Below are 255,051 nucleotides of genomic sequence, written 5' to 3'. Positions count from 1 at the left end.
GGCTACTCCATTTTGGATAGAAGCACGCTGTTCAAAATCCTCAATTAATCATGACCAAAAGCAGCAGATGAGATCTGTAGAATAGTGGTGCCACCCAGAGATTCCACACTGAGTCCAGTTTTCCTATGAAGACTACCAGCCAGATTTCTTAGTATTCATGCAATGCAGGGCAACGACAAAAGTGTGGCACACTTTCAGCTGCCCTATGGTAGTTTTTGTAAGACTGCACCCGTCTTGATAAATCCGTCCCTATTTCTCAGTGAATGAGTTTCTGCAATTCTACACAGGATCAGAGCATAAGCAACCATGCCACCTTTTCAAAGCAAACTGAGTTTCTAAGCATCACCTTGTTTTCAGTGTAAATCTTTCTAACAGTGATATGGAAGTAAAGGTAAAATACACACTCATTGCAACTTTTACAGACTTTCAGCCGAGGCGGCAAAAAAATGTGACTACTACTATTTTATTTTTTCTAAATATTTTTATATCAGAGATTTCAACAATTAAATTAGCAACAAACTTGGCATCATAGAATAAAAACAATTCATCTTAAGAAAAGAAGAAAAGAGAATAGCAGTTTGTATTATAAACAAAAACTACATTCTTAACAACTCCAGAGAATAAATGACATTAAAATATATTCCACATTTACTCATTGCCCACATTTTTCTAAGATTAATACCTTTGTATTTTGCTTTACCTCCTTCCCCCCTCCTTATCCAAGAAACTCCCACAATTGTTTAAACTTAGTATACGAGCTTGACCTTGGGAGGCAGAGCTTGCTGCACCGATGGCGGACGCCTAAGAGAAGAGCTCCGCGCCGTCTCCCACGATCCTTGCAAATAATCCTGCAATCGGCGGAGCCTGGGCGTTTGCAGAGGTGCCTTGAGTCCCCCTGCGACTACTGCTATCGGTGCGGGGAGCTGCGGTGTCGCCAGACTGACAGGGCGAGGCGAGCAGGCGAAAGTGCGCTCCGGCGGACTCGGCGGAAAAGGCCGTGAATCAGCAGACTGGACTGGATCGCCCCCCCGGCATGCGTGCACTGGCGTGTGGCCGGTACTGGGGCCTCGGACCTGGCGGGCCCGGCGGACGGAATTGCCTCAGGCTGACAGACACGCCAGTGTGGGGGATTGAACTGCCGGTGAGCGAACAGGGCATGGAGTGCCGGCTGGTTGCTGCGTATCTGGAGGCTGCGCTTTGGAAGAGGTCGACACTGCGAGGGCCGCCTGTGGGCCTCGGCACTGGTCACCCCGCAGACACCGACACGAGGTGTTGGGCCTGTGCATGCAATGAAGCCCTGAACTGCTGCAGGCAATTGGCAAGCCTCATCACTAGCCAGCCTAGGACACGTGTAGGTGAGCGCGGCGTAGGACTGAACGCTGTGGTAGGACCTGGCACGCACGAAATACACCGCTGTGACCCCTGCATACAGTGCGGGCATTTTCGACGCCTACTTTGAGGACATTGAAGTCTAGTTGCCCGCTTTCTCAGCTTCCTACTTTGAGAGGCGCGGTACGGTTAAGCAGCACGCGGCGGCTAGGGGGTGAGCCGGGCTGAGAGGAAACACGCTGCCATCCACGCCGCACTACAAGTTGGGACACTGAATTCAACCGGGATAGAGGAGTGGTTATCATATTAGACTTGCCGGAGCGGTCTGCGACGGTGCCAGTGGCCGGATTACAGCGCCGCAGTCTACTCCTGACCACGTGCTGTGAGGCCCATTGCTTCAGCGACCTAGCAGGCCACCATGTGAAAAGGAGACAAAACGCAGACAAAACTAGCTTTCAAACAGCGGCGTTCGAGAACTCCGTCGTCTCAAGAGCCCAAGCCAACGCAACAGAATAAAGGCCTGGAGGGCTCAATATATTCAGATATTAAAGATCTACTTGTGACAATGGAGACAGGCTTTCAGGACAGCATGGCGTCAATAGGAACGAAGATCGACGCCCTCACGTACCGCATGGACCGTATGTCAGAGAGGGTGGACAAACATGCGGAACGTCTTGACATGACTAAGAGGCGTCTGACCGAAGTTGAGGAAGCGCAGACGGAACTGGATACCGATCGTAAACAGATCGGGAGACTTCTCCAGGTCATACAAGATAAGTCAGAAGACTTGGAAGCTCGCTCGAGACGCTCGAATATACGCATCACAGGGATTGCAGAGACGACGCAAACAGAGAAAATGGAGCTGTTTGTGGAAACATTGCTGACCACCCTGCTGGGAGACGACATCTTCTCACCCATGTTCATTGTGGAGAGAGCGCATCGCACGTTGGGCCCACACCGTGCCCGGGGGCTTCCCCGAGACCAATCATTGCAAAACTTTTGAATTATCGGGACAGAGATACGGCGTTGAGGGTTGCCAGAGAGAAAGGGAGGCTGCAGTTCGAATGTTCTGATATTTCCATATACCCTGACTTTACTGCAAAAGTACAGGAGGAATGGCGGCGTTTTGCTCCTTACAAGCAGCAACTCCGAGACCTGGGGCTTGATTACGCCATGCTGTAACCCGCCAAGCTGCGGATCAATAGACAAGGACACTCGCACTTCTTCACTGACCCTAGAGAGCTCCAAAAATATCTAAAGGTATGGACTAAGGAACACAGGAACAGTCCCAGGAGCCAAGCTGACGATCAGGACAATAACAGCCAGCTGGACGAACAGGAATAGGCTGACCGTTTCAATTGTGGGTCTTTCCGATGGTGGAACTGTGGTACAGCTGGAGATTTGTGAAGGGAAAGGAGCCCCTTTGACGGCAAACTCTGCTTGCTGTACAACAAAGGACTACGAGGACTAATGGGGCCCATGTACGGACCGCTGACCTAAGGCTGGGTGAGATCTTTCCATTACATATTTTCCAGTTTACCAACAAGAGACTTCCACCTACTGGGTGCTGTGGTGGCTCCTATGTATAGCACAATCAATGTTATTGATCTGCCCGAGCAATATTGGGGGGAGGGAAAAGATTGTTAAGGGGGGGCATTTGAGGGCGCACTGTGATACGCCTTAGGCTTAAGTTGACTGATACGACAGGGGTGATGGCGCTAGGGGCGATATTGTGGTGCACTCTGGTGCAGTGTTGTTATTTGCTTTCCTGGCGACCTCTACCCTAGCGCTGTAAGCACTAATGGTTCCAAATGGGGCCTGTTTGGGGTTTTTGGGATTGTTTGTGGGGGGATGTCTTGTCATGCTAGGCCGAGTTGGGGTTGGTCTGCTATGGGTGGGGGAGGGAAAATTTTTGAGAAAGGGGAAATGTTATCGTACTTGTGCAGATACACCGAGTTCCTCGACACCAGGTTTTGACACAGCTAATTGCACTCAGCTAAAATTTGCGGTGAATGCGCATTGCTGCGTGACCGTATGCCACGTACCCACACTGCGCGCTCCACTGCTGCTCTGCCAGGGTCCTGGCGAACAAACTTCGACGATACGACCCTAGCGACCTTTGGTGGGGGGGAGGGACTTGAACCTCACTCTAGACCCTACCCTCGATAGATCTGCGGGCCCATCTTGCAAACCTGCGGCCGCTGCCGTCGAACTGCAGGGTGCAATGACGCACCTGGGCTTGGAGGACGCCTGGCGATCCCGCAATCCACAACAGGGGGGCTACACCCACTACTCTGTGTATCATGACTTACACACCAAGATTGACTATTGGCTAGTCCCTGCCCTCAAATTAGACATGCTAGGTGGGTGTAGAGTACTCCCTAGGACACTCTCAGGCCACTCGCCTGTACTCTTGGAGATGTTCACTAGGAGCAAGGTCATTCCGCCATACACTTGGCGGTTCCCGCCATTATTCTTTATTAGACCCGGTGTTCAGGGGGGAAATTGCGGAGGCAATAGAGGTATTCTTTGACACTAACATAGGCTCGGTGGACAGTTTTCAAACTGTCTGGGAGACTTTAAAGGTATACATACGAGGTGTAGTGATCTCCAAACACTCAGGTGTACTGAAAGCCATACGAGCACGATTGGCAGAGATTGAGAAACAACTGGAAGCCCTGGAGAAGAGGCACAGAGAGAGTGCTACTAGTGGGGCGGGCGAGGAAATTAAAACACTTCTGGCGGAATTCCACGATGAAGCTGACAGAGAGGTCAAGCATATGGGAAAGTATGCCACTGCTAGGATATATGGAGAACGTGACCGGCCTGGTGCGCTGTTAGCTAGGGTCATTGGGGGAGGGAGAAAACAACAACAAATAACAGAGTTACAGTCTGACACTGGGGAAACACTAACAGATCCAATTGACATAGCTACTGCATTTAAAACCTTAAACTTACTATGAGAAGCTATATGCGACTGAGGGTGGGGATCTTGAGGATGATATTGAGGACTACTTAGGTCATATTGCTATCCCCGTGCTAACGGATTCGGACAGGGAATTCCTCATGCACCCAATTGAGCGAGACAAAATCGCCGACGCTCTAGCGAGCATGAAGTCTGGAAGTGCCCCAGGGGCGGACGGTCTGACGGCGGCCTTCTACAAAACATTTAAAGATCAGCTAATGCCACACTTGTCAGCTCTCTTTGACGATATATGTGTTGAGGGATGCTTGCGGAATCAATGAGGGAGGCTCTCATTGTCACTATCCTCAAGCCGGGTAAGCCCAGGGAAGCATGTAGCTCATATAGACCCCTGTCTTTGCTTAACGTAGACGCCAAACTGTTTGCTAAGGTTTTGGCCACTCGGCTGGCTCTCTTGGCGCCTAGTCTAGTAGCCCCAGAGCAAGCTGGTTTCATTCCGAGCAGGAACCTGACGCATAACATCCGAATGGTATTGGGCACAATGCAACATGTACGCCAAGATAGGAAGGCCCTAGCAGTTTTCCTAGATATGGAAAAGGCCTTCGATTCAGTGGAGTGGACGTTCATGAGGATGGTCTTACGGCACATGTGACTCGGACAGCCCTTTCTACAGATGTAGACCACGGGCTCAGATTAGAATAAATGATCTGGTTACAGACTCCTTTTTCATCACTAGAGGTACCAGACAGGGGTGCCCACTCTCGCCTCTCCTGTATGCACTGGTCGCCTTAAGGGAATACCATGGCAACGAAGGCGTGTACTTTCCAAACTACAAGATAGTGGTGTCAATGTACGCGGACGATACATTGCTATACGTCCGTGACCCTGATAACAACCGGTCTTCGGTCCTACGGGAAGTGGTCCGATTTGGTGCGCTATCGGGACTTCGAGTCAATTGGTCAAAATCGCTTGCATTTCCCTTGACCCTTATAACACAGCCTACTGACATGGAGTATCCACTCACTTGGACCACGGACCCAATTCGATACCTGCGGGTTCACCTACACACGGACCCAGAGACCATATTTAGAGCACACTGCGGCATTGCCTTCAGTAGGCTGGAGGACGACGTAACTGCCTGGTGCAAAGTTCCGCTCTCTCTCTTGGGGCGGATCGCCATAATGAAAATGGTAGTACTCCCTAGATTTTTATTTTTATTTATTAACATCCCGATGGTACTTCCTAAAATATTTTTCCAGCGGCTGCAGAAAGTGGTGAGGAAGCTTGCGTGGGCGGGCGGTCAACCTTGTGCGCAATGGTCCCTTCCCACTCTACCGTACTGGATGGGGGTCCTAGGTGCTCCGGACCTGGAGCTTTACTATCGAGTAGCGCAGGCCGCTCATTTGCACACATGGGTGCATGGGAATCGAGACATACCACACGTTAAAATGGAAACCCTGTTTGCTAGCCCTCTCTCCCTCCCACACACGATTTTTGAACCGACAGATCGTAGGACGGGGAATCTAGACTCACTAGCAGCTACGAATCATGCGTGGCATAGTCTTCTTCAGAAGCAAAGCGGCGTTCTGCTGTACTCCCCCATCATGCCCATTGACTGGACTAGATGGCTGCCTCCGCTACGAGAAAAGGGAGTGCTAGTCGAAATGCAGAAACTTAAATTAGCGACTGCTGGAGACCTGTTCCAGGACGGAGTGGCTAAGACTTGGAAACAGGTGGTAACTAGTATTGAACCGCCATCACTCTTGACACATTTCCAATACTTCAGGGTTCGACATGCTCTTTCGGAACTTCTGGGGGGTGACATGGCGGAACCGCCAGAAGTGCAAGAACTCACATATGTCATAAAGGCGACATCACCGCAGAAGCTGCTATCTCACTTATACAATCTATCTCAAGCTCACAGGGAACATACATACACCAAAGCGCGATTGGCTTGGCAGTCAGACTTACAGACGGTATTAGATGACGACACTTGGACATATTGTTGCACTAACACCAGGAAAATTTCGCTGAATGGCAGACATAGATTGGTACACTTCAAATTCCTAAATAGGATATATTACACACTGGCCAGGCTTTTCAGATATGGTCTCCGCGCTACAGCGGACTGTGAGAGGTGTCATGCTCCGGATGCTAATTTTTTACATCTAGCATGGCTATGCCCGGGAATAAGCGAGTTCTGGATCAAGATTTTTGAGGAAATTAGCACTGTCACAGAAGTTGCCATTCCCCCAGACCCTTTGATTGCATTATTAGGCTACACCAAACAACTGCCGAGAGCAGTCCGCAGGCTAGCTGACATGGGGTTTTTAATAGCGCGTAGAGTAGTAGCATGCTGCTGGATAAGAGGACCAAAGCCGACACCTCAGAGATGGGCGCATGATATGTTGTACTGCTGTACGCAATCCGAGAATTATAGTGAACTCCTTCCCCCAATCAGTCGACCCAAGAGCTTCTGGGGGCTATACCATACTTATCTGGCGGCGCGGGCGGACAGCACTGCTGCAACGGGACCGCAGGAGACCTAAAGCTGACCGCCAGGTCAGACATGCCTGGAATGTTGAGCACTCTTTTGATTTAGGGGCATGGTGCTGTGCTTTTTGACAATGAATTTCCTGTCGCTTCCTGGATAATGTAAATCTGCAAATGTTCGTTCTTTCATCGCCGCCTGCCTTACTGAATGGGTTGTTGTCTAAAAGGCTGTGTAAACATTGGAAACCATGAGGACAGGTGTCTGATGCTAAGGGGATTCACTGCACAATTGGTGGGTGGGGGAGGGGGGAGGGGTATGTTAGCACGATTGTACCATTGTCTCTAAAAGTTCTATAAATAAAATTAAAAAAAAAAATTAAAAAAAAAGAGCTTGACATTAGTGCATATATTTTTTCCAGTTCCCTAATTCTGCACAATTTGGACCTCCATTGTTGGAACGTTTCTTTAGTTACTGGCTGTGAACTCTCCTTTTTTACCCTTGCATCGCCCCCTTAACCCTCAAAACCCGGATTCCCAACCCATGAATTCTCCTGTGTAAGGATTGCCCACTCCTTTTTCCACCTGCCCATCTTTCCCTGGGTACCATTGGAATGCACCCTTTAACACACAAATCTTCTCATCTCTAGAATCTGATTCCAGAGGGTGACCTGCATGTGATACCGTACAATTCCCATTTTTTCACACATAGCGTTCTTTTTTTTTGAAAACTTCAAGAATCACGTAATCATTTCCTAGTGATAATCGCTCTGTAGACAACTACAAGCAATCAATTACATTTGGTTTTATATTTTCAAGAAGCGCCTGAGCATCTTGATATCACTAAACATGAAAAGCTGGCCTTTCGCCAAAACCTTAAGCTTTGCCAGTTGAACAATGGACGCCTGAGCGCCCTTCGCCTTAAACGGATCAATCCTTTTTACAAATTCTCTTTGTCTCGGACCAGTAACTGCACACATGGCTGGAAATGTTTTTAATTGAACCACTTCCAGAGTTGAAAGAGTTCCTTTTGCATTGGCTTTAGTTAAATTATGTTCCTTAATACAATTTTCTACAAAATTCAACAATATCGTACGAGGATATTTCGTATTTGTGTACTTCTGGACTGGTACCCTGTGTGCTCTTGTAATAGTCAAATCTCCATCTAACTCTGGCATTGCTTTCTTCAAGAGTGCCTCCGAACATTCCAATACTTGCACACCCTCACTCCCCCTCTGGAATGCCCACTACCCGGAGGTTGGATCATCTATTGTAAAAAGTCCAGCAATTTATTCTCAATCAGGTTTTTGTTTTTCTTTAGTTGAATAACATCATGCTGCAAGCTTGAAACCTTGTCTTCCAGATCCGAAGCTCAGCTTTCTACCTCTTATAGTCTTTCAAGAACAAGGGTCATACTCTCTTCCAGTTTTGTAAATCTTTCATGGAGCATTGCTATAATTTACATTTTCTTTTTGCTTTTACACTTTTACATAGCACAGACATGGTCTGAGGGCGTTAGCACACTTAACAAGAGAACCAGATTCCTTTATACATTACCCTGAATCACAAGATATTCAGCAGAGGCCAAGATTCAAGCTTGGGGACATATATACTTTCTACTGGTCAACATTTGCATCCAGCAATTAAATTTAGGAGCCAACCTATGTGTTAATAGGTTGGTTCTTAATACTCCGAATCTGACCTACTTCATGAATATTAATGAGGTAAGTTTGAAATTACAACTCACTAAGATGGAGCCAAATCAATGATCAACAAGCTCACATCAACTAAAGCACAGGAGTTTGCAGAAGGGAAACAATATCAAATGAGAACAAGAAACTGCACTACCTCCAAAGAGCCATGATCTATGAACAGTAATAAACAAACAATCTGCACAAAATGTCTTTATTATAGTTTATTATACATGTATTAAAAAGTTAACTCTAATTTGTTAATGTATAACGTCCTCAAATAAGCACATATAATATATCTAATCCATATCAGTGACCTAGAAACCTTCAATCATATCAGTCGCCACCATCCATTGCAATCGCACACATAGAGCATCCAATTAAAAGGTGTACTCATCTCTACAATGGATTCCTAACAAATTCTCCACAATACATAGGAGGTCTGTTTACAACACAGACTTGACACATGTATCAGTGTTATTCTGATTGGAAAAACATCTTCCGCAGGACCAACATCATAATAGCAATTCCATTATGCCTGGGAAGTCAGGGAATATTCTTCAGTTACTTTCCATATGGTAGGGCAGACTCTCTTTGTTAGATTATTGGTTTTCTCTTCCATATAACATGGGCATTTGTACCAAGGAGTATGTGTTGGGCCTTTTTATCCTGGTGAAGCTGTATATATTGCTCTTCCTCTAGAACATGCTGGGCATCTGGCCTCTTATGGCATTTTGTCAAGCTCTAGGTCATCTTGCACCAGTGTACTTCCATGTCACCACCTGCCACAAGTACTAGTAAAGAAAGGGCACCTACATTTCGGCAGTTCTAATAAGGTGAAATGTCGGAACTCCTTTCAGAGAGCCACAAGGCAAGCAGGGCTTACCGGGCCCAATCTTGGGAGTTGCGGACTTTAAATCCTGCTGTCCTCGGGCCGACTTACTATGAGCCCTGAGTAACTGGGCCAAGTACTAGCCCTTATCAACTTCACTCTCATTGGTAGCGAAGGTCGAACAGTCCAAGGCTTTTCCGTCAGGACTGCAGGCCTCAGCCACGAGTGTGGAGACTCCGTCAGGACTGCCGGCCTCAGCCACGAGTGCGGAGACTTCGCCAGGACTGCGGGGCCTCCGCCACGAGTGTAGAGACTCCCTCAGGACTGTAGGGCCTCTGCTACGAGTGCACCGACTCCGCCAGGACTGTGGAGAATCTGCCATGACTGCAGAGACTCGTTCAGCACTGCAGGCCTCTGCCACGAGTCTGGAGACTCCGTCAGGACTGCCGCCCTCAGCCACGAGTGCGGAGACTCCGTCAAACTGAAACGTTGCCATCATATATGAGGGACACACGACATATCCTAAATATTTTGGATAACATTAAATGGGACACAGGGATGACATTGGTAACCCTGGATGTGATCTCGTTTTATACGAGCATTAAAAATGTATTGGGACTGAAAACCTTAGATCACTTCTTTTCAAAAAGACCAGCTAGTCATTGGCAACATACACGAATGACACTGGCCATGACAGAATTAATTCTGACTAACAATTTCTTCCTGTTTAAAGGTGAGTGGTTTAAGCAAAAACAGGGCGTGGCCATGGGCTCCAAATTTTCGCCATCATATGCAAATATATTCATGGGCTGGCTAGAAGAGAAGTTTGTCTGGGGCCCAGGAGCAAGTGAGTGGAATGGATCTATCCTGTTCTGGGGTAGATTCGTAGATGATTGCATAATGATCTGGACAGGATCGGAGCAGGCCCTGGAAGGATTTTATGAATATCTGAACAGCAATGATATGAACATCAGGTTCACCACTAACCACAGCACGACTGGAATAACATTTCTAGATGTTGAACTGTATATAAATAATAGATGTATTGAAAGCCGAATGTACCGAAAACCTACTTCATGTAACACGATTTTGCATGCGAGGAGTGCCCATCCACATCACCAGGCGAGAGCTATCCCTTTTGGTGAAATGCTAAGGGCTAGACGCAGTTGTAGTGAAGAACAACAATTCAATGACTGTATCTGTGACATGGAAAGTAGATTTATCAGGAGAGGATATAATAAGCGGAATGTAAATTTGGCTAAACAGAGGGTAATGAATGTTGATCGCAGTATAACCCTTAAGCCTGACAAAAAAATGAAGGATGAACAACCTATCAGGTTGATTACAAACTATACTCCAGTGAGTAGTGTTTTGTTACAAAGTATGAATAAACATTGGAAAGTATTAAAATTGGACAAAACACTAGATAGACATTTGGGAGCGCGGCCACAAACAACGTACAGAAGGGGTCAGAAGCTGGGGTCTCTACTGAGTCCCAGTTACCCAAGGTCTGAGCAACCTGTGACGTGGCTTGATGAGCACTCAAAGGGTTTCTACAAATGCGGTCACTGTGGCATGTGTAGATGTGCCAAAGACAAAACTAAGAGCTTTCAAATCAATGATGGTAAAGTGTATGACATAAGGATGAACATTACATGTAGCACAAAATATGCTATTTATATCATTGAGTGTAAATGCTTGCGAATTTATGGGGTAGCACGATCCGCATGCTGAAGGAAAGAATGAGCGAGCATCTGAGAGCAGTAAAAAACAACGATGTAAGGTACCCAATAGCGGAACATGTACACAACTGCAACATGCAAGTCCAAAGTAAGAGTTTTAACTTCTATGGACTTGATCATGTATATATGGACCCACGGGGTGGGAACAGAGAACTGAAACTGAGGAGGCAGGAGGCAAGATGGATCATGCGTTTACGGGCCGTAGAAGACGGCCTAAATTTTGATCACCAGCTTCAATATTTTCTTGGTGATTAATATAGTGCCCGAGGCCATTGACTGTATAAACGCTTTTTTAACTGATACTGTAAGCATAGCCATGCATGTCTGTCACAGAATTCGAGAGAAATTATGTTATATCATCAGGAATGGTAAATAGCGCTAAAACATGGCATTGAATACTGGAGTTCAATTATGGAAAGAATTATGAGGGTTGGAATACAGCGCTATAATTTGGCATTTAAGCAAAGCACTATAACTTATTATCAATTACGGTAATCATAGTGCTTGACATTAAATGATTGATATAGGAGGATTAATATATCCGTAAATACTACTAGTGTAGCTTAACAATGAGATTTGAAAGTGTAACTGAAGGAAATTGACCCATTCAAAGATGGCGGGTGTATTTGTTAGCCGTTAGTCCGTTTTCTCAACTAATTTGAGTTTACTTAAGTGAATCAGAAAGTTGATCGAGGTCGCCTGCACAGCGATTTAGGCTAAGGACTGGGGGTGCGCTTTGAAATATAGACTCTTAATAGTAATAGCAGGTTGTGCATTTGATTTTGACAGGGAGAGACGTTAATAAGCAGGCGGTGGCAAGATACAGAGTTCGGATTCGGATTGGCGAGATTGAGGTATGTCACTTGGCTCAGATTGCGAGTTTAGAAACAGACCTGGTTAGTGCTGACAAGTATGAAAGTGCAATGATGTATTTTATAAATTACAGATGGGACGAGTGTAGCCCTAAATTGGGATTGGAATTTTGTGATATCGAGATACAGCTTTTGATGCATGCCCTGCATTGAAAACGCAGGTAAGACCGGCCACTAGATGGCGGCGATTACTTTAAGTAGATTTTAAAGAAGAGAATGATTCATGAAAACGCACTAAGGCTAGTGCCTGCCTTTATTCACTTTTTAGAAAGAATGCGGATGCATTTTATATATTTTATGACCCCTTAATGAAGCAAGGACACTGGATGAGAAGTCGTTTCCAGGTAGGAGGTAGGGGACGTCCGGTTAATATTCAAATTACTGAGCAAATGCGCAATGATCCATGTTTGCCTTTTATACCAGAATTATAATGGTTGTTAAATCGATCTTGTCTCTACAATAGGTATTAAAGTGACACAAAGTCAAGGTAACTACATTTTCAAATGTAGTCTTGTTTACCACATATGGGCTATGGTAAAAGTAATAACACAAATGGTCTCAGCTGAAACAAATCACTTTCACACTAGGCAACTGATGTGATAAATGGAGTTTAAAATTCACTCACCTTGAAACTTTTCGTTTAAGGATATGTTTTGTGAATTTTTACCAGTGGTGATTGTTTTTCCTTATGAAGGTTGTATCACAAGGTGTAAAATAATAATTTTTGCGAATTTGGTGCATGTTTTCACAGGATTGTAAGATATGGAGCGCACAGGGTTGTTTTGGCTATGTGGGGCTCTGCATTATAATTTGTTACGCTTGGAAATGTTATTGTAAAAGCACCTTTTGTATCATTTCCAGCCCTGAGGAAGCTGATGGGTTATGTTTAACCACGGCGAAACGCGTTGGCATGGGATTGGAATTGAAAATAATTAAAAAAGGAAGACATCTTCAAGAGCCCTTTGGATTGTTTAATGCTTCTCTAGATAACATAGTATTATTGTTGTGATAAGCGGTGTGCTGCGATTATTGTGACTCTGTGCACGAGTGTGCACGAGTGCAGAGACTTCGCCAGGACTGCGGGGCCTCCGCCACGAGTGTAGAGACTCCCTCAGGACTGCAGGGCCTCTGCTACGAGTGCACTGACTCCGCCAGGACTGCGGGGCCTCTGCCATGACTGCAGAGACTCCTTCAGGACTGCGGGCCTCAGCCACGAGTTCAGAGACTCCGTCAGGACTGCGGACCTCAGCCACGAGTGCAGAGACTCTGTCAGGTTTGTGGGGCCTCTGCCACAAGTGTGGAGACTCCGTCAGGACTGCGGGGCGTCAGCCACGAGTGCAGAGACTCCATCAGGACTGTGTGGCCTCAGCCACGAGTGCAGAGTCTCCACCAGGAGTGCAGAGACTTCTCCGCGAGTGCGAAGACTCCGTCAGGACTGCTGGCCTGAGCCACGAGTGTGGAGACTCCCCCAGGACTGCGACGTCTCCGCCACAAGTGTGGAGATTCCGTCAGGACTGCGGGCCTCTGCCACAAGTGCAGGGACTTCGTCAGGACTCGGGGGCCTCCACCACGAGTGCAGAGACTCCCTCAGGACTGCGGGCCTCTGCCACGAGTGCAGGGACTCCGCCAGGAATGCGGGGTCTCCGCCACGAGTGCAGAGACTCCATCGGGACTGCGGGCCTCTGTCCCGAGTGCAGAGACTCCATCAGGACTGTGGTGCCTCAGCTACAAGTGCGGAGTTTCCGGGCCCGATTCACAGAACTAACTTAAAACACAATCCTAAACTTACTACCATTTTGGTATTCTGTAGTTTCCTCATGTAATGTGTATGTACTTGCATCCAGCTGCTCAGCCCTGTGTGTGTGCATTCTTATTGGAATCCTAGTCTGTGTGGAATGTTGGATGCATCAGGGTGTCAGTTAAGGATGGGCTGAGCGGCCAGTGGGCTGCTCCTGATGGGGCTGTTATCCTGACCATTACCTATGCTAATAAACATCAACTACAAGTACCTGAATTGGTCTACGGTGTCTACTTACCTACACCTGTACCTGTGGGACTTACCCACTACATTTTGGCGACGATGGATCAACTTACCTACAACTTTAAAGCATGAAGTGCATCTAGAGACTAACAAGTAAGCTAATTAACTGTCAAGCAACGATCTACCTTTGTGAAAGTTAAAGCAGCAACCTATAACCCAACTAAATGAAAAGAAATGAAGATTAAGCTGATTAAAAAGCGCACACCTCAAGACAAAAGACTCATGTAACCAGACCAACTGCTACCTGCCTGCCCCATCAGTGTCCATCGCAACGACAGCCCAAATGCAGGTGAGCTGTGTCTGTGTGTTTCTGCAAGGATATTTAATTTACTTTGCATGTGTAACTAAAAAAAATGTTACAAGCCTCAAACAGAGCCAAGTCTAAAAGAAATGTTTTCAACCTTCAAGCAAACCAAGTTTAAAAAAAAACGTGAACTTTCCATTTTTAAAGAAAAGTATGACTTTATGCTTCTTTGCCCTTCAGAGAGAGGCTAAATGGTGCTTTTGGTAAAGAGGCAGTTTCAAGCACTATAAACCTCCGAGCTAACTGTCAAGATCTCAGGAACCACCTTTGCTTCCTACAGGATGTTTGCTACATGATTAAAATAAACACTGCATCCAGAGGGCTGGAATTCACAACAGCTGTGTAATGATCTAGTGTGCCATTTCTACTTGAAAATGCCGTTTTGGGGAGCCTTTCTCTCGTTGCTGCACTCGTTGAGGAAAGTGCCATTTCAATTAAAAAGTAAATTACATTTTGACTTAGAGGCTAAGTTTACCCAGAGATTTGGTGCCAACGGTGTTTCTCAACCGCCACATTTACATTTAAAATGAACGCGGCAGAAGCTTTTGTCAGCGCGCGCCCTTACCTTCACGAGGACTGCATTCTCGACTCTGCTCACGGAACTGCCCACTCACTTTCAATGCGACTTGAGCCATCCGGCATTAGCGTAGATAACGTGCCTCTTCGATTTCAGGTACTGGACTCCCACGTTGCCAACCACGTCACTTCTTGCTTGTTCCACTATAGAAGTACAGTTGAAAACCTGTCACATCCTGACTAAGATCGTTTTGGCACAGTTTGTTTTGCAACCGCGTCTTCAGATGTTGACAGGAATGCCATTGTTGGAAGAAGTTATTCACATCATCCGGTGCGTGGTAGAGAATTCAAAATTTGCAAACATTCGTGACAAGAATTTTCAATTCTATTAAGGACTAGGAGGCTCCGATTATGCTAGTCTCATTTCTTTATTGAAATGCCCAGCAGCCAAGTAAAAACCACATTACCCAGAAACACTTGGGTGATAACCATAGAGTCTTGTAGTATAAATAAGCATGTAGACAATCCCACTTCCTCTTTCTTTGGTGAGGAGAATCCAGGAAACAGCAAACAGTTCAAGACAGTCAATGCAACAGCAAATCCCAGTCCAGGGAAAGTGACGGAAGGTGCAAAACCACAACAGCCGAAGGCAGAAAAACAGGAACTATCTTCAGAGAAGAAAACAGGCACTTCTACGCCGCACCGGAGACACATCACTTGGGGTCACAGCCTGAAAAAAAGACACAGAGCCGTAATGCACGTCCAGTAGAAACAGGAACATGTCGAAACAAGGGTGGGAAATAAGGCAAGGCAATAGATACTGTTGTAACAGAATAATGCATAAACAATTGTCAGTAAACACAATGTATAGTCCATGGGTGGGATAATCCTCGCCTCCTAGTCCTTAATAGAATTGAAAATTCTTGTCACAAATGTTTGCAAATTTTGAATTCTATTGCAGGACAGGTGGCTCCGATTATGCTTGTTCAAAGCTCATCCAACACCACAGAAGCAACAGTAGCAACAGGCTTAACCACATGGCTGCTGGGCGTTTCCCCCCCCCTGTGCTGGAAAATGCCATTTTAGTGGCACCATGACGAGCTCAGCTCGTCATCAGCACACGACACCCGTGGGTGATGACGAGCTGAGCTCGTCATCAGCATCGAAAGGGTTAAAGTAAAAAGTCTTAAACACAGAATCTGTTGACCAATCAGCAGCTTTCATAATGTCCCCCAAGGTGACTCCCAATGAAAAAGCCTTAAAGGCCATGGCCCCACGAGCAGAATGAGCACCAAATACAGAAACATCAACGCCCGCCTCCCCCATAAGCCACCGTACCCAGCGAGCCAATGTAGCAGGAGTAACGGGGCGGAAAGGCTTTTGCAATGCAATCAACAATTGACCTTGCATATCAGAGCGAAGAAGCGCAGTACTCACCTCATAATCTTTAAGGCATTGGACCACACAAAAGTTGGGACGAGCCGGAAAAGAAGGGTAAGAAATGATATCAGTATTAGTTTTGGTGCGCCTGGAAAGGCGAAATGTAACCCCTTCAGGAGTAAAACTCCGTCCAGCAAGATCCATGCGTGAACATCTTAAATCCGTTTGCAGGAAAGCAAACACAGCAACATAGTAAGTTTGGCCGAGAGTTGTTTGCGTGACAGCAAGGAATTGATCAGCCAGGCCTCCAAAAAACGTAAGACAACCGAAACGTCCCATAAAGCAACATATTTGGGACGTGGAGGAACAGCCATACGAATACATTTAAGGATTTTTGACACCAGAGGATGCTCTCCCACAGGTTTTCTATCAATAGGAAGATGGCCTGCCGAAATAGCGGAACGGAAATTGTTGACTGTACGGTACGCCAAACCAGAAGATGAAGACAGGGAAGCCAAAAAATTGACAATTAAAGAGACATCAGCTGATGTCGGATCAACTTGCCGTTGAACATACCAATCACTCCAACGTTTGCATGAACCTCTGTAACGTTTGTGAGTAGCCGGGGCCCAGGCATTGCTGAGGAGTCTGGTAGCGTCCGCAGAAAGGCCTGACACTGCCCAACGTTCCCCGAAATCTGCCACGCCAGGAGAAGGAGAGAGCCTGCCTGAACCAGGGGATGCGGATTCCGAAGCGGATCTAACAGGAGATTCCGCTTCTGAGGCAGAAGAAATGGCAATGCGCAAGCCATTTCCAGGAGAACAGGGAACCACGGTTGAGCCCACCACAGAGGAGTGATCAGAATTAACTCCGCCTGAAAATGTGTCACATAGGCCAGAACCCTGGGGATCATCATAAATGGGGGAAACGCATAACATAGGGAGGACGGCCACAGTTGAAGGAAATCATCCGTTGCCAGAGCCTCCGGATCCGGTCTCCAACTGAAGAACCGGGGAAGTTGGGCGTTGAGCCGGGACGCAAAGAGGTCGATCTGACAAGGGCCCCAAGTTCGTAAAAGTTGTCGAAACACCCGCGGATGGAGTCTCCAGTCGCTGAAATCCCTTAGATACCTGGAGTTCCAATCCGCCACAACATTGCGACAACCCGGAAGGTATTCTGCAATAACTGTGATCTTGTTGTGAAGACAATAATGCCAAAACTCTTTGGCTATCTCCGCCAACAACCTCGAACGAGTCCCTCCGAGCTTGTTGATGTAACGGACTGCTGATACATTGTCCATCCGGAGAAGTATGCAGCAGCGGGACTGAAGAGGAGACAGACATTTGATCGCGAACGATCCCGCCAGTAACTCCAAACAATTGATGTGGAGAGAAAGTTCCTGTGGGGACCACCGTCCCCCTGTCGTGACCGAGCCGCAGCGGGCTCCCCAGCCCCACTGACTGGCATCCGACTCGATCACAATCTCCGGAGAAGATCCCAAGAGGGCTCTGCCGTACCAGGCCTCCATGTGATTCAACCACCACGTCATTTCCGACTTCGCTTCCTCCGACAGAGGAATGTGGTCGGAGTAACAAAGGCCCTTCTGAAGATGTTGAATCTTCAGGCGCTGCAAAGCTCGGTAATGCAGCGGAGCCGGAAATATTGCCTGCAGGGAAGACGCCAAAAGACCGACAACTCGTGCTAATGATCTCAATGACACTGTCGGACTCGAGATAACGGAACTCAATTCCTGCTTGATGTATCGAATCTTCTGACGAGGTAACAGAAGTTGGCAAGAGAGGGAATTGATTTGGAACCCTAAGAAATCTATCACCTGAGTAGGATGATGCACAGATTTGGGAACATTCACTAAAAACCCCAGAGACTGAAGAAGGTCGACGGTCCACGTCAGATGAGTCATAAGCTTGACTGGACAATCCGCCAGCAGGGGGATGTCATCCAAATAGATGATCAAGCGGACTCCGCGACTGCGGAGGGACTTCACAACTGGACGCAACAGTTTTGTGAAGCACCACGGTGCCGACGAAAGGCCGAAGGGTAGAACCCGATATTGATACCAAATCCCCAGCCACTGGAACTGAAGAAAGCGGCAATGGGGCGGAAAAATCGGAACAGAGAGGTAAGCATCTTTGAGGTCCAGACGGACCATCCAATCTCGTTCCCTCAGGAGATCCCTCAACAGATGGATGCCCTCCATCTTGAAGTGGCGGTAAAACACTCCCGCATTGAACTCCTTCAGATTGAGGACCAACCTCGATCCCCCTCCCTCCTTCTCCACCAGGAAGATTGAGCTGGCAAAGCCCCGAGGGTTGCGCACTGTCGGCACAATCGGCCCTTTCTGCTCCAGAGATTTGAGTTCCTCTGTGATGAACTCTTGACTTTGCTTTGAGAAATGGAGAGGAAAGGGAGGATGGGACTGACAAACAGGCTGATAAAACTCTAGTTTGAAACCCTGAACCGTCTCCAGCACCCATGCATCGCTGGAGATTGATCGCCAGTTCTCTAGAAAAAGGCGAATCCTGCCCCCCAGAACAACACTGCATGCAGGAAGAATTCTCACCTGAAGTGGCGGAATCGTGATATCCGCCGGAGGAGCCACCAGCACGTCCTTTTTTATATTGGCCACGGCCTTTTCTTGAGGGATAGAAGTTGGAGCGCTGGGTATAGCCCGAATCCTGCTGGCCTCCACGCTGGGACTGATACCCCCTCTGGGAGGGCTGTTGTTGACCTCGGCCGGAGGAACGTCCCCTACTTCTTCCGGCCCTGTTGAAAACCGGACGAAAGGTCCGGCGCAGAGATGCCTGTGCCTTATCCAGGCCACTGAAGGTATTGACGAAGTTGGTCAACTCTTTTAAAAATGGAGAACACTGTACTGTTTGTTAATTGCTATGCTCCTAATGTCGATACACCAATATTTTTTGTCACTTTGTGGGGTCATGTTCTTGCTGTGGATGCCACTTACATTGTGTGGGGGGGGGATTTCAATTTTGCATTCCATGCCCAGTCGGACAGATCGGAGGGGAGTCCTCAGTATAATGTACAGGCTAGAGAAGTGTTGCGTGGAATTGTGGAGGAGGCTGGGTTGGTCGACGGCTGGAGGTACACCCACCCTGCCACCAAGGAGGGCACTCATTATACCACACATGCTCGTTCATGGGCGAGACTGGACTATGTGTTTCTCTCTAGAGGGTTGGTAGCTGGCCTACGGGAGGCTACACATCTGGCTCGGACGTACTCTGATCACTGTCCGGTGAAGGTTGTTTTATCCGTCCCTGGGCTGCATAGGCCGCGCCCACCTTGGCGTCTATTTCCAACTGCTTTGCTTGATCCGGTGTTCAAGGAGGAGCTTGGTGTGGAGGTAGAGGCGTTCTTCCCTAGAAACAAGGGCTCTGTGGACAGCGTCGAGGTTATATGGGAGGCATTCAAGGTTACGATCCGGGGTGTCACTATTTCTAAAAGCTGTGGAGTACTTCGTCTGATTGTTCGGACCCTCGAGACCTTGGAAGCTGACTTGCGGGATTTAGAACGCAGGATGCAGGTTGACTCTGATCCCGATCTTCTGGTGCAGTTCCGTACTAAACTCTCCGAGTACGAGGAGGAGGCTGCTAGAGAGGCCAAGCATAGGGGGAAGTACTGGACGGCGAGGCGATACTGTGAAGGGGAGAGGCCCGGTAAGGTCCTCGCTGCCCTTACTAGACATCCAAGGCATGGATCGGACGTGTTGGAATTGGTGTCACCGGATGGCACTCGATGTCGGGACACTTCGGAGATTCAGCATACTTTTATTGACCATTATGCGCACCTTTACACGACACAGCAGACGGGTGAGACTCGGTATGGTGGATTTCTTGACGAGCTGGCACTTCGTTGGTTATCGGACGGCCATCGAGAGTTCTTAGGCAGGCCCCTGGAGGTGGAGGAGGTCAGGAATGCCATCATGTCTTTGTCTAATGGGAAGGCTGCCGGTCTGGATGGCCTTCCTGCTGAATTTTACAAGTGTTACATGGACACCATGGCCCCTGTTCTCCGTGAGGTTTTTGAGGAGTCCCTGGAGGAGGGGCGTCTGCCGGGCTCCATGCGTGAGGTCGCCATTACGTCCCTGCTCAAGCCGGGTAAGGATCCGCTGGATGTGGGTTCCTATAGGCCCCTCTCATTGCTCAATTGTGATGTTAAAATTCTCGCGAAGGTCTTGGCAGTCAGACTAGCCGAGCTCATGCCCGTTATTGTCTTGCCCGATCAGTCGGGATTTGTGCCCAGCCGTGCTACCTCCCACAATCTTCGCACCTTGTTTTCGCTTGTGTCGACCATTGCTCCTACTGTCCCGGTTGCCGCTATCTTTCTTGATGCCACTAAGGCGTTTGACTCTGTTGAGTGGGGCTATCTTATTGATGTTCTCTGTCGGATGGTCTTCCCCAGGATCTTCATCTCGTGGGTTAAGCTCTTATATACTGATCCGATGGCGAGGGTGGTTAGTGAATGGGGTGTTGTCCCCCTCGTTCCCTCTCACGAGAGGGACCCGACAGGGATGCCCCCTCTCGCCCCTCTTGTTTGCGATAGCCATTGAGCCGCTGGCCTGCAGGATTCGTCAATTTCACCAGCAGAGCGCCTTTAATTGTCTTCAGCGACAGGTCGGTATTTCTTTATACGCCGACGATGTAACACTCTATGTTAAAGACCCTGAGAACAACCTTAATTCGCTCTTACGGGAGCTGGTCGCTTTTGGAGGTGTCTCCGGTGTCCATATCAACTGGCGGAAGTCTCAGCTTTTCCCCCTCACTGCTGCTGTAGCTAGGTTTCCCCTTGACTATCCTCTGGAATGGTGTGATTCGGAGTTGCGATATCTCGGCATTGTCGTGTCCTTGGATAGAGAAGAATCGGTTTGGCTTAATTATGGAGTGGCTATTACTAAGCTTGCAGATGATGTCACTAGGTGGATGTCCTTGCCTCTCTCCATGGCCGGTAGGGCGTCCCTTATCAAGATGGTAGTTTTGCCCCGCTTTCTTTACCTCTTTCAAAACCTTCCGTATCGTCCTGGTGCTTATTTTTTTCGCAGACTTCGCTCCGAGCTCATACGATTGTTCTGGGGGGGCAAGCAGCCGCGAGTGGCTTGGGCTACCCTTACGTTGCCCTATGCTGATGGCGGTTTCGACGTCCCTGACTTTGAGCTTTATTATCTTAGCGCTCAGGCGCATTACGCTTATCACTGGATGCGCCCCACGCCGTTTATGCCGCAACTTGCTGCTGAACATTGGGTTGCCCACCCGCTCCCTTTGGAGGGGATGGTTTTGGGCAAGGTGTCAGATGTGGAGACGCCTCGCACGACGGTGACGTGCACAGTGGATGCTTGGAAACGGGTGGCTCAATTGCTGGGCGTTTCCTTTCTCTATTCGCCGGCCTTGCCTCTGTCTTATCATCCTGATTTGTCGCTGTTGTTGGAAACGGGGTTTCAACGAATGTGTCGACGGCTCGGCATCCTCACGTGGGGCGACTTGTTTCATGAAGGTGCCTTCCGCACGCAGGCTCATTTCTTCGGAGTGGCTGCTTGCTCCCCTCTGGAGCTTTTCTACTTTATCCGCTTACGGCAGGGCATGCGTGCTATTCTACCGGATTTCCCTTCGGAGCCTGGGGTTACCCTCCCCCTCCACGTGCTTTTGGTTTCAGATGGGCGACACCGGGTGTCGAAATTATACGGGGCTATTCGCAGACAGCGTTCGGTCCCAGCCAATCGGGTGCGCGAGCAATGGGTTGCTGAGTTGGGAGCCCCTATTACCGATGAGCAATGGAAGTACTGCTGTGGGCTCACGGCCAATGTTTCCTCTAGTTGTCGCCTTAAAATTATCCATTACAAGTTTGTTCAGAGGTACTATTATACCCCGGCGAGGAAACTACGGTTTCACTTAGCGGAGGATGACAGGTGTGCTAGGTGTCGTGCGGAAGGCGCTGACTTCCTGCACTTGGCTTGGAGCTGCGCGGGGGTGCTGGAATATTGGACTCAGGTTCATGAAGCCCTGCAGATTATGGCGGAGGGTGGGGTGGCATTTGGCCCCTTGGTGATGTTGCTGGGCTACTCTAAGGACGTGCCTGCCTCTCACCGTAGATTTGTTGATGTGGCCTTGCTGCTGGCTAAGCGTAGGGTTGCCTGTTGCTGGGGTCGTGGCAGAGTGCCGCGCTTTCAGGATTGGGTGACTGACCTCATATACTGTCAGGATCAATACAATGTCTACGCTGACTTGATGCCTGTCCAATGCAGACCGAAGGACTTTTGGAGTCCGCTCCAGGTGTACCTCCTGACCAGAGCGGTGCAGGACTCTGATTCTGAACTTGGGGACCATGAAGGGATTGGTTAATGGCGATATTGTGGGCTGGGATTTTATGTTACACCTGCTGATCTCCTAGTATCGGGGGAGAGGCTGGGTTGTCTCCTCTACATGCGAGCTCTTGGGGGTTGGGGTTCCCTGTACGACAAGTGTGTGGCCAGGAACTGAGATCGTGTCCCTGTAAGGTATCTTTATTTAATGTGTCCCTTTTGTCTGAGTCTCCTTTGTTTTATATGCTATACGCTAACAGAATGTGTCCATACTGGACTGTCTAATTGGCTTGCCTGTACAAGCTGGATCATTGCTCTCTAATTTGCACTGTACATTCCGATTTTTGCTCCGTGTATTGCCTGGTCTGCGATCTTGCCCTTGCTTGTATCTCATTTTTTGGTTCTGATGTACCACTGTAATGGCCATATGTGACTGTATGTATTGTGTATGCACTTCCCTTTTTCCTGCTTGTCTCCAAATAAAGGTTTAAAAAAAAAAACAAAAAAAAACTCTTTTAAAAATGGATGTCCGAAAAGCAGACCTTGAGCCGCAGGGCCCGACTCAGAAGTCGCCAATTCTGCCAGCTTAGGGTCTAGCTTAAGTAAGATGGAGCGTCGCCGCTCGCTAGAGAGCGCACAGTTGGCATTACCCAACTGGCAAATGGCGCGTTGAGCCCATTGAATGAGTTCATCAGGGTCAACCATGCTGTTACTACTCTTCGCCAGAAAGCCAAGGTCTAACATCTTGGTGAGGGGCCCCAAGAGATCCAAAACCTTTTCTTGGCAAGCCCGCCAAGACCTGTCGAGACCCTTTTTCGGATCCTTTGCAAATTTGCGCAAATACGTTGTCATGGTGGGGTCCACCTCAGGGGTCTCCGCAAGGTGGTCAGCCAAATCGGGTCGTGGGCATTCGGAACGGAGGCGGGCACGTACCTCCTTCTCGAATGGCTGACGTATGTGTTGCTGGACGTACTCCGTCACAGCCGGGGACGGAAGCCAAGCCGTGGACTGGGGATGGACAATGTCCGCCGGCTCAAAAGTAAGCACTGGAGGATGTGTTGATGCATCGACAAAATGTTCCTTACATTTTTTCTTCTTGGGAGGGGGTGGAGCGGGGTCCGAGGGTGAAGAGGATTGCAGATCATCACTCTCGTCATCTTCCACAATAGTGGCAGGCTTAGCAGAGGACAAGGACTGTGCCAACTTCCTGAAGTCCGAAGCATGCGGATTACCAGGAGAAGAGGAAGAAGACTTCTTGGCCGCAGGGACCCAACCTTGCTGTCGGGCATACTTAGTCAAGTGCCGCTTTAGAGGTGTGATAGCACGCACAAGAGCCTTATTCATGGAGTGCTGGACTCCTCGGTCTAAAGCCTCCACAAGATTCTGCTCCATGGTGTCTGGAGCCTCCTCATCAAACTCTTCCTCTTCCTCATAACAGTATTCACTCATGATTCACGAGGTTCGTGAAAATTATGCCCACAAATGAGGAAGGAAAATAAATATAAGCCAAAGGCCAATTCAAAGGGGAGTGAAAAAACCCTCACAGTAAGCCAAACTGTAGGAAAAAACCACAGACAAAATACAAATAAAGAGTGGAGGGACGGCTCACTGTCACAAAAAACGTCACTCTAGGCAAAGCCTATGCAAATTGTTACAGCCGGAGACTTTTTGCCAGACTCGGGCGTCCAAAGGGGTTAAGGCTGTGGGCTATAACGTCGTGAAAGACGTCTGTCAGAGAAGCTCCGGTGAAATGTAAACCCGGAGCGCAGGAAATGCCAAAGCGCGCATGCGCGAAAAACCGGCTGCCTTCAGAAAATAGGAGAGCTCGCGTGAGCAGCGTAGGCCACCGGAGACCCCTAGAACCACTCCACAATACCGAGAAAAGAGCACAGGCACAAAGCGCCCGGCCCCTGGAAGGAGAACCCTCGCTCCCAGCCGCGTGACGCCGAAAATAAAAACGGAACGATGAAACACAACGCGGCGAAAAGCGCAAGCAGAGCGCACTATAAGGTACACACAATGCAGCAATACAAGCACAATAAAGCTGTGACCAGCTGCACTACACGTGAAGCGGTTGCTCCTGCACACCTCCTACAAGCGCCTCAGTGGTATCGTTATTGCTGCTTTGCCTCTGACTTGTATTAACTATTTGACCTCCCCATTCCGATTTAGCACCCAGCTCCCTGCGTAGCGCTCCGCATTTGCGTAGCCATTTAATCTCTTTCACTCATTTCCTACGAGCATCGCGCTGCTGGCTGCCGATTACCATTTCTGGGCTCAAGCATCGCGTTTGTTGACTTATGTGATTAGCGCTGCTGCTGGAATCATCGTTGGTGTTTATTTACTTGTTGCCTGACCTCCCATAGCGTCCTGCTGTTGCATTTGTGCCCTCCATTTTGTTGTGCCTGCAGACCGTCCCTCCCACTTCGCTAACGCCTCCCAGCTACCCCTCCCACGCTCCGCCCCCCCCACCATCCATTTATGGCCAATGCCCCCACGCGCAGCGTCCACGCGCTACGGACACGCCGAAGGTGCGCCAAAGGTAAGCCCGTCTACGCCCGTCCGCGCCTGGACCGCGCCCAGCGCCAGACCCCATGCCCCTCGCGCTCCCCAGCCCCCCCGCATTACCTATGATGCCGCCTCCCTCCTAGCCCTCAACCCCGGCCGCGCCCCCAACTGCGTCCAAGCCGCTCCTGGACACACCCATGGACCTTTCTCCTGCTACTCCTGCAGATTCAGCGGCACCGACAACATCTCCGCCACGACCACACCACGGGCTTTAGAACCCAACCACCTACCATGCATCCTTCTCAACACCCGATCTGTCCACAGGCACGCCATTGACCTATGGAATCTACTAGACACCATTTCTCCAGACATCGCCTTCCTCACAGAAACATGGATGAATGCTTCTTCCGCACCAGACATTACCATTGCCATCCCTGAAGACTACAAAATCACCCGCAAAGACCGTACCAGCCACACAGGAGGAGGAATCGCTATCGTCCATAAGAAATCTATCCGCATCTCAACCAGCTCTGACGCCAACCTCGCCAACTCCGAACACCTTCATTTCCAGATCCACATCGACCCCAAGACCACACTCAGAGGCACCCTCCTCTACAGACCACCAGGACCCCGCGCAAAATTCAGTGAAGACATCGCGGACTTCGTCACTCCACACGCACTCCCCTCCAAAGACTACATCCTTCTGGGAGACCTCAACTTTCACCTTGAAAAGATCAACGACCGCAACACCACCACCCTCTTGGACAACCTCGCCAACCTAGGAATTAAACAACTAGTCACTTCCCCTACCCACATCGCAGGTCACACACTCGACCCCATCTTCACATCCAGCAATCATGTCTCCTTCAGCCACACTACGGATCTCCTCTGGACCGACCACAGCTGCGTCCACTTCACCTACAACAAACCGATACCCATCAACCACTCTCAACCTATCCTGCAAAGAAACTGGAACAAAATCACCACAGACCAAATCTCCGCATCGCTCCTTCGAAACTCCCCAGCCATCTCTTCTAACGCCAACGAAGCCGCCGCCAACCTCACCCTATGGTTATCCAACACCGCCGACACCTTAGCTCCACTGAAAAAACGCCAAAGCAAACCTGGCATCAAGAAGGCCTCATGGTTCAACGACGATCTCAAGAAGTCCAAGAAACTCTGCCGCTCCCTCGAAAAGGCCTGGAAAAAAGACCCAACCACCAGCACCAAGGACGCCTTCAAAAGCGCCACCCGCACTCACCACCAACTGATCCGAAAAGCCAAGAAAACAGCATTCAAGGATCGACTTGACAACAACGCCCACAACAGCAAGGAACTTTTCAACATCGTCAGAGAATTTTCCAATCCCTCAGCCAACTCCAACGACATCACCCCCTCTCAAACCCTCTGCGACTCCCTAGCCTCTTTTTTCCACAACAAGATTGCAGACATCCACAGCAGCTTTGACAACCAACCCGGAAACCAACCCACCCTACCATCTGCCGACCCTCTTCCCCCCGCGAACACCATTAACGCTTGGAACCCAATCTCCACTGAGGACACCATCCGCCTGATGAACTCCATCCACTCAGGATCCCCCACAGACCCATGCCCTCACCACATCTTCAACAAAGCAGACTCCGTCATAGCACCGCACCTCCGAAACGTCATCAACTGCTCCTTCAACTCCGCTACCTTCCCTGAAGACTGGAAACACGCTGAACTCACCGCCCTTCTGAAAAAACCAACAGCGGACCCCACCGAACTCAAAAATTACCGCCCCATCTCGCTTCTTCCATTCCCGGCCAAAGTCATCGAGAAAGCCGTCAACAACCAGCTCGCCGCCTTCCTCGAAGCCAACAAATCCCTCGACCCCTCACAATCTGGCTTCCGAGCAAAACACAGCACTGAGACCGCCCTCATCGCAGCAACAGACGACATTCGAACTCTACTGGACAATGGAGACACAGTCGCCCTCATCCTCCTCGACCTCTCGGCAGCTTTCGATACAGTCTGCCACAGCACCCTTCTACAACGCCTCAATAACATCGGAATTCAAGGAAAAGCACTTGAATGGATCACCTCGTTCCTCACCGGAAGAACCCAGAGAGTCCGCCTCCCTCCATTCAAGTCCGAGGCCTCTGAAGTCATTTGCGGCGTACCCCAAGGATCCTCACTCAGTCCCACCCTCTTCAACGTATACATGAGCCCCCTCGCGGCCATCGCACGCCAACACAACCTTAACATCATCTCTTACGCGGACGACACCCAACTGATCCTTTCTCTCACCAATGACCCCAGCACCGCCAAAACTAACCTACACGAAGGAATGAAAGAAGTTGCTGAATGGATGAAAAAAAGCCGTCTGAAACTGAACTCAGACAAAACAGAAGTCCTCATCTTAGGTACATCCCCCTCTGCATGGGACGACACTTGGTGGCCGGAAGCCCTTGGAAAAGCACCCATCCCGACAGACCACGCACGGAACCTTGGCGTCATCCTGGATTCTTCACTCTCAATGAACAGACAAGTCAGCGCCGTATCCTCTTCCTGCTTCAAAATTCTTCGCATGCTCAGAAAAACATTTCGCTGGATCCCCTCCGAAACAAGGAAAACAGTCACCCACGCTCTGGTCACGAGCCGACTGGACTACGGAAACACCCTCTACGCAGGCACCACCGCTAAACTCCAGAAGAAACTCCAACGAATCCAAAACGCCTCAGCCAGGCTCATATTAGACATCCCACGCAACGAACACATCACTGGTCACCTTAAAGACCTCCACTGGCTACCCGTCAATAAGAGGATCACTTTCCGTCTGCTTACCCACGCACACAAATCACTCTACGACATCGGACCAGATTGCCTCAACTCTCGACTGTCCTTCTACACCCCTTCCCGCCAACTACGTTCTTCCGGCCAAGCCCTCGCCACGGTACCTCGCATTAACAAGACCACAATGGGAGGCAGATCCTTTTCATACCTGGCTGCTAAGACATGGAACTCACTCCCCGCTCACCTTCGCCTCACCCAGAACCACCTAGCGTTCAGAAAGCAGCTTAAAACGTGGATATTTGACAAATAATCCTCCTCCCCTCCTAAGCGCCTTGAAACCCTCTGGGTATGTAGTGTGCTATACAAATTTTATGACTTGACTTGACTTGACTTGACAAATACAACAATAATAAGGTAAGAGCACTTAACTGGCTGCGGAGCAGCAAAGAAAGAGCAAGTGGGATTGTCTACATGCTTATTTATACTACAAGACTCTATGGTTATTACTCAAGTGTTTCTGGGTAATGTGGTTTTTACTTGGCTGCTGGGCATTTCAATAAAGAAATGAGACTAGCATAGGAGCCTCCTGTCCTGCAATAGAATCAAAATTATTCCAGATACTTAACGTTGTTGAAATTCTGTGTACACCATTGAAGATGTCATTAAACTTCATTGGAACACCAAGTCATTTATTTATCACAACGGCAAAAACATTCTTGGAAGGCTCATCGGAGTTTTTCTCTTCTCGAGTGGAATGTCGCATTGTTTAATGGTATAATCTAGTTTTCATGTGTTTCTTCAGCATTCACTGCGCTGTACTTTGCTGCCATCTAGTGGCTATTTTTCACATTTTCTTTTTTTATGTTTTAATTCCATATCTGTTTGCAGCGTTTAAGTCAAAATCACTTTTCAGTATATATGTGGCAATCTTAAATGTCTCGAGTAGAGTATTACGATCTTAAAAATTAATGTTTCCTTTACTTTAGGGACATGTAGTTTTCTTTGCAGGAATTAATTGAGACCTGCCTGTCTGCCTCCTTCCGGTGACAGGCGCACCTTGATTAGTGTTTGCTTCTGTTTTAATTTTTAAGAAATGCTTACAGTTTAACGTTTTATTTTACCTATAAATGTTTTTCGTATTCTGCTTTTGTTTTTCTGCAGAAATGTTAACCTAAAGTTGTGGTTAACATTGGGGTGGGTGCATAATCCCATTTCCTTTTGTAACATGTTGGGGAGGGTTCTAAGTCCCACCACCTAATTTTTACGGTATTCATCCCTGCCTTTGGGATTGGGGTGGGTCCAAGTCCCATGACCCATGTTCCTGCGCTGCATTTTGGTGTGGGTTTAAGTCCCCTGACCTATGTTCCTGCGCTGCATTTTGGTGTGGGTTTAAGTCCCATGACCCATGTCCCTGCGCTACATTATGGTGTGGGTTTGAGTCCCATCAACTCTTCATGTAGTTAGATTATCCCTGTCTTGTCTTGGGATGGGTGTGGGTTCAGAGTCCCATGTTCCCTTGTTTACGCGTTACTTTTAGGTATGGGTTTTAGTCCCATTACATCTTATTATTAGGCTATCCCTGTCTTGTCCTGGGATGGGTGTGGGTTCAGAGTCCCATTTTCCCTAATTATCGCTTTTCATTTTGGGGTGGGTGCTTAGTCCCATTACCTCATGAAGTTTGTAATCCCTACCTTGGGATTTTATCTATTTAGTGAGAAGGTTTTGTTTGTCGTGACTTTTGGGTCTTAGTCGCGAACAGTTTTGCACGTTGGTTTTAGTCCAACAGTGTTTTCTTACTAAAGGTGTGGCGTATTTAGTTACTTTTTGCCAATGCTAGTAGTATTTTCCATGATAGTAGTATTTTCCATTAGTTTATTTTTCTCATTATGAATCTGTTTGGGGTCTTGTTGTCCCCTTAATTCTTCTAAATGTTGTGAGCTTTTGTGAGCCATTTAAGTATTCCTTTCTATTTTCTATTTTTAATTATTGACGGAGGAGGATGGTGTTTGTTTATTTATTTCTTTTCGCTTTCTTCCTTCTTTAATAATTTAGATTTCTGTTTTCCCTCTCGTGATGCCTTTTCATATTCATCCCTGGCACTCAGATTTCTTGGAAGTTGTATATTTTTCTTGTGCATAGTTTCTCTTTGTTTTCTCTTCTGTTCTTTTGTTTTAAATTATTAAAGGGAGAGGATAATGTAGTATCCTCGTGTAATGTGTATGTACTTGCATCCAGCTGCTCAGCCCTGTGTGTGTGCATTCTTATTGGAATCCTAGTCTGTGTGGAATGTTGGATGCATCAGAGTGTCAGTTAAGGATGGGCTAAGCGGCCAGTGGGCTGCTCCTGATGGGGCTGTTATCCTGACCATTACTTATGCTAATAAACATCAACTACAAGTACCTGAATTGGTCTACGGTGTCTACTTAACTACACCAGTTCCTGTGGGACTTACCCACTACAGACTCTTACTAAGCGGGCAGAATCACTGTGAAGTCAACTGAATTCTAAATGTATTAATGGGATGGCTTCCTTGGAGCTCAGTCACTGTTCTGAGGTCTACACATGAAAAAGGCCATGTGCTGGACCTAATTTTTGTTCCAATTGAGACAGTGAACTGTGGGGAAATTGTACCCCAAGTGTGATCTGTTCAATATTTGGTCAGGTTTACTATCAAGTTGAAGACGTACTGAAGGACTGGGTTTTTCTAAGACCCACCGGTGCCAGGGATAACACCTAAAACCTTCGTGGGTAACCTGTTCCGGCGTACAAATGACAGAGACACGGGACACTTCCTTCGGCGTCAAAGATTCGAGGTTTATTTACTGCAGGGAACACAGAAGTCACGAGAAGTACATAGCATGTAAGTTCACGGAGACTGCTTCAAATTGTATCTGTGGATCGCTCTTCTTATACAGTTTTTGAGCATAGGATAACATAGTGCACAAAGGATTACAACCTGGTTCCCATCGTAAAGATCATAAGGGGTCGCTTTCATGTATTCAGGGCCCGGAACATAATTACAGTAGCATTTGGCAGTTCTCAACTGTAAAAGTAGATCTTCCCACCATTAGTACATTCCATTCGGCAGTAAACGAATCGAGGAGGAGACAGAAGCAGATGCAGAGGAAGATGAGGACAGTGAACAGATCAAAGAGGGTGTAAAAGGGGTGGTATCAGGAAACACGAGCTGCAGGCATCAAAGGAGACGTGCCTAATGAATGCACAACTGAGACAATAGACCGGCACAGCAAGATGAGCCTCGAGCGGGGCCATCTGCCTTACAGTGTCATCCCCCTCACCATAAAGACACCCTCAAAGGAACACGTGTCTTCCGCAAGAGTTTGGGAATCCCAGGGTCGCGAAGCGGACAGCGTCCGTTCGCTGGCTACTTGAGGGCAGGAAACAAAATGGATGCCGTATCTAAGATGGAACCCGTGGGTTCAGATGAAGAAACCCACGAAACAAACGAACGGTTTAGGCTAGCACAGCGAAAACGAGTACACCCACTAAACTCGTCATTTGCGGTTCATAGATACCAGACTCGACCATATTCGTGCGAGTCGAAAACACCACTTACAATTGTCACGGAACCTCAGACGCTCCTTTTGCCCTCATGTAGGCAAGCACTAGTCGGAATCATAATCGATCTCGATATTCATCAGACCATCCAGATGCTGCTGCAACATAATTCTGTCCATCAGAGCTCCTTTGGTAATAGGCGGCCGCCTTATACACGTCGTAGCACAGAGGCCACATAAGGCAGGACCACACTGCACACAAAGACAACACGTGAACAGGAATGCTACAACAACCCCAATGATCATCAGAATCTTCCAACCCCAAGTCGACATTAGGCCCCAAAACCACCCGAGTAGCGTCCAATCCCCTACGTCCACGTGTATGGACTCGGAGATCTTATGCAACTTCGAGATGGCTTGATAGACAGTCGGAGCGTTGTCTGGAATGGAAATACAACAGCTCGAATGGATCACCTTACATACTCCACCTCGATCTGCTAAGACGACGTCTAAAACCATACGGTTTTGTAACGTCATAAGCCTGTCCGCCTGAAGCTCTGCTGTGATGTTGCCAAGGGCACTGGCAGTGATATTAGCAGTTGATTCCACCACTCGAGTCAACTGTCTCAGGTTCCTACTATTGACCATAGGTCCCCAAAACAGAAAGAAACCCTTGAAAAAGTCTCCTGCCTCTTGACCGGCAGTGTCCTCCTTGCTAATCACGCCCCTCACAACTCTAGTCTTGTGGTAATCTGCGGCAACCGTAAAGGTTGGTGGCAACAAGTTTGCAATATAACAGGTGCCCGCGAAGTCAAGGGGCAACCATGTATATGCACGGTCGTAGCAGACAAAGTACGTACCCTTGGCGGTCAGAAGAACAGGGGAAGAGAGCATTGGTAAAACATATGTTTTATAGCAAGCACTCTCCCCGAGATGGGCTCTCGGGCTTCGACCACGGCCTTTCAGACAGAAATTACCAAGGTGGGGTACGATCCATATAGGAGATGAACTTTTTAGCTGTCTATCACCCACTAGCACGCTATACTCAGCCTCACTCAGATCCCTGTAGGCTCGCACCTCTTCATCTGGGATAAGCGATGGATCATAGATATCCCTATCTAAATCAGCAATCGCTATTGCCAACGACTTATGGTACGGACCGGGACCAAAGTGTGGAGAACGCGGCTCTCGATTGGGGTAAGAATCTAGAGCGCTTCGAAACATTGTTTGGAATGCTCGAGCTGAACCCTGGGAACTGTAAGGAAGGACTAAGTACGGAATTCCCTTATCGGTGGTATGTGGCATTAACCCACACACCTAACAGTTGGTAGTGTTCACCACCAACTGATGCTGATGAAGGAGCTGAACGAAGGAATTGTTCCTGAATTCCGCACGTCTAACCTGCTCGTGTTGAGGTAGAATGTGAAAAGAATGAGGAGAAACAGTGGAGGTAAGTTTAGGTTCAGAAGAAGGGGTAGGTGAAGCAGTAGGCAACAATGACTGTATCGTGTAATACACCCCACCCACCAATAACGAAGAAACAGTTAGGAATAAGAGGAACACCTGAAACATGAAGCATTTTGTATATGCAATTCTACGCAGTTCGAATCTTTGAGCCTGAGCCTTTTCCAATTCCGACAGCTTCGAGAAAGCCATCCTCTAAAACCGTCCGCAACGTTCTTGACGCACTTCGTTCTGTGTAGCAGTAGTCAATCCCCAGGAGTTCCTAGGAACCAACAGTCTTCGACCTAGTGTCAAGACCTACTAACCAGAAGGAAGTACCCGTGCGGCCCTACGGTCCACCCGGATGTAAGGTATTTTTAATCAACAATATATACAAAATCTCCTAGCTGTGGAAGCAAAAACACATACATGGAAGAAAAGACTCAAAATTTTCAAAATCACAATAATGAGAGTGTGTTCAAACTGGATAACGATAATATCATCAAACAGTTGGTCCGATGGTGAAACAGAGTTCCGTTGACCAGTCAATTGTTCAGATCTTGAGTTCTGTGATGACAAATGTTCAACAATATCGTTCTGCTGCACTGAGGTATCTCCGACAGGCTGAGCGTCGCTGAATGGAACAAAGTTTGGCAAGACCTCACCCTCAGACGAGGCGATGCCCTTCCTCACCCACGAGTCCGCTGGTAAAGGTATAGGTACCTTTTTGGTATGGGTGGCGTGCACCCAATTCTAACGCCCCTCCAAACAAACAGCGGTCCTCGTGGCAAGGAGCACCTGGTAGGGTCCGGTGAAACGAGGCTCAAGGTTGCGCTTTCGACCAAAATTCCTCGTCACCACCCAGTCTCCGGGCTGGAGCTGGTGGCCTGGAATTGTTGCGTCAAAACACTCAATGCACAACCTTCCCTCTCGTGAACGTATAGTGTAAACGGCTTACTGTAGTCAGGAGTACCTAACACAGGGGCCGAACACAACGCATCACGCAGTTCAGAAAAACTTTTCTGACATTCTTCCGTCCATGGCAAAGGAGTTGGAACATCCTTGCACGTGAGGGCTACCAATGGTTGCGCTAGCAATGAAAAATTTGGAATCCATTGCCTGCAGTATGACGTGATACCTAAAAAGGCACGCACATCTCTCTGAGTTGTTGGCACAGTCATTCGAGCAATCGCCGCAATTCTCTCTGGGGTCAACCTTCTTCCCTCCTTTGACAATAAGTGACCTAAATAGGTTACTTCTTGGCAACAATATTGCAGTTTAGAAGGTGACACCTTATGATGTAAGTCACAGAGATGCTGTAACAGAGACACTGTAGCAATTTTGCAAATGTCCTGAGTGTCCGCAGCCACCAATAAGTCATCGACATATTGGATCAAAGCCGCACCAGCCGGTAACACAAATGCATCAAGTTGGCTTTTCAAGGCTTGACTGTATATCGATGGACTCTCACAGTAGCCCTGAGGAGCGCGTTTAAACCTAAAGCTGCGGCCACCTAGAGAGAAACCAAAAAGGTCCCTACTCTCTTCAGCAATCGGAATGCTAAAGAAAGCATTCTTCAGATCGATCACTGAGAACCAGGACGCAGATGCTGGAATCAGAGTCAGTAGAGCCGTGATGTCAGGCACCACCAGGAACTGAGGAATCACAATTTTATTCACCTCCCGTAAATCGATAACAAAACGATAAACAGGAGGCTTAGATGGATCAGTGCGTTTCAAGATTGGTAACACAGAGCTATTACACACGTTTCCCCGAGTTTCCTCGATAACATCCTTTTCGATCAAATCGTAGATAATTGCCAGCAACGCTCGCTCACCATCAAGGGAGATACGATACTGGGGAATACGTGGCAAGCGCACATTAGATTTCAAATGAACAACATAAGGGGAGATGTCAAGCAGGCCCACATCATTAGGGCCCTTTGCCCACAAAGATGCAGGAAGAGAACTCAATTCCGGTGGAAGTTTATCGAGAGACAAGTACATAGGAGAGATAACTCTCTCACCCAAAGTAAGCTTCACTCCCGCAGGAGAACAGTACAAAGTCGCATATAGTTGTTTCAGCAAATCCAAGCCCAAAAGATTTTCACCACAACCAGTAGTCAAAATCAAAGGAGCTTCCAGCTCGCGTGGCCCAATTGTAAGGGGCAAAAGGCGCGAAACCAGATAGCTAACAGGGGCGCCGGAGAATCCAACGGAAACATTTGTTAAGCCAGACAAAGGTGCGCCAGGGAGTTTCGAATGCATGATGGAACTTTTCGCTGCATCAGTGTCCAACAGAAAAGGCTCAACTATGCCCGAGGTGGCAACTGCGACATAAGGCCCTCTCTGATCAACCGGAACTGATACTACTCCCTCTCCTTGTCTATGGCTATCCTAGTAATTACCGTCGTCAGTACCCTGATCGACGTAATAATCGTCCACATTGTACTGTGCGGATCGGCCTTGCGACGATGATCCTCGCTGATCGAAACAATTGTTAGAATCAGAGGAATCATTAGAACGATCATTTTGCACACCACAACCTCTACCTCGTGAGGCCTGTTGAGGACCACTACGGCCGCCTCTAGATGAATTACCACTATTTCAATCACGCAAAACTGGACAATCAAATTTCAAATGACCCTCTCCCCTACAATAGGCACACTGATTGTACCCCAACGTAGATCTCTGTGAAGAGGAGTCATTTCGTGATTGCGACCTGTTCGGCTGAGGCTGCGATCGATTTCGCTGTTGTGAATCGTTCTGATTCGAACGTGGAGGATACGCTTGTTGCAACAACACCTTCGTTTTAAGCTCTTTCGTCTTTTTATCTGCTCGATCATTTTCCTCTTTCTCTCTATTCTCATAATATTGGGCCGTAGCCAATATGTGAGCAGAAGTGGAAACAGCCCACGCACTCTCTGAATTCTTTAATTTGTTGCTTAGGTCCGGCAACAAATTCGACACAAATTTGTCCACGAACAACCTCTGACCTCCCTCGGTACCCATATCTTGACCACTATGATCAATGAATGCCTCCTCAAATCTTGTAAAGAAATCAGAGACACTCTCATCCTTCTTTTGCTTGCAAGCAGACAATTTGTCCCAATTAACTTTCATAGCTGGCATAAGCGTCTTCATAAGGGTAATTATTCTCTGAGGCAAAGCCGTAATTAACTGTTCAGGCTTAGCCCCACCAACTTGTCGTGTATCCGCCGCTATAAGAGCAGCCCAATCACCACCTAACTCTGCTGCATGATTTTCTTGACGAATTTTCGCCCCAACCGGTTGCGTAACTACGTTACCGAACATATAGATGTCAGCAAGATTCATAATAGTAGCATCTACTAACTGAGATAATTCTTTATAGTACCCTGCAGGATTCTTTCGAGGGTCAGGCAAAGATTTCTTCACCTGCAAAACTTCTGATCGTTTCCATGGGAGGTGTATCCACACTCTCTGGAAATGTGGCAGGATCGGCGGGGCAGCACCAGGATTACCTGGCATCCACACTGGTGGAACTTCACGCATAGGAAACTGACCAGGCTCTGCTGGCGGTTCCTCAATATCTTCTAAAAACAATGCCCGAGGTATTATAGAAGGACGAAAAGATAGCAACTGCTCGACAGCACGCCGAACATTGCTACCAACCATTATTCCGCTCGCAAACTGAAGCTGGAGATTAGTGAGAGCAGCCAATACATCATCAGTCGCATCGGCTAATATTTGCTCACGTAAAAAATTGCACATTTCCTCAAACACGAACCTCTGTGTCGGTTCGTTGAATTGAGAGAACGTATCAAGCACCACAAGCTGAGGATTCCTAAGGGGGTATCTAATCCAACTCATCACCATATTATATAGCGAGTCACGTTCCCTACCACCAGGAAGCTGACTTCGTCTTTGGGGAGCATCAGAACCAGCGGACTCAAGAATCGGTCCAAGAGAAGTGAAGAAGTTAGCAGCAACAGAAGGGACACGACGCCGAGCAGATGGGGTAGAAGAGTAGCTCAACGGGTTAACAAGAGAAGTGTCAGTGACAGAAGGGGCAGCAGGAGTAACCAAAACAGTAGAAGTAGCGGGAACAGGAGTATGAGGAAGCACAAGTGGGGGAGCAGTAGGGACAGGAGCAGGTAAGGAAGCAGGAACAGATTGGGGAACAGGAACAGGATGGGGAACAGGAACAGGAGCAGGTTGAGGAACAGGGACAGGGGGAACCACAGGAACTGTGGTACCCTGTGCATACGGAGGGGGTGATTTCAAGAGATAGGACAACAAGGGGTCCTCTACTACTTCCTCCTTCTTATCCGTACCCGTCGGTAAAACGGGGTAACACTTATCGACAGTCATGCGCTGCAATCTATCAAAGACTTCCTTTTCCTTCTCCTCCTTATCTCGCTGAAATTGCTCTGCATTTCTCATCGTTGTAACAATACCTTCTCTCTTATTACGTTTAAGCTGCTTGATTTCTCTCTGCTTGGCTTCTTTACGCCACAACCGAAAGGAATCAAACATGGCCGGCCTTGCTTTTCTCTGGAATAATTTAGCTTCAAGATTATCTAAAATCGGGGCCTCGAAACTACCATGAGGTGGCCAACTAAGGACACCGTCTTTTTTAGTGTAACGAACCCAACACTCATTGAATGTAATCGGACCCAAACCGTGTCGACTGTATAACTCGTAAGTTGGAGTTCCAACCGGAGGTATCGGACACGAGTCCTCCAGCCAGGAATCCGTACCACAACCTTTAAAGCAACTGAACAAAGTACTACGGCCAGGCATCGTGCACACTAACCGAGTTTCACAAACGTCAAGGGTTACGGGATTACACTATATCCCAGCGAAAAGAGCAAAAACCCTCGGTTTTTGGCGACTGCAGACGTCAAATAGTACAACTAAGAACAAAATACCAAGAACCACAAATGCAATGGAACCATGCAACAACTAAGCACCCACAACAACAAAGGACACTGGGAGCGACCCACAAATACTTACCTCAAAGATCGATGGCGTCACCAGGAAGGCCCGTCTATCGTCTCGCTGTACCAAGGTCTACGCCAGGCGCCAAAACAGGTCTACAGTCAGGGCAGCAGTCCGTCGCAGCCGTCAGGAGGCGGGAATCTTCGCGGGAAAAGTCGTCGGGCCACTTGTTTCGACAACAGGATCGATGAAGCGGGGTGCACCTTCCCTCGGAGATTTCACACGAAGTTCCTCACGATCGTCGGGCTTTGGACCGGTACCGCTGATGCAGCCCTACGTTGGGCGCCAACTGAAGGACTGGGTTTTTCTAAGACCCAGCGGTGCCCGGAATAACACCTAAAACCTTCGTGGGTAACCTGTTCCAGCGTACAAATGACAGAGACACGGGACACTTCCTTCGGCGTCAAAGATTCGAGGTTTATTTACTGCAGGGAACACAGAAGTCACGAGAAGTACATAGCATGTAAGTTCACGGAGACTGCTTCAAATTGTATCTGTGGATCGCTCTTCTTATACAGTTTTTGAGCATAGGATAACATAGTGCACAAAGGATTACAACCTGGTTCCCATCGTAAAGATCATAAGGGGTCGCTTTCATGTATTCAGGGCCCGGAACATAATTACAGTAGCATTTGGCAGTTCCCAACTGTAAAAGTACATCTTCCCACCATTAGTACATTCCATTCGGCAGTAAGCGAATCGAGGAGGAGACAGAAGCAGATGCAGAGGAAGATGAGGACAGTGAACAGATCGAAGAGGGTGTAAAAGGGGTGGTATCAGGAAACACGAGCTGCAGGCATCATAGAAGACGTGCCTAATGAATGCACAACTGAGACAATAGACCGGCACGGCAAGATGAGCCTCGAGCGGGGCCATCTGCCTTACAGTGTCATCCCCCTCATCATAAAGACACCCTCAAAGGAACACGTGTCTTCCGCAAGAGTTTGGGAATCCCAGGGTCACGAAGCGGACAGCATCCGTTCGCTGGCTACTTGAGGGCAAGAAACAAAATGGATGCCGTATCTAAGATGGAACCCGTGGGTTCAGATGAAGAAACCCACGAAACAAACGAACGGTTTAGGCTAGCACAGCGAAAACGCGTACACCCACTAAACTCGTCATTTGCGGTTCATAGATACCAGACTCGACCATATTCGTGCGAGTCGAAAACACCACTTACAATTGTCACAGAACCTCAGTATGTCGCTCCTACACAGGTGGACCTACGTGACTATGCTGATAAGTCCCTGGGGTAGGTTATCCATTCCTGACTTTGTCCATTGATATGATAAACAAGGTTTGTGTAGGAGGGTAGCTCCTGACTATGGTTGCCCCCAACTTTTTGCCTTGTGTTTTAGCTGGTTTTTGACATAGTTGGCCTGGGACCCTGCCAATCAGGACCCCAGGCCTACTGCTCTCTCTGTAAAATTGATTCCATGTACCTTAGGTGCATTTACCAATTGGTACTGGGCCACCTTATCAGACCCCGTAACTCAGGTCATAGGTGTACCCAGGGCCTACCAGGGGCTGCAGCATGTATTATGCCACCCCTGGCTGGCCATCTAAATCTGACACAACTGGCTGCACGACAGCTGGGGCAAAGTGGTGTAATCACCCTTTGCTGTAGATATAGTATACCTATATCTAACCCTAAAATAGACACATGTATTCCTATCAGTCACTCCTATGGCAGGCCTTAACAATCCTGAAGGCAGAGTGCTTGGAATTATGTGAGATGGTGCTCCGGCATGAGCTGAGCCCGTCTGCAGCTTGCGGAACCAAGTCCTAATAGCTGTTCTATGATAACGCGTACCATATACTCTTAAGTGCATTATAATCCTTGCGGTTATTTGCTATCTTTGGTATCGCTTTATCAAAACATGTCGAGTAAGGTGTCATACGAATTGGAATACTAACCCCTCGCCAATTCTGGCGACGGGGTTAGCATTCCACCCTTCTAGAGGGACACGACATGTATGTAACTGTGAACACCGGTTAAAGTTAACTCGAGCCTCAGCATCACAAAACGGATGCTGCCACCACAGACACAAGTCTGACCCCCTGCAGCTGGGAGTCCTTCCAGCGAGGGGAGCTTGGACAAAGGGTTTCCAGTCAGGGGCGGTGCTGGCACCATCCCAGATAGGTTTTTGTGTATCCTAGGTAGGCAGGGCTGAATAGAAAGGTGACTGCAAGTGGCACCCCGGTGCTCACTATGCATCTGCCAGTTTGAACCAGTTCCAGGGGCACACCAGCCCCTGAGCTGGGGAAAGTCCAGCATGGGAGAGGGGTGTAACCACCCCCTGCCTGGTCCCACCCATGGGCAGGACCTAGTCCCGTACCAGCCCCTTTCTTTAGTATAAAGGTGGGAGTGGGGACCCTTCCAAATTAGATCATCTTTAAATCCTGAAACTACTTTGTACGAAAGGAACTCAAGACTTCTTCTCAAGATTTTTCCCTTGTGGCTAAGGAGTAGTCACCCTGCATCTGCGGGCACCAACTAAGAACACTGCGGTTTGCTGCACGTCCTTCCTCAGGAATCCGACCGACCAGCACGACGAGACCCGGCTTCCCTGGCACCTCTGACCTCTACCTACATTGTCAGCTCAGCTGAGATCCGTGGGTGTGACGAGACCTCGAGGGACCGGCCATCTTCAGAACTGCACGATGCTTATCCAGCACAATCGCCGAGGGATCCTCGAGTGAGTGCTTTGGGTTGTGAGAAGCCCTAACCCTGAGCAGCTCCAGCACCGAAGTCCAGCCCCCCAGCATCCACGAGATCTGCGTGGGGCCCTTCTGCTCTTTGCTGCTCACCGCGTTGTCCGGCTACTTGCCTGCTGGCTTGTAGCCCTCTTGACGACGCACCACGACGACAACACCGCTGGTCTGATTGCTCCAGACTGGTCCTTGCTCCCCTCCAACAGAGGAGCACCCCGGACCCTCCTGGTCCACTCCAGACGTCATTTTGAGTCCACCACGTGGGCTTGCATTTGCCAAGACTTGTTGCCCCAATCCTGGGTCCAGCGACGTCGACAGCAGATACCATTGTGGGACAGCTCGCACCTCCATCCTGGTTGCCGACAACGCCTCCTGGTCCGAGAGACTGCAGAGCCCAGCGTCGCCCACTCACCTGGTCGAGGTGACTTCGTCCGGTGCCATCCTGGTGCCCACCTAATCACTGGCTAGTGATTAGGAACTTAGACCCCTCTGCTTACAGGTGTCTTCCATCTTCGATCCAGGCTTGGATCACTTCGAACTTCATCACTGGTCGCCTGCCAGCAACTTCTTCTTTCAGGCTCCATAGACTGCAACAAGGATTCCCGACGTCTTTTCAGACCTATGCAGCCGCAGCCCCTGGGCTAGGTAACCTGAGCATTTCGGTGCTCCAGCATAGCTTAACTATCTAAGTGTCCAGATCCTTTTTCGTTTCAGCTCTACCTAGTCGGATTCGTCCGATAACACTAACTTTACGAAATCTAGCATCCATAGACTTTGGCCCGCATCCCGCGTGAGAGTGCACACTCTGCACCCGATCTCCCTAGGCCTCCTGCTAGTAATCTGAAGGTTCAGTTGTCCAGTCCTAGCGATCCTAAAGCCTATTAGAGTAATACTTACCTGCTAGTAATTTCGCATTCCACTTTTAGAGTATATGGTTTTACATGCCTCTCGGGCATTTGTGTAAATTGTGCGACTTTCAGTATTTCTTTAAGAGTTTTGTATTGTGCTTAGCGCCCTGTCCTCATAAAGAGTCCAGGGCTGTTGTGCTCTAAATAAATATACTTTTATTTTCATAACAGCTTGTGTGGTGTCCTTTCACTTGGTGTTCAAGGGGTATATGTGATGGTATAACAGCTGGCTTAACACGCCCTCTAGAGTTTAGCCGAAAGACTGCTCTTGTCCATGCTACTAGGATAGCTGGTCTAAAGGTTGACTTACAACGAATCATCAATAAGGGTCGTTTGGAATGATACACAGTAATCACTAGAATAGTGAGCACTACATATCAGGCCAACTTCTCACAGTTTGTACATAGGATTTCACTGCTGAGGATTATAAAAGCTATGTCCACTTGGATGTCCAAATAAAATCTCCTTCAACTGTGTTTTCTGCAAATAAAATCTGCACCATTCTTTAGTAGAGCTCAGAAAATATTCTGTGAAATCAGCATAGTTTTTTTATGAACTTCACACAGAGTTCGTATAACCCCATAAAAGACCTTAGTTTTTCCTTATTGGCGGGATGGGGAGCATTGATAATACCTTCAACAATGCTGGGCTTCGGTTTACACCCTCATCTGAAAGAATGGGACCTAAATATTCGATTTCGTTCACAGCAAATACGCATTTGTCCTCTCTGAGTGTTTCACAATTCGTTTGTAAAGTAAGAAGAACTTGTTCAATGATCTCATTGTGTTTCTCTTGTGTGTCAGTACGCACCAATATCTCATCCTGTAGAATCAGAACATTGGGTACATCTTTGAACATGTTAGTCATCACCTTCTGAAATACAGAGGGCGTCAAGCCCAATCCAAACAGACTCTTTGTATCGGTCAATTGAGATCATAGTAATCCTGGCTCCGGAATCAATGAGCAGTGGAATACCACACCCTTCAATTTCTACAAGTACCAGGTGATCACCAACCTTCTGGTCAGTCTGGAGGTTATTCATTTCAACACACTCTACAGATAGAAGCAGCTCTTCAACCTTTTTTAACAATATCCTGTTCATAGCATGCTGCACAGTCTTAAACACTCCTGATAGGTGCGCGTCTGCCACCCCTGAACACCTTGCCAAAATGCCCTAACTTCTTACACTTCCAGCGTTCTTGTGATGCCGGCAAAGAATTTTTAAAAGTAGAAACATGAGTAGAAGAGCTGCATCTAAACAGTGCAATTTAGAGAAATTGTGTCCAGAAATATACCTTTGGCTCCTCTAGCACTAGTTTCACCCCTTTAACACTAGAGCCACGGGTGTTGCACATGTTAGAGGTTTTGGTGGCAGACTTGACACTAGCTACTCCAGCAATAGGCGCTGCAACCTCTAACTGCTTGGCATCAAGCTGTGAACTTTTGATACTTTTTGCTTTATCAATAGCTTTGTCCAAAGAGGGTTTTTCGCATGACAACAATTTCTACATACAATCTGGTCTCTAATAAGTTGAGAAGTGAAATGATCAAAATCACAATAACCGAGCTAACATTTTTAGAGGAGTAGCATAGGAATCAATTAAATCATTGGGTCCTTGAACACGCGTAAATAACTTGTGTCTGTGTACTACTAAATAGACTTTTCCTTCAAAGTACGTACTCAATTGTTTCACGGCTAATTAAAATTCATCAAGGTCTTCACTGTTGTGGCCTGTTTACTCAGGCAAGTGGTCAAATACATTCTAACATTCTACACCTAAGTAATAATACAAAAGACTGTATTTTCAGTCTCCTGTAAATTTAAGACCATCAATTGCTCCTAGATAAGCACTAAAGTATCTATACCATAAACACCATTTCAAGAGTGGCTCACTTGGTTCCTGTAGAAAAGGACTGGGGGATGTGACTGTTTGCATTGTAGAAAACTGGCAATTACGTTTTTCCTTTAAGAGAAACCGGGAAGGCAAAGGAGGTAAAATAAATGAGGAAACAAACAAATGAACATAAAGAAACCTGTCATGAGAAACGTGTTAGCTCACAATGGAAATCATAATGCATTCAACAAAGTTCAAGCCAGAGAAATGAGAAAGAAAACAAGCACTGGCGTTGCCAATAGGTCTCGCAGGAGGAAAGTTGGAGCTATTGGTTTTGTAAATGACCTTTTATATTTATATATCGTTATTGGCATTGTCAATAACAATATATAAATATAAAATGTCATTTACAAAACCAATAGCTCCAACTTTCCAAATGCGAAACCTATTGGCAACGCCAGTGCTTGTTGTGGTTATGGCCCAGTTTTTCATTCTGTGCGCAACATATGGCTGAGCAACAAAGTATTCAAAATAATAAAAATGCAGCAAAGTAAGTGGGGCTGACACAGAAGAAGACTGCAATTATGCTCCTATTTAGGCTTACACTCCCTTGCCCTTCTTTATGTATTGATGGACATGCTTCTAAAACTGGAACAAAAGAAACAAGTATATGCAATAACCCCCAAGCATCCAACCCAGAATATTTATTCAACATACAGCGCAACACTAACTTTGTCTCTTGTGGTCGGAACGTAAAGGCGTCATACATATTGTTCTTCTGGCAACCAGTCAGTCTTTCCTTTCTCTCTGCAGATTTGTGCTCACGCCTCTGAATGGGTATTTGTAAATCATTTGTAAGGCTACAAAAACGATCAAATTTAAAAATACGAATACACAAAGGACCTCTTTTTAACAGAAAGTAATTAGTACACGAAAATGCAGTCGTTGGCACAAGTGAAGAACCGAGCAGCATTCCCAACGCCCGGAGGAGGACAAAACGATGATTAGTGGATGCTGAATGGGGGGATTTATCATGGGATAGCATCCGATATTGTTGTGAATTTTTACCGCGTGCCTCTGTGAGCTAAAGAGTGTGAAGAGGAATGCAAATAAATTTGGCAAACAAGTCAGCTGCGCGCGCACAGTTGATTCCGCGCTGAATGTGGGTGGAATCAATTTGATTTGTGAAGTTGTAAGACCAAAACTGTGGTAAGGTCTGGAAAGCCGCCCGCTGTAATTATGGAGCAGAAAATGACGCACTTCATAAATTCAGCTCATCTCGTTGAGGCCTAGCCACGCCGGCTTAGCTTTGAAGTAGGTGCTGCCTGCACGCCCGCAACTTTGTCAATCAACACTGTTTGTAGAACTGTCACTCTCCGGCGCACAGTGGTGCTAAATGACGATGACGGATGAGGCTGTAGCAAACAGACACTGAATAAAAGCAACGTTTTTAATGTTGAAAGGGAAATTCCAAATAATGCCAGTATTTTTAATCGGCTCTTTGCTAGTGCATGTCGGTTGGTAGCGAATTTACCACGGTGCGATGCTATTTTCGGTAGTAAGAACTTTTGGCTTGCAGCTTTTTCATAACCAAGAGTCTCTAAAATGTTATTAAATGATTCCGGCGTGAACGGTAACATGACGTTCCTTGGTTTGTTTTTTTATTACGCGAAATCCCTCATCCGCTGCTTGTATCAAGGAAACATTTACAAAGGTAACAGCTGGGCATTCATCAGGCATTAGAGAGAGGCAGAGACAAGTTAGACTGAACTGTCTGTTCAGAGAGTGGGTTGGTGGGTAGGTAAACAAGACGGAGGGAAGGCAGAGAAGGGGAGGGGGGAGGAGAAATGCGACACGGTGTGAAGCAGCAGGGGCCTTTGAAGTGAAGCTAAGCTTGAATGAATGAATGAAGGTAATTTGTATTGCGCTATTAATACCCGAAGGTGTCAAGGCGCCTACCAAAACAGAACAGGAAGGCAGGGCCCGACTATAGATAAGCCTGCACAAAGAGATGAGTTTTGAGTGCATTCCTAAAAAGCTGAAGGGTAGGAAGAAACCTTGGTTCCAGGGCAGGGCATTCCACCACTTGGGAGCCAGGTTAGAGAAAGCTCTACCACCCCATCTGGCTCTCCGAATACGAGGGACTGAAAGAAGGAGTCTGTTCGAGGAGCGCAGGTCCCTGCCGGGGCTGGATTGGTGTCGTTACAATGCAGGCTATTACAACGCCTGCTGTTACAACACAGTTTTTACATCGCATACCACTACAACGCATAGTGCTTTTAAGCGCTGGATAGTGATTAATTTAATTTACTATTCCAACTCCAGTCCCCGTGGATAGTAGGGAAGGTGTTGAATAGTAAATTAAATATATTCCCTATCCTAGAGCGGCCCCCAGCGCAATGCGTTGTAATGGTTTGCGTTCTAATGGTTGCGTTGTAATGGTAGTGCGTTGTAATAAATGCGTTGTAAGTGATGTTTCCCGCCGGGGCTATAGCGGGACAAGATGGAACCTACTCCTGTGGGGCTGCCTTTTGCTAGGGCCCTGTAAGTCATACACATGGTCTTAAATACTATTCGGTCCTCTATAGGAAGCCAGTGCAGTGATTTTCTGGCAGAGGTAGCCGAGGTTCGCCGGGGTAGATCAAGGACAAACCTTGCCGCTGCGTTCTGGACCACCTGCAGGCGCTGCAGCAGGCTTTTATTCAAACCTGCATACAGCACATTGCAGTAGTCCAGATGCGAACCAACAAGGGCGACAGCAAGTTGTTTCCTTGCCTGCTGGGAGAGGTAATGCCTGATCCTCCTCAGTATGTGAATGATACCCCAACAGGTAGAAACCGTGCGATTGACCTGTTGGCACATAGTGAGGGTGGGATCAATGATGACTCCAAGATTTTTAGCGGAGGAGGCAGGGACCGGGCAGGCACCCAGTGAGTTTGGCCACCAATCGGCTGACCATATCTCCTCCTTACCTCCGAACACCATCACCTCAGTCTTCTCCCCGTTTAGTTTCAACGAATTATATATCATCCATTGCCCGACTGCCTCCATGCAAGATCTAAAGTTGGAGGCAGTCGAGGTTACTGACTGGGAGAGAGAGACGAGGATCTGCGTGTCATCCGAGTATGAGACTACCTCCATCCCGAAAGATCTAATTAGTCTGGCAAGGGGGGTCACATAGATGTTAAAGAGGGTCGGACTTAATTCTGACCCCTGAGGGACCCCACATTGCACAGACAGGGATGGAGATAGAAATTTGCCCAGCATCACTCTTTGCTCTCGGTGGTTGAGGAAAGAGGTGAGTAGCCTAAGGGCCGCCCCCTGAAACCCGATCTCCGCCAGACAAGATGTTAAAACTGAGGGAGAAAGGGTGTTGAAGGCCGCCGTAAGGTCTAGAAGGATCAGGAGGGAGGTCTGACCTTTATCTACACGTGCGCGGATATTGTCCAGCACTATGGTCAGGGCAGACTCAGTGCTGTGCTCCCTCCTGAAACCGTGCTGGGAAAGATCCAGACACCCCGAGCTTTCCACGAAGGCAGCGAGATGTTTATTTAGATGAGTTTCTAACATCTTCGCAGGGGCCGGGAGCAGTGAGATGGGGCGAAAGTTTTTTAATACCCCAGGATCAAGAGAAGGCTTCTTGAGTAGGGGTTTTACAACCGCATTTTTCCACTGTTGAGGGAAAATGCCATCCCTCATGGCCATATTCATGATGTCAACAAGGGGGGGCAGGAGGGATTCTCAACACTGCTTCAGGATCTTGAGTGGGCAGGCATCTAAGGGGGATCCAGATTTGGTTTTAATAAGAAGAGTCTCTAGGTCCTGTAAAGAGAGAGGAGGGAAGGATTCCAAGCTTCCCAACAGGAGTTTCTCCGAAGGAGCGAGGACCAAGTCAACAGGGGCAGGAGGTTCAGAGGTACAAGATCTCTGCAGTTCCAAAGCGGTGTATATATCCGAGATTTTAATCTGAAAGAAGGAGGCTATACTGTCACAGAGCTCCTGTGATGCGATTACCGGGTCCGGAGTCTGAAGGGTAGTGAGAGAGTCTACTATCCTGAATAGATCTTTTGGAGAAGAGAGAGAGGTAGCGAGAGCCGTAAAATACTCTTGTTTTGTTCTAATAACTTCCAGCTTGTATTTCCTAATCAGGATCTTATGGGCTTCCTTGTCCCTTAGATCCCAGCTGGAGTGCCAGAGACGCTCCTGTCTTCTAGCTTCCTGTCTCAGGAGTCTTAAATGCTCCGAGAACCATGGGGCTGATGGTTTTTTTCTGGCTGTGTAGCACTGGCGGATGGGGGGCAGTTCTTCCAGGGCCTGGGTTATGGTCTTTTCGTAATGTGAGACCACTGACTGGACATTTTCCTCCTGGGATATAGACAGACTCGAAATCCAGGGGGCAAAGGAGTTTTCCGTAATGTTCTTGAAGTTCCTACGAGATTCTATTTTGCTCGGGGTTTTGCTAGTTCTCCCAGGAGTAGGACAGAACACATTGAAAGGAACCGCTAGATGGTCCGACCAAGAAAGGAGGAAGGGATCTTTCATCATCAACCTCTGATCGTTAGAGAAGATCCCGTCAAGCGTATGTCCTGCTTGGTGCATGGCCCCTTTCACCAGTTGGGTAAGTCCACAGGCAGACATAACATCTAACAGGGAGAGAGTATCATGAGTCTCCAACAACTCCAGATGAAAATTAAAATCTCCCAATATTGTGAGATTGTCACGGCCGAAATAAGGTTCTAAGACATGGAGCAATTGCTGTCCGAAGCTTCACTTCAAAGGTGTGGGAGGAGTGCTGCTACGGCCTGGGGGAAGCTGGCTTGGGAGGGGGAGGAGAAAAGCAAGTTTATGGCCCAAAAGCGCGTGCCTGTGGCCACTTGAACTCGAAGAAAACCGCAGCAAAAAGCCCGTGGTTTCATGAGGATTTTGAGCACTTGAATTCTCGCTCCCTCAATGCGCTTGCGCACTTCTGTGGCCGCAGGAGGAAAAGATGTGTTTAGGTTGCGACTCTTGCACCTGCACTTGACCAGAAGAAGAGACGGGCGGCTGCTGTCAGAGCAGACCCCGTGTGTTTGGGTACTGCCTCTGCTGTGTGACGAGCTTGAGGAGTGTAGAGTCCAGCCCCTGCGGTGTCACGGGGAGGAGAGAGCCGCATGCTGGCTCCGGTACTGCCCCTGTAGTGTGGTAAGAGAGGGAGGAGAAGTGTTCAGGGCTGATGTATGACAGGCACGGGGAGAGGGATGCGTTTGCCCCTTGTGCTGTGACAGGGGAGTGAGCGAGCGAGGTGGGCCTTAGTATCTCCCTAGAAATGTAACAAGAGCCAGACAGCTGTCCTGGATGACTTCCGGCAGGGCGATCAGAGAGCAGGTGGCTGTTCTTAAGTCGTAGGCTTGCCCCGTGATTCTCATGATCAGCGGGATGTTGACTGGGACGGTGCCGCGAAGGCCTCCCTGGACCGGCAGCAGCCCTTCGAGCAGCGGATCCCGTCGCCAGGTCCAGCGTCATGCTGCGCAGGGCGTTCAGCCGTTTGGTGAGTGGCATCTTTCTACCCTAGCGCTGCGCGCCTATGGATGCAGGGTCCCGAGGCACCCAGATTCCTTATGTTGCAGCACCACTGACCCATCCTAGACAATGCCTAGTGTGGGGTTGTCTTGCAGCTTGGTGAGCAGAGACCTCCTGTCTCTCTGTGTGTACCATTAAGCACCGATGTTGGGCTTTACCTCTGCCATGTGCAGTGCACTGCACAGCTCCGCTGTTGCGCCCGGTGCACACTGGATAACTTTATCTCTGCTAATAATTGCCTTTTTATTGCGGCGCTTTCTATGACTTCCTGTTTCCTCCTCTCCCTGGGGCCCTGTCTGCAGGGCTTCTTTCAGTGACCCTGTCAGGCTTGCAGATAGTGCGCGGCATAGGAAGATGCACTGGCTGCGCACGCAAGGAATGTGAGGCGTGGAGCCTGCTCCCCGGCCCGCAGGGCGACGGTGGGCTCGGTGCACGCGGCGCGAGGAGCGGGTTCTGCGCATTCTGGCATGGGTTCCTTTGTCTCTGCAGTGCTATGAACAGGCAATGGTGCTACAGCGGCACTGAGTTGTCAGAGGTTGACCTGGGACACAGGCTTGCGCACAGTTTGTTTTGTTTCGTTAGCAGCTGAGAAGAGGCTTTGCGAGAAGGATGACTGACTAATCATCACACATTTAATGCTCCCAGGGAGTACACCACTGCTGAACAGAGTTTACCTGTGCTACAAATAAGATAGTATTCTCAAAAGAAGCCAACAAACGTCGTTGTATTGTAAGTGGTGAACATAAAATGCAGTCAAAGAAACATAGTAGGCACTTTTAGCCAAGGGCCAGTAATGTAACATTTATAGGGAAAGCATATGTGTGCGCACATCATTGCTCTATGGAAAACAAGGTAAACAAGACGGAGGGAAGGCAGAGAAGGGGAGGGGGGAGGAGAAATGCGACACAGTGTGAAGCAGAAGGGGCCTTTGAAGTGAAGCTAAGCTTCACTTCAAAGGAGTGGGAGGAGTGCTGCTACGGCCTGGGGGAAGCTGGCTGGGGAGGGGGAGGAGAAATGCAAGTTTATGGCCCAAAAGCGCGTGCCTGTGGCCACTTGAACTCGAAGAAAACCGCAGCAAAAAGCCAGTGGTTTCACGAGGATTTTGAGCACTTGAATTCTCGCTCCCTCAATGCGCTTGCCCGCATTGTAGGTCACGAGACCTAAAAAACCCTGTTCTGGATGTAGTACTGTGGCTGCCCACACGGGGCGCTGAACAGAGCAAGAAGACAATCCAGTGGGCACTCACTAATTGCTCTTGCGATTTGACATATCCAGAAAACTTGGCAGCCCCGTAGAAGAAAGGCGAGGATGCAGATGAAATGATAGTGACAGCAGAGACGGTAATATTGTATTGACTTTAAATGGAGCGGTGGTTTCATAGGCAGCAGAGAAAACAATGCAAGCTGGAGGAGATCCTTGCTCCACCACAAGTGGCAGAAAGAAGATGCGATCAAGTCAGCCGCACAATCTTGAATGCGCAAAGTAGGAGAATCACCTAGGCTTGAAAAACGAAAAGGCAATTATCTATAAGACATGTCGGGCATAAGGTATCCCCCGCACAAGTCGGGCCCAAGGCAGACATATGCAAAGCTAGCGTGCGCTGCCCGTTGATATGAAGGCACGAGAAGCTCGAGCCAAAACAAGCTCCACCATGTTCCACGGACAGTCTTGAGCCAGTCAAGCGCTCCTAATACACAATGCCAAAATGGGCATGGAGAGGGAGGCTGGAGGAAGAGCGCAAGCGTGAGAGTACATTAGGTACAGCTTTGAAGACAGACACGCCTCGTAGGATATTGAACTAAGAGGCAATGTCACAAACAAGAAATCAAACTCGCATGACGTCGCCGACTTGGTAAAAAAACCACTGGGATGGGAAAAAGCAGCGTCCCACACGTAGTAATCCCTGGGCCCTCGCAATTCAGGTGGACAGTGATGGAGATCAGATTTCACCTATAAAATGTATGCATTATTATATGACAAAAAGCGGCAGACAGCATTTCTAAAATGGCACGCAGATTTGGCGCAAGCAAAATCAAAACATGACATAAGGCCTGGTCAAATGTATTATTTTTTAAATGGCAGATTTTGGTGCATGAAAAGTGAGAACATGAATCAGATGCTTTTAAAGGGGTGACACTTTTGGTGCCTGTTGTGAAGTCAGCACACCAGTAGTTGGGAGTGGGCGGAGCTAGGGGGCCAGAGGAAGAGGAGGGGCAGACACAGGAAAGGGTCAGTTAGAGTAGGGACAGGGCAGGAGTAAGAGGCAATGAATAAAGCTCCAGTTTAGAGAAACACACGTGTCTGTGTTTATTGTAGCAGGATGCTACAGTGCCTACAAGTGAAAATATGAAACAAGGCCTGGTCAGAATGCTTTCAGTTTAAAAGTGCTTTCATGTAAAAGCATGCTCAATTAATTAAACATCCATGTTTAAATGTGATTATTCAATATGAAATCTCACTATTAAATGCACATCCATTTAGAAAATATATTTGTACTTTCAAAATAGCATATAATTGTACTGCATTAACATGTATTTTTTTGCAGGAGTAGAAATGTGCTGAAATGTGTTTTTGTAGTGTAGAAAACCACATGATTTCAGTTTCCTTTAGTGGACTCGGCTTACTGCAGTTTTTGCCCTCGAAGATTGGAATGGAAGGGGCTCCTCTTTCCAACCAACATCCAATGAATGGGCTTTGTTAATAAATCGCGCCCTCCGGGTTCCGTCTCCTCGACCTTCACTATGTTGCATATTTTTTTGTAGCCCGTTTAAACAGTGGAGTGAAGAGAAAACTCACAATTAATACTTTTGTTACAGAAAAATGTAATTGTTTTTAAAGTTTAAGGATGTGAAGTCATCTAGCACAAGACTAAAATTTGAAAAGGAACACGCCTGATTAATGACGTATCCAGTCACCCCATGGGGAGAAGATGTTCTTGAAGTTCTGATTGGACCAGATATGAGGACCAAGCACGTGGACGTTTGCTTGAAATATGGCTTAAAAGTGGGAAGGGTGGCTTTTTTGCTAATTTTTTCCTGAGGGCCAGGCCCAGCTTCTGCGGTGGACACAGAGACGGGGAAGGGAGAGAAGGAGGGGCTGCGTCTGTGGGGGCTCTTTTGCAGTTCCTGAGACAGAGAGGCCGTCCAGCACAGCGAGGCAGAGAGAGCTGAGAGGATCAGAACAGCTTTAGATTTTAGGTGCTAAACTTTAAATTTCATGCTTTGACTAATTGCTTTTGAAAATATGTATTTGTCTTATGCATTTATTTCTCTTTATGGGAGATTTTTGCAATTTATTGATTATTGATTAGCCTTGCAAGACTCATTCTTTTTTTCTTAGAAACTCTTTAAGAGTTTTGAATGACATTTTGCGCCACATTTTTCATTTCTACATGTGATGCTTATATGCAGACTGTAATATGTTCTGTATTAATGATATTTTTCCTGTTTTCTAAATTCTGTAGCCTGATTGATATTTAACTAATGAATAAAGGGTCAGAGAAACTTTTGACTAGAAAATAAAACCCTTTAAAATACTCACCAACTCTCTTTATTGGCTTAAATATTAAATGCATTTTTGATTTTTTTAGGGCAGAGAAATCCTTTTGCGGAGGTTCCTATTCGAAACAGAAGTTAATCCAAGCTTGTCGCCTCATTGTTAAGTACACTCTGAGACGTTGAAGTTCTCCAAGAGGCAAGAGTTTATTGAGCGTGTTGTGTACAGGTCCAGAGGGCCCAAGGGATCAGCATCAACTGCCCAACAGTTCTAACAAACATTCCACGAACCACATGACTAATGAAAGCTCCCAGCAGAGAATGACCATTAAACATGCCAACCACTAACATATAATATAAGGTACAATGAGAAATGAACATAGACACCACAGTTCAATTAGTAGTGAATGAAATGTATAGAAAAAGTGCCTGGCTGGGCATATAGGAAAATGACCCAACAGGTAGAGCAATTTAGGCATGGTGATAATCTTTAATAATAAAAAGGCTTGTAGACCTGCCTGTGATTCTGTTGTGATTTCAGACCCTGAGACATTCATTTAATAATGTCAGAAGCTGCCTATTGTCCACACAACTCAGGGATACCAGTGACCTACCGGTGAGCTCACCCTCGCCATATCAGAGGGCTGTAAAATATTTGCACAGAAAGTGTATTTCTCGGTCTGTGTGGGTTATGGCACCTCCAGAGATCAGTGAGCTAGAGAGTATTCTCGTTTGCTGTAGTAGCCTGGCAACCAGCGTCATGGAGTGTTTTGAATCAGAGGATCTATTGATCTGGCGGTCAAGTCCCAGTTTGAAATCTCCACCCCATTGGAACAGCCCTCTTGGGCACTGGCATATGCTGTCCTCCAGGTCCTAGAAAAATGTAGGCGAATCGATATTTGTTTCGTAGGCATTGATAATATTAACAGGCCTAATCTCTAATAAACCGTGAACTACCAGGTAGCGACCCTCAGATCCTTAAGGACCACTTCCTGACATAGCTAGAATAAGAGGCAAAAGAGCGGTGCGTACTCCATTGGGACTCAAATCTTGTTTCCATGTTTGGGGTTAAGAATGTTTCCTGTAAATGTACTATGTGTACATTGTTCCTAACAAGATACACCAGCACCTACCTGGCTTTACAGGCATTGCTGGGCAAGTTACTTACCTTCAGAACCCCCTTATATGGTGGACACTCTAGCCACTGATTCATTTCCTTTTAATATTCCCCAGACATCAGACTGGATCTGGAAACTTTACGAGCAGTACCTCTATGTGGTGGTAGGTGACATTGAGTGACTCTGTGTCCATGACATCTGCGGTGAATGCAGCCTGTGGTGCCTATATAGGACCCACCCCAGCACGCTGACATCTGTTACTTTTGGCAACCGTTCCACGCCAGGAGCGCAAAGTGACAAAGGTTTCTGATGTACACTAAGGACCTCATAAGGGTTACCCTATATGGAGATATCTGTTCATTGAGGGGAGGATCAGTAAGCAATCTACGGCTAGATAAATAGTCTCCCAGATAAGGCGCTACTGATTGAGTCATTTTTATACAGACTTCTAGCTGCAGATTCCTTACGTGAGAATAGGTACCCATTCAATCCCTCCCCGGAGGTGGGTCTGCAAACAGATTTAGACCAGGAAGTCCAAGAGGACAGAGCAGGAAAAGTGCCCACATTGCAGCCTGGCAGATGTCCAGGACAGGGCATAGCAGATTTTAATGCAGATCACAATCAATTGTGAGATGGTCCATTTCTGCACTGCCTTTCCTCATCCCCTACAAACCCAGCGAAGAGTTGATCATACACATGGAACTCTTTGGTACAATCAATATAGAATGACAATGCTTTCTTTGGGTCCAGTCGTTGGGATCGCTCCTCCACATTGGAAGATGACACGGAACATAGAAAGTAGGTAATGTGATGGTCCGGCCTACATTAAAAAGTGTTACTACTCTCTGTAGGAAAGAGACACATGTTCTCAAAACCAAGTTTGTCTTGGGGATAAAAAAAATGTAAGGAGGGTGCACAGAAAGTGTCTGCAGTTCAGTAACCCACCTGACCAATATGATGGTGACTAGAAAGTCAGTTTTGTTATGTTCAACAGGCATAAAGGGCAATTGTGCAAGGGCTCAAAGGGCGATCACATCAGGAAGGTCAAAACTGGGTGCAGGTACCAATGGGGCATGATTAAGTGGTTTGGAAGGAAAGCAGTTATTTTGAAACTACAAGACATGCAAAATGCTGCTGCACACTTGATTTTAGGGATACCTAGGTATAAGTAAGCTAGGTAGGGTTAATTTACGCAAAATGGTTATGCTGGACTCCCCTGAGTTTTCTTAAATCAACCAATACATACCTAGTTACTGTCCCCACCACCAAAAGAGTTAGAAGTGGAGTAAGATGTTTTCCCCTTAATGTCGCCAAATGCTGGAATGACCTCCCTTGGCCATTCGGCCCAGGGAAAATAAGCTGAGTTTTCGAAAATCTCTTAAGACCTGGCTTTTCAATAATTGATCTTCTGTACCTATGGCCTTAGTGGGACAGTTCTCTTTCTCCGTCAGGGATGGGATGCCATCAACTCGCCCTATGCTCTATAAATCACCTGGCATAGCTTAGCATGTGTTATAGTTCTGTTAAGAAATGAGTGACAATGTGTGACTTGAACATAAAGGGCTGATACGGTAACCGAAGGAATGCTGATATGGCCAAAATGCACCTTTTAAAAGTCTTGTAGGGTTAGTGAAAGAACAACAAAAAAATAAATTTCAGACAAGGGTGCAAAAAGGGGATCAACATTTTTGGAAACACACCAAGCACCAAATGTGCTGCACAGGTCAGGCTTATACTGTATTAGTTGAGGCTGCCTGGCTGCTGGAATGACATCACTGACTTCAGGTGGAAGGTCTAAAACTGTGAACTGCTGTGGCTCAATCTCTACCCATGAAGGATGAGCGTGCATACATTCAGGTGCAAGTCTCTGCCCTGTTGCGGTAACAGTAGATCCTCCAGAAGAGGCAGCAAGATTGGAGGAACAATGGTCATGCTCAGAAGTTTGGGATACCATATTGTAGGTCCCAATCCAGGGCCCAGTAATTCTAGATCTTCTTGAGAACTCTGGGCAAGAGTGGTATCAGTGGAAAGGCGTATAGGATGTCTGAGCTCCATTCAATACGAAACGCCTCTCCGACAGTGAGAGTCGCCTTGGAAACTCCAGTGCGCAGTAGTGTAGACATTGCATGTTCCCTGTGGTTATGAATATATCTAATTAAGGTTCTCTATAATCTCTCAAGAGACCTTGTACCACCTCCTAGTGGAGCTGCCATGCGTGATCTACTAGGCATCAATAGCTTAGTTTGTCCGAACTGGCGTTCAGAGAGCCTGCTATATATTGATATTTACAACAAGGGGTGGTGAGGGACAGAGTCTCTGAATTAAGCAGAAAGCTCTCACCCAGTCAAGAGATCAGGGCTAGATCCAACACCGTTTTTTAGCTCACTGCACCATCCCAGTTTCAGAACCTGGCTGTATGCAAATTAGTCTGTTCCTGTCCCAGTGCATGATGGGAACAGGGCAAACCAAACTACAAAAGCCAATTCTTACACTGGGAAGGAAACAAGCGCCCGGGGACCGGTTTCTGGCATTACAGCCGTCTTCTGGTGAAGAATTGGCTTGGTAGTTTAGTCTGCCCTGTTCCCATGATGCACTGGGCCAGGGACAGACTGATTTGCATATAGCCAGGTTCTGAGCTGGGATGGGGCAGTGAGATAAATAACGGTGATGGATCAAGCCCTGATCTCTTAGACTGGGTAAGAGTGGTCTGTTTAACTCAGACACTCTGTTCATCACCACCCCCTTTTCTAAATTGCTATACATTGAGCCACCAGGAAAATGCCTTAGTGTTCCAGCCCTGTCCAGAGTTATAGAATCTTGAGACCCTGCTTGTTGAAATACCAACTGGTGGTGGTGGTGTCAGTGAACATGTGAACAAGCTTTCCCTTGAAGGAAGGAATACAGGGTTTCAATGCCAGCCGGATAATTCTCAGCTCCAGCAGGCAGATATGGAGCTGAGACTCCACCGGAGACCAGAGTCTTCTGACCTTGACCTCCCCAGATGGTCGTACCAGCCGAGGAGTGAAGCATGTGTCACTAGGGTTAGCTCCGGGTGGGGGAGGGAGCGAGGTCAACTGCCGACCCAGTTGCGCTTCGTCAGCCACCACTGCAGATATTTTCACTTGCCTCCGATATCTGGACCAGGTCAGAGAGATTCCCCCGACACTGGGACTTCAGGTCACACTGCTGAGCTGCATTTTCCAATATGCTTGTGCTAGCAGCGGGAAGCCCTAAGGCCTAGCACCCTCAGGCTAACTGAAATCCTGGATAGAGGCCGAAACATCAGAATCATAGCCCGAATATCCTGGACTCAGACACAAAGTCCTGTGCACACATCAAGTTAACTACTTCAAAACCACATATATCAACAGTTATTTCGTTTTAGAAGCAAAAATCTGAAGACAGGGTCGACAAACAGTAGTTGATTTTTTTCTTGTTTTATGTATTATTGGTCCTCCTTCAAGCGGAGATACCAAGAAGAAACTTGGCAAAAACGAAATAACTGTTGATATATGTGGTTTTGAAGTAATTAACTTGACATGTGCACAGGACTTTGTGTTTGCATTCTACAGGGTGGGTCTTGCCCACTCTTTTACAGGGGTTTGGGGTTCCCTCTCACCTAGTAGCACCGTCCTCATTTAGTACCTATTCCTACTTTTACCGCTACCTGTTATGTGCGCCAATTTTCCTGTATACTGAAACCCTACGCAGAAGATTCATCCTGGACTCAGTGTTCTGGAGAAAAATTGGCCAGAAACTGCATTGTATCCAGAACAGCTCAGATGAGAGGGCGTCATGTGCGACTTTGGCATGTTTATAGTGAACCCAAGAGAATGATGATTTTCAAATTATTATGCAGAGCGAATCGTGATTTCATTAGAGACATATGTGCATCTGGTGCAGTGAGGAAGATTAATTCCGCTGGCATCGCTCGTAGGGCATCTAGTACTCCTGAGAGCTGTAATTACGGTGTGGGGCCTGTAAGGAGTGTGACATCTGTTCGTGTGATGTATCTGAACACACGCTCTTTGGTAAAGCACCATCTAGACATTTTTATCCTCCTTACTACGGAAAAACCTGATATATTGCTAATTACAGAGACTTGGCTTACCACCAACTCCCATCCCGACATCCTTGCGGCCCTTCCCTCAGATTAATGCATGCTCCGTGCTGACCGCCCTTCAGGCCGTACTGGGGGCGGGGTGGCAGCCATCATATTGAAACAAGTTAGATTTATCTCCTCTGCTTCTCTTGTTCTTCCAGAGGTGGACAATCTTGTCATCAGTCTAGAAACAGAGGCTGGTGCCCTTACAATCATACTTCTATATCGGCCCCCCCATTCCATGCCCTCATTTCCTATTTCCCTGGCTGAACAGCTAGCTAATTTAATGACATATCACACCAGAATTGCTCTTCTCGGCGACTTCAATTACTGGTTCAATGATGAGAAAGCTGGCTCTCACGCCACGGAATTGTTTGAAGCTCTAACCAGCCTCGATCTTGTCCAACAAATCTCCGCGCCTACTCATATTAAGGGTCACACCCTTGACCACATCTGGACTCATGAGCTAGCATTATCCTGCCCAGGTATCTCCCCCTGCATGTGGTCAGATCACCATCTAATCGATACCACCAGTACTGTCAGTGGCAGGGTCAAGGCCCCCATTTTGGCAGGCGGGTCATCACGCAAATGGAGTTCCTACGACTCCCAAGGCTTTCTTGCTGCCTTGGCCAAGACTCGACCTACCACCGACATCGATGCCAACGTCAAGGTAATGGAAGGGGACATATGCAACTGGCTTAAGGTGGCCAGTGACCAGTTTGCCCCTCTCACCAAATTTCCACGCACCAGACACAGTAATTCACATAGATGGTTCTCTAGCGCTCTCAAAGAACAGAAATTGAAGGTGCGTCAGCTAGAACGGATCTGGAGACGCAATTACTCTGACTCTGACAGATTGCTCTTCGTGGCGGCCCGTAAAGATTATAAAGGTGCTATCTCCCTGGCTAAATCCACACACATTTCTGACAGAATTCTCTCAGCCGACAACAAACCTAAAGAAAAATTTTAAATCATGAACGAGCTTACCACGGACGACAGAATCCTTCCCACTCAGGCCCCATCCCAAGAGACCTGTGATGCTCTGAACTCCTTTTTCATCGAGAAAATAGTTAACATCAAGAACTCCATCCCTCCTCTCACCCCCGTGGAGCTATCAGACACCTCCCCCATCAATCAGCTGTCCTTCAATCAGTTTCCTACTCTTAATCCCAACTCCCTGGCTGAGTTGGCGGCCCGTGTCAAATCAGGGTCCCCTAACGATTGTTGCCCTCCCTCTGTCCTTCGGGAAGTCTGTCTCACATTACCGAACTGCATACTGCCCTTGTTGAATGCCTCTCTCAGCACCGGCACGGTCCCCAGCGGCTTCAAAGAGGCCACTGTAGTGCCCCTGTTGAAGAAACCAGGTGCGGATCCTGTCGATCCCTCTAATTATCATCCCATCTCCCTCTTGCCCTACCTGCCCAAGCTCCTCGAGGCCCATGTTACCCGATGCCTCTCAAATTTCATCGAGAGTTCCTGCTATCTCGAACCTAATCAAGCCGGCTTTAGGCCGGCTCATTCCACTGAGGCAGTCATCTTGGCAGTATTGGATGCCTTGAGGGGGAATGCTGACAAAGGGTCACATCAGGCCCTCGTGCTACTGGATTTGTCGGCTGCTTTCGACACGGTGGACCATAACATCCTTCTCCACCATGTCGGACAGGCCGGCATCCAGGGACCTGCCTTCAATTGGATTGAGTCTTTCCTCGTTGGTAAAGCACAAGCCCTTCGTCTGGGCCCTTTTACGGCATCCAGGGTACCCATGACTTGCGAAGTCCCTCAGGGCTCCTCTCTTCTCTCCCCTTCTATTTAATTTATACCTCCGGCCATTGATCCACTCGCTTAAGAGGTGGGATATCACAGTGTTCAATTACGCTGATGATTTGCAGATCATCTTCCCTCTCGACAGTGATGACCTATATACAGCTGTGGATGAACCGCAACCAATTGAAATTAAATGCAGGGAAAACGGAGCTTATCCTTCCTGGAAATAGCCCAGCATACTGGGGCCCTCAATTCTGGCCCAGGGAGTTGGGCTCCCCCCTGCAAGTGCGGTAAAGAGTTTGGGGGTCATCACCGATGCGGAGCTCTCTCTCAAGGCTCAAGTAGGGGCTGTGATCTCCTCAAGTATGTTCCAACTGCATAAAATCCACAAAATAGCCCATCTACTACCACATGCGGCATTGGTCCAGGTTGTGATTTCCTTGGTACTATCCTGCCTTGACTTCTCGAACTCCCTATACTATGGACTCCCTCAGTCATTGCTTCGCCGTCTCCAAATTGTACAAAACCAGGCTGCCAGACTTATCCATAAAACTCCAAAGTGGCAATCAGCGAAACCACTATTGCACAAACTACACTGGTCGCCAGTTGAGCAAAGGGCGGCCTTTAAGATTGGCAGCCTGACTTTTAAGGCTCTCCACTGCACTAGTCCTGATTTCCTTAAAACATTGATTTCGCAGCACCGCCCGGTGCGCAACCTCCATTCGGCCCATCTTCACCTGCTGGTCGTCCCCTACAGTAAAACTTAAAAAGTTTGGCGGTCGCAGATTTGCTCTCCTGGCCCCTAAACTATGGAACCCTTTTCCCTTGTTAATTAAGTCAAGTTGCTCCTTATTGAATTTTAGGAAACTTCTGAAAACCCTGCTTTTCACTCTAACTGGTTAGTCGGCCCCCTCAATCTCTGCACTCTTTCATTCAGCGCCAGGAAACTTATGGTGTCAGTGCGGTCTATAAATTTCACCTAAGAAAAGATAAATATGTAGGCTAACATTATGCATATACTTTTATTTGCTGCCCAAACATGCAACCCTGTAAGGAACATTAAAGTTCATGAACAAGTATAACTATCCAATGCACAGGGCTGTCTTCCTCTTTTGTTAGCTGTTCACAACAAGATAAGTATACCTCTCTGTTACTCTCCGAGTGTCTTTGATTAGAAAGGCTATTTATATTATTGAACAATAATATAGCTCTTAAGTATAACTATGTAATATTGATTTACATGTTAATCGCATTTTAGAGATTTTGAGTTGTTTTCACATTGACTTGTCTTAACACGTGATGGTGTTTTAACTGGACCACCTGGATTAACCGGTTTGTTGCTTATTTCATATTTTTCTCAGCCTTCCAATATATGGTAGGCTTATTTACCCTCCTTTTATACTTGTGAAACTATCATGAAGGTTTTATTGCCTTCAGACGGTTATTTAATTATGTCTGGTTAGCCTACTGGTTGGTTGTATTAATTTAGTAATAATTATTATCTATAATTATTGCCCCCGTTTCTGAGCAATTTAAAGATGTTTCTGGCTCTTTGCCACCGAGTGCCCGCTCACGGTGCAGTTTTTCACCATTTAATAATAAAAATTCAACTGCTTTTGGGAAAGCTCCTTTTGAAGGTTTCTCCACCCCTGAAGGCATATTTTAAGGGACTAACAACCCCATTAACCCCCTATTTAATTGTATTAAACCATTCACTAGCCTGATGGAGGGGAATTACTCCCAGAACCAGGGAGAATCATGCTTTTTGGGGGACAATATCAGAAAATATTTACAGGCTGCAGAAAGACTTTCTGCAGCCGATAGATGGGACTCTGTACTATCCTCCGCCACATTCCCCGGTCATCAGATGAACTCAGACCCATGGATTAATTGGCCCTTGTGCCCCACACTCTCAGGCTGAGTTGTCCGGCCCTGAATACAGGACTGTCGTGCTCCCCACCCCACACTTCTGTCTTGAGAAAGACCCGCCAAGACCGTACACTGGGGCACCGAAGGGTCGAAACGTCAACGCTTATCAAGGGTCCAGTACATTTAGGATTTCGAAAGAAAGAATAGGATTCTCTAGATACAAATTATTAGCTGGCCATCTGAAACACTTGTATATATATATATGTATATATGAAAATATTTTCCTCTGTATGTACATTTTTTTCTTCTTCACTTTGTCACCATGCACCAATGTCACTCAATTGCACTTTAAAGAGTCTTTGACGCAATCTATGTAAACATTTGAATGAACTAATTCAGATAAGTACGTAGTACAACCATTTGTTCTTTGGCCTATTTTGACTTAACGCTAGGCCCTACAATTGTTTGTGTCAGAGGGCGTTCTTTTCGAATTGCATTATTATCATTGTTACATCACCCCTGTTCTACCCGACAGAACAAAAATACTACGTCATGAGCTGAAATTGATGTAGACGAGTTTATCTTTGACCCACAAGATAAATTTGATCTCCTAGATGACCTAGATGAAGATATTGATCAACCCTGTACTTCCCAGGGAAAGTAAGGACCCCTTTGGGAAGAGATGTTTAATCCCACAACTATTAAGCACCCACAAAGTGCAGATTGGTGGCCACTAGAACATGCCTCCCACTTTTTAAGTCTATGGGTCAAAAAAGCCCTTTGCAAGGTTACACGTAACCTCCTAAGGAGTGAGTGCCTTAGACACTCTACAGAGGACAAGGTGTGCTTTACACCTAATTTGGATTCGGAGATTATAAATTTCCTTTTTAAAAATGGTAAAGACCCGAGGAAAGGCATAGAGAAGTGCCTGAAACAGTCTAAGGATAAGCTCCCAGATATATTAGGGCTCCTAGCACGCATCCTGGACATGACTTAAGATGCGAGGGTGAAAAATATCCCTGTGAACACTGATTTAATAAGAAGTGTGGCGCAAAGGGCCTTCTGCATGTTAGGCAACGCCAATGCAAACCCTCATAACAGAGAGACAGAAGGCCGTCTTGATTAGAAATAATCCAAAGTTAGCAGATCTTGCTTCCTAGGAAGTCATCAATCATACCAATTGTCTCCTTTTTGGTGAGAACTTTATTAAAAAGTTGGGCAGATGTGTTTCTACCTGTACTGCCTTCAGCAAAGCGCAAAATAACATGCGTAGAGTCTTTGCCTCATGTCCACTTTTTTAGAAGGGCTGACAGAAGGACCTGCCAGCCGTGGATCCTTCCGGCCCCAATTCTACCAGCAATAATATAGAAACCCCCAGTCGTATGGGAAAGGCTTGTGCTGCAATGATTGGGAGACAGAAGCAAATAAAGGAGATTACAAGCACCAAAAGAGTGACCAGCAGATACATTTCTACCATGGTGCTGAGGCAATGAATATAGACAGGCATATATGGAAAATACTGTAATCTAATGTACTCTTACAATGCAAACTGTACTCCGAGTGTACCTAGAGAGTGTATGGGTGTAAAGCCAGGAACCCCTCCAAGGAACGATCCAACCCCATTACCTGATAGGAGAGAGGGAAGGACCCCGTCTTGGTCTCAAGTTGGACACCCCTAACATAGTATCAGACCAGTGCACAATGATTTCTCAGCATTCAGGGACCTTCGGTGTCAGAAGTGCCTCCTCTACCAATTTATCGGTAGGCCTATATTAATGATAAAAAGCAGCCTAAGCGATGTGTGCGCTACATTAGTGATGTTATAGATATATGGATAGCGCTGTCGCCTCATGGATGAAGATAGGATGACTTTTGTACCTAGTGGATAGAGAGGCCTGGTACATGATGTTCAAGGCATCATGATAATGTTGTGCGAAGCTGGATCTGTAAGCAAAGTAGATTCTTAGAAACCAATCCAGCATTGTTGTGTATGTTTGTGTGCAAAAGTTCACTGCTGAAATGTTATTTTCTAGGACAATGTAAGGAATAAGCTGCCTCGCTACAAGGAATATAACACAGCTAGAAGACACTATCAGAACAATCTCTTTACATTCCATGTGAGGAGCTTTATATGAGTTGTAAGGAACTGTTTTGTACACTGCACATTCTGTGGCAGGCGAGTTGTAATACCATGTCGATCATGTGACATACTTTTTCAATTTGCTAATGCTTGTTCAGTTTAGTGAATAAAACTATGCCCAAATCATCCCTCCCCCACCCACACTACCTCCAATTCGTCGGCAAACTCTTAATCACCCAAGAAAGCCATTTGAAAGAACAACAAGCATTAGTAAATGCAGTAGGTTTTGCCTAGGTGATTAATAATAAGTTGTTTTTTGTTGCAAGTTATAGCTTGCTGAGTAGTTGTAAGATATAAGTTACAAAAAAGACTGTTAAAGTGTTAAGACTTATTTTAGTATAAAAAGGCAATGCATTGTTCTGTTACTAGGGGTATCATAAATTGGAGAGATTAGGTAAATGGTGGACGACAAAGATAAAAATAAACATGTATCTGATAAGTCGGCTTGAAAGCGATGCAGCTATGGGGAGAATAGGTAAAGGGTGGATGAAAAACAAAAGTGCAGTCTTAGCGCTGTTTTGCACATCCAAAAAAACAAGATTAGGAAAACTAGATGAAAGATGTTGTTTGGTAATTGTACTTTATTAAGATAAACAAAATAAATGTAACTTTACATTTTTCAAAGGAGCATTTGAGCAGTTCTGCAAGGTGTGAAAGAAACACACTGAAACTGATATAGTTTTATTGAGGTGAGCAACTTTTATTTATTTATTACAGATTTCTCTTATAAAGTTTTTTTATTTTGCACTGCACAATTTGTTATTATTGCAAAAAAAAATAAAACATGAACATAAACTTGCATTGTCATTGTGGTACTTATGGTTTACAACTTTTCTTTATTTAAACAGTACACTGTGACATTTTCAATTGTTCTATATTTTTGAAGTTTGTATGTTTCAAGGAATTTGTAACAATCAGCCCCGGTGGCACTGCACCTGCCGCACCATTGAAATCATAACCCTAATGCTGCTGGATAACTGCACTTTGCCTGTTTTAAGAATGTGCAGTGGTGTTCTTTATAATCTAGAACACCGAAAATACAGGAGATTGTTTAAATTACTTTGGACAAATCTAACCCTTTTTAGCATGTATTAAGCTAAAATACCATGCATAAAACGAGCTAAATTAGACAAAGACTGATTTCCGATTGTTCTATTGATGTTCCTTATATTACATAACAATGACAATACAGGAGGCTCTTTAAATTACTTTTAAGATCTCAAACCCTTTTTAGTAATAAGAAAAAACAGAACAGGGGTTGAGGCAAACACAAAATGCACCTATTACAAATGACCGATTTAGTATGGTGATGGTGCTCAACCAGGAAGTACACTCCTATTTACCTCCTACTTGGAAAAAACGAATCAAAACATGAAGCACATTGGAATTAGCACCCATCAAAATTATAACGTTTGATGATTATCACAGCAACAAATGTCCAAAAAAGAAAAGATTTGAAAGAGCAGGTCCCTAATCGGCTTAGAGTAGAAACATTTTTCTTTATTTATAAGCTTTCACGTCTGTTAGAATCCAAATCATCAGAAATTTTTAGCCAACGCGTTTTGTCTCTGTCGAGACTTCTTCAGGGCTCAAGCCGAAATGTAGAGGATTTAAGTGGATTCTGCTATTGTACATGGACCTAATTATACGATGAAAGTCACTCAAGTCACTCAAGTAGTAAGCAAAAAGACAATCTTAAAGTGATATTCAACTTATTCACAAGTACAGAAAGAATGGTAGTAGAAATCGATTGTGTCATCACAGTCAGTAAATGGTCCAAAGTGGATCTGACTTCTTAAGTAATGCGCCCGGATTAACAAGAAATGGCAAGGTAGTCAGAAGCAGTTCGAAACGCCAGAGTTCGTAACGATCAAGAATTTTTTTTTGTAATTATTAAGATAAAATACTAAGCGTTAAAAGTATGCCAATATTATGTATGCATTTTTCCTCCACGGAAAAATGAATGGCAAAATTCTCGCTATTAGACAATAACTCCTACTTACGTTTAAAGAGTATTGCTCAATTACCACGTTGCTTACTCAAACGGCCAACGGAAAATACAGCAAATGATATAACATGTTTTTGGTGCTAGGACAATATAATTTGCACTGTAAAGGTCTGTCCCAAAAAAAGCCAGTCTTACCACCTTCTTGCTTACTAAGGTAAATGATCGGTGTTAAAAAAAGTAGAGAACCGACACCAAAGGAGAAAAAACTGTTTTTTATTATCCCAAAATAATAGATATCTTCTGAAAATAGAAGAGCAGCATAAATCCTATACCGTCACCAAACAAATGCCCAGCAACTGGAATTTTCAAATTCACTGCTCTAGAAACTACACAGCCTCCCTTCGCGGCCAGTCGAAAGAGCAGGCTGGAATCACAAAACTCAAGGAATACTTTTAGAACAGACACATGATTGTGCTTACAATCCAAGAACTCAGCGGTAGTTGTCTGGCGCTGTAATTTGATACAGAAACTGTCCCAAAGGATAAAGGAGGTTAAAACATCCCTACAGAGCACTACGGTGCGTGCTCATGTTAAGCACTGCAATTGCTTAATTCGGTTTTATGCTACATAATGCACCAACACATGACAGAATTTTTATTTCATTAGTTGGACAATATTGGTTAAAAGTTCCACCCAATAACGCAGAGTTAAACAAGCATGTTTTAAATGCGTGCAGCCAGGGTAAGATAAATATCAGTAAACATTAAAACAGCCTTAGTGTAAGAAAAAGAGTTTCACAATGTTTGAGCCTGTTGCCACTGCACCTGCTGCACCATTTAAATCATGAACCTAGTGCCTGGGGGATAACGGAACTTGTGACTGCCTGTTTAGTTGTAAATATATCAATAAAATGTGTTTAGTGGGGTGCCTAGAGCTTTTGGTCCCTGTGCGAATGCGCCTGCTGCACTATTGAAATCATAGCCGTAGTGCTGGTCTCCACGGGTCCTCCAAGGGCCGAGTCAGGCAGCGACTGCTGGCAGGGTGCCGATAGGCGATCTCAAGTGGCATTAGATCATATAATCAAGATCCCTTGCACTCAGAGCATTGCAATCAAGTGTTATGCGGAACCAGAGAGCACTCAGCAGTGCCGGCAGGCATTCGTTTAGCTGGACAAATTCTCCAGAGTTTCACAGCCGAGTGGCCATCTTGGTCGTCGGCTTGACCATGCCCCTGGATTCAGCTTATATTACAGTGATGTTTTACGCTATGTGTTTCTTTGGTCTTGGGGATGCTCCTTGCCAGAGGTTATTTATTCTTGAGCGGACTTCCAAATCTTTGTCTTTAGTTTTGACTTAAGTCCGTTACTACGTTTGGTTAGTTGGGTATCATGTGCCGCCACTTTGTCCTCACAGTCAGTTTTCTCTTGTTCCACCATATCAATTCTCTCTCCCGGTTTGTGCATGTGGACCATGTAAAGCAAAGAATGGACAGTCAATGAGTCGTTTTTCCCTATCCATGATGGACGGCCAGTTTTCAGGTCCAGTGGAAGAGCTTTGCTACCGGCTGTGTACAGGGATATATCTGTGTTTTCTTGTTTCATCACACCCATTTGCTTTGGATTTGCACTGATCTAGTTTACCCATGTTTGGTTTCAGAAGATCCACTGGCGTCAGCATCTGATTAAATGAGAATCTGCTATCTCCCATCAGCATGGGGTGTGGTACTCGTTTTCCTGTGAGTAGTGGGTTTGTGAGTGCTAGGACTCCCAGTTCCTCAGATTCTGGTTCCAATTTTCAAGTAAGATGGTGCTCATTTGTGATCATAGAGACCCACCCCATTATGATGGTGAATGTGCAGGTCTGTGTTCTGAGGCCCTGATTATGAGTGTGGGTGCTATTTATCACACCTGGTAAATAATGATACCAGGGGATACGCTATTTATTGGGCGCAATAAATAGCACCTATTAAGAGTTTGTTGAGAATAGCCTGTGCCTTTTGGTGTTTAATTAACCTGCACCTTTGGTGTTTAATACACCAGAATTCTATGAGAAGGTAGTTCCAACAATGGCCTTAATTTTTAGAGAATGGTATACATCCTTTTACTTAAAGTCAGGTGACAGAAATATAATCAACATAATTTATTTTATTTCTTATTTTGTTCTCATTTTATATATTTCCTTGTTATTCAATATAAAACATGTTATCACAAATGCACTTTTTATGAATATTTTTTCTCAAGAGACATGATTTTTAACAATTACATATAAATGTCACAAAATAGTTATAAATACACATGGCTCAAAATATGAAAAGAAACACCACCACGTTTTAGCGAGCCAAATATATAGAAGATCGCATGCAGACCACTAGAGAAAACTGTTCCATTTTTCAGATTTAACTACGTGGTACCAATAATTGGTAAGATTGTCTCCCATTACTCTCGAGGAATAAGTCATCATATGCAAAGCTTTTTACAAACAAGCAGTATAAGGACACTTATGTCTGTTATACAGGTGCCCTATATATACCCTGTCTCTCCAAATAGTCTATCCTTGATGAGAATAGGACTCAAGAAATAGGAATCAAGAAATAATTGTTTTTAACGTAAGTAGATTGACATCACTCCTGGTATATCTAGATTTAATTTGATTAGTGTAGTATGTATAGAAGAAACTTCTTTGCAAGAGTACAAGTTTTTGTGTATTTCTCTTTGTTTGTTTAATAAATGTCTGTGTGTTAAGTGAACCCCTGGGTATTTCATGGAATATATTCATCTCTATGTCATTTAATATGAAATCTTGTATTTCTCTCATATAACTTGTGGTCATGTGAAGAGCCGTTGAATTAATCTAAACAATGTATATCTATTAAAAAGAAAAAATTCCTTTTTCTCCCTAGATTTTTTTAGTGACAGAAATATTTTTCTTTATACACATGTTTTAGGTCCCCTGATATCTTGAAGGAATCTGTAAGAAGAAGGTCCTGAGGAAGGTGGCCTAGAGCCGCCGAAACGCGCGTCGACCTGGTGGAGGGGTCTCAGTTACTTGAGACCCTAATATTGGCGCTTCGATCTTGCCAACTTAGACTCAGTTCTTCCTTATTCCTTTACTGGTGTGGTATGAATGAAGTTTGGATGTGAGGGTGTGAGGATTTTGAGTTTGTGTGTAGGATATCAGGTGGTGTTTCTTTTCATATTTTGAGCCATGTGTAATTATAACTATTTTGTGACACTTATATGTAATTGTTAAAAAGCATGTCTCTTGAGAAAAAATATTTATAAAAAGTGCATTTGTGGTAACATGTTTTATATTGAATAACAAGGAAATATATAAAATGAGAACAAAATAAGAAATAAAATAAATTATGTTGATTATATTTCTGTCACCTGACTTTAAGTAAAAGGATGTATACCATTCTCTAAAAATTAAGGCCATTGTTGGAATTACCTTCTCATAGTATTGTGTTTGTCTTCCCCTCTGTTCCGTGGCCAAGACTTAACCTGTTTGAGGGGGTCCCATCTTACATGCTGTAATACACCAGAATTCACATGGTACAGTAAATAACATATATATTTTCACTGTTAAATTTTGGCAGGTTTGACATGCCAAAATTTAACAAAGCTTGAGGTATTTAATACAACTGATAATTGAAGGATACAGTAAATAGCTTTTAGCTCGTACTTCCAACCAGTGTATAATCAGGGGTTTACAAATGGGTCAGAATTAACTGATCCACTAATAGCCAGGATTTGAGGCTCTTAATTGCTATTGATGGGAAACACAAAACCCAAGAGTGCAGCAACAGTAGTTCAATAGTTTGATCTTGCTTTTGCCTAGGCATATAATGACCCCTGTGGCCCCCTGCCGGACCTCCTACCCTAGCCTCAGCGGTGAGGACACAGGCCCAACAATGAGCTGTTACTCTGCCAGGCAAAGTAGGTACATATACTCAGCACTTGCAAGGTGCAAACAGATACGAATCGGCTGACTTCAGAATCTTGTTTTGTGATATGCAGCATGAATTGGGGCTCTCAATGACTTGGACAGAATAGGTCCCAGTGATAACATAGTTCTCCCTCGTTGGCTTTTTGTAGCTGTGTTCCCATGCCTTTAATCTCCCACCTTCAAATGGCCAGCAAGATGGTCACGCTAAGTACCCTCTCTGGCCTCAGCACACATCAGTCACACTGGGGCAGCAGTGGTCCAGGCCCACATGCCTATCCAGGCAGCAGATTTACTGCTCTCCAGAATAAGCAGACGACACACTGTTTCGGTATGCTTTTGTTTGATTTTCTTTTTAGCATGTTAGCTGTGTGATAGAGGTGAATTTTAAACTCGGTCCGCAGGTGGTTAGTGCAGAGTGGCCACCGGTGGCAGCAGTTCTCTGGCACCACCCTCTGCACAAATGTAACCTCTTGTGCTGTCGTTAAAGGTAAATAAATTGGCCAATAACTAATCCACAACATGACAAATCATTCAATGCAAAGTTGCTGAATACAGTTTGCTACTTATTATCTTTGCTGATGGATGACTGACTTAGATTTCCCTACACAAAATACATTTCCCCATCCAACATACACACCATATTACATTCTGTGCATCAACATACATACTGTTTTAATTATTTACATAAAAAGGACTTTTTAACATTTAGCATTAATTTCAAAGGCCATTTTTCAGAAACAGAATCACCATGAAATATTTGCTGTAAAGCATAGCCTACTTAATCAAATAAATACAATGAAACAAAAAGGTATTTGTACATTATATTGGGCTTCCACAGAGTCACCTTCCACACAAAGTCCAGCTCTACAGTGTGGCAGAGTTAGCAAGAGCTCAATACTCGACCCTTATTTGACACGTACAAATCAATATCAACTGACAGTAGACTGTATGAAGTCAGCATGGAAGTACATGGGGTGCATGATGCACACTTCCATATTTAGTTGTGCATTTTTCAAAGAAAAGAGAGTGCTTAGCAAGTGGTATAAATTATCTACATCTTTCCATAACATATTCTGCTTTTCTTAGAAGAAGTTTCATTTACTTCCTCATTCCCATGTGGGTTTGTTACAGTCCAATCTGTTGAACCTAGGAAGTACACACTGCTTCTCCTGGAGTTTATTAGAAACAAAAGAAATGCATTTATAGTCAGAGTGCCATGAAAGTTAAAAATTTCTGTTTAATAAGACAAAATGTATTAACATAAAATCATTTTAACAGTATTGCAGAATAAAGCACATAGACGACAATATCTATACCAAAGTGTCATCTGTGCACAAGAGAAACATTTTCTAATCTATATTGTTGTTTACAGATGTGACAAGATTACTAACAGCTAAAAAAAAGAAAATGTTTATAAATGCATTCAGAACCCTTATTTTTTTATTAAATATACTTAGTGGGACACCAAGAGGATGGTCAGATGAGTCAATGGCATGTGGATGCTGCTTGAAAGGTCATTCATATATTTGTGCAATGTAAGTATTATAATAATGTTTCATTTTCCATAGAAACTAACAGACTGTAGAAAATGGTTGTTAAATGAAAGTCTAAGACTTGACAAGTTCTTGTCAAATGGTGACATCTGATCAATATACATAAAAAAGATAGGTGTATCCTATCCTCAACGCATTGTACTCTTCTATTTACAATCAAACACCATTCCCAGATCTAAGTAATGAAATTACATCATACAATAATAGAAGACAAACACGTAGCAGGTTATCCTGTAATATGCTCTTATACTAACCCCATGGGGTTCTGGAGGCGTTTCATGTTTTCCTATGAAATATGGGTTTCATTAGCAAGTGGACAGCATCAAACCAACCTGCAGAGCTTTACTATTGCATTTTGTTGATGTAATATTCCAATCATGAAAACTCATACCTGGCCGTTCTCATTTTTAATGAATGAATCAGGAGAACAGCATTAGCAATCTCATTCCCATTTGAAAAACAATACATTTGTTAACCCACCCAACTGCCACAAAATAATAATGTAAAATAAAAAATACAAACTGGCTAACTTTTATGACATGACCCTACATTGCCATCCAAAGGATCTGGTGATATTTACAAGCCACATTACCTTTAGCCTTGTGGTTTATGAAAGGATCAGAACACCATGATGGAAATGTAGGACCATACAACATGGTTACCTATTATTATCCTACAAAAATAACAAAGGTTATACACTGAAATATATTTGGAACGTAATGTTTACACAATTCATTAAGGCCTCCACCATCCCCATGTACATGAATGGAATAGAAAAAATGTGCCCCATGGTCAACAATGTCTAAGGTTACCAATACAATGAGTAACAAGATCAAAGAGCTATCTCTCCTTACAGCATGTAAAAGACACCTTCTACAGCGGAGGGTAGTTTCAGCATATTGAGTTTTTCCAAAGCTAGAAAGCGCAATATTGAACCTCACCTGACATCGGAAAGGTCTAGACATAGTTTCTTCAAAAACCTTATAACTTTGAATGCTGAAAAGTAAATGAAACCCTCCCACATTTACTGTAGCCAAAATTATGTTCTTACATGCGTTGCTGACAGCAACTTATAATTTAATGAAAGACTGAAACACACCCTATCCGATGCTTCTGTATGGGATTTCTGTGTGTAAACTTGCAGATGCATATATAGATGGAAAAACCATGGAAGCTTTTCCCACACCCATTACAACAGAATGTTATTTACACTTTGTGTGTTTACTAATTGACCACTAGGCATAATAAATCATGCAAGTTCGTCCCTCACTAACTACATCTGTGGGTTTGCAGGAGGTGTCTTATATTTTATGAATAACTGAAATATCCTACATATTTTATGTTGTTTTTCATGTGTGTGATTGCTGGTGGCGTTTTAGGTATGTTGAGCTAGCAAAGCCCATTCCACCTCCAAAGCATTTGTATGGGTATTCTTCTGGATGTCTTCACAGATAGATGGTTAGGACTTATGCTTGAGTAAAGCTCTTTCCACATCCACTGCGTGTGCGTTTTTTCAATTTCTATGTTAGCTGCTGACTATTAAGATGTATGGATCTACTTTCAACATTCACTGTATTTCTATGCTTTTTCTTCTGTATGCCATCACAGCTGGATGGTTAGGTCTGAGGCGTGTGTAAATATCTTTCCACACCCTTTGCATTTGTATATTTATTTCCTCTACATGTTAGATGGTGGCTCTTTGGATACATCGATTTACAAAATTCTTTCCACATTCACAATCACTGCAAGTGCATGGTTTCTCTGCTACATACCTTTGCAGATGTATGGTCAGGATTGATGCTCAAGTGAAGAAATTTCCAGATTTACTCCATGTGTGTGGTTTTTCCCTTGTGCATGCGCTGATGGACCTTCATAGTTGGTAAACGTGTAAAGCTCATTCCACATTCCCTGCATGTGTATGGTTTTTCCTTTGTGTGTGTTAACTGGTGGCTCTTTAGATGTGAGGATCTACTAAAGCTCTTTCCACATTCACTGCAAGTGTAAGGCTTTTCTCCTGTGTGTATTCGCTGGTGGAACTTTAAAACGTTTGCTCCAGTAAAGCACTTTCCACATTCGCTGCAAGTGTAAAGTTTTTCTCCTGTATGCCGTCGCAGATGGATATTTAGTTCTGATGTTGTATTAAAGCTCTTTCCACATTCACTGCAAGTGTAAGGCTTTTCTCCTGTGTGTATTCGCTGGTGGATCTTTAAAGTTTTTGCTGCAGAAAAGCACTTTCCACATTCGCTGCAAGTGAAAGGTTTTTCTCCTGTATGCCGTCGCAGATGAATATTTAGGTCTGATGTTGTATTAAAGCTCTTTCTACATTCACTGCATGTGTATGGTTTTTCCCCTGTATGCCATCGTAGATGGACTGCTAGGTTTGTTGCCCCAGTGAAGCCCTTTCCACATTCACTGCATGTGTATGGTTTTTCTCCAGTGTGTGTTAGTTGGTGGGTCTTTAGAAGTGTAGATGTACTAAAGCTCTTTCCACAGTCACTGCAAATGTGAGGTTTTTCCCCTGTGTGCATTCGCCGGTGCCGCCTTACATTTGATGCTTTAGTAAAACTCTTTCCACATTCACTGCATCTGTATGGTTTTTCCCCGGTGTGTGTTAGCTGGTGGCTCTTTAGATTTGGCGATGTACGAAAGCTCTTTCCACATTCACTGCAAGTGTATGGTTTTTCTCCTGTATGCAATCGCACATGGTCTGCTAAGAGTGATGGTATAGTAAACCTCTTTCCACATTCACTGCATGGGTATGGTTTTTCTCCTGTATGTGTTAGGTAGTGTCTCTTTAGTTTTGAGGATGTAATAAAGCTCTTTCCACATTCTTGGCAAGTGTATGGCTTTTCGCCTGTGTGCCGTCGCAGATGGACGGTTAGCTCTGATGCACAAGTAAACCCCTTACCACATTCACTGCATGTGTATGGTTTTTCCCTTGTGTGTGTTGGTTGATGGATCTTTAGGTCTGCTGTGTGACTAAAGCTCTTTCCATTTTCACTACTTGTGTCTGTGCTTTCAGCTTTATGTGTGCGATATTTGCTCCACAGAGTTGATGACTCATTAAACGTCATCTTACATTCATTACACTAAAATAAGTTTTCTGTTGAGTTGTTACTGGTGTCCGTGTAGGAATGATGAATGACAAAAAATTATCATAAACATAGAGCGTTTATGTTGTTTCTTCTCTTTCTTAATGAACTCTTAGTTGTGAATTGCTGATGAACACTAGTGCCACATTAACTGTGCCCTCATGGGTTTTACCCTGTGCGTGGTGTAGCACTGAGGTGAATCTGGAGCTTGACTTCCTTTGTATGCGTTTTACTTTGGGGTTAGAGTTCAAGTATTGGCTATATTTTGGCATAAATCATATTAATGTGTTTGCTGACTGACCATTGTGGTTCCTTAACCACTTACTAAATTTGAATAGTCACTAGATATGGGTAGTATTTGCAGTCTGTCTGTTCTTAATAATAATGTTGAATAGTTACTGGATTTCTTGCACGACTGATAACATATGCATGGTCTTCCTATAAGGAGTTGTGTCTTCAACCTGCGTTAAGAACTTTCGAGTAGAACTGCAATCTGCCAGCTAATCTAAATAGCCTATTTCCTGCACAGTATTCATAAAATACACACACGCAGAAGAAAAACTCATTACCAAGTCTTTATGTTCTAGAATAATGTACGGATTGTAGGGGCAAGCCAAACATTGTTTATGATGTAATAACATCACAGTCTTTATATTATCATGTTAGAGAGGCTAGCATTGTTGTAACTACCTGATAATTATCTAAGATAAAGGGTGGTATCTATCAGATTTTAATAATGATTGTGTTCTGCCAGTTTAATTTTTGTGATTTTAATTTAATTCAATCTTTAGAGTTCGGCAGCACGGATGTCCTCAGCCTCTGGAAGCAGCCGAATTGCACTTGATATTCTTGCAGGATTTGTCTGTTCGTGTACGAGAGTCTCTGTCTCCTACTAAGTTGTTCTATTTCGAATTACTGTTTGGCATCATTTCTGGTTCTTCTTGAGTTTCAGATAGCTTTCCAGAATTGTCATATTTTCTTCATTACTCTTCGTCTTATTATGTGTTCAGGAATCTCCTATTGGAGGGATACAAGAATTCTTGTAATATCGAAATCTATAAGCAGCAAACTGTACACTATGTCTCAGATGAAATGTCAAAACATTAACATGAATACATTCCTGCCACTGGTTATTACTCTAGATATAAATCTAGTCTATCTTTTTAGCTCACTGTGCCACTATAGACAATAATCATTCTTATGGAAATCAGCGTTGATCCTGCTCCAAAATGAACAGCCCAGTATGTACCTGAGTTTACCTGGATCTGAATAGTAACATAAGCAACCATGCAAAATGGAAATGACCGTGTCGGCCTGGGTCAGTGAGTTGTTGCTGAAGTACAGCAAGACTATCAATTAATACATTTCACCTCATCATGTTCATAACTTAGGAAAGAATAGCCTTACAATGAAAATCATTGATGAGCCTCACCAAGTGGCTTAAAGCTGCTGCTCACTGGAGAGTTGCTGGAGAAGCTCACATGAAGCGCAGAGGAAACGCCCCTAAACGTAATCAGCACCTGGGAAGATTAAACAAAATGCTGTCTAAGGTGATGTATGCATACGAAATGTTGCCTTCCTGAAACACAACAGAGCTCGATTATGTACTTGTCAGTCGTTCTATAGAGTACACTTGTATACAATTAGTGTAACTGATTGTAGACCTATTACACTTTGTAAGTATGTATTAGGCTATAACTGGTTCGTAGATCACCCACTTCCTACTATGTTTGCTGCTTGTAATTAAAGATCATTAAAACATCATTTAAAAAAGAAATCTGTCAGTGCACCAGAAATTGAGAGGTTAGAGATCATCAAAGAAAACTCAGAATACCTACAGAATGTCTCGTACCAAGCACCTTCTAACTGGTGCATTCAGTGCAACTAAACTGATCACCTAGAAAATCTATTGCTATCTACGGACTTCTCCCAACTGAACCTACAAGTCTAAGTAATGCTAAAACAGCAATACCAGAGGGGATGATGCACGTGTTGAACATTGCAAGGACTCACCCCCCGTCAACTGATCTGGGTTTAATCCATCATCATTCTTTAGCTCACTCCGCCACCCCTGTTCAGACATGGCCATATGCAAATCAGTCTGACCCTGTGCCTCATGGGAACAGTCCAGCCCGAACTGCCAAGCCATGTCTTTCCTGGACTGGAAACAAGCATCCTGGGACCGGTTTCTGGCTAATCAGTCGTCATCAGCCAGGCTAGCTTGAATCCAGTGGCCAAGTGAGCATGCCCTGGCCTGGCAGTTCGGGCTGGACTGTTCCCATTAGGCGCAGGGTCAAGACTGATTTGCATATGGCTGGGTCCAAACTGTAATGGCATGGTGAGCACAAAAACGATGGATTTAGGCAGAGATCTCTGTACTGGGGTGAATGTATGACATTGCTCTGCATTCTGTTCATCAATTGTTCTTTTTGCACTCATAAAACAGCAGCAGCTAGTAAGAGAAGGTATGAATCCAAGAAACAACTAACCACAATGACACCACAGACACTGATCACCATACAAGACCAAAGGGCAGCATACTACATTTGAATAGTAACCTGCAGACTCAGCAGCACTGACATAACTATTGCCAATCACAAACCAAACATATCCTAAAATGCAGGGGCTGATGTGAGGTTCAAGATGCAACCCTCCAAGACATGCTCTGAGATAAATCGCAACAGGTCAGGCAGCAACAGGCATGGATTTACAGAAAATTACTTTGGGCCAGAAACATAAAAAGCAAAGGTAAAACTAGCAGTACCGCAATGAGCATCGAGTAGCAGACACTGTTTTAAGGTTAGGATACAAGATCCCTCAACTGGGAAACAATGCAATGGTACATTCATTATACTGTGCATTAAAAGGCAGTTTAATTGCTTGATGTCACACTGTACAAAACCCTCATACCCATCATATGCCAGTCTTTGTTATGATATGCCCAGTATTCCCCACAGCAGTCATTATCAAGATGTGTCCACATACTGCACCAAACAGCTGGGGATGGAGTTATTTACACAATAAACTTACTCAAAGGGCAAAATGATAGTGAAACATATTGGGCCTTATAATGAAATTCATTACTCAAATCTACTCACTAAATTAATTATGTTTGAGCAAAAAAGCATTATTAGATTTCACTTTTGTTTTACTAAAACCAGCTCAAATTAAATGCTACAATAAAACATTTTGTAATAGAAAGAGGTATTATTCTTGTCTGTATAAAACATGCTAACACAACATAAATGTTTTGTAATGGGTAATTTCAGGTAGCTTGGTAATCACTGAACACAAGGCAAGATGCAGCCCATTTATTTGGACAGGGTGCTTTGAAAAGTATTGCATTAACAATGGCTGTATCGACAGGGGGCGCTCCTCGACCATATGTGCACAGCAACAAGTGTTCTTATACCCATGGTTGGGAACCCTGCAGAAAGGTGGGCCTCCTACAGGCTGATACCTCCGCTTAATCCAGACACGAAAATGCTGGCTAAACTGACTGAGAAGGGTAATCTTGAATATGACTTATGCCATTTAGATCGACCAAAGTTAACGTTTGATGTCTTTATAACAACATTGCTACAATAGAATGAGTTGCGGCTCTGTTGGCGGTAGCCTCAGACACCAATAAGTTGTTTGATTCAGTGGAATGGCCCTTCCTATTCGGCATTATGAACAAGATGGTATTTGGTCCCAACTTCTTGAAATGCGTCAGGTTGCTCTTTACTAACCCTAAGGCATAGCAACGTCAATGGTGTCCTCTCTCAGGATTTCCCCATAACAGAGCGGGACGAGGCAGGGCTGCCCCCTCTCACCAGTGCTATTTGCCCTAGTGATAGAGGCGATGGAGGCATTGATGCGTGTCGATGCCCGAACTGGGGCTGGAGATGACATCACCCATGGGAGGAACGTCTATCCATTTATGCGGATGATATTCAATATTGCACCTAGCAAACCCAGATATTTTATTTTTTGAGGATTGGTGACATAGTCACTATTTATGGAAACTTCTCCGGCTTTGGGATAATCTGGGAGAATTCCCTAATAGTTCTGATGGGCGACTGGGAAGCCGAGGGCCCCCCCTCATGCCATTAAATGTTGCCACCCAGAGCTTTAAATAACTGGATCAGTGGATCTCAAACAAAGATGATACCCACTATGAGGATAATCTGATCCCACTGATTAGTAAGCTAGACAAAGATGTAAAACACTGGAGGGCACTACCACTGCTGGATTCACCTTTATACTGCAGAATAGCACGTGTGCCTTGCCCAACACTTTCTTCCTCGCAATAAATAGGCTCCTGAGATCCCTGTTCTGGCTAGACAGCATGCCACGAATAGCACTCCAAACTATTCAACGGTCTACCTATGATGGGGTATAGCACTATCTAACATATGCAAATACTAGGCTTGGCCGAAGTGGCACAGATCAGTGTTGTCAACAAATGGGATACGTACCACTAGAATATCCCGCCTTCCTACTGGATTGTCTGACTGGGCATGAGGGGCTACCTGCATGCACTGCACAGTGGAGAACGCTTAGCTGATGCCCCCATGCAACATTGGAAACTACGTGACATAGATAACCAAGTGAAATGAAACAGGAGAAGAGATCGTCTTCAAAGACCCCACTGTGGTTGGGCACAAGACTGGGCTGGGTGACAGCATTACCAGGGTTAACAAAATGGGGCGACATTAGCCTCTCCACCTTGGAAGATGTGTGGGATGCAAATGGTAATGTACCTTTTGCACATCTAAGGATCCAGTATGACAGGGCACCCACACAGGTATTTAAAAAGGGACAACTGAGCCACACGCTGAAAGCACAGATATCATCTGGGGAGGAAACTAGAGAGGAATTACTGCTGGAGAGGAGGTTGCTGAACTTCCACAAGACCACAAAGGCAATGTGCCATAGATATACTTTACTGACTGACATGCAAAAGGAGTGTGATTGATTGAGGTTCTGTTGGCAAACTGATGTGCGGGAACTAGTGTGCAGTAGCGATTCAGGCGCATTTTTTGCTGATTCAGCTGAAAATACAACAAAAAAGCTATTACAGTAAGTCATTTCTACACAAAATAGGCAGGGCCAGTGACAACACATGCCTGCGCACCTACATCCAGGAGGGTACATTCATACATACCATATGGGCTTGCCCCAAGCTACGCCCTTTCTAGGAGGGAGTTACTGAGAGGCTGGAAAGCACCACAGGTGCACCCACTGTCAGACAGGCAGCCCTAGGCTTGCTGGGGATATGGCAGATCTCGAATGTCTCCTCTTATAAAAATAATGTATGCAATTTGTCCAGAGCACACAATATATATGAATAGACTGGTTTGTCTGAGAATAACGATAGTAGGGATAGACTGGACACAGCGTGTAGTCTTTAAAGGGTTTTTATTCAACCACAGTATTCCCCACTTGGGAATCACTGTATATACAAATCAAGCCGACACGTGTTTCATCACAACATATGGCTGTGACTCTTCAGGGCTGACGAAATTAGTCAAAAATCGTGTTCGGGGGACCGGTGATAATTCCAACCCGGTCCTGATCGGGTGGTTTAGGAAAAAGGGGCGGCAACAGAAGATTTGCCCGTGCCCTTGTTTTAAGTTGCTTCAGAACTTGTCAAGTTGTACAAGTTCAGAGAGGTAAAGGCAGTATGGCGCCTTCCTCGTGGAGTCGAACGAGTCTCGGTTTCCGAATAATTGCTGATTAACTTGGACTTCTGGCTGGCAAAAAGGGAGATTGCATGGCTATGGTGGAAGCCAACTAAACCCCAGGTGCGGAACTGGGAAAGGGAAGTGAACATATACTGTGCCAAGGAAAAGCTGTTATACAAGTGAAAGGGTGTGGAGATGAAATCTGAGTACATTTGGGGTGATTGGGATACCGAATTGCATGGGTGACCAGTAGGGCCCGGAGTAGAGACAGGGACAGAGCAGTGCTAATGGAGATTATGGACCGCTAAAATGGTGCTCGACCCCTTCACCCCCAGTCTCATCGCGATACAGATGATCCATTCTGAACAGAGTGGAAATATTCATTCCCCACTTGGGTTAGGGAGTTGGGACCGTGCAAATATCTGTGCAAATATTTAATTGTTTGACTGTTATGTTTGTTTTGAAATGGAAATAAAATACATAAAAAAAACAATGGCAGTATCAGTCAGCGCTTATGCTGGATGACGCTTCTAAATCTAGTGGTAAAGGATGGCCTTTGTACTGGGGTGGGGACTGAGAGCACCTTGCTTGTCAGGCCGTCCAGTTTACCTTCGTTGTCCATGCAAAAACTGGCCTGAAATACTAAATGATGTAGGCCTTGCATGTATATTTGTTGTGCTTGTACTTTGTGCAAATAATGGTTGTGTCTTTTGTCAAATCAATTGACAAGCAGAGAAGTAGCATCTACAGCCCTGATTCGTAAATGTCTTGCAGTGTCCTTGGCACAGTCCTTTGAGGGGATTAACAGCAGAGACGAGTATTCTTCGTTCTAGAATCAGCTGATCGCTATAGTATCGGCTGTGTCCTTTTGCAAAACAACGCTCACATTGTATGCTCTTGCACAAGTCTGGGGCTAGGAGGAATTTGAGGAGGTCTTTGGATGCCAGTGCATTTTATAAACACATATTTTAAGTATCGTAGGACTCTGGTGACTTGGAGCTCGTTCTACGAGTAAACTATGGGGGAGGAGGTATGCCACTTGAATTACAACTTGTGAAACAAAAGGTAAACATTGGCCACATTACCCTAGGTGCATTAGTCCACTTATCTATACATACGATTGTAAACCGTGAACAATGCTTTATACACAGATCTCTGCATGACAAGTATGGTCGCCATAGATGCAAGTGTGAAATTCTAACTTTATAAATAAGAAAGTAAACACTTTAGACCTGGCTTGTAATAGTGTAAACACCAGACCTCTAGGAGAGTTTATGACCATAATGATGAAGGTAGAAAGAAATGTTGACATACTCCTCAATACGAAGGAAAACCAGGAGCCAGCACTGAAGGTAACAAAGCCAGCATAAGATGCGTGCTCAATATAGCACCCAGACTGTCAGAGCTGCAGCAGAAGGACACCAGAGACAGACGCAGATAAGGAGTCTCCAGGCAGTGCCTCAAAAATGGAGAAAATAATCTGCTGATGCTACAGGCGGCCATGAGGGAAGAAGGTGGAACGATGACTACGAATGCATTGACCAGCAAGAGCCTGAGGCAGGACTCTAGTAATAGTAAGCAAGTAACTTACTACTAGCAGTATGTATCTGAATTCTTGCTGAGAATTTGTACATGACATATAGAAATCACTGGATAGTGAAGGACCATGTGAACCTGTAATACGAAAAGTAAGTATGTTTCACCCTTATCCAGTGCGCATTAAGAGAGACATTTAAATCAATGGTAATGAGGAAGGTAGTTATGAGGCAGGTTGATGTTTGTTTTTATCAGCAAAGACAGGCGCCATGGGGGGACGAATCCGCTCGCATGAATATGGAAGTTCTACACCCTTTGCAAAGTTTTTCATACTTCTCCTACTCATGACAGAAAAACATTCCATATCTCATAAAAACTGCAGCTGTAACTGAACAAATACAATTGTAAAAACGTGCATTCTTCACACTGTGCTAGCAACATCCACAAATTGAGCCTACTGGCAGGGTGTGACCATTGTGATGGTTGTGGAATTATAAACTTCAGACAACTGAATCATGACTGCATTATGGATGGGTGTGGATTATCAGGCAAAAGGGCATGGGACAGACATTTAACTGCAGCTGGATCGCCTGACCCAGCCTGAGGTTCTGGTCAGGACTCCCCCTGTCCTTTTTGGGGTTCCCCTCAATCTTTAAGATGGAAATATTCCTCCACTTATTATACCAACTACATAATTATTCATATATTATTCCCTGCTACCTCTTCACTTGAATGGACGCTCCCTTGTAAGATGTTCTGGGGCACTATTTCCTGTTCCCTCCACCCCAGAATTGCACTGTCAAAATGCTTCAAATCCATGTACGAGGCACGCATAGCGGCTATAATAACTGCGTATCATAGGGAAACCCATTAAATTATTAGAAATGAATCGTGGTTTGATATCCGGGGGGACCCAGCCTTTACCTCTGACAGGGCTGATGAGGAGGACAGAGGAGGATCCTTTTTTGAGGGATAGACCCCCTTCTCTCTCTCTGGGCACAAGAGTGGCGTTTCCCGTATGGAATGAAGCTATTAGGTCTTTGGATATATTGTATGACAAGCGAGACACTCCTGTAGTTGGGGAGTTGGCTAGGGCAGATGTCTGGGTTACAGGGACTTCAGTGGAGAGATGCAATCTCTAAGATGGGGGATGTCATGTCCAGTTACACTGAAATTATTTACAGAGCTAATTTGTGAATATAACCTCCATTGTAGTCAATTCCTTAAATGTCTGTAGCTTCTGTGTGCTCTTATTCCTCGCATAAAAGACCTGGACGAGCTCCCCATCTATAGCCTGAGGAAGGCCTAAGTTTTAATGGAGGAATTGAGGTCTTTAGATCTCAGCAGTCTATAGCTCTTTAGCAAATTTCTCACCTGACTCTTTTGACAAATTGCAGGAGGAGTGGGAATGGAAAAGAGGCCACCTAATGGAAGACGAATCAAGGGAGGCATGGGCGTTCCCTCAGGAAGTAGTGACTGATTCACAGTTTAGGGTCTTACACTTGAAATACATACATAGGGCTTAATTCACATGAGATAGGCTGTGGAAGATGAGATTAATGTTATTATATTATTTATTAATTACATATAGTTTATATTCATATTATTGTATTTATATTATATTATAAATATTTGTAGAGTGCACTGTGACCAGACAGGTATCCTGGTGCTGAGAGCAGTAATTGCCTACATGAGGGAAGAAAACCGAGCATAGCATGTGATTACGGGAATCCACTATTTAGGGAACAGCCAGGTCTTCAAAGCGTTCCTAAATTTCAGCTGGTCTGCAGTGTTCTCATATCAGGTGGCCGTTTGTTCTATAACTGAGCAACTTTAACTGAATAAGAGCGTCCACCTTGTCGGACCTTCTGGAACTTATGCTCCTGAATGAGATTAGCTATAGCTGACCGAAGAGCCCCCCTCGGAGCAGTGCAGGGGCATTATTCTGAAGGGTTTTAAACAAACTCACATGGACTTAAAGAAGATCCTATGTGCCACAGGGAGGCCAATGAAGTTCCCTAAGAGTGATCTCTGTGAATTGTTTAATGTCAATTTAGCTGCAGCCATCTGTACTCTATGCAGCCTCTTAATCAATTAGTCAGGAGCTTCTATAAGGGAGAGCATTACAATAATCCAGTCTGCTGACTATAACACTCCGTTAATTAAAGCTTAAGCATGAGTCGGTAAAACAGGAAACAACTTTCGAAGACCACGAAGCAGTACAAAGCAAACACCAGCCACTTTGTTAACATGCTTCTCTAAGGATAAATTAACATTGAAGGCCACTCCAAGATTGCGTACAGCCTCAGAGGAACACAGTTCAATCTCGGCAGGTAGTTCCCGGCTAACAAGCTCTTGCACCCTTGCCTAGCATTCAATCACAATTGATTGGTCGAGTCTGGCCGAACAAAGTGAATTTGGCAGCACAAAGCTGCAAGAAGCTAGCGGGCTGAGGGGATCGATAGAGCATCTTGTCTGCTGCTTTTGGGCACCACAGCAGCGTGTCAGCACCCGGGGGTGTCAGTGTTGGTGCAGAGTGCTGGCGGTGTCTGACGGCGCTTTGTGCAAGTGGATAAACCTTTCATGACATGGCTGACCTTTCAATGGTAGAAACGTTTAACACAAAATGGGACCTACATGCAAAAAGGTTAAATTGTGAGTGTGAGCATCCCACAAAAAGTGAAGGACTGGTCTCACACACCACTTAGTGTCATGCTTCATCATTGACCAGTCCTCACCCTCTAGAAACTCGGTTTGGTAGAGGGCGGGCATACCCCTGACGACAGGGATGCTCTTCTAAACTAAGTGGGGGCCCGTGAAGAGTGAGTTAAATATTTTATGTTGGAGGCTGGCCTACTCCGAACGCCCAGCACCTCTAGTTCCCTCTGCCACGCCCCCCCTGGGATACTGTGGTTACATCAATGGGAGAAACCCTTTTCTCAAATTTACCTTAACTGTGGACAGAAATTCAGAATCTCTTAGACGTCCCCATTACAGCCAAAGAAGGAAGGACTTACCACCTCCCTGTATGAGAAACCTAAGGATCGTAACAGCCTCTTGCACTTTAATAGTGGACATCCTAGGGCAGTGAATTAAAACTTGCCCGTGAGACAGCTTTTGTGCCTCAGGAGGAATTATACAGACGTACTGGATTTCAAAAGAGAATCTGAGGCCCTCACCAAGAAACAGAGAGAAAGCCTACACCGAGAGAGTCATAAAAAAGGCCCAAAAACGAGCATGAAATATCCAGAGAGAAACCCTCCTTGAAACCAACATAAGACAAGATACTGCACCCTAATTTTTGTCAGCACCTATCGTACTTTGTCAAACAGCATCAAAAGAATTTTCAACAAAACAGGGGCATACTTACTTCCAGCCAGTTATATATATTTTTTTAAACAAAGTTCTTGTTCAGAAGGAATAGAAGCATTAGAGACAGACTAGTGCAGAGCAACATCTGTCAAACACCCGAATGACAAACCACACACTGGGATCTTCTCCAAGCAATTGCTCTGGGTGCTCCCTCATGGAACAATCTAGAATACTCGATCTGGTCCTGGTGTCCGCATGGGAACAAAGAGTCAAAACTAACTGAAACAGCAGTAATGTAATTTACATCATTACATGCTTATGCAGGCTCTGATACATCGGAATGACAACTAGGAAAGTAAAAGTCCAGATAATCGAGCAAAGAAGTACTGTTCGCTCCAGAAGACAATTCACAAAACTTACTGCACACTTCCTGGAGAAAAATCTCACAGATAAAGACGTCCAATGGTCAATCACTGAATAAAATCAAAGGTTACAGAGACTTCATGGTTAGGCTCGGGTGTCACTCGTACTAAACCAGAGAAATTCAGCTATTATAGTTAATGAGCTAACTATAACTCGCGCCCCCGCAATGCATCACTTTTGACCTCACATATTACATCACTCAGACATGACATGGTCAGTGACATCACTGATGACATCTCAAATGACATCACTAATGACATCTTTCATTACATCATCCAGTGACTGGGAGTGTTTTTAAAAAGTTTGAGTGGTAAATTATTAACCATGAGCGGAAAATCCGTTCCGCTTGCGGATTTCACGGATTTTCGGTAAATCCGCGATCCGCGAACTGCCGCGAATTTACTGAAAATCCGCGAGATCCGCGAGTGGCGGATTTCGGGGGCAAAAGTTCAACTGTGTTGAACTTTTAACTATTTTAGGATGGCGCCGGCAAGCTGCCAGCGCCATCCTAAAATAGTTACAAAGTTAGCTTCAACAGGAAGCACTAATAGATAAAATAAAGCAGGTGCTCGAGCACCTGCTTTATTTTATCTATTAGTGCTTGTTATGTTATGTTATGTTATACTTGGTTTTGTATAGCGCACGGCTACTCGAAGAGTGTCCCGGCGCTTTGATTTGCACACCTATCTCATAACATAACAAGAAGAGAACAGATAAAAGACAAAAAATCCAGAGAAAGCCCAAGAAAAAACTAAGAAGTGAAAAGCCAGGTTTTAAGCCCCTTCCTAAAGGCCAACAAGTTAGAAGTACTGCGCAAGGCCACTGGCAACGTATTCCACAACTGGGGCGCCAGCAGTCTAAAAGAACGGCCCCCAATGCGTGCCCTCTTAACACGAGGCACTACAGCAAGGAACAAGGATTCTGACCTCAAGGGCCTGGCTGGATGGTAGAAGGCCAGCCTTTTTTGGAGGTATGTCGCTCTGGAGGCATGCAGAGCTTTATGCGCCAGAGTCAAGGTCTTAAAGATTATCCGCTTCTGGACGGGAAGCCAGTGCAGTGCCTGCAGGAGACCCGAGGCTCTAGCACGGCGAGATAGTCCAAAGATGGCCCGTGCCGCCGAGTTCTGGACCACCTGTAGCCGTTGAAGCAGATATTCTGGCAGGCCGAGATAAAGAATGTTCGAATAATCAATTCTCGAACCAATTATCGCCTGCACTGTGATCTTCCTGTGTTCCTCCGATAGCAAAGGGAGAAACTTACGCAGCATCCGGAGCAGGCCAAAGCAGGTGCCAGTGAGGCCAATTATCTGTGAACGCAGTGTTAGGCCGTTGTCAATCTTAATCCCAAGGTTTTTAGCCACCTGGGACGAACTTGCTGGTGGAAACATGTTCTCTGGCCACCACACTTTCCAGTCCGGATCAGAACTGCACCCAAAGAAGAGGACCTCGGATTTATCCGAGTTGCACTTGAGGCTGTTATGTTGGAACCACTGAAATACAGCCTCAAGGCAACCCCGGATCCTATCTCCATCGAAGTCCGCACCCTTCTCACAGGTGAAGAGGAGCTGGGTTTCATCAGCGTAGGAAACGATCTGAGCCCCGAAAGACTCCGCCAGGGCCGCCAGAGGGGTCATGAAGATGTTAAATAGAGTCGGGCTCAATACTGAGCCCTGAGGGACTCCGACACCCAGTGGCGACATCTCGGCGGAGCAAGCAGAGGCCCAGACCGTTTGTCGACGGCCTGCAAGGAACGACCGGAACCAATTGAGCACCGTCCCCCTGAGACCAATCTCAGAGAGCCTTGCGAGGAGACACTCATGGGGGACGGTGTCAAAGGCCGCCGACAGATCTAACATCACCAGCATCGCCCTGCCACCTGAATCCAGCACCTCCTTAATCGCCTCCGAGACTTCCAAGAGGGCTGTTTCAGTGCTAAGATTGGTGCGGAAACCCGATTGAGTGGGGTGCAGTAGATCATGGGACTCCAGGTAATCGGCGAGCAACTTGTGCCCATGCTTTTCAATGATCTTAGCGAAAGCAGGCAAGAGCGAAATAGGCCTGTAATTCGCCAGCACCTCCGAATCCAGACCAGGCTTTTTGAGCAGGGGAATGATCATCGCCTGCTTCCATGACTGGGGAACCACACCCTGTACAAGAGAGCAATTCAGCAGGGGGTTCACATATGGATTGATGGCTACTGCCATTTTTGCCACAAACTTGGCGGGGCAGGCATCCCGGGGAGAACCTGATTTGAGACAGGCCATCAGATCAAACGAAGAGGCCATAGAGAGAGGAGGAAAAACTGCCAAGGCCGGACCTGCACTCAGTAGGGTAGCCGCGGCATTCTCCGCCCGGCAGGGCACCTCAGGCTCCTGCACAGGGAAGGAGTCCTGGATCAATCGGATCTTAGAGGTAAAAAAGTCAGCGATCGCGCTGACCCAAGGCGCAAAGGGGGGAATCTGAGTTGACGCAGCGCGTGAGGTCGTAAACTCCCGCACAATGGCAAAAAGCTCCTTACAGGAATTAGAGGCAGCTTCAATTTTTCTCGCGAAATAAGCCTTCTTCTCAGAAAGGATATCTCGATGATAAGCTTTCACCAAAGACCTGTAAGCAAGTCTAGCCGTCGGGTCGTATTTCACGCGCCATGCTCTTTCCGCTACCTTGCATTGTCGACGTGAAACCGCCAACGCTTCCTTGAACCAAGGGGCAGATGCACCTTTGTCAAGCTTGCGAGGGGGTCTTACAGGAGCAAGATCATCAAGCCTCTCTAGGAGCCAGGCCTGCAACCGCTCTACATCCCCGTCTAGATCTCCAGTCAGAACGCAGGGATGGTCCGCACATGACTGTGCCAGTGATTCCGGGGTGACCCGGTGAAGTGCCCTGAATCCCTGGGAAGCCTGCCGAGGGGCACCGGAGGGCTTCCTGACTTCCATAATAAAAAATTTGACCAGCCTGTGATCAGACCAAAGCACCTGGATAGGAGCAAGCATCTCTATGGGGGTCGTAGAGAAAGTCAGATCCAAGGTGTGTCCCTTCTCATGGGTAGGTCCATCATGATAGGGCACCAGGCCCAGCGGGCTGTAACATCCAACATTTTAATCGCGTCGGCATCCATTTCATCGTCCATGTGGACATTAAAGTCCCCAGCGACTATACAATGCTCCGACGTAAGTAACAGAGACGAGGTTACCGACTGGAACTCTTCAAAGAAAGAGCCTGTGGGCCCTGGAGGGCGATATACGAGAAGACCTTTCACCGATTGGTGCGGTGATAAAACAATAGAAAAGGCGAGGGATTTGCAATCCTTAATCATGTCAGAGGGAATGATGGTACAAGTGGCAATTTTGTTTACTATCAATGCCACCCCACCTCCGGGCCCCTTCAGTCTATCCTGCCTGAAGACGTTATAATCAGGCGGGATAGCTGTGGCAATATCTGGGTTGGAAGACTCACCGAGCCAAGTCTCGGTGAGCATCAAAAACAACGGTTTTTCTGAGTCCAACAGGTCATAGATGTCCAGTACATGCCGGCCGAGAGATCTAGTATTAAGCAGTAAGCCCAGATATTTGGCGCTGACTGCCTCCTTCTGCGGAACGCAGGCCAGATGTTTCTGCGGGCGCCAACCACACTCAGGGCAGCGACTCTTACCCTTATGGCGCGCAGGGAATACCGTACGGCAGGAGCCACTAATCTGTTGCCAAGAGCGAAGCTCCGGACCCGAGTAGTGGAGCATGTTACGCACTCATACGACAGGATGTGCAGACAAGTCCCAGTCCGGCCCGTCGCCTCGGAAGCCTCCGGGACGCTGACGGGCGCAGACGGGCAGGACTCTGGCACGACTCAGGCACAGAGAAGGCACGACCGCTGCGCGAAACTGCTGCGCTCCCGAGGGAGCTTTAAGTAGGCGTCCCTCTGGCTGTACAGAGCGCTAGAGCGCTCGCAGCTGGCGTCCCCTATGCCTCAGCACCACTCCAATATGGCGCCCAAAGTTCCCTCCACCACCCGTGAACCAAATCCGCCAAACCAGCGGTGCGGGATCCAATTAGTATGCAAGTAAGGGGCCAGAAGTCTGTCCGTTAAAAGCAAGGGCTAACGAACTCAAAACTAAACAAAATACCAAAAGGTAGAGTTAAAATAAGGCAGCGCGATGATCCGGCGCCCAGCGCGATATGGTGTGCAAAGTAGAATCAACAGACCCACCGGAATGGTCGCCTTAAGTAGGCGTCCCTCTGGCTGTACAGAGCGCTGGAGCGCTCGCAGCTGGCGTCCCCTACGCCTCAGCACCACTCCAATATGGCGCCCAAAGTTCCCTCTACCACCCGTGAACCAAATCCGCCAAACCAGCGGTGCGGGATCCAATTAGTATGCAAGTAAGGGGCCAGAAGTCTGTCCGTTAAAATCAAGGGCTAACGAACTCAAAACTAAACAAAATACCAAAAGGTAGAGTTAAAATAAGGCAGCGCGATGATCCGGCGCCCAGCGCGATATGGTGTGCAAAGTTATCCATCTCGCTGCTTTTATCCGAAAAGTAAGAGTTTGAAAGAAATTCCAACCCCGTAACTTCCTGATGAAGCTTATTTAGTAACTATTTTAGGATGGCGCTGGCAGCTTGCCGGCGCCATCCTAAAATAGTTAGTTAGGATGATGTGTGTTTTGTCGAGGCTGGGTAGGTGTGGGTTCTCCCCATATCTATTGTCGAAAATTAGCTATGATGCTTGATGGAGGCCTTTGCATAATTGACTTTCACTAGCTCAATCCCTGTGCAGTTCCTGTGACCACGAGCTTCTCTGATCCGTGCCTGTCCTTTTATACACACAAGAGGCATGTGAACTAGCATATAAGCCCCGTCCGTTTGGCCCCTCCCCACACACTAGTGGTGTGTGCACCGTCTTCGCGCCCTTTACCCACTTGATGGACAGCTCACTCGAGGGACCCCGGCGCTCTTTGGTGTGATGGCAAAGTTAATCAGCCCCCCAAAAATGTGTGTTTTGTCGAGGCTGGGTAGGTGTGCGCTCTCCCCATATCTATTGTCGAAAATTAGCTATGATGCTTGATGGAGGCCTTTGCATAATTGACTTCCACAAGCTCCATCCCTGTGCAGTTCCTGTGACCACGAGCTTCTCTGATCCGTGCCTGTCCTTTTATACACACAAGAGGCATGTGAACTCGCATATAAGCCTCGCCCGTTTGGCCCTGCCCCTCACACTAGCGATGTGCACCATTTTCCCGCCCGGCCATGCCCCACACAATCCGCAAAATCAGCGAATACGCAAATTCGTGGATTTTGCGGATCGCAAATTCGCAAAATTCGCCCATGCTTATAAATTATGTACCAAGGTGTATTGGTGAATCAGTGGGTGTACGACTTCCTGATTTGATGATTCAGTGGGTGCATGACTAACTGTAGAAGTGAGTAATTAGGTGTCTCAGTGAATGTATGGGTGTGTGATTGGTTGCATGAATGTCTGTATCTGTCTGTCTGTCAGTTGGTGTCTAAATGGTTGTATTGGTGTGTGAGGCAGTACGGAAGTTTCTGTATGGGTGAGTGATTGGTTGTCTGAGCACTGCTGCTTGGGGGATGAAGTCTACTTTCGTCCTGAGGCCCTCAGAAGGCATCAGGACCTCATCCCACCTACCAGTGCAGCGAGAGGTGCGCCAGCAGAGTGGTAGAAAGGGGGCACTGTGTGGGGCTTACTGGAGGTAGCAGGATGTCTTGTTGACCCCTAAGGATCCTCAGCAGCCAAGGGGACCTCATCCCCCAACCAGCAGCATGCCAGGAGGTGTGTTTGCAGAGTGGTGGAGAAAGGGGGCGGGCCTCTGGTAGGTTGCCGGCTTTTTAAAATTATTTTTTTCTATTTTTCCCTGGTCCATTTTGGGTCCCGGGGACCCCATCCTCTGGGGCCAGCACCATTGTTAAAAGCAATTCTATAAAAATAAAAGAATTTAAAGCATTGGCATAGCCAATAGGTCTTGCCTTCGGGACCTTCTAAGTGTTTAGCCATGCAGCACAATATCCTGTTAATAATCCGGCCACACAATTTTACTCCCTATGATGTTTAAGGACGCGATCGGTGTGTGTCATGGACAGAAACATGCTTTGTAATTACCGTGGTAACACTGGGCTGCAGAAGTCAATGCAGACTATCAGTTTATGCAGTTCGACCAGTGGAGATGTCTGTTAAAAAAACATATCCTCCACTCATGTTTTAAAATGCAGTAGTGTGCAAATGGTGGCAACACATTATACTGTAGGTCCACCAGCCGATCATCTGAGGGTTTGGGCGAGTGGAGGACATGTCTTCAGGAAGAGGGGCGCAGAGGGTTTTAGAAGCAGTACAGGGGACGGAAGGGAACCAGGGGGTAGGGGGGGCAGGCGTATGGGGAAAGGGAGGAGAGGAGATCAGAGGAGGGAAGAAGATGGAACCAGGACGAGAGGACGGGAGCGGATCCGGAAGAGGAGAGCGAGGATGTTCAGTAGAGAGGAGAGAAGTGGGGAGTATTGGAAAGTGTGGGACAGGAGGAGGGGAAGAGAGGATATTTGGAGAGGTGGAGGGCGGGAGAGAGGATCAGAGGATGGGTGGGACCTGGGAGAAGGAATCAGAAGGAGAGCTCCAGAGAGGGTCTGTGAGAGAGGAGAGAGGGTCAGGTGGAGGGGATGGTAGGGGAGAGAATTATCAGGGTTCAGGGGAATAAGGGCAGGTGTTCAGGAGGGGATAAAAGGCTATAAAGAGGAGGAGGAAAGTGGAGGGGGACAGCACGGGAAGGAAAGAGAATCACGAGGAGGGACAGAGAGCGCCTCAGAGGCTAGGCGGAAGAGGAGAGGGAAGGGGTGGGAGGACAGGTGTGCAGGAAGGAGAGAGGCCAGGGAATCACAGACAGGCAGAGAGCGGGTCAGTCGAGAGGAGGCGAGTGAGAATTAGTGATGGGGAGCCAGGGAATGGTAACGGAGCAGGAAGTGGGGAAAGGGAATGAGGGGGGGCAGAGATGACTCATATGGAGAGTGGAGGGGAGGGCAAGATAGAGAGCCGGTGAGGATTATTTCCGAGGATGGAGCGAGATGATAAGAGGATAGGGGTGAAGGATGAGGGGGGGCAGCAGAGACATGAGAGGAGACACGTAAGGGTGGCGCGCGAGCCCAGGCAGTGAAAGGAAACTGAAACAAAGGCCCGGGAACATGAGTGCCTCAGCGTATTAAGAGGCTGATATCAGATCTATGCTTTACCAGTAATATCCCCGTGTTCCTCCACATGGCGCCAGGACTTTATCAACATTGTTTTAAAAAAGCAAGCCATTTCTGTCACTCAGAGCGATGCAGCGCAATCTGAGGATGAAATGTATTTTTCTATCTGGGGCTCTTGGTCAGAGCTGACGTTATTGCTGGGCCACAGATGTGGGATGAAAGACGGAGCGAGCCCTTGGCTTGCGCATCCAGCGCACGAGCAAAGGCACAAGTGCAGTGCATTGTGGGATGAGTGTTACTCTAGCGAAGTAAACAACCCTGGGATTGGTGCGCGTGATTGTGCCCGCACCTGCACGCAAATAACAGATGGCACACTGCGCGATGGTGCTCGTAGCCGTAGGCGGATACATTTTGTGGGAAAGGTGGGACATGCACCCGCCTTTGCCCAATTGCGTGCTGTCTTCGCACGCAAAGCCCAATAGAAAAAAAGCAACAAATAAAACACACACACAGTTGTGTGAAAAGTCCAGACTGATTCCAAGAGGATGTTTTCCTACAGCAGCGCATGCACACTGTGCTAGGCTCGACCTATAAAGGAGGGGAGCCGCGGCCCCCCTCTTGGGCCGATTTCAGCCCCTGCGACCCCATGCTCCGGGGCCTGACCTTTATATATTTTTTTTAACGAAGAGTAGGGAGGCTGGGCGGCCTCCTTCCAAGCCCGATTTCGACCATAGAAACATCATTCCCCCGGGGCCTGGCCACTTCATGGGGGACCAAGAGCGGAGTCAGAAGGTCCTCGCGGTCCCTGCCGGTTCCTCGCCTCCTGCGGAAGACGCCATTGTTTTGAGACCCAGGGAGCTGCTAACATGCAGCTCCATGGGTCTCAAAGCAATGTCTGTTTCCCTGCTCGCTTGAAAGCGGACAGGGAAATAGACGTGCTCCGCTTTCAGCAAGCGAAGCAATTTCTGCTCCCACCAAGACAAAGCAAACTGCAATGACCCGGAGATGGGCAATCCAGGACTTTGCTGGAGCCGGCCCTGGTGGGTGGCTGTCCCCAGGGCCATGTAGGGCTCCATTAGGGGGTTACGGGCCCCCTCCTTTCCTAACTAAGGCCCATGGAGGTGGTGGTGGCTGTGGCTGTGGCAGCTACCGTATTCAATTTTAAAGACTTGATCCTGGGAGGTGGCAGTCCCTGAGGCTGCGTTGGGGGGTTGGAGCCCACCACGCATTAATATTGCATTGTAGCCCCGGGGAGGTGGCGGTCCCTGGGGCTGTGTGGGGGAGATGGCCCCCCTCATTCCTGTTACATTTAGCCCCGGGCAGGTGGCGGTCCCCGGGGCAGCGGGAAGGCCACAGGGCCTCCCCCGCATTATTTGGTATTGACACCTGTGCCCCAAGGAAGAGGCAGACCCTGGGGCAGTAGGGGAGACTGCAGGACCTCCCCCACATTATTTAGTATAGATGTCTGTGCCCCGGGGCAGCTGGGGAGCTGAGAGGTTCCCCCGCTTATAATGATATCACTGTACCGGGGAGGTGGTGGTCCTGAGGAGGGGGGTCCCCGTGTGGCCCCTCCTATATTTATACAAGCCTCTGGACCTGGCTCACCCAGGGCCTGATTTCAAACGAAGCGCAGGAGCCCGTGCTTCATTTTTAGGTCTCGCGTCAGCGAAAGACCTATTGTTTTCACTTTCCTGGGGATCTGAGACAACGTTCGGCCACACGCCTCTGCTGTCTCAGATATGTCCTCGAGGGCGCGCACGGCGCCGTGCACATCCCCTGCCTCCGATTCACAGCCTCTCTCAATCACACACAGCCACACTCACGCATGCCCGAACACACACATACACCCACGCAGGCACAATGCATCGGGACACACAGACACACATATACACATGCACAGCTAACAGACACACAGCCACACATATACATACACACGCACAGCTACACACGCGCACACACACACAGTTACACCCACACACGCGCCCCACCCCCCACTCACCGGGCTCTTCTTACTTCCTCGCACCGTTATGCATTTCCTTCTCTCTACCGAGAACTGCATCACTCCTGGAATCCCCGCTTTCTTCTCCCGGAATCCCTGCTTGCTTGTGGGCTCCCTCTGCCTCCAAGGTGCCGCGCTCCGGACGACCTACGTCACCGCTACCCTGCTACAGAGGCGGGGAATCTGCCGGAACTTCGCAGGCTCCTGCCTATCGAAGTAGAGCCCGCCTCTCTCACCTGCGTTCCACGCTTTGTTTGGAAGCACCCAGAGTTCGGACCTCCATCTTCGGCAACGATGGCTGCCGTAGTATCAAAGTCCTTACGGGTCCTGCTCCGTAAACAGCCCACTCTGCTTTTATGTAATACTTGTTTTGTGAGCAGTGGCTGTGGTTCCAGCTCCACTGATTGTGTGCGGCTTGCGGACATCAGTCAGTGTCAGTCACTGGCTTCTGCTTTCATCTGCAAATGCCGCTACCTGCGGGCCCTGCTCGTGCCCTCTGTGTGGTAGTCGCTCGACTGCCCTCCTACGCTTCGCTTTGGACATATTCCTTCGTCGCTATTAGCATTTGGACAAGAAAGAACTGAGCATCACGCAGACAAACAGGCCCCTTTCATGTGCAAATCTGGCTCTGAATGGAGGATGGATGGGTAATTAAATAAACAGATAATTGCATACAGAAATACTGCATTTAAAGCCTGCCGTCTCTCCTTTAAACGAGGGCGCCGGCTGGTTGCCCACTTTGTTCCCAAGCTTTAATTGAGCCAGGCGATGAAACGAAGAATGAATGCCCTAGGGTGGTGCCACCATTGCTGATACTCTCCCGAGCAATGCCCCCACCCTGCCCCTCCCGAGAGCCTTAGCAGAGTCCCCGTAGAGTTGAGAGGGGTCGTTCTGCTGCACACTCGTCTCTGTGAAGCCTGCAAGCCACAGCTCTTAATATCATTGGGGCCGACTCAGCCTCTCGACTTTCTGGATTCGGCAAAATACGAACCACGGAACTGTCCGGTGATAGTCACACCTGTATTAGAAGCGTGCAAATCAGCATCGCAGAGTGAGGGCTGACACTTGACCTGGTTCACTAGTGAGAGAGACACGGCTCGTGCTGTTGATACAGAGGTGATCAAGGCCGGGTGACTGCTGCGCGCACATCGAAACAGCATTTTATTTTCTTCGAAGTATTTCTGAAGAGTACTGTACATTTTAAGAATCTCGATCCACACCAGCAACCTAAATTCCGATGAGTGGAATAGAAGAACTCGCAAGGTAGACATTGTTCACAATCACTTCAAGGGGAAAATGTGGGGATAGGCACATTCTGTTCAGGGGAGCAGTCTGCCCTAAGCAGGCGGGTGTTCTATCCATGCTGCATTTTTGGTGCCTGCGGCACTCGCGAGGCACAGGACCACACAGACATCCGCCCACAGAAGGGAGGATCCAGACAGGGCTTTAAATGCTGCGACTAGATGTGGAGGCTGGGGCTAAGGGCGGGTCTAGGTTTTATAACTTCAAGCTAGAGTGCAAAAAGCTGTGTGGTTTGTAAGAATGTAGGATAGATGTGGAAAAGAAAGAATAATCTCAACAACTCTACTAGACGGTAAATATGGCTGACTCCCTGTATTCAGACGCACACAAATACAATATTTGTGCTCCGTGCAGTTCGGAACAGAATGAAAGCATTCAAAGTGATCTGACAGCCGCATAATGATGCTACAAGTTTAGAGAGTCACAACATTCCTGAATTAAATAAATGCCAACATCCTAATCAATGCTTACTCTCACATTTGTCCATGTTGCCAATTTATTGCTGAGTTATAAAACAAGCATTTTTTATTAAGGCGGTTTGTTTAAATGTTCACAGTTGTCTCCGATTCCTAAGCCGATCTTTCTGTAGACAACAGGCTAAAGAGACCGAATCAGTGATGGCTGCCAAATTGCATGACATTTCGTGCAAGATGAAACCACTGTATGTTTTATTTCAATTGTGGCCTGTCGTACCTGCGCTGCAGGTGGAATGAATACGAGGAGCCAGTCGTTGTGCCACACCTATTCTTTACTGGTTATTCGTTCTCTAATACGGGTTTATCTACTGAGAAGGCTAGTCTTCACCCATGCTTCTCCTATTCTATCCCTTGCTGGACTGCCCTTTCTTACACTCACTTCCTGTCTTTCCCCATACATACACAGGAAGTGGTGTCCAGTGTCCAGCTGGCATCCCAAAGGTTCTAGTGTCCTCTATACTTGGCATCCCCTCCATCTTAGTGAAGAGTGATACATCTTTGACATGACACCACATAATTACACTGCACTCAATGCAACATACACTTCAAAAACCACGCAGTGCCACATAATTACACACCACATAATTACACTACTGAATGCAACACACACTCCACACAATACCACTCAGTGCCACATAATGATATGGAACATAATTACAATTCACTCAATGCAACATACACTCCAAACAATACCACTCAGTGCCACATAATTACACCCCACACAATTACACTCTACAGAATACAACATACACTCTACACAATACCACTCATTCATTCATTCATTAAATTCTTTTTTCGGCACTTAACAAGGCACCATAAAAGTACATCAGCAATTACATTTAAAAATAGTTAAAAAAGCTAAAAAGGCGTTGCATTCATTTCAAAGGGTTTCTTCAATAAGTCTCTGTTATGGGACATTACAATCACTTGCTTCTCTTGTGTTCCTTAGCCTCACTGCCCCCTTGATAAAACTTATTATGCAGAACAGTGTATGAGCATCTGGAGCTTCCTGCAAAAACATTAGGGCTGCTTTCGCGTGTCTAAATTTGGCTTCTTTCTTTCAGAATCCCTACTAAAAACTTACGTCTGGGGACTGAGTAAAAAGGGCATAGCAGTACAAAGTGAAGGGTATCCTGCGGAGACCTACCGTCGCAGCCGCAGGTACCCTTCAACTCCAATGGTAGGGTAAATCCAGAGGGGACAGAAAGTAGATGATGTAACGAGTCATGTAAAATCTATCCTGTGCGTTGTACATCACAGCGAGGCATGGTTCCATTCCATATGTCTTTTTCAATGAGCTGTAGGACAAGACTGTAGGTTTACGCTTTTCGACAACAGCCCTATTCGTAAGTGTCCATTCAGTGAAAAGTTTTTTGACCATTGTCTTGTTCTGGGTATTTAGGGTTTCCGGTGCAGTGAAGAAGTTTTTACAGCCAATTGCCTCCAAGGACTCTTTTACACATTTCATCCAGGGGATGTGACCCCCTCCGTCACGGTTCAGGCAGTCTTTGATAATTTGCCTGCTGAGGCCCGCCTCTGGGTTAGTCCAGATTTTAATCCAAGCCAAAAGCGGCCTAATCTTTATTCGATCTTCGATGTAGGGCTCTCCCAGTTCTTCATGTGTAATATAAGATGGAGTACTCTGTGGCACTTTCAAAATCCTTTAAAAAAATTATTTTCCTCCACCTGAATCTGGTGCAAATGTTTGTTTGTAAAACCCCACACTTCTGATCCATAGGCTGCTTTGGCGCAACAAATTGACCTATACAGGTTGAGCACTTGCTCCGGCGACCATCTGCCCAGTCTTCTCCCATAGCTCATTATGGCCCCTGATGACGCCACCAGTTTAGCTGCATGTTTTTCCATCAGGGATTTAAAGTCTAATTGTTCATCAAATAACACGCCTAAATAAGAAAAAGACTTGACCTGGCCTATTTTATGAGAGCCTATCTTATATACGAATTTCCTTTTTGCTCTTCCTCCAGCTGTCATGACGTAGGATTTTTCCAGGTTAGCTGACAGGTCAAGTGTGGCCATAAAATTAACAAATCCATCAATCAGCTTCCGGAGCCCCAGCGGTGTTCTAGCTAACAACACCGCGTCGTCCGCGTAGAGCAGTACTGGCACCGAACGGTGTCCTATTTGGGGTTAATCCACACTCAATTTGGATAGTTCTTTGTCCAGGTTATTAATATATAACGAAAATAAAAATGGCGCTAAAATGCAGCCCTGCCGCACTCCACTCGTGCATAGAAATGATTCCGTCTTGCTTCCTTCTTGGTTATATCGGACCGTTGCTGATGTATTCCAGTGTAGGGCCTTCAGGGTGTCGACTAGCTCTTGTTCCGCTCCCAGGCTTATCATCAGTGCCCATAGTTTTTCTCTGTTTACGCGGTCGAAGGCCGCAGAGAGGTCCATAAACCCCATGTAAATAGCCCCCTTACTGGCAATAGTGTACTTAGCTATCAAAAGGTATAAATTCAAACACTGGTCAGTAGTAGATCTACCCTCCCTGAACCCATATTGTATATCTATGAGGATTTGGTTATCCTCTGCCCATTCTTGTAGAAGATTTAAAATGGCACGGCCCAGCACCTTAGCCGTCACGTCGATTAAAGATATAGGGCGATAGCATTGTGGGTCATCCCGATTCCCTTTTTTATAGATTGGAACAATGGTCGCCGACGACCAAGAGCGGGGCAGTCCTGCCACAACTGCCTCGTTCAAGACCATCGTGAGAATAGGAGCCCACAACTTTATATTACTCAAATAAAGGTCAGGGGGTATGCCGTCGGGACCTGGTGCTTTATTTTTAGTTAACCCTGAGATAGCCAATTCCACTTCTGCCATAGAAAAGTCTAGTCGTGCAGTAAATTTTGGCCTCTGGTCTTCAACATGGGTTATTTGCCCTATGTAGTTGTAAAGACTCTGGAAGTGGGTATACCATTGTTCTGGTAGGATTGTATTCAGTAATTGGGGTCCGCCAGGTTCCTAGAAGCACGGTGTATTTATAACTTTCCAGAACCCCGACATATCTCCTCTTTCTGCCGCCTCCCTTAAGTCCTCCCAGGCTTGTGTTTGTAGACTTTCTTTACGAGATTTCAGGGCCTTTATATATTTCGATCTACAGTGAGCTATTTTGGAGCTGTCCCTAGGCCGCTGTTTAAGGCTATGTTTGGGATCTTTGTGTGCCTTGATACAATCTTGGTCAAACCAGCGAGATGTGGGTACTATTTTGCTTCCTTTAGAGGTCTTTAATAGACCATCCACAAGACGTGCTATTTCCTCGAATGCGCCAACCACCATCCCTCCCTCCACGCTTTGATCGAGGCATATGTTTATGGCATTTTGCCCTGCTGTTATTAGGTTTCTATAAAATTTGTCTCCGTCTGTCTTAGCCCACCTAAGCCTCCTCCCCTGATCTACCGCCTTTTCTGTTACATCTATTCTAATCGGTGGTTTCTTGCAGTTTGGACATTTTTGTTCCATAACCAGAGGGTTGTGATCACTAAAAATGCTGATTTCAATTGCCATACTACAAGTCCATTTTTTGAGTGTGGGCGAGACCATAATAAAGTCTATGTATGAATGGCAGCCTCTGCCCTTAAACGTTGGGTTAGGATCTCCACTACTGCCTAACTCTATCAAGTCCATTGTATGGACCAAATTGTGCCTTTTTGTTACTTTATCTATTTCCCACCCCTCTGTGGTGTGTGCAAAGTGTGGTCCGTTTGTCACTGTGCACCGCGACCAGTCCTTATTTAGTGGTCTCAAATTCTCACAGAGGTGACAGTTAAAATCCCTTGTAAGTATGATGCGAGGGGTACTTGTAGCCTTATTTAATGATAACTGCGCATCTTGTCGGGAATCCAGTTCTTTTATTACACTTCCTCTGCTATTTGAGCCCACTGCATTTTACCAGTTTAGCACTAAGATGTTAGTCCCTTTGGAGCGGTAGCCTATCGCCTGCATGTTTTTTGAGTCCCAGTTGTAATTGGTCCATACCCCTTGTATAAGGAGGTCTACATAAATTAGTAGTCCTCCAATCGCTCTCCCCGATGACGATCTTACAGCAGGGACTGAAAAACATTTATACCCCTCTATACTGTACTGGTTGGGGTCGACCACCCAAGTCTCTTGCAGACATATAATTTGGAAGTTAATTATATACTGTCTCCATTCCTGGCAATCATATTTGGCCGCCAAACCTGCTATGTTCCATGATATAATTCTAAGGCCATCCTGACTGACCAACATATTCCCTCCTTCCCCTTACCTTAATGGGCAAGTTTTCCTATCCTCCCCCACTATTGTAGTATTAAAGTTTAGTGCAAATGTGTTTTCTGCATTCGTCCTTGCCTTTGGTTCTATGTGCTTTATCCCCCCTTGTTGTTCTGGGACATTCGTCTTGCTGGCTCTCCTACTGCCACTTTCTTCTAGAATGGTGGGTGTGATGTTTCCCATCCCTAAGAGACCTTCCCCAAATAGTCTCGTATCCGGCTGGGATGTACTAATTTCATCATGTACGAGTCAGTCCACCTCGTCCAATACACAGAACCTGTTCCAATGGGCATACTGTGATATAACAGGGTCATAGAGGGGTATACCCTGCCAAGGTGCTTGCCATTGTTGAATTCTATTCTGGGGGTCAAAATGATAAACCGTACTCGCATTGGCCCTGTTTATATGCACGGGTCTCTGGGGTATGATCGGGTAGAAATATGATGGGTGCAGCGGGTAAATTCGTGTATTTGTACCACTCGGCGGGACATTACATATATAATTTACTGCAGAGGTGTCCCTGAAGTTGATTGTTATGATATCCCCTGCTATCGTTTTTACTCCTTTCCCGATCCACTCCCCTCTTCTGACAGCAAGTATTTCGCCGGAGATATTTGGGGGTAATGGTCTATTCGCCCTTAACCATTGCACACATTTGTTTTTTAGCTCAAAATGTGTTTCTCTTTTCCCTTCCTTTAAGGGGGGAACTCCTGTCAGTACTACAACGAAAGGCAAAGCTTCCGGGGGGAGATTACTTGTATGGAAGCGAGCTGATCCTATTTTTTCAGATGCGTCTTTAGGCAGAGTATTTTTGGTTATATTGTTACTCTCCTACTAGTTAGTGCCTGTGGCGCCATTTACAACTAGAGGATTTCCCTTTCCCTGGTTGATATGTACTTGGGGGGTGGTGGTAGTAGTGGGGTTGGGGAGTATGGGCGCTTTGGTGTTTGGTGGTTTGAGTTCCTTTCTTGGGTTTATTTGTAGAAGGATTAACAACTGGTACTACCTTATCCTTATGTGTGTTGTTAGATGTTCCCCTTTCCTGCCCAGCCTGGACTAGTGTGCCATCTGGGGCCACCGGCCTGGATGTTCCTGCCCCCCTATTGTTTATTATAGATGTTAATCTATCAATCTTTGACATCAGGGGTTTGATGTGAGTAATGATAGTTTCTTCAAGTCCTGCTACCATGTTTGCCACCCAACAAGGTATGCCTGGTGTGGTGTTAGTTATTGGTGCCACTAGATTATGATTTGCCGTATGATTTCTCCCTTTTTTTATTGTTTACTAGAGTTTCTTTGGCCCTTTTCTGGTCTGTTTTGCTTATCTTGCCTTTTCTGTAGCGGGCGCGAGATTTAGGTTTGTCAGAATGTTCTCAGTACCTCTGGGAGTCTCTGTGGGTGCCTGTGCACAGGGAAGCTCCGCATAGGAAGAAGTGAAGCAAAACCTTGTATCCGGGGCATCTGTTGTGACTACTGAGAGGTCTTCCCCTAGGTCTTGGATGGTTATGGTCGGTAGGAAATGAGAGCCTCCTTTCAGTGTTAACAATTGCCGTGGCTACTGCCCCTATAGTTTGTTGCAGCATCTTATCTATCGCTGTTAGTGTAGGTAAGGGCTGTGGTATGTCAGCCTTCTGTCTTGTGTTGGAGCGTAGCGTAGGCATCCTAGCAATTTTGGTCACCTTCCTCATGTTTTTAAGATCAGTACTTGTCAGGTTTAATAGATAATCTCACCCACTGAGAAGTTTCTCTTCCTGACTTAAAAGAGTAATAATAATGAAGGGCCAGGCAATATCAACGAGCACTTAACGGGCTACAATGTTCATAATGTTCTTAATGGTACCTTTCAATTAGTTAGTTATCCTCACACATGACACTTGGCAAAGGGTTAGGGGGGTGGCCCAGCCCAGCCTCCTCTTGCCTCTGAGGGCCGTAGAGGGCCCGCCCTTTGCCCGGGCTTCGCCCGTGTAGTTCCGTAGTTCGAGGGTCTGTGGTTCAGTGTTCCGAACCCGTTCAATAAAGGTTATCGTATCATGATGATTTTGGTATCAGCGAACCGCAAATGACGAATGCGGTATGCATGAGTGTTTTTGTCATGTTACACCGATGGATTCACTATGCATTTGACGATTTCGCCATGAACCCTTGGGTTCCATTTTGTGTACGGCAGCCATTTTGTGGTTGCCCTCACATTAGACTGGTGACTGCAGGATGACTGTGTTCGTGCAAGTCCTTGGGACACGTACACCTTTAGCTGACTTTTGTGTGACCTGGGCAAGCTGACTCCACTTCCTGAAGCCAAAGGAGGAGGTGCCCGTTTTTATTGGGGGGTCTGTCAATATCTGGTGGAAATACTGGACCTTGCCGGGTAATTGATTATGGGTTGGACAAACTGAAATATGGGCTTGTCATAATGACTCTGCTTTTTCTTTGTAGTGAAAATATGTGAATGGTCAACTGTAAAATAAGGAATGTTTGCCTGAAGCATAATATTTCATATAAAAAGGGAAGGCTGTCTTTGTAAGATTGAGCAGTCTCCTGAGAACCTACATGCTGTTGTACTTCTAGGACCTCTGTTACTGGCTGCAGCCAATAAATTTGATCTTTGATGTCATCAAGAAGTATCCCGTGTCTCTGTACTCTAAGACAGGTGAATCCAAGAAGACTAAGGGCGTTTCCCCTGGCGCCGCTGGGTTTACAATACCCGGTTCATCAGTTGGCGCCCAACGTGGGGCTCGACTTCAGCGGTACCGGTCCAAGCCTGAAGCTCGTGGAGAGCTTCGTGTGAAAATTCTGGAGGAAGGCCTGCCACTTCATCGACCCCTGTATGTCGTCGTGGTCCGAAAGTTTTTGCTGTGAAGTTCCCCACTTTCTAACGGCTACGAAGGACTGCTGCCCTGACTGTCGCCCTGTCTTGGAGCCTTTTGATGATTTGTAAAGCGAGACGATAGACGGGTCTTCTGGCGACGTCATCGATACCTCAATTAAGTATGAGTGGAGCGTCTCCCAGTCCTTAGTTTGGTTCTTAGTTTGGTATCCTTCTGGATCGTTTTGTGTGGTACCTGCAGGCCCCAAAACCGAGGGACTTGTGTTTTCACGAGGCTATCGTATTCGATAATCCTTTGAAGTTTGAAGCTAGACTAGTGAGCGAAGATGCCTGGTCTTAGCAGACTTGGAAATTTGTTTTGCCTTGGTTGTCATAGGGATTCCCGATTGGAGGACTCGTGTCCGGTTCCTCCGATTAGAACTCCATCATACGAACTTTATGTAAAACACGGCGTAGCCCCATCACATTTAATGAAATATGGATCCAATACACCAGAAAGGATGGTGTTTTAAAATGGCCCCAATATGGTAGTTTTGACACAGAGATTTTAGATAATCTCGAAGTTAGACTGTTCAAGAAGAAAGCCCGGCCGGCGATGCTTGACTCTTTCTGCCTATGGCGAAAGGAAGCCAAACAGAAAGAAATTAAATTAGCGAAGAAGAATAAACGAGAATGAGGTTTGTCAATGGTGCAAGCTGCTATAGCGTTTAGGGATAATGAGGAAGAGCAAGAGAGCGAACAGATGCTTAGGGTCAGGAAGTTAGCGGTAGATAAATGCTACCCAGTTTTGCCGCTTAAAGAGCAAGAAGTGAAGAAAGATCTTGACAAAGATCCTTTAATGTCGCATCTATTGAGTTCGCCACCCCCTTATACACAGAATGCTACGGCACCGCCACCGCCAGTTGTAGTTGTGCAACCTCCGGTTGTTGTGCCACCTGTGATTCCTCCTCAGCCAGCTCCTCTTCCGTTGGCTACTGTTCCTTTGGCGCAGCCTCCTCAGGGGCCGCCAACTTTGCCTTCTCCTTCATCTGCTACTTCTATGCCTATCTCCACTACTCCTTCTGTTTCGACCTTGGATTCTTCTACTATTACTCCGTCTTCTCTTATTCTTTCACCTTCTCCTTCTGTCAGACAGAAAATGACTGCTGCTTTTTCAGGTTTTCTTTCTCCTTTGTTGGGACAATTAGGTATGTCTCCAGTTAGTGAGCGTAGACAATCACGTAGTCAGTTGCCTGATACAGCTGAACGCACAGTTTTGGATCATTTGGCGCGTAGATGGATTTTGCACGCTTCTCAGTATGATCTTGAGGGTGTTAAGGATGTCTTCCTTCAATGGGAAGAACCAAAACAACGGTACGTTTTTGAGATGATGTGTGTATTCCTCCATGAACAGTGGATGGACGAAGTGGGTAGTGCGTTCCGAGTCTGCGAGAGGGACAATTGTGAGTCTCATCGACATTGAGAGAGCGGTGTCGATGTTGTTGTCGTTTCGTAATAATGCTCCTTCTGAGCGATTGTTTGAGTCTGATTCGTCAGTTAGGAGAAAAGCGCGTCAATATCCGATGCGTGAAGTTCCTCCAGTTTGGAGACCTGCTGATTCGAATGTTAATCCACCTGTTGCTGCACACTTTCAACGAGTTTGGGTGCATGTTCCTTGGAAGCGTGTTGAAGTTTTGGCAATTAAGCAGTCTTTGCCTGATCCGCGCAAAAATCCGGCAGGATGTTATAAAGAGCTCACTCAGACTGTGGGTTCGTGCATCATGAATTTGGCAGACATAGATATGTTGTTTGGAAATGTTGTCCCACAACCTATTTGGAGTAAGATTCGTCATGCGGATCATGACCAAGAATTGGGTGCTAAGTGGGTTAATCTTCGTGCTGCAAACGATAGACAAGTAGGAGGTGCTAAGCCTGAAGATATCATTACTCAACTCCCTGGTAGAATTATTGATTATATGAAGACTTTCATGCCTGAAGTGCGTGTTAATTGGGATAAGTTGTCTGCGTGTAAGCAGAAGAAAGATGAGACGGTATCTGACTTTTTCACGCGGTTTGAAGAGACCTTTGTGGATCATAGTGGTCAGGACATGGCTACTGAAGGTGGCCAGAGATTGTTCGTCGACAAATTCGTACATAATTGCTTCCTGAGTTGTGTAATAATTTGAAAGATTCTGAGAGTGCTTTGGCTGTTTCTACGTCAGCGCAGATTTTGGCTACCGCCCAGTACTATGAGAATAGACATAAGGATGAGAGAGAGAAAGAGGACAAAAAGACTAAAGAATTGAAGACTAAAATTCTGTTGCAGCAAGCTTATCCGCCTCGTAGTAATCAGCGCGATTATCAGCAACCTCAGCAATATCAGAGAAACTCGCAACGGTTCGAGTCTTCTCAGCAGCGTTTTCCGTATGGGCCTAATCAGTGTGCGTATTGCAAAGAAGAGGGTCATTTTAAGAATAGTTGTCCGGTTCTGCTACAGCGCACTAACAGTGCCTCTGGTGTAAGAGGTCGAGGTGTTCAGCAAGCTCCTAGAGGTAGAGGGCGTGGTGTGTTTCCTCAGAATGCGCGTTCCTTGCCTCCACAGAATTCTATGAATAGCTTTGATCAGCAGAATGGTGCGTCTGGTAGGACACCACAGTACTATGCAGACGATTACTATGTCGAAGGTGAGAATATGGATGGTAATGATTGCTAGGACAGCCATAGACAAAGAGAGGGAGTTGTTTCAGTTCCAGTAGATCAGAGTGGACCCTATGTTGAAGTGATTGCATCAGGTGTGTCAGAGCCTTTTCTGTTGGATACTGGTGCTGCGAAGAGTTCTATCATGCACTCTAAACTCCCTGGCGCACCTTTGTCTGGCTTACAGAATGTTTCAGTAGGTTTTTCTGGCGCCCCGGTTACGAATCCGATTTCTAGTCCCTTGTCCATTTCTGTTGGACCTTGTGAATTCGAAGCACCCCTCATTCTTACGACAGGTTGCGGCGAGAATTTGTTGGGATTGGACTTGTTGAAAAGATTGTATGCGACACTTTATTGTTCTCCTTCAGGAGTACAGCTTACATTAGGTAAGAGAGTGATCTCTCCAATGTACTTATCTAAAGATCGACTTCTACCTGAATTGTCTTCTCTCTCTGATTCTCTTTGGGCTACTGGTCCTAATGATGTGGGTCTTTTGGAGATTCCGCCGTATGTTGTGACACTGAAAGCAAATGTTAGGTTGCCACGTATTCCGCAATATCGAATCTCTAGCGATGGTGAAAGAGCACTTTTGGCGATCATTTATGATCTAATTGACAAAGGTGTGATTGAAGAAACGAGAGGTAACGTGTGCAATAGTTCCGTTTTACCTGTTCTGAAAAGAACTGATTCTTCACAGTCTCCTGTATATAGGTTTGTGATCGATCTTCGTGAGGTGAATAAGATCGTTGTTCCGCAATTTCCTGTTGTACCTGATATCACTGCTTTACTGACTTTGATTCCGGCTTCTGCTACTTGGTTTTCGGTGATTGATTTGAAGAATGCTTTCTTCAGCATCCCGATTGCCGAGGAAAGTAGGGTTATTTTTGGCTTCTCTTTAGGAGGCCGAAGTTTCCGCTTAAAACGCGCTCCTCAATGCTATTGAGAAAGTCCATCAATATATAGTCAGGCTTTGAAAACACAGCTTGATTTGTTTGTTTTACCTGATGGTGCTGCTCTTATACAGTATGTTGACGATCTGTTAGTTGCGGCTGACAATGAAGAGATTTGTAAAGAGGTTACATTGTCGTTGTTACGTCATTTGTCTGATTTCCATCATAAGGTTTCTCTTTCGAAGTTACAATATTGCCGACAAGAAGTAACCTACTTAGGTCACCTCTTATCGAAGGAGGGAAGGAAACTGACCCCAGAAAGAATTCAAGCGATTGCGAAAATGAGTGTGCCTACGACGCAGAGAGAAGTGCGTGCTTTCTTAGGTATTACATCGTATTGCAGACAGTGGATTCCTAACTTTTCACTGCTAGCGAAGCCTTTGATAGCTCTTACTGTTAAGGATACTCCAAATCCTATTCCTTGGACTGACGAATGTCAGAAGAGTTTTTCAGAATTGCGCAATGCGTTGTGTTTGGCTCCTTTGTTGGGTACTCCCGACTACAGTAAGCCCTTCACATTGTATGTCCACGAGAGAGAGGGATGTGCATTGTCAGTTTTGACTCAACAATTTGGCGATAAGCAGCGTCCATGTGCTTATTTTTCGTCGACTTTGGATCCGGTAGCTAGAGCGTTGCCGAGTTGTTTGAGAGCTACAGCGGCAGCGGCTGTTTCAATTCGACAGTCTGCTGGTTTGGTGATGGACAACATGTTAATTGTTATGGTTCCACATGCAGTGGATACCTTGTTGGATCGTACCAAGACACAGCACTTAACTAGTGCTCGGTTGTCGGGTTATGAATTGACCTTGTTAGCAAGTCATGTGCATATAAAGAGATGCAACACGTTGAATCCAGCCACGTTGTTGCCGATTTCAGCTGAGATAGACAATGGGTTTGAACAGCACAATTGTTTCCTTAGAACTGAGGAAGAAACGAAAGGGAGAATAGGCTTGAGGGACACTCCTCTTTCAGAATGTGATGGTACCTTATGGGTTGATGGTTGGTGCTTCAAGCTTCCGAATGGTGATACGACTGCGGCATATGCTGTTACGACTTTGCATACGATTGTTGAAGCTGCACGTATCCCACACAATTCAGCGCAAGCAGCAGAGTTGATTGCATTAACGAGAGCATGTGTGTTGGCGAAAGGAAAACTGTGACTGTGTACACTGATAGCCAGTATGCATTCGGTGTGGCTCATAGTTTTGGACGTTTGTGGCGTGAACGTGGTTTTTTGACTTCCCATGGCACAAAGATTCAGCATGGTCAGTTGGTGAATGAACTCCTTGAATCACTTACTTTGCCATTGCAAGTTGCAATTGTGAAATGCAGTGCGCATAAGAAAGTTACTGATGATGTTGGTCGCGGAAACGCGTTTGCAGACGAAGTCGCGAAAGAAACTGCGAGAAATGTGATGAGTCGAATGTATGTTGCGGGTCCTGCGAGATGGGTTCCGGATAGAGTCAAGTCAAGTCAAGTGATTTATATAGCGCGCTACATACCCAGAGGGTCTCAAGGCGCTTGAAGAAGGGTGGGGAATTACTTGTCGAATATCCAAGTTTTAAGTTGCTTTCTGAATTCTAGGTGGTTCTGAGTGAGGCGAAGGTGAGTGGGAAGTGAGTTCCAGGTTTTAGCTGCAAGGTAGGAGAAGGATCTGCCTCCCATGGTGGTTTTGTTGATGCGAGGTACAGTAGCAAGGGCTTGGTTGGAGGATCGTAGCTGGTGGGAGGGGGTGTAGAAGGAAAGTCGTGTGTTGAGGCATTCGCGTCCAAGTTCGTAAAGTGCTTTGTGTGCGTGGGTTAGGAGGCGGAAAGTAATCCTCTTATTAACGGGGAGCCAGTGGAGGTTTTTCAGGTGGCCAGAGATGTGGTCTTTACGCGGGATGTCTAGTATGAGTCTGGCTGAAGCGTTCTGGATGCGTTGGAGTTTTTTCTGGAGTTTTGCGGTGGTACCGGCGTATAGGGTGTTTCCATAGTCCAGGCGGCTCGTGACCAGTGCGTGGGTGACCGTTTTTCTAGTTTCGGTGGGGATCCAGCGAAATGTTTTTTTGAGCATGCGAAGAATATTGAAGCAAGATGATGAGACGGCGTTGACTTGTCTGTTCATAGAGAGTGAGGAGTCCAGGATGACGCCTAAGTTCCGTGCGTGGTCCGTCGGGATGGGTGCTTTTCCAAGGGCCTCTGGCCACCAAGAGTCATCCCAGGCGGAGGGGGAGGTACCTAGGATAAGGACTTCTGTTTTGTCTGAGTTCAGTTTTAGACGGCTGTGCTTCATCCACTCGGCTACTTCTTTCATTCCTTCATGTAGGTTGGTTTTGGCGGTGTTAGGGTCTTTGGTGGGTGATAGTATCAGTTGAGTGTCATCAGCGTAGGAGATGATGTTGAGGTTGTGTTGGCGTGCGATGGCCGCGAGGGGGCTCATGTATACGTTGAAGAGGGTGGGGCTGAGTGAAGATCCTTGTGGCACGCCGCAGATGACTTCAGTGGCTTCTGATTTGAATGGTGGAAGGCGGACTCTCTGAGTTCTTCCGGCAAGGAACGAGGTGATCCATTCCAGTGCTTTTCCTTGGATTCCGATGTTTCTGAGGCGTTGTATTAAGGTGCTATGACAAACTGTGTCAAAGGCTGCGGAGAGGTCGAGGAGGATGAGGGCGACAGTGTCTCCATTGTCCAGTAGAGTTCGAATGTCGTCTGTTGCTGAGATGAGGGCGGTCTCAGTGCTGTGTTTGGCTCGGAAGCCGGACTGTGAGGAGTCAAGGGATTTGTTGGTTTCGAGGAAGGCGGCGAGCTGGTTGTTGACAGCTTTCTCGATGACTTTGGCCGGGAATGGAAGGAGCGAGATGGGGCGGTAGTTTTTGAGTTCGGTGGGGTCAGCTGTGGGTTTTTTCAGAAGGGCGCTGAGTTCGGCGTGTTTCCAGCTTTCCGGGAAGGTGGCGGAGTTGAGGGAGCAGTTGATGACGTCTCGGAGGTGTGGTGCTATGATGGAGTCTGCTTTGTTGAAGATGTGGTGAGGGCAAGGGTCTGTGGGGGATCCTGAGTGGATAGAGTTCATCAGGCGGATGGTGTCCTCAGTGGAGATTGGGTTCCAGTCATTAAGGATGTTCAAGGGGGGTGAAGGTCCTGCAGAGGGTTGGGTGGGTTGGTCTTCGGGTCGGTTGTCGAAGCTGTTGTGGATGTCTGCGATTTTGTTGTGGAAGAATGAAGCTAGGGAGTTGCAGAGGGCTTGAGAGGGGGTGATGTTGCTGGAGTTGGCTGAGGGGTTGGTAAATTCTTTGATGATGTTGAATAATTCCTTGCTGTTGTGGGCGTTGTTATCTAGTCGGTCTTTGAAAGCGGATTTCTTGGCAGTCCGGATCAGTTGGTGGTGTATACGGGTGGCGTTTTTGAAGGCGTCCTTGGTGCTGGTGTTTGGGTCTTTTTTCCAGGCCTTCTCAGGGGAGCGACAGAGTTTCTTAGATTTCTTAAGATCATCGTTGAACCAGGAGGCGTTTATGCTGCCTAGTTTGATTTGACGTTTTTTCAACGGTGCTAGGATGTCGGCGCTGTTGGATAGCCATTGGGTGAGGTTAATGGCTGCTTGGTCGGGGTTCGAGGAGTGGGCAGGGGGGTTTTGAAGAAGCGATGAGGCGATCTGGTCGATGGTGATTTTGTTCCAGTTTCTTCGCAGAGTGGGTTGAGGATGGTTGTGGGTTGTGGTCTTATTGTAGATAAAGTGAACGCAGCTGTGGTCCGTCCAAAGGAGAGCTGTGGTGTGACTGAAGGAGACATGTTTGCTGGAGGTGAAGATAGGGTCGAGTGTGTGACCTGCAGTGTGGGTGGGGGTAGTGACAAGTTGTTTGAGTCCGAGGTTGGTGAGATTGTCCAGAAGGGTGGTGGCGTTGCGGTCATTGTTCTTTTCCAGGTGAAAGTTGAGGTCTCCCAAAAGAATGTAATCCTCGGAGGGGAGGGCGTGTGGGGTGATAAAGTCAGTGATGTCTTCACTGAATTGTGCACGGGGTCCTGGTGGCCTGTAGAGGAGGGTGCCTCTGAGTGTGGTCTTGGGGTCGGTGTGGATCTGGAAGTGAAGGTGTTCGGCGCTAGTGAGATTGACGTCTGAGCTGGTTGAGATGCGGATGGAATTCTTATGGACGATCGCGATGCCTCCTCCTGTTTGGTCGGTGCGGTCCTTACGGATGATCTTGTAGCCTTCCGGGATGGCAATGGTCATGTCTGGGGCTGAGGAGGCGTTCAACCATGTTTCTGTTAGGAAGGCGACGTCCGGAGAGATGGTGTCTAGTAGATTCCAGAGGTCGATGGCGTGCCTGTGGACCGAGCGGGTGTTGAGCAGGATGCATTTTAGGTGGTTTGTGTCAGATAACTGTTTCGTGTTCGTGGATGAGGAGTTGTTCTTGGTGCCGTCGAACTTGCAGGAGTTGCAAGAGAAGGGTCCATGGGTGTGTCCAGGAGCGGCTTGGATGCAGTTGGGGAGACGGCCGGGGTTTAGGGCTAAGAGGGTGGTGGCGTCGTATGTAATGCGGGTGGGGTGGGTGGTACGAGGGCCAGGGGGTCTGGCGCTGGGCGCGGTCCAGGCGCGGACGGGCGTAGACGGGCTTACCTTTGGCGCACCTTCGGCGCGGCCGTAGCGCGTGGACGCTGCGCGTTGGGACATCAGTCTTAAATGGAAGGTGGAGGGGGAGGGGCGGGGGAGGGACAGCTGGGAGGCCGAGAGCGGGGTGTAGGTCCGAGCAAGGAGGCGCCACAACAAACGTGACGATGCAAATGGCTGCTAGCAGAGTAACCAGGTTGGAATGGGCAGTACTACTGAAAGCAATGCGAGGCAGAAACTTAAGATGCAGGCGCTACAGTGTCAGATCACTAGAGGTAGCACAGTTACAATATATCAGCAATGCGAGGCACAAACAATTAATTAATGCAGGCACTGCCATGCCAGAGCGCTACAAGCAGCACAGTTACAGCTAATGAGCAAAGCGAGGCACAAATCAGTCTGCAGCCCAAGCGCTACAATACCACTGCAGGCGGGTGAGGAGCTGCGTGGGGGAGCGGCCGTCTCAGGAGGAATCCGGACGGTCACCGGTATGTGTGAAGACACGATTGAGAGTGTGAAATCTATCCAAGCTGAAGCTACAGAGAAAGAGTTGAATGAATGGAGAGAAAGCACGGGTAAATTGGACTCGAATGGTTGTTGGGTTGAATTGTCCGAGCATCAGAGATGGTTGTTACCCGATGCATATGTACTTCCAGTTGTTACAATGGCTCATGGAATGGCTCATATCAGCGTAAAAGGGATTTGCAAGTTGTTGGCCCCGGTATGGCAGAATCCTGGTATTCCCAAATGTGCAGAAAATCTGGTCAAGAACTGTATGGTGTGTTTGATGTACAATCCTGGTAAGGGAACTCCAACTCCAGCTGGTCATTCTGCTCCTCCAACGTATCCGTTCGAGGCTTTGCAGCTAGATTTCATCCACATGGAGAGATGCAACAACCTAAAGTATGTGTTAGTGGTTGTTTGCTCTTTTTCCAGATGGGTGGAAGCTTACCCCTTGAAGGACAATACTGCCTTGTCCACAGCGAAAGCCCTTATCAAATAATTTTTCCCTAGATATGGATTGCCGAGAATTATCTGGAGTGACAATGGGAGTGAATTTGTGGGTCAAGTGATGAAGAGAGTGTGTGAGGGATTAGGAATTCGGCAGAAGTTCCACGCTGCAAATCATCCCCAATCAGCTGATTTAGTCGAGTGCTATAATGGCACTTTGAAATTAAAGTTAGCCAAAATTCAAGCGAGCTCGGGTTTACAATGGCCAGATGCTTTGCCCTTAGCCCTTCTGTCCACAAGAATGACTGTGCATTCGCGAATGGGTTTGAGTCCGTATGAAGTTGTCTTTGGCCGCCCAGCCAACATTTGGGGTGTGCCGAGGCCAACTAAATTTAGCGAGATCGAACATCCTGTGTTGCTTGATTACTTGTGCGAATTGACAGCTAAACTGCGTGTCTTACACCAACAGGTTCACAGTTCCTTACCGCCAGCTTCTGACGATCTAGGCCACGCTATTGAACCTGGCACCTGGGTCCTGGTGCGCAACTTCCAGCGAACCAAGAACGGGCAGCCTCGCTGGACGGGACCCTACCAAGTTTTGTTGGCCACCCGCTCTGCAGTACGTGTCCACGGCAAAAAGAACTGGGTACACGGCAACCATTGTAAATGGGTTCCGTTGCCCCTACCGTACGACCGGTGGGTCCAGGAGGGGATCGCTGACTCTGAGACTGAGACTGTGCCTCGTTTTCTGCCTTTTAGCGATGCACTTGTAAAAGGAACAATTTCTGAACGAGAAAGCGACAATATTTTGCAAGAAGCTGTGCCACCGTCAAGTCGATTGAACACTACTGACCCTGAACTCTTATTCCAAAATCGAGAATTGCCTGGAAGAAGCCGCTATAATTTGAGACCGAGAATCATGGACAAATAAAGAATAAAAAAAGTTTTTAATGATTTTTCTGTTTGCAGGTTAACTCTCCACCGAGGATCTACTCATTTTTGTTTTTCGAACCGCCATCCGGGTTCAGCTGTAGGGTCCCGGTTGCCGAAAGTCTTTGGAGTGCAAGCCTGAGACAATAGGTCGAAGGTTCTGGTTGGCCTAAGGGAGTTGCCCTAGGTTGACAGAGGCATTCCTTAGCAGAAACAACCTACCATCGCGAGCAGCATATTTAGTTTAGGATGGATTTCTTCGAGTTGGAGAGACCTGCAAAAGTTGTAAACTTTAAAAGCCAGATACGAAAGTTGATCATTCGGAAAAGATTTTTAATATTGTGCTTATTTATGCTATTGAGTTTAATGATCTTTTTAATTGGTTATGTGACATTCTCTTTTCAAGTAATGTTCATACCTACTGTGCAACCTACACCTCCTCCTACTGTTTCCTCGCATTCTTTTCACCCTCTGCCTGAACATGAGTCCATTAGGAGAATGGAATTCGCTAATAATTCCTTTGTTCAGCTTCTGCACCAACACCAGCTAGTAGTGAATACAACTAATTGCTGGGTGTGTGGTCTTATGCCACATACGACAGATAAGGGTATCCCATACTTGGTCTTACCATTTAGTTACAATGGTTCTTTGTGGGCATTTCAGACGATGTTCATATATGCCATCGAACCATATCCCCCACGTTCCACGAGAAGTAACTCGAGCAACAAAGCATTGGTGTTGGGAATCACAAATATGAGCAGGAACATTGATTCGTATAGAACGATTCCCAGAGAGGAGTTGCAAGCTTACGATAGATGGAATATAACAGGATATGGAGTTACCCTGAGGGTTAACCAGCGAGCAAAGAGATCCTCCCAGATTTGGATAGTACCCCATCAGGGTCACCTATGTCTGCAAGGTAATAGCAAGAACCCCAGAGCTCAGTTAGGGAAAAGTGTCTGCACTGAGACGTATGTCTTTGCATCTCGGACTTCCCCTTCGTTCTTAGCACCTAAGGGTACATATTTACGACAAGGCGAATACATGGTTGCCCCCCTGACTTCTCGGGCACATGTTTTGTTTCCTTCCTGTTGCCTCCCACTTTTACAGCTGCGGCAGATTATCATAAGATGAGAGTTGCTAGAGGTGTCTTCAGTAAGGAAGATACTGCAGGGCAAGAGTTTGGAGATTTCTTTAAGGGTTTTCTGCCGTTCGTGGGACCGATGGCAAACAGAAGGAACATACGCCAGTTGACACGAGTGGTTGAGTCCATCATAGTCGAAACTGCCGGTGCCCTTAGTAACTTGACTGCTGAGCTCCAGTCGGATAGACTTATGACATTGCAGAATAGAGTTGCTCTTGATGTCATACTTGCAGATAGAGGAGGGGTTTGTAAATTGATCCAATCGAGCTGTTGCATATTCATTCCAGACAACGCTCCGACAGTTTTCCAGGACATTTCCAAGCTACATAAGATCTCCGAGTCTGTACATATGGCTGAAGGAGATTGGTCGTTGATGGGATGGTTTTGGGAACTGTTATCCACATGGGGATGGAAAATTCTGATGGTCATTGGGATGGTATTGGCTATCCTTTTCCTGTTCTGTCTCTGTGTACAGTGTGCTCCTGCTATATGTGGCCTTTATGCTACTTCGTGTTCGAGGAGACCTGTCCAGAGAGAGTTACTAAGTACTAGGATGATGCTACAGCAACATCTTGATGATCTGATGAATATAGACCTGGTTTCAGATTGAAGTGAGTTTAGGTTATTGCCTAATGTAAGGGCAAAAGGGAGGTCCTGTAGTTCCGTAGTTCGAGGGTCTGTGGTTCAGTGTTCCGAACCCGTTCAATAAAGGTTATCGTATCATGACGATTTTGGTATCAGCGAACCGCAAATGACGAATGCGGTATGCATGAGTGTTTTTGTCATGTTACACCAATGGATTCACTATGCATTTGACGATTTCGCCATGAACCCTTGGGTTCCATTTTGTGTACAGCAGCCATTTTGTGGTTGCCCTCACATTAGACTGGTGACTGCAGGATGACTGTGTCCGTGCAAGTCCTTGGGACACATACACCTTTAGCTGACTTTTGTGTGACCTGGGCAAGCTGACTCCACTGCCTGAAGCCAAACCTGTTCGGCCAGTTCCTTTCCCAGTGGCCGAATGAGATTAGTATCAAGGCGCAACATGTCAAACCTTTCATCGCACACAAACCATGCCTAATCTTACACACACCTGTCCCTGTTTCTTTTTTTTATGGCTAGCTTTACAAGGAGGAGGTGCCCGTTTTTATTGGGGGTCTGTCGATATCTGATGGAAATACTGGACCTTGCCGGGTAATTGATTATGGGTTGGACAAACTGAAATATGGGCTTGTCATCATGACTCTGCTTTTTCTTTGTAGTGAAAATATGTGAATGGTCAACTGTAAAATAAGGAATGTTTGCCTGAAGCATAATATTTCGTATAAAAAGGGAAGGCTGTCTTTGTAAGATTGAGCAGTCTCCTGAGAACCTACATGCTGTTGTACTTCTAGGACCTCTGTTACTGGCTGCAGCCAATAAATTTGATCTTTGACATCATCAAGAAGTATCCCGTGTCTCTGTACTCTAAGACAGGTGAATCCAAGAAGACTAAGGGCGTTTCCCCTGGCGCCGCTAGGTTTACAATACCCGGTTCATCACCCGGCGTTCCCGCGACATGGGGTGGGTGACGTACAATTTATAGCGCCTCCTGGCGCGTATTCCCCCTCAGCAGGGCCGCAAGGGAGCTTGGGAGATGTAGTTCCCAGCTCCCCTCGGTCCTCCCCCCACAGCGGCCGCGCACTGATTGAAAGGCTGCGGCAGCGAGGAAGGACCGGTAGCGGTGTCAGTGGCCTCGGGCAGCGTTGGCGAGTGTAGACCTCCCGCCTCTGGAGTCGCAGCAAGGTTAGTGACAGCAGCAAATTAGTTATTTCGAATCCCCCGCTCCATCGGGGGTGACGTACAATTTATAGCGCCTCCTGGCGCGTATTCCCCCTCAGCAGGGCCGCAAGGGAGCTTGGGAGATGTAGTTCCCAGCTCCCCTCGGTCCTCCCCCCACAGCGGCTGCACACTGATTGAGAGGCTGCGGCGGCGAGGAAGGACCGGTAGCGGTGTCAGTGGCCTCGGGCAGCGTTGGCGAGTGTAGACCTCCCGCCTCTGGAGTCGCAGCAAGGTTGGTGACAGCAGCAAATGAGTTATTTCGAATCCACAGTCTCTTCTTGAAGGGATGCCTTTCCTACGATAAATCTTTATATAGGAGTACGATGTCCTCGTTGTAGGCGTGGAGGTTCCAGGGAGGGATGCCAGGGCACAGCAGGAGTTATTTCCAGCATGAAAAGAAAAACAAAGGCCCGCGATTACTGGCAATTCTGGGGAACTTAACCTGAGAGAGGGGAGTGGGGAGTGAGGGAATCACCAGGGACCAGCACCAAATGTGACTTTCAGTAACGTACAACTGTTGTAGCTATACGTGACAAAGACTGCATGTGCTCGGGAGATGAAGGACTGTTTACAGCACGAAAGTCAGCCCCGTGACCTCCCTCAGTCCTCCCCTACCCCGTATCCGCCCGTGAAGCAAACAGCCCCTTTAGCCGTCCCCGTACCTTGTCCAGCCACACTTCTCCAGAAGTGTGGTGGGGCGGCTCGTGGGAACGTTGGCCTCCTGGCGTTCCTTCTCGGCTGGGCAGTCCGTCTTCTGCTTCCCCTTCGTGGCGCTGAATCTTCTCCTAACTGCTCGGCGTCTCCTCACTCGATCCCCACCCGGCTTTCGCAACACCACTCAGTGCCACATAATTATATGCTACATAATTACACTGCGCTCAATGCAACATACACTCCAAATACCACTCAGTGCCACATAATTACATGCCACATAATTACAATGCACTCAATGCAACCTACACTCCAAATACCACTCAGTGCCACATAGTTACACGCCACATAATTACACTATCTATCTATTGCATCACCACAGTGTCACTCAGCACCACCACAGCATCACTCAGGGGCACCACAACATCACTACTTCAAAGCCCCACAGTTGCAACTCACAACCCTCAAAACCATTAGTGGTAATGGGGAAGAGTGAAAGTGTCTAAAGAAGACACACCAAGCACGAGGAAAAGGCATCAGGGTCACCCTTCCTTGTTGAAAATTATCAACACGAAAAAACGAAAACAAATAAACACCCAGTGCCAAAACATAAACGAAGACCTACCATAATACGCGTGGGAGCAGGAATGCGATGTTGCCTCCTTCCAAACTCAGGAAAGACTGACTGCAAAGGGCACAGTCATACTTATAGCCTGCGTTAACTACAAAAGGTGGAACACCAGTGAGGGGGTGTGTTCCGTTCTGAGATGAGCTACGTGCCGTCCCACGTAGCAGAACAGGGGCCACCATGTTTAAATGGTGAATGTCCTATACTTCGGGAGCGCATTCCAACACAGAACACATATTTACCGGCAATAGCATTTGTTGCTTACAAATATATTTAAATAACAAATATATATTTAAACTATATTCACCTAATAGTATACTTTTAGACCCAATGTGCAAATCAAGCATGATTTGTAGTGAAATTAATAAAATCAAAAACCTCTATATTACGAGGCTTAAGAATATGTTGTGTGGTACCTGTGGCAAAATCCCAGGAGTAACCAGGTGAAACCACGGCATATAACTTATGACCACCATGACTGAATGGTATCCACCGTCTTGATGACAGACAATCCCCTCAGACAACCGTGTGTAAAAACACACAAATGGTTATGCGATAAACCTCAGGATATCAATCAAATAAACAAGGGCAATATTTATGAATCTTACAGTTGCGTAAATGTGGCACCAATGTAAAATCAAGAAACAGACCTGAGACTGTACAGGACAGGGGCATGATGCCCGTGAGGTAAATGAGTCAGGTCATCGGGGAGCAATACCTCCATTAAGAGAAGAAAGAAGGAATACAACCTTTGCAGGTGCAGTCCACAGTGTCGCGTCCCTGACAGCAGGGGAGCAAACAGGGCAGAGCATGAAATAAAGAAAAAGAAAAACCCAATGGGAAAGAGTTAGAAAGACTATGAAACAATCTAAATCATATATACAATAACAGTGCAATGTGTCAGAAATTGCCCTCAGACAATAAAATGCTTACATCCCTGTCAGGTCAGTGTGTCTTTATTATGAGCATGCACAAGCTAAAGGTCCTCTATCAACCATACTATGCACTGCTAGGGACTGTGGTGTCAAGAAATCAATCATGTTTTATTTTTAAAGGCACATCAAAAACATGTTTCAACATCCAAGCGATTTCATGGATATACATTTTTGTACATGTATGAGTATGTGCAACATTTCTTTACTTCATACAGCGCAGAAGAGATGACCCAGAGGAATGAAGTAATGGTCATGTCTTTACAGATAATAAAGTAGCTCATCATCACTATTGTGACCATATTACACACTACGTAATTTACATATCCAGCCTGCCTCCTTTTGTCTTAGGGACAGTTCCCTGTCCCACCCTCTAGGGTTAGCCAGAGTGTGGTCAAGGCTGTATGATTTTCCTGCATGTGGAAAGTGAGAGGACATTTAAGATCACCATTCCGTATCGCACGTGTGTGTTCTTGGATCCTCATTTTCAGTGGCCTGATAGTGCTGCCCACATAGATCTTGTTACAACAGCAACCTAAAATATAGATTAGATGAGGTGGGCGCAATAATGTTGAAAGAAAATTTAAACCTGCAATAAGGGCGCCTTTCAGTAAACCTTTCAGGCAAAATGGAATGGATATAAGTTGCTCCCAGAGTGCTGTTTAGCAGTTTGAGCTGTAAGCTGGAGTAACAGTACTGGTTTGGGGAGAAAGATGCAGGGGTTCTGGCCCCTGGGTCTATTTAAATCCCTTGTTTAAGAAATATATTGTTATAACCAGCAATGCTGCTATGAGCCTACTGTTTACACTAAGAGAGCCCGAGATTTGTTTTTATTTTGCGACATTTATTTTAAAATTAATTCATGCTTGAAAAAGTATGGTGTTTTAATGTACTTATGAACTGTGATTGTATTGTTTGCTGCTTTTTCATGAAATTGTAATTGGATTTTAGTATCTGTGTATGTATATTTGCTTTTATGGTTGCTACACACAGACCGAATAAAGCTTACAGAACTGACTAATTTCTCACCCATTTTCGCATCAAATCCAAGTTACAATGACAAACTAGATAAAAAGATAACGGTGTCCTCATGTCCATCAATACACTACCCATATGTACTTGAGGAAGTTCAATCCATAGCACAACCACAGGGAAAATGTGCTACGTCCTTTGAAAATGAGCTTTGGCACCTTGTCAAGGTTATCAAGCGCTATATATGTGCTACTACACTACCACCCTGGTACAGATAAGACCCTGCCTAGTCTGCACCCTATGGACCACACAGCAGCAGTGAGGGTAGTTTATGTGCACAGTCCAGGTCAACATAGCTGCTGGTTTTTATTTTCCTAATGATTGAAATTCCCATATTTTCTGGCTGTGTATGTGTGCCTTTTCATTTTTTGTGTTGTGCTATGCAGCAATAAAAAGGGTTGAGCAAGCCATCTATTCCACCCAAATGTTTAGATTTAGAAAGAATCGAAATTTGCATTAAACTCCAGCAGACTCTTTCCTTTCTCAAAGCCAGGCAGCACCGCTCTTTCAACCTTTTCCATTTTCATGAGATCAAGCACAACAAATACACTTTCCTGATAGTAAATAGAGAAAGAATTGTGTCAAATGTGACTTACTGCTTAAGTGGGGGGTTTAACTTTAAGGTCATCAAATATCATTTAAGGCATCTGCTTAACAGGCTGATGCTGGACCAGTGTCCTTCAATCCCTGCACACTGCCTCCTTTTATAGAGGGGCTACAGAGCATCAGGGGTCAGCTGCTGACCAATGAGAAAGTATTTGTACCTGGTTCCATGTGCTATCAAGAAATGAGGCCGGGTGTCACCAATGACCTCCTGACCCCTCACTCTTGTACGGGGCCGTGAACCTCCTGGATGGACTGCACAATTGGGATTGGGATTGGAATGAATGAGGACTGTAGACAGTGAAGTAAGGGTAGCGGGATTGATAAATGAAATGACAAAGCAGTGCTATAAGTCACCAGTGCATTCCACATGTAGAAATGAACAGGACAATGGTGTGGTTGTTCTACCGGTCAATGCTTCCTGATGGCTGCTTGCAGTCCTGCTTCACAGGAGGGCTGTGTTGCAATTGCAGAGACCCGGTCTAGACAGGGCGCACACAGGAAAAGAAGGAGGGAATGACTCGTCATAATGACGCGGAGGTCACATAATGACAGAACACATACAATAGAAAAGACGTTTAATTGTTTTTTTTATATCAAACAAGCAAAATTATGTTCAGGATTGCTGCTTGTGTGGAAGGAGTTCCGGTCACCAAGGATAAGTGGCAGTGGTGCCCACCGGCAACCACCGGAACAAATTCAGCACTGCGGATGGCTTTAGCTACGCTGCAAGAGTGTAATGCACCCCCTGGATCCAGGGTCAAGGGGCACAGGAGTGAGTGGGGGGTATGTATGTCTAATGGCAGCTCGGTGTTTAGGCGCCTACATCACCAGTTTCAGGATCCGGAAACCAGCAAAAGGTGCTGAGATTCACGGGAGGTTGGACCCAGCGCCTGCTGTTTTTGTATTTAAAGTCTCCTCCAAGCGGCCTGCAGCCGAATTGATCCAGTGCCACATGTCACAGTGTGTCTCCTGTAGAGACCGGGCTCGGCCGGACTTGTTTTTGCTGTGCGACGTTGCAGCAGAAACAATGAACCAAAGTAGTGAATCTCAGATTTGGCCACTCAGGGCCACCGTAGCAGAGCTGCCAAGTTTTCAGATTGCTTAGGTGTGACATTACCATGGTTGCAGTGCACCTGTGAGTGACACAACTGCCCAATATATAACACTTGGAGTGACACTTTCTCATGAGTAAAACCAAGTAATGAAGTTCAAGAAAACAGATATATAGCAGAAATGAAACCCTTTGAAGGAATACAAAAGCTCTAAAACTAAATGTAAACTGGTGCAAGAACATGGAAATAGAAGGTTAATTCTTGCATTACAAAACTAAACCTCAGCAGCCTTTTACTGTGTATAATACAATTTTAAACAAAGAGCATCTTCATCGTGTTTTCAGTTGCAGGCTGCCACCTTGTAGCTCTATAATACAGAAGCCACTATACCCCACTGGGCCAACCAAGGCTCCATTCAGTTTCTCTCTGTTACACACAAAATCTCTGCAGTGATTGCATTAACCAAGTGACGTTTGAGAACGGTAACATAATAGAACGCATTTCTCATCAATTTCTTTAACGTGTGGTTTATCATCTTTCATTTAGTTGTGCGCTTATTGTGTATGTAGTTTCTCAATGATGAAAGGTCACCAAAGAAGTTATAGAATATTTTTGCCTTGTTTCTGTTTTGTTGTGACACCCAACCTGCATTGGATGCTCAAGCTGTCAGCGCTAAAGCTAATTTATGCCTAATGACTGCTGCAGTTTGAATTCCACTAGCTAGTCAAGGATAGCTTTAGGGTATCTGAGCAGCATATTTCATGGGAGGCTCACAGCTTGGCTTTTACCTGCATGGAGCTGGAAATTGCAAACATCTTTCAAGGAAATTAAGACTAATACCATTCATTCGTTGTGTGAATTGAGTTGAACCCGGCGACTTTTTTGCTTCTCTTTCTGAAATATAAATTAAGGAAAACATGCCTGCCACAGACTTCATTTATGCTTAGACTGTAACAGGGCAAAATAAACTGGTTCATACTTTTAAAACATTACCCTGCATTTGAAGTGATGAATTGTTAAGTATGCGAAAAACTTAAGGCTAGATTAGTTTTAGTTTGGAAAAAAAAGGGAACTTCCCATCTTAAGTGTTTGATTCTCTCTGGGGAGGGCGTCTCAGCAGCTTTATCTGCAAAAGGGAGAAGGAGGCTTGTCATAGCTAGACATCCACGCCCATACACCAAACTTCTCAGTAGCTTCATATTTGTGACTCTGTGACTTTCTTTCCCTTTCATCAGATCCAGCATTCTATGCTCTTGTCCTGTTCACAGAGCGGCCCGAGTCTCTCTTTGTTCCTTGCATGAACTTTCATCCTGAGACAGGTAAAGCTGGAGATCTTTTAGCAATGTGGCTAAAGTGTTTAATGAGCTTGGCATGTTTAAATGTGCGGCATTTCTCTTTTATGAGGACAGTGAAAGTTTTGATGTGTTTCCTCCCAGCACATTGTGGTCATGCAGGAGCTGCAGAAGACGTGTCCACAGAGACAGTTCACCCTCTCAGAGGCCCCTCCACCACTGCCCACTTTGTTAATGCTTTAGAAGGGCTCTGGCTGCTTGTGAGGGCTGCGGGAGTGACACAGCACTGAGGTCAGGAGTGGGAGCCCCTGACACCTTCTCAGAGCTTCTCTGCTTGTCATCACAAAGAGATGAAGCAATCTGGAATCCCTGTGTGCAGTGGCCTGGACTGGGAGCTAAAAACACCACAAAGCAAAGCAAGTAAAGACAGGGAGAGCAGGCACAAGCTGGAGAGTAGAGCTTCAGAGGGGCTTTAAAGTCAGCTGAGCTTTCCTCGTGGATAACTCACCCTCTGATGGTGGTGGTGGGGGTGTGGGGGGAGGGGCATCAAGGAAGGAAGAAAACTGCCGCCGGCATCCCACTCTTTACACTGGGAGAGGTGGAGTGGGACACAAGAGAGGCTGCAGGTGGGATGGTAAGAGAGGTAAAGTAGGACAGGGGGGAGAGGAGGGAAGGGGAGAGGCTGCACAGGAGAGGTGGGAGGGGCCGCAGTCCGGGGAGGGGGGGGGGCGAGGGGCAGCAAGGAAGGAAGAAAACTGCCGCCGGCATCCCACTCTTTGCACTGGGAGAGGCGAAGTGGGCCAGAGGAGAGGAGGGAGGGGAAAGGTCCTCAGCCCGGGGGCGGGGGGGGGGGGGGGCATGTCTTGAAGGGGGGTGCAGAGTTCAGGTTGTCTGCAGCGGGGGGGGGTGGGGGGGGGGGGCTGTAGACTGTACCTGCGCAGACACCTGCTCAGAGCCCTCTCCCCCTCGGCCTGGGACGGTGAAGATGACAATACGAGGCGGGAGGTGACGTCCGGGGTCAGAGGGTGAAGGTCACCGCACAGACCGAGGATCCTTCCACCCCTACAGCTGCTGGAGCCGAGGAAGAGCCGAAGTGACGTCATTCACTGCTGGTGCTGTCTCTGCCCCCGCTGACCGGAAGAGGAATTCACGGGCCACAGGGCTGAGAGTAACTGAAAGAGAGAACGGACGCAGCAGTAGCTCTGGCTGCAGTGACCCTGACTCGCAGAGGAGGATACCCTGCTGCTCAGGGAACACGAGGAGGAGCGTCAGCATGGATGACAGTCAGGAGGAATCAAAGCTGAGGAGCTCTGTTAGAGGGAAGACCATCAACGAGGAGTCGACTCACAGAGGAGGATACCCTGCTGCTCAGGGAACATGAGGAGGAGCTCCAGCACGGATGACAGTCAGGAAGAATCGAAACCAAGGAGCTGCTGTTGGAGGGAGGAGGACCTTGGAGCCAAGGGGCAGACCTAGAAATACAGGTAAATGACAGAGATGGAAGCCTGCACTCCACCTGGAAACACTGTGGCCCCACCATGGTTCTGATGAGGACCAGGTGCGTGACAGGGGTAGTTCAGGGAAGGAACTGGTAGGCAAGAGTACAAGCATAGAGGCTGGTGCGGAGTCCAAGGAGAACAACCGGGGTCAAAACCATGACAATCGTGCATTTATGACCCTCAAATCTCCTGGGTTTCTTTTCTTTTAGAAGCAAGTCTTGATGGCCAAACTAAGTGCCTAATTCTTGTGATGGATAAGAAAGTGTGAGTGGCTAAGAAACATAGCAGAAGAAAGGATAAAACAGGAGAAACAAAGAGGAAGAAATTCAGGCAGACCATAGAAAGCAGAACAGGATGGAAAAGATATAGGGCTAGATGTAGGTAAATCAGATTTACCGATTCATAAATACCGAATTTTACCGATTCGGTATTCATGAATCGGTAAATCTGATGTAGGTAATTATTCGGTAACAAATACCGAATCAGTAGGATTCGATATTTACCGATTTAGTAAATACCGAATCGGTATTTGCCATTGATTCCTATCGGCCTTGAAGCCCATAGGAATCAATGGCAAATACTGATTCGGTAATTACCGAATCGGTAAAAATACCTAATTGCCAAGCGGGACAGGGTATCACTTTGACACCCTGTTGCACCCCTGTTTCTGGCTTGTGGGCCATGTGACACACATACATGCCCTTAGGGCAGGTATGTGTGCCACATGGCACAGGTGTACATGCACAGATGTGCATGTACACAGGAATTCGTTAATTACCACCAAATAGTATTGGGTGGTAAATAACGAATTTTTAAGGGCCTGTGGCACTGTTTACTGTGACACCTACATATTGATTTACAGAATCGGTAAATTAACCGAATCGGTATTTTACCGATTCTGTAAATTTACCGAATTGGTAAATTTACAGATTCTGTAAATCAAAGGCCCCCTACATTATAAAACCCAAATACCGGACAGTAACGGCCGAAATCGGCCGTTACCGACCGTATTTGGTCTCCTACATCTGGCCCATAGTTGGGAAGAACAGCAATAGATCCATTGGATCTCCAATAATCGAGATTTTTATTTATTTGACCTGTGTTAAAAGGACACTTACCTTTAATCTGGGGACATTGGAGGTGGCGCCTCAGCCGCTCTCTGGAGCGAACAAGGAGTCTGCAGGGCCAAATCCTAGGGAGAGTAGAAGAAAGAATCCTATTAGATCTTTACTGACTTTTCAAAGAATTTGAGCCTGTATGATGAATGGAGAACAATAAAACAGTTACTCAGAAAGCCTTGTAATTGACCTGGGTTACTGTATTTAAACAAACAAAACAGAGACCGAGAAATTAATATGCAGAGTCCCTCAGCCTCACCCTTTTCAACATGTACAAGACACTACTCGCCAACATCACTGTCTTTTCCAACAGCGATCACACACAACTCATCTTTTCCCTGACGGACAAAACAATCACAGCCAGAACTAACTTCTCAAACTGCATGACCATGAAAGCAGACTGGATGCGAACCGACTGCCTGCAGCTCAACTCTGACAAGACAGAAGTACTGGTCTTTGACATCAAGACCTCCCCAATAGACTCCACCTGGTAGCCATCAAAGATAGGACCAAACCCCGCACCCGCAGGCCACGCAAGTAAGCTAGGATCACCCTATTCAGCATGGCGGGTCAATTCAAAGCAATGTGCACCTAATGCTTCCACTTCCTTCTCATGTCGCGAAAAAATCTTCAAATGGATGCCTCAGCACACATGGGGCAGTATTACAATAAGTGCCCTGGGGCGCAACGGGCGTTTGCGCCCCCTTTGCGCGACCCTTTGGCAATTTGGTATCATAGAAGGTGCTACAGACGCTTGTGTGTTCCCTTCTATAATACCGATAGCGCTGGCACACAAAGCGCCAGCGCTACCTTCAGAGGGTGTTTCCTCATTTGCATAGGAGCTTGCCCTATGCAAATGAGGGGATTCCTTTGACTCTGCGCTTGCGGCGTAATACAGAAGCGGGAGCAGAGTCAAAGGAGCCCTCAGGAGGTGCACTGAGAGTGCAACATTTTAAAGGTGGCACACTGTCAGTGCGTCTCTTGACAGCAGCCCTCTGCAGTGGCTAGAGGGGGTCCCATGGACCCCCCCAGACATCCCCCTGCAGGCGGGTGCTGTCACTGACTGCACCCACTTACAAGGTGAGCTCTATTCCTGTGTAAAAGTGCCACCTGCACTGTGAAAACATGAAGCAGCTGCTCCGTGTTCACACATGAATGCGCTGCCACAGGAGAGGTGGGAAGGGTCGAGGCTGCACGGGAGAGGTGGGAAGGGTGGAGGCTACACGGAAGAGGTGGTAAGGGTGGAGGCTGCATGGGAGAGGTGGGAAGGGTTGAGGCTGCACGGGAGAGGTGGGAAGGGTCGAGGCTGCACGGAGAGGTGGGAAGGGTCGAGGCTGCACGGGAGAGGTGGGAGGGGAGAGGTCGCACAGGAGAGGTGGGAGGGGAGAGGCCGCACAGGAGAGGTGGGAGGGGAGAGGCCACACAGGAGAGGTGGGAGGGGAGAGGCCGCACAGGAGAGGTGGGAGGGGAGGGGCTGCACAAGAGAGGTGGGAGGGGAGGGGCCGCACAGCAGAGGTGAGAGGGGGAGAGGCCGCACAGGAGAGGTGAGAGGGAGAGAGGCCGCACAGGAGAGGTGGGAGGGGAGATGCCGCACAGGGGAGGTGGGGGGGGAGAGGTGGGAGATGAGATGTGAAGGGGCTGCATGCGGGGGTTTGGTCATGGCTTGAAGTGGGGAGTTGAGGTTGTCAAGAAGCGGGGAGCGGAGGGTGGAAAGGGAAGACTCCTACCTGCAAAGACACCTGCTCAGAGCCCTCTCTCCTTCAGCCTGGGACGGTGAAGATGACAATCTGAGGCGGGGGTGATGTTCGGGGTCAGAGGGTGAAGGTCACCGCACACACAGAGGATCCTTCCACCCCTAAAGCTGCGTGAGCCGAGGAAGAGGCCAGAATTTACTGCATTCACTGCTGGTTCTGTCTCTGCCCTCGCTGACCTGGAAGAGAAAATCACAGGCCACAGGGCTGAGTGTAACTAAAAGAGAAAATAGACTAAACTTAGTCCACTAATGCCATCAACATCAGCGTGAGCGCAGAAGTGTTGCTCAGTTCCTGTTTAAAACTCTTACTTTTTAATACATACTTCTGAATGCAAAGATATGATCTGACTTATGAAGTTGAAACTCTTCTACGTGTTAAAGAAATACACTTATTTGGATTTTAAAGATACCATATAATCTAAGAAGCTTCAGAATCATTACACAGATGCAGTAGGGTAAGTAGACTTTATTTCCAAAGTTACAACCTGCGGAGGTCACAACAGCTCATCCCTGGCCAGCTGTAAATCCTGCCTGTTCTGGAACTTTGGACTCACAAGTGGAACATGCAACGCACTAAGTACAGTGCTCCATAATCCAGACATGAGACCAAAGCTCATTAAAACACATATCATATTCTAACACGTTATTTGTTGCATGGTTGTGATGGAGCAAGGTTTCACATATATCAAAACTTGCTTGCTTGTACTCAGCTCTCCCTAAATAACCTGTAATATATTAACCAACAATATTTGCACAAACACAACAACATTTCTAGTATTTAGGGGAAACTTGCATATGTGCTTTTACTAACAGTAACTCAATTGTATTAAAATGGCCGCCGGAACAGGTGAAACCTTCTGTGCATGCGTCTGTCACATCTACGTGGCATGACGTACTTCTATGCTTGGTGGGAATTCTTTGCTTCTGCGCACTAGTGACAAAATGGCCGCTTTAAATTTCACATGCTAACGCTATGCTGCTGCTTGTACTAAAACTTGTTCGTTCTGCCTAATCAATAATGCACAAGTTAAAATAAAGTAATGGGGTTAGAGTAGAGATGGGGGTATACAGTGTAATCATTCATTTTTGTATTCTAATGTGTCTCTTTGACTTTGCTACTAGCTCGTATTTGGGCCTGAATATCCAGAGTGTCCCCATCTTTGTCAGCCCTGCGCAAGCGCATTACGTCTCAGAAAGTGCTGAAGCATTGGCACTGTACTACAGCCAAGACTCTTCTTACCCACGATGTGCCTGGGATCCTGCTCTGCTGACCTCTAGAAAGGAAGCAAGAAGACTCAAATAAATACAATGTATATAATTCGTATGACAATATTGTTGGGCGGAATAAAATCATGGGAAAATAATATTGTGGGTGGGGATTCAATCAATATGAATCGAATTGAAATGACCTCATCTTAGTATGGTGTGATGACCTCTCCTCGTCTTTCCAATCAATCACTGAAGGGGAGCACATAGATTTGCAACATTTAGGGGTGGTACATTGCCCTTGAAATGGTATATCTAAGGTAGGTTTATATGGAGAATTTGTCCGACTTGTCCGAATAGCTGACCTGTCACTGACCCAACGACGGCTATAGGAGATCGAGAACTGAGGTGCTGGCGGAGCACTCTGTCTGAAAATTTGAGGTTATCGATTACCCAATCAGGGTACTAAATTGACTTATCCAGAGAGAGAGGGGGGTGTGAAGCTGGCGTTGCACTTTAGTGGACGTCACCTGTCCTGAACTGCACCTGTCTTGCCCCGTGGGAGTCTGATTTGTCGGGTGCATGGTCCTGATATTTGCCCCAGCCCGTGACCAGGATTGGTCATCGCATCATTCTAGGTAAATATAATCTGTGTGGGATGTCTTTGTGCTATTTCCCTTTCTCACCATTCCCAGGTAACAATCCCTTAAGGTGTTACTGTGATTTCTTGCAAACTTTACCTTTTAATAATCATATTTTTGCTCATTAAATTCATGATTTCTGTAATTTGGTCAAAGACTCCCTTAAAACTTGCATAGATAAACGTTTAAACTCCGAGCCACCCCCCCCCCCCCCCCCCACCCCCACCCCCAGAGTCTGTGGTTATTTTAGGAGGGGATAAATGTTTAAGTAAATACCTGTTTTATTCTAACTCCCTTTGATCCACAGGACGTATAGCCAAGGAGACATGGATTGGTAAGTCATGGTTTACAGGTATAGGTCCTGAAAAGACCTCAATTTACTGATAGGTGAAAAAAAGAAATCAGTTAAGCAGGATTACTAGTTCAAAGGTATGAATGTGTTATGGGCCCAGGTGAGTATGTTAAAATTGAGCTAGTGATCCCGCGCGCTTTCTCAGTATACATTTCTGGTAGCAGATAGATGGTTAGGGTTTAGTTAAGAAATAGGTAGTTAGTAGTGTAATTGATTATTGATTATGTATTATGTATTATGTATTATTGATTGTGTATTGATTTTTGGTTCTATTTGATTTATATGTACTAACCAATAGTTGCTCGTGTTGTTAAGTGTTGTCTTGGAAATATTCCGGGATATAGAAAGCAGTTGGCAGAATAGATGTCATACTGCTCCGAGGTTACTTATCTTGAGGAAAGGTGCAGAAAGTTAGGTAAAACTTGAAGCACTAGTTAGGGATTATTTTTCTGGTATAAAAGTGAGAGTGATTGGTAGCAAAGGAGTTCGCTGGTGAAACTTTGGTCTTATATCACCTAGAAAGGGTAATTCCGAAAGAGTAGCAGGTTCTTTTTGCTTAAGTGAGTAGTAGACGGAAGGTAGTTCACTCACAGTGTATGATTGGTAGACGGAATTGGGTTTACTCGCTGTAAATGAAATTATCTGTTCTTCTCTTTTTAGTCAATCAGGTACAGTAGCAAATGTTTTTATGTCGTCAAATAATGAAATTGAAATTTAAAGAAATTGAATTGTCGTATTACCTTGCAAAGGAGGGAGTCAGTCGCGGGTGCTGAACTGACGTCATAGTGAGCCGCGCTTGGATTGGTAGAAACAGCGGGTGTGTAACCGTGAGAAAGTTGTAAAGGAGGGGTGAGTGTTGAGAGTGAAATTCACGTCACAGAAAAGCCGCGCAATCATTGGTTAATGCGGCTTGTAAATTAAAATTTAATTGGTCAGAAAAAATAAAAGACACGCTGGTATTTGAGAAATATTTCTGCAAAGGTAAACAAACTAAATTGAAATTACTGAAAATAAAATAGCGGTATATGTGGCATCTAGATTCAGCATTCATAGGAAATTGTCCTGATAGAAAATATTTAGGGTTTGCTAGAGAACAACAGATTAGAGGAAGACCTTATATCATGTATGGCGAGAAAAGAAAAATTTCATTTTTCAAGAGAATCAAAAATTATTTAAACAAAGGACAAAGTTATTAAAACAAGAGAAGGGATTATTATTCCACCACCTAATAAGCCTGCATCATACATGATGGTAGAAAGGGTCTACCACACATGTGTGTGGTTAAAGAATTGGATAGAATATACAAAACACGAAGGTGTTTTAGCATTTCCAGAACATGGTACCTTTAATGGTAGAATTTTGTATAACCTAAGAAATCGCATGAATAAATTAGATCCCAGTCATAGATGAACACAGTATGAAGCATTAAAGGAATGGGAGACAGAGGCATTTGAGCAAGACCGGTCCAGAAGTGACCGCAATTGGAGTACATTTTATCCCAGATTTCCTAAGAGACGAGAGACAAGCAAATGAAAAAATAGAGACAGCCTATGTTAGTGGAAGGATTATATCCTGTTTTCCCCATAGAAGAACCTACGGGAAGTAAATGTACTGAAAAAACCAAACATCTAATGACTGTTGGTGGTGATTCAGATGATGATTATTTAGAGGGTTTTTTAATGAAAAATCTGCCACCTTATCAAGAAGGAGGAGAGCATGGCGTCCAGAGAACTCCTAGGTCGTGAGCTTCGCAATCGTTTGGCAGTAGTTCATTAAAAATGCTAAATTTAAGCAATTTAGATGCGATATTAGGGGGCTCTACTAACCGGGCAGACGCGGTCGTTTGATCCAGTGAATTCGGCTGCAGTACTACAGAGATACGCTGAGGTTATCAAAGGTCCGCAGCGGAGGAGTGCTTTGTCGGAGCTCCTGCTAGACAGCTGTGGCGGCCCCGGGTCGACATTCGACACGGGGCGGAGACTGCTAGCGAGCTCAGTGGTGGCTGGAGGTAACTACAGGGTGTTTCTGCTGTAGGAAGGCAGCTCTACGTGGAAGCTTGGTCGTGAACACGATTGAGTGAATCAGCCCAATGCAGGCTGCGCTCAAAGGCACCTGCTCAGCGGAGGGGACAGCATCGATCAAGTAAGGGCTAATTTAGGAGTTATTAGGGCAGAGGCCGCCGGCACCTTTAAACATTTACGTGGGGCTTCATTTAGAAAATGCTTTAGAGGGCCCCCTCAAAAACTTTCTTATCTACCGGGGTGTTTGTATGGGGTTTTAAAGTCTCTCTCACCACGTGGGCGGTCATTGAAAAACAGGCTGAACAATAATTACCAAAACTCACCAGACTACCAAATTGGTTTTCTTAGCCTGCCTATAACATGCGATAATGTGGTAAAAGCAGCTGCTTGTATGAATTCAATAAAAAAAGAAGGGTCAAGGTAAGAAAAGCTGTCCTTCTACTTCGAAGCTACCCTCGCTGCAGTTGGTGGGCAAAAACAGCAATCATAATCTCACAGACCTCGACCACGAGGGGGCTCCAAGTGCCCCTAAAAAAGTCTTTCAGAAGTTGGATCAAGTTACTGTCCTGCTTGGTAAAGCTGGTGAATTACAGGAGCAAGAAGAGGAACTGGGTACACCACACACTAACGGTATAGCTAGATACAGTAGCAGAAAACAGAGGGTGCAGAAAACCAAAGGAGCTATTGCAGCTGTTGTCTCTACTAGAGCCGCAAAAAACAGCAATAAAAGAGCAGCTGAAGAAGGGCTCAAATTTAAAAGTCACCCCTCGCTACGCTCTTTTTTTTAAATCCAAGAGAAGCCAGTTGGGGGAGCCTGTGTGCTCCAGGGGATGTCTTCGCCATCTCTGAAGACAATGGAGACACCAAATAAATATCAAGTTCTTATGTCAAAAGACTCCGGAGAGGAGGAAGAGATTATAGTAGGTGACGCAAGAGAAGAATCCCCACAAACTGAGGGTCACCCACAAAATAGTAAGTCCACCAGAGAGCAAGGTATGGATCAAAATAAGGATACTCCCATGAAGGACGACATTAGTGAATTGGTGGCCTCACTCTTAAAAGAGATGAAAGTTGGATTTTCAAAGTCGGAGAAAAATCTGGAAAAAATACAGGCAACCTGCGAGGCATTAGAAACTAAGGTTAATGCACTTGTAGACAGTAGTGGTGGTTGAAACGGCCCTAGAACAAATCAGGGAAGAAGTTAGGCTCTGCAAGAGCGATATAGACAAGGTATTACTATCGGAGAAAGAACTTAGGGACAAAATGGAGTTCTTAGAAAATAACTCCAGGAGAAATAACTTATGGTTATTAAATATTCCTGAAGGTCAGAATATAAGGTCTTTTGTAGTAAATCTTCTGAAAGGCTTTGTCCCTGACATGGACGAAAAAGATTTGGACGAAGACATACAAAGGGTTCATAGAGACCCTTTCAGGCTCAATAGAGACAGAAAAAATCCTCTTAGAATCTTAGTCAACTTCAAATCTTATTCAATAAAAGAATGTATTTTGAATAAAGCTCTGAACTCTGGTACGCTCACAAAAGATAGATACAATTACAAAATCCGCTCGGATATATCTAAAGCAACGGCTGACAGGCAATGGGCTTTAGAAAAATTCAAGCAAGATCTCAGGGCCGAAGGAGCAACTGTTCAAATGAAGTTTCCAGCTCTCTTACGTATAATGTGGTGTAACGAAACCTACACTATTAGAGACCTGAAAGAAGTAGAACTATTTTTGGATCGTATTAAAATAAAAAGGGAAAAGTAGCACTATGAGCCTATCTGCGTTAATTAATTCCTTTACGATTGCGGATCTCAAATTGGGCAATTAGGATTGCTCAAACTGCACTGGGGAGGGCTCTCCAGGGTGGGGGTCAGCACAAGCTTGTTTTTTTTCTTTTTTACTGCACATTGTAGATTTCTTGGGTGGGGAGCATTGGGGAAAAAAATTAAAAATATATTTGTCCGATATGTAAATTGTATAGCAAGCAGGACTGGAGTAAAAAGCAGGAGAAAATATGCTGAATTTAATGGGTGATTTAAAAATAGCATCATGGAATGTGAATGGGCTAAGAACGAGGGGCAGGGGACAAAAATGTTTTGAGTACCTCAAGTTGCTGAATAGTGACATAATTATATTACAAGAAACCCACCTCCTCAGAGAGGAGTGGCTTAAAGCTATAAAACACGAGAAATAGATTGGGGAGACTGTCTGTACAAATCAAACTTGTAACATTAAGGGGGTCTCTGTTATAATCAAAAAAATCACCCTATCTTACGTTAGTAGGACAAATTGTAGATTTAAGGGGAAGATGGGCTATAGCAAATATAAAAGTCGTAGACATGGTACTGTCTGTGGTGGGATATTACGGCCCGAACACAGATGACCCTGTCCTCTTCAATCCCTGTATGCGCAATTGCTACTTCTGTCAACACCAATCATACTAGGAGGTGATTATAACATTTTGTTAGACCCCAAGAGAGACAGACACCCCCAGGCAGAGTTTTAAACCTCCCTTGAATGTGAGAATGTCTGAATAGGTTTATAGATGACTTGGGCTTAGTTGACATTTGGAAAAGGAAAGGGGACCAAATCAACAAATTTACTTATAGGAATCATAAATATGGCCACGCATCAAGAATATATTTATTTTTGGATGATAATCTTTTAAGTAACAAAGTTAGGGGAGTTTATCATCAGCCTGCACATCTCTCCGATCACTCAATGGTTCAGCTAAATATAGGGCTGCAGTTAGTGCAGGTAGACAAAAAGGTGGACTTTAGACGAACACTCCTATTGGACCAGCAAGTTATTGATAATATAAGACTAACGACAGAAAATTACTTTAAAGAAAATGGTGAGGGCAAGACCCCTAAGTGGTAGTCTGGAATGCTTATAAAGCTGTTCTTAGAGGAACACTAATGGGTATAGCGATAGGAATAAACAAATTAAAAAGGCTTAAAGTATCACAATTAGAGGCTTACTTATTAGAGAAACAAGTGAGGCTTGATGTTACAGCCTTGAAAAAAGATCAAAATACCTTGAAAGATGATATTTTGAAAAAGAAACAGGAGTTGGCTTTAGATCTGGAGGAAAAGTTAAGGAAGAGATGGCAAGCCAGTTCTCTATCAAACTATGAATTTGGCGAGAATAGTTGTAAACTTTTAGCATGGAAACTTAACACCGATTCTAATAGAAATAGAATAACAGCTATCCACAAGGGCAACAGTGGGCAGATGTTATGTTATTTTGGATTTTGGATTTTTAAGCGCACAGCTGTCCCAGCTAAGGGGTGTCCCGGCGCTATAACTGGAGAAGGTAACATAACTAACACAGAAAAAGTAAGGAGTAATTAATAAGGCAGAGGAAAGAAATGAGTTTTAACAGCTTTCCTAAAAGCAAAAAGGTCATCCAGGGTGCGGATGTAGGCAGGAAGTGTGTTCCATAATTTCGAGGCCAAGACCATAAACGATTGGCCCCCCAGTCTACATCTCTGAAATCGGGGGACAAGTGCCAGATTTTGGCCAGCAGAACGAAGACTGCGCGAAGGGGTGTACAAAGACAGAAGGTGGTGAAGGATGATAGGGGTGTCAGATTTAAGAATTTTGAAGGCAAAACATAGGGCCTTGAACTCTATGCGCCTGATTACTGGCAGCCAGTGCAAATTGAAGATTGTGCTGCGGGCTGAGCAGAAGCGTGGCAGGCCCACCAGGGCTCTAGCTGCCGCGTTCTGCACCCGTTGAAGTCGCAGGACTTCCGCCTGATTGGCGCCCAAGAGCAGTGAGCTCGCGTAATCGAGCCTCGATAGTACGCTGGCTTGGATCACCATCTGGCGTGTGGGGGCATCAAAAAATTTGAGGATAGGCCTCAAACCACGCAAAATGCCGAAGCACGTGGATGCCACCTTCTTAGTGTGGTACGAGAAGGTTAGTTTGGAATCTAACCAGACGCCAAGGTTCTTAAGTTCGGAGACCGGTTTAGGGGGAGGTCCCATCTCCTTAGGCCACCAGCTGGCGCCCCACCGATCAGGATGTTTCCCCAGCACCATCACCTCAGTTTTGAGGGCGTTGAGTTGTAGGCAGTTGGACGTAAGCCAGCTAGCAACAGCCCTCAAACCGTCCGCAAAGTTAGTCGCCAGTTGGCCAGAGTCCCCGTTAAGAGCCACCGCCAACTGGGTATCATCGGCGTATGATACCATAGTGAGACCCCAACTCTTCGCAACCTCCGCTAAAGGTTGAACGTAGAGGTTGAAGAGAGTGGGGCTCATTGCCGAGCCCTGCGGGACTCCTTGAGTGATGGCATGGGACTTGGATCTAATCGGTGGCACTACAACCTGAAAGGTTCGTTCCGAAAGGAACGATTGAAACCAGTCCAACGCCCTGCCTGAGATACCAGCCTCACCAAGCCTTCGAATAAGAATGGTGTGAGATACAGTGTCAAAGGCGGCACTGAGGTCCAGGAGGACCAGTGCCGCCGTTTGACCTGCAAAAACAACAAGTGATGGACCGAATGTGGATCAATGTCACACATTCCCCCAGTCAAAAGATCTGGGCCCAAATCCATCATTTTTTTGCACTCCACACCACCCTGGGTTAGACAATGGCGATATGCAAATCAGCTCTGACCCTGTTGCCCCATGGGAACAGTCCAGTCCGAACTACAAAAGCCATGTCCTTCCCAGAACGGAATCAAGCATCCGAGGACCGGACCGGTTTCGAGGTAACACCTCTCATCAGCCCGGCTAGCTTGACTCCAAGTGGTGTGGAGTGCCTGGGACCCACGTCTGGGCATCCCCAGCGCACTTAGGGCGGCAATTGCAAAAACAACAAGTGATGGCCGTTTGACCTGCATCTAGTACAGAGCGGAGATGTTCGACCATGAATAAAAGTGCCGTCTCTGTACTATGTCCAGATCTAAAACCATTCTGTGTAGGATCTAGTAGATGTGCAGATTCCAGATGGTTTGTTCAGATGTTATTAACATGGGCCTCTGTAATCTTTGCCACCCAGGGAAGAAGGGAGATAGGTCGATAACTCTCCGGCTTCGACGGATCCAATCCAGGCTTCTTTATGATGGGCATGACGCAGGCAGCCTTCCAACTAGGTGGAACTAAACCGATGGTAAGGGATTGCTCCACCAGATGGCGGATAGGAGGAAGGCAAAAGGACGCCGAGTCCATAAACTGGGCAGGTCTCAAAGGGTCATCTGGTGAGCCAGACTTGACCTTGGCTGCTAGGAGATTAAACTCCTGCTCCGATGGTATGGGGAAAGAGGCCAAGCATTCAGAAGTACGCAATGTCAAGGTCGTACTGTCAGGGTCAGCTTTGGGAAAAGAGCGGTAGATGGCATTTACTTTTTCCACAAAGAAGCTGGCTAGCGACTCACAGTGGGCAAGGGAACAGATCTCCGTAATAGGAAGTCTGTTCACTGTGAGCTCCTTCAAGACTTTAAAATCCAGTTTGGACGGGTTAGAGCTCGCCTGGAACTCTCGTGCATAGTAATCAGCTCGGGCCCGGCAGACAGCTCTGTGATACGTCTTTACCTTGGCCAGGTAGCATACTTTCAGGTCTTTATCATAGTTCTTCCTCCATGCTCTTTCAGCTTGTCGGCAGGTAGCTTTAATACACCTGAGTGCCTCCGTGTACCAGGGATTAGGCTGAGAATGTCGATTCCTACTCCAGCCGGCTGGGATTAATACGTCAAGGATTTTAACAATCTAAGGATAAAAGATGGTATACCCGGTTGCAGCATCATCAGAGTGAGCCAGAGGTGTGGTGAGCAGGAGACGATGGAAATCCTCCAATTTGAGCTTTTTCCAGGGCCGTCTGAAAGATTTTTTATCATGCTTCCCAATGGATTGTGTCACCATAGTGACAGAAAGCTCAATGAGGTGATCACTCCATCCCATGGGTCTAGGGGGTGAGACCTCGGCCAATTGAAGGTTTGTAAAGACCGGGTCGAGGATACGACCTCCCTCGTGGGTCGGATGACGTAGATAGTAGTAGACAGAGAAGGTATTGAAGAAGCTTTCGTTCTTTTTTCCAGTCATTGTACGAGGAAGATCTATCCCCTTTACCTACAGTAGTGGATTCATATTTAAACAAATCACAACTTCTGAAGTTAGATGTAGACTCCTGTGAAATATTAAATTCAGCTATCAGCATAAAGGAGGTAATGGAGGCAATGAACAACCTGAAGAGAAGTAAGGCAGCGGACCTGATTCTATACCTAACGAGCTCTACTTAGCTTTGAAAGATTACTTAGCCCCTATACTAACTAATCTTTTTAATACCATCTTTCTTGAGGGCCGTTCAATTCCTAAATCGTGGAATGAAGCAACGATTAGCTTGATTTTAAAACCGGGCAAAGACCCCTCTCATTGTGAATCACACAGGCCAATCTTGCTTCTAAACAAAGATTACAAGATCTTTTCCCAGGTTTTAGCAAAAAGACTCGCCTCCCTTTCTGGTAAGCTTATACATGAGGACCAGAAGGGCTTCATTACAGGCAGACAGTTGTACAATCTCACCCATCAACTGATCGGAGCCATTGATATTGCAGCTCTTGAGAAGGTTCCCCTTGTGATATTCACTTTTGACGCGGCCAAAGCTTTTGACCGTGTCAACTGGTCATACTTACAGAAAGTTATTTTATATAAGAATTTAGGTCAGAATTTCTCCAGGGTAATAGAAAATATCTATTCTGCTCCTATGGGGAAAATACTTATTAATGGAAGCACATCAAATAGTTTTCAAATCAAAAGAGGTACCAGACGGGGTATCCACTATCCCTTCACCTTTTTAATCTATATATAGAGCCCCTGGTCAATTTGATTAGGACTACCAGAGAAATCATCCCATTCAGCTTCAATAGCTGTAACTTAAAAGTGGCATTATATGCTGACGACTTGATGATTTATTCTAGCAATTTAGAGGAGTCTTTTAACATTATAGTCAGCTTACTAACAGAATTTGGGGAAATCTCTGGGTATCAAATAAATCACCAAAAAAACAGAGGTTATGCATTGGAATATATCCTCCCCACAAATTGAATCAAAAAATAAAATTAAATATCTTGGGATCCAAGTCTCAAAGAACATTGAGGAAATCTCCCAGGTAAATTTGGAACTAAAAATCAAAGAAATCTGACGCAATTCGATTGGTGCCTCATAGCGCCACTATGCATATTCTTAGCTGGAATGTCTGGGGGCTCTTGGATAAGATCAAGCGGGGGGCGGTCCTGCGCTGGGCCAAGAGGGATCTTGTGGATGTGCTCATGCTCCAGGAAACACACATGCTTGGTACAAAGGCCCTCAGTCTCCAGCGTTTTGGTTTTCACCAGGTATTCCATGCTGGGTTTGCCAGGGGCTCTAGAGGGGTGGCTATCCTTGTTCATAGGCGCCTGGCGTATACGCACGAGCGCCAGTGGCTTGACCCTCAGGGGCGCTTTGTGTTCATCCAAGGGAGAGTGGGTGTGGAACCGGTGGTGTTTGGGTGTGTGTATGCTCCCCCCCCCCTGCAATGGGCATTGGCTGAACGTATACTCGCTCTATGGGCTGACCTCCCTGATTCCTTGGCGGTGATTGGCGGTGATTGGAATGATGTTGTGAATGTGGCTATGGACCGGCAGCGGAGGCAAGGGGTGGCGCCTGCCCCCCATCCTACGCGGTTGGGCGCTATGTTGGATGCGCTGGGCTGGACTGATGTTTGGAGGCATTTGCATGCGGAGCGCCGCGAGTACACGTACGTCTCAGCAGTTCATGGCTCCCTTTCGCGCCTAGACTACATCTTCGTCCCACGGGCCTATCTTGCCAGGGTGAAGGGGGCAGTTATACGGCCTCGCGGGCTCTCCGACCACTCCCCGGTCGCAGTCCGGGTAGACCTGCATCAACCGCGCCAACCCTTCCGCTGGCGGATGTCCACGTGGCATCTGCAGCGGCCTGACTACTCCCAGCATATTCGCGGCGCTATCGCCCAGTACTGGCAGGATAACTTGGGGGTGGGGGTGGATGCAGTGACGGTCTGGGAGGCCATGAAACCCACACTGCGTGGGGTCGACCTGGCTTGGTGCGCATCGGCTCGGCGGGCACGGTTGGAGGGTATTGCCGCAGCGGCGGAGCGGGTGGAGGATTTGGAGGCCCGCCACAGAACTCTGGCGGATGACCTCACACTGAGGCTACTCCTGCAGGCACAGCAGACGTACTCCTCGGTCCTACTGAATGAGGCTCGACAAGCGTGGCTGGCCACCCGTAGCCGGGTTTACCAATGGGGTGACAAGTCTTGTACCATGCTTCACCGGCTGTGTCAGCAAACCCTGCAGCCCCTTACGCTTCCAGGCCTGGTGGACGATGCGGGTGTTGCCATCACGGACCCGGCTACGCTGGCTGCCAGCTTTGCGCATTACTATAGGAGTCAGTACGCCTCCCGGGAGACGGTCGCTCCTGCTGCCATCGCTGAATATCTTGCCTCGGTCCCCCCGGCTACGGTGTCTGATGAGGTGCGTGATGCTCTTGACCTTCCCCTGACGGCAGAGGAGCTTGGAGATGCGCTGGGTCAATTAAATGTGGGCAAAGCCCCCGGACCAAGCGGCTTCCCCAGTGAGTTCTATAGAAAGTTCCACCTGCAGCTCGGGCCGCATTACTTGCGTGCGTTGGAGATGGCGCGTGGGCAGGGCCGCCTCCCACCGGATTGGCGACATGCCGAGATCGTTGTGTTCCAGAAGCCGGGGAGGCCTCCGGACCGGCACGACTCCTACCGCCCCATTTCTCTTATTAATTTTGAGGCCAAGCTCTTGGCCAAAGCACTTGCTAACCGCTTGCTTCCCCACATCACCGCCCTTGTCCATCCTGATCAGGCCGGCTTTATGCCGCACCGGGCGACACGGCACAACATACGGCGGGCGCAGGCGGCGATTGACGCTATTGGGGCGTCGGAGGACCAGGCTGCATTATTGCTGGCCGACATTGACAGCGCTTTCGACTCAGTCAGCTGGACCTTCCTGTTCACGCTTCTACCACTGCTGAACTTAGGCCCGGTCTTTGTCTCCTACATCCGCCTGTTATACACGGAGGTTACTGCCTCAGTGCGGATCTCGGGGGCGATCTCGGCGAGCTTCCCGGTTACTCGGGGCACGCGGCAGGGATGTCCACTTTCTCCCTACTTGTTCGCGCTGGCCATGGAACCGCTGGCTGCCAGGGTCCGCGCTGATGCGCTGTATCAAGGCTTCATCTGGAGTGCGACCCACACTGACCGCATCGCTCTGTACGCGGATGACGTGCTGTTCTTTATGACCGACCTTCGGGTCACGGGCCCCCGGGTCCTGGAGCTAATGCAGGGCTTCGGCCGGGTGTCGGGCCTCTATCTTAACCCGCGCAAATCGACTCTTTGGGTGTTGGGCGGTGGTGCTGTGGACCTTCCATGGGCAGCGTCCCTTCGGATGGCGGTAACAGGTGTAAAATACTTGGGGGTCTTCCTCTCCGCCTCACCTACCGAGGCATGGGGCCGTAATATCCAGCCGGTCTGGGATCGGGTCCAGTTGGACATCAAAACATGGACTCGCATGCCCCTTAACATCTATGGCCGATCGGCCATTTTCAAAATGGTGGCTCTGCCCCGTCTTCTCTACCAGCTGCAGAATCACCCCTATCCGATCGACCCGCAGTGGTTCCGCAGTGTCGATTCGGTGCTGGGAAGGTTCCTGTGGGCGGGAGGTGCCTCTCGGGTGGCGCTCCGGACGTGCTTCCTCTCTACCTACTGCGGTGGCCTGGCTACCGCGGACATGCTATCCTACTATCAGGCCTCCCATCTCCTGGTGCTTAATGAGTGGTGGTATGGGGACCGTGGTGATCCGGCCTACGCCCTAGAACACCTTTTGATGGGTGACGCCTCTGTCCACACTCTGCTCTACTCGGCCAGGAAGAGGCGGGCGCTCCCGCGTGTTACCCAGCTAGTGTTTGCCGTTTGGCGGAGGGCCCTTCACCGTACGGGGTGGTGGGGTAGACTGACGGCGGAGACCCCGCTGTGGCGCAATGGCCTGCTGCCGGCGCTGGCGTTGCTACAGGGTTTTGATGGGTGGGACGCAATCGGGGTTTCATCCTTAGGGCATGTCCTCTCCGGCACCACTCTTAAATCCTTTCAGGAGCTTAGCACCGAATTCAGCATGCCCAGGTCCCAGTTCTTCCGCTACCTCCAATTCCGCCATGCCCTTGCTCCTAGCCTGGTGGGGCTGGAGCAGCTCCCGGACTTCAGTCCCATAGAAGCGAAGTTGTTTATGGGCGACTTGGGTGCCAAAAAAGTCTCCCAGATCTACCGCTCCCTGGTCGCGCACTGCTCCCCCTCGCTCTCGGCGCTGAAGGCCCAGTGGGAGGCCGATGTAGGCCCCTTGGACGAAGATGATTGGCGCGAAGCCCTGGAATCCCCTAGGGGGGCTGCCATTGCAGTACGCCTCCGCTTTATTCAATTCAAATATCTGCATCGCGCGTACTTTACGAGGGAGCGACTGTGGCGGGCGGGCCTGATTGCAAATCCTGAATGCCTGCGGTGTGGTTCGGAGAGGGGCACCCTTTTCCATACTGTGTGGTCCTGTGGGCGGCTGACTCGGTTTTGGGCCGGGGTTTGGGATTGCTTGTCTGAGGTGCTGGGATGGGACCTGCCTCGTACGCCTCGGCTGGGCCTTCTACATGAGCTTGAAAATATTGGGGGCAACATCTACAAGCGCCACCTGCTGCTGCTGGGACTGGTAGTGGCAAAGAGGGACCTGGCGCAGGCCTGGAAAAGTGAGCGTGCCCCTTCTCTGGGGGCCTGGAAGGCGGGCCTGGATTTCGCTATGGGGTTGGAGCAGCCTGTCTTCGAGGCTCGGGGATGCCCCCGTAAACATTTTAAAATTTGGAAAAGGTGGGCGGACTATAGGGGCCTCCCCCTCGATCCCCCTGTGGACATGGATGATGCATTACCTCACAACGTGGACCCTACGCCTTAGGCCGGTGGCCGACCCTATCTATGTACATCTTTTGTCCTGGATGTTTAGTGATCACGTGCACAGGGTTAGGGAGGGATAAGGGGTGGGTTGTAGCTGGGAGTTGGGGGTCGTTCTGGGGGGTGGTGGGTGGCTGTATGTTTTCTTCTTTTTTGATAAGAAATTCTTCATAGGAGAGGTTTGATGCTATGCCCTACTTTTGCTTTTGTTATGATTATTAATGACAGTCCCCTCCTGAATGTGGAGGGCTGTGCCTGCACTTGCTTGAACCTCTAATAAAACTGGTTTTGAAAAAAAAAAAAAAATCAAAGAAATGAGGAAACTATTAAAGTCATGGAACTGTTTATCCCTCACTTTTATGGGGAGAGCCAATGTGATAAAAATGGCTATCCTACCAAAGTTTACTTTTGTTTTTAACACAATACCTCTGGAGTTTAGCTCACACTGCATACAAAAAATACAGAGTGAAATTGATACCTTTATTTGGTCGTCCAAAAGTGCTAGGATAGCTTGAAACTAAGTCAGAAGAAACTTTGAGGAGGGATAGCAAGTCCGGATCTTACGATGTATTATGAGGCTTTTCACTTTAAGAATATAAGGCATCTTTTTCAAGCTTATGAGTCTTATTCCGCTTATTTCAAAGCAGTAACTAATCACGATCATTGCCTTTATAAGTTTGGCCACCAAAAGTACTTTAAAAAAATCAGGATAAAGGTGCCAGGATCAGCATTTAAATTGTGGTCAGAGATAAGGAAAGTATGGAAGTTCCCGTATTATAGTCCTCAAGCACCGATATGGAATGCTCCAGGAACCCCTGAATGTCTGAAAGACTCATTCGCACTTCCGCTGAAAAGGGCTGGTATCGTCAAATGGGGAGATCCTTTGGACAATGGTAACTTAAAATCATGGGATGAGATACTGGAAAGAACTGAGAATGAAATATCAAGGTTCATATTTTATCAGCTGATCAAAAGATCAAATTTTATGGCCACAATATATTGGAAACCTAGAAGGTGAATTTCAGAAAGACCCTGCGCAGAAGGAAGTCGCAAAGTGGTACTGGGACTTGGTGGAGAAGATGGAGTCCGACTAGGATATTCCAGATCGTATTTGGAAGAAGACTTTTCCCGCACAAGACTTGCAACAACTTTGGCAAGTATCCTGCATTTAATTATGGCACATTATAATTTCTACACCTCTTTGGAAAAATCATTTGTTTACTTTACACAGATCTTACTGGACCCCTGAAAAGTTGTCAAAAATGAACAATCAGATGACGAAAAAATGCCCTAAATGTGGTGAGAGGGAAGCAAACGATACCCATGTTTTACTCATGTCATCTCCTTGATACATTTTGGTACGAAATTGGTAAGATCATTGATATAAGCTTAGAGATGACTATCAAGGTAAGCGCGTTTACTATTATCTTTGGCATTGTGGATATTGAAGAATTAAGCATAATTTTAACAACAACAAAAAATTCTGAAATCTCTCTTATTTACCTTAATACTGCTTGCTAGATGCGAGATCTGTATAAATTGGAGTCTTCCCTCTGCCTCTAGGATAGACGACTGGGTTCGATCAGTAAAAAAGTTTAGAAATATGGACGGAGCTAGAGGGGAAAGTAAGCGCACGAAGCACTGAGATCTTTGGGATAAATATAGACGGTAGGGTAGGGAGGGATGTCCAATGATTTAACCAACGCGATTACAATCTGCATGAGTTTTATTTGGGGTGGAACAGTGTTACGCTAACTCATGGAAATTGTTGGATTAAGGCATGGTTCTCACCTATCTTCGAGGGCATCTACTGTGAGGTGACCCTTTTGCTAAAACAACAAAGATCGCATAAATGAGGACAAAAAGAAAAGAAGTATAAGCTCATAGGATTACTCCTAGTGCTCCGTTTTTGAAACCACCTTTAGCTTCGCAAATTGTACATGAAACTTCACTAGAAAAGGTACTACAAGAGAGAGAGAGAGAGAAGCTTTAAACAAACAGCGTAGTGAATTAATTCAGAAAATCTCTCAATTAAATACAAGTTCTGAAGCTCTGACAATACCAGTGACTATAGTTCCGGTAGGTCCCTTATATGGAGATAAGAAAGCTAGTCCTAAAACTCCCATTCTGACTACACCCATAGTGCAGCCTAGAAAAGAAACCTTAATAATTGATGATCAAGCAAGCGAGTGTGAATCAGCAATTTCTCTGATGGATTTACCTATACGAAAGCCAGTGAATGGCTCAATCAGAAAAATTACTCCCCAAGGGTCAAAAGATGTACAAATTGTGACATCCTCGGGAACGAGAAATGCAACGGTAGTAAGTCCGGAGGAAATAGACAGATGGACACAAGACATAGAAAAGCCAAAATCACAGCCAAAATTATTGGACATACTCAAATTAAGGGTTGAATTAAAAGAAATGATTGCAGGAAATGTAGTTTTGGACAGATTGAATACATTCAATGAAGATTAATTGCTGTTTATATGCAGAAGTATTACTCGAAATACAAAAATATATCATGAAAAATGAATGCATTTGGCTAATGAAATGGGAATTGACATTGGAAAATCAAAAGTGTTACAGAGACCATATAGAGCTGAATTTTCTGACAAAGATTTAGAAAATATGAATGTGTCAGGACGTAATTTACAGATTAAAGAGTTGTTGTCATTGTTGCAAAAATTGGGTGATCTAGACAAATTGAAAGCTAGATGAACAAATGAAATGAATAAAAATGAAATGAATAAAAACTTATATTGCGCGACTTTGCCAAGAGGCATCAAGGCGCCTATAAAAAAAATCATAAAAGGCAATCCAGAAAACTACGGGTAAGCTTTGGCAAAAAGCCAGGTCTTCAGGGCCTTTCTGAAAGATTGCATCGATGACAAAGTCCTAATGTCACAGGGTACAGTATTCCACAATCTAGGGGCAAGGCTAGAAAAGGCTCTGCCTCCCCACTTGGCTCTTCGCACTCGGGGAACTGAAAGAAGAAACTTCTTTGAGGAACGGAGGTTTATGGAGGGAGCATAGGGAATCAACAGATCTTTTATTCCTCCTGTCTCTTTTCTGGTCAAGGCCCCATATACCAAACAGAGGACCTTAAAGGAAATCCTGGCTTCAATTTGAAGCCAGTGCAAGGATTTCCTGGCAGCAGTAGCTGACGACCTCCTAGGCAAGTCCAGTACAAACTTAGACGCAGAATTTTGCACAATTTGAAGTCGCTGTAGCAAGCACTTATTTATTCCCGCATATAAGGCATTGCAATAATCAAGCCGAGAGGCTATCAATGCAACCACAATTTGCTTACGGGCTTGTACGGACAAATAGTGCTTGATCTTCCGCAAGATCTTAATGATGCCCCAGCAAGTGGAGATTTTCCTATTGACATGGTGACCCATCGCAAGGGCCGGATCGATCATGACCCCCAGGTTTCGTGCTAGGAGGGTAGGCACAGGGCAAGTCCCCAATGATAGGGGCCACCATTCCGTCGACCAGATGTCATCCTTCCCGCCGAACACGAGGATCTCCGTCTTCTCGCCGTTCAGCCTCAATGAATTGTCAATCATCCATTGAGCAACTGCCTCCATACAGTGTCTAAAATTGGAGGCAGAAGAGCTGACAGACTGGGCGAGAGACAGCAAGATCTGGGTTTCATCGGCGTAGGAGACTACCTCCATCCCGAACGATCTAATGAGCCTGGCCAGGGGGGTCACATAGATGTTAAACAGGGTCGGACTTAACGCCGACCCCTGTGGGACCCCACACTTCACCGGCAGGGATGGAGATAGGAACTCCCCCAGCTTCACTCTCTGTTCCCTCTGGTCCAGGAAGGAGGCCAAAAGACTAAGGGCAGGCCCCCTCCACCCCTATCTCCCTCAGTCGAGATGTTAACACGAAGGGCGATAGATCTCACGGCTGCGTTTGAAACCCTAACAGGATCAGCAGAGTACTCGTGCCCTTACCAACTGTGGTGCGGATGTTATCAAGCACCACAGTGAGGGCTGACTCAGTGCTGTGTCCCTTCCGAAATCCGTGCTGCGAATGATCCAAGAGACCAGAGGTTTCCAGAAAAGATGCAAGATGCTGGTTAAGGTGGGTTTCCAGCATCTTTCCTGAGGCTGGGAGCAACGAAATGGGGCGAAAGTTTTTGAAAACCTCCGGATCTAGGGTAGGTTTTTTCAAGAGGGGTTTGACCACCACTTTCTTCCATTGAGAGGGAAAATAGCCATCCCGCATTGCCCTGTTCATGATCTCCAGTAAGGAGGGCAAGAGGGTATCCTTACACTGCTTAAGGAGTTTAAGGGGGCAAGGGTCGAGAGGAGAACCCGACCTAGTCTTGGCCAGAAGGGCATCCAGTTCCTGCAGGGAAAGAGGGGGAAACTAGACAGATGGACCGGGGTAGCGGGTCTAATAGATACTTGGGAGGGAAAAGCCTGAGAGGTGATAGCCTGAGAGGTGGAGGGGGATATTGAGACCCTTTGTAGCTCTAAGGCCGAAACAATATCAGCAATCTTGGTATGAAAAAATAGGGCAATATCATCACACAACCTCTGAGTACAGGAGATGGGGTCCGGGGTCTGAAGGGTGGTCAACGAATCCACAATCTTAAATAACTCTTTCGGCGAAGTAAAGGCAGTGGTAAGATTCGAGAATTACTCCTGTTTAGCTTTTATCACCTCAGCTTTATATTCCCTCAGAAGAGTTTTGTGGGTGTCCCAATCCTGTGTGCTCCAACTGGCCCTCCAAAGTCGTTCCTGCTTCCTGCAGCCCTGTCTTATATGTCTTAGCGACTCCGAATACCAGGGGGCCGACGGCCTTTTTCTGGCAGAGTAGCATAGGGAGGCAGGTGCTAATTCATCCATGGCCACTGTAATGGCGCTTTCCAGCTTGCACACCGCTGAACCCACATCCTGCTCCAAAGAGATCGCCGTGGTGGGAATAAGGGCGGCCAGTAGATCATTAGTTATCCTCTTCAGGTTTCGCCTAAATTCCATTTTACTAGGGCCCTTCGGGATATTATTTATAGGAGTAGTATCCAATTTCAAGGGGACTGCAGAGTGATCTGACCAGGTGAGCGGGATAGGGGCTTCGGTGGTCAACCGACTATTGTTCGAAAAACCCCATCTAACGTATGGCCCGCCTGGTGGGTGGAACCCTTAACTAATTGCTGCAGGCCACAGGCCGATAGGGTGTCAAGGAGAGAGAGGGTTTTGTTCACCTCTAGATTTTCAAGATGGAAATTCAAATCTCCCAGAACCGGGATATGGTCACAGCCAAAGTAAGGTTCTAAAATACTGAGCAAATCCTGTCCAAAGTCTACTCTGGACCCAGGAGGTCTGTATATAAGAATGCCCATAAATGGAACAGCAAAAGATGCATTTATAGAGAAATGTAAAGCCTGAAAGGAATCGCGAGGGGCTGATAGAGGGGTGATGCGACACGAATCAGAGTCCCTATACAGAATGCCCAGCCCCCCACCTATACGACCCACTCTATCCTGCCTAACTAGGGTATAGCCCTCCGGCACTGCCTCTACCAAGTCAGGCCCCGAAGATTCCTTAGTCCATGTTCCTGTGATGAAGACCCAAGAGGGTCTTCTATCCCGAACGAAATCCTTAAAGGAAACATTATTCTTAATCAGGGATCTTGCATTAATCAAGAAACCATGGTCCCTATTTATGCTAGTTGAAAGAAAAAAGAAGAGGCACAGGCAAAATAAACTACATCTGAGTATTTACTAAAAGAAGCAGAAAAAGTCGAAAGGTTGTGCTCCGATGAGGGAAGTGCCAGGAGGAGGTTATGTACATGTCCCATGGTCCCGACAGGATATTCTATCATTTACCAATGATTTTCCAAAGCTTAGAGAAAAACCTGTTGAATGGTATCGGCAAGTCGAAAGGTTTGTGAATGTATTAAAAGTATTGTTGAAAGATTTAGATGGATTATTTGACATTGTTGTTCCAGCTGATTTGTGGTCAGAGTGCAAAATAACCATAGATTGGCCAAGTGACGAATACCCTAGAGACCCAAAGACAGGGGCCCCTTCAGGAGAGGTGATGAAGAAATACAATCAGGTGATAACTTACCTAAAAGGAAAGATTCCTCCAAAAGAGACAGATTGGACTAAAATAGACAGAACCACCCAAAATAAAGATTAATCTGTACATGCATATTATGAACGCCTCTTGCAGGTAATTAAACCGTACAGTGGTCTAGAAAACATTGACAATAAGGATATGACACATTTTATTTATCGTTTTGTGTCTGGACTAAAACCTGAAATTTCCCAAAAAAAGAGCATAAATTGTGTTGGCAGGCAATGCCTGTTGACGAGATTCTCAAGTATACAAAATACTGTGAGGATGACATTGATAATAAATTAGAGGAAAAGGTAATGTGGGCTCAAGTGAAAATGACAGAGTAACAGGAACTTCAGTTAAGTCAGCAAGCAAGCAATCAGAACAAAGGGGAAGGCCAAGGGTATGGAAGTGGAGGAAAACCTAGAGGAAAAATGAGTAGAGAAGAGGCAAAGAAAAAGTTTCCTTGTCATGGATGCGGAAAGATAGGGTATTGGAGAAACAAGTGTAAATTAATACAGAATAATAATGTCCAAAATCAAAATTTAAATCCACAGACGCAGAATGAGTGGTGTTAATGAGACAGGTAATACAGAATCAGTTACCTCAAGCCCCCATGCCAGATTTTGTGAGTCAACCAAAATACAGCGTGGACACCGGATTTCGGGAGGGAAGTTGTAAGAAAAATACGGTAACATATTTTGCAGGACACATTTTTTTAATGACGAGGAGTACTGACAGGGGGGTAAAGAGGATTGCGTACTTGGCGCATCCTTGCCGGTAGATTAATCAGGTCCTTTTATGAGGGAAAGGAAGAAGGAAATTATGTTACCTTTTTTTTGGACACTGGTGCTACCCGTTCTACTGTGAGAACTGCAGACATCCCAAACCTACCCCTCTCAGGAGAAGCGATCCTAGTAGTGGGCATTTCTAATAAACAAATTAGGATCCCTGTTACAGAACCTAGGGAAGTTTGCATTGGCAACTTTAGAGAAATGCACAAGCTAGTGGTGTATGACTCTAGTCCTGTAAATTTGTTAAGGAGAGATTTGCTGTGCAAAATGAACTGCACAATCTTTTGCACACCCAGTGGTGTGGAAATACAAACCCCAGATAAAGATGGTGTACAAAATTATGTTAGCACAACAAGAACCAGAAGTTAAAGAGATGTGTCTAGAAGCTTTACCAGGAGATTTAAAAACCTTTGTCAATCCTGATGTGTGGGATTTTACAGGAAAAGAAGTAGGCCTGAAGGCAGATGTAGACTCCATTAAAGTGTCAGTGAAAGAAAGTGCAATTTACCCAATTATTAGACAGTACAAGATGAGTAAAGGCAGGAGTGGCACAAGAAATACAGCGTTTGGTCGAACAAGGCATTTTAGAAGAAATAATGAACAGTACTTGTAATTCACCTATAATTGGCATAAAGAAACCAAACAAAAAGTACAGGGTGGTCCAAGACTGCCGAAAAATAAATAAAATTGTTGTCCCATGCTGCCCAATTGTACCAAATCCAGCAGTAATCCTGTATCAAATACCACAGGGAGCAGGATGGTTTACTGTAATTGACTTATGCCATGCTTTCTTTTCCATCCCGCTGCACCCAGACAGCAAATTATTATTTTCGTTCAAATTTGACAAGCATGTTTACGTTTGGAATCGTGTTCCTCAGGGTTACACAGAAAGTCCATCCATTTTTAATCAGATTTTGAAAAAATGCCTTGAATCCTTGGCGCTGCCCGGACAATCAGTCCTGGTGCAGTATATTTATGACCTATTAGTGGCATCGAGAACCCGAAATGATTGCATGATCAATACCATTGCATTATTGAACCACTTGGTAAAAGGAGAACATAAAGTGTCCCCAGAAAAATTGCAGTACTGTACCACCTCAGTTAAGTATCTGGGACACCAGATAGAAAGAGGGGTCAGGCGAGTGACATCTGAAACAATCAGGAAAATTAAAAACATGAAGCTACCCCAAACCCAGAAAGAAATCAGGATGTTTCTCGGAGTTGTAGGTTGCTGCAGGCAGTGGATTGTGGGATTTGCAGTACTAGCCAAACCATTGATTCAAATGACAAAGAAAAGAGCAACGGACCCAGTCGAATGGGATGATGAAAGCATGACTGCTTTTCTAAAATTACGTAACAGTCTGTGTGAAGCTCCAGCACTAGGGATGCCTGATTACTCAAAAGAGTTTGCACTGTTTTGTGACACAAGAGACAATTGTGCTCTCTCTTAACCCAGACCCATGGATTCATGCGCCGACCTGTGGCATATTTTTCTGCCACATTGGACCCAGTAGCAGCAGCATTGCCAGGTTGTTTAAAAGCGGTAGCTGCAACATGTACGAGTCTTGAGCAAAGCGAATCCATTATTATGGGAACCCTGTAACAGTGTATGTTCCACATTTAGTTGTGATTCTGTTAACCAGAACACTTACTCAGCATTTAACACCTAGTCAGATGACACAAAAGAATTATTGTGGGTTCAGAAAACGTGACAAGTGTGAGGTGCACTGTTCTAAATCCAGCAACCTTATTGCCCAATTCCCATTTTGCAGAAGTGAGAGAAGAAGTCGAACATGATTGTATCGACTTGACTGAATTCAGCACTAAACCTAGAAAGGACATTCAGAAAGTACCTTTAACCCCTTAAGTGCTGCCGTCGGCCACTGGCCGACGGCAACGCTACCTCGCTGGTGCTGCCGTTGGCCAATGGCCCACGCGGCCCCGCCCGTTTTGCGGAAGTGCCGCACTTCCGCAAAATCGCAGGCGCAGTAGAGGGGTTAAAAGATCCTGAGCATGAATTCTTTGTCGATGGCTCATGTATGCGCCATGAGGATGGAGGACTAAGTGCTGCTTATGCTGCGTGCACATTGGCAAATATAGTCGAAGTATCCTATTTACCAGGAGTCAAGTCTGCATAAGTAGCCGAATTGATTGCTCTAACTAAAGCATGCAACATTGGGAAAAATTGGAGAATAACCATTTACACTGATAGTCAGTATGGTTATGGGGTTGTGCATGACTATGGCCAGCTCTGGATGCAAAGAGAGCTATTGACTTCTTTGGGAACCCCTATAAAAAAGACAATATGTAAAAAAATTACTTGAAGCAATTCAATTGCCAAAAGAATTGGCCGTGGTCAAATGTGCTGCTCACCAATCGGGAAAAGACAGAGTGGCAGCTGGAAATAATTATGCTGACCAAGTGGCCCAACAAGGTGCCAAATATAAAATGGCAATAAACAAGAAAATAGAATCATGTGGAAACAGCTGCCAACTTATGTTGTTGTGTGGTGTGAATACTTGGGAAGAAGTGAAAGACTTACAAAATGAGGCAGAACAGAAAGAAAAGGACAATTGGCAGAAAATAGGGTGTCATTAGAGACCTGAAGACGGAGTGATAATCTACCTATATGGGAGTCCAATAATACCTGACTGTATGCTTGCACCAATGGCTAGAGTGTACCATGGGGATACACACATAGGGAGAGATGCTATGGTCAGGTTATTCAGACAGGACTGGTTTATTGTGAAGTTCAGGAATGTAGCAGAGAGTCTTTGCAGGGGATTGTTGTGTTTCTATCTAGGACCCTAATTCGATATTCCAAATTTATGCCCTTATATGGTTATAACAAACAATATCCTTATAAAGGCATAAGAATCATATCCATATTTAGTAATAGCCCATGCAGTCCAAATACGGCAAGGCTACTCCCATAGACTCCTAGAAAGTACAACGCGTTCTTTAAACAAACCAATCCTCCAGCAGCCCAGGAATTCCCCCTGCTTTTGTTTTGATTTGAACAAGAACTCCTGGAGTCCAGAAAGAACTGTTAGTTCTTTGTGACGTCTTATGGCAAACCCGGCACCTTCCAGGTATAAATATACCACTGTTGCCTTAAGCAAACACACAGTGGTTTGGAGCAGAGCGGCTATCTACTTGCCCGACGCCCAGCTGATGCGAGAGCCGAAGGAAGCCGACCCTCCCTTTTGACGCACTGAGAGAGACGCTGTCTTTTCTCCTGCTGAGAAATTCCAGCTCCAGTGTTTCCAGTCACCCTTGCGGGTTGCTGGGAGATCAAGTCCTGAGAGAGAGTTACAAGACCTCCTCCATTCTAGCACCAAGGTGGAACTGACTAAATCCTTGAGAGAATTCTTGATTCAGATTCTTGGCAAAAACCAACTTAACTGTCAGGTACACCGGGGTAGGCGTATCTTAGAAGCACCAGCTGAGTACGTTAGTCAATGTTTTTATGTATGTATATATTTTATCCGTTTTAAAGTATCATATGGCTAAGAAACCATATCAATGCTTTTACAGTATTATTTCATAATGCTACTTTTACTGTACGAACTTTACTTCATGATAAGTATTGCAATTGTGGCAACTCATTTCTCTTGCATGAGAAAGAAAACTGCTCAATAAATAACAACTTTTATTGAAAACGCCCATCTCTCTATTTCTCTGCACTCTGGTGAAATGAAACATGCACGATTGACTGAGTGAAATAGCTGTCTATTGTTTTGACACGACTCTAGAGATATAGGGCCAGATGTAGGTAATGCTATTTTACCGATTCATAAATACCGAATTTTACTGATTCGGTATTTATGAATCGGTAAAATAGAAGCTGGGAGATGTAGGTAGATTTTCAATTTCAATTACCGAATCAGTAATAATCGGTATTTACCGATTCTGTAATTACAGAATCGGTAATGCCCATTGATTCCTATGGGCTTTGAAGCCCATAGGAATCAATGGGAAATAAAGATTCTGTAATTACAGAATCGGTAAATACCGATTCCAGCAAGGGTGCAGGGGGTGTCACTTTGACACCCTCTAGCACCCCCAATACAGGCATGTGTGCCATGTGGCACACAGACATGCCCTAAGGGCATGTCTGTCTGTCACATGGCATAGGTGTGCATGCACACATGTGCATGCACACCTGAATTCGGTATTTTACCACCCAATTGGATTGGGTGGTATAATACCGAATCTGTAAGGCCTTTTGGACTCAGAAGAGTCCCACCTACATATGGAAGTTACCGAATCGGTAAAAATACCGATTCGGTGTTTTACAGATTCGGTAAATTTACAGATTCTGTAAATTTACCGAATCTGTAAAATAATGCCCCTACATGCCGATTCCTAAATACCGGTCGGTAACGGACGAATTTGGCAGTTACAGACCGGTATTTGTGCTCCTACATCTGGCCAATAGTCTTTATTCTGAGGGAGCAAAGTTGTCATGTTTATGCGGTTGTCAGAAACGAATCCCTTCTTGTCTAAATCAGAAAGGTTAACTCTTTCCTTAACATTCGAGAAAGTTTCTAGTGACCTCTGAGCTAGCTGGCAAAACTAATTGAGTCTAACATAGTCAGTAGAGACCTAGATGACCTCAGTCCTACGTTTAAACTGCTGTTCATGTTATTCCATGCGCAGAGCCTATTGGGAATATAGGAACTACACTACATGGCGCCCAACGTTTGGTAAAGCGATAAATCTAACGCAAGACGTTAGAGTAACTCAGTTGTGCTTTTTCACACAGACCCTTTTCCCGTAAAAACTCCAAAAGACGTCTGGAGTGGGTAAAAGGTTAATATCCGCCTGAACTTAGTAGGAAGAGATTCCTATATATTAGTTTTTGGTTTAGTCAATGCTGAAGGATACAGTGTTCCAAAATATTGTGCACCTAATCTTTGTTTCCTTGAAACTTGATATGCAACAAAACTTTTTCAGTAAAATGACGGAAAGTGAAGAAGAAAGAAATAGAAATGAGTTAGCATCTCAACTGTTGTTAGATGACACAACTATCCAACAGAATGACCCGAACGCTATAATCATTCTGGTCAATTTAAGAAGAACTATAACTCTTAAACTTATAGAAAATGGACTATCACCAAGAGGTGGTACAGTCATATTTGTGGTAGAGGCCCATGAATATCGGCAGACAGAGGTATTCTATTCATGGATACACTTTCCAGGAGCAAATGCTGTAACACAAGACTTCCTCTATTACAAAATAGAGGAACCTCCAGATGAATACGCTCCTTTCGAGGACGTTGAAATCCCACTAACTTACCAAGAGCACATGCTCTGGTTTAAAGGCGCCCTAAAACATCAAAATCACATCACCAGGCTAGGTCCACTGGGTAGACCAGGAGCCACGTGGCCGGTTCTAGCCAGCTACACACCACATCCCGACATTAACAAAATGTCAAGCGAAGAACTCTTAGTTAAACTAAAAGAATTAACAAAGGCATATAGAGAATTAGTTCAATTGGCAATGAACGATAAAACATACCTGCAGAAATTGAAAGAAACAGATACAGCAGAACAACCTTTTGAACTTGCCAGAATCATAGAAAAACCCTATGAAGAACTAGGTAGAGATAGTTTGGGTGGGAAACCAGTAAAACATCAACTAACTGAAAATCCTGAAAAAACATTTCTTAAAAATAATCTGAACACTCCAAAAAAAGAGTTGGGAGGGTAATAAACAGTCCACTCCCAGAGAAAAACGGTTTCAGTCCAGAGGGAGGTCTCCTCAGCGGAGAGATAGATCTCCGGACCGAGGAAACAATTCTCCCCAGTAGGAGCCCTCTGAGAAAAGATACAACCTTAGAAATAGGGATAATTTGAGAAAACCTGACAGATATCAAGATATTGATACACGTCCCTCTCGATCTTTTCAGACTTCCTCAGAGAAATCGGAAAGAAGAGGACGGTCAGAACACAAGGAAGAGCACGTCAAGTCCAAAGACAAGGAACCTGCTCATCAAAGTAAAAAATTACAATTTCCAAAGAAGAAGGTAGCCAGTATTAAAATTAAACATGCCGAGGATTCTGAGGACACAACTGAAAACGGAGAGTGGACCCAGACAATGCTAGACAGCGCAGCAGAAGTAACCATAGCTCGCAAGATCCTGATGAATCTTCTGGAGACAGTGGACACGAATGAATACATTCAAGTGGAAAACAGCAGATACCAGAGTTAGCAAACCCCATAAACTATACGAAATAACATTGCGTATAGAGGGGGACAAAACTAGGAAAGTAAGGGGTCTCTTTTGGGATAACCTTTCGAAAGGCTATGACATACTGTTAGCTGAGAAAGACTGGCCACCAGAGTTTGTCAGGGAGTGCCCTCATGGCGAAGAAATGATTATGCCTGCCTTCTCAAATCAAATTCCAATTCATAAAAAAAGACACATTTGCAAGAAAATGGGCAGTAGCCCAAGCCCCTGCATTATAAGAATCATGTAGGATGGGATGAGGATTCTCCTCACCATAAAATTAAGTTAAAAAGTCAACCTACTGCACAAAGGCAGTACCCAGTTAAACAAGAAGCTAAAAAACAAGTCAGGGAGATCTTAGATCAACTTGAATACCAGAGGGTGATTGAAACATGCACCTCACAAATGAACAATCCGTTGTTTCCTGTCTCCAAGCCAGACGATTCATATAGTCTAGTTTTGGACTACAGACACTTAAACTCCTGCTACAAAACATTTGCAGTACAAAACTCTCACAGTGCAGCACTAATGAATAACATTGTGCGCAAAAAATATAAAACGACATTAGACATCTCTAATGGATTCTTTTGTCAAAACATTGCACCTGAAAGCAGGTATTTGACCGCTTTCTCAACAATGGGGTCTCAAAAACTATTCTGTCGACTCCCACAGGGATTCAAGAATAGCCCAGGATTATTCTCAGCAAGGGTAACAGAGTTACTACAAATATATGATGATGAGGCATTATCTTATGTCGATGACATCTATCTCACAGATGATGACCTGGAGACTCACTTAAAAAGAGTGAACACCATAATACTTGGGTTCGCAGCTGAAGGGTACAAATTCAACTTTAAAAAGTCACGAATTGCCCATCTAACTGTCCTGTTTTTAGGATATGAACTATCAAGTGAAGGCAAAAGCCTAGCAGACAACTTCTTAGAGAAGTGTGCTGTACTCCAAGCTCCAAAAACGCTGAAGAATTTACAATCAATACTAGGTTTCCTGAATTTCGGAAGAACATACATTCTACATTATGCAGAGAGGGTTAAACCTCTCTATGAATTAATAAAACCTGATTTCAAACCAATAAATTGGACTCAGAAACACACAGAAATTTCAAGATTACAAACAGACATGTTAACTAAAACAAAACTACAAACACGCGAAAACATACGCAGCCTTGTAATCCAAGTCATCCCAGGAAGATGCGGATTCACGTACCTAACCTCTAATGAGGGAGAAACGGTACCAATAGCTTACAAATCACACTTGTACACACAAGCTGAAATGAAATTCAGTTCTACTAGAAAAATTCTAATAGCGGTTCAAACTGCTGTAGCAAAAGAAAGAGCCCTAGCCCAAGGCAAGAGAATATCTGTTTTAACATCAGAATCATCCCTTGAGGCATTAACAAGCCCACGCAATCTAAATGCGGTGGCATTAGATCCAAAATGGGTACAATGGGAAAATTCTCTTGCTGCAGAAGACGTGAAACACTATTTTGACCCGAAAATGAAAAAACTAGAAGATCTAGAATATGAACATGAATATCCTCTGCATATCGAAATTCTGCCTCTCCAACAGTACACATGTGTAATCTACATAGACAGATTTGTACAACACTACGATGTGGATAAAAAAATCCTACAATGCAGCGTGCGCAATTGTTAAAGGTCGCTGGCGCTTTGGTAAATTCAGACCGATAATCACCAAAACTGAATCACTCAGAAACTGTACAGCTCAGCGAGCTGAAATAAGATCTTTAAAGATGGTTCTTGAAAATGCCGATCGCGAATTCCCCACACTAATAGTGTGAGATTCGCATTACTGCGTCAGGTCTTACAATAATGACATGCAGACATGGATCAAAAACGGTTACAAAGATGACACAGGTGCCACAATAAAGCATAAAAAGCTCTGGGAACAAGTAGTTCTTTTACAGAAAGAACTACGAAAGACTCACGTGATACATACACTGAGTCATCGACGTGATGGCGTTCACGTTGCAGGGAATTCATTGGCTAACAGAGCCACAGCGGCAGCGGTTCAACCGGCTTCCGTAGTCACAAAAAAAAGTTCTAAAAAACACATAGATGGAGAAACCATGCTGGCAGTAAAAGCCTAATTAAAAGGCGATTATGCTGCATTACCTCTCAACTATCCACTCAGTAATACATACATAATTGATGCAAACTCCGTTCCTTTTGCTCAAATCCCTGCAGTGGGGGATGGAGTAATTCCAAACACGAACCGGAGGGCTTACTTGATTCAAGAAGCACACATGGGACAAGGTCTGGGGCACCAAGAAATCTTGAAATCTGTAATAGAATTACAGTCACAATACTGGTGGCCGGGGATGTGCGTGCAAATTTACAACTTTGCAATGGACTGTCAGAACTGCAATAGAGATTGCAGTGGTAAACCTGACGAGACACAAGCCCGGATACCTTTATTAGAAAGCATCTGACTATCTATACGCACAAATCCAGAAGGAAAAAGGCATTCCCATAATTATTAAGACTAGATTCACTTAAGATGTAGACACCAGCGCTCGGCTGATGCCAGAACTGTTATAAAAGATTTGCGAGTCTTTATCGGCACATACGCAATTGGCATGCTACACTCTGACCACGGTCCTGCGTTTAGCTCTCGGGCTTACAAGGAGGCCATGGCCAGCATGGGCATTGCATTGCGGTACTCTTCTCACTTCCATCCTGAGGGAAATCCGGTAGTGGAAAGAAAAAAACGTGACATAAAGCAATCTATAACGGCGAGGGTATTGGGTTCGGGTGATGGGTGGGTCAAACATCTAACAAGTGTCCAACGTAGTCTTAACAATCTGCCAAGAAATTCTCTAAAATGTCTCACTCCATACGAACTATTGTTCGGCACTAGAATGCAAATCCAGGACTAAGATTGTCACACTTCAGTGGTGAAAGAAAAAGCCTTTGATATCAAAGACCGTTTCGCTGTTTTACAGGACTTAAATGAAACAAGAAGAAGTCTAAGTAACATAAAGTTAAAGCCAACGACCACTGAAGAAAAACCACCTGACCCAGCAAGACCTGTCTGGATTCCAAAGATTGGGAATCTAGTCAGAGAAAAGATCGCGGTGAAGAAGGAATTTGGGCCTTCATACAGAAAAGCAGTACCTGTCTTAGCTGTCAACGGAATAAGGTCAGTAGTACTACTGCCGCTTGCTGGTAAAAAGGACAACAGAGTTGTATCCATCGACCTGGTAAAACCACAATCATGTGGCCAATAATAAGTAGTAGGCCCAGTGGACTCCGAAAAAATAGCAGAAGACCAAATCTTGCTACAATCCAAGAGGTTCAAACTGAGAGACTAATCACATTTGATAAACCTGCAGTGAATACAAAAGGACTATGCAACAAAGCCATGGAACTTGTGCCTCTTGAGACCCAAATTGCAACAGTTCGTCAAGAAACACCTGTCTACAATGATGGAGCCTCAGACTATGCTAATGAAACAAAGAAAAATCAAAAGACAATTGAAAATCCTGAAGCAATTCCAACAATTGACAGAACTGCATCTGGCTACTTCATCAATTTTGATGACTTTTCTTTTTTTTTTTTTTTAAATTTTTGAAAACCTTTATTGTGCTCAAAGTCAGTACAAATACGGGCCTACAACCATCCGGCCGGCCACGGTCACACATTTAGCACTGGTGCATGCAATACGGCGCCAGGGTAATGCGGCACGGCAATGGTTACAGTACAGAAACAGACTGGAAAGCGCCGACACACCTAGGCACAGGAGCAATGTAGGTTAATTTCAAGGTATTTTTTTTGTGCAAATATTAAGATCAGGACATACTACTCCGCACTTAAACAACGAAAAAAGAAAAGCAAGATCCATGTAGGCGGGACTCGACAAAAAGGACATAAGTTTCTGGTAGAGCAATTCAAAACCTGCAAGTCCCAACCAGAGGATGGCCACAGAATAGTCTGACCACTGGGAGCTGCCTAAACAACCCATCTGCAATAGCGCCATCATCCATCCCCCAGCACACCTAACACGGGCCTAAGAAAGAAGGGAAAATCATAAAAGAGCAAAAAAAAAGAACCATAGAAAAAAACCCAACTAATAATAAACCCCCCACCCTACACACATGCAGAGGCTATGGCTTATCCCCCCCTAGCAGAGTGTCTGTCGCCCCGTAAACCCGAAATATAGTAAGAGAAGAAAAGAGAGGAAGAAGAGAAAGCGAAAGTGAAGGAGGAGAGATGGAGAAGAAAAAAGGAGGAGAAAAGAAAAAGAGAGAAAGCGCAATCCACATGAGACCAGGGAGAGAGAGAAGAGTATAATACCCGACCCCTCCCGGGGAAAGAAAGAGCGGGGGGGGGAGCCCACCCAACAACCGAGCTCCCGGACTCCTTCGTCGCCAATCTACCCTGCGCCACAAACAACTCAATGTCAGAGAACCCTAAACCCGGTGGACCCGATTCAATAACACCAGTACCCCAGCACCGCACAAGTCCTCCCCTCTGCAAACGGATTGTATATCAGGATAAATCGACAACGATGCATAGCAAAAACAGGATAGTAATGACTACTCAGCCAAAATTGCAACACGTGTAGCAGTCCAGGTCTCCGCCAGCCGATCCAGCCAATTCGAGTAAGCCATCACCCCTGTCCTGTTCGACAGAAAGGTTCCAGGCCTGTCCATTGCTGTGAGTCACATTCAACCTGGACAAAGAAGCAAAATGGCCGCCGACGAGGAAGGAGAACAAAGAAAAAGCAGCTTGCCGCAGGGTCCCAAACACAATAATAGCGTGCCACAAAAGTTCCAGCGATAAATGTAGCGGGGGTAGCATTCAGCAGGGATAGTGAGGAGCAGGGTCCCGATAGGCAACTCGTAGGCAGAGTCATTGTATCCAAAATGAGGGGCATATCCGCAACTGTTGCTTCGTCGACGGGCAGACTCGCTACATTAAAACCAGGAGAGCACCTCGCCGCCACTCCCTCGCTCGGCAACACTGAATCTTCTCCAGGAGAAGACAGGGGCGGCGGGGGACCCTCCAGCCGGGATCGTCCCGCAGCGGACATCGCCCCATCTAGACTATAAGCCAGCGCCCGGGCAACGCTCTGCATCTCCACCCTCAACGCCGCGAGGGCGGCCAGGACCTCACCACGGGTCGGGTCTCTTTGTTGCGATCGCCATTCCGCACCTTCCAGCTGCTCCCTCGACACAAGCTGCGGCACAGGGGCACACGGGCCTGCAGGCGCTCTACTGCCAGGGTCAGACCGCATCTCGGCAGGAAGAGCAATCGCCAAGTCCTTCACCATTGCGGGCAATTAGCAGCGAAACGGGGGGGGCGTCCACAGGGGCCAGGAAAGCGAGGGTGTAGCCACCGGGAGAGCACCGCGCCCAACGCGGAGGCAGCACAGGATGAAAGCGGCCAAGGTTAACTGCGGGAGCCTGCCGTCCACCGCGGAAAGATTGATCAAAATGGGGGCTGCCCGTCACCTCCGCAAAGTAGAAGAGGAGAGCCAGCCTCAGGGGCCTCCAACTGTTTCCGTATCACCGTCTGCGCGAGGGGGAGTCCGACCCGAGTAAAAGGGTCCGACTCCGATCGCGCCGTGAGCACAGTCCACCCCCGTGGCCACCAGCGGTGCCCCGGCTCGTCCTCCCATCCACGTCCCCCGACGTCCAGCAGCCACCGCAAGCGCAGGGTCCAGGGGAAACGCCGGAGGTCGGCGAAAACACCGAATCTGTCACCAATTCCGCCGTGCGAAGCATCAGGAGAACGCCAGTCCCTGCAGTGCCGGCGTTCCACGATAACAGAGCGGCGCAGTTCAGGAGAAGTGTCCAGGATTTTCAAAAGAAGCCTGGCGGCTCACGGAGCCGGGAGCTCAAACGTCTGTCCCGTCCGCCATCTTGGCTCCTCCCCCTTTGATGACTTTTCTGATGATCCAAGTGAACATGAAGAAACACCAGCAACAAAAACTTTCAAAGAAAAATTGACTGAACTTTTTCACCAACTAAAAGAAACATATCGGATTTCACCATGGATTGAATTTTGGATTGTATTAGGTGTACTTTTCCTCCTGCTTTGGCAGTTTTATTGATGGAAAATATAGTACAATGGACACAGCAAGCCATAACATCAACTTGGTCCTAAAGCCTCACAGATCCTCTCACATCGAGAAAAGAGAACTGTCATCAGTGAACATCACAGCCAATCCAATACCGGGTGGGGTAGCATGGGACAAAACTGATTATGAAATCTATGGATCGATTGAGCTCTTGAAATATCCACACCAGTTTAAGGTTTCCTTAAGTGACTTTGTGACACCAAGTACTTTCTCTGATGATTGGGACTTTGAAAATATTAATAATATGATGTCAGATTTAGTAATGTCAGCTAAATTCACAGAACATGATTATTTACAGGGTTCATCAAATTATGAAGAGTTGTATTGCTATAATCATTTTGGTGATCACTATTTGCATAAATCTGCTCAACCTAGAAATGTTTTCACTTATAACCAATAGGAACATTGTCCAACTCCGCCAAAAGGCAGTTCGAAAACATTTTATGAGAAATTCCAATACTTCTCAGGTTTTAACAACAGTGATCCAGAAACGTTTTATTTCAAAATGTTAAATAGGACAGGAATGAAAACAATGTTGACAAATACTAAATTGATTTATTCTGAAAAATGTTATGAAAAAATGTCTACATTTGGTTTTGGATTTTGGAAAAACATTGAAACAAAAACCATCTGAGGTACAAAAGACTGGCAGGTACAAGGTTTAGAAGCATTATTTAGAGCCTGCATGATCCCAGAACAGATAATATTCCTGAATGACACCATTCAACAAACTACTTGTCTTGGCCTAGCTAAGATAAAAGACTTAAACAAACCGTCTATTCCGAAGCCCATAACTGATAGTAATAGCACTACAGATGTGGAGATAGACGTATCCCATATTTTACACCAAAACAGAACAAATCCTGATTGGAAAAAATGGTTGATCTGGCCCACAGACACAAATAACTGTCAAGATAGATTCCTGAACAAAACACAGGGATTCAAACAGACCAGGCCAGACCCAAGATATTCCCAGAGACAACATCCAGGGATAGTTACAACATACAGTGTAGGGAAACTATGCCTTGAGTGGCTACAGAAATCCACACTGGTTGAAATTAAGCAACACTTGACTTTACTTAAAGAAGGTGCTGACTTGTGAGATTTCATAGTGGGACCTCGCAAACAGCGTCAAAAACGTTTCATAGCAGCCGGTATATACGCAGCTTACAACAAAGCTTGGAAAATAATGCAAATTGAAACAGCAGAAAAAATACGAGAAATTGATCGTATTAATTTGGAAAAATCACTTTCTGTAGTGGACAATGGGTTAACGACTCTGTCCTTCAGAATACATTCACTGGACAGCATTGTATCATCTGCTATTGATATAATAGAGCAGGATTTGCTAATGTTACAACATTGTCAGTCCCAATTGCGTTCTATTGTACAGCTAGGCTGGACGTTGCAAAACCTGCATGGAGGCTACGTGCATGGCGTCTCATCAACATAACGTCATTATTTTCTATCTTTAACCTTACTAATAAACAAATCAGTTTGGCACAAAAAGGAGCAGACTATACGATTCTGAGCATTGAAAAACTTGAGAGATTACCATTGACAATGTCAGAGAGACCTGTCATTGAATGGATAATACACGGAACAATTACAATTCCGATAACAACTTTCCAGTTTAAGTATTGCCAAAAATATATACCAGCAGGCCTGTATGAAAGGTTGGGTAAAGGATACATCAAATCAACCTGGGATTTACCTTATACACACAAATGTTATAGTGAAGGGAAAAAAAGAAGTATTCCTTGGAGGTAACAATTGTAAAAAAATAAATAAGCGGTACACTTCTGTGTCAAGGTTTTAACTTGCATGGAGCCTGCGAAGGGTCATCAAATAACCTTTCATGTCACCTGCATGGCACTCCTGCAACACAGACAGAGCCATTTTTCAGACAGCTTTCCAACTGCAGTTATGTTCTAATAAGTGACCACAGCTGTTGTGGCATGGTGCCAGGAAAAGCCTATCTCGTAACTTACTTCCAGGGTCATTTGCTGTATGCAAGTATTGTATCCACACAGCAATCCAGACATGGAGGCGGCAATATGGCCTTCTTTGAATATCTCTTCTATTCGAATTGATACTTTAAGCAGAATGAAGTCTATTCTTTTACAGACAACTGTGCCTTTAACCTCGTCCAAAGAGACGTATGATCCGCAAGTTGCAAGGACAGCGGCAGAGATACATTCCCTATTATCGACAAATTGCCCTGTGCATTTCATAGAAATGTTAGATCAAATCTTAAACATGTCTGATACCAGTGGCATCGCACATGTATTTAAGACATTTTTTTCGGGACTGTTAGCACCCTTTGAAACAGTTCTGGGCATCTTTCCGAATTTTGTCCATTCGTTATTCGGCAGCCTGCCTCTTCTTTTGGGACTCGTAGCAGGAATTTTATTTTTGATCCTTCTGCTCCGATATGGCAAGCCAAGCCACAGACAAAACTCCAGCAACGATGGAAGAAACAATCTTAGCAATACGCTACCGGGACCGAATCATAAAGTCCTCGGATTAGCCCGGCTAAGAGATCTGAGTACTACCTGGTTTCTTTCATTCAGACCAATCTGGCAAGATTGCATCTTACCTGTGCTTCGATGTCTGCTATGCGGAGAAGAATGCGTGTTGGACGTCTGTCTTATACTACTTGTGGAGAAGTGTGGCTCACCGATTAGAGCGGCAGACCCTGAGGCAGAGGTCTGGCCTGGGACCAGGGTTCAAATCCCGACGCGGCAGGGTCTTGGGCTCAATGTCCATGGACTCGATAATTCTCGCCTAGGTACCTTCTCTAATCATGGGTCCCACTCTGCAACTCTGGGCAATAGCTTGCTTAATCTCCACAACGGCCCGAATGCCTGGCCTCACCTAGGATGCCTGGCCTCCCTTGCTCACCTTGCCACTGGATTCAAGCAAGCCGGGCTGAAGACGGCTGGAATGCCAGAAACCGGTCCTCGGAAGCTTGCTTCCGGTCCAGGGAAGACATGGCTTGGCAGTTCGGGCTGTACTGTTCCCATGAGGCACAGGGTCAGACGGATTTGCATATAGCCATGTCTGAACTGGGGTGGCAGAGTGGGCTAAAGAACGGTGATGGATTAAACCCAGATCTTTTGACTAGGTGTGAGTGTTTGATTGATTCAGATGCTCCGTCCATCACCACCCCCTTTTGAACCGCTTTTGGCTGCCATAAGTGTGGCAGGGTATGCTCAGACGTGAGTCCCTTGCTCACTTTGCCACTGCATTCAAGCAAGATGGGCTGAAGACGGCTGGAATGCCAGAAACCGGTCCTCAGAAGCTTGTTTCCGGTCCAGGGAAGACATGGCTTGGCAGTTCGGGCTGGGCTGTTCCCATGAGGCACAGGGTTAGACTGATTTGCATTAGCCATGTCTGGACTGGAGTGGCAGAGTGGGCTAAAGAACGGTGATGGATTAAACCCAGATCTTTTAACTGGGTGTGAGTGTTTGATTGATTCAGATGCTCCGTCCATCACCACCCCCTTTTGTACTCACCTTGGAGGTGCCCAGTAAGGGGCATCTCACAGGGAAAGCCAGGAAGGGCTCCACAGGGGTATACAGTGCCAAGATACCTTCTAGGTGATAGCGCGCGTTACAAGTATACACACATTTACATTTACCATCAGCAGTACCAATGGATATCGATACTTTGCTAGGTCCTATAACGACTCATGTAACGTGTTGTCCCCAGCGGCTATCTATTCTGATGAAGGCATTCGTTGAGACTTCACCACTACGATTAGGTGGCGGTGGAGTATGAGAGGAAAGTGGCACCACACAGGTACAACCTTCTGTGAGCATTGATGATGTAGAAATCGATGATGGCCAGTGCTTAATTTGTAAAATATTAAGTGCAGGTGCTCAAATATTTTTTAGGAGGCCACACCCACTTTATCGGCTCCACCCACTTCCGCCACAGACTTCTGCCAGAGGCTGCACCCACCTCCTTTATCGGTTCCACCCACAACCACAAGCCTCAACACACCATAGCCCCCTCCTCACACCTTGAGATCCGCAAGAAGCTGAAGACCTGGCTCTTCACATAAGTGCCCCGGGGACCTCACGCCTCCCCAAGTGCCTGGATATCCTCTTGGGTGATTAGTTTTTCTACAACTCAAATATAACATAATGTAACACATGGGAAGTCCAGGACAACAACTTAAAAGTGAACTCAACTTGAAGAATGTGTGTAAATCTCAAAATGCAGCTTCAGGAACGGTCATTAGAGGACTTAGAGGTACCTGTGCAAATTAAAGAGAATATACTTCTACTGTGCTGTTTAAAAGAAAGGAACAGTGCAGGAAGGAATACATTAAAGAAGGCAGCAACAAATGCAGGCAGGAAGTGGAGTACTGGAGTGATGATATATATAAGCAATGAATGAAAGAAGAAAGGAATAAGAAAAGAATGTGAAAGGAGGAAATGAAGGAATAGAGGGAGAAAGGAAGTGAATTAGGTGTGATGGATGAAAAGAAAGAAGAAAGGAAAGGAGCAAGATAAGCATAAGGAATGGTTGAGAAAGGAAGAAATTAAAGAAAAGGTGACGGAAGGAGTAGGAAAAAGGAGGAAAAAGAGGAAGGAAAGAATAGAGGAAGGAGGATTAAATGCACCCAGGAAGGAAGTAGGGGGAATGAATGAGGGTTTAAGGAAGCAATAATGAAATAAGGTGTAAGGAAGCAAGAATGGATTGAGGGTGTAAGGAAGCAAGAATGGATTGAGGGTGAAAGGAAGCAAGAGGGTATAGGAGGCATGGCTGGAGGTGCTGAGGAAGAAAAAGGGAAAAGAAAAAGATGAGACGAAGGAAAGAAAGGAGGTCAGGGAAATCAATAGGAGTATGAAAGGTACTGAGTCAAGGAGAGAGGATAATGACATGTAACATTGCATAGAAATTGAAAACAAAAGATTGAAATACATTTGTGTCCTCAACATGCCATGTATGTTTGTAAAGCACATATTCACCAAAAGGGGCCTTAACACTGAATTTAAAATGTTGCTATCCAGCTCATTGGCACACATTTTATCAACCTCAGATATATGAAAGACTGAGTTGCTGCACCAAGATTTAAATTATTGACCCTGAGAACAAACACAGGTTCCTGAAGTGTATATAAAGTAATGAGCAAGAAGGAAAAACATAAAAGGGAGAATGAGGAAGGAGGAGGGGTCTGAAGGCAAAGATAGATGCAGTAGACAATGAATGTAAAGAGAAGTGAGGAAAGCAGAGATAGGGAGTGCAATACCGGAGTGGAACATGATGAGAATGAAAAGGGGAAAGAAGAAAAAGGGAAGAAAAGCAGACAGCAGGGAGTTTGTGAAAAGAAAGTGGAAGGGAAAGATGAGAAGGTGAAAAATGAAAAGCAGTTAATGAGGGGAGGTGGCGATTAAGAGGAAACGTGTACGTAGGGCAGAAAGTGAATGAAGAATTGAGAGAAGGGAAGGGGTATGGTGTAAATAGGAGGAAGATACTGGGGAAGAGCAAGAAAAGAGTACACCACTGCTTTATTAAATATGGAATAATTAAATATGTATAGTTGAGAGGTGACAAGGCTGTATCATTCTTGGCCTGTCTCATCAATGCACAGCTGCGCTGTCCAAGACACCCTTTCATTGTCCCTCTCAAGAAAGTGCTTATACTCATCAAAAATGTGCCCCTAAAAAACATATTCATAAACTCTCCCAAAGGGTGCCCTCCCACTGTCTCCAAGCACAGGTTTCTAGGCTGCCTGACGCTCTGCCGCCAGGGGTGCAGGTGCCACGGTAAACTCAAGCCCAAATGCTTGCCACACACTTATAAGCCCCCTCTTTCCCAGGGCAGCTGCTGACGACTGTGCCCTGATGAATCTCAGACAAGTGCCTAGGCTAGAGTCCCATTCAAGCCTAGGTAACTCCTGCCCGCCTCTCATTGGCCAGTCCTTGAAGAAGCTGCGTCTACTCTAGCCAGGACGCTGGCCTCTTCCACCTTTCAAAAGGGGATTACGTGCAATAATGCACATATCAGCCTGCTTCCTTAGATGGCTAACTGTTTACCTTTAACCTAATCACCGCTCGTGTTTTTGTAATGAAGGGTGTTAATTTAAGCCTTTCAGTTGTTTCAAACGTAATCCACACAATTCACCTTCAAGGAGGCTGATTAGTTTACACAGTGCTCGGGCCTTACTGCGCTCAAAGTCATCAGCTAAATCCACATCTCTCACTGTCAAGGGAGGGACCTAGGCAAAAAGTGCACTTTTGCACACTCATAGTAAAATAGCTCTAGTGAATTATGTTTACACGTACACAGCAAGCATGCACAATAATACCAACACAATTCCAGCAACGCCCGTGCACTGCCTAGATACGTTCTCACGAGAGTGCCACTTTCAACACCACCACAGGCAATATTTACAGAGCAGGGTTGTCCTTGTGCACAGGACACTCACTCCATAAATTAAATTGATTCTGGGCGCTTGCTAAATTGAGTGATTATTAGCCTACTCAAAGATATTACATTTATATCAACCTCTGCAAGATGAAAGGTGGAGTCAGCCAGTCAGGATATGAAGCTGAGATCTGTTTTTACTGCTGTTGGCGCTTAACCTACAGAGCTATTGCGGCTTGTTCCCGCTCGTTGCACTGGAGTGCACTCAAATACCAACAAAGTCGCAGCATGTCCAGCATACAAGTAGCAGTTAACCATCAATATACTACTACAAAACAAACAGACAGCATGCCTGGGAAATGGAATGAAAGTGCAAAAGCGCCTCCTGGGAAAACGAAGGCTCCGTGAATATGAACACCCTGTGCTTTGGAGGGGCCTAGCCATCACACATTTTACAAATGGCACGTCATATCTAGGCTTACAGGGGTACAACACTCCCAGGGCCCACTAGCGCACCAATATAGCCACACACGCATGATTCGCAAAGCTGGCACCCCTCATAAAAGCCGCGGCGATGTGCCCTGCCAGGCTCCCAGAGGCACACCACAGCGCCAAGTAGCTGTGGAAACGATTCACGGGGCACTACAAAAAACTGTGTGATAACATAGCATTAGCTCATTCTTTTAATTTGTATCGTAATATACACAGACACCCACATGGAAACATACTCACAATAAGAAGAAAAAAGTGAAAAGTAAACATATGAATATGCATACTTTTATAACTCCACACTTGCCTGCTCGATGGACAATCCGGAGGCAAACAAGCTTACCCTTCTAAATCAATGCAAAACACAGATTCCAGGAGGGATGCATGATGGTTTGGGAATCCAAAAACTGTTGCAATTCCCAGAATATTGAAGGCGCACACCTGCTCTGGCTGGATTTAGGATTGTTTTCTCAATCAACCTCCGAGTATTAAAAGGGTCAAGTGGGGAGACTGCACGTAACATAACCCTAGTGTTTTGTGATGTTACACAATGGATTTTATAACTTACGGTGTTCTATATGGGCCCGAAATAAATACATCACAAATATTTCCAGGAGGTATGCAAAAACAAGAAGGTGACGGATGAAATGCGTGAATAATTCTCAGACACTGACAATCGTTAGTTTTTGTAAAATCTATCAATTAAAATGATACCTGTATTGAAAGCTGGCGCTCGCTCGTACATATTCACTTCTGCTGGAATAAAGTAAAACGTTTACTGGCAGGCAGTCCTGCACACTTCCAGCCTGCCTTGCCGGCCCCAGCTCAGCCAACAGCCCGCCCTCAGGCACTCTCCAACGGCCGGAAATATCCGTGAAATCAGGCGCGACATGACATCACTAACGTGATGCAGACGCTCCTTCGATGTGCCTGGACCGGGGTGGGACTTCCGAGGACATAGGCAGGCAGCCACTTAAGGAGAGCAGGAATTTACGTTTAAATAATTACCGGGCCAGGACTCAAAGAAAAATCGTATAGACCCGGCCCGGTAAAATAAGTGCCGGTGCTGAGCACCGGAAAGCACCTGCACAAATTAAGCACTTATGATGGCAATGATTCTCACATATGCACTATTTTGGCTTTTTCGAACTTGGTCGAACTTTCACCTACTGTTGTAGACCAATTTTTTGCCAGCCTTTCTGATATGATGTTCTCTCCTAGCAACGAGAATAACTTTTAAAAATCAATGTGCACACAGCGTTCCCTGAACTCGGCCTTCAGTTTTGATAAACAACACTTCCAAAATATTTACTTTTTTTTGGCACATGGTACTCTGCTTAAAGTAGAACTATTCTTAGAGAACAGAGCTTCTATTTTAGGATACTAGAGACAATATTTTACCTCAGCCTCTAGCACATGTACAGTTTTGTATAAATATGTGATAAAATGGTCTCGACCTTCTTTTCTGTATTAAGAGCCATTTCAGAAATGTAATTTTCGCAATTCATTCAGCTGATATATATATGCTTTTAACTGAATGATACCACTGCTTGAAAAACGTACAGTACCAATACTCATTTCCGTGTATATACCATACACCATTTCAAATGCAATTATGTATTTTGGGGTGGGTTGGAAAACACACATGCATCGTTATATGTTTACTATTGCTTAGTTTTAGTAATGATGGACATTAATACGTGGAGTGGGTGTTGTGTTTCTATCTAGGACCCTATATTTGATAGTCCCGATTTATGCCCTTATATTGTTATAACAAACAATATCCTTATAAAGACATAAGAATCATTTTCATATTTAGTAATAGCCCATGCAGTCCAAATACGGCAAGGCTACACCCATAGACTCCTAGAAAGTACAACGCGTTCTTTAAGCAAACCAAGCCTCCAGCAGCCCGGGAATTCCCCCTGCTTTTGTTTTGATTTGAACAAGAACTCCTGGAGTCCAGAAAGAACTGTTAGTTCTTAGTGACGTCTTATGTCCAACTTTATGTCAAACCCGGCACCTTCCAGGTATAAATATACCAATGTTGCCTTAAGCAAACATACAGTGGTTTGGAGCAGAGCGGCTATCTACTTGCCCGACGCCCAGCTGATGAGAGAGCCGAAGGAAGCCGACCCTCCCTTTTGACGCACTAAGAGAGACACTGTCTTTTTTCCTGCCGAGAAATTCCAGCTCCGGTGTTTCCAGTTACCCTTGCCGGTTGCTGGGAGATCGAGTCCTGAGAGAGATAAACATGTCCTCCTCCATTCTAGAACCAAGGTACGGAGCGGACTAAACCCTTGAGAGAATTCTTGATTCAGATTATTGGCAAAAACCAACTTAACTTAAACTGCAACTTACTTACTTCTTCCCACGTATTAGGCTTAGGTCAGGTACACCGGGGTAGGCGTATCTTAGAAGCACCAGTTGAGTACGTTAGTCAATGTTTTTATGTATGTATATATTTTATCCGTTTTAAAGTATCATATGGCTAAGAAACCATATCAATGCTTTTACAGTATTATTTCATAATACTACTTTTACTGTACGCACTTTACTTCATGATAAGTATTGCAATTGTGGCAACTCATTTCTCTTGCATGAGAAAGAAGACTGCTCAATAAATATCAACTTTTATTGAAAACGCCCGTCTCGCTATTTCCCTGCACTCTGGTGAAATTAAGCATGCACGATTGACTGAGTGAAATATCTGTCTATTGTTTTCACACGACTCTAGAGATATACTCTTTATTCTGAGGGAGCAAAGTTGTCATGTTTATGCGGTTGTCAGAAACGAATCCCTTCTTGTCTAAATCAGAAAGGTTAACTCTTTCCTGAACATTCGAGAAAGTTTCTAGTGACCTCTGAGCTAGCTGGCAAAACTAATTAAGTCTAACATAGTCAGTAGAGACCTAGATGACCTCAGTCCTACGTTTAAACCGCTGTTTATGTTATTCCAATGCGCAGAGCCTATTGGGAATATAGGAACTACACTACAAGATGTTTAACCTGTCAGCCACTTAACCCTGTGAAGAGAACTGTGGTTTGCCTGGGAAAATATGCGAAAGCAGAAGGTCCATTCATTAGGTTACAAGATAATTTCATTCAGTTACCTCCTTGTCGAGGACTAAAATATGTTTTGGTAATTGTCTGCCTATTTTTAAAATGGGTAGAAGCATTTCCCACCCGTAGAAACGATAGCTTAACTGTGGACAAACTGCTTTTAAGAGAACTCATCCCACGATTCGGTTTTCCATTCACGACCGAGTCAAACCGAGGAAAACATTTTAAGAGTGAAATAATTAAAGTTATCTGTGAAGCATTCAAAATTGAACAAAAACTGCACTGTGCATACTGCCCAGAGGCTTCTGGAGTGGTAGAGCAATTAAATGGCATAATAAAAGCAAGATTGGGAAAGATGTGCGACTACCTAATTAGATTGGCCTGATGCTTTACCTCTTGTCCTGATGGGACTCAGAAGCATTCCAGACAAGAAGACAGGCTTGAGCCCTCATGAGATACTCCTGGGAAGGGCAATGAGGCAAGCATGTGTACCAGGACATCCGCTGTTAACTATATCTGATGATTTAGTGTTGGAGTACTGCAAAGAATTGGCTGACCTAGTGCGTTTGGGGAACATGCTGAAGCCAGAAATTCAACTCCAGCACATGATTTGAACCCTGGAGATTGGGTAGTGATAAAAGATCACACCCAGGAATCTTGCCTAGCACCAAGGTGGGGAAAGCCACATCAAGTGATACTGGTTACCATCACAGCTGTAAAGTGCAAGGGAATCCCCAACTGGATCCACGCCAGCCACACCAAAAGGGTGCCAGAATCTGAGGCTAAAGGTTGTGCAGCTGAAGGGTCTCAAGAAGTTGATCCTGAAGTAGTTGACGATGGACAACTGAGCACCAGTCAGGATGAATGGATTCCAGTAGTTAACATACCTGAATTAAGCATAAAAACAAGAAGCCAAACATATCTAGATAGTCAGACTGATAGTGAGGATGAGATAGGCATAGAAGAACATACTCAGATTACATAAAACAAAGCCAATGGTAATCGTGAGGAGGACCAGATAAGGAACGAGCAATACACTCAGACCAACGAAACCCCCACATAACACCTTTGTCTGAGGAGGGACAGATAGGCACTAGCCCAAGAGCAAGTGAGGCCAACTTGAGATAAATTCACAGGTGTATTTTGTGTAAAATTCTCAAAGAGGGGTTAAGCCTCCTTAGACAAAATGGCTGATAAAAGAGTTGCTGGAAAACCAAAAAGAAGTTGTATAAAGACATGCTGTGGAATACGCATATGTAGTGTAGCAATAGTGCTCATAGTATGGCTAGGACTGACAATAGCAATACCGTACATAATGGCTGTTAAGCAAAATGACACTAGTATACACGGAAAGATAGCACATCACAAGCAAGATAGAGTAGACTTAGAGGCACCAGAGGAGTTAGATTTACATCACTTTAGCAAATGAAATGAAACAGATATGAATGTTTTCGCAAATCTATTAGTGTACTATGTGGAGACCATGCAGATTAGTGATTGTTATACTTGTATGAAACTACCAGCTTCTGTAGCTGAAGGTGTTACCACCATTTACCCCTGACCTATGGTATTTCCTGTAGCATATTAACTAGTCTGTTTTATAGAACTGAAAGGTTACAATATTATTATCCTAATATAGATGTCATTCTCGCTGAAATCCCTATCCGTAGAAAGATGAATCCTGTCCTCAGTAGTAAAGACTCACAATTCATGGGTGAATTTTTCCTAAAAATGAAATCAATAGATATAGCTGAAGCACAAAGACAACTTAACCTGTAGATTACACGAAGAAGAGAAAGTACTCCTGAATTTAGTAGAGAAAAGGAGACAGGATTTCCATTAAAAAAGCCACTGAACCTAAACCCCAGATACCTAAATCGGCTGAAAGGGTGGAATTTATGGCAACTGGCAAGACTCATGCTGCTATTTCACTGTATTTTGAAAAGAAAGGGCAAATCTGTCTCCATAGAAAGAAAAGTATATCAATGTATTCATCGGTTCCAGTGAATGTGAACACAATTTCCTCGTAATTGGGGGTTGTGGGCTAAAAGGGGGAACTGATCCAGTTTTTCCTGGAGTCTATTACATTTGTGGGAACAAAGCTTACTTTAAGCTGCCTGATCATTGGTATGGGGGTTGCTATTTCGGAATAGTATTCCCAAAGGTACACCATCTAAAAAGAATCACTGGAGGCATAAACACAAAAATGAATTAACACGTTATAAAAGAGCTCGTTTTGCTGAAATTTTAGGTGATATATTTAGTGCATTGATACCTTCAGTGGGAGTAGTTTTGAATACTCAAAGAATCTGCAAATTATCTACAGTGGTGGATTGCTTATCAACAGACACTGCTGGAGGTTTTCTATTGATCAATACCGAATTGGTTGCGATCAGATCAATGGTTTTACAAAATCGACTTGCTCTTAACATATTATTGGCAAAAGAGGGCGGAGTCTGTAGAATGTTGAAAGTGCAACATTGTTGCGCTAACATACCTGATAAAAGTGTTGAAATCGGAAGGTATGTCAGGAACATTACTCATTTGGAAGAAGAACTGAAAGCACTAGACATTGAGAGATAGGGGGTATACTGTGTAATAATTTATTTTTGTATTCTAACGTGTCTTTCTTTCACTTTGCTGCTAGCTCGTATTTGGGCCTGAATATCCAGAGTGTCCCCATCTTTGTCAGCCCTGCGCAAGCGCATTACATCTCCAAAAGTGATGAAGCATTGGCATTGAACTACAGCCAAGACTCTTCTGACCCACGATGTGCCTGGGAAACCTGCTCTGCTAACCTCTAAAAAGGAAGCAAGAAGACTCACAAAAATACAATGTATATAATTCGTATGACAATATTGTTGGGCGGAATAAAATCATGGGAAAAATAATATTGTGGGTGGGGATTCAATCAATATGAATCTAATTGAAATGACCTCATTTTAGGACAAGGATACTGAAAGTGGGACACAAGCCTGCGTCCTACTATAGAAACAGAGACATACATTTGGGGAAACATTAAGGGGATGCTCAGGCTATGCTCACAGTTTGTTGGTGTTGAAAGCTTTATTCGATTTTGTTTTTTTAAAATCATAAAAGCGTACAAAAAAAATGAGTCGTTAAAAATAAATAAATATGTGCATTCAAGAATAACATAACTTCAATTTCAGAAAAGACATAACCTCAACCTCAGAGTTCGGTGGCGTGACATGTTATTCAAGGGGTTTATCCCTATCTGGAGTAAGATACATGGGTTTGTCCTTTAAGGTGAGTAGACTCAAAAATTATGACGGATGTACAATGGATCAAATCTGTTAGAAACAGAGAAACTAATACCACTGGGTACCTGGACTTCCCCACCCAACGGGTGGTGTTAGGCTATTGTTGGTCCTAACCGGGGATATTTGGCATACAGGGATAAAAGTCAAGTAGATCCCAAATATGTATTGGGCCATCCCCTTCTTGGGGTGGACAAGATCTTAAGTATGGTGCGATGTTCCGGTTCCTGAATCTAACCAGTACCAAGTCCCCTGAAATGTTTTTTGGTAGTGGGCCCAACCAGCCCACCCTTCTCACACTCAGGATTCCGCCGTCTTTGTCCGGTGGTAGGGGTCTATTTCTTCCCATCCAGAATATAACTTTGTTCAATAGGTCCTGCTGTCTTTCAGCTTTTCCCATCGCAAGTGCTGGAACTCCTGAGAGGACGGACACATATGGCGTGGCTTCTGGCGGGAGGTGTATGTATGGTGCTTTGCGTACTGTCTTGACCTGTGAGGGCCTTGATATAACAGATTTCAAAGGAGCTTTGGAGGTAGTTGAATCTGGGATTGTAGTGGATTGTAGGGTGACTTGCATGCTTTTGTGGATGGCAGTACGCTTAGTTGTTGGGACAGTGGTAGTTGGCTGTGGTCGGTTCAATGTTATTGGATTATCGATGGGTTTCAGGATAGCCGTGATTTTGTTCTCTAGACCCGAGAGCCTTTCCCCTATAGCGTTGATTTTTTCTGTTAGTGGGGAAATGATGGTTTTAACAAGTTGTTCAATCGGAGTCAGAAGAGAGATCTGGGAATAAGATATTGAATCATCCAGTTTGGCGTCAGTCTCCATGGAGGTAGGGAGATTATGAACAGACAATGCGGGGCTTACAGATGGTTTATGGGATATGGATTGAGTCCTTTCGGCATTGTCCTCATCATGCTTTCTATTGACGGGTAATAACCATGAGAGTACAGAGGCTTGTGTGTTGACTTTGTCCAATACAAAGGGGGATTCCTGTGTACTGCCTTTCGTATTTATAGTACTAGTGCCTTTGGCGAGAGAGGGTGCATCCACACTAACATACTTTGTTTTGCATAGACTGTTTAGTTCATCCCACTGGGACAGGTTATGCATTCTTGGGGAGTTTAGTGGAGGAGATAGCGTACTAGATGGAGAGTAACAAGGACAGTTTATGTCTGTCACATGAACAGTAGGCAGGGAGCTTGTGGTAATCGTTTGCTGCATTTGCACCACTTGGCCTGGACACCCCTGCGCAGGTAAGCTTGTTCCCCCCTTACAGGGCATGATCAAGTGGAAATAGTGATGTTACAGTAAAAAAGTAAAAAATAATGTGTGTACACTATACCTCCTTTAGCAGAAGTTACAAGGGGGGTGGCCCGTCCCGTCCTAATCGGTCCACTGAGGGCCACAGAGGGCCCGCCCTTTGCCCGGGCTTAGCCCAGCGTCCCCCTCGCGTCCCGCGGAGCGGAGCGGAGCTCTCCCTTAAGGCGCCTCCTGGCGCTTCCCTGTTGCGTGTGGAGCAGCGCCGCCGCTAGGGCCGCCGGGATATGTAGTCCCGGAGCGGCGGCGCTGTAGGCTGGTCAAGTGGACTCCTGGCGGTGGCGGCACATGTGAGGGCTTGCTCTCCTCCCCCCTCCTTGGTGCGGGTAAGTTTTTCGAGCCCCTCTAGCTTATATCATTCAAGAAGGATGATACCTTGTGTTTTCAACGTGTGCCCTGCTGTCTTCTCTGGCATTGTGGCAGTTGGTTGACAGGAGCAGAGCAATCCTTCCTAGCCTCTGTCTCTTGTCTTCTGGTGACGTCGTGGAATGCTCGAGGGGAGTCTGTGAAGAGTGTCTCTGGCTCACAGTTTGTTTCCATACAAATCATCAATAGACAAACAAATCGCAAGGAACAACTCTACATAGAAGATAATACCATCACATGTATGAGAAGTTTTGTGATGTTTCCCCAACTGTATGGCTCTATGTTTCTATAGTAGGACGCAGGCTAGTGTCCCACTTTCAGTATCTTTGTCCGCACATTACCTAAAGAATTGTTGACTAATTAAACATTGAACCACTGTCAGGCTGGACAAGTTCAACCAATACAGCACTGATTGGGTCTGTATTCATTGCTTTCTGCTCATTCTCTCTTAGGGACCACTGTTGTGTTAAACAATGGATTCCCAAGGTCCCTAGTTGACTTTAATTGGGTCACAATTGTTGTTTAAGAGAAACCGATTCCTGTAGCATCACTCCCCTGATGTGGTCTTGTTGCAGGAAAGTCACCTGTTAGGAAATGCCTGCAAGGCTATGTCCAGATGGGGATTCATATTGGTGGCGCATCCTGCTTTTGGGACTGGCTCCGGGGCCTGGGAATACTGCTACGGAAATCATTCCCCATGATGATTGACCTTGTCCGCACAGATAGCTTGGGTAGATTTGTGCCCATTTCTGGGACCTGGTAGGGGGCTATCCTAAATCTTCTTTCAGCCTACGTACCGCTGGGCCAGGCTATTGTGGACCTGGGAAGTCTTCTCCTGGGGCTGCCGGAGAGTCGAGTTTTAATTGGTGGATATTTTAACTCCATTGTCTCCAGCTCCCTTGTTCGCTGGCCCAAGAGGGCTTTGCCCCCCTCCTGAATGCAGATTCACGTTTGTTTGGGAGCACTGGGCCTTGTAGACGTCTGAAGGAAACTGCAGCTTGTTGAACAACAGTATACATTTTATTTTGATGCGCATCGCAGTATGTCCCGGATAGATTATGTCCTGTCCTTACCCTGCCAAATAGACAGTGTCAAGGAAATCCAACACTTGGCTAGTGGCATTTCAAACCACTATCCAATTTTGTGTCGACTTGAGGTGGGGGAACCAACTATTGGCTGCAGGGCACCAATTAACCCCTGGTATCTTAAGAATCATCAGGTTAGTGATATGATCCTTGATGACTCTGTTCTTTATTTTCGGGAGATTGAGGGGGTCAGTTGATTCATCAGCGACATTGTGGGGGGCTTACAAGACAGTTATTCGGGGTGTGGCTCTGTCTCAAATTGCGGAACTGCGGAAGGAAAGGTGCGGATATGACCTGCTTGGAGGGTGATATTCTTACGTTGGAGGAGGCACTAAGTGGGCAGGACTCAGAGGAGTTGCGGCACGAATTGCAAATTAAAACCAAGGCATATACGGCTTTAGTTACTGAGGCTGCCAGGGCAAACCGTAGAGCAACACTCAGCAGGATTTATGACGTAGGAGACAAGGCTGTTAAATTACTGGCCTGGTTGGACCGTAGGGAACAGGCCCACCGGGTAGTGGTTGAAACAAAAGCGGATAGTGGCCTCCGCCTCACTGCCCCGCAGGATATAGCAGAAGCCTTTGGCCAGTACTACCAGACCCTCTATACATCTCAATCCTTGCACAAGGAGGAGGAGGCATCCTCCTTCCTGCACAACATCTCGCTACCGCTGCTTACGGAGGAGGAGCGCCTCGATTTGGATCTTGACCTTAAGGAGGCGAAGGTGGAAAAAGCTATACATGACTTACGAGGAGGGAATGCCTCGGGTCCTAACGGCTTGCCTATTGAGTTGTTCAAACGTACGGTGGGTAAGATCGCTCCATACCTTATTAGAATGTTTCTCAACAGCAGGGAGGCGGGAATACTGCTGGTTGACCCGAGGCGTATGATTGTTGTAGTCATTCACAAGGAAGGCAAGCCACGTAATAAATGCTCCTCCTATAGGCCAATATCCCTACCCAATGGCGAGGCTAAGATCCTGACGAAGGTTCTCGCCTGCTGAGTTTTATTGCCTGTTTGGTCCATCCGGACAAATTGGGATTCATGCCCACTAGTAAAACCTCCCTCCACCTGCGCAGACTCCATGGTGTTTTGAGCTGAACCTCCACCATTTGCGAGGATGCAGTAGTGATTTGCCTCGATGCAGCTGCAGCGTTTGACACCATCGAGTGGCCCTATCTGTGTGCAGTACTCCAAAAATTAGGCCTGGGTCCTGAATACATCCAATGGGTTTGTCTCCTGTATCAACAGCCACTAGCCCAAATAGTGGTTAACAACAGAAATACCTCCACTTGTGTACTCGGTAGGGGCACCAGGCAGGGTTGCCCCTTGTCCCCGCTGCTTTTTGCCCTCACTCTTGAGCCTCTGGCAATGTGGGTTCGACGAGACCCTATTGTCAGGGGGCTCAGATGGACCTCTGGTTGGGAGGACTGCATATCGTTCTATGCGGATGACATTTGAATCAATCTTGCGTCACTGACAACGTCCCTCCAAAGGGTTCTGAACATCTTCAGGGCGTTCAGCAGCATTGCGGGTTATAAAATCAATTGGACCAAGTCAGTGCTGTATGTCCATAGTGGTGTGGCACCTCGACTCGCCTGGGGGCTCCAGCTTGAGGAGGCCACTGAGGGTTTTAAGTACCTTGGGATCTGGGTCTCTAGGGACCCTTCCAGGGTCCACAAACGTAATCTCTGTCCGCCCTTGCAGTGTCTCCCATCTGATGTCCAACACTGGAAATGACTCCCTCTCTCTCTCTCTCTCTCTTGGGGAGAGCGGCCCTTTTTAGGTCTCACCTACGCAGCGCGCATGCGCTCCATGGGAAAAGGCCTATAGATTCCATTGGCTGGCAGTCACATTTCTTCCTTCCCTTGTGATGGAATTTGGGGATTATTGCTATATTTACTATGCGAGACTTGGGGAGAGGAGTTGGCCTAACGCTCGACCTCGGACCTGGGGATCTGGGTTATTGTCACGGTAAAGACGAAAAAACCTGCTGTGATTCTGGGCAAATCACTTAATCTCCCCGTGCCTAAAATTAATGTGTGTCCTCATGTAACGTAACTGGTGCTATCTAAAGCGCTCTGATACCTGATTCGGGTCTAGTTCGCGCTATATAAAACTCTGCAAAAAAAAAAATTGCTTCTGCTTTTCAGCCAAAAACGTGCCCGCAATGCGTGCAAGTTTGGCGATTCCCTTGCTGGATCGAGCAAATATCATGCTTCGCTGCTCGCTCCCGCAAGGGAAATCTGCGCAGGCCACCTCCTCTCTCCCCTCCCCCTGCTGCCGTGCGAGTGCTTGTTTTTTTTTGCAGAAGCAGCGAGGATGGCTTTTAGGAGGATTCAGAGGCCAACATTTGGTTAGTTGGAGGGGTTGGAGGGAGAGGTGGGCCCCCTGGAGATACCATGGAACATTTGTAGCCAAAAGAGATTCTCATGTGAAACAAAGCAGCCCGGAGCCCATCGTTCGAGTGTAGACGTCACTGCAAGAGCTGAGCCTTCTGTGCAATGTCACAGATGCTCAGACGAGGACACCTATGTTTGGGACAATAGGGGGCACGTATGTGGCAATGCCCAACACATACCAGGAGGAGGAAAAACAGGAACACACTAAGTGGGGAAAAAAAAGGGAAAAAAAGCTGCTTGTCCTTGAAGAAACTGCTCCGGCAAGCACCGCTACCCACATCTTCGCTCCCTTTTCCCAGTTGCAAATACGCCTCCCCAACCCCCCACGCTGCACCTCCATCTCAAGTCTTGCATAGTAAATATAGCATAATCACCAAAATCCATCACAAGGGAAGGAAGAAATGTGACTGCCAGCCAATGGAATCTATGAACGTCACAAAGGAATGCCGCAACACCAGAGCCACATTCCTACCAGTGTGCAGAAAGCCAACCCCGAGACCATGACAGCACCCAGGGCGTGGACCTGAAGTGGGCGAGCATACCCCACGGCCCCTGCAGCCTTCAACTGGGTAGAGACGGAAGTAGTTCGCTCTACACTTCACCTACCCACATGGCGAAAAGGAGGAGTGCTGAGGGCGCCTCATAGTAATGTGCTCTTTTTAGTAGGCGAGGCCCCTTCATGTTTCTGGCAGTCCACCTAGTATGTCGACAGACAGACCCTTTGTGGGAGAATTCACACAGTGCGGATACAGCAACAAATGCCACACGGACAACCCACCCAGGGAGTGGATCAAGAGTGCACCCAAGTGCTGGTTACTGAAGCCACTCGACACCCTACAACAGTTCCATCAGCAGCACTTAGCAGATGCCCCAGGCCACACACAGGGCCCTCACCTGGATGGTTGACTACAGCTTTAGCGCAGTCAGTCCAAATTAGATACTACACTGCAAACATAAGTGGTATTAAAATGCGTGACAACGCATTTCAGTGCAGTGATGCGGAACGCCACACTGAAATGCGTTAGTGTCACGCCTGATGCGTGATACTTGGCAGGCGTGCCGGCCCGGACATCACGTGCGCTAGGCTAAAGCCTATCTTTTATTTTTATTTAATGCGATTTTAAATAGGGCGAACATTACCCGAAGGTGTCATAGCGCTTTACAAAACAACCAGTTGCGTTACATAAGTACTTTGGATTACATGAGTTACATAAGAGATACAAACAGAAAAAATTGCAAATGTACAAGTTGAAAGTCACTCAAGGAAGAGATACAAACAGATAAACTCTAAAATCACATAGGAACGGTAGTAAGTACAAAAGTCTACTACATATACTAGTGGTGAGAGTTCTATATATACAAATAGTAAATTCACACAGGATTACATTTTAACAGCAATTAGACTTGGACAATTATATAATACATATTTACATATACATATATATTTAGGGCCGTCCAGCAAAAAGAGAAAAACGATCAGGAGGAGTCCTGAGTGAGAAAAAGGGGTGAGACGTCGGCTTTGCTCATATTACGGAGCTAAATCCTGTGCCCCCCCCGCCCCCAACACACAAAGCGGCAACATGTGGATTGGACAGGACTCTTAGGAGCCCACTGGCCTCCCAGTCCAGCGTAGGCAGGGCAGCTCACCTGGTTCAGACCAGGGAGACAGGTGGCAGGGGGCAGCAGGGATCCAGGGCAACAGGGGGCAGCAGGGGGCAGCAGGGCAACAGGGGGCAGCAGGGCAACAGGGGGCAGCAGGGCAACAGGGGGCAGCAGGGCAACAGGGGGCAGCAGGGCAACACGGGGGTAGCAGGGCAACAGGGGGGCAGCAGGGCAACAGGGGGGCAGCAGGGCAAGCCAGGGCGACATGCCCACCCGCCCTGCGAGGTTCTCCTCACAGAGGGCCCTACAGTGCTGGCAGGATACTCCCGCTAAGCCCCTTATGGCTTCCGCATTGATCAAGGGGACTTGACTAGGGTGACCAGGCATCTCTGATTTGCCCGGTCGTTCCCGGTTTTTCACCAGCTGTCCGGGCAGATTTCGAGAAATTTAGCTCATGTCCTGGTTTTTGGAGAGGGTCGACTAAAAAAGGCTTATGTTTTACAAAGCGGGCATTGTTAGCAGTTGTTCCAAGAAAGCAATTTAATTAACAGGCAAGCCACTGGGTTTAAAAATTGCATCTTATGTAAGTTCTTACTGCGTGTTTTATCATTTTCTACCGAGGAGCGCCGTTATTCTGTGCACTCGCTTGATGTAAAATTATAGTCCTATTTTTGTGAAATGTCCTGTTTTTTTGCTTTAAAATTCTGGTCATCCTTGGCTTGACGCGGCCTACGGATGCCACAGTAAACAGGTGCAAGGAGGGGGGTGGGATGGGGGTCTGGGCCGATATATGCAGCCAGGGAAGGTATTTTTTTTTTTTGCAGATTAATATAGCGCGAATTCTGCCCGAAGGTATTGGAGCGCTTTACACGAGCACCAGTGACGTTACACAAGGACACACTCATTATTTGGTAGGCGCAGGGGAGATGAAGTGATAAGTGATTTGCCCAGAATCACACGATGTAGCTGAGTCAATGCTCCGGGGTGGGCAGCTCTGGGTGTTAGGCTACATCCCTGACCCTGCCGTCCGAGGCCCAGAATGCAAACGTGGTGTAGATGCCATTTGAGCCTGAATAGCGCCCCTCCCTGGCTCTCAGATGTGCCAAGTACAAGGCGCCAGAAAGGGGGAGGGGTATTGCTCCCAGGGCCGCAGCTCCCACTGGTAGCAGCGGGGGCGCAGCCGGGTGAACATGGCAGTGTACTGCTGAGCATGGCAGAGTGACGCTGAGCACGGAAGTGTGCCGTTGAGCACGGCCATGTGTCGCTGAGCATGGCCGTGTGCCGCTGAGCACGGCTGTGTGCCACTGAGCATGGCAGTGCTTCAAAAACCAAAACATAAATAAGAGGCATTGTCATTTACAATGCAGATAGCTCAAACTCGCGTAAATGCGAGACCTGTTGCATTGCAAATGCTTGTATTTTTTTTATCCGAGCGCTGTGCAATGTCTTGCAACATACCAGTGTATGCACAGAAAAAGTGTCACTGAGAGACATTGGTTACTGAAACCAATCTGGTTAGTGTAAATGTAAATGTAAATGTGGCGTATTTGTATAGCGCGAACAGTGACCCGGAGGCATCCCGGCGCTTGTACTCCTACCACAAGGGAACCCCTCCTGGCTTTTCCTTGTGGGGTGTCCACTCCTGGGCATCCCATGGTGAAACCAGGCATCCCTTGTGCATCGGGGGCCTTTGTGGAGACTAAGCAAGCTATTGCCCAGAGTTGCAGCATGGGACCCAAGCTTAGACTCGGCACTGAGGCGAGAATATCCGGTCAGTGGAATTTAAGCCCGAAACCCGCCGAGGCTGGAATCGAACCCTGGTCCCTGGCCAGCGTTCTGCATCAAGGTCTGCCGCTCTAAGCATTGAGCCACACTCCTCCACAAGACTTTTCAGTTTCAATGCGAGGTGAGTGATTAGTTAGTAAAACAAAAATTGCAAAGTACTGGCAAATTACTATTTGTTACAAAATCTTAAATTTGCTGTCAAAATTTAGCAATTTCACCCGCGACTAGATCCAACCTGGATTGCGCATTAAGAACTTCGTGACTATCGCCAGTTTTGAAGTGGGGAAGCAACTGAAGGCTCAAGCCAGCGGCCTGGTACTGGCTGAGTCCGAGGGTGTTTAGGGCCCTCGAGCCCAAAACAAGCTGAACTTTAATGTGGCGTCTGTCTTCCAGCCACCCTCTACCATCATGAGCTAAGGCTTCAAAACAAATGATAAACATATGGTTTTAACAAGGACTATTTAAAGAGAAGCCCAGGGCAGGTGCCCTGAGTTTGGAATACAGGGAGCCACCCGGCAGATCTGTCCATGGAGCACCCGTGACCTCTTCTGGAAAGCTGCATTCACTGAGCTCTGTCACTGGGGTGTCCAGCATAGGCCCAGGAGTGTCAGGCAGTGCTCAATTTGTAAATAAATAAGTGCCAGGGCCCTCGTTGGAAAGCAACTGCACCTTGCCCCACCCTTTGATCCTGCCAGTGCTGCCAATGACAGGACCAACACAATTTGTAATCATCACACTCCTAAAATTCACAGCTATTGAACATCCTGTGCTTTCTTAAATGTCAAGAAAAATGGTTTTTTGTGTGTCTCCTTGAACCACGTTTGGCCACGTCCTCTGTCTAAAGTCAGGTGCCACCAATGGCACACTAGAGGAAACACTATTAGCAGTGACGCTCTTCAACCTCGAATGCTTATGCAAATCACACTCTAGCGCCTAGAGGCGGCCCGGGCGCATGCGTGCTCACGGACTGTCACTAGCACTAGTGAGCACGAAGCTAAAGTTACCCATGCCACATTCGACTTCATAAGCCAGTGTTTGCTTTTTTAGAAAATGGCAATTTCCACTTTGGGTACCCAAGATACACACACAGTGCAAATAAAGAAACTACAACTCCCACAAAACAAACAGTGTTGTTTGGTAGCGCCGAATTCCCAGTGAAAAATATTCAATTTGTTTTTAGGGAAGCCGTCACATTCATCAGGACGGGTTTGACCTTAAAATAGGGATGACCTCTGAAAAAATGCAATAATACAATTAATATCACAATTGATTCACTAGAGGATGTAAGAAGTAACAGTGACCTGCTGAAAATCCTGGAAGAATTTTGCCGAAATTAGGTCTATTCCTTGCACACGCCATCCTCGGGCGAGCCGAAGCATAATGGAGCGGCAAGGGTTAAATTGTCCAAATTGCAAGCAACGACGACTCCCTGACTGTTCGTTGGGTAGCAGAGTAGAGCAGTTGGGGCACAGAGGGCCCCTTCAGTCTCTGTGACCCAGTGCCACTGCACCTGCTACACCATTGAAAGCCGCCCCCTGCTGGCGTGCAGTGCTGGGAGCCGGGACTATTTACCTCTGTCATGAAGAGGGAACTCGGATCCATGCATGTCTGGCATGTTAACTAGACCGCTGTCCGTCATGGCCGCTGGGGATGGAGTGCTAAGGAGCATGTGAGAAGCGGCTGCAGACGGAGCTGTCGCAGAGATGGGCGTGCCGCAGAAGCCGTTCGGGCTCTACCCCCTAGATGCTCTCATGCCAGTGCAGCAGCGTTTGGGTGCCAGGGCTGCCCACGCAAAAAGTGGATGCCCAGCGCTGTGCCACTGAGCACCATGGTGGGCTTGGCAGCGAAGCAGACATGAGCGGGGGGTGGGGGAAGAGAGCGAACTGGAGCTTTCACGCGTCTCTGTTAGTTAGCCAGCATGTATATTCAAGGGGTCGTGTCTGGTCACAACTCCCTCGACAAGCATGCTTTCATTCTCTATGTGGACAAAACAAAATGCGGCACAAACTCATTCAGACACCTGACCAAATCGAGCAGAGCCAGACACCAGCATAAGTGCAATTATGCTCATTTAGAAGCATTTTCACCTGCACAAATAAACCCTTTGCATAGTTAAGCATGCAGCTCTGCCTTCACACAGACGTAATCAGGAATTCAATAAACCATTTCAGGAGCACTCTTCGGGGTCAGAAAAAAAGCCCTAGGCATCAAAATACAAGCATGCACGCCTCCCGCGGCAGTAGGGGGAGGGGTAGAGAGGAGAGGGCCTGCGCAATTCCCTTCCGAGAGCGAGCAGCAAGGCGCGAGAATTGCTACCATATGGCGATGTTGCTCGCTCCCGCAAGGGAATCGCCACACATGCACGCGTTGCCATTGAAGGCAATGGAATGCGTGCACGTTTTTGCCTAAAAAAGGGAATCAACAGCTAAAGGTCTTTTTGCCTATGCAGCGCATATGCGCTGCTAGGCGGATGCAGCGCATGCGTGCTGCTAGGCGGGACCTAAAAATAGCACAAGGCAACTAGAGGGAGAAAGCGAAGGAAGAATAGAATGCTAATAATGAAAGAAAGCTGGAAAGAAAGAGAAAAATTTAGATTTAACAATGGAAGGAAGGACAGGAGGATGATCAAATGGAAAAAATGGAACACAAATTAATGTAAATGTGGAATATTGAAATATGAAAAGAAAATGAAATATAAATTGAAAGAATAGAGAGAGACAGAGACGAAATGAAAGGGTGCACAGACAGAAAGAAAATACATGGAGGATGTAAAGAAGAAAGTAGAGAACAAATGTGGATAGAAAGAAGGACATAAGGAAAGAAAGAAAATGAAAAGACGGAGAGAATAAAAGACAAACTTCAATAAGGTAAATGCAGTTTTTGACCAAGTTTCTTTCCTGCTGTAAAAAGCATAATTTTGCATTATTTTTGCAAACTTTTATCAGGGGAAAAATGTTCACAGATTTCAAAAGGAAAGACCAGGATAGCTCACTTTGCTCCTGTATTTAGTGCCATATAGAGCGGGGGGTATTTTATTTTTCTGGCTCCTCCCTTGCAATGGGCCCTTGTGTAGTTACAGCATGTGGCGTGCCCTCCTCTGATAGGCCTAGGGCACAGCATGCTGCTTTTGTGGAGGAGCCGTGCTGGAGGACTAAGCTACATTTTGAAATTTCCAACGGGATGAAAGGCAACGACTTTGGAGTGCTTTGCACTTCCGCAATTTACAGGCCATAACAAAAATGTCTCTTTAACTCCGGGGATTAATGTATCTCTTGGAGAGATCTGAGGTTTCACTAATCCCGGTTTTGACTCAAAATAAAGAAGCATAGAGGCATAATGCGCCTCTTGTAAAGCACAAAGTGTAACATGCAGAGCAAAGTATTTATTTATATTAGAATTGTAAAGACAACCCTCACCACTATGTTATGTGTTATATCCTCAGTTTGTATTTGGGGGGTCACTGGAATTATGCAATTGTGCGGCTTCAACAGTTTCCGCATGATTGTGGATGTGTCGCATGTGCCACATAATCCATCATTAGCTGGATATAGCTGAAGATTCCAATTTAAAAACAATTGCTACCTCAAATGGTTAAAAAATAACTAAAAAGGCAGTGATGTATTGCAAAGGCCCTTTATAAAGGTTGACTGGTCACCTTCCTTTGCATATTTCTATATTTGGGTGTTATACGGGTACTAATGAGGTGCAACCTATGAGCAGAAAGTGATAAAATGTGCAAAAATGAGACAATAATATGGTAATACTATGAGAAAATGCGCAGCATTATGTTGCATAAACTCCCTTCTTTGCCATATAATTCAGTCAACTCAGCAGCATAATCTGGCCCTCCCTGCTGCATAGTTCCTGCCGCTCTGCATATAGTAGCTACCAGTATGGATGCCTTGTGACTCCTACACCTTGTAGCCCTCCTTGTCTTAAGTAACATTACCTATATATTGATTTACATACTCATATGAGTCATGGTCTCTGAACAAGTGTGTGAGCTAAAGCGCTCAAGACCCTACATTGGGATGAGCAGCGCTATAAAATAAATGCCACACACATGAGCGAGGGTCTATAAAGCGATGAGGGGCACCATGGGAGGGTGATAGTGAGGGAATCTGTGCAGAGGGAGGGCTTTGATGAAAGGGTGTCATGAAGGCTGAAGGCCTCTGCATCCCCTGCAGTGCGGGTGGGACAGCACTTCAAAGGAACCCCAAACTGTAAACAAAATATCATATGAAATACCACAAAAAGACCTGCACAGTTGCTCAAAAGTGTACACATACTAAAACGGTGAGTTGCACGATTGTCTCAACTGAAAATAAACTTATTTTGACTTGCACTTATGTGGGTTGTCTATTTACTTACTTATACACTATTGTACGACTTCCTCTGATGTGTCTGAAATCGTACCTTTAGTCGCAAATTTCTGTCCTGCATTTTCACACTCGCTGTCCTGAATTTGCACCTATGCCAGTTGGTCACCCTAGGCGTGAAAAGAAACCACAAGCCACGGCCAGCCCGAGAGGCGCGGTTAGAAAACGGAAAAAGAAAGCAATGCAGACGTTTCTCTGGTTTGTAGCGCCCTGAAGGACACACCGGACGCTATCACCCGGAGCTAGAAACGCCCAACGCATGGAAATGAGCAAGACCCGCAAAACAGCCCAAAAACCCAAGCAGCAAAGCCCAGCGCGAGGCTCCAACCATGGCTTCAAAACGAGGAGCACAGCCACGTCACAGCCCGCCTTTAAAACAGGACAAGGCCTCTAGCGCCTCTAACACAGAACAAGGCCTCTAGCGCTTGGAACAACCTTCACTCTCTGCGCGCTACGGGGTCCCGGGTGTGTTTTAATCGGGCTCTATTCTCTGCTACAAACAGATCTTACAGGTACCGCGCCAGTCTTCACAGTAACAGCTTCTCGGGGGGCCCCGAGGGTGGACTGGGGGGCCCGGAGGGAGTGGGGGAGGGGGGGGGGGGGGGGAGAGCGAGAGCGGAGAGGGCAAGTGCTGCATCGCCCGAGTTTGCTCAAATACAAAGATGGGCGGGGCCCCCAAAACGTGGGCATTGGGGGCCCACCGCGAGATGCCGCCCCCCCCCCCATGGTATAGTAAGTAGCTTGAGAGCCCCCCCACAAGGAATGTTTTAATGACCCCAAACCCACAGAAACCAAAACCGATTCATTAAACAGTTAATCAAAGGCCCACGTGAAAAGTATAAGCGGCCCCTCAGCTAGTGGTAAGTACACAACTGACCCATCACAGCTCAATGCTCCCCCAAAGCGCCCCCACTCAACTGTGGCCCCCACTCACCTCTCTCCTCCTCCATCAGCTCGCCCTGGACTGAGATCCACTCACCTGCTCGACAGGCTCTTTAAAGCTCCCGCGCTGGGATTGGTGGAAGAGCGTCACTTGACCCCATACCTGCTGAACCAGTTCCACCTGTGTGTTCGGGGCGGGGTCACGGCGACTGCCCTTCATGTGCCCTCCTGATGCAGGAATGTGTCTCTGATGGCAGCGCTCTCTGTGCGCACAGGGATGAGACAGACAGGTGAGGGGCAGCTCGAACCACTGTCCAGGTGACACACATCTGCAGAGTCGGATCCACACCACAGTCAGGTGAGTCTCTGAGCACAGGGATGGAGACAGACACCACAGTCAGGGGAGTCACTGAGAGGGTGGAGACAGACACCACAGTCATTCGAGTCACTGAGCAAAGGGTGGAGACAGACACCACAGTCAGGTGAGCCACTGAGCACAGGATGGAGACAGACACCACAGTCAGTGGAGTCTCTGAGCACAGGGATGAGACAGACACCACAGTCAGGGGAGCCACTGAGAGGGTGGAGACAAACACCACAGTCAGGGGAGTCACTGAGCACAGGGTGGACACAGACACCACAGTCAGGGGAGTCACAGAGCACAGGGATGAGACAGACACCACAGTCAGTGGAGTCACTGAGCACAGGGTGGAGACAGACACCACAGTCAGGGGAGTCACTGAGCACAGGGTGGAGACAGACACCACAGTCAGGGGAGTCACTGAGCACAGGGTGGAGACAGACACCACAGTCAGGGGAGTCACTGAGCACAGGGTTGAGACAGACACCACAGTCAGGGGAGTCACTGAGCACAGGGTGGAGACAGACACCACAGTCAGGGGAGTCACTGAGCACAGGGTTGGAGACAGACACCACAGTCAGGTGAGTCACTGAGCACAGGGTGGACACAGACACCACAGTCAGGGGAGTCACTGAGGGTGGAGACAGACACCACAGTCAGGTGAGTCACTGAGCACAGGGATGAGATAGACACCACAGTCAGGTGAGTCACTGAGCAAAGGGTGGGAGACAGACACCACAGTCAGGTGAGTCTCTGAGCACAGGGATGGAGACAGACACCACAGTCAGGGGAGTCACTGAGCACAGGGTGGAGACAGACACCACAGTCAGGGGAGTCACTGAGCACAGGGTGGAGACAGACGCCACAGTCAGGGAAGTCACTGAGCACAGGGTTGGAGACAGACACCACAGTCAGGTGAGTCACTGAGCACAGGGATGAGACAGACACCATGGTCAGGTGAGTCACTGAGCACAGGGATGAGACAGACACCACAGTCAGGTGAGTCTCTGAGCACAGGAATGAGACAGACACCACAGTCAGGGGAGTCACTGATCACAGGATGGAGACAGACACCACAGTCAGGTGAGTCACTGAGCACAGGGTGGAGACAGACACCACAGTCAGGTGAGCCACTGAGCACAGGGATGAGACAGACACCACAGTCATGGGAGTCACTGAGCACAGGGTGGAGACAGACACCACAGTCAGGTGAGTCACTGAGCACAGGGTGGAGACATACACCACAGTCAGGGGAGTCACTGAGCACAGGATGGAGACAGACACCACAGTCAGGTGAGTCACTGAGCACAGGATAGAGACAGACACCACAGTCTGGGGAGTCACTGATCACAGGATGGAGTCAGACACCACAGTCAGGTGAGTCACTGAGCACAGGGATGAGACAGACACCACAGTCAGGTGAGTCTCTGAGCACAGGGTTGAGACAGACACCACAATCAGGGGAGTCACTGATCACAGGATGGAGACAGACACCACAGTCAGGTGAGTCACTGGGCACAGGGATGGAGACAGACACCACAGTCAGGTGAGTCACTGAGCGCAGGGTTGGAGACAGACCCCACAGTCAGATGAATCACTGATCACAGGATGGAGACAGACACCACAGTCAGGTGAGTCTCTGAGCCGACAGGTGAGGTGCCTCTCGAACCACTGTCCAGGTGACACACATATGCAGATTCGGATCCATTCTAGGCTGTGCTATAAGTGATAGTAGCTCCCGTTTTTCATATATATTCTGGTGCTTGTATTTGTTATATTCCCCATTATGCCAGGAACCCCTCTGTGCACACACCTGCCTCCATGACATTTCAGGATCCTTTCACCGAATTCTGGAGAGTATTCGACATATTTTGTGCAATGTAGCTGACTACAAGTACCAGAATGCAACAGGAAAGGCAGGCTACAATGAACTATTCTTGCCTCCATAGGGCAACCTGTGCACTTATGAAGTTTGGATGTTTAATAGGGGGCCGTATGAAACAAGCATTGGCATAGCCAATAGGTCTCGCTTTTGGAACCTTCTAAGCATTTAGTTATGCAGCACAATATCCTTGGTGCAACAACATAAACTGTTGTGTGGCTAAACACTTTTAAGGACCCAAAGGCGAGACCTATTGGCTATGCCAATGCTTGTTATGATGATGTCCCTTCCTTGGTTCCTTTACGTCTTGCAGAACACTCCCCAAGATGTAAATTCTGCGTAATTTACAGAAATAGACAGTCTTTTACCGGACCTTCTCTGGGAAGGTAAGCCCCCTCGGACACCACACATAAGCTTGCGATGGGGTGGTACCAGGGTGGTATTGCTCTGCAATAAACCAGTGCACGTACAGAGCGCCCGGTGATCCCACCTTCCAGATTGACAGTTGGCTTCTTCCGGGAGGGAGCTTTGAGGGGGCATTGTATGTCCGATCGCTGAAGCCGCCTTGTCTGGGCCCACTGGCCATGCGGTACACGTGTGGAAAGCTGCCACTAGGAGTCTGGGATGGGAGGGCAGGATCACACTGGTCACACCGCTGTGGCACAGCGAGCAATTGGGCCGGTTGATCCTCTTGAAGGGTTTTGATCGCTGGGACCTCATTGGTATAACAAGGGTGGGAGACATGTGGAAGTCCGGTGACATTATTCCTTTTACGCAGAAGCAGGAATATGAGTTGGTTGATTCGGAATATGTTTGCTACCTACAGATTAGACATGCCTTACTTTCCGTGCTTTCCAGGGGAGAGTCGTTCCGAGTCCTCTCCTCTTGAGGATAGGGTGCTGGATGGCGACCTGCCTGAGAAGGCCATATCACTGATCTATAAGAAACTCATTAATAATGTGCCGGATCCCCTCGTTCACCTACTGGAGAAATGGGATCACGATGTAGCAGGCTTGGATGATGAGGAATGGTTGGCGGCAGTGGCCTCTCCTCGAGATGTTGCCATTTCCTCTAGGCTTCGCTTGGTTCAACTTAAGATCCTTCATAGGTCCTACTTGTCAGGTCCACTATTGATGCAGATGGGGTACAGTAGGGACGGAGGGTGCTCCAGACGGTGTGGGCAGGAAGGTACCTTTGTTCATACACTTTGGCAATGCGCCACAATTCCAAGGTACTGGGCGGCAGTGGTGGGACTCATTGAAGAGGTGTTAGAGAATAAGATTGATTGTAATTTTAAGCTTTTTATCCTAAATGCTTGGAGCCCTATTGACCTCAACCACAAAGAGCGACTACGGGTAACCCTGGGATTGATGGTGGCAAAGAGCTCTATTGCGAGACTGTGGAGGGCCTCGACTCTGCCGACCATTGGGGATTGGAGTACAGATATGGAGTGGTGTAGGGTCACAGAAAGAATCATATATGTAGCAAGGGGGTGCCCCGCTAAGTGGACTCAGATTTGGGACAGTTGGCATACCTTCAGGGGAGGCATGTGTGAGCCCCAGTGGGCGAGGGACAAAATGTTAATACGAGATCTTAATACTCCCTGACTGTGACTTTTAGGCTGTTGTTTCCTTGCTTCTTTTCCATGTATAACCCCTGTACCACTATCACATTGCCATTATGTGCCAATACTGCTTTTGATTTGATTGTCATGCTTTGTTTTCAATAAAAAGAGTTATAAAAAAACAATAGTGCATTGACTTTATCGCACATGGTGAGGGCAAAGTCGAGTTTGAGCATTTTGCACTGCTCCTGCAGTCTGCTGTGGCGGGCCTGCAGTTATCTGTTTACTTGAGTCACTCAGGGTGGCACAACCCGTGCTTCAAGCCCTGTGTACCCTTGATACTAGTTTTCTAGGGCTTATGGGGGATTTAAAGTGCATGCAAGTTGGGAGTACCAGCTTGCTACATTGTGTTTTAGGGAGAGCACTGGCACTGTGGCCGGGATAGCAGAGACACCAGTGAAACAGTGGGTAAAGCACCCTACTAGTGGAGACATGTAAATCTCTGATGGACCCCAAGGCGAGGGGCAAGTATACCCCGCTGCTGGTGGTATGTATAGTCTTTGCGGCTGTTGTCCTATTCCCAAATAAGGGTTTTGCTGTTACATGTGCCGATAGCCTTCATACACCAGTGCGCTGTTTGCCTCGGAGAGCGAGGGGGGTGACTATATGCTACGTTATAATAATGTAACTATATGTAAACCACTAACTAAAGGCTCTGAGTGACAGTTACAGCGCTATAGCCCCATATCTTTACCAAAGGAGACCTAGATGGACCTATTTCCTATGTACTGAGATATCAAATACCACATGGACTATTGGGCGCAATCAGATGCATCACTAAGTAGCCTATACAAACCCAGAACTGCAAGCTAGCATATGCACATGCAGGGTGCACTCAAGATATCGCTACTGATTTTGGTGCTATTATTGTGTTGAACTAAAGATGCAATGTATTTTTGTAATACCCAACCACATCCACTTGATGGATGGAGAAGCGTGACCTCAACCGTTCCCCCCATGTGGGAGCTCCCCAACACAGTTTTAGTTATGTTGGAAGTGTTGTTAGGGGTATGTCTTTGGCGTGATTGGCACGCCAAAGTGGGAGGCGGGAGGGAAGGGCGGGTTTGGGATTGTTTTTGCAGACTACTTATGCTACAACAGGTTGTGCTCATCCAGGCAGCTGCCATTCATTATTGTCCTGTCAGTTCATTCCAAAAAGCAACCAGTACGCCAATCATATGTGGTACACACAACTAAACTACATGGATAGCTCGTACCAGCAGTTATAGACTACAACCGGCACATCTCACCCTCATAACATGGAATGTCAGAGGGCTAAATAACCCCAAAAAGATACGCCAGGTACTTGCTTATTTAGATAGGTTGCATGCCGGTATTGCCTTCCTGCAGGAATCACATTTAGACCCTACGCATAAATGTACAATAGGGAGAAGGTGGGCGGAAACAGTACTGAGCTCTGCGTATTCCTCATATTCAAGAGGCATGATGATTTTGGTGAAGAAAGGGATGCAGTTTCACATAGATAACACAGTAACAGATAAATTGGGTCGATATGTTGTTATAACGGGACATACTAGAGGGCAGCGAATTGATCTAATAAATTCATACGTCCCAAATGTGGACGACCCTGAATTTTATCGCACGATCTGGCGTCTGATAACTGACCTACCTGAAATGGCCCTGATATGGGGTGGTTATCTGAACATCACTCTGATTGAGCAATTGGACATATCCTGCCCCTCCAGGGAACCACATAAGCGGGCAGTAAGTGTAGTAAAGGATATTATGACAGAAGCTAAACTGGTGGCTATCTGGAGATCACGGCATCCACATCTTCAAGAAGCCACACATACATCTGTAATCCACAATAGCTGGTCACGTATTAATTATTGGCTTGGGACCGAGGAGGTAGTCTCTTGGACACAGAGCATAAAGCATCTGCCTAAATCCCCATCCGACCATAACCCAGTGCTCTTGACTGTAGTAATCCCCCATTACACACCTCCACGATACATGTGGCGTTTTAATGCAAAAGCACTGCTGGATTCCACATACACCGACACTATTGGGCAAGCCATTACAGACTATTTTACACTTAATCAAGCCTCCACTGATGATCATAGTTTACTGTGGGAAGCCTTCAAGGCCACCATATGGGGCGTTTGTATTAGTACCAATGCTGGGATATTAAGAGACATTCGCACCCAACTTGCTAAACGAGAGGCCACGTTAAGCTCTTTAGAACATGAATACGATCGCACGAGAAACACGACTATACTAGGAGAAATCAGAAAGGTTATGTCGGAGTATCAGGAGTTTGCAGACGATGAACTTAAATACCTAACAAAACGACAACACGCACTCACGTATGGCGAGGGGGGATGGCCAGGGCGTGTATTAGCACATAAAATTTGCTCAGGATATATGCCTCAAGCAGTCCTTTCTATAAAGGACGAGAGTGGTACATTCCATTATGACACACAGCCCATCTGCGCTCATTTATGGAAACGTATATCGATTTATACCCATCGCAAGGCACTGCTACACAGTCTGAGATTCTATCTTACCTAGAGGATGTGGAGATAGCCTGGCACTCAGATGCGCAGAGAGAATACCTCTTGCAACCAGTGACAGTGGAGGAGGTCACAGAGGTGGTGAAATCGCTCCCAAATGTTAAACCGCCTGGCCCGGACGGCTTTACCAGCGAGTTTTATAAAGCATTTATTGAGCAACTGGCGCCTCATCTGGTGGAAATGTATGGGGACGCCCCTGATAAACAGATTCTGCCACCCACACTAAGAGAAGCCATGCTTATTGCCTTATTAAAACCCAATACGGTCCCTGAACAGTGTGAATCCAACAGATCACTGTCCTTAATAAATACGGATACTAAAATACTGGCCAAGCTTCTTGCAAAACGGCTGCAACCATTAATGCCACCATTAATGCCCAACCTGGTCCTCCCAGACCAGTCAGGGTTTATACCTGGTAGATCAACGGCTCACTATACCAGGACTTTGTTTGCACTATCACACTACTTGGCCCCAGACATGCAAGCGGCTGCAGTCCTCTTAGATGCCGCAAAGGCATACAACTCGATCGAATGGACCTATCTCGACTCCATTTTACACAGAATGGGGTTCCCCCACTCTTTTCCTGCAATGGATTCGAATACTTTACAAGGCGCCAACAGCACGAATAAGGGTTACTGGGTATGTGTCAGATGCTATAACAATTGCAAGGGGCACTCTCCAAGGATGCCCCTTGTCCCCCTTACTATTTGCGATAGCTTTAGAACCGCTGGCGTGCAAAATACGACAGGGCCATGAATCTTCTGCTCTTAAATTTCTGCAGAGGCCACTAAATATTTCACTTTATGCAGATGACATGGTGTTGTATATACGTGATCCAGCTATTAACCTATCCACTCTGCTAAGAGAATATATTAAATTTGGCCTCCACTCCGGCCTCCAAATTAATTGGTCTAAATCCATTATTCTACCCCTGATAGATACACAACTGCATCCAGCGGAATTCCCTCTTGAATGGCCGACAAACCCAGTCAAGTATCTTGGCGTGTGGTACCACCGTGATTCAGAAACAGTGATACGCACAAACTATGGGACAGTAATTAGTTTGCTTGAGAACAAAGTAGAGCACTGGATACAACTTCCGTTGTCAATGGCAGACCGCTTGGCCATTGTTTAGATGGTTGTTCTGCCAAAATTCCTGTATCTCTTTAACAACACACATATCACCCCGCCTAAAGCTGTAATGTAAAGGTTGAACACTATGGTGACTCGACTAGTATGGGCGGGTAAACAAGCTCGTATTGAGCTGCGTGCCCTTACATTACCCTTCTCCAAAGGTGGTTTTAAAGTCCCGGATTTCCTCCTCTATTATCTATATGCGCAAGCGCAATATGCACACTATTGGTACCATCACGCTCCCTACCTGCCACATGTGGCGATTGCAGATGGTGACTCACACCCCATCCCACTAACTGCAATTTTGCCTCATCGCCGAACCCCTTTCCACCCACACCCTATTAACACTGTGGATACTACCAATGGAGCGTGGTGGAAGATGGGGACGGATCTATTGCGACAAGTGGGTATAGGTATTATGGGTGATTTGTATGTTAACGGAACGTTTATAGAACCTAATGACCTAATATACATTAGTAATCAGACATTGCTTTTCAGGTTTACATATCACAGGTGCTATCAATAAACTTTATCCCTCCTATCCTAAAAAGTCATCACAACTAAATGCTCTATATCTTCTTATTACCACACCTCACAATACACATATGGTGTCAAAATTGTACATACAACTACAGGGAGACATTGATGGCACAAAGCGCTAGAGCGGTGGAACAACAAGCTTGATACTCATCTCACAGAGGAGGAATGGGCGACCCGTGGCACCATAAGCTCATATGCTCACTCCGAATGGCAACTTGCAACTTCTACACTATAAATACTTGCATCAAACATATCATACGCCTGATCGACTATATAAATGTGGTCTCAGATCGTATGTACGATGTCTACGTTGTAGAACAGATAATGCTAACTTTATACATCTTGCTTGGCACTGTAATCCAATTAGCGCATATTGGGTAGAGGTTGTGCAGACGTTAAGTGAAATGGTGGGAGTTGTTATTGAGTGCACAATTTGAACATATTTACTGGGACTTATCACTAATGTACGAGCTGCCAAACGTACATTTTGTCTGATAGCTCTGCTACTGGCTAAGCGGAGAATTTCACTGAGCTCAGGCAGTAGGGGAGCCCCAGGGCCCAAACAGTGGCTTCAAGATATGGTCTATTGTAAAGATACCCTAAAGACTTATGAGGAAGAACTGCCCACTGATTCCAAACCACAAGACTACTCGATGTATTTGGTTGATTATCTACAAGTAAAACAAATTGTGTAACTGTACATTGCGGAATGGAACAAATGGTAAAATTGAGGGTACTGTTGTTTCCTGCAAAGTCTGTGTAGTATTCTAGGTTTAGTATTTATGTTACTGTACTTCTCTGCATCTAGCTGCTCAGCCAGCGTGAGTGTTCCAGGTTAGAATGTGAGTGTGATTGACATGGATGGAATGCTTGGGTGACTGGTATGAGGGTTGGCAGTTGGAGAATGGGCTGAGTAGCTAAGAGGCTGCTCCTGGTGGGGCTGCTTGTTCCAGAGTTATACTTCCTGTTATCCTACCTATGGCTGAATAAACCAACTACATGACTCAACTACATCTGCCTCAGCTACATCATTATATGTATGTATGGACTTAGATACCACATATTTTATGGCGACGATCTGGAGGAAACTTTCCTGCGCATAACATGCCATTTAACAAGACTTGGGAGTATCCAGTAACGAAAGTGGAACAAGCATCTATCATCTCAAGAAGAAGGAACCTCTACAAGCACTAAAAGTAGTCCCACCAGTGCCGTACACACCAGGCAGCCCTAGTCCAGTTGTGCTGTCAAGTCATCAAGAAACAAGGTTTCTGCGTCAAAAATCATCACTGAAGCTGCGTGCTGTAGTGTTATTTCTGAGTTACATCAAAATGAATTTCATCAAGGCTGGCTTTGCGTCACTCAAGAATTAACATCTCAACATAGGACAGCTATGCCACAATCTTCGTTAGGGACGTTAAAGATAACGTACATTGGACATTGGGAACTAAGGTATTTGTTGACTGGATTTGTTTTTACCATGGTGTGAGGTTAATTGTCTCTGCGTTCACTGGAGGCTGAATTTTTGACATTTAGTATGCTCACTCGTGCCAGCATTTCACCTGTGTGAGAGTTACTTGTGCCACGGAATATTATATTTGTCTACGGGCACTTTAACGTTTGTACGGATGAACTTGGTCCAGGTTCAAGAGTCTCTGCAAGATTTGGGGGAGACCGACGCTGAGACCAAAGAGTAGCTCCGGATTAATGGATATTATTATTATTATTTCCATTACATTGTAAGGCATCTAAAATGTGACAGTTAGGCTTTGTTTTAAAATTTAAAAATGGCTCGTGCAACTTACCTTGAGTGCAGTGCCGCGCGGAGCCTCGCATCAACCTTCTGTGACGTCTTCTTGCTTACGAAGTCTCAACGCTGTCGGTGGAAGTTATCCAGCAAGAGCGTGCCTGCAGCCACCCGGCACAGCGTAAGGTACGTGCCTCCATCCTATGTCGACGCCGCTGGAGCGCTTTGAACCGGAGGTGCTTTAAAGTTTTGTTTTGCTCTGTGCCCGTGTCCACCATTTTAGGGTCTTTATGCCATCATTCCTCGGATGTCTTGTGCCACTGCGTGCTCCTCCGAGGTGTTGACCTTTCAGGGATCCTGCCAGCAAAGTACTGTTTCACCAGCAAGGTACTGTTTCTTAATTTTCTGGTTTTGGTCACGAGTGCTTGAAGCTACATTCTCCCGCAAGCTGCTCCTTTCAACGTGGAACATTTTGTTTTTGTTTAAGCCCCTGCACATTTCTACGTGAAATCTTTCACCAGTGATTTTCTTTGCCTATCTTCGTGCCACGTTTCATCTTCATCTTCTATGGGCATTATACCTGCATCAAAGTACTTTGTTCTGCTGCCAAGTTTTCTGTTTTTGTTGGCATGGTTTCCACTGGAGGGTATTTTCTTGCATCTTACGTCTTGCCTGTCCATCATCCCGGTGACAGGCACACCTCTGACTGTGGTTAATCAACAAGCATGTTTTTAACTTACACGTTAACCAACAAGCATGTTTTTAACTTACAGATTGTTCATTTAAGAAATGTGTGTGTTCTTTATCTGACATGTTTTTAACGCTGGTGTCACATTTCTTATGTGGGTTCTCTCACCCTCATGTCTGCATTACAGTATTGGTTAACCCTCATTGTTGGGTTATAGGGTTATGATCCCTTCTCATGGTCTTTGGTTAACCCATATGTTTGAATTATAGGGTGATAATCCCTTCTCATGATGGTCTTTTCACAATTTATTTGGTGCTTAACCCTCATGTTTGGGTTATAGGGTGTTAATCCCTCTCTACCTGTGTTGGGCACCTTGTTGTACGTCGTTTGCGTGCATGTCTCCCTGTGCGATATTTTCTTTTGTGTCCAGTGTGTAAGCCGCCCTGCGCCTCACTTTTCATTGTCGTGTGTAAGTCGCCCTGTGCTTCACGTTCTCATGTGTGTGTAGTCATCGTAAGGCTCATTGTGTCTTGTGTGTGTGTAAGCCGCTTTGCGCATCACCTTGTACTCCTACTCTGTCTTGTGTGTGTAAGTCACCTTGTGCTTCACCTTGACTTTATGTGTGCGTTGGCCACATTGTGCTGCACCTTCTTAGGCTGCACCTTCTTGTGCTGCGTGTGTGCTTGGGTTTCTGTCCCTTGTTACACCTTAAATTATTTAGTTATGGGTTAACCCCATATTTTCTCAGTTCCTCTCATAAGGAGTGGAATTCTTTTGGTTTTCCACATTGTGCTGCACCTTCTTGTGCTGCGTGTGTTCTTAGGACTGTCCTTTGTTACACCTTCATTCATGGGTTAGCCCCATATTTTCAGAGTTCCTCACATGAGGAGTGGAATTCTTTTGGTTTGCCACATTGTGCTGCACCTTCCCGTGTGGTACTGTAATTCCGGACCCTGCTGTTCCACCGGTACCGAGGTCCAAACACTCGTATCACAAAATATCGTCGTACCATGACGACTTTGGTATCAACGGACCGGTAATGATTAGGACATTATCCCTATGTATTTGCGTCATGATTGAGTATGTATTGTATTGTATTGGCATTTATATAGCGCACTACTTACCCGTAGGGTCCCAAGGCGCTTCGACCGCTGCGAAACCCTTCCTGGCTTCCCTGAGAGATGGTCCCTTAATGGGTATCTCCAGGGTGAGACCAGGCATCCCCGGCGGTCTGGTGGGGCCGTTAGTGAAGATGAGGCAAGCTAATGCCTAGAGTTGCCGAGTGTGATCGCTGATCAGAGTGGGCACCGAGGCGAGAGAATTATCGAGTCCGCTGACCCTGGTCCAGAAACCTGCCGCGCCGGGAATCGAACCCTGGTCCCGGGCCGTCCTCTGCTCTCGGGTCTGCCGCCTCTAACCAGTGAGCTAGCACCCTTAAATCGTGGTTTCCGTTCCGAACCCTCAGACTCCATTTTGTAAACGGCATCCATCTTATGACTTGCCCTCATATAGTCAATCGACTAGGCCGAGTTTGATCCGAAAGGACACGTCCACCGTAGCTGACTTCCCCATGACCTGGCCTCCAGCCAAACCTGTTTTGACAGCTCCTGGCCCAGTGGCCAAGTAAGATATCATCAAGGGTCAACATGCCATAAACCATTCACTACATACAGACCATGTTTTCCATACACATACACCTGCCCATGATTCTTGTTTATGACCAGTTTTACGATGGGAGGGTGCCCGACCTTATTGGTGTTTCATCGATATCTGATGGGAATTCTGGGTCTGGCAGGGTAATCCATCACGATGCGGACATCTAAAATATGTGCTGACCAGCATGACTTCGCTCTTTGTATTATTGTAGAAATATGTGTATAACCATATCATAAACTCAAGAATTCTTGCCCGCAGCTGTTATTTCTGTATATAAGGAGAAGGCTGGTCCTGTAAAAACGAACAGTCTCCTGAGAACTTACATCCCGTGCTGTTGTAATTCTAGGACACATGTTACTTGGTTGCAACCAATAAAACTCGATCTCTGACTTCACCTAGAAGACTCTTGGTTTCTGTGGTCCGGAACAGGGAGAACTCAGAGGTCTTCGGGTGTGATCCCCTGGCACCACCGGGTCTCTAAAAACCCGCACCTCGGTTGGCGCCCAACTCGAGGCGATATCAAGCGGTGACGGTCCAAGCCAGATGTTCGTGAGGAGCTTCGTGTGAAAATTCCGGAGGACGGCCAGCCACTTCAGCGACCCCTGCATGTCGACGTGGTTCCGAAGGTCTTTGCTGCGAGGTTCCCCGCGTCCCGACGGCTACGAAGGACTGCTGCCCTGACTATCGCCCTGTTTTGGACCCAGTAATCCTTGGTAGAGCGAAACGATAGAAGAGTCTTCTGGTGACGTCATCGATCTTCAATATTCAGTTAAGTATAAGTGGAGCGTCTCCTAGTCCTTAGTTTGGTTCTTAGTTTTGGTATCCTCGAGATACGGTTTTGTATTGGTTCTTGCAAGCACCAAAACCGAGGGATTCGTGTATTCACGACATTATCATAATTAGATAATCCCTTGAAGTTTGAAGCTAGACTAGTGAGCAAAGATGCCTGGTCTTAGCAGACTTGGAAACTTGTTTTGTCTTGGTTGTAGTAAGGACTCCCGATTAGAGGATTCGTGTCCGGTTCCTCCGATTGGAACTCCAACATACAAGCTCTATATAAAGCACAGTGTTGGTCCTATCACGTACAACGAAGTGTGGATAAAATACACTCGCAAGGATGGTGTTTTAAAATGGCCCCAATATGGTAGTTTTGACTCTGAAGTATTAGACAACCTCGAGGTCAAACTGTTTAAGAAGAAAGCCCGGCCGGCGATGTTTGACTCTTTTCGCTTATGGCGCAAAGAAGCCAAACAGAAAGAAATAAAATTAGCAAAGAAAAATAGAAGAGGCATGTCAATGGTGCAAGCCGCCGTTGCATACAGGGATAATGAGGAAGAACAAGAGAGTGAACGAATGCTTAGGAGCAAGAAACTAGCAGTAGACAAATGCTACCCAATGTTGCCCCATGAGGGACAAGATTCAAAGGGAACATCCGAGAAAGATCCATTAATGTCCCATTTATTGAATTCACCACCCCCATATACATCGAGCATCGTTGGACCCCCGAGGCGTATTGTTATACCGCGCCCCGGCGCACGAAAAGCAGCTCTTGCACAAACACCAGCTCCTCTTCAGCTGGTTCCTACTTCTCCGGCGCAGCCTTCTCAAGGGCCGCCGCCTTTGCTACATACTCCATCTACTTCTACAACTTTGCCTACCGCTCCACCTGTTTACCCTGATACTACTTCTGCTACTGCTTCCACTTCCTCTACTATTGCCTCAACTTCCTCTTTACATCAGCCTGTCTTTTCTGGCACATCTGCCTCTCTGCAAGCTTCTCCTTCTGTCACACAGAGAGTGACAAGTACTGTCACTGGTCTATTCTCACCCTTCTTTGGGTCGCCTAAAACAACCCCTAAAACGGGACGTAGACAGTTGCGTAGTCAACTGCCCGACTACGAGGAAAGAGAAGTACTAAATGAGTTAGCACGCAAATGGGTTGCTGATACTGCTAAATATGATGTTCAGTCCGTTATGGAAGTTTTCCGTCAGTGGGATGCGCCCACTCAGAGATTCGTATTTGAAGAGATGTGTGTATATCTTTGTGAGGATTTGGAGACAAACGATCCCAAGCGCAAAATGCAGGAATTATTCTGCATGCGTTTTAAGTTCTATGAAGGTATGATTGTAGGTGCCGACGTTGAAAAAGCAATAGATCTGTTGTTATCCTATAGGAGTAAGGGAATTGTCTCTAGATCACTGTATGAAGATGACGTATCAGATAGGAAAAAGGCGCGACAGTACCCCATGAGAGAGGTTCCTCCAGTATGGAGGGAAGGTGATGAGAATGTAAATCCACCGATTCTGCCGCATTTTCAGCGTGTATGGGTACATGTCCCCTGGAAAAGATCTGAAGTTTTAGCACTCAAACAGACACTACCTGATCCACGTAAAAACCCAGCTGGGTACTACAAGGAATTATCACAGACTGCCAGCTCATGTATAATGAATTTAGCAGATGTAGACATGCTGTTTGGGAATGTTGTTCCGCAACCTTTATGGAGTAAGATTCGTCATACAGATCATGATCAAGAACTAGGTGATTCATGGGCTAACATTACTGCTACCGATATTAGACAAGCCGGAGGTTCTAAACAAGAACCTTTAATAGCAGAACTTCCCGGTAGGATTATCGCGTAAATGAAGACGTTAATGCCTGAATTACGTATAAATTGGGACAAGCTATCTGCCTGCAAGCAAAAGAAAGATGAGAATGTGTCTGACTTTTTCACGAGATTTGAGGAGACCTTCGTCGACCACAGTGGTCAGGATATGGCTACCGAGGGTGGCCAAAGATTATTTGTAGACAAATTTGTACATAATCTGCTTCCTGAACTGTGCAATAAATTGAAAGATTCAGAGAGTGCTTGGGCTGTTTCCACTTCAGCGCAGATTTTAGCCACAGCCCAGTACTACGAAAATAGACGCAAAGACGAACTAGATAAGGCAGACAAAAAGAATAAAGAGCTAAAAACCAAAGTCCTTCTCCAGCAAGCCTATCCGCCTCGCACTCCTAGTCAGCCCAATTATCAGCAACCACAGCAGTATTCGAGAAACGCGCAAGGAAACGAGTTTTCCCATCAGCGTTCTCCGTATGGCCGGAATCAATGTGCCTATTGTAAAGAAGAGGGTCATTTCAAAAGTAATTGTCAAGCTCTTGCGCGACGTTTAAACGGTGTTTCCGGCGGAAGTGGTAGAGGTGTTCAACAGGCTCCTAGAGGTAGGGGCCTTGGAAATTTGCCCCAGAATACCACTTCTTTTCCGCCTCAAAGATCCATGAATAGCTTTGACCAACAGAATAATGCGTCTTCCAGGTCAGCTCAGTACTATGCAGATGACTATTACGCAGAAAACGAGAATGAGGGTAATAATTGCTAGGACAGCCATGGACAAAGAGAGGGAGTTGTTTCAGTTCCAGTAGATCAGAATGGACCTTACGTCGATGTGATTACATCCGGAGTGTCGGAACCATTTCTGCTGGATACTGGTGCTACAAAAAGCTCTGTTATGCACTCAAAACTTCCTGCCGCACCTTTGTCTGGCGAAATTAATGTTTCAGTAGGTTTTTCCGGCGCCCCTGTTAGAAACCAGATTTCCAGTCCCATGCCCCTTTCTGTTGGCCCATGTGAATTAGAAGCACCCCTCATTCTTACAACAGGTTGTGGCGAAAACTTGTTAGGTTTGGATTTGTTAAAGAGATTATATGCGACTTTGTACTGCTCCCCTTCGGGAGTACAGCTTACTGTAGGAAGAAAAGTTATTTCTCCAATGTATTTGGCAAAGGAGAATATTCCAACCGAATTGTCATCTCTTCCGGATGAACTTTGGGCGAATGGTTCTAATGATGTAGGTCGTTAGGAAATAGCGCCATATGTCATAACATTGAAAGCCAATGTCAGGTTACCACGCATTCCCCAATATAGAATATCAAACGAATGTGAAAAGGCTTTGTTAGCGATCGTTTACGATCTGATCGAGAAAGATGTCATCGAAGAGACAACAGGCAACATTTGTAACAGTCCTGTTTTGCCTGTCTTAAAGCGTACCGATCCTTCACAGCCCCCTGTGTACAGATTTGTGATCGATCTCAGGGAAGTGAATAAGATCGTTGTACCACAGTTTCCAGTCGTCCCCGACATTACTGCCTTATTGACAGTGGTTCCAGCCTCAGCCACTTGGTTTTCGGTGATTGACCTGAAGAACGCCTTCTTCAGCATGCCGATTGCCGAGGAGAGCAGAGACATTTTTGGCTTCAATTTAGGAGGACGAAGTTTCCGCTTTAAACGCGCTCCTCAGGGCTACTGTGAAAGTCCATCAATATTCAGTCAGGCTCTGAAAACACAACTAGACACGATTGTTCTGCAGGATGGTGCAACTTTAATTCAGTTTGTGGACAATCTACTGATCGCTGCAGTCACCGAAGAAGTTTGCAAACAAGGGACATTGTCAGTGTTACATCATTTATGTGACATGAAGCACAAAGTCTCGCTTTCCAAATTACACCTTTGCCGACAAGAAGTAACCTACTTAGGTCACATCTTATCGAAGGAGGGAAGGAGACTGACCCCAGAAAGAATACAGGCAATTGCAGAACTGAGTGTCCCAAGGACGCAAAGAGAAGTGCGTGACTTCTTGGGCATTACATCGTACTGTAGACAATGGATACCGAACTTCTCACTATTGGCCAAACCTTTGCTGGCATTATTGCGTAAAGACACACCCAATCCTTTGCCTTGGTCTGAAGATTGTCAAACGAGTTTCCATGAGTTGCGTGAGGCATTATGTTCGGCTCCTGTGTTGGGCAACCCCGACTACAGCAAGCCTTTTACATTATATGTCCATGAGAAGGAAGGTTGCGCATTATCAGTCCTGACGCAACACTTTGGGGACAAACAACGCCCATGTGCGTATTTCTCTGCCACTCTAGATCCCTTAGCTAATGCATTACCAAGTTGCTTGAGGGCCACTGCTGCAGCAGCTGTCTGTATTCGACAGTCTGCTGGGTTAGTCATGAATAATACCCTGATCGTTATGGTCCCACATGCAGTAGATATCCTATTAAACAGGACGAAAACACAACATCTAACTAGCGCTCGACTATCCAGCTATGAATTGACATTATTAGCAAGTCACATTCACATAAAGAGGTGTGATACACTCAACCCTGCTACGTTATTACCCATTCCAGTAGGGACCAATGAGGTTGAAAAGCATGATTGCTGCTTTAGGACAGAGGAAGAGACAAAAGGGAGAGTAGACTTGGAGGACACTCACCTCCCTGAATGTAATGATGCGTTATGGGTTGATGGTTCATGTTTCAAGTTGCCAAATGGTGATACGACTGCAGCATATGCCGTGACAACATTACACACGATTGTAGAGACAGCTCGCATCCCCCACAATTCCGCGCAAGCAGCAGAGTTAGTCGCACTCACAAGAGCGTGTGTGTTGGCGAAAGGAAAACGAGTGAATGTGTATACTGATAGCCAGTACGCCTTTGGCGTAGCCCACAGTTTTGGAAGATTGCGGCGTGAACGTGGGTTCCTGATGTCACATGGTGCAAAAATTCAACACGGCCAGCTAGTACACGACCTTCTCGAGTCACTGACCTTGCCCCTACAAGTTGCGATCATGAAGTGCAGTGCACACAGAAAGATTCAGGATGATGTTGGTCGAGGGAATGCATTTGCCGATGAGGTCGCGAAAGAGACTGCAAGGAACACAATGAGTCAGATGTATGTTGTAGGTCCTGCTAGATGGACCCCTGATGTGGGTATGTGTGAGGATACCGTCGAAAGCGTAAAATTTATACAAGCTGACGCTACTGAAAAAGAGGTGAATGAATGGAGAGAAAGCAAGGGTAGATTAGATGCGAATGGTTGTTGGGTCGAACTGTCAGAACATCAGCGATGGATGTTACCTAACGCCTATGTGCTCGCAGTGGTGACGATGGCCCATGGAACGGCGCACATCAGTGTGAAAGGAATATGTAAGCTGTTGGCCCCAGTATGGCAGAATAGTGGTATCCCAAAATGTGCAGAGAATCTGGTCAGAAATTGTATGGTGTGTTTGAAGCACAATCCCGGTAGGGGAACCCCAACCCCAGTTGGTCATTTTGTGCCTCCAACGTACCCGTTCGAGGTCTTACAGCTCGATTTCATTCACATGGAGAGGTGCAATAACCTGAAATATGTCCTTGTTGTCGTTTGCGCCTTCTCCAGGTGGGTAGAAGCGTACCCCCTTATGGACAACACTGCATTGTCAACTGCCAAAGCCCTTGTCAAGGAATTCTTCCCTAGATTTGGCATGCCTAGAATTGTCTGGAGTGATAACGGAAGTGAGTTTGTGGGACGAGTGATGAAGAGAGTGTGCGAGTGTCTAGGCATCCACCAGAATTTCCACGCTGCAAATCACCCCCAATCGGCAGGATTGGTAGAGTGCTATAATGGCACGTTAAAATTGAAATTGGCCAAGATCCAAGCCAGCACAGGTCTCAAGTGGCCAGACGCCCTGCCTTTAGCACTCCTGTCTACCAGGATGATTGTCCATTCTAGACTGGGACTTAGCCCATATGAGATCGTGTTCGGGTGCCCAGCAAATATATGGAGAGTACCGAGGCCCAGAAAGCTCAGTGAGATAGAGTACCCTGTACTGTTTGACTATTTGCACGAATTGACATCTAAACTGCATGCTTTACATCAACAGGTCCACAGCTCCTCTCCACCGGCGTCTGGCGATCCAGGCCACGCCATCAAACCTGGCTCCTGGATCCTAGTTTGGAACTTCAGGCGAACAAAGAACGAGGAGCCTCGCTGGACCGGACCTTTCCAGGTCTTGCTGTCTACCCGCTCTGCAGTACGTGTCCACGGAAAGAAACACTGGGTGCACGGCGCCCATTGCAAAAGGGTCCCACTGCCCCTTCCATATGACCGGTGGGTCCAGCAAGGAGTCGCTGACTCCGAGACAGAGTTCATACCTCGCTTTGTCCCCTTCAGCGATGCACGATTAAAAGGAACTGGTACCGACAAGGAGAGCGATTGTATTTTGCAAGGATCTGTGCCACCGTCAATGCAGTTGGACACTACGAAACCTGAAACATTGTTTGAAGATCACACCGTACATGGGAAAGAACGATATAATCTGAGGCCAAAACCAAGGAACTGACATAATCGAATTAGTGCGATTTTCCCTTTTTCCCATGAACTATTTTTGATTTCACAGCTCTCTCGCCCAGGGAACTAGCTCATTTTTGATTTTCGAACCGCCATCCGGTTCTGCTGCTAGGGCCGCGGTTGAAGTCTGAGAAGTGCAGCCGGGGACGCCTAGGTCAACGGTTCTGGTCAGTCTGAGGGAATTACCCCGGACTGGACAGAGCGCACATCTTGGCAGAAGCAACCTCCCACCGCGGGCAGCAACCAGAGGATGGAGTTTCCAAGGGTAGAGAGACCTGCTAGACACGTGAACTTTAACAAGAAAATATGTACTGTAATGGCTAGCAAGAAATTCTTGACAATATGTATTTTGATGATATGTAGCATAACAATGTTCTTGATTGGTTATACTTTATCCACGTTTCAAGTCACCTTTGTAAACAACACTCAGCCAACACCTCCTCCAACTGTTTCTTTACACTCCTTTCACCCTCTTCCTGAACACGAGTCTGCCAGAAGACTAGAGTTTGTAAATAACTCCTTCATCCAGCTCCTACACCAGCACCAGACTATAATGAACACATCAAATTGCTGGATCTGTGGACTCATGCCGCACACGACAGATAAGGGTATCCCTTACTTCATCCTGCCATTCAGCTATTCCGGTTCTTTGTGGGCTTTCCAGACCATGTTCCTGTTCTCCCTTGAACCATACGTTCGAGGGGAAAACTCAAATAACAAGGCACTAGTGGCAGGAATCAAAAATATGAGTAGAGATATTGACACGGTCAGAGCAACTCCCAAGGATGAGTTTACCCCATACAGTAGGTGGAACATCACCAAGTATGGGATTTCCTTAAGTGAGGGCTAGAAATCGAAGAAATCCTCCTCAGTCTGGATAGTGCCCCACCGAGGTCACTTATGTCTGCAAGGTATTGGCAGGGATCCCAAAGCACAGTTGGGGAAGAGCGTATGCACGGAAACATATGTGTTTGTCTCCCGAACTTCCCCTCCATTCTTGGCGGCTAAAGGCACCTATTTCGTCTGCCATGACAAAGCCTATACATGGTTGCCCCCTGACTTCTCGGGCACATGCTTTATCTCGTTTCTGCTGCCACCTACCTACACGGCCGGGGCAGATTACCATCGGACAAGGACAGTTAGGGGTGTCGTGAGTCAAGACGACACTGCGGGTCAAGAGTTTGGAGACTTCGCAAAGGGTTTTCTGCCATTTTGGGGGCCTATGGTGAACAGCAGGAACATCCGACAATTAACGAGGATAGTTGAGTCCGCCGTGACTGAAACGGCCGGTGCCCTTAGCAACTTGACAGCTGAGCTTCAGTCGGATCAACTTATTACCCTTCAGAACAGGGTTGCCCTAGACGTCATACTTGCAGACCGTGGTGGTGTATGTAGAGTGATCCAATCTAGTTGCTGCATTTTCATCCCTGACAATGCTCCGACAGTGTACCAGGCCATCTCCAAATTACACAAAATCTCTGATTCCCTTCACCTGGAGAAAGGGGATTGGTCCCTGCTAGGGTGGTTCTGGGAACTGATCTCTGCCTGGGGATGGAAAACTCTGATCTTCATCGGGATGATCTTAGCCATTCTGTTTATGTTCTGCCTGTTTGTACAGTGCGCTCCTGCAATATGTGGCCTCTGCGCTACTTCATGTGTAAGGACGCCTGTATCAAGGGACGAATTGAGCAACAGAATGATGCTACAGCAGCATCTCCATGAATTCATCAATACAGATTTGGACTCAGATTAGCATGAGTTATTGCCTAATATGAGGGCAAAAGGAGGGACTGTGGTACTGTAATTCCGGACCCTGCTGTTCCACCGGTACCGAGGTCCAAACACTCGTATCACAAAATATCGTCGTACCATGACGACTTTGGTATCAACGGACCGGTAATGATTAGGACATTATCCCTATGTATTTGCGTCATGATTCAGTGATGCTAGCACCCTTAAATCGTGGTTTCCGTTCCGAACCCTCAGACTCCATTTTGTAAACGGCATCCATCTTATGACTTGCCCTCATATAGTCAATCGACTAGGCCAAGTTTGATCCGAAAGGACACGTCCACCGTAGCTGACTTCCCCATGACCTGGCCGAGCTGACTCCACTGCCTCCAGCCAAACCTGTTTTGACAGCTCCTAGCCCAGTGGCCGAGTGAGATATCATCAAGGGTCAACATGCCATAAACCATTCACTACATACAGACCATGTTTTCCATACACATACACCTGCCCATGATTCTTGTTTATGACCAGTTTTACGATGGGAGGGTGCCCGACCTTATTGGTGTTTCATCGATATCTGATGGGAATTCTGGGTCTGGCAGGGTAATCCATCACGATCCGGACATCTAAAATATGTGCTGACCAGCATGACTTTGCTCTTTGTATTATTGTAGAAATATGTGTATAACCATATCATAAACTCAAGAATTCTTGCCCGCAGCTGTTATTTCTGTATATAAGGAGAAGGCTGGTTCTGTAAAAACGAACAGTCTCCTGAGAACTTACAGCCCGTGCTGTTGTAATTCTAGGACACATGTTACTTGGTTGCAACCAATAAAACTCGATCTCTGACTTCACCGAGAAGACTCTTGGTTTCTGTGGTCCGGAACAGGGAGAACTCAGAGGTCTTCGGGTGTGATCCCCTGGCACTACCGGGTCTCTAAAAACCCGGCACCTCACCCGTGCTGCGTGTGTTCTTGGGTTTGTCCCTCGTTACACCTTCGTTTATGGGTTAGCCCCATGTCTTCTCAGTTCCTCACTTGAGGAGTGGCCTTTGGTTGCCACAGTCTACCTTCGTGAAGACGTTTTCTTTATGTTAGGTCTTGCTCACTTGTTGTTTGTGATTTAGTCTCTCATTTTTCTTTTTCTTTTTGTTCAGTATTAAAGGAGGAGGATGGTGTCAGTGTTAGTGTTTACTGTCTCTTTCTTCCTTCTTTCTTGACTTTTGTCTGTTTTCCCTCTCGTGATGTGATGTCCTTCTCATCCCTGGATTTTCGGATTATTATTACGATTGTATATTTTTATTGTGGATAGTTTTCTTCTTCGCTTACTGATTCTCTTTTGTTTTCCAATTTGAGAGGGAGAGGATAGTGTAGTATTCTCGGGTTAGTATTTATGATACTGTACTTCTCTGCATCTAGCTGCTCAGCCAGCGTGAGTGTTCCAGGTTAGAATGTGAGTGTGATTGACATGGATGGAATGCTTGGGTGACTGGTATGAGGGTTGGCAGTTGGAGAATGGGCTGAGTAGCTAAGAGGCTGCTCCTGGTGGGGCTGCTTGTTCCAGAGTTATACTTCCTGTTATCCTACCTATGGCTGAATAAACCAACTACATGACTCAACTACATCTGCCTCAGCTACATCATTATATGTATGTATGGACTTAGATACCACAGTCTGGAATGACAAATATATCTGTACTGGAGTCTGTATGTTTGTTGTTAAAATGCCAGACATTGTATGTCACTGTTAAAATGCTTATAAATAAAAATAAAAAAATGTAAGTTGTGGTGTCGCCTTTAAAAAAGGCTAGTATAAAAAGTGGCAAGCCTTCGGACCCTTGGTATACTTCCTTCTTAAAAGAGGTCAAGTGTGGCTGCAAGACATTGGAAAGAGTCTGGCGTTTGTACCATTCACCTTCCACCAAATTGGATCTTAAAAAGGCCATGAAGCACTATAAATAAATGCTAATCACAGATAAAGCTCAATACTACGCTAAAAGGATCTTAGCAGTCGAAAACCCCTCAGACATGTTTAAATAGTCTGAGCCTTGTTTGTCCCAAAGTGTGCATTATCTGCTGCTCAGCAATCACAGGGACTTGCAGTTAAGATTTCACATTTATTTGAGGAAACATTATCATTTGTAATCAACAGGGATGTCCCACACTGAATATGCAGGGGTGGCTGCTTGTTTTAAAAAGTGATTGGGTGGCCAGGCAGATATTATCTACCCACTTTCAGGCACTCCAGAAATTACCTTTAGCACAACCCCAAAGCTCTCAATCATTTCTGCTATAAACAGTGTTTATAACCGGCCATGATTACGAGGTCTGGAGTTGAAGATGACGGCAGTGCGAGCTTTCACATTGCATGGTTGTGTGTACAAATAAATGAAACAATATAAAATTTTTAATAAACATACTTAACTACTCTGGTCTCACAATCAATGGTGAAAAGGCAGTAAGGAGTCTTAGACGCAACTCCGATCCAATTCGGATTCGGGTCAAGTTCACGCTATATAAAACTCAGCAAAAAAAAAATCCAGGTTCTGCTCTCATGCTATTAACCAGCCTGAGAGAAGCACTAGGATTGGTTGGAGCAGGCTGGCTCAGCACTCCTACAAGCACTGGAGGCCTGTGCCTGCTCTCTATCCAGCTGTCTAAGACAGCTTGGTTTGGAAAAGTTAACAGTATGCACGTCAGGCTGGCCGCAGCCAGCCAAAATGACATGCGCACTTTAAACTTTAAGTGTGCAGCACTCCTCCTCCCCTGCTGTCAGTCAGCAGTAACACTTGGCTCAAGCTGGCCGGCTGGACTGAAAAATAAAAGGGTAGTAAACCGCAGCTGAGAATATGCTGTGCTATACAAATGACTTTGCTAATCATCCCCTCAGGTTTTCAATGTGTCCTAATGTTGGCCATCCAACTTCAGTCTAATGGATACTGCTGAAGTCCCACCAATAGGTAGCACAGGGGTGATGCAGTGACCAGAGAGGTGTCATTAGTCCTTCGCTTAGATCACCGAGATCCACTCTGTTTGGAACAGTTAATAAAATAAAACAATTTATCCCAACCAACGACCTAAAACAAGCCACCCAAGCACTGGTGCTATCAAGACTCGACTATGGGAATGCTGCCCTCACTGGTACAACAAAATCTCACCTAGCCCCCCTCAAAACTACTCTCAACGCAGCAGCTAGAATGGTCACTGGAATCAGGAAATACGATCACATCTCACCAGCACTTAGAGAACTAAAATGGCTCCCAATTGAACTGCGTGCCAGATACAGAACTGCCTGCTGCACACATAAAGCCCTGCACACAGCCAAACCTGAGTATTTGGCTGCCAAACTCAAGAGGGCTGGTCAGACAAGGAACCTCAGCAGCTCCAGCACCCTACTACTCATCCCCATGAAAACACGTAAACAAAAAACTGCTGCACAGGCATCCCAGTCGGTATCAGGACTATCCCATCCTTCACAAAATTAATAAAACAACTTAAAGTCCTTTTCTTCAACCGCTCCATCCCGAATGGATAGCCGCCATCAAAACGCTATCCCCTGCTCGTCGTCTCTTCCTGACATTGTAGCTCTAAGACGTACCTCCTCCCTGCTATAAGACCCCCAGCTGCTCCTCCCTTCCACTTAATTGGTTCAACCCCAAGACATCGTGCACTCTATGAGGTTATCTCAGGACGGATGTATGACATTACAACGCATGCTTTTACCACGCATGCCTTTACAACGCGGTTTTTACAACGCAAACCTTTACAACGCATAGCGCTTTGGGGTGCTGGATAGTGAATAGTTTAATTTACTATTCCAACTCCAGTCCCCGTGGACACTAGGGAAGGTGTTGGATAGTAAATTAAACTTATTCCCTATCCTAGAGCGCCCCCCAGTGCAATGTGTTGTAATGGTTTGCGTTGTAAAAGTTGCGTCGTAAAGGCACTGCGTGGTAAAAGTTGCATTGTAAAGGATGTTTCCCTCTCAGGACTCACATACTACCTCAGTGCTGCTCAGCACACTTGGACTGACAAACTTATATGTTGAATACTGCTTATTGTATGATTCTTGCTCAAAAACTGTTGTGAAGCGCTCCGATACCCTCGGGTCAGGCTAGCGCTATATAAAACTCCTTAATAAATGATAAAAATAATAAACAATTCACCAGGATTGAATTCGGAGTGGATTCCACCTAATATGTGAAAAGCAGCTACTTTCAAACTTCACTTGATGTCTGCAATAGCTCTATAGATAATTCTCGGATTCCGCCACATTGGAAAAAGGCACTGATAATTTCTTTATTAAAGAAACTTTATGCAGATAAAACTTTCCTTTCCAACATTCGGCCAATATTTCTGCTGCGCTTTGTAGTTAAGAAGAATATGAATAGGTCACGCTCCATCTTCCTGGAATGAAATGAGACCCAGACCCAGCACAATATGGGTTCAGTTTAGGACACAGTACAGACAAAGGTTTGCTGTCAGCTCCAGATGATCTGTGTTCATCAGCGGATGAGGCTAGTACAGTGGTCTTTGTGCTACTGGATTCGTCTGCCAGTTTGACACGGTGCCACATGGCACACTTCTGTCCGGACTGTATGAAGCCAGTATCTGTTGTTCTTAGGGTGTGTACCCTCCACCTTTTATGCCAGAATTTAAAACCCTGCACCAGCAAGTCCCACAAGGGTCTACGCCAATTCCCACTTTGTTCAACATTCAAGTCTGTCCTTTTGCAAAATTACTTAGATCTCTTGCACTCAGCTGCATGAATTATCTAGATAATACTTGTTGGAAGCAGGAGTCCCTGTTGCGCTCCACTGTCACCAAATGCACAACCCGGGACTCCTCCCTCAACATTAAGCCAAGTAAGGACACCGTTTGAGATAGCCCTGCTCACCCCCCCTTAGTAGCTTGGCACGAGCAGCTGGCCTATATCCAATCACGAGTGTACAGTATGTGCAACCACGCCCACAGCAACCACCTGGTGACACCACAAATGGACTCCACACAAGTTTGATAAAACAAGAATAAACTTTATATAAAAATATATATGATCAGACCACACAATACAAAAGCCAACATATAATACAGGGTAGTATTCGTTCCGGCTGTCTGGTAGGTTCAAGTCCCAGCCACCGCTTTCCAAACGCTATGCTGGTCTTAGTGCTAGAATCACACATGTTGCAATTGACAAACAATAGTGCACTGCGTAACGATACATCCTGTGCTACGCAAAGGAGAAATAATACACTGCGTAATGAAACACCCTGGTACCTTGCAATGGGAGAAATAATGCAATGCGTACCGCTACAATCATGTACTTTGCAATGAAGGAATAATGTAATGTGCGTCACTACAATCATGTACTTTGCAATGAAGGAATAATGCAATGCATAGCACCACAATCGTGTACTTCCTTATGCAGAAATAATGTCAGGCGCCATAAGACAGTCCAGCATTTCGTTAGCAGCAATATTGGCAATGTGTATTATGACAATCAGCCTCTTCGATAACAGATGCTCTCAGTATGTATCTACGATGACCTCAAGTACAGCTTCTCACTCGGGCCCCAGTACAGCCACTCCTTTGGGCCAGTACGGGCCCCAATCTGAGCCGAAGCAAAGGCTCATGCCGCCAAAAGGAAGGACAGGCTGAGAGAGTGTCCCTCCGAGCCCGCACTGTGCCCAGTTAGTGATCCACGTTACCTGGGGGCGTGACCCCACTCTTTTCTCCTCCTTCAGCGAATTGGGCCTTCCGTGTAGAACTTTCTCAATGAACCACAGCGGCTCGGCCTGGCAGCTCAGCATCTCCGGAGCTACCGGTCTGGGCCACGGCTGTTAGGAAGGTCTCAGGCATCCACAGGGCACACATACCCGTGCCCCTGAGATTACTTTACTCTTGGTGCACATTCACCACAGCCCTCCGGTTCTCCTCTGGCACGAAGCCACACACACAGCGCTGATGGGACTTCATGTCGACTCCGAGTGCATGTTCACCAGGCACTCCTTCCGGAGGTCTCAGTTGGCAGCAACACACACACAGCATGCTGTAGAGACTCATTTTCTTCCGGTGCACACAATGATCAGCTATCAGCTCCACAGTTCCAGGTTGCACCAAAGAACTCACTCTGCTTCATGAGACTTACTCCAACTCTGGTGCCCCGATATCCAGGCGCTCTTCACCAACCCCTTCGGCCGCACCACGACACCCTCACCGTGTCCGAGCCTCACTTCTCCTCCCAATATCCAGGCGCTCTTCACCAATGCCTCCTGTGCACCCCAACACACACCCTGCACATCTGAGACTTACTCCGCTTCTGATGCACACGTTGACCAGGCGCGCCTCATAAACACTTCCTGTGCACCACAACAGGCACCCTGCGCGTCCGAGACTCACTTCACCTGCGAAGCACCCGCTGACTAGATGCTCCTCACCAGCACCTGCCGTGCACCATGACAAGCACCCTGCGCGTCCGAGTCTCACTTAACCTTCGTGCACACGCCGACCAGGCACTCTTCACCAACGCCTGTGGTGCACCACGACACGCACCCAGCGTGTCCGAGACTCGCTTCACCTTCGATGCATGCGTTGACCCGGTGCTCTTCACCAACGACTCCTGTGCACCATGATACGCAAAGAAAAACCAAAGGGGATGATGGACGGAGCGTTGACAATACAAACACTCACCCCATGTCAACTGATCTGGGTTTAATCCATCACCGTTCTTTAGCTCACTCCGCCACCCCAGTTCAGACATGGCCGTATGCAAATCAGTCTGACCCTGTGCCTCATGGGAACAGTCCAGCCCAAACTGCCAAGCCATGTCTTCCCTGGACTGGAATCAAGCTTCCCAGGACCGGTTTCTGGCATTACAGCCGTCTTCAGCCGGGCTTGCTTGAATCCAGTGGCAAAGTGAACAAGGGCCTCACGTCTGAGCATACCCTGCCAACTTAGGGCGAACAAAGAAAAACCAAAGGGGATGATGGACAGAGTGTTGACATTACAAACACTCACCCCCAGTCAACTGATCTGGGTTTGATCCATCACCGTTCTTTAGCTCACTCCGCCACCCCAGTTCAGACATGGCCATATGCAAATTAGTCTGACCCTGTGCCTCATGGGAACAGTCCAGCCCGAACTGCCAAGCCATGTCTTCCCTGGACCGGAATCAAGCTTCCCAGGACCGGTTTCTGGCATTACAGCTGTCTTCAGCCGGGCTTGCTTGAATCCAGTGGCAAAGTGAGCAAGGGACTCAAATCTGAGCATACCCTGCCAACTTAGGGCGAACGAAGAAAAACTGATCTGGGTTTAATCCATCACCGTTCTTTAGCTCACTCAGCCACCCCAGTTCAGACATGGCCATATGCAAACCAGTCTGAACCTGTGCCTCATGGGAACAGTCCAGCCTGAACTGCCAAGCCATGTCTTCCCTGGACCGGAATCAAGTTTCCCAGGACCGGTTTCTGGCATTACAGCTGTCTTCAGCTGGGCTTGCTTGAATCCAGTGGCATGATATGCACCCAGCGTGTCCGAGTCTCACTTCTCCTCCATGTGTCCAAATCACAGGGCACACCTTCCGAGGGCATGAAACTGCCACAACACGCACCCACCGCGTCGCTTGAAACTTCTCAGGAAACATTTATGTTCCTGTGTTTCCAAACAGGGCGCCAGCTCACCTCGGGCCCTTGGGGTAACAAGACACAGCACAAAGCACAGTCTTCTTCAAGCAGGGGTACCCAGTGCACGAAGCACAGTCCCAACAGCCTCTTCCTTAGCTAGAAGAGTAAACTACAGACCAGCCTCAGATCACGAAGCAAGGGAAGGTCTTCCTCAGCAGTCTCTTCAGTTGTTCCTTCTTTAGCAGAGGTTCCTTTTGACCACAAAATGGGTCCACGCCTTTTCAGTCTCGATCCATTTCTATTCCTATTCCTACTATCAGGGGTCCCAGCTCTCATAGTTATACCCCTAAATGTATTTGAAGTTAGTTTGTGCCCAGGTGTCCCTGAGCCCTGCCTAAATCAGTTCTGGGTGTCTCCCTCCTAGTGTCACCTTTCTCCCTTTGATACTGTGGGTCTGGATCCTTAATCACTCAGTGGAAGATGGGTCAATTGGTTTATAGCAGCAACCCAGGCCTCTTCTTCTCCCTCTTCTCTCCAGATGCTGGTGAGCCTGGTGCCATCTCTACCCCTCTCTGGGTCGAGACCTCCCCCAGCTCCTCTCACCTCTGAGATCCAACCAGTCAATCCACATTCAGCAGAGACACACAGAAATGCTTAAAGCACAAAACTTAGCAACTTTCCAAAAGAGTGGTTTCTGAACACACAGTGACAAAACCACCTTAATTGAAAGATGTTATGACACTGAGTTCATACATACTAAACCTCACCTCTCCATTTTAAATGTATGGGATACCAGGCTAACAAACACAATACCCAGCCACATCCATTCTGTCCTAAGGGCAGGATGGCCTTTCAACAGTGAAAAACACAATTGAGTTGTTTTCACTGTCAGGACATAGCACAAACCTCAGTATATGTCCTACCTTTTACTTACACTGCACCCTGCCCAGGGGGGTTACCTGGGACCTACCTCAGGGGTGCCCACTGTGTACGCAAAAGGGAAAGTAAGGCCTGACAAGTGGCCCTTGTCAGGACAACATGCTAACTTAGCAAACTGCGTGCAGGCCCTGCAGTGCAGACCTGTGCTCCCTTCTGCTCCCTTCTCCGCGCACCTTTGCCTTATTAGCCCTGGCACACAGAGTGCACATCACTAGGGACGTTCCTTACTAGTAAGGCAAACATGCACCAAAAACATAGCTCTCAGACAAACGACCACCCAGTCAGATGGAAATCAAGATTGGTCCTGGATACCCCCCACGTTGAATTTACACCGATCCTGATGAAAACAACAAAGCCAGTAGGGAACAAAATAAGAAGGTCACTAAGCAACATGACAGGAATATAACAATCTGCTCCTGGAACGTCCACGGATTTAAAGAAATGGAACCAAGAGACCTTCAACTTCTTGAGTAAATTTAACATAATCCTGCTACAAGAAACGTGGAACGTAACACCAAAGCACATAGCAGGATATGAAGAATTTCATATAATGGCAGAAAAAACCGCCAAGTATGGACTTCCAAGAGGGGGCCTGTCCATATATACAACAATAGAATACAACTGGAAAATAGAGGAAATGGATTCCGGAGAAAAATTTAATCACCCCACAAATGGAGTGGAGAGGAAGTTAATTGTCTTAAACATATACATTTACCCCGAAAAGAATAAGAAAATGAAAAGACTGTTAAAACTGATAAACATAATAAAAACGTTACAAGTTACACATCAAAATCATGAGATGATAATCTCAGGCGATTTTAATTGCAATCTGACAGGGGATAACGACAATAAGAATAGAATTAAAAAAAATGGAACGAGCTGAAAGCACTAGGTCTTGTCACACTAAATGGAAACACGAAGGGAGACCAACCAGCAGGTATTACTGTCTCTAGTGGGAATAAACAATCAATTATAGATTACACAATAATCAGTAAGGACCTCGCACCCCTGGTCGATTACTTCCGTATTATAACACGACCGAAGAGCGACCACTTCCCCCAAGAAACAGTCCTACACCTAAACCTACTGCAAAGAGAGTGTGTAGCATCGCTAGTCACATTACCCGAAACATATAACTTAAGGAAACTTAAATGGAGAGGAACAATAATAGAAGATATAATGGACATGGTGAAAAAACACATAGAGAATCATGAGGAGACAGCAGCGCGCTCATTGGTAAAAGACTGGGAGAAGTTAAACACGTCCCTACTGGATACATTTCCATCGAAACCAGGAAACAAAGGCACGTATGGGGCCAACAAAGAGCCATGGTACACAATACAGCTGAGAAATAAAAAAAGAAACATCGCCAAGGAGGTAAGACAACAAGCCGGAGCAATTAGAACGGGAAGAGATAGTGACAATTGTAAGATCCAAAAAATGAGAAAAAAATACAAGGAAGAGTGCAGAGTGGAAAAAAGGAAACACACAGGAAAGATATGGGAAGACCTGCTGAGGGCAAGTAAATTGCCGAACAGCAGGGAATTTTGGGGTTTAATCAATAAATTAATTAAAGGAAATGGAACCCTACACAATGTGGGAATAAGCGAAACAACGTGGCTGGAATACATGGATAAATTGTACAACCCCAAAGCAGGACCACAAATGTATGAAGAAGATAGTATATACAAAGGAAAAGGAAAAGCACCAGACCCAGAGGCAACCGGTCCCAAAAGGGAGGAAGTAAAAAACCTAACAAGCTGGGAAGCCAACGATCAAACATCATTGACAACAATAAAATACACAAAATTCCAGATAAAACAATTGAAGGCTGAAGGCGTCGCAGGACCAGACGGACTGCCAAACGCCCTGTTCAAACGAGACCCTGACGTCTGGGCTAAATACCTTACACCTCTATTTAATCAATTGTTTGGGGGCAATAAGATGCCACGGTCTTTGAGTGGCAATCTGCTTCACCCAATTTACAAGAACGGCAGCAGAACGGAACCTGGGAACTACAGGCTGATTGCCCTTATCGACGTTGAGGCTAAACTCTATGCATCGTGCATTCTACGACATCTACAAGAATGGACAGAGGAAAATAACATCATCCCAAAATTTCAAACAGGCTTTAGACAAGGCATGGGTACCATCTCCAACCTAGCAGCATTGACGATCTTAACTGAAAAAGCAGAAAGAAACAAGCATTAAAAATGCAATAGGTCTCGCAGTGACATTATTTAGAGCTATAGATATTGCAAATTACAAATCTGTTAGCATTATTGTTTTTTTTAAATAATATAATTACATTGCAACTATAAATATAACTAAATACATAGTAGTAAATTGGCAGTGATATAAAAGTGTACATTTTGCCAAGGTTACGAATGTTACAAAGTTTGGTAAGGAAATGTAATCAATGCTGCACATTGTGTAATGTAATTTCATAATATGAATAAAACTGACTTTTTGTACTATGGATTAGTGTCATTGGGAGGTATTTGTGTTAGAGGAGAGCATTGTATACTGTAAGAGCTTCGAAAAAGAAGGCTTGTGTTTATGAATGTGATACTATGTTAAATACTGTGTTAAATACTGTGTGCTGTGGAACGTTAAGAAATATGTGCAAATAAAATATTAACAGTGGACTAAATGATGTGACAGGAGTAATGTTTATGTCAACTGTTTTTAAATACGAGTTGTGTATTTTTTGGTTTTGTATTGCTAGTGTTAGCTGTTTGCTTGCTACTATATGGTGATATATACAGTGTGTGAGTGTAAGTGGTAGCTTGATAAGTGGCTTTGTACAGTAGGGGTTCAAGTATGTACAGGTTCAGGAGGCATCTGTACAGAGTAAGGGAGGACTGTGGTTGAGTAAATATTATGTTTAGTATTTAGGGCGTTTGTGGTGTTTAAGCAGTCGGGTTGGTTGAGCCTAATTAAATGCATGTGTGTTTAAAAAGTGGAGTTTTGAGGCATGAGTGAAGGTATATGCAAGCATTTAAGGTGTGAGGGTAAATACAAAAGATGAAGTAGTGGTGGAATGGGAATGTGTTAAAGTGTAAGGACTGAAGGTATGTGGTAAGACATGTGTTAAGGTGAAATGAATGAGAGCATGTGTAAAGCAAGGTATGTGTAGTTGTTTAAGGAGTGGGGGTATGTGTGAAAGCCCGCAAGTGTGAAGCTTGCTGTGTGGAGTGGGGGTATGTGTGAAAGCCCGCATGTGTGAAGCTTGATGTGTGGAGTGGGGGTATGTGTGAAAGCCCGCATGTGTGAAGCTTGATGTGTGAGTCATGTGTAATGGAAGGTATGTATAGGAGGTCGGGCAAGATGGCCGCCGAGACGCCGTAGGGGTCAGTCGCACCCTGAGCCACTCCTGACAGCAGAACTAATGGAATACGAAGTGCACACTTCGATTACAACTTTTGTGCAGCTTTGAAAAAATGATTCATTGCTTCATTGCTTCATTAAGGCTTTTTTTTTTTTTTTTTTCTTACTGAGGCGCTGATGAACTGAGCTATACCAGCAGGCACTAAGGAGGATTGAAGCACAGCAGTAGTAACAGCGCCTTCGAATTGAAATGAGATGCTTGGAGCGATATTGACTTGGTCTGCATCATTAAAGGACTCTCCACAATCCGAGGAAAAAAGAACGTTTCTGGAAAGTATAGCTGCCCTAATAGCAAAGTCCTACCGAGCAGGGCGCTTATACTGTTTGAAAATAATGGCTCCTAAACTCCATCGATCAAGTAGGAAACCTAATGACATCGCCTCCGGGAATGAGGAAGAGGATATATCTCTTGACGGTCCCGCTCTCACCTCCAACCTCAGAGCCAAAGCAAGAACAAAGGCGCAGCTGAGACGGGAGGCAGCAAAAGAGGCGAAAGCAAGGAAGCTGCGCGAAAGGGAGACGGGAGAAAAAACAAAGAAACACGCAGCACTGCCTAGATCAGCTAAAAGGAACACTGAGACACAGCTTGCCTTTAATGAAATGGCGGGAAGAGAAGCAGCGCTGAGGCAGACTACGATCGTGGAGTCTTTCTTACCTGTGGCAGCAGCGGCAGCAAGTATTCAGCCAATAGTGCAGTTGACACTTTCAGTTCCAACGTTAGCAGCACTGTGCAGGGCAAAACAGAAACCCCTGCACATGGAGAGCATTGAAGCCAACTGAGCTGTGGAGAGCGCAGGTAACATGGTGGAGCTCCAAGGTAAGAATGACGTTACAGAGCCCGGGGGAGAGACCGCCTCTTCTACAGTCCCTGCGGGGGGCGGAGCTAAGAGTTTAAAGGGCCAGGAGACGGCTGAAGCTTTAAGTGGGCACAATGAGAAAGACAAACATAAAGATGGAAAAAAAACGGTAGAGGTGTCTGTAGAAACATCTTTAGAGTCACATAAGAGTCCTGGTATTGTGACTAAACTGAATAATGTCCACAATGAAAATAATGAAAATAATGCCAGTAAGAGTGCAGATGAGCAGACAGTTACAAAGGTGATGGACAAGGAGACAGCAACTACCTCGTTGCAGCAGTTGATAAATAGCTCTACTCTTGAGAATAGAAAGGACATGAATCTAATGATTGTACAAAATATTCCTGAATCGATATTGGCATCACCAGGCGAGGAGATTTTCTTTACTGGAAATGACGAGGTGGATGATGAGGAGGATGACGGAAGTGAATTCACCAGCTCTGCCCGAGATTCTCTATCGGATACAGACTCAGAACTGGGCAGCTCAGCGGACTCTGTAGCAGGTTCAGGCACAGAGACTAATATATCGAAATCAGATAGTGTCTCTGCAACCTCTGATAGCGATACAGAACCCATAGAGCAAGAGACAGCCCTGAAGGTTATAAAAACAAAATCAAAAAATGTCATAAAGGGAATGAGGGAAACTGTGACGGATAATATTCCTATGCATAAGGTTAAGTCTAAAAATAACAATCTCAGGCGAAAGACTCAAGCCAGAGTTCCTCGCAGGAAACATGTGAAAACAGTTGCTAAACAACTTGTCTGGGACAATACAGTTGAAAGTGGAATACTTCAGTCTGGAGAGCCTGTCGGAGCAGAAGTAGAATTGTATGAGGCCAGCCCACGGGGGGCTGAGGGAGGTGCTGAAGGTGGTGCTGCGAACTTCGAAATATTACTCTCTACCCTAAAACAAATCCAGAGTGAGGCTCGTGCGGAGAGTCAGAGAGCCAGTAGGAGGGCTAGACATGCGAATAAAAAAATACAATCTTCTCTTCACAAGGTGAACAGAATGTATGAAGAGATGGTCGAGAGAGTTTCTGAGATAGAGGTCAGAACAGGAAGACTGGAAGATGATTTTGTCAAAATGCAAGATGCTAACAAGGATCACGATAAGACAACAGCGGATATGCTCTGGAAGCTGGAGGAATTTGAAAACAGACAAAGGCGGAACAATGTTAGATTAATTGGAATACAAGAGGGAAAAGAGGATGGGGACGTGCGTGGTTTCGTTATCAATTTGTTGAAAGGTGCATTCCCAGAGCTGACCTCGTGGGACTGGGAGCATGAGGTTCAAAGAGCGCACTGTTTCCCGATGTTTCGAAAAGAACCACAGGGCAAGCCCCGTGCAATATTGTTATATATCGGGAATTTCCTCTTACGTGAAGAGATAATCAATAATGCAAAACCACAGTCTAAACGTTCCTATAAGGAAATTGAATTCTTTGCCCGCCCTGATTTCTGCCATACCACAGTGGAAAGAAGGTGGCGGATGAGGCAACTTATCACCCCGTTCCAAAATATAGGGTGTGAGGCTTATTTAATGTTCCCAGCACGTCTAAAAGTTGGAGTAGACGGCAAATACAGAGTCTTCCACTCAGAAATTATGGCGCAAGAATATCTTGCTTTTTTGAGAGAAAATAGAGGTCATCAAAAGTCTCATAACAAGATTCCAGAGGTCCAAGATTCACAAGATTTACAAGCTGGGGTTGTCAGAAATATACCTCGTAAAAAGTAAAGAGTAGAGGACAGAGTAATAATGTTATGGAATAGCAGTTTTTCAACTCATTAGTTAGAGATAGGTACTTTATAGGGTACTAAGGATAGATTGCGTTTTCGCATGTGCATGTCAAATTTTTTTATTTTTTTTTTTCACTCTGAAGATTTTGGGCAAGATGAATTTGTTTGAAATTATTGATGGGTTGTTATATTGCTGTTTAATCAGGTAGGAGGGGATTGGTCTCGTTAGATAGAGTTTAAAATGTTTTCTTTTACTTCTTAGTAGGTGAGCACTTCAAATGACATATAAGAATTAGGAAAGTCAGGAGGGGGAGGAGGGTGAGACATCCCGGAGGCATGCGTCGGTCAAATATAGGTCTTACGGACCTATTTGCCCGTAGGGGGGGGAGGGTTCCTGAGGGAGGGGTTCCTGAGGGAGGGGTTTCTGGGGGGGGGAGGGAGAGCACAAGGGCAGGGCACAATGGTATTGAAATATATGGGTATCACGAAGGATGTATTCTGAATCAGGCGCATGAGCAGTATGGCTGTAAGGAAGAAGTGAGGATGGAAGAGAGTATCAAAACTCTGAATTATCCTTTTTGGTATTAGCTGTAGCAGAGATCAAACCCATTAAAAAAAGAAATAAAAGTGAACAGGCAGTCAATGGTCCCAGTAAACTTAAATATGACACTTAGATTTCTAACATGGAATGTTTGTGGCCTAAATGATGTCCAAAAAAGGCAAAGGTTGGTATCCGATTACGACAGCTGAATGTAGATTTCATATTTCTGCAAGAAACACATATAATGAATACGCAAGAGTACTGTCTCAATCAGCTGGGTTTCCACTTAATAGTAAGTTCTAAACAAGGTGCAAAAAATAGAGGGGTCGCTATCTTGTCAAGGAGTAAAAATTTGACAATTGGGAGAAAATTAGAGGATAAATGGGGAAGGTGGGCGATAGCGGAGATAATGATGGAAGGTGTGTGGACAACGTTGGTCGCAGTTTATGGATCTACGCAGGATGACCCGGAGGTATTACAGTTTTTAGACTCTGAACTGGCCATTTGGCCACCCCAGGTCATTATAGGGGGAGACTTGAACATTAATGGGGCAGAATGTTTGGGAATAGGACAGACTAGTAGTTATAAAGGACGGAAGAAAAGAGTCCATAAGGCCCTTGTCGATCTTTTGATCAATAATAATTTGATTGATGTCTGGGGTACAATCAGATCAGCACAAAAAGGATATACATATTATTCTGCACCACATCAAGTTTGTGTTAGATTGGATTATTTTATGATGTCTAATAACTTAATGTCACGGGTTAAAATAGATAGGCTCCCAAGAATCCTCAGTGACCACAACCCAGTATTGTTGACAATGAAGCTAGAAGGAGGGTTAAGAACTAATCGGGTATGGACATTCGAAAGAAGGCTCCTCTTAGAGGATGACTATATATCACATATGTCAAAATGGATCACAGAGTTTTTCGAAAACAATAGAGGAAGTGCCTCGGTTGGAGTTATTTGGGATGCTTTTAAGGCGGGCGTCCATGGCGAAACATGTAGTTATAGCAGTTATAAACGTAAATTAGAAGGGATTCGGCAAGGTGAATTAGAGAAAGCTGTGTTAAAGGCAGAAGAACAACTCAATAACTGTGTTAATAGAGGGGAACCAGTAGAGCAATCTATTTTAGATCTTATAAAAGTAAAAAGTGAAGCTGAAGATGATTTGGCGAAAAAAGCGGCAGCATATTACACAATTAGAAGGGAGAGGTGTTATGAATATAATGAAAAAATCGGGCATGTACTCGCCATGCGTACTAGGCAGATAGCGGCAGAAGGAACAGTTAGAGAAATTAGGGATGAAAATGGTAATCTGCAAAAAGATCCGGAAGAAATCAGGGAAGTTTTTAGGAAATTCTATCAGAATTTATATGATCATCAACACCCATGTGGGAGTGATGAGATTAGGGACTATCTTGAGTATATCCCAGTGGAGAGGGTTCTGGACGAAGATGCAGATAGATTGGAAAAACAGTTAGATGCTGAAGAGATTAAAGATGCTATGTGTAACCTCCCTTCAGGAAAAGCTGCTGGCCCAGACCAGATACCTTTAGAATTTTATAAAACTTTCTGGGGAATGCTCGCCCAAGAGCTAACCAAAACGATTCAAGCTGCACAGTCGGGCAAGTCTATTCCAAAGTCTTGGGGGGGTGCAGACATTGTGTTAATTTTAAAAAAAGGAAAACCGCCGACTGAACCTGGGTCATATCGCCCCATTACATTAATGAATAATGACACCAAAATATATTCAAAAGCTCTGGCAAGGAGATTTGCTGGGGTAATAAGCGGTCTAGTAAGTTATAGCCAGCACGGATTTATTCCTGGTAGAGGAACAACTCATCACACAAGGAAAGTTATAACGCTGTTCGATGCCGCTGAGGTCACAGGAGATCCGATGGCAGTAATGTTGCTAGATGCTGAGAAAGCATTCGATCGGGTCTCCTGGGACTATCTGTGGCACACTTTAGTTAGAGCTGGATTCAGGGGTGGTTTCATAAAAGCCTTACAGACCTTGTACAAAGAACCGATCGCTGCCCTCAGAGTTAATGGGGGAGTTACGGGTCAATTTATGATTAAAAGAGGAACACGGCAGGGATGTCCATGTTCCCCCTTACTGTTTGCCATGTATATGGATCCACTGATTCGTAAGCTAGATCTTTGCCCAGAGATAACACCATTACCAACATTAGTGGGTCCATGTAAGATATTGGCCTATGCTGATGATGTAGCAGTGATAACACCAAACCCTACGGAGGCAACAGTCTTTATATAAGAAGAGGCTCATAGATTTGGTCAGATTTCGGGATACGCTCTAAATGCCTCGAAGACACAGATCATTAAAAATTCAGCGACTTTGTGTGAAGATAATCGAGTTGTCCAGGCAGGGACTTATTTAGGAATAAATATCTCAGCCGACTTAAATAATCTAGTGGAAAATAACATTGTTCCAATAATAAATAAAACAAAGAAAGATTTGGATCGGTATGAAAATCTACACCTATCGTTAGTAGGCCGAGTCAATATCATCAAAATGATGGTGTTGCCAAAATTTTTGTATATCTTTAGGGCAGTTCCACTTCTATTTGACAATAAATGGTTCAAAATCTGCGAGCAGATGATTAACCGGTTTATATGGGCCAGAGGAAAGACACGCAGGGCCTTGAGATATATGTCACTCCCACGGGAGCTCGGGGGTTGGTCTTTACCAGATCTAAAATTGTATTACTGGGCTGCTGCACTCCAAAATATGTTGGGATTGGTTGGGGGGGCAGAGATGGATGGATGGGACAATATTGGTTCACTTGTTATTTTTGGTTTGGTTTTGGGTCAAAATGCGGAAAATATTTTTTTACAATTCACTGAGGAAAGTTATTATAAAAGAACGCGGTTTAAGACCATTATGGCTGCTTATAATATATGGAAGGGAATATCGAAAAAGATAGGAATTGGAAAATATAATGCTTACACCAGATTCAAAAATAACCCCTCCCTGCCTCGCATGGTTTTTTCAGGTACTGTATTCCAAGATTGGGAGAGGCGGGGGATAAGAAAGATTGGAGATATCCAGGGATCTCATGGTATACTACAATTTGTAGAATTACAGAATAGATATACTTTAGATTCAAAGCACTTTTTTAAATACCTCCAAATAAGAAGTTGCTTAATAAATAGAAGAGGAGGTCCTCTGGGCTTTGAAACAAATGTATTGATGGATCGTATTGAGGCAGGTACTGATTGTACCATAAAAAGATTTTACTTGGAGATGACATCTTTAAAGAATGACGATATGGATAAATGGGTTAATAAGTGGTCTGAAGATCTGGATACAACCAGTGACATTTTTTCGGAGTCGCTAGAGATGGGAATTAAACTGTTGTGTTCATCATCTCTACAAGCTCAACATTATAAGACTCTATATCATCTGTACTACACACCAGCGAAAATTGCCCAATGGGGGGGTCTTTCGGGAACCACCTGTTTTAGGTGTGGTAGCGCAGAAGCGGATATAATGCATATTTTTTCACTCTGTCCACAACTAGATAGTATAAAACAGGACATTGGGAATTTCTTTCAGAATGTATTGTCAACCACAATAGAATTAAACCCAGCTGTAATGCTACTAGGGGTCAACCCGGAGAGTCATGTGAATAATGAGAACTTTGTATTTGTTGTAATGGCCATCTTTAGACTTCTAGTGGCTTCGGCTTGGCTTGACCCTAATCCTCCCACATATCATCAATGGTTGGGTAAGGTGTTATCAATTCAAAAATTAGAATCCGCCATATACGCTAGGAAGGGGAAAAAAGGTAAGAAACTTGGTTTGCAAATATGGGAACCCCTAATTCGATGGAAGCAAGGCCCTGATTCTTGATTATTGATTGTCGGGAGGGGGGGGGGGGGGAGTGAGATTTTGGTGTATAGCATTCTGTTTGTCTATTGTGTATATGGCCTATCTTGGTATAACCCTGTATGTTTTGGTATTGTATATGTATATTTTTATATTCCCATTGTATATATGAATGCGCGCTGTACCATTTTGAATTCAATTGTGCCCTGCTCATGTTTTTAAAATAAAAAATAGCATAAAAAAATAAAAAAAAAAGTGGAAGGTATGTATAGGAGTTTAATGATTGGGGTGCGTGTGAAGGAAAGCATGTGTGAGAGTTTAGTAGTGGGGGCATGTGTGAAGGTTGATATTTTAATGTGCGAGGATACGTGTGATACATGAATACATGAAATACATGAAAAAGCAAGTAAATGTTGCTAATTAACAGGAAACAAAAAGGGTACATTATATAACTCTCAAGCATAGTTAATTGCCCTGCTAAAAGTCTTTTTGGGAGGATACAGGAAACAGGAAGTGTACTTAATTGACCTGCTAAGTGTTTTTAGAGACATACAGGAAACAGGAAGTGTAGTTAATTGCCTTGCACCGTGTTTTGGAGGGGGGGGGGGGAGAAACAGATGTCTAGGCGTACATTAAATGAATTGTTACAAGATATATGTGGCATTTCTTTACAATTGTTTGTGAAAAGAATTGCTAAATAGATAGTGGAGCCGATAAAGGCATTTTAATTTGTGTAACATTAAACACATATAGCGCAAATAAAGCAAATAGATTTTGAACTTATAATATGTGCTTTTTCTAGCTGACAGTTGAACTGTGCATGCGCTTAATGCACTGCAGGAACCGAGCTGCTGCTCGTTTTTAATATTGCCTCGTTTTTCATTTATTTTTATTCCTCATTTATTATCCCCTGTTTTTAATAGCGCTCGCTGCACCTGGCCCTTACTTGCATTTAACTTGGGACACCCACCGCTGTTTGGCGGGTCCGCTTCCCGGCGCAGGTCCGTTTTCAGCGCCATCTTGGATAGGGATGGCTTAACACTATCGCTGATTGGCTGGTATCGCGCTCTAGTCGCCAGGAGGACGCTAGGCGGATACTTAAGAGAGGTAAACCCTCTGCTCTCTCTTTCTAGCTGACAGTTGAACTGTGCATGCGCTTAATGCACTGCAGGAACCGAGCTGCTGCTCGTTTTTAATATTGCCTCGTTTTTCATTTATTTTTATTCCTCATTTATTATCCCCTGTTTTTAATAGCGCTCGCTGCACCTGGCCCTTACTTGCATTTAACTTGGGACACCCACCGCTGTTTGGCGGGTCCGCTTCCCGGCGCAGGTCCGTTTTCAGCGCCATCTTGGATAGGGATGGCTTAACACTATCGCTGATTGGCTGGTATCGCGCTCTAGTCGCCAGGAGGACGCTAGGCGGATACTTAAGAGAGGTAAACCCTCTGCTCTCTCTTTCTAGCTGACAGTTGAACTGTGCATGCGCTTAATGCACTGCAGGAACCGAGCTGCTGCTCGTTTTTAATATTGCCTCGTTTTTCATTTATTTTTATTCCTCATTTATTATCCCCTGTTTTTAATAGCGCTCGCTGCACCTGGCCCTTACTTGCATTTAACTTGGGACACCCACCGCTGTTTGGCGGGTCCGCTTCCCGGCGCAGGTCCGTTTTCAGCGCCATCTTGGATAGGGATGGCTTAACACTATCGCTGATTGGCTGGTATCGCGCTCTAGTCGCCAGGAGGACGCTAGGCGGATACTTAAGAGAGGTAAACCCTCTGCTCTCTCTTTCTAGCTGACAGTTGAACTGTGCATGCGCTTAATGCACTGCAGGAACCGAGCTGCTGCTCGTTTTTAATATTGCCTCGTTTTTCATTTATTTTTATTCCTCATTTATTATCCCCTGTTTTTAATAGCGCTCGCTGCACCTGGCCCTTACTTGCATTTAACTTGGGACACCCACCGCTGTTTGGCGGGTCCGCTTCCCGGCGCAGGTCCGTTTTCAGCGCCATCTTGGATAGGGATGGCTTAACACTATCGCTGATTGGCTGGTATCGCGCTCTAGTCGCCAGGAGGACGCTAGGCGGATACTTAAGAGAGGTAAACCCTCTGCTCTCTCTTTCTAGCTGACAGTTGAACTGTGCATGCGCTTAATGCACTGCAGGAACCGAGCTGCTGCTCGTTTTTAATATTGCCTCGTTTTTCATTTATTTTTATTCCTCATTTATTATCCCCTGTTTTTAATAGCGCTCGCTGCACCTGGCCCTTACTTGCATTTAACTTGGGACACCCACCGCTGTTTGGCGGGTCCGCTTCCCGGCGCAGGTCCGTTTTCAGCGCCATCTTGGATAGGGATGGCTTAACACTATCGCTGATTGGCTGGTATCGCGCTCTAGTCGCCAGGAGGACGCTAGGCGGATACTTAAGAGAGGTAAACCCTCTGCTCTCTCTTTCTAGCTGACAGTTGAACTGTGCATGCGCTTAATGCACTGCAGGAACCGAGCTGCTGCTCGTTTTTAATATTGCCTCGTTTTTCATTTATTTTTATTCCTCATTTATTATCCCCTGTTTTTAATAGCGCTCGCTGCACCTGGCCCTTACTTGCATTTAACTTGGGACACCCACCGCTGTTTGGCGGGTCCGCTTCCCGGCGCAGGTCCGTTTTCAGCGCCATCTTGGATAGGGATGGCTTAACACTATCGCTGATTGGCTGGTATCGCGCTCTAGTCGCCAGGAGGACGCTAGGCGGATACTTAAGAGAGTCATGCAGACGCGCAGCGGATACGCGCTGCGGGGACGCCAGACTGACGCCGGAGTTACGCCAGAGTTCAGCCCGTCTGCGCCCGTCCGCGCTGAGGACGCGCTGCAGGACGGGCTGGACCCTGGGCTCTCCGTCGTTCATTCTCCCCCTCCACCAGAGAATCTCTACAATACCCTTTGTTCTCTGAGACCTCGTGCACTTTGCTGCCATCACCGGCTCAGACCTGAAGTTCTGAGCCGGGCTCGTTTTTGTCCCTCGTGCAACAGCTCTTTTATTTGTCCTAGTCAATCCCCTATTCGTACCACCCCTCCTCAGTCCACCAGCCATATTTCCCAACCCAAACAGGGTTTTTTGGTCAATGCTCGTTCTCTGATTAAACATGGGATCGAATTTCATGACTTCGTTAGCTTGAGAAATCCAGATTGGGTTTTTGTTACAGAAACTTGGGCTTCTGAGTCCGCTGGTCATGATCTTCTCCTGGCTATACCTGAAGGTTATTCCCTTCTAAGGTTAGACAGAGAACGTTGTAGAGGAGGTGGAATAGCCATTCTTTTTAAATCTACTCTCTCCTGCATAATAAAACCTTTATCAGTCTCCACAGATCCTTTCGAAGCACTCTATTTTTGTATTACGCATACTCCGGTGAGTTCTTTCTCCGGCATACTGCTTTATAGACCCCCCGGGTCCAGAGTCAATTTTTGCCCAGAACTTTTTAGAATTTTAGAACCTTATTTTGGTAGGCCTCATTTTACCATTTTGGGTGACATTAATTTCCATTTAGAGGATTCTGCATCTAAAGATACCTCTTCCCTGCTTAATTCCTTGGAGGCTTGTGATCTTGTCCAACTTGTTCTCCACCCGACCCATCAGGCGGGGCACATCCTTGATGGGATCTTCTCCAACGATTCCAGACTTGAAGTCGGTTTACCGGTACCAATTACATGGTCAGATCACCTAGCAGTCCCGCTTTCTCTAGACATTCCTTGTCCTAATGTCACGGCTGACACTGGTAAAAAACAATCTAAAAGGAGCTTCAAAAACTTTACTAAGGAAGCACTTGCACCTTTTTTCCGCAACATCAGTATTTCAACTAAACAGAAGGTTGATGACTCGGCTCAAGATTTAACTGATGTCATTATCAAAGCTGCTGATGAGCTAGCCCCCCCTTCCCTGAAATTTGCAGCTAGACAGAAGCCATCTGCCCCTTGGTTCTCTGCCGATCTGAGGCTGCTCAGACAACAATGTAGACAGAAGGAACGTGGCTGGCGTAAATCTTGGGATTTAAAAGATAGAGAAGGTTACAAGAGTCTACTACGGGAGTATAGAAAGCGAATCATCAAGGAAAAACAGGACTATTTTTCCAACTTAACCTGTTCGTTAACATCCTCCAAAGAGCTTTTTAAAATTGTAGACTCCCTTTGCTCTCTTCAGGTTCCTGATCCAGTCGTTGCTTCCCAGGAGCTATGTGATGATATATCGAACTTTTTCTATAATAAGATAGACGATATCTACATAGCCCTAAAGGCGCAGAGGAACTTACTCAGCTTGGAGGATTCCGTGCAAATCACACGATTGGAAGCTTGGAATGTAGACTCCCCTCCATCCCTTGAACACTTCCCGGCTCTTACGCTAGAAGATCTCAGTAGCTTACTGGATAAAACTAAATCTTCATCCCCTCTTGACCCTCTGCCCCTCAAGGTACTTAAAAACTGCAGAGAGATAATTCTTCCCCCTATGCTTGAGGTAATGAATGGAGCGTTGGAACAGGGCACTTTTCCATCACTCTGGAAGAGAGCCATTGTAAAGCCGCTTCTGAAAAAGACCACTTTAGACCCTGGAGTGCTGAAAAATTTTAGACCCATCTCTCTGCTGCCAGCCCCTGCTAAGATGTTGGAGACCCACTTGAATCTCCATCTTTCGAACTTCCTCGACGCCTCTGGCTTCCTGGATGGGTCCCAACATGGCTTTAGAAAGCTACATAGCACGGAGTCTGCCTTGACAAAAGTCATGGATAACATCCGCAGAAAAGTAGATTTGGGTCTTACCACCGTACTGGTGCTGCTTGATCTTTCAGCAGCTTTCGACACCCTGTCTCCCTTGACTTTAACATCTAGGTTAAGGGAGGCAGGGGTAGTCGGACCAGCGCTCAGTCTCCTGAGCTCCTTTCTACAACATCGAGAGCAGCGTGTCATGCTAGGTGAATACCTCTCCCCTGCCAAGTCTTTGCAGTGTGGGGTGCCACAGGGGTCGGCATTGAGTCCGACCCTGTTCAACATCTATGTGGCCCCCCTTGCAAGACTTGTAAGATCTCAGGGGATGGAGGTAGTGTCGTATGCCGACGACACGCAGATTATGGTATCCCTGACCCACTCTGTCAGTGAAACTGCTTCTAACTTCAGGGCCTGCATGCAACTTGTTGCAGAGTGGATGGTCTCCAACTCCCTGAAGTTGAACGGGGACAAGACAGAGGTCCTGGTCTTTGGCAAGGACCAGGACATATGGTCAGATGACTGGTGGCCTCCTTCTCTAGGTAGCTGCCCTATACCTACCAAATCTGCTAGAAACCTAGGGGTCATCTTTGACACCCAGCTCTCCATGGAGCTACAGGTGAATAGAACGGTGGCGACCTGTTGGGGTGTCATCAAGACCCTGAAAAGGATTGTACACTATCTGTCCCCACAGGCGCGGAAACAGGTGGTGATTGCCCTTGTTGGCTCAAGGCTCGACTACTGTAACGCAGTGTACGCCGGGGCCAACAAGGGCTTGCTCCAGCGTCTACAGGTCATACAGAACGCGGCAGCGCGGTTTGCTCTCGCTTTGCCCTGGTTATCTTCTATGACCCTAGCGAGGAAGAACCTCCACTGGCTCCCCATCCCGTCAAGGATCATTTTCAAACTCCTTTGCCTTACCTATAAGGCTCTAACTGCAGGCTCGGCTGATGCCCTTGGTTCATTACTTACCAGATATGTTCCGAGTAGATGTTTACGATCCAGCGAGCAACACCAACTGGTAATCCCCAGAGCCAAGAAGGCCAGATGGGGGTCCAAAGCTTTTTCCATATTGGCACCTCTTACTTGGAACTCACTCCCCCTCGAAATCAAACGACTTCCTTCCCTTGATCTCTTTAGGAAGTCATTGAAAACCTGGCTCTTTATTAAGGCATACCAGTAGGTTCTGTTTCTGTCTGCTATCAGCTTTATATTCTGGTTTAGGCGCCTTGACGCCCACTGGGCATAGCTGCGCGTTACAAATAATATTTCATTCATTCATTCAATGTCCTGCAGCTGGTTATAGCTTTTCGACAGAACACCGGTAGATTAACTTTAAAGTACTTACATTTGTTAACTACAATCACTGGCATAGCCAATAGGTCTCACCTTTGGGACCTCATAAGCGCTTAGGCATGCAGCACATTAAGAAACAAGAATGCGAATAGTCCTGGTTGATTTTAGGTGTCTGTCAGCTGTTGTGTTACATATTTGGAGGCAATCACAGAAAGCTGAGAGAGGAAGCAAAATACAGTCGCCAACATTAGGCCACACTAAAATATGGTTTCGTTTATCACTGTAACAAGGCTTTCGCAAACAATACCACAACTGTACAGTAAGTATAGGTGTTGAAGATGAATACACTTACTTTACCAGTACTTTATGTTCACCATAGATAAACAACAGAGTACGCTCACAACAGGTATATGCAGGACGCTGAACTAATGCCCATTCTGATGGTATATAGCTAAATAACCTCACCTTAAGCACAAAAGCAGTCTGTCTGGGAGCTTGGCCATCTTAGATGCAAATGCAGAATGTCTGGAAGCAGTGGCACCTTAAATGCAATAGCAGTATAGCGATCACCTTATGCACAAAAGTAGGATGCCTGCAAGCGTGCCCACCGTAAGTACACAAACAAAAGGAACATATGGACGGAATGCTGAACAATGCAAACATTCACCCCCAGCCCATCTTGGTTTAATCCATCATGCTCTTGCTCACCCTTCCACCCCAGTATAGACAAAGCCATTTGTAAATCAGTCTGGCCCTATGCCTCATAGGAACAGTCCAGACCGAACTGCCAAGCGAGGTCCACCCTGGACTGGAAACAAGAATGCCGGGACTGGTTTCAGGGTATCACCCCTCATCACCCCGGATAGATTGAATCCCGTGGCGCAGTGAGCACGGGACCCAAGTCTGGGCATACCTGGTGCACTTAGGGCAAGAAAGCAAAAGACACACAGATGATGGTCGGAATGCTGAACAGTGCAAACATTCACCACCAGTCACATGCATCTGGGTTTGATCCATCGTTCATCACCATAAATACAAAGGCAGAATGACTGCAAGCATAGCCACCTTAAATATAATAGCAAGACAATTGTGTGAGTGGCGATCTTAAATGCCAGAGTGGGATGTGTAGGAACTTAAATATCACAGAAATATGCCTGGAACCATGCCCATCCTAAATACCAGAGAAAGAAGTTCTAGGAGTGGGGACACTTACAGCATGGTGCCAAATAACCTGACCACCTTAACCACAGCATAACGCCTGGTAGAATGGACACCTTAAGTACCAGAGCAGGATGTCTTTAAGCAAGGCCACTTTAAATTCCAGAGCAGGATGTCTTGAAGCATAGGCACTTTAAATACCAGAGGAGGATGTCTTAAAGCACAGGCACTTTAAATGTCAAAGCAAGATGTATTGAAGCACAGCCACTATAAATGCCAGAGCAGGATGTCTTGAAGCACGGGCACTTTCAATGCCAGAATAGGTTGTTTTGAAGCACAGGCACGTTAAATGCCAGAGCAGGATGTCTTGAAGCAAGGCCACTTTAAATGCCAGAGCAAGATGTCTTGAAGCACGGGCACTTTAAATGCCAGAGTAGGATGCCTTAAAGCACTGATACTTTAAATGCCGAGGCAAGATGTATTGAAGCACAGCCACTATAAATGTCAGAACACTGTGGATGGCATTAGCTGTGTTGCAAGAGCGTACTGCACCCCCCGGATCCAGGTGCAAGGGGCTCAGGAGTGAGTGGTGGGAGTGTATGTCTGATGGCAGCTCACTGATTAGTCACCTACATCACTAGTTTCAGGATCCGGAAACCAGCAAAAGGTGCCGGGATCCACGGGAGGTTGGATCCAGCGCTTGCTGTTTTTGTATTTAAAGTCTCCTCCAAGCGGCCCGCAGCCAAATAGATCCAGTGCCACATGTCACAGTGTGTCTTCCATAGAGGCTGGGCTCGGCTGGACTTGTTTTTGCCGTGCGACGTTGCAACAGAAACAATGAACCAAGGTAGTGAATCTCAGATTTGACCACTGTGGGTCACCGTAGCAGAGCTGTCAAGTTTTCAGATTGCTTATGTGTGACATTTCCATGGTTTCAGTGCACTTATGAGTGACACTCAATTGCCCAATGTGTAACACTTAGAGTGACAGTTTCTCATGAGTAAAACCAAGTAATGAAGTTCATGGAAAAAGACAAATATAAAACATGAAACCCTTTGGAGGAATGAAAAAGCTCTAAAACTAAATTTAAACTGGTGCAAGAACCTAGAAATAGAAGGTTAATGCTTGCATTACAACGCTACATCTCTGCAGCCTTTTACTGTGTACAATACAATTTTAAACAAAGTGCATCTTCATCGTGCCTTCAGTTGCAGGCTGCCACCTTGTAGCAGCGGCGTCACTAGAGGGGTGCAGGGGGGGGGGGGGTGCGGACCACACCGGGTGACACCTCCCTGACACCATCGTCATGGGGTCACACCAATCTGCCTACAAGCAACAAATACTCCATTGCACGCACGCCACGCACGCACCACCTAGCATAGTAGTGATGATGGTGCGATGTGCGGCAGCGGCGTACCCAGTTTGTGGGTCCCAGGGCCGTCAATCTTATAGCACACCAATGACGGCCCTGGGCCAGCCCCCGCGCTGTTCTGAGTCCTCTGACGTGCGCCACTGCCGCCACCACCACGCGCTAGACAGTCTCGGCAGGGGAGTGCTGAGGTCGATTTCCAGACGCCCTATGGTAGGGGCCCAGCCACCACCACATTGGAGTGTAAAGAAAAGGAGAGCCTGGTGTCCGCGTAAGTGTTTTTGGTAAATGTTCTTTTTTCAGCTAAGCTGTTCTAATAAAAACCGAAAATGAAGATGCTGCTCTCCTTTCACGGACCAGGCTGCAGCTTGGCTCCGAGACTATCTGGCGGTCTCCCAGGGAAGCTCTGAAAGGCCCGTTTACTTTCAGTCTCTGGGTGCTCAGAATGATGCGACTTGACAAACGGTATTTAAGACAAATAGAGGCAGAATTGTCATCATAAGACAGGAATACAGAAGACTTTACATAAGTTTCTATTCCATTATTGTGTCTGACTCTTCCAGAAGTCCAAAACAGCCACACACGGCATGTGTTTTTTTCTATGAAAGGTGGGAACCCTGACATTGTGACGGCTGACTTTAAAGTATTGGGTTGTTTCTCGGGCAGGGTTGTGCTATGGTTTTTAATCCCGATGCCTATTAGCACATACAACACATTCGGGAAGGTGATGCACCCGCGGGTCACGCGGGGGAGAGTTTCAGGCGGCCAAACTTGATAGACTTCCGGTTTCTAATGGTGCTCAAAATGACAGCTAGGCATTTCCTTCTAGGTTCTTCCCGGTAGATTTTTTTTTTTTTTTTTTTTTTTGGTGTAAAACTTTTATTGACAGTCATCATCCAAGTAGCAGCAGTACATTTATACAGTAATCATGGTGTGAGACAAGAGAACATCACATACTTTTACACAGCTATTCAGCCGACAACCCTCCGGTTCGGCAGCACATGATGAGGATGATATGGCAAATCTTCAGGATGCAGTTTTCGGAGCCAAGAAGTTTTACTTTTAAAGTTCATTTTTGTTTTGTTCCTTTTTATGAAAATAAAAACCAAACCAAACGTAGTGGCTCATTTGTAGTGAATAGACATAAAGCAATATGGAAAAAGAGTTGCTAGTAGAACACGCCGACCCCCAACCCCAGGCCATCCCCCTTCACCCCCAAGCACAGCATGAGCCGAATTCTCAACGACAAGATTACATTTCTAATCCCACCCCATGGCATCCTACAGGTTAATCAATCATTTCCTCCTCATCATCTGAGTCCTCGTCTTCATCCTCCTGCAGCGGGTCGCACAGGTCCCCTCTGTATCTATTCCATGCCTCCCATACCTTATTCCATTTCTTTGGGTTCGCTCTGAGTTTATATACAGTTCTTTCAGTTAGCATCAATTTGTCCATGGTCTTGCACCACAACGCCAAAGTAGGTAACTCCGCCACCCCCCATCTCTGCGCCACATCGCGCTTTGCCACCATTGTGCCAATTGTAACCCACTGCTGTTGTCGGAGGGTAAGATCAGTGCCCTCCCATATATTCAGGAGACAAAGGCGTGGCTCTGGTGTGAGGGAGGTATCAAGGGCCTGTGAGATTGTGCGCATGACCTGTTGCCAATATCCGGCGATGGGAGGGCAACCCCACAGCGTGTGTAACAATGTGCCGTCCTCCCCACATCCCCTGAGACAGTGAGGGGAATCAGCCCTGTGCATTTTGTGTAAGGTGGTCCTTGTATAGTACACTCTGTGCAGCACTTTTAACTGTATGAGCCTGAACCTGACCGATACCCCAGCCTCTCTCGGAGACGCCATAGCCGCATTCCAATCCGTCTCATCCATAGCACCCAACTCATCCTCCCACTTTTCTCGCAGTTTCTGTAGGGGGTCTGGAAGATTATTCATCAGTTTGCGGTATGTGAGCGAGGTGGCCCGTGATTGCATAAAATCCGTAAGAAGCCGGTCTTCCAGGGGTGAGGACTCCGGGACCGTAGTTCCTGGTTCCAACACCGCCAGGAGAGCGTGTCTGATTTGGATGTATCTGTATGCTTCAGTGGGGCCTAGGGCATATTGCTGTTGAAGTTGCTCGAATGGAATCACCCCTGTGGACAACCAGAGATCCCCCACCGTAGAGATGCCTATATTATCCCACTGGGTGAACCCCTTACTGGTCCTGAGGCAGCCCAGTTTCTTGGTATCCCAAAGTGGGGTAAGCTTCGTGATGATTCCCTTCCATTGTAGCCTGGTGAGCGCCTTGTACCATAAGGTGACTGTGTGTTTAGTAGGGCCAATCAGGTCCTTGAGGAGGCTTGGGTTATATAGGGGGGCCAACAGACTTTGCGTTCCCAGTTGGGCCCTGTCAGCCAGATATGCCGGGTCATTGTGCGATGCATGGATCCACTGGTTGAGTACCTTGAGTTGAGATGCCCAGTAGTATAGCTGCACATTCGGTAGTGCTATCCCTCCATCGTACCAACCGCGGTTAAGTTTGAGGTGAGCTATTCTCGGAGGACGCTCACCCCATAGCAAGGTGGTGACAACTGCGGTGATTCTTTGAAAGTAGGAGGGCGGGATTACATCTGGGGTATTTTCCAAAATGTACAGGAGGCGCGGAAGCGCCATCATTTTAAACAGGGCAGCGCGGCCCAGGAGCGTGAGCGGCAGGGGTGACCAATGTCGCACGTCTGCCTTCAGACGGAGGAGGGGGGGTGCCAAGTTCCGGTCGTAGAATACGGCCGTATCGCTGGTGACATGAATGCCCAAATACTTGAAGGAGACATCGGTCAACACCAAAGGACAGTGTTCAGGGAGGACTGGCCAGGGGCCCTTCAGAACATAAAGGACCGATTTCGTCCAGTTGATTGTATAGCCAGAGGCCGCGCCGTGTTTATCGCAGAGTGCCAGTAGAATCGGAACACTCGATTCGGGGGCAGACAAGTAGACCAACATATCATCGGCATATAATGATACTCTATCTTCCCAGGTCTCCGTCCATCTAATACCCTTCAGTAGTGGTGTCTTTCTGATAACAATCGCGAGAGGTTCAAGGACCAGTGCGAATAATAACGGGGATAGAGGGCAGCCCTGGCGAGTCCCACGCGCTAGAGAAATCGCTCGTGAGATGTGGCCATTGGCCGCCACGTGGGCTACCGGGCCTGTGTAGAGTAGTCGGACCCATGATAGAAACTTCGGTCCGAAGCCCATCCGATTCAGAACTGCGAACAGGTATTGCCACTCTACCATGTCAAAAGCCATCCTGGCGTCCAGTGACAAAATGGCCGCCGGTTCTTTCAGGGAATGTGCTCGTGCCAGTGCGCCGTGCACTCTACGGAGATTTAACGCTGTACTCCTGTGTGGCATAAAGCCGGATTGGTCGGGGTGGATCAGCTGGGAGAGATATGGAGTCAGCCTATTAGCAATCAACTTCGCTAGGATCTTCGCCTCTGCATTAATGAGCGAGATCGGGCGATAAGACGTACAGTGCTCTGGAGGTCTGCCAGGTTTTGGGATAGCTACTATCGTCGCCAAGCGCTGGTCTAAAGGCAGTGTTCCGGTCTCACGGCAGTTCTCAAACATGGCCAGCATTGGCGGGCCCAGTGTGTCTGACATCGTTTGAAACCATTCGATTGGTATCCCATTGGGGCCCAATGCTCTGCCTGTGTGCAGTGCACCCATCGCCATACGGAGTTCCTCTACCGTGAGGTCCGCTTCCAACTCGGTCCGTGCCTCCGGTGTTAATATCTCTAATTCTACATCTTGGAGTGCTAATTCTGCCGTCTCTGCCGTGACCACCACCTCTGGGGTGTATACCCCTTGGAAATGGTCTGCTAAGAGGTCGACGATTTTAGGAGGGTGCGTGTGAAACGTCCCTTCTTGGTCCCGCAACTGCAGAATGTGCCTGCCTCCGTCCCGTTTCTTGTCCAACCAGGCCAGCAATTTGTTGGCTTTGTCGCCCACATCATAAACTCTGCATGCAGTCGACTCTATATGCTCTAATACCCGTCGACGGAGAAGGTCGTCATGTCTTTGCTGACAGAGGGTCAGCGCGTGTCGGGTGTCTTCTGACGGTGTGGTCATATGAGTCACATTAGCCTGTTCCAACTGCAGTTCCAGTTCTACCAGTTCTTGTTTTTGTTTACGTTTATGATCGGTTATGGTCGCAATTGCCTGGCCCCTCAATACTGTCTTGTATGCCTCCCAGAGTATCGTTGGTGAGGACACCGATCCGGAGTTCTCCTGGAAGTAATGCTTAGTGGCGGTTTTGAGGGATTTTCGGATCGGAGGGATTTTAAGGTAACCGGGGTAAATGGGATAGAGTCGTTTGCGAGCCGTGGCCGAGCAGGACAGTGTAGCGATCAAGGGGGAGTGGTCTGATAGTGGTCTGATATACCCCGTGGCGCAATCTGTACATCGGCAAAAGTGAGTCTGCCACCCCCCAGTGTGAGAAAATAGTTAATGCGAGACAGGCAGTCATGGGTGGAGGAATAGTATGAATAGTGGCGATCAGTAGGGTGAAGCTGTCTCCAAATGTCGACCAGACCCTGTGCCTCCAAGAAGTCCCTGAATTTCGTTGGGCCAGTGGGGAGGGAGCGAGCTGGAAACCTGTCCATGTCAGTGTTAGCCAGTGCATTGAAGTCTCCGCCCACCAGCAGGTCCCCTTCCGGGAGTTCCAAAAGAAATTTACCCAGGTCCGGGAGTGCCGATGAATGTAGCGCTGGTGGGATGTACGCAGACACCACATTAATGGGCACGCCCTCCCACTGCCCACACACCGCCGCAAAGCGGCCATGCTTGTCCGCTTTCGTGGAGTGATGTATGAAGCGTGACGTTCTTTTCACCCAGACACCCGTCCCCCGGGACCCTGAAGTGAAGTCCGAATGTATTACCATGCGATACCCTCTCCTATCCAGAGCTTTGGTGGCCGCCCCCACTAAGTGCGTTTCCTGAAGGAGGGCGATATCACAATTCAGTCTCTTAATACATTGTAAGACCAGCCCCCTCTTCACTTTATCTCCTAACCCCCGAACATTCCATGACATTACCTGTAGCGGTGGCACAGCCCCCACCCCAGTGTCAGGCGTTACGATAGTAGGTCGTGAGAGATCCGCCATTTTGTAATCGTGCGTGCAAGTTGGTGTCCCAGAGGGTAGGATGGAGCCACATTGATTAAAGAATTTCCCATCCCTGTGCAATTATTCACACGTTTGCTCCATATCAGTGTCTGAGGATCAGAGGCGACATACCCGGTGCCAGGAGTACGGTCATATGTGACCACTAGCATTTTCAAAATGAAGAATAGAGCCGAACAATTCAAACAAGCAAACCAACCTAACCCCCCCGTTCCCAACATCCCCACCCACCCTGCTTCCCTGCTACACGGACTCCAAACTGCCCGCCACCCCAATTTAGCAGAGTGCTTAATCCCACCCCAAAGAAAACACACAGTTACTTGCTCGTTGGGGGTGAGGAGCACTCCGGAATTAGCGACCCCTCGTACCCTCCACGGAGGCCCTCGGCCCAGTGTCCTTGGCGGTTCCAGCCGCAGTCCCAAACATCAATGTCACGTACATGTGTTCAAGGGTCCACCTCCTGACTTAGGTCAGCCTCGTCTCGTACCGGTGAGCTTCTGCCACTGTTCGTACCAGCGTCTCCAACATCGTTACAGTCAGATTGAAGCGAGCCGTTCTTAGTCCGTCCAGGGCGGCGAGAGTGGGAGGCAGGACGCCAGCCGTCCAGCCAGTCTCGTGCAGTTCAAGGGTCGTCAAAAAACCAGGTTCTGTTCTCCGCCACCACCCGGAGCCTGGCTGGGAAGATCATGGAGTAAGGGAGTTCACGTTTCCTAAGTTCCTTTTTAACATCCAAGAATGTTTTTCGCCGCCTGGCCACCTCCGCCGTGTAGTCCGGGAAAAATGCCACCGTTGAGTTGAGGATTTTCACCGGTGGTGAGACACGTGCCGCCTGGAGGATGACGTCCCGGTCGCGGTAGTTAAACAGTCTTGCTAGGATTGGCCTAGGCGAGGCCCCTGGTTTCGGTTGACCCCCCGGGACCCTGTGGGCCCGCTCCACGGAAAAGAAGGCCGACAGGCCTTTAGGTTGAAGATGAGTTTTGATGAGATCCTCCACGTACAAATCCATCGCCCTCACACCTTCAGTCTCCGGAACGCCAAGAATGCGCACATTGTTCCGCCTGGAACGGCCCTCCTGATCGTCGAGTTTGTCTTTAAGGAGCTTGTTTTCCGCCATGACCGCTTCCATGGCCGTCTGCAGTTCCGAGACATCCTCCACCAGCGACTTCGTGACAAGCTCTAGCGAGCCTACTTTTTCGGCCATCTTGTGGAAGTCCGCTCGGATAAGGGTGATTTCGGTCGAGATAGAGCCCACCGTCGTTTGGACCTGCGAGAGTGCCTTCATAACGTCATCCAGCGTCGCCTTCTTCGTCCCCCCAGGCTCGCCTGGTTTTACGGGGGGATTCTTCCCATCCGCCGGAGGGGAAGCGGTTCTATCGTTTGTGAAGCGGTCAATACGAGTCTGGGTTGTACCGCCTTTCACACCTTTCCCGGCCATTGTTCGGTCGCGGAGAGAATACAGTTCGTCGGTCCGGTGGGATATCAAGAGAAATCACTGTCACGATGCGGTCCTCGGTTCAATGTGAAGAGGGCTTCCGTTGCAATGAGGGAGACGCCCCGATGGTCCCCGCAGGGCAGACTGTCGGACAAAGTTCGGATGGTCGTCTTGATAAACTACGGCCACCCTTCCTGTGAACCTCCGCTGGGTATAGCGAGCAGTGTGTTACTGGGCAGGGCCGTCACTGGGTGTGGTCCTCCAACACCGACCACTTCCTGTCTGTAGTAGCCGAGCGGGCTGCACTTCCGGTCGGCCTCAGTTGCCACTAGAGTGCCCGGAGGTGGGCCTGTGCTCCGGTCGGATCAGCACTCGACGATAACTCCGTCGTCCAATTCACGATTTTCGTCCGGGAACCTGCCGCCAGTTCCGCCCGGTCTCGGGCGTTCGGTGCCGCCGTTGGAGGTAAGAATTAGTCACGGATTATCGTGCGGATAGATGGAGAGGCCGCTTCCCTGCCGGAGCTAGTCCTCTATGCTGCCGCCATGTTCGGCCGCCAGCCACGCCCCCTCTTCCCGGTAGATTTTTAGGTCTGTGGAAATTCCCACTAGTGCATACTTCCCAGGGTATTCCCTTCATAATCAGATTTTTTTTCTAACTAGGATATTGGGTGCCATTGCTGGCGCTTGCATTGGTTGGAATCATTTGGGGGTTCGGAAGGGTCCGATGTAGGGTGTTATTTTCCAGTCTCTCTTCTCCTTCAGGTCCTCTGTCAGTTGTCAAAGTGCTTTTGTGTATCGATACTCCCTCACACTGGCCCCGGGCGTACAGATATTTGGCACCACACTTTCATCATTAGAACACTCTGTGGCCCTCTGCTCCGTGTCACTTGTTAATGAATAGCTTGCTCTAATGCAACCTCAGGACATGGAGGTCTTTGAGCACTGAGATGATGCCCCCTCGTCCCATTCTATCCCCAGGGCACTCTGCTGCTCCTAGATCACTAAGGTTTTTTCCTAGGCACTTTCACCAACACACTCATTTCTAGTATAACTCCCTCCAAAGCGATCCAGACTCGCACCTACTAAATTGTAGGCATCATAGATTCACACCTACAATTTGTGCAGTTGTGTGAAAAATCTTTTACCTCCGACCTTGTTGAATTCAATTTTTCTTCTATGGCCCTTGCAAATATAGGACCTACATTTACAAACGTTACTTGCCAACTGTGTCCACTGGCGGGCTCGGAGCGGAGGAGGTCCATGCGGTAAGTCGTGAGGGGGTGACACCATGAGTTACCCGCACCGGGTGACACCAACCCTAGTGACGCCACTGCCTTGTAGCTCTATAATACAGAAGCCACTATACCCCACTGGGCCAACCAAGGCTCAATTCAGTTTCTCTCTGGTTCCACACTAAATCTCTGCAGTGATTGCATTAACCAAGTGACGTTTGAGAACGGTAACATAATAGAACGCATTTCTCATTCATTTCTTTAACGTGTGGTTTATCATCTTTCATTTAGTTGTGCGCTTATTGTGTATGTAGTTTCTCAATAACGAAAGGTCAACAACGAAGTTATAGAATATTTGTTCCTTGTTTCTGTTTTGTTGTGAGACCTAGACTGCATTGGATGCTCCAGCTGTCAGCGCTAAAGCCCATTTATGACTAATGACTGCTGCAGTTTGAAATTTACTAGCTAGTCAAGGCAAGCTTTAGGGCAGAGTTCTTCAATCTGTGGGGCGCGCCCCCCTGGGGGGGCGCGACACCGTCTCAGGGGGGGCGCGCACTCCTCCATAAATCACACCTTTGTCCTCTACTGATTGAAGAAACAAACGGCAGAGTGGAGCTGCAGGGGCCCGAAGAAGGGGTGAAAACCATCAAAGACTCATTAACATGAAAAAGGTAATTTAAAGCCCGGGCAGACAGGTTGCGTCGAACTTAAACTGACGTCACTGCAGTCAGTGCCCACTGGTAAAGTTAATTGACTTCCTGCCGCCCGCGTTTTTTGAAGTTCTGTGGAGCTCCTGCTCCTTCTAACCTCGCCGCAATGCTGCCCCGTTTTCAGCTACATATAGCAGTGGTATATATGGTTTTTATGTCGAGAGTGGCGCAGGCTGCGCAAATGCGCAGTCTCTCCTGCGAGAATTAATGCCTCTGAGTAGCAAGGGTGAAGCCCGCCCCTCTTCTCCATTGGCTGGCCTCCCAAACGGCGGCCAGCCATTGGAGAAGAGGTCTCAGTGTCGTCATTGTCTCGCTCTAAGCCCCGTCTTTTTCGGATTGAGGGGCGTGTTTTTTGCATTTGTTCTACCCTCTTCTACAACAAGTCAAAAACACGTCCGCTGTTTACACTCCAGCCAATGGAGAAGAGGGGAGAAAGAAAAACACGTCCCCCAGTCTGCCGTCCTAGGGTTTTAGGTTTAGCTCATGTAGTAAAGTTTAGTCTTGGGCCAGATGTTAGCTCGGGTCAACTTAGGCCGGTTGGTTCAGGCTCCACCTTTCTGTGCCTTTTCGCCTCAGTCTCATTCTACTGTGACTCATGCCTGGTCTTGCGCCCCTCCTTGACCGGTTCATTTGGCATTCCCTCTGCCACTGGCCATTGGTGTCTCTTCCTTGTCCGAATCCGGAGTGAGCGGAGTCTTGGAGATTCTCCGCACCTAGTTCCAGCTGGTGTTTGGAACCGCCCTTAGCTGCCTTCCGGGGCCTGTCCCTCAGTGTTCCTTTGCTTCACCCCCGCCTCTGTGCGGGTGCCCGGCTGTTGGTTGGAGCGGGCGACGTGCACGGAGTGGTTTGTGGAGTAAAGTTGAGTTTCCAGGTCGGGTCCCCCTATTTTCCTCACCCCGGCGTGAGGCGGCGGCAACAGCGAATCTTGCAGGCCGCAGGGCTAGCCTTGACCGCTCTCCTCCTGCTGCCCAGCGTCTACCAGGGACAGCGTGGGGGCTGGCACCGTGGCCCCCAGGGGTGCACCGGGGGCAGCACCAGCCAAGGTAAGAGGACACCAGCAGGGAGACAGAGGAAATGATAGTGGAGGGCAGGCTCTAGCGAAAAGGGCACAGCAGGGAATGGGGTACCTGTATGGCGAGGTATATACCTGTGGGACAGCGCTCCCCCCTTCAGGAGGGAATCTAGGGTCAGGGATAGGAAGTTATCACACAGGGAGGTACACCTTTGAAAGGAGATTTTCTCCTCGCTGTGCTCAACTGGAGCCTGGCCACACTGGTGTACTTCGGCAATGCCAAGGTAAAAGGGCACAGGGTGTGTGTGTGACTGGGGGGGAGGGCTGGCTGGGAGGCAGCACACAGGAGCGAGGGCATAGGCACCGGAAAGGGGGCACATAGGGATGGGGTGCACGGTAGGGGGGCTGGGAGAAGGCACGGGTACCAGGGCATGTGTGATACACCCCGATGTCAGGCCGCGGCATCGAGGTGCCCACACCCCATTAGTGCACCGAATTACAAGGGCCATGCAGGGCCTGTGACTTGTTCAACTTATGCCGGATTAGCTACCGTTGCTGATTTAGGGGGGAATGGCGCTATGGGAGGGGTGTGTCGTACAATCAGTGCGCTATGCTGGTACCCCACAGAGAGCAGGGATCCCAAGGACTCCAGAGGACGTCTAAAACATCCCATCATCTGAGGATTTTACAGCGTGTTCATCCCTGGGTGCCCACGGAGCCTGGCATGGCTTGGCACCATCTCTTGCAGGGGGGTACCGTGCCAACTTACTTCCAGCGGAGTCCACCAGCTTGGCAGGGCCGATCCAGTTTGCGTTGTATGCCTCATGAACCACATAACTTGCGTGCAGGTACACCTCATGTGTACATAACACGCCCTGTACAGCGCACTAGCACAGTGATGCAGAATAGGGATGCCTACTTGTGAAATAGTGCTGCACACCAGTAGCGTTGTGCTTCGATCTAGGCTCTCCCGGCTGTTGTTGCACAGGATCACACCGTGTGACCGAGCGAGGGCATGGCACACCACACAGTTTTCCGCACGGCCTCCCGTGACAAGTAAGGGCTGTGGTGGATTGGCCGTGAAGGCAGGCACTGTCTTCAGAATTCAAGGGACACGCCAGCCTCGTGTCTACGTGTACGGATTCGTCTGCCATGTTTAGAAGCGCCCCATCCGTTAAGAGTACAGCTTGAAGGCGCTGCTCGAGAACTATATGCGCGCTCTGATGTGCTTCAAGTGTCAGAGTATTGTTTTAAGAACATGCTTTTATTGTTTTTTGCGAGGAAAGTAAATACTTGTATTAATACAGAACAGTACAGTACAAATGCGTATTGTAAACGTTCAATATATTTCTTTAGAGGTCCCTAGCGGAAAGGTCTGGCACAGTTCTGAAAGGGGGAAGCGGGGCCGCAAGCTGTGTCTATGATTAAGTACCCCTCCCCCACACCTGACTTTATTAAAAGCTAGAATATTGGATTTCTATCCCACAGTCGGGTCTCTCCAGCGTCTCTCCAGCGGTGTGTGATTTGGGGGCCCCAGGGGAGTTGGGCCCCCACAAGCGGGGTTCCAGATTGTACAGACCAGCCCTGCATTCCTTCTCCGCCAAAACGGGGAATTAAAACACGGGACACCCGCGTGCTGCACGGAAATGGAAAGGTCAGCCCCCTCCGCGTTATCATTTTAACCCACCTAATCGGTCTGGTGCGCAAAATCTGATCTGTAAGGTGGTTACCAATGGGTAAAACGTGATGTACATTTATATCCTTGAGAAGCTTACACACCACCATTCTGCAGAGGACCCATATGACAGACCTGTCGGTTACAGACCGTGTAGCGCTCGGAGATAACATAACGTGTCTTTGTAAAGCGCACGTTCACACATGGGTGCTAAGTAATGGATGTATGTTACCCCCACTCAGTGGTGCTCATTTTATCGACCTCCAGAAGGATGAAAGGCTGAGAGGGTCTATGGGATTTCAACATGTGACCATTATGTGGCACACAGGTCCCTGCAGTGGACACAATCGTCCCCACAGCCACCAGACTTCCAGGGGCGCAAGTTGCAGAAGCTCATACGTGTATACTACTTTCTACTACTCACTCTCTACTACGCTCTACTACTCACTCTCTACTACTCACTCTCTACTACTCACTCTCTACTATTCACTCTACTATTCACTCTCTACTACTCTCAATTACTCACTCTCTGCTACGCTCTACTACTCACTCTCGACTACTCACTCTCTGCTACGCTCTACTACTCACTCTCTACTAACTCTCTACTACTCACTCTCTACTACTCACTCTCTACTACTCACTCTACTACTCTCTACTACTCACTCTTTACTACTCACTCTACTACTCACTCTCTACTACTCTAATTCTCTTTAATACTCACTCTCTACTACTCTCTACTACTCACTCTACTACTCTCCGCTCACTCTACTACTCTCAACTACTCTCTGCTCACTCTGTACTACTCTCTACTCACTTTGTACTACTCTACTACTCACTCTCCATTCTCTACTACTCACGCTTTACTCTCTACTACTCACTCTTTACTACTCTACCTCTCACTACCTCTCTGCGCACACATATGCACATATATATATATACACACCTATGCATTTATGTATATGTGTATGTGCCACCTTTTATTTATGTTTTGGTTTTTTAACCCCTTGCATGCGCGGCGACTTTTCGCGCTGTGCGGCTGTTTTATAGAGTGGGCGGGATCATGACGACCCCAGCCGTCATCAGCACACGCCCACCGTGATGCATGACGGATGGGGGCCGTCATCAGCATGGAAGTGGTTAAACAAAAACAAAACGCATTGTTATTTGCAATGTCAATAGCTCGCGTAAATACGCAACCTTTTGCATTGCAAATGCAATAGGTCTCGCATTTGCGAGAGATTAAGCTATTGGCTTTGAAAATGACAATGCCATTTATTTATCGGTTTTCAAAACCAACACATAAATAAAAATGTTGTTATTTACAATGCCAATAGCTCAAACTTTTGCAAAGGCGAGACCGTTGCATTGTAAATGCTTGTTATTACAAGATCCTGGCAGATAACTAGGCCTGTTAAACCTTCTGTATAGATTCTAGAAAGAATTAATGCAATGCAAATCATGCACCTATAAGGTTTGTTCAAAGGGTAATAAACACAAAGTCTTACCTAAAAATAAATCTGTGAGATTTCATGTAACAATTTACTTCTGCAGGCTTTAACAGGGTGCAATAACAATCCACTCTTAGATGCCTATTGGCTTTAATAGGTGTATTTCATAATAAATAAATCAGGCCTACAGCCAATGTCAGAACTTTTCATAAGAGATAGATCAAATCGATGGCATATGAAATACATTTCCCCAATGAACCAATCAGGTCCATAGAATTTGTTATTGGCTCATCATCGTAATAGAGGCAGAGTAACTGTACTGTAAATACACTTTACTACAAATCAACCGTTAGTAAAATTACAAATATATACAAAATTGAAGTTGTCTAGAAAATAAAAGTTTTCTTAAGTATTTGCTGACTGTAAGCAGGGCCACTGGGATTATGCGATTTTACGGTGGCAGCATTTTCTGCATATTTATGGATTTTCTGCATTTGACACGTAATCCAGTATCTGCTGCATAATCTGCAGAGTTTAGCAAAATAAGATTGTTTGTAGCGCAAACAGATAATAACTTATTATTAAAGACAAAAACACGTCTTTAAAAATGCGTTCAGCAGCACAGCTTAATCACTACGGCCGCATTTCAAAGGCTCGAATTAAGCACTTTACAAGTGCAGAGGAGTCCTTTGCAGTGCACTGTGTTTCTAAATCTCTGCACAGATAGAGATGTAAGTGTCCTCCTGGGTCACTGTATCTGGCCTGGAGAGGCCCAGTGAGGTGCGCCAGCGTCTTCGTATGGCGGGCCCTATGGGCCTGTTTACAGATGCGGACCAGCTGCTGAGGTTGCATCTGATACCTTCCCCCACCCCCTTAGGGTGGCGGCTCCAACTGGCCTGGATGGCGTGGCCACAGTTAGGGCCAGTCTGCCACAGCAACAAGCTCCATGCACTCTCCTGCGGCCACCGGCCTCATTGGCTGGCTGTCGTGGCACGTCCGACTGAGTTTGGAGGGGGCGCTTCCTGGGCCTGCCTCGCGTGATGTGCCTTAGCCTGCTCTTTTGGGCCCACATAGCTGGCCCTGCGCTGCAGGCAGATCCTTGTGGTCATCCTAGTTGTAGCAAGTGCAGGGGGCACCTATGTTGCTTTATTGTTCTCCTCCCTTGCTGAGCAGATGGTGACCTGGCCCTGTAGCACCCCCTTTCTACTGATTTAAAGACAATGTTTTTCACAGAAAGGAACAGAAAGACTAGTTGATTGCGCTGTGCATTGGAAGCTGTTGGTCTGCTTGTGCCTCCCCACCCCCCCCCCAGTGGAAGCTTACTGAGGTATTGCGGGGTCCTGGCTATGGCACAGCGGGTCACCCTCGACTCAATGCAGTCACTTGCTCCCATTGCTTCTACCCAAGTCATGGCCTCTTAATTGAACCGCATTTGGGGAGACACGGTTTTGGATCCAGGACGCCCCTGGGGGCGCTCTGGAACCAACTGCCTACACTCTGGACAGATGGAGATTGGGTCTGCTCGTGCCCACCGGTGATAGCCCCTTGGGTAGAGGTGAGACCCTGCAACAGTGGGCTCTACTTCCCCAGGACCATCTACTGTACATTCACCATCATTGTAGATCCACAGATCCCATTAACCTACAATATGGGCAAAGTGACAATGGGCAAGCCAAACTATCCTTTGAGACTCTGCATCTGATGCACACAGCCGAAGTGAAACTGGAGAGGCGGACGCAGAGGAGGGCGGGGGCAATTCCAAAGCTTCAGACATTAATTCTAGGTTCCTCGATCTAAAATATACCTTGGACAATAATTATTCCAAAATTGACCTCCTTACTAACAGATTCGACTGCCTTAGGAGTACGTTGACAAGCATGAGGAACTCATTGACTAGTTGGAGTGTCGCATGTCTGATATATGCATTTGTTCTCCGCTGGTCAACTCCTCCATATGGAAAAGGTACTGAAAGTCATCAAAAATAAAAATGAGGACCTTGAGGCTCTCTCCCAGCAGAATAACCTGCGTATTGTTGGTATCCCTGAATCGACAGCCATGGACAAGATGGAAATCAATATTGAAATCATGCTAAGAGACCCATTTGGCAACAAACCTCTCTCCAGTCTTCATCATTGAACGCGCACACTGTTCCCCGACGCTGTGTCCTCCCCCGGGCACTGCTAGGCCTTTTGTGACTCCGCTCTTGAATTAAGACACTGGCTCTCTGGCTAGACACAATACTGCGTCCGGCCAGAGAGTGCTGGCCCCTCTAGTATCAAGGCAATGCCATCACATTGTATCCAGACTTCACTCTGGCGGTGCCGGCTGCGTGCAGAATATTCTTGCCTATTAGGTACACACTACAGAAAACCGGTGCCACATACTCACTACTTTTTCCTGGATTGCTTCGCATCAACCACAATGGGTAATCCTAATACTTTACAGACCCCAATGCTGCCTCGGAATTCGCTTGTGGCTTAGCTCCCAGGTGGACGGGTATGCGGCCTCTACCTGGAACTCAAATACTGGCCACGTTGCTCTTTTTGACAGGTTGGAATGTTGAGCAAACCGTGTAGCGGTTGGAGGTGGAACAGAGCTCCTGGTGGAGAAGTGTGGCTCACTGCTTAGAGGAGGCATACCCTGAAGCAGAGGTCAGACCCGGGACCAGGGTTCAATTCCCGCCGCGGCAGGGTCTTGAGCCCAATTGTCCACGGACTCGATAATTCTCGCTTCGGTGCCCACTCTAATCTCGGGTTCACACTCTGCAACTCTGGGCATTAAGCTTGCTTAATCTCCACAACGGCCTCCCGCGGCGGGATACCTGGCTTTCACCTTGGGGATGCCCACTACGGGTTATCTCACAGGGAAAAGCCAGGACGGGTTCCCAATGCAAGCGTCGAGATGCCCTAGGGTAAGTCGAGCGCTATATAAGAACACACATGCATACATACATACAGACGAGTGGCTGCCTGTAATACTAATGCCCTAAACTTTAAAAACCCTTTACTTGTCTCACACTCAAGTATGCCAGCATATTAACTCCTAGCAACACAGACATTTCATAGGAGGTACAGGGAGCGAGAGCGATTTGGTGGCTGCGACCCGGAATGGGAGAGCGACTTTCACAAGGGTCTCAACTTCTTATGATCCGTGATGTACAGCTGCACTTCTCGGGCCTGGATAGGGTGTGGGTGGTTGACAGTACACTTGTTGCTAACCTTTCAGTTTTGTTCTGATGTTACGTCACAGTCTGACATCTGTTTTCTCACTCATGGCTATGCCTGAAATCTGTTGTTTAGGGAAGGGGAAAATCATTCCTTAGCTCTGGATGTTGGTAAGAAGTCATTGGAAGGCCTAATGTTCTGAGGAGTAGAGCTTCTGATCTGCACCGGAAAGTAAGAAAGAAATTAATTGACATCAGCCTGCAGGGATGGTATTTAAACGCACGTAGAAACATGGCTGGAGAAAAGAGATTCCGAATCTGTGCTTGGGGAATATTCTAAGATGAGGCTTTAAAATGGATGGGAACTTAATATTCAAATATACTTACCTGCGACGTAACGACCCTCAAAGTAACTGTGAGATACCCGGATCTTTTACATACATAATAAAATCATACTAGTTGCAACTTAACTTTTTCACTAACCAAAAGAAGAAAATGTATTAATGCTAGAAAAATGAGAACACAATAAATATGAATACATACAGATAGTTAATGATTTTGTTTATTTGGCATTTCAAATGACACAACAATACAGTACAATGTTAACACTGAATCAGTAACTTGGGCTTACAATTTTTAGTCCACGCTATTGCAGACAGGAGCAAACAAACTCCCTCAAGGGAATGGGGTTATGGACGCACTTTCAGGCGAAATAGATGCCACAACAATAATACTCATTAAGTAAACAAACTATAACCGTGTCCATGCATGCCAAAGTCTTATCACAGAATGTGGGAAAACATTATTTGCGGGGGTGAGGGGGAGCTGAAGGTGGGCAAGGAAGAGCAATTCATTCCACCTACGGCCGCACCACGACTTGTGCACTCTCAGTTCTATCAGTGTTCGGCAACTAGGACTTTGCCCCACAGTCTGCCCCTCCTCAGAGTTAACTGCAGTGCCAGGGGACTCCCATTCATTAACCACGTCCCTCCACAGCAGTTCAATAGGTCTGTGATGGACACCCCTTGCTTCCTCTGTCAGTAGCGCCCTTTCCTCACCCCTTGCCCTAGGTGTGACATCAGTGACACACGTTTCTACATTAGGTCCCTTGGGAGATTTTTAGCCATGGACACTCGTTGCTTGGCCAGAGCCAGGGCCAAGTGCACAAATTTGTTAGCCACCTTCTTGTGGCCCAGCCCATGGAACAGGCCCAATAAACAAACTGCAGGTGTATTTGCGGGTGTCCTAGACAGAGTCCTATTGAGATACAAGATGACCTCCCCAGAGAACCCTGTGAGCCCAGGACAACTTCAAGTCATGTGACCAAAATCAGCATCCAGTGTCACACAACGAGACCAACCTCTAGGATCCACACCCTAGATAGTCTGTAGTGTAATTGTATTGTATATGCGACTCATATTGTGAAAAACTTTCATTATCTGTCATGTTCTGGCCAAGTCAGCGTCCCAGCGAGCCTGAAGGGTGCCCAATGGTTTCTTACTCAGCCCATTCAGAGCCTTATAGATCCACAGCACTAGGCAATAGCCAGTTCCCAGCATCCGGAGTATCTGTAGGACCGCATGCGTAGGAGGTTTTGCTCAAGCAACACCCCAAAGGTCCCGTAGAGCATAAGTAGGCTTTTCTGTTTTCAGTTTCTATTTTTGGTAAATTCTGGTGTTTTTTTCCAGTGTTTTCAAGTGATTTCAATACCTTTAAAAACAGTGGTTTTCAGAGGTTACACATTTGTGCCCCATTGAAAACAACAGAAAGAATGTTTTCCAGTGTTTATGGAACATTATTGATTGTTTTCTGCACTGATAGTGCATGGTATATAGACAATGTACGTACAGCGTGTATCAGGTCCACATTAATTTTTACAAATCAAACGTATTGTAGTACCCCATACAATACTTCTTCAGTAAGTCTTTGGTCATGTGTGCTTACTCTTTCCTTACCATGTAAACTTTTATCTGTGAAAAGGCCCTCTCAACATTGGTACTTGAGAGGGACAATGTCAAAACAGCCAGTACACAATTTGCGAACTCTGGCTCCTGACATAGCTTTCCATGGCAATACTGGTGCACCTGAAGATTGCGATTCACTGGGACAGGTTCTGCAACAAATGTTTGAGCTGGGCACATATGCCCTCAGAGTTATTGAAGCGGTCAAAATAAAGCAGCACTTTTGAAAGTACGGAGAAAACCTCCTTTACAGAAGGGATCTAGAACTTGTGCAGACTACAACAGTGAGGCTTCATTGACTTCAAACACCATGGTTGGCGAAGGGACATTTCTATGCATCATTGCAAGCCTGAATTGCTCCTCCACATTTCTTTGCAAGTGGCAGGCACTCTAACATGGAATATGGTGCAATGCCAAAGTCACTTAAAGAGTCTCCCCGCCTACTCTCAAGGATATGTTTCACATCTACACCAATTATGCTGAACACTTGGTAAACAAGGGTGTTTTCAGACTCTATTTTCTTTTAATATGTCCACTACAGCAGTCATGTTTTCCTGTAAAATTCTAAGAATGCAGTAGAGTGTATTTCACATCACTATTAATATGAGACCAAAGATCCTCACATATCTTGCCGTTGGCATCATCACTCAGTAAACATTTTGTAAACAGTTGCCAAAGGTATAATTTAGCATTTACGGCCTCTAGGGCTGAAAACCACCAGCTAAATGACAAAGTTGGGATGACTCTTTCTTTGATGCCACACAAGACACAAAATGAGAAATATTTGCATTTTAGTTCCTGTGCATAACAAAACAATGCACCAGAATGAACTAAAAGTCAATAGCATTCTACATTAACTCTGAA

At 46.3% G+C, this 255,051-nt stretch overlaps 1 protein-coding gene and 1 long non-coding RNA gene across 3 annotated transcripts; one reads left to right on the top strand and one right to left on the bottom strand.

The window, feature by feature from the left end:
• The first annotated feature begins 11,794 nt into the window (after positions 1-11,794).
• LOC147665202 (uncharacterized) lies at positions 11,795-68,306 on the top strand. Its single transcript, XR_015305018.1, has 3 exons — positions 11,795-11,861; positions 63,804-63,867; positions 68,070-68,306. It is a non-coding gene; the product is annotated as an uncharacterized LOC147665202 (long non-coding RNA).
• Positions 68,307-70,184: 1,878 nt separating this feature from the next.
• LOC147665201 (uncharacterized) lies at positions 70,185-127,791 on the bottom strand. 2 transcript variants are annotated; one of them, XM_086949678.1, is made up of 6 exons: positions 127,579-127,614; positions 126,313-126,515; positions 124,586-124,659; positions 117,705-117,834; positions 75,148-75,235; positions 70,185-74,732 (listed from the first exon to the last, which is right to left on the bottom strand). In XM_086949678.1, the coding sequence occupies exon 6, from the start codon at positions 73,695-73,697 to the stop codon at positions 72,447-72,449; it is 1,251 nt and encodes a 416-aa protein (XP_086805804.1). In that variant the 5' UTR covers positions 73,698-74,732; positions 75,148-75,235; positions 117,705-117,834; positions 124,586-124,659; positions 126,313-126,515; positions 127,579-127,614; the 3' UTR covers positions 70,185-72,446. The 2 variants fall into 2 exon arrangements, with proteins under 2 accessions (XP_086805804.1, XP_086805805.1); XM_086949679.1 differs by lacking the exon at positions 117,705-117,834 and having other exon boundaries at positions 127,579-127,791.
• Between the last annotated feature and the right edge of the window lie 127,260 nt (positions 127,792-255,051).

The sequence above is a fragment of the Lissotriton vulgaris genome, unplaced genomic scaffold (genome assembly GCF_964263255.1).
Source record: "Lissotriton vulgaris unplaced genomic scaffold, aLisVul1.2 SCAFFOLD_3052, whole genome shotgun sequence".
NCBI classification, from domain to species: domain Eukaryota; kingdom Metazoa; phylum Chordata; class Amphibia; order Caudata; family Salamandridae; genus Lissotriton; species Lissotriton vulgaris.
Note: the sequence above shows the minus strand (reverse complement) of the source record. Positions and strands in the feature narration are given on the sequence as shown.

Excerpts from the sequence above, each read along its gene's own strand:
- LOC147665201 (XM_086949679.1), bottom strand. The coding sequence starts at position 73,697 with ATGACGTTTAATGAGTCATCAACTCTGTGGAGCAAATATCGCACACAT.